The sequence below is a fragment of the Mobula birostris genome, chromosome 2 (genome assembly GCF_030028105.1).
Source record: "Mobula birostris isolate sMobBir1 chromosome 2, sMobBir1.hap1, whole genome shotgun sequence".
Lineage (NCBI taxonomy): Eukaryota > Metazoa > Chordata > Chondrichthyes > Myliobatiformes > Myliobatidae > Mobula > Mobula birostris.
In genome coordinates this window covers 111,108,481-111,383,214 of record NC_092371.1, presented here as the reverse complement: position 1 = coordinate 111,383,214, position 274,734 = coordinate 111,108,481, and the positions used below count along the sequence as shown (strand labels likewise).

Sequence of the window (274,734 nt, the reverse complement as noted above, 5' to 3'; positions counted from 1 at the left end):
GTATTATCGTATCTCTTCCAGCTCGGCGATGAATAAAAAAGCTCTGTGTTTTCTAACTGGTTTCAGTGCGCCAAATTCGATAGGAACACAGGACAACAATACGAAGTTTGCCTTTTGATCAACAGTTGTCTCACAAGCAGTGTGAATTTTACATCCTACATGAGCATGGAAGCTTATTGATAAAGAGAGTGTGTCCAACAAACCAGCAAATAGTTTAAAACACGAGAAAACCTGCAGATGCTGGAAATCCAAGCAACACACACACACACGCACACAAACAATGAACTCATCCTTTTTTCCCAGTCCTGATGAAGGGTCTGAGCCTGAAACGTCGACAGTTTACTCTTTAAAATAGTTTAAAATATGATTTAATTAAGAATAAAAATAAACAATTGAGGCAACGTATTTGACATGCCCTCAAGTTATACTTCAAAGCTCATGATTTATTACTTCATAATCAAGTCATGTAATTAAACATCTTCAAAGAGTTGGGTGCCTAGATTTTCTCCATATAGTGATGAATTTTCATCAATTTGCAATGCCAACCCACCTGCCTGACCTATCTGCAATATAACCATTGTAGGCTATCCGTTTCTTAATTTCAACAGTAGACCCTTCAGCCCCTTTAATCAGACTTGTCATTCAACAAGATGGAATGGAATTTGCTGGACGTTCTTTAAGAGCATTAAGGTAGTGAGTTTAGATGGGGAACAGAATTAGGTTATTTGGCACATGAAGTCTTCTCTGCCATTCGATCCTGGCTAATTGTTTTTAAACCCCATTTTGCCACTTTCTCCCAGAACAATTGGTGGGGGGGGGGGGGGCGGGGGGCACAGTAGTGTAGTGGTTAGCATGACACTTTACAGTACCAGAGACCCAGGTTCAATTTCCACCACTGTCTGTAAGGAGTTTGTACATTCCTTCCCGTGTGTGCTTGGGTTTCCTCTGGGTGCTCCGGTTTCCTCCCACGATTAAAAGACGTACCAGTTGGTAGGTTAATTGGTCATTGTAAATTGCCCCGTGATTAGGCTGGGGTTAAATCAGGGGTGCTGGGTGGCGTGGCTCAAAGGGCCGGAAGGTCCTGTATTGCACGGTATCTCAATAAATAAATAATTAACCCTTTTACAATCAAGATCCTATCAATCTCTGCCTTAAATACATCCAATTACTTGGCCTCCAAAGACATCTGTCGCAATGAGTTCCACAGATCCAACACCTTTTGGCTGAAGAAATTCCTCCTCATCTCAGTTGCAGAGGGAAATCCCTTTATTCTGAGTCTGTGCCCACAGACCCTAGACACTTGTGCCACCAGAAACATCCTCTCCACGTCCACTCTATACAGGCCTTTCAATATTCAGTAGGTTTCAAATGAGATCCTTCCTCTTCCTTATGAGCTCCATCAAGTACAGACTCAGAGACATCAAATGTTCCTCATAACTTTAAGCTGCATAATGAAATTTGGGTTTATTGTTATGAACCTCCTCTGGGCCCTCTCCAGAGGCAAGCATATCATTCCTTAGATATGGGGCTGAAAATTGCTCACTATATTCCAAATGCAGTCTGACCAAAGCCCTTTAAAGTCTCAATAGTACATTCTTGCTTTCTTATTCTAATCCCATCAACATGAGTTCTAAGATTGCATTTGACTTCTTTATTACTGACTCAGTCTGCCGGTTAACCGTAAGGGCATCCTAAAGCAGGAATCCAAAGTCCCCTTGCACCTCTGAGTCTCTTTACGATCCATTTGTGCTGTCCACTGTTCAACAAGAAATGGATAACTCATGTTATGTTATAAATCATGATATAAGTGGCCCCTAGGAAACAGTGACCAAAATAATTTTAGATTGTTTGCAAGTAAATTAGTTCAATCTGAAACCAGGGATTTAAATCTAGATAAAGGAAACAATGAAGGACTGAGGGACATATTAGCTGTGGTAGTTAAAGGACAGGCAATCACAAAATAGAAAGAAATATTCCCCGATTTGCACTAAATGTAAATAAGTTACACAGAGCACAGAAATACCACAGGAAATGTGGTTTGATCATGGATTCAACAGGAAAGTATTTGTTCGTTGATTATGTGCCGTATCATATGACGTGGACGATCATGATCTTTCCATGACTGTGATTGTTGTTGTCAAATTTTACTATGGATCTGGTTTGCCACTGCCTTCTTCTGGGCAGGGTCTTTATAAGACGGGTGACTTCAGCCAATATCAATACTGTACTCTTCAGAGATTGTGTGCCTGGTGTCACTGGAACCAGGACTTGTGATATGCACCAGCTGCTCATATAACCATAATATTAAAAAAGTGTATTACATCTAAGGAAGAGGATTGTAAAACTACCAGAAAAAAGTGGCAATCCTGAGCAATAGAAGCATTTAAGAATTCAGCAAAGGATGATAAAAAAATGTAATAGAGAAGCAAAATGGAAATTAGGAATAAACTTGACAGGAAGACTGTTGAGGTTTCTATAGATATGTAAAAAGGGAAAAAATGAGAGGGGACGTGTGGGTCCTTTAGATAGATGCTTTATTGATCCCAAAGGAAATTACTGTGTCACAGTAGTATTACAAGTGCACAGATATACAAATATGCAAATATCAGAAGAGAAGTAGAAAGGTTAAAAAATAACTTACTTCAAACAGTCTAACAGGAGGGGGTCATCACTTGCCCGGCTATAAGCTGACTCATTATAGAGCCTAATGGCCGAGGGTAAGAATGACCTCATATTGCCCTCTTTGGAGCAGGGCAGTTGCCTTAGTATAATACTGAAAGTGCTCCTCTGTTCAGACAAGGTGGCCTGCAGAGGGTGAGAAACATGTCCAGAATTGCTAGGATTTTCCGTAGAATCCTTTGTTCCACCACAGCCTCCAGTGTGTCCAGTTTGACTCCCATAACAGAGCCAGCCTTTCTAATCAGTTAAATGAGCCTGTTGGCATCACCTGTGTTTACAGGTAGAAATAAGAGAACATAATAATAAGGAAGAAAGAAAGGATAGAGGAGGGGAACTTAAAGCTTAGGATTTACAGGATGGGCCAAAGGGCCTGTTTTTTCCGTTAATCATCTATAATTTACTAAGGAAAATCTAAAACTACAAATGCTGGAAATCTGAAACAGAAGAGGAAATACTTGAAACAAGCAGCCAGTCAATAACTGTGGAAAGAGAAAGAAACTTAACATTTCGAGGACCTTTCATCAGAACAGTTCTGACGAGGGTCTTTCATCTGAGTAGTTAATTGCATGTCCTTCCAGTGATGTTGCTTGACTTGTTGAGATATTGCAGTTTTTTTTATATTTGACTTAAATAATTACTTTGTGGTCACTTTTATATAAAAATAAGTCCATCTAAAAATACTGAATAACAAGGGGCTAGAGCAAATGACGAAGTAAAAGAGATCAGTATTAGTAAAGAAAATCAACTGGAGAATTTAATGAGCTTGAAAAGTGGTACTTCCTAGAGACCTGATAATCCACATCAGAGTTTTCAAGGGGATAATTAGAGATGCAAACGATACTCTGGTTGATCTTCCTAAATTCCACAGATTCTGGATTCGTTCCTACAAATTAGGACTAGAGGGCCTGTTTCCATGCTCTGCATGGAGGGTGGCAAATGTGAACCAAGTATTTGGGAAAGGAGGAGAGATGACACAGGGAACAACTGTCCTATTAGCCTGGAATCACACAATGGGAAATTAAAACCATAAAACCGTTTGACATAAGAGCAGAATTAGGCCATTTAGCCCATTGAACCTGCTCCACCATTGAATCATGGCTGACTTATTAACCTCTCAAATCTATTCTCCTGTAACCATTGACACCCTTACTAATCAAGAACTTATCAACCTGTGCTTTAAATATACCCAATGACTTGGTCTTCACAGCCGTCTGTGACAATGATTTCCACAGATTCACCACCCTCTGACTAAAAAAATTCCTCCTCATCTAAACAGACATACTGCTATTCTGAGGCTGTTCCCTCTGGTCCTGGACTCTCCCATTATTGGAAACATCCTCTCCATATCCACTCTATCTAGGCCTTTCAATATTCAGTAAGTTTCAAGGAAATCCCACTAGTTCTTCTGAACTCCAGCAAGTATAGGCCCAGAGCCATCAAACACTCTTCATACCTTAATCCTTTTATTTGCAGAATTGAAAAGGCAATCTGCTTTGGGTGTTGTGCAATGAAACAGACTTGATTCAGGAACTTAAGGTAAAGGCATCCACAGGAGCTAGTGATCATAATATGATAGAAATCATCCTGAAGTTTGAGAGGGAGACGCTAAAATCAGATAATTCGGTATTAAACTCTAGTAAAGGACACGGCAGAGACCCAAGGGAAGAGCTGGCCAAAATTGATCAGAAGGGTGATGCTACTACATGATACGTGTGTGCCTCACTTAAAGTAAAAAGTGAAGCGAACATTCTCACATCTCGCGTGTCTTTCTTTTAATTAGTTTAATGTTTTGGAGTTACAAAACATAACAAAAGACACCAGCAGCATTCCAGAAATTCGAGAGTATCAGGAGGCAGAAGTGCATGTAAGTTGCCATTACTAAAAATCAGAATCAGGTTTATTATCACTGGTATGTGTCGTGAAATTTGTTAACTTAGCAGCAGCAGTTCAATGCAATACTTAAATGTTCGAAGAATAAATCAATCAATCAATTACAGTATACATAGAGATGAGAATTCATGCAGAAACAGAAACAATATATATTTTAAGAAGTGAGATAGTGTTCACAGGATCAGTGTCCATTTAGGAATCGGATGGTAGAGGGGAAGAAGCTGTGGTGTAATTGTTGCCTTTTTTGAACCAAGTTAGAACTTCCACCTGTAACAGTGAGGGGTTGAAAAAGGAGAAGGTACTTGGGAAACTGTAACATCTGAAGGTAGATAACTCACCTGGACCAGATGGACTACACCCCGGGGTTCTGAAAGAGGTAGCCGAAGATATTGTGGAGGCATAAGTAATGATCTTTCAATAATCAGTAGGTTTCGGAATAGTTCTAGAAAACTGCAAGTGTCACTCCACTCTTTCAGAAGGGAGAGAGGCATAAGGTCCATTAGGAAGGATGAGATTTCAGGGTACCTGGAGGCACATGATAAAATGGGCCAAAGTTAGCATAGTTTTCAAAAAGGGAAATCTTGCCTGAAAAAACTGTTGAAATTCTTTGAGGGCAGAAAAAGGGAAGATAGACAAGAGAGAGCCAGAGATTTTGTTTACTTGGATTTTCAGAAGGCCTTTGACAAGATGCTGAACATGAGACCGCTAATGTGATTGGAGCCCACGGTATAACAGGAAAGATACAAGCATGGCTTTTTGACCGGCAGGAGGCAAAGAGTGGGAATAAAGGGGATTTTTTTTAGGTTGGCTGCCAGTGACTAGTGGTGTTCCGCAGGGGTTGATTTTGGGACCTCTTCTTTTCACGTTACATCAGTGATAGGGATTTTGAAATAGATAGCTTTGTGGCCCAGTTTGCAGACAATACAAAGATCGGTGGAAGGGTAGGTAGTGTTGAGGAAGCAGGAAGTCTGCAAAGGATTTGGACAGATTAGGAGAATGAGCAAAGAGGGAGATAGATACAATGCAGGGAAATATATGGTCATACACTTTGGTAGAAGGAATAATGGTATAGTCTGTTTTCTAAATGGGAAGCAAATGCAGAAATCAAAAAAGTCCAAGTGCATGATTCCCCAAAGATTAAATTGCAGATTGAGTCGGTGGTGAGGAAGGCAAATGCAATGTTAGCATTCATTTTGACGGGACCAGGATATAAAGGCAAGGATGTAATGCTGAGGCTTTATAAGTCACTGGTCAGTATTGTGAGCAGTTTTGGGCCCTCCATCTAAAGAAGGATGTGCTAGCATTGGAGAGAGTCCAGAGGAGGTTCATGAGAATTTTCCCAGGAATGAAAGGGTTAATGTATGAGGAGCATTTGATGGCTCTAGACCTGTACTCACTGGAGTTTAGAAGAATTAGGGGGAATTTCTTTGAAACCTATGGAATATTGAAAGGCCTAGTCAGAGTTGATGTTGAAAGGATGTTTTGAATAGTGGGGAGACAAGGCAGGGGGCACAGACTCAGAATACAAGGACATCCCCTTAGCACAGAGATGAGGAGGAATTTCTGCAACCAGAAGATGGCGAATCTGTGGAATTCATTGCCACAGACAGCTGTGGAGGCTGTCACTAAGTATATTTAAAGCAGGGCTTGATAGGTTCTTGATTAGTAAGGAAGAATGCGGTTGAGAGGGAAAACAAATCAGCCATGACAGAATAGTAGAGCATATTCGATAGGCTAAATGGCCCAGTCCTGCTCCTACGTCTCATGTTCTTAGGGCATCATTCTTATAAGCCTCCTCTGGATCTTTTCCAATGCTACCACATCCTTCTTTGGATATAGGGTCCAAAACTGCTCACAGTATTACAAATGTGGTTTCACCAAAAACCTTATTAGATTATCAGATTAGATTATGAGGACATGCAGTCCTCTTTTATTGTCATTTAGTAATGCATGCATTAAGAAATGATACAATGTTTTTCCAGAATGATATCACAGAAGCACATGACAAACCGACTTAAAAACTGACAAAAACCACATAATTATAACATATAGTTGCAACAGTGCAAAGCAATACCGTAATTTGATTAAAAGAAAGACCATGGGCACGGTAAAAAGTCTCAAAGTCTCTCGAAAGTCCCATCATCTCACGCAGACGGTGAACCTCCAGCACCGCCAACTTGCCGATGCAGCATTCTGGAAGCATGCGACCACAGTCCGACTCCGAGTCCGTCCGAAAACACCACCCCTGCTAAGCGCTTCGACCCCGGCCCTGGCAACAGTCAATAGGCAAAGCCGAGGATCTGGGGCCTCCCCCTCCGGAGATTCTCCATCGCACAGTAGCAGCGGCAGCGAAGCGGGCATTTCAGAAGTTACTCCAGGTGTTCCTCCGTGCTTCTCACGGCCATCAAATCCGGATTGTGCACGGCCCCCTAGTTAACACATATCGATATCAATTTGGAACGGTCACACTGCCATCTTCTCCTCCCTCCTCTGCCTTAGCATCATGTGCTTGCTTTTCAATTCTAGTCCTCTTGAAATGAATGCTAACGTTGCACTTGCTTTCCTTACCATTAACCCAACCTGCAAGTTAATCTTTAGGGAATCCTACATGAAGACTCTCAAGTCCCTTGGCACTTTTGATTTCTGAATTTGCTCCCATTTTTATTAAATAGTCTATGTCTTCATTCCTTCTATGAAAGTGCATTACCATAAACCTCTCTACATGGATTCCATCTGCCACTTTGCCTATTTTGCTAATCTGTCCCAGTCTTTCTGTAGACTCCATGCTTCCTCAAACTACCTGCCTCACCACCTATCTTTGTATCATCCACAGACTTGGCCATAACACCATCCAAAGTAGTGGGTACAGCACTGATCCTGTGGAACATCCCTAGTCTCCAGCAGCCAACCAGAAAAGGCCCCCTTTATTCCCATTGTTTGTCTCCTGCCAGTCAGCTAATCTTCCGGACATTACTGGAATCTATAATAAAAATTGTGTCTTCAAACTCTGAAGTATTAATAACATGACTGAGCAGCAGAGTCAGCTTAGATTTATGAACGTGTAATCTTATTTTACTGAAGTTTGGAGCTCATTGAGGATATTTCAATTGGAGTAGGTGGTTAGGATAGGATAAACTGTGTTGAAATAGAAAACCAGTTGTGATTTTGGAAAAAATTAAGAATATTTGAGGAGTCAATAGAATGCTTTTGGTCCTATTTCTTATATCTGTTTATTAAAACTATTGCTTAGCCATTATTTTGAGACTGTGGCTCTTATTTCAAGTCTCTTCATCCAGAGAAACATACCCTCTGTATGTATCCTGTCAGCACCCGACTAAGAAATTTGAGTGTTATTATCAGCTAACCTCTCATTCTTCTAATTTCTGTAGAACAAAAACCTAGTCTACTCAATCACTCTTCTTGTGGTAGGAACCCTTCTGGTGAATCTTCTCTGCTCTCCCACTACAGCAATAGACTGTTTTTAGTTTAGGAGGCAAAAATTCTACACCGTACTCCAGGTGATTTCATTAACACTCTTTTCTTTGGTGAAGGAAATTTACTCCTACCTCAAATTTTATGGTTCACATAAAATTTACCTTTCTACTGTTTACTGCAGCAGCGCGGTAATTTTCAGTGACACATACAAGGATACCCAGATCCCTTTGAACATTGGTACTTTCCAATCTTATCATTATTGATAACATCTGTTTTTATTGAAGATTTCCAGCACCCATTTAATTTGTTTTTGCTTGAAGTTTTTGTTCGGTGCTATTCAACTTCATGACACTTAAAAGGGGATAGTGGTTACTACTATCACCTTTGCTGGTAATTCATTTTGTGTATCTCCACCCTGTTGAGCAGCTGTCTTCATTGTGCTTCATAATCTCCAATACCAGATGTTAATTTTTTTTATGATGTCTACTAATTTCAACTATTAATGATGTCAGCCTTTCCATTTTCTAATGTTTCAATTTCTTTTAATCAGATCTAATTCCATGCTCTTGTAAAATTGGATTTATTTCATTTGGGTTCAATGCTGCCAGAGGCAGTAACACCAAATTCTTTGGTCATTTTTAAGAGGCTGGGGCAAGGAGTGGAGGAGTGGTTGGCCAGTGATTGCTGCAGTTAATATCTATGTCTTCTCTCCACCCTTGTTTGGAGGTAAAACATAGGATTTGACATAAGTGAAACTTGCATCTTTGTCAAAGGTGGTGAATCTCTGGAACTCTGTGGCTCGTTGGGCTGTGGAGGGTTGGGCACTGGAAGTAGTCAAAGAGGAGGTAGATAAATGTTTGAAAGATCAGGGAATTGAGAGCTCCATGGAACTGGTGCAAAAAAAGACTTGGGGCAGAAAAACCATGATCATATAAAATGACAGGCTTGAGAGGCAAGAAAGATGTGACTGTGTATTTGAGATGTTGCAAATTCAACTCCTTCATAATGAAGTTACATGTTCTGCGGTGGCCATTAAGGTTGCTATTGACCTTGCCCTGAACTTAAATGTCATGTAGCCTACAGAAACCATCTGCAACATAAAATAGACATATATACATAGATCTGTCACAGCTTTTCCTGAGCCACAGTTGTATTTACTTCTTAGAGCAGGGGCTCTTAACCTTTTCTATCCCATGGGCCCTTTGCTACTCAAATGAAGCCTACAGACACCAGTTCAGAATACTTTATCTAAATAGATAAAATAAAATACACAGGATTACAAAAGAAACCAGTTATATTGAAATAAAATATAATTGAACTTCTGTGTGGTAGAGAAGCACTTCATAATTGAAGGAAATGCTAAATTTCAGTTAGAGGTGAGTGAAAATAAAGCTGTAATTTTTTTTCCCCATCCAAGTTCAAGGACCCCCTGGAATCTATCCACAGGACCCCGCTGGGTCTGTGGATCCCAGGTTAAGAACCCCTGTCCTTGAGGAACATGGCAGAACTTCCCAAAAAACAAGTTTTGTGTGCTTGCTGTATGCCATTGCAACCACTGTCTATTTCCTCCGGACCTGGAGATTTTCACACGTCATATTAATCAAAGATCATTATCATCTATACAGTATGTTGTAGTTTTCAAAGTTGGAACAGGCCACCACATAAAAGAGACAGAGGAAACTGCAATTGGTGGTAGTCACCCAATTTCCTGCCCTTTTATTTAATGATAGGTTTTCCAAACCCTGTGAAACCATATCAGACTTTGGAGAAGGAAAGCAGGGTACACTAAAAGTCATTTGCTCCCTCTCAAGCACCAAGCAAGAGACTCCCTGGTTAGTTGGAGTATTAGCCAGAGGAAATACGCTGGAATGGCGTGCAGAATGTGGTTGCAAATATTGTAGAAAAATAGGCTAGAACATGTGGCTGGTGACCTCTTCTAGAACCTATTATGACAGAGGTACCATAGTCACTGTGTGGCTGCAGGATGTACCAGGTGCATATACAGCCCGTATTATTAAAATTATATTTGGAGGAGGTTATCATGTAACCAAGTCATTAAGTTTTAACAGATAATTTTACAGATAATATCAACTACTCAAAAAAAAACCCAGATTTTTATGCTCCTCTATCTGTAACTGCAAATACCAGTGAGTGGGCAGATCGGCTACTTGAAGGTTGATCTGCCTGGGGTTCTTAAATTGGCTTCCCTTTCCTCTTCCAGTTCCCTGAACTAATGCCTCATTTGTAACATGGTTACACTTGTTTTTAAGCACTTTAGTTGTCTTAACTCTCTCTCTATTGTGTAACCTGAGAGGTCACTGCACTTTTCCACTTGTAGTCTGTTGCACTTGGCAGCCATGCCTTCAGCTGTGTACGCCGTAAACTCCCAAAGCAGCTCTGACTTTGTCTCCTACTTTTAAAATGTTACTTAAAAATTCTCCTTGTCCAAAAATCTTTCCCCACGTTAAATGTCCTGTGAAGTGCTTTAAAAAATTGTGTTATTGTACAGCCAGAAAAAGGAATGGAATCGGACACAATGACTGCATTTAAGAGACATTGAGAGGCAGATGTAGAAGGATGGCATTCTAATGTAGGCAAATAAGATTAGTTGGGCAAAAAGGTTGGCATGAATGTGGTACACCCATTTCTGTGGTGTAAACTCTACGACTAAAGGTGTTATAAGAGTAGGGTTATTTTCCACTGAGAAGCTTGATTGTGAAGGAAAAAAAAGATAAATAAATTATTATTATTAGAACAAATGAAAAGAATCTGTGCCAACAGGAAAAAATAGTGAAAGGGAGATAGTGTAAAAATGGCTCTAAGGGGCTTTTTAATTTCTGCCTTTTCCTTTGAGCTAGTCACCTATTATGTGAATAAAGTTCAAAGTAAGTTAATAAATATTCTACATCTGACATCTTTTAGTCTAGTTGGATAAAAATTAGCAGAGTCTTTTTTTTTCACTTTCCAATGGATATTTATGTTTTTTTCCTTATCATTTGTCAGCTGCTCAAAATGACTGTTAAAAAATAGAGAATGCTAAAACAGCTGGAGTTTCAGAATAATGGATCTGTAAAATTTCTGCCTTATAAGATGAGGGAGATTGATTATGGAAAATGGAACACAGTCTGTTATGAGCACCTCGTCATAGCCTGATCAGGCTCAATGTGGCGAATTTTGGTAAGAGGGTGGGATTTTATTCTCAATGGAAGACTACTGCAAATAACAAGACTTACTCTTATAGAATCATACAATTCACATTCTTCCGCGAGTTCCATTGAAAGGATAATGCTTGGCTGTCGTTTAAGTGACCATTATGGTCACAAACTTAGGTTAACTGACTCTGACAGGAAAGAAAGAATACTCAAAAAAATCATGTAAATATTTTCATTACATCGCGCCCTTAAGTTCAACCAACAGGCAATTTTCAACTAGGATCTGAAGCAAGTTCCTAATAACTCTGGAAGAGAGGCATGGATGCCAAGGAATCTTAAGCAGCACTTTCCAGTTCTTTGAGCCATCGAGGTAAGCATCAACAGATTAGAAACTCATTCTCATCGATTCCATTTCCACCCTGAGTAAAGAATGCTATGCTAGGAAACTACTTCCTCACTCTGAAATTGAATCAGCTTGCCAGTGGTGTAGTGGCATCTGCACTGTACTTTGAAGCAAGTGGTCCTGGGTTCTAATCTGGCTGGCTCCTTGTACGCTTTCCATCCGTGCCAGATTGAGAGTCGAACAAGCAATTCCGCCTTGTAAAAACGCTAAAGAATTGAAATTAGTCCAGCCGCTACTTACAATGACATTATACTCCAGAGTTTCACCAAGTGAATTTTCCCTTCACTTAATTTTAAGATGAGAAGTGAAAGATTAACATGGGGCAACTTCTTCACACGGAGAATGGTGATGCAATTACAGTAACAACATTCAAAAGATATCTGGGTTTAGGTCTAAATAAGAAGGATTTAGACTCGCCTGGAAACGCAGATGGGACTTTGTCTTATCCAATGTCAATGCCTGGGAGGGAGGAGAAGATGGCGGCGCGACGCAGTGCGTGCGGCCTCTCTGGTGAAATGATATTGTATTTGTTAACTAGGGGCTGTGCACAATCCTGATTTGATGGAGACGGACGTGAGAAGCACAGAGGAACATCTGGAGAAACTCCTGAAATGCCCGGTTCACTGCCGCTGCTACCGTGCGATCGAGAATCTCCGGAGGGAAGGTCCCAAATCCTTGTCTTTGCTTGTTGCTGGCAGCCAGGGTTGGGATCGAAGCGCTAGGCAGAGATGGTGCTTGGTGTCGGAGGGCTGGTTGGAGGCTTGAAGTTTTCGGACGGACTGAGAGTTGGACTGTGGTCGGGTGCTTCCAGGATGCTGCATCGGCAAGTTTGCGGCACTGGAAGCTCATGGCAGGGTAAGTTTTCTTCCTTCTACCGTCTGAGTGAGATGTTGGGACTTTCGAGAGACTTTGAGACTTTTTTTTACCGTGCGCATTGTCTGTTCTTCTATCAAATTATGGTATTGCTTGCACCGTTGTAAATACATGTTGTAATTACGCAGTTTTTGTCAGTTTTTCAGTCTTGGTCTATCTTGTGTTTCTGTGATACCACACACTGGAGGAACATTGTATCATTTCTTAATGCATGCATTACTAAATGACAATAAAAGAGGACTGTGTGTCCTCATAATCTAAAAAAATGAGATGTCTTATCCAAAGGTTCATCTCTATTAGTACATTTACAGACAAAAATCTGCCAATACCCTGAGTTTATTACAAACTTAAAATTTCTGCATTTGATTTCAAAATATAAATTCTAACCTCTGTGTTAAATACAAATGTAAAACAATAATAGCCGTTGTGTAGATACAGTACTTAAACCCAAAACGACTGCTTTGCCTCAAGAAGAACGGTACTGTGCAAAAGTCTTAGGGACATATAGGGTGCTTATGACTTTTACACAGTCCTGTATATCGGTTAACATGGGAAGGTGGTTGGGAAACAGAAATAAGAGTACTTAGCTTTGTACTTGCTCAGTAGTATTAAGTGTTATTAAGTAACTAGAAAGACATAATATACAGCACTGTGCAAAAGGGCCAGAAAGGCCCGTTCAGCACTATGTCTAAGTAAATAAATAGTCATTAGTCTATCATGTGCCAACTTATCAAGTATATTTTAGATAAATTCTTTGTACTTCATTATCTATTTTCCTTAAACATTTTAAAGAGTTAATCAGGTCGAGCTAGTCCTTTCCCTTTGAAACAATTGTTGACGTTTCATTGTTACATGTTTGGCTTCTGGAACTTAAAATACCTCCCTTTGTTTAGATTTTAAACAAAGAAGATGTGCGGGACAAGTTTTTTTTACACGAAGAATAGTGGATTGTGCTGCTGGGGGCGGACGTGGAGACAAATATAACAGATGCATTTACCAAGCTCTCGGAGAGGCACTTGAATGTCCCGAGGATGGAGGGATGTGCCTACTGTGCCTAACTAAACTAATCGCTAGTTTAATTAGTTCAGGACAGCACTGTGGGCAAAGGGCCTGTTGCTGTGTTGCACTGTTCAATCTATATATCAATGTCTACAGAGTCTGGGTCAGAAATCTTTATTTCCTTCAGATCATTTGTTTTCATCATATATGCTGGGCTAACTCCATCCAGCCTGATTCAGAGGAGCCACATTTTTAAAAATATTAAGTTAAAAGATGACCAGGTAGCAATATACCAACTTGTCCGATCAGGATTATTAAAGTTCCAGCTCATCTAGAATAATAGATCTAACTGCCGGTATGCCTCAAAGACATCTTGTTATTACCAAGAAGTATTTTGTAATATCTAACTTGAGAATGATTATTAGGAATTACCATGAAAAAGTATTTGATGAACTCTACTTATGTCAAAAAACTTTCAGGGATTTAGGTATTATCTAGGTGACTGATAGATTACTGCACATTGATTGGAACAATATATATTATCATTTACATTTATTACACATGGCATCAACCAGAATCTTGTGCAGAGAAAGAAGCTTTTCCTTCTTACAATCTATTCTCCAGATTAATAAATAGAATTTTCATTGAGCGATGAAAACACAAGATTTGGCACAATTACTAGGTCTGGTGCCCTAATGAAACAAGAATTCTGATATTTATTGTGGTAATGCTGCCATTAAAGTAATGTCCAAACAATGCCTGGACAGATGCTGATATAATTTGCTATTGTTTCTTGAAAAGATTAGCTGTTCGTGTCACATGTACGATATATTGAAATATCAAAACATACAGTGGAATGTGTTGTTTGCATCAACGACCAACACAGTCCGAGGATGTGCTAGGGGCTACGGGGTGTGTAAGTCTCTCATGTTTCTGGTGCCAACGTAGCATGTTTACGACCTACTAACCCGTATTTTTTTTTTTTGGAATGCCTGAGGATATTGGAACATATAGAGGAAACTTCACAGTCACGTGGAGAAGGTAGAAACTCCTTACAGGCAGCGGGGAGTCACAGCTAAGTACTCTCACTTCTGCTTCCCAACCACCTTCTTATGTTAGCCAATTGAACCTGGGTCATAGGCACAGTAAAGTATTGCGCTAAATGCTATACTACTATACTGGCCAAAGGAAAATAAAGACTAACCAAGAAAGAAACCAATTTGGTTCACATCTCACATGTAGAAAATAGAAGAAATATTGTGATAATAAGGTTGGACAATTGAATAAGGTGGATGATTATAGTGAAGGAAAGCAGGAAATGTTTATGTGTCAGCAGATTCTGAAATGCTTTTTTTTTTGCTATGATTGTATTTATTCAAGCATACTTTCTTCAGCCAATGATTGGTGTCTCAAGGCCGACCTGGACGGGAAAGGCAGTTTCCTGGAGCAAATAGCTTTCACCACATTGCGTCCAGATATAATCATATGGTCTGACACCAGTAGAGAAGTGGTTATTGGTGAACTCACAGTTCCCTGGGAAGACAACATCGACGAAGCCCATGAGCGCAAGTTAACCAAGTATGCAGAATTAAGATCAGAGTGCAGAGACAGAGGTCTCCAGAGGTGGCTGTGTAACCTTGGCTTCACTAGAAGAGAGATCAAGTCAACCAGCAGGGCTGTAGCTGAGGCAGCAGAGAAAGGATCAGCATGGGTGTGGACCAAGTATGTCCAGAGGGGCAGATAGTTGGACAGTGTATCCATCTTTTGCAAACCCTTCAGTAGTTGCATAGACACCTGAAGAGTAGACTATCTGTTGGATGGAAGCGACCAACAACTTTGATAGAGGCAGATGCCAAGTTTTTAAGCTCACCAGTGGGAGGCGGTGCTTTAGCATTGCTGGCCCACCACCTTGAGGGAGTCTTTTTTCTTATAGAATAGTACAGCACAGTACAGGCCCTTCGGCCCACAATGTTGTGCCGACCCTCAGTCCCTGCCTCCCATATAACCCCCCACCTTAAATTCCTCCATATACCTGTCCAGTAATCTCTTAAACTTCACTAGTGTATCTGCCTCCACCACTGACTCAGGCAGTGCATTCCATGCACCAACCACTCTGAGTAAAAAACCTTCATCTAATATCCCTCTTGAACTTCCCACCCCTTACCTTAAAGCCATGTCCTCTTGTATTGAGCAGTGGTGCCCTGGGGAAGAGGCGCTGGCTATCCACTCTATCTATTCCTCTTAATATCTTGTACACCTCTATCATGTCTTCTCTCATGCTCCTTCTCTCCAAAGAGTAAAGCCCTAGCTGCCTTAATCTCTGATCATAATGCATACTTTCTAAACCAGGCAGCACCCTGGTAAATCTCCTCTGTACCCTTTCCAATGCTTCCACATCCTTCCTATAGTGAGGCGACCAGAACTGGACACAGTACTCCAAGTGTGGCCTAACCAGAGTTTTATAGAGCTGCGTCATTACATCGTGACTCTTAAACTCTATCCCTCGACTTATGAAAGCTAACACCCCATAAGCTTTCTTAACTACCCTATCCACCTGTGAGGCAACTTTCCGGAATCTGTGGACATGTACCCCCAGATCCCTCTGCTCCTTCACACTACCAAGTATCCTGCCATTTACTTTGTACTCTGCCTTGGAGTTTGTCCTTCCAAAGTGTACCACCTCACACTTCTCCAGGTTGAACTCCATCTGCCACTTCTCAGCCCACTTCTGCATCCTATCAATGTCTCTCTGCAATCTTCGACAATCCTCTACACTATCTACAACACCACCAACCTTTGTGTCGTATGCAAACTTACCAACCCACCCTTCTACCTCCACATCCAGGTCGTTAATAAAAATCACGAAAAGTAAAGGTCCCAGAACAGATCCTTGTGGGACACCACTAGTCACAATCCTCCAATCTGAATGTACTCCCTCCAACACCACCCTCTGCCTTCTGCAGGCAAGCCAATTCTGAATCCACCTGGCCAAACTTCCCTGGATCCCATGCCTTCTGACTTTCTGAATAAGCCTACCGTGTGGAACCTTGTCAAATGCCTTACTAAAATCCATATAGATCACATGCACTGCACTACCCTCATCTATATGCCTGGTCACCTCCTCAAATAACTCTGTCAGGCTTGTTAGGCACGATCTGCCCTTCACAAAGCCATGTTGACTGTCCTTGATCAGACCATGATTCTCTAAATGCCCAGAGGTCCTATCCCTGAGAATCTTTTCCAACAGCTTTCCCACTACAGACGTAAGGATCACTGGTCTATAATTACCGGGACTATCCCTACTACCTTTTTTGAACATAAGCGGGCCGAAACTCCTGAAGACAGGTGGCAGATCAACTGATGATCTCACTGATGACAGCACAGGACAGTTAACACCTTAGTCCAGGTGTATTTTCAATTCTTATTTGTGATCATGTTGGAAAAATTGCTGCCTGTTGAGTTGAACAATTAATTTAAAAATATTAGTCTTTTATTAACTATGAACTTCATATGCATTATTATTACTTTTCCAGAAAAACACATTTAATGCAGTAGTAATGATTACTTTCTCCATTGCAGGCTTTTGAGTATTAGAGTACTAACCGCAAGTCGTCAAGCCAGTGTGGTTGGTGGCTCATCTAGCAGTAGGAAAACTTTGATCTCAAACCTCCACTACCTTGTGGATATACCCACTCATGAGGCAGGCCTTGGGAGTAAACTACGAAGAAAGTTCTAGAGCTGGAGTCCCTAAGGTAATCCTACGTTGGGTTCAACATTGACTGACAACTCCTGCGAAGCTGCTGGTGCCAAACTGTATCTGTCTCTGCCATTCCTTTGGATTCATCAGCTACGTGGAGAGGGGAGCCTGGTGCATGGGCAACAGCTCGCTCTCCATATCGTACTGCCCAGGTTCGCATACTGGCTTGTGGTATTGAGGTAGACAGCTAGGAGGCAACATCCGTGGTTGACCCTGACCAGAAGAGGGCCTCAAGTTATTTGTTAAAATTAACCCACCCAGTGAGGACTCATGCGTCTATGAATGGAGATTAAGATTGGATGGGATGCAGAGTAGATGGCTAATCCTGTCCTGCCATAGGCGTGTTAGGTTGAAGGTCAATCTCAGAAGACAGAGTTATTTTGAAGAAGGAAACAAAATGCCATACAATCCCTAATCTGTCCTTACTCTTTCATAAAGAAGTAAATACTGTCTTTCACAAATCCTTTCAATAACTTTACTCCTACTGACGTCAGGTTCACCCATCTCTAATTTTTACCGCACTTCTTAAACAGTTACTACCCTTTAGTCTTCCAGCACCTCACCTGTGGTTGATGAAGATATAAACATCTCCACTAGGTCCACAGCAATCTCCTTTGTAGCTTCCAACAACATCCTAGGATTCTTGCCCCCGCCCTCTCTAATCACCCTCCTGGCACTTACCCCTGCAAGTGGCAGAAGTGCTACACCTGCCCATTCACCTCCATTCAGGGCCCCAAACAGTCCTTCCAGGTGAGGCAATACTTCACCTGTGAATCTCTTTTGGTCACCTATTGTGCCTGGTGTTCCTGATGCAACCTCCTCTACATTGGTGCATCCCATCGTAAACTGGGGGACCGCTTCGTCGAACACCTCCAATCCATCTACCAGAAGTAGAATTACCATTTTGATTCCAATTCCCATTACCGTTCCAACATGTCGGTCCATGGCCTCCTCTTGTGCCACAATGAGGCCACCTTCAGGGTGGAAGAGCAATGCCTTATATTCCATCTGGGTAGCCACCAATCTGATGGCATAAATATCAATTTCTCCTTCCGGTAAAAAATAATTCCCTCACCCTCCTCTCTTCTTCTATTCCCCACTCTGGCTTTTTACCTCTTCTCACCTGCTTGTCACCTCCTCTGGGGCCCCTTCTCCTTCCCTTCCTCTGATGGTCCACTCTCCTCTCCTATCAGATTCCTTCATCTCCAGCCTTTTACCTTTCCTACCCTCCTGGCTTCACCTATCACCTTCTATCTATCCTTCTTCTCCTCTCCACGCCTTTTCATTCTGGTATCTTCCCCCTTCCTTTCCAGTCCTGAAGAAAGGTCTCGGCCTGAAATGTCGACTGTCTATTCATTTCCATAGATGCTGCCTGGCCTGCTGGATTCCTCCAGCATTTTTGTGTGTTGCTCTGGATTTCCAGCACCTGCAGACTTTCTCATGTTTATGCTAAATCAAGCCCTGGGGACTTATCCACCTTTTCTTTCTTATCCACCTTATTTTTCTTTCTGATTTGTTGCCTATGTTCTAGATACTCGCTCTTTGCAAACTGTAAAGGGTGAGTCAGATAGATAATCTGTATACCGTGCACCTCCAGCATTAGGACTGCTGCTAGGACAGAGGGCAAGGTTAGTCCAGGCGGAAACTGATGACATTCAGGTCACACACAAACTTTACTCGTGCATCTCTCTTTTCTGAATTTTGATGAAACTCGAGTCTTTGGCCAGAAATATTAACTTTGTTTTTGTTTCTACAGCTGCCGCTTGATCTGCTGGGTCTTTCCAGCATTCGCTGTTTTTATTTCCACTTATACACCTTTGGCAAGCCCACAAAGCTCGCAACCTCCTTACACCCACTTCTATCTGCTTATTCCCCAAGGAGGGGTGTGAGTGCCAGTCTCCCTGAGTAGGGGCTGCTGTCAAATCCCTGATGAAGTGAAAGGGGGTGTTCTTCCAGATGTTGTTTGTATCAACAGAAATGGACGAAATACACTCCTTTCTGGATACAATATTTACTAGCGCTTAGCGACCCTGGGCACTTGCAACACGTGCACGTGATTTATATCTGACATCCTGCATGCTAAGACTGCAGGAAATGCTTTAAATAATTTTTTTAATTATATGTCTCTTTAATATGGAAGCTTCCTAAACTGCTGAGTCCCATTGTTGCAGAGGCTGTGCTGAAACACAAAGTTAGCAAGGTTACTAGTATCAGCTGTTCAATTTACCCAGCAAAATTGGTAACTGGCAGAAAGTAGTCTAGGCTATGGTCTTTTAACATTTATTTATTCATCTGGCTAGGGCCATGGGCATGCAGCTGAATGCTTCACTGTCTTTGAAAGATGCTATTAAAAATATGGCAAGGATAGGAAAAATGCGTCACTGTTTGGAAAAATTAACATTTTGGTAGTTGAAGTACTTGCTTGACTCATGCAGAGGTGTACTAATGCACGGACGTACTGTATGTGGACTTTGTCATTGAGATTAATTGTATTATTTTCATGATACTGGGATATATGTTTAGTGAAAATTTTAAAAATGAAGAAGATGGAAATCTGAAACAAAAACAGAACATACTGAAAACTTCAGCAGGTTAAGCTGCATCTGCAGGAAGAGAAGTAGTCTTTAAAAGCTCCTTTACTCTTCATTTCAATTCAGACAGAAGATTTTTGGCCTGAATCATCAGATCTGCTTGTCTTCCCATGGATATGGCCTGACCCGCTGAGTATTCCTAGCATTTGTTGGACTGGTCTCTTCAGTAAACCTTAAACTGATGGGGAAGGGGAAGGTTTGGTGGGAAAGAGGCCCTCTAATGTAAGCTGAAAATTTTGCCCATAAACAGAGAATTGTTTGCGCATAGGAAGACATTCAGCCATACATTGGTGTCAAAATGGTTGCGTCTAATGTGGTAGTGTAGCGGATAGTGCTTTTCGCTCCCACTTTCAGCTTCCACCACTGGCTAGCAGCCTTGTGAAAAGGAGAGCTGAATGTGTAAGTCTCTCCCTGCCAGTACATTGCCTCTCCAACAGCAAGCCTCGTGTAGAGCCTCCTCGCTGGTGACACGTGGAAACTGAACTCCTTTCGCACTCAAGTTGAACTACAGAGGATGGGGAGGAGGTCTGGCCCCCGCACATGTAGCATGCAGGCCTGCCAGTGTGTGGACACACCCTGGTGCTCGTCAACCAGATTCCCAGCTATGAGTAAATAGCCCCAGTGCACATGTAGCACACAGGCCCACCGGTGCTCGTGAACCAGATCCCCATCTATGGGTAAATAGCCCCAGTGCCTTGTGGGCAGCTTTGAGAGAGACGAAGGCTACAGGAGTAAATCCAGACAGCAGATCCAGAGTGGAGTCTCTAAGGCGGCTGGACACCATTGAACATCCTTCCAGCAGCTCCTGCAGCCAAGCTGGTGCCAAACGTACTGCTTCATAAGCTTTCCTTTGGACTACACTGCTGAGGCTGAGAGGGGGACCTTGACAACTGGGCAGCTCAGGATCTCCATACCTCCTGCACAGGCTTGTGACGATGATCATCATCACCCATTGTCCTCCGAGGCAGACGGATGCCAACCACATTACCTCGCAGAGCTGCCAGTTTACTTCCATTTGCCAAATGTTTCCCACAGTCCTGCAAATCATTTTATCACAACTGCTGATCCAGTTCCCTTTAAAATACCTGATTGACTTTGCTTCCACCACCCTTGCAGTTCTGAGTCCTGGATCAATACCACTGTGTTTCTTGCCTTTTGCTTTGAAGCTGTGCCTCCACCAACCCCCACTGCCCCAGTTCTTGAAATATGCACTAATGCAAACTGTTTGCTAATATCCCAGTGGCTACCTTCCCTAAACTAGTAATGGTCTAGTACACCAATCGCCCCTCAACTCTCTTTATGCTGGGAAGACCAGTTGCAGCTTCTACAGTTTAGAGGTGGGCCAAAACCCATCATCCCTGCAAGTGTTCCAGTGAATGTCTTCTGCATCCTCTTTAGAATTTCCCCAGGCATTCTGAAGTGATCAGAGTTCGACACGGTGCTGTTGTAAGTGAACTCGTATTTTATAAAACAGAGTCTACGCAGACCAGGAAACAAGTTACTTCAGAGACGGAAATGAAATGTCTAAATCGGACAAAGCAAAGAACAAATTAGACAAAAGAGTTGATGTACCAATCAGGCATCATATATGAAGTAAAACAGATTTAGGATTGATGAATATATCAAGTATGTAACTATCCCCCCACCCCAGCCCACCCCACAGCTGCTACCTAAAAGATTTTCTTTGAATAGTTTTAAATGTAGGTTTTTAAATAATTGGTAGATGTGCCACTATTTTTCAACTGGGTTCTGGAACATTTTTGATATCCAGATTGAAACAACAGGTTCAATGCAAAAACTGTTGCATAAATACAGGACAGTGTGCACCACCTTCATCTCCCTTTCTCCTCTTGTAGCAACTCAGGAGAGATTTCCACATATGGCTCACATCTGCCATCTATTGAGTATTTAGCGGTATTGACAATCCTTTCACTTGCAGGATTTGTAGAATTTGGAGAGTAAATTGCAGTACAGTACATGCATGACCTCACGGTGTATTTGTAAATAGGTCCCACATGATGAACAGATGAAGATCCCATCAAGCCTGTCAAAATTCAATCCTCCAGAGACATTTGTACAGTTCTTATCTTCTACCTGGCATCCAACTATCTGTTACACAATTCCTCGGCTGGGGTGTTACTACATAAAAAATGCTGACTACTCTTCTAGGTTTGGTTAAAAAAGACAGTTTTTAGAACTATCTATTAACTTTGGAGAATATTAAGCATGCACTCACACGATTCAATAAACATTTATTAAGTACTTTAATTAATAATCACTACCACCATTCATTCACCTGGTAAGTAAAGCATACACAACAATCAAAATGCTCATGCGCTCTGCCCTTTTGTCTTGCCAATTTAACAACGAGCACACAAGATGGTTAAAATACACACATACATACTGCAGATGAGTTTTCAAATCATTTGTCCAACTACAGTGAAAAGGTTACAGATCTGCAATTTGTGACTGGCAATTATATAATTATTTTTTAAAATAATAGTTATCTATTAAATAATAGTAGTTATGATGAATGACATTTCTCAGGATTGGTTAGAATGCTCACAGGTGTGGATACTGCTCATATTAAAGCACAGTGAGGAAGTGTGTTAGTATGAATTGATTGTTGCACGGAAAGAAGAAAGATGCAATAAATAGATTTTATTCAGGAGGTAGAAGGTTGTAACAACTGGAATACCCAATGGATCAATTTATGGCTCACAGTTAATAACTATTTATAATAATAACCTGCAGGAGGAAGCAGAATGTAAGGCATCCAAGTCTGCTGATGACACAAGAAATAGATTGGAGGACATGCTGTGGTAATGACTCTAAATGGAACATAGGCCGGCTGGTGGTGTCGTGGCATCCACACCGGACTTCGAGCCGAGTGGTCCCACGTTCTCATCCGGCTGACTCCTTTCACCTCGCTGGTTGAGCATCGAGCTAGCAACTCGGCCTCGTGAAAAAAACGGAGATGCTAAAACAATGGCAGTGTTGCTGCCTGATGTGCCATGAGCAGAGAGGAACGACGACGACGATGGAACATAGATAGATTGAGTGAGCGGGCGAAATCTTGTCATATAGAGATTAATATAGTGAAGTGTGAGGTTGCACATTTTCTGAGAGGAATTAAAAGGCAGATTACTGTCCAAATAGAAATAAAGGGGGGTGATGGGTAGGGGTGAGGCTGTTACATTGATGCTTGTTGCTGCTTGTGCAGTGGGGGGGGGGCTTTAGGGTTCTAATGTTTTACTGCTTTTATTGTTTGGGGTTCTTCTGTTTTTCATACATGTCTGTAAAGGCAAGTATTTCAGGTCATATACTGTATACATTCTCCGATAATGAACGGAACCGTTTGAAGTACAGAAGACGCAAGATTTTTGTGTACGAGTCACAAGAATTAGTAGGCGGGTGCAGGAAATAGTTGCAAATCAGTTGGAGTTTAGAAATGGGAAGGATTTATTCCAGTTGTATACAGTGTTGGTGAGGCCACATCAGGAGTATTGCACACAGATATGTTCCTCTTACTTTAGAACAGTTCATGTAGCATTAGAGGCAAGACTAAAAGTGTTTGATCAGACTCTTTCTGCAGCGATCAGGAGAGTTAAACAGGTTGGGTCTATTTTCTTTGGAGTTTAAAAGAATGAAGAGTGATCTTACCCCCTCATTCTTGTAAAATACAAGATCCTAAGGGGGCATTGACAGAGTGGATGTCAAAATATCTTCACTCAGGTGGCCCAGCTGGTACAGCGGTAGCAGAGACCTCAGTTCAATCTCAATCGTGGTGCTCACCGTGTGAGTTTATGTGCTCTCACTGTGACTGTGTTGCTTTCCCGGGTGCTCTGGTTTGCTCCCACATCCCAAAGATGACCTTAGGGAGTAGGTGAGTGGTAGATTCGAGGATGGGGGGGGTGGTGTGCAGGTGGGGTGGGATATTAATGAGAATATGGTGAGAATAATGAATGGAATTAATGTAGGATTAGCGTAAATGGGTGTTTGATGGTTAGCTGAGAACACTGTTGCCGTGCTGTGTATCTCTGGGACTCTGAAATGAAAGGGAGAATATCGAATGAGGGGACATAATTTCAAGGCGAGAGCATGGTCACTCAAAGCCATGGTATAGAGTAATTTCTTTATTCCACAGGCTCTGTTTTGTCCCTGAGAATCATAGAGAATGTGTTATTAAAAGGATTTACTGTAATGGTTGGTAAATTTTTGATAGACTGGGTATTGAGATCTACATGGGGAGCTGGCACAGAGGAAGCCTGAGGTGGATCTGTCATGATCATACTGAATAGCAGGACAGAGTTGATGGGTCACATGGCCTCTTCCTACTCCTATTTTCTTATATTGTGTCAAGTTGAATTTACTCCAAAAGTATATTAAATCCTTCTTTTTATATAATTGCACCCCCCCCCCCACGCCTACCCCATCCTAGCTCTTCTGTCAAAGGAGGTTTGGTCCACTTAATGGCCTTCTGACTGCATATCTGCAGCACTGGCCAAGAGACCCTGCTTTTCACCTAATTCCATGGTGCAGTAGCCTAGTCAAGAAGCTCATCTCCCTCTACTTGCTACTTCCTCGGACCATCGGATCAGAGGAAAGTCCTTATACTCGTGTCATCACAGGGGAATCTCAGTGTAAGTGCACGTCATCTGTTTGGTGCCAATTGGACTACCGTCCGTCCTATAAATTACAGATATTTTTGGTTTCTGGATTGTTTCAAATTAAATCTGATTTCTAATTTTATTATGCTGTTATTTATGCAACAGATGCAGTAAATTATTCTGGCATTGTTGGTTTATAGATTTGAACAGTGGACTGCTATGATTTTACCACCTTAATGTGAAATTTAAAATAACATTATCTTGGTGAAAGCCTCACTTTAACAACCACCATACCAGTTTCTTTCTTTAATTCCTTCTCCTACATTGTGTGTCTTTTCTTCATAGATTTCAGCCTTGGAGAGCAACAAACACTCCCTTAGACTCACAGTGTTAAGCAGTATTGTGTGCCAACAGAGGCAGTTCACATCAACCTCTGCTGAAGAGGAATCCTTAAACATAACTTCCACACAGTCATGGCTGGAATATTCAATGCTGAGCAACTTAACTCTCATCAGACTTCTTTTTAAAGCCTAAGTACTTTCTCTGAAGAAAATGCTGTGCAGCATTAATTGTAAAGATCTTTTAAGAATCTTCCTTTGTGATTTAAATATCATACCTATTGTGTAAATCAAGGTAGTGAGTACCAGCAAGCTATTCAACAGTGCTGAGCACAAAATGGTAGCGTAACATGACCCTGTGCACATTGGGAATCCATTCTCTACAATGCAGTGGGCATCTCTGGATATTGGGCAAGAAACAGAGATGTTCTCCTTCCTGGGACTTGTGATTGCAGAGGCATTGCTTGTGAATTTTAGCGCTAAATTAAAAAGTGAGCGGTGTAGATTCTAAAAGGCAGTCAGTGTAGGGTAACCCTGTGGTTATTCCCTTCAATAACAAGTACTATTAGTATTGGGAGGGAATGACCTAGTAGAGGACAACCACAGCAGTCAGGTTACTGTCCGAAGTTTGGCTCTGAGGCTCAGAAGGGAAGTGGGGAGAACAGGCATGAGTAATGACAGGGGATTTATTGGTTAGGAGAACAGACAGGAAGTTCTGTGGATGAGAATAAGATATCTGGATGGTATTTTGATTCTCAGCTGCCAAGGTCGAGGGCATCTCAGATCAAGTCGATAGCATTCTTGGGGGTGGGGAAGACTGGAGAGTTCGTCTACTGAGGCTAAATGGGTGGAGGTGAGGAATAAGAAAGGGATCACCAAATTAATTGGATTACAGACCTCCCAGTAGTCAGCGGGGATTAGAAGTGCAGATTTGCAGAGGGACAGCAGATGGTTGCAAGAAAAATAAGGTTGTGATAGTAGGTCATTTTAACCTTCCACTGGACTGGATAGGATAGACTTTATCAAATGTGTTCAGGAAAGTTTCCATCATCAATATATAGAAGTCCCAACTAGAGAGAGAACGAAACTGGATCTCCTGTCTGGAATGAGACAGGGCAGTTGACAGAAGTGTGTGCAGGGGAACACTTTGGTTCTAATGATTAGTAATTCCATTAACTTCAAGATAATTATGGAGAAGCATAGGTCTGATCCTTGGGTTTAGAATCTAAATTGGAGAAAGACCTACTGTGATGGCATCAGAAAATATCTGGCAGGTATGGATTGTGGTAGGTTATTTTCTGGAAGAAGGATGCCTGCTACGTGGGCAGTCTTCAAAAATAAAATATAAAGGAGTACAGAATCTGTATTTTCCTTTTAGAATAAAAAGCAAAGTCTACAGGTTTAGAGAACCTTGATATTGAAGGAATATTGAGGCCTGGTTAAGACGAAAAAGGAGGTGCATAGTAGGTATAGGTAACAAGGGACAAATGAGGCACTTGAAGAATATAAGAAATGTATGAGAATACTTAAGAGGGAAATCAGGAGAGCAAAAAGCCATGAGGTTGCTCTAGCAGGCGAGGTGAAGGAGAATCCGAAAAGCTTCTACAGATACATTAAATGCAACATTACAGCAAGGGACTAAATTGGTCCACTTGAAGATTAGCATGGTTATCTATGCATGGAATCAAAAGAGATGGATAAAATGGAATTTTTCCATCTGTATTTACTCAGGGGCATGGATGCAGAACCTGTAGAACTGAAGCAAAAAGGTAGTGAGGTCATGGGCTGTATCTGGAGATCATCGAATACTACAACATAGAAACAGGCCTTTCGGCCCATCCATTCTGTGCCAAAATACTAATCTGCTTAGTCCTATCAATCTGCTCCTGGACGATAGCCCTCCTTACCCCTCCCATCCATGTGCCTATCCAAATCTCTCTTAAATAGTGAAATTGAACCCGCACCCACCACTTGCACTGGCAGCTCATTCCACACTCTCACCGCCCTCTGAGTGAAGAAGATCTCCCTCATATTTCCCTTAAACATTTCACTTTTCACCCTTATCCCATGACTTCTAGTTGTAGTCTCACGTAACCTCAGTGGAAGAAGCCTGCTTTCATTTACCCTATCTATACCCCTCATAATTTTGTATACCTCTGTCAAATCTCCCCTCAATCTTCTAAGTTCAAGTGAATGAAGTCCTAACCTATTCAACCTCTCCCTAAAATTCAAGCCCCGGCAACATCCTTGTAAATTTTCTCTGCACTCTTTCAATCCTATTTACATCATTCCTGCAGGCACAGTAGGTGACCAAAACTGCACACAAAACTCCAAATTAGGTGTCACCAAAGTCTTTTACAATTACAATATAACATCTCAACTCCTGTACTCAATAGATTGATTTATGAAGGCCAATGTACCAAAAGCTTTCTTTATGACCCTATTTACCCGTGATGCCATTTTCAAGGAATTATGTATTCCCAGAGTCCTTTGTTCTACTGCATTCCTCAGTGCCCTACCAATCTCGTGTAAAACTTGCCCTAGTTGGTTCTTCCAAAGTTCAACACCTCACATTTGTCTGCATTAAATTCCATCTGCCATCTTTCAGCCCATTTTTCCAGCTGGTCCAGATCCCACTGCAAGCTTTGATAGTCCTCCTTGTTATCCACTACACCCCCAACGGTGTCATCTGCAAATCTGCTGATCCAATTTACCACATTATCATCCAGATTGTTGATATAGATGACAAACAACAACATACCCAGCACTGATCCCTGTGGCACACTACTGGCCATAGGTCTCTAGACAGAAAGGCAACCCTCTACAACGACTCACTGGCTTCTTCTATGAAGCGAATGTCTAATCGAATTCATTTTTGAATGCCAAACAACTAAACCAGCCTCCCCATATGTAGACAACATCCATTGTCTTGCCTTCATCAACTGCCCTGGTAACTTCCTCAAGAAAAACTCTACAAGATTGGCTAGGCATGACTTATCACACACAAAGCCATGTTGACTATCCTTAATCAGTCCCTGTCTATCCAAATACTTATATATCCAATCCTTTGGAAAACCTTCCAATAACTTTCTGTCTACTGATGCCAGGCTCACTGGCCTATAATTTCCTGGCTTATTCTTGGAGACTTTCTTAAACATTGGAACAACATTAGCTATCCTCCAATCCTCCGGCACCTCATCCGTGGCAAAAGGTGTTTTAAATATCTCTGCTAGGACCCCTGCAATTTTTACTCTAGTTTTCCACTGAGTCTGTGGGAGCACCTTGTCAGGCCCTGGGGGCTTATCCACCCTTATTTGCCTCAAGACAGCAAACACCTTCTCCATGTCCTCGCTGCTGCATTGTCTCACACCCATTGACTCTATGCCCATCTCCCAAGTAAATACAGATGCAAAAAATCCATTTAAGATCTCCCCCATCTCTTTTGGCAGCCAACGCAGCTGTGGAGGAGGCAGTGTGTCCTCTGAAGCTGCAAGATATCATCGGCAACCCCTGCGTTGGGTGGCAAGGCCTCTGTTCAGTTCACTTCCAGCAGTGGGGAAACGCAAGCATAACGAACAGGCGAGACATGATACAGGCAGAAGTATGGATCCGCGAGGAAGAGAAGCGGATTTCAAAGGCAGTGGAACAAGGGTCCCAGGGTGCCTGGACAAAATGGGATCTGCCTAAGCGCAGGATCTCATGGGCAGAGTTATGGAGACCGGAATCCTTCCGTATTTCCTTCCTCTTGCGATCCGTGTATGACACCCATCCTTCACCATTACATCTGTACACATGGGGGATGAGAGAGGACCCAAACTGTAAGCTCTGCGGTCAAAAGGGGACACTGGCTCATATACTGTCTGGGTGTAAAACATCTCTAACTCAAAGATGGTATAGGTGGCGCCACGATAAGGTGTTTCTGGCTCTTGCTGACACACTAGAGTGGGAGAGATGCAAGAAGAGGACGGCTGGCACAGATTTGAGGAAGGCCACCACCTTCATCAAAGAGGGAACTAGGCCTTTCGTAACCAAACAACCAAAGCCCAATCTGCTGCTACGGCCAGGTCCTGGGAGATGAGGGTCGATGTGGGAAGGAGGTTGCAGTTCCCGGATGTGGTGCACACAACCCCACGCCCGGACATTGTACTGTGGTCAACCGAAGACAAGAAAATAATTCTGGTTGAGCTGACTGTGCTGTGGGAGGAGGGATGGGAAGAGGCCCATGAGAGAAAGGCCTTGAGGTACCAGCCCTTAGTGCAGGAGTGTAAAGACAAGGGATGGCAGGCATGGTTGTTCCCTGTGGAGATCGGCTGCAGAGGTTTCCCAGCCAAATCAGCATGGCGGTTGTTGTCAGATCTGGGCCTGGATGAAAAGAGCAAAAAACAAGCAGCTCATAGTAGGATGGGGGAAAAGGCAGAACAAGCCTCTTGTTGGATTTGGAGTAGGCAAGAGGAGGGAAGCTGGAAGCCAGGAGCAGATGGGCAGTGATTTGGCCACCAGTGCCGGCCCACCAACTGGAGAGTGTCGTAGTTAAGGGTCGAAACACTCGGTGAAGGTTGGGAACCACCTGATGACATCTGCTCCTGGCTGAAGGCTACGGTTACCTTATAAGGTAACTGGAGAATGCCCCCTAACAGGTGTATGTAACAAGACAAGCTCCATGCACAGATTACAGCTCTGATCTTCCAGAGGACCAAATTTTGTCCCTTACGATCCTTTTGCCTTTAATATTTGCAGAAGCCCTTCACCTTGTATGCTAGAGCAACCTCATTACTCCATTTAGCCCTCCTGATTTCTTTCTTCAATGTTCTCTTCATTTCTTGTACTCCTCACATACCTCTTGTGTTCCTGCTCAGCTATACCTGCTATGCACCTCCTTTTTCTTAAGCAGGGCCACAATATCTTTCAAAAACCAAGGCTCCCTAAACCGGTTATCCTTGCTTTTTATTTTGACATGACTATACAAACTCTGTATTCTCAAACTTTCACTTCTGAAGACTTCCCACTTACCATGCACACTTTTGCTAGAAAACAACCTATCCCAATCCACATTTGCCAGATCCTTTCTGATACCATCAAAATTGCTCTTGCCCCAACTTAGAATCTTAATCCGAGAACCAGACCTATCCTTTTCCATAATTACCTTGAAACTAATGACATTATAATAGCTAGATGCAAAGCATTTCCCCACACAAACTTCTATCAGCTTATTCTGTCTCATTCCCTAATAGGAGATCTAGTATCACACACTCTCTAGTCGGGATTTCTATATAATGTTTAAGGAAATTTTCCTAAACACATTTGACAAACTGCTTTTTATCTACCCCTTTTACAGTATGGGAGTGCTAGTCAATATGTGGAAAATCACCTACTGTCACAACCTTGTACCTTGCAGCAGTCTGCAAACTCTCTACAAATTTGCTCCTCTAAATCCTGCAAACTGTTCGGTGGTCTATAATATAATCCCATTAACATGGTCATACCTTTCTGTTGCGTCTATGCACAATTGCATATTGATTAAATAAAAGCACGCATGTGGGAGACGGCTTTAACTGGTGTATTCACATTGCAGCGAGAGAGAAAAAGAGCGAGAACAATGTGCATGCATAGACTACAGATCAAAATATAGTGCTAAAGGGCGGGACTCATTGTTCTAAAAGAAATAGATCCATACGTTACACTTCTTCCCCCTTTAGATTAATGCAACATAAAACTGAATATGTACAGAACATTTAATTTCCCTTTTATAAACCCATATTCCAAGTAAACATGCTTTTACAATAACAATCCATAACTAACTACACAGTTCTAAAGGTTCAGTCTTCTGTGTGGCACTCTGTTTCTTTCAAGGTGGCACCTCTGGACCTGTGGAGTATCATCAGGTTTGGTCGGCGTCTTGTCTAAGACAATGTTCTTAGCTTCCGGTGTCACGTTGCTGTCAGTAACATCATCACTGAGGGGTAAGTCTGGTGATTGTAATGTGTCCGTCTTGTTGGATATAATCAACTCAGGTGTGTTCTTCAGTTGAGCATCGAGTAGCTGGTCCACATGACGTCTCCATGTCTGATCTCCACCGTCCACTGTGTACATCAGTGGTCCAGTTCTTGTAGCTATCCTACTGGGTGTTCACTTGTCTTCTCTGTAATCACACGCTAGGACCTCCTGTCCAATCTCAAAGCTCCTTGCTGCTTCACTTGGCAACTGGCTGAACTGCTTCCCTTTGGAGGTCTGGTTTCAGGTGATCTTTGCGAGATCTCAGATTCCTGCTCATGAACAGCATTGCAGTTGTTTGATTTGTCATCACGTGAACAGAGTTCCACAAGTAAGTTGTCCACCTTGTGCTGTAAAGAAATGTCCTCCTTGTCCACAACTTTAATGGACCTTGAAGATTTGGATAAACCTTTCAGCTAACCCAATCTTTGCTGGGTGGTGAGGAGTTGACATGAAATGTTTGCTGCCATTTTTCTTCATGAACAGTCAGAATTCTTCTGACATGTAACGTGGTCTGTTGTCACTCACAATTTGTTCTGGTAAGCCATTTCTGGTGAAGATAGTCCTCAAGGCAGAGACAGTCTTTGCTGAGGTGGTTGACTTCATTGGTATAACCTCCAGCCACCTTGCATGTCCTTCATGCAGATTTTCTAACATTTTGACGTGCAGTTTAGAGGGAACCACAACACAAGATCTACACATCAGCATTCTTTGACATACCAACAGCTGGTCTCATCTCGCTGAGAACTCTGGGACCATGAGCTGGCCATCCTTGCACGGTGATTTCATGGACTTTTAACAATGTTGGATCATTCCTTGTTTCCCTTTGTATTTCCGAATTTGTTACTGGTAACTGGTCCACCAATGTGGTGTGCTACACTTCGACTGGGTCACAGTATGAAGACCTTTCTTCTTCAGTTGCCAATAGTGGAAGACATGACAAGCAGTCAGCATTGCTGTGTTGTTTAGTACCTAGAGTGTGCCCAATATTGTAACTGGGTAGCAGTCACCACTGGAATTCCCTTCAAGGCTGAAAATGGACGCAGGGGGCATAAACATTTGTCCGCAGAGGTAGTGGTGAAACTTCTTTATTCCCCGTACGAGACTAAGGTCCTCTCGGTCAATCTGTGCATAGTTGTGTTCTGTGCTTTTCGGTGATCTTGAAGCAAGTGCAATCGGGCATTCAGATCGATCTTTCATAATGTGTGACAAAACAGCACCAATGCCACAAGGAGACACACCACATGCCAGTCTGATGGGTAGGGATGGGTCATAATGGGTGATCAGTTCATCTGATCTTATTAGTCTCTTTGTTTCTTCGAATGCTTTTTCTCATCTTTCTGACCATTCCCACTTTGCTCCTGTTTGTAACAGTGCATTCAATCGGTGCAGCACTGTAGCAATGTTTGGGAGAAACCGTGATAGAAGGTTACAAGGCTCAAGTATGACCTGAATTGTGATACATTTTCTGTTTTGGGTGCCTGTAGCACTGTTTTAATCTTCTCTTATATAAGCCATGCTTGTTAATGACATGTCCACAATATGAGATTTCATTCTTGAAAAACTCACAATTCTCTCTTTGCACACAGACCATACTCGCTCAGCCTGGTAAGCACTTTATCAAGGTTCTGGAAGTGCTCTTCATCGTTCTTGCCAGTCACAATGATGTCATCAAGGTAACATTGTGTTCCTGGGATATCTTGGAGCACTTGGTCCATTGCTGTTTGCCAACTTGGTGGAGCTGATGCGATGCCAAAAACGAGACAATTGTACTGGGACAGTCCCAATGTGAGGAACTTCCTGCTTGACTCCTCAATCTCCATTTGCAGATAGGCTTCTGACAAGTTAATCTTTGACAACCTCTCCCTGCCAGCCAAAGATGCAAAAATATCTTCTATTCGTGGCAAGGGATACCACACAGCACACAGCACTGGGTTGATACTCACCTTGAAATCCCTACAAATGCAAACCTTCCCTTTCTTGATCACTGGGACAATGGGCTTAGCCCAATCACTCCACTCAACCTTGACGAGAATTCCAGGCGACTCCAAGCTCTGCAGTTCAGCATCCATTTTAGAATAAGGCACAGAATGCACTTTATGGAATCTTAGTGTTGCTGTTTCATCCAGTTCAATTCTGGGTTTCATGCCTTTGAGTTTACCAATCACCTTCTCATTAGCATTAAGCAGCTGTGACAGTCTCTGGTTAGTTCTACCATTTGGGCTGCCATTGCCTGTTGATGACACACTGAGGGCTTTGTTTGAGTGCCAGTCTAGTTGGATTTCTCTCAACCATTCACATCCGAAAAGTGCTGGCCCTCCATTTTAGAGTATATAAAGCTTCAACTGTTGTGTTTGGCCGCCATACGTCACATTTACTTTCAGTTTGCCTGCAGGAGACACTTTTTCACCTGTGGAAGTCTTTAGCATCACTGAGGTCTTCTCTAATGGTATCTTAGAAAACAGTCTGTTGTAGTCAGCCTCTGGAATTATGGTCAAAGCTGACACTGTATCCAGCTCTATTTTCAGTTTTACACCAGGCAGATCTATTGTGTTCCAGATGATTTTGTAATCTGCTTCAGTTATACAATGCAGTTCTAGGCATGACAGTTCACCTGTGTTGTCTGATTCTGCTTTACATTCGGTAACTTTATGTATGCGCTTAGTTTGTGTACCAGATGACTGGAAAATTGCAAATGTTACTCCGCTATTTAAGAAGGATGGGAGACAACAGAAAGGAAACTACAGACTTGTTAGCCTGACATCAGTGGTTGGGAAGTTGTTGGAGTCGATTGTTAGGGATGCGATTACAGTGTACCTGGAGGCACATGACAAGATAAGCCAAAACCAGCATGGTTTCCTGAAAGGAAAATCCTGCCTGGCTAACCTACTGCAATTTTTTGAGGAAATTACAAGCAGGGTAGACAAAGGAGATGCAGTGGATGTGGCATACTTAGATTTTCAGGAGGCCTTTGATAAGCTGCCGCACATGAGGCTGCTTAGCAAGATGAGAGCCCGTGGAATTACAGGGAAGTTACTAGCATGGGTGGAGCATTAGCTGGTCGGCAGAAAACAAAGAGTGGGAATAAAGGGATCCTATTCTGGCTGGCTGCCAGTTACTAGTGGAGTTCCACAGGGGTAGGTGTTGGGACTGCTGCTTTTTACAATGTATATCAATGATTTGGACTATGGGATTAATGGATTTGTGGCTAAATTTGCCGACAAAGATAGGTGGAGGAGCGGGTAGTGTTGAGGAAACAGCGAGCCTGCAGAGAGACTTAGATAGTTTAAGGGAATGGGCAAAGAAGTGGCAAATGAAATGTAATGTTGGGAAGTGTATGGTCATGCACTTTGGTGGAAGAAATAAATGGGCAAAGTATTATTTAGATGAGGAGATGCAGAGATTGAAAGGGACTTGGGAGTCCTTGTGAAGGATACCCTAAAGGTTAACCTCCAGGTTGAGTCGGTGGTGAAGATGGTGAATGCAGTGTTGGCATTCTTTTCTAGAGGTATAGAATATAAGAGCAGTGCTGTGATGTTGAGGGTCTAAAGCACTCTTGAGACAACACTTGGAGTACTGTCTGCAGTACTGGGCTCCTTATTTTAGAAAGAATACATTGATATCGGAGAGGGTTCAGAGAAGATTCACAAGAATGATTCCAGGAATGAAAGGGTTACCATATAAGGAACAGCTGGCAGCTCTTGGGCTGTATTCCCTGGAGTTCCCTGGAACCCCTTGGAAGTAATGATCATAATATGATTGAGTTCAGTTTCAAATTTGAAAAGGAGAAGCTGGTAGCAGGTGTATCGATATTTCAGTGGAACAAAGGAAGTTACAGTGGTATGAGAGAGGAACTGGCCCAAGTCGATTGGAAAAGTAAGCTAGATGGAGGGATGGTAGAGCAGAATTGGATGAAATTCCTACAAGAAATAAGGAAAGTGCAGGAAAAGTATATTCCAAAAAGAAAATCATGAATGGAAAAATGGCACAAATGTGGCTAACGAGAGAGGTTAAGGCTAAAATAAAAGCAAAAGAGATGGCGTAAAAGGAATCAAAAATTAGTAGGAAAACTTATGAAAGGAAGTTGGCAATTAACATAAAAAGGGATACTAAGAGTTTTTTTTAATATATGAAGGGTAAAAGAGTGACACAGATAGATATGGGACCGGTTGAAAATGATGCTGGAGAAATTATAATGGGTAACAAAGAGATGACAGAGGAACTAAATGAGTATTTTGCATCAGTCTTCACAGTAGCAATATACCTGATAGCCAGAGGTCTCAGGGAATAGAATTAGGTACAGTCAAGATTACTAGAGAGAAAGTGCTTCAGAAGCTAAATGGACTAAGAATAGATAAGTCTCCCGGACCAGATGAGGTGTACCCACGGGTTCTGAAGGAGGTGGCTTTGGAGATTGTGGAGGCATTGGAAATGATCTTCCAGAATCAATAGACTCTGGCATGGTTTCGGAGGACTGGAAGGTCACAAATGTAGTTCCGCTATTTAAGAAAGGAAGGAGGCAGCAAAAAGAAAATTACAGACCTATTAGTCTGACATCGGTAGTTGGAAAGTTATTGGAGTCAATCCTCAAGGACAAGGTTATGAAATACCTCGAGGTGCATGACAAGATAGGCTGAAGCCAGCATGGTTTCATAAAGGGAAGATCCTGTCTCACTAACCTATTGGAATTTTTTGAGGTAATCTCGAATAAGATTGACAAGGGAGAGGTGGTGGATGTTGTGTACTTGGATTTTCAAAAGGCCTTCGATAAGGTGCCGCATAAGAGGCTGCTTAATAAGATGAGAGCCCATGGAATTACAGGAAAGATATTGGAATGGGTGGAGCATTGGCTGATAGGCAAAAAGCAAAGGGTGGGAATAAAGGGATCCTATTCTGATTGGTTGCCGGTTACTAATGGTGTTCTGCAGGGGTCGGTGTTGGGGGCCGCTTCTTTTTGCAAAGTATATCGATGATTTAGATTATGGATTAAATGGTTTTGTGGCTAAGTTTGCGAATGACACCAAGATAGGTGGAGGAGCAGGAAGTGTTGAAGAAACGGAAAGGTTGCAGAGAGACTTGGTCAGTTTAGGAGAGTGGGCAAAGAAATGGCAGATGAGATACAATGTTGAGAAATGTATGGTTGTACATTTTGGAAGAAGAAATAATCAGGCAGATTATTATTTAGAGAGGGAGAAAATTCAAAAATTGAAAGTGCAAAGGGACTTGGGGGTCCTCATGCAGGATACCCTAAAGGTTAACCACCAGGTTGGATTGGCAGTAAAGAAAGCAAATGCTATGTTGGCATTCATTTCAAGAGGAATAGTGTATAAGAGTAAGGAGGTGTTGATGAGGTTCTATGGGGCACTGGTGAGACCTCATTTGGAATATGTTGTGCAGTTTTGGGCCCCCTATCTTAGAAGGTATGTACAGATGTTGGAGAGAGTTCAGAGAAGATTTACGAGGATGATTCCTGGAATCCAGGGACTAACATAAGAGGAGTGTTTGTCAGATCTTGGACTGTATTCATCAGAGTATAGAAGAATGAGAGGGGATCTCATAGAAACATTTTGAATGCTGAAAGGGTTGGACAGAGTAGATGTGGAAAGGCTGTTTCCCTTGGTGGGTGAGTCCAGGACAAGGGGCCACAGTCTTAGAATTAGAGGGTACCCAGTTAAAACAGAGATGAGGAGAAATTTTTTTTAGCCAGAGGGTCGTGGATTTATGGAATTCATTGCCACATACAGCTGGTCATTGAGGGTGTTTAAGGAGGAGATTGATAGGTACCTAATTAGTCAGGGTGTCAAGGGATATGGGGAGAAAGCCGGAAATTGGAACTAGATGGGAGAATAGTCCTCAGACCGCGGAAGGCTTGAAAAGGGAATCAATAGTTTAATTCATGGTGGAGTGGCGGAGCAGATTCGATGTGCCGAATGTCCTACTTCTTCTCCCTTTGTCTTGTGATCTTGTGAGTTCAGGAGAATGGGGGGGGGGGAATCTCATAGAAACACTCTGAATGTTAAAAGGCTTGAATAGATTAGATATGGCAAAGTTATTTCCCATGGTAGGAGAGTCCAGGACAAGAGGGCACGACTTCAGGACTGAAGGACGTCCATCTAGAACAGAGGTGTGGAGAAATTACTTCAGTCAGAGGGTGGTAAATCTGTCGAATTGGTTGCCATGAGCGGCTGTGGAGGCCAAACCATTGGGTGTATTTAAGGCAGAGAAAGATAGGTTCTAGGTTAGCCAGGGCATCAAGGGGTATGGGGAGAAGGCATGGGAGAGGGGATGACTGGGAGAATTGGATCAGCCCATGATTAAATGGCGGAGCAGACTCAATGGGCCGAATGGCCTACTTCTGCTCCTATATCTTATGGTCCTATGAATTTTTTTACTCCATTGTGCTTTTTGTCTGCCTTGCACATTCTCTCTGTGTGACCTTGTCTGTGACACTTTCTGTAGAATTATTCTTTGAACCAACAGTCATTTGCATCATGAGAGGATTTGCCACATCAATAACATCTTTGGCATTTTGCACCATTCAGGTACATTTTGTGCATTTCACATTCTAATCTCCTTATCTGTAGTTCTGCTGCATCCTTTGCTGCAGTCTCTAATGATATTGCAATGGTCAATGCATATTCTAAGGTTAGGTCTCTTTCGGATAGTAGCCTCTTTGGAGTGCTTTGACTATGCATGCCACATACAAGCCTGTCCCTTAGTGCATCAGAAAGTCCATCTCTAAAGTAACAGTACTGGGAAAGTTTGCGCAGTTCTGCAATGTATTTAGAAAGGCTTTCATCTTTTGACTGCTTCCTTTTGTAAAATCTAAATCTCTCAGCTATTACCAGTGGTTTGGTGCTCAAGTGATTTTGTAAAGTTGTAACAATTTTGTCGAATGTCTTGCTCGCTGACTTTTCAGGAGTTACTAGGTTACGTAAGAGACTATGTTCTTGAGCCCATTAAGCTAAGAAGTGTAGGGGCTTTCTTTTGCTCCTCCACGTTGTTCACTTTACAATACAGTTCAACCCTCTCAATCATGACCCCAGCCTTCATTAGCGCTATCAAATTTGTCAACTTTCCTGACTGAAGGCATCACCACATTATTTTCACTTTAAATTCAGCGCGTCTTTCACACATTTGTTTGTTAGCATCCGTGACAGCCTTCTCGTGCTGTTTAGCTCCCACTGTTTTGTCCCATAACGGTCGGTGCAGTTCATGATATTTTCTGATATTCAGGTTCGTGCTCCTCGCCAATTTGTCGTGTCTGTGCACAACCACATACTGATTAAGTAAAAGCACGCATGTGGGAGATGGCTTTAACTGGTGTATTCATATTGCAGCGAGAGAGAAAGAGAATGAGAGAAAACAATGCACATACGTAGAGAACAGATTATACATAGTGCTGGGGGATGGTGGTAGTGGGGATCATTGCTTTGAAAGAAATAGATCCATACATTACACTTTCTCATTCCTCAGTTCTATCCGTAAAGCCTCACTAGATGAGCTCTCCAGCCTATCCTGACTGAGCACTGCCGTAACATTTTCCCTGACTAGTAATGCCATCCCCCCCACTCTATCACGTCGAAAACAACAAAACCCCGGAATTTTGAACTGCCAGTCCTGCCCTTCCTGCAATCAAGTTTCAGTAATGGCTACAATATCATAATTCCATGTGGTGATCCATGCCCTGAGCTCAACTGCCTTTCCTTGCATTGAAATAAATGCAGCTCAGAACACTAGTCCCACTATGCTCAAGCTTTTGATTCCCGACCTTGAATGTATGTTTGACCACATCTTTCTCCACAGCCACTCCATTATCTGTTCTGGCACTCTGGTTCCCATCCCCCTGTAACTCTGGTTTAAACCACTCCCCCACCCCTGTGCAGCACTAGCAAACCTTCCTGGTAGGATATTGGTCCCCCTTCAGTTCAGGTGCAAACTATCCCTTCAGCACAGATCTCACCTCACCTGGAAGAGAGCCCAATGATCCAAAAGTCTGAAGCCCTCCCTTTGCACCAGCTCCTTAGCCACATGTTAAACTGCATGATCTTCTGATTCCTGGCCTCACCAGCATGTGGCACAGGTATCAACCCAGAGATCTCAACCCTGGAGGTCTTATCCTTTACCTTAGTACCTAACTCCTTGAAATCCCTTTGCAGGACCTCATCACCCCTCCCACTCATGGCTGCTCTGGCTGCTCACTCTCCCGCTTAAGAATGCTGTGGACTGGCTCCAAGGTGTCTCTGACCCTGGCACCCGAGAGGTAACAAACCATCTGAGAATCTTGTTCTTGTCCACAGAATCTCCTTTCTGTTCCCGTAACCAATGAATCCCCTATCACTACAGTTCACCTCTTCTCCTCCCCTTCCCTTCAGAACCACAGAGTCCTGACCATTGTGGCTTTCCTTTGCTAGCTCATACTCTCCAACAGTATCCAAAGCGATATACCTGTTTTTGAGGGTAATGGCCACAGGGGTACTCTGCAATAGCTGCCAATCCCCTTTTCCCCTTCTGACAGTCACCCATTTACCTATGTCCTGCACCTTGGGTGTAACTACCTCCCTGTTTGTCCTGCATATCAGCCACCCAAATGATCCAGAATTCATTCAGTTCCAGTTCCAACTCCTTAACACAGTCTGTTAAAAGCTGCAGCTGGATGCACTTTTTGCAGCTGTAGTTGTCAGGGATACTGGAGGTCTCCCTGTCTTTCCACATCCTGAAAGAGGAGCATTCAATTTCCTGTTTGGCATCCCCTCTGCTCTAAATGTGTAACAAGAAAGAATAAATAACAAGAAAAATGTCCTTCCAGACTACACCTCTCCTTGCTGAAACCTCGATGAACCAAAGCCTCACTCACCACTCCAGCACTGGTCCATTCACACAATTGTTACTGCCACAATGGTCGCTCATTTAAATCTAGCTTCTTTCTGTTGGCCCTTGCCAAATGCCTAATTACCTGTATGCACAATCCAATGTCTCCTCGGGAACTGTGGCATGCAAAATGTGCCCTGTCCCTGCTCACTTCTTTTAAACTCTCTCTCCCTCTACAAAATCCAGTGACTCCTCAGGAATGTGGTGAGGTGCTTGCTGTCTTTGGGGCAGATTAGGGTGGATAAATTTCCAGGGCCTGACAAGGTATCCCCTTCGTACTTTGTGTGAGGCTGGAGCAGAAATAGCAGGGGCCCTGGCAGAGGTAGGTAAAATTACCTTAGCTGGGATGAGGTGCTGGAGTATGAGAGCACGGATAACGTTGCTGTGTTCAAGAAAGGCTCTAAGAATAAGCCAGGAAATTGAGGCTGGTGAACCTGATGTCAGTATTGGGTAAATTACTGGTTGGTATTCTAAGGGGCAGGATATATATGTGTTAAGATAGACAGAGCATGATTAGAGATAGTCAACATGGCTTTGTGAATGGAAGGTTGTGCATAACAAATCTTAGAGAGTTTTACAAAGAGATTACCAGGGAAGTTGATGAAGGAAAGGCAGTGGACATTGTCTACATGATCTCTAACAAGCCCGTTGACAAGGTCCCACATGGGTGGCTATTACAGAAGGTGCAGCTACTTGGCATTCAAGATGAGATAGTAAATTTAATTCAACATTGGCTTAGCAGGAGAAGCCAGTAGATGGTTGCATTATTGAAACACAGAAACATAGAATCCACAGCACATTACCGGCCCTTTGGCCCACAGTGTTGTGCCAGCCATGTAACCTATTCTAGAAACTGCCTACAATTTCCCTACCGCATAGCCCTCTATTTTTCTAAGCTCCATGTACCTATCTAAGAGTCACTTAAAAGACCCTATTGTGTCTGTCCCTACTACCATGTCTGGCAGTGCATTCCACACACCCACCACTCTCTGTGTGAAAAACTTACCCCTGACATCCCCTCTGTACCTACCTCCAAGCACCTTTAAACTATGTCCCCTCATTTCAGCCCCGTGAAAAAGCCTCTGGCTAACCACATGATCAATGCCTCTCATCATCTTATACACCTCTATCCGGTCACCTCTCATCCTCCATTGCTCTGAGGAGAAAGGCCAAGTACACTGAACTTATTCTCATAAGTCCACCCTCCAATCCAGGCAACATCCTTGTAAATCTCTTCTGCACTCTTTCTATAGTATCCGCATCCTTCCTGCAATGAGGTAACCAGAACTGTACAAAGAACTCCAAGTGGGGTCTAACTTAGGCCTACTTTGGTCTACTTAGTATACCTGTTAAACTTGCGAGGCAGCTTTGAGTGTCCTATGGACATGGACCCCAAGATCTCGCTGATCCTCCACACTGCCAAGAGTGTTACCATTAATATTATATTCTGCCTTCAAATTTGGCCCACCGAAATGAACTACTTCACACTTATCTGGGTTGAACTTCATCTGCCACTTCTCAGCCCAGTTCTGCATCCTATCAATGTCCCGCTATAACCTCTGACTACCCTCCACACTATCCACAACACTGAAGCCAATGAGTATGAAGCAGAGGTCAGGCTGGAGTCACATCCAGAAGAATGGACACACCACACGGAACACTACCCCAGGAAAGCAACAATCATCTTTCAATTCAGTGTTTTTCCAACACCAGATTCTGGATCAGATTTACTTATCACATGTACATCAAAACATGCAGTGACATGCATCTTTTGGGTTAACAACCAACAGAGCCAAGCAAGTGTTGCCACATATTCCAGCACCAACATGCCCTCAATGTTCAGCACAACACAACACAGGCAGCAACTACAGAACAAAACGAGACAACAACATCAGAACAAGCCCCTTTCCCGCCCTCCCAATCTCCCTAACCCTCACAAATTCCTTTCAAAACTAAATAATCCTGCTTCCAAGTAATTGAAAACAGCAGAAAAAGTTGTGGAACTGACATCTGAAACAAAAGCAGAAATGCTGGAAGATATAGGCTGGTTAAGTAGCATCTGTGGAGATAGAAACCAGTCAACATTTCCGGTTGGAAATAGAAATACCAGAAATCTTTTCCTGATTTCTCTCTCACAATTTTGTTAATGTTCAGTGAACCGACAAGCAAGATGTAGCCTGTCCACACCTTCAACGTCGACACTCCGGAGTCAAAGTAGTGAGGTAGTGTTCATGGGTTCAATGTCCATTCAGAAATTAGATGGCAGAGGGGAAGAAGCTGTTCCTGAATCGCTGAGTGTGTGCCTTCAGGCCTCTGTTCCTCCTTCCTGATGGTAGCAATGAGAAGAGGGCATGTCCTGGGTGATGGGGAACCTTAATGATGGATGCCACCTTTTTGAGGCACAGCTACTTAAAGATGTCCTGGATACTACAGAGATTAGTGCCCATGATGGAGCTGACTAAATTTACAACTTAGTTTATTTTGATCCTGTGCAGTAGTCCCTCCCCCCATACTAGACAATGATGCAGTCAGTTAGAATGCTCTCTACAGTACATCTATAGAAATCTGCCAGTGTCCTTGGTGACATACCAAATTTAATCAATATTTAATTGTAATTATCACAGTTTAGATTAGATTATTAGATTAGATTAGATTATGAGGACACGCAGTCCTCTTTTATTGTTAGTAATGCATGCATTAAGAAATGATACAATTTGTTCCTCCAGAATGATATCGCAGAAACACAAGACAAACCAAGACTTAAAAAACTGACAAAAACTACATAATTATAACATATAGTTACAACAGTGCAAAGTAATACCGTAATTTGATGAAGAAAAGACCATGGGCATGGTAAAAAAAAAGTCTCAAAGTCTCTCGAAGGTCCCATCATCTCACGCAGGCAGTTGAAGGGAGAAACTCCCTTCCATGAGCTTCCAGCGCCGCAAACTTGCCGATGCAGCATCCTGGAAGCACCCGACCACAGTCCGACTCTGAGTCCGTCTGAAAACTTCGAGCCTCCAACCAGCCCTCCGACACCGACACCGAGCATCATCTCTGCCGAGCACTTCGACCCCATCCCCGGCAACAGGCAATAGGCAAAGCCGAGGATTTGGGGCCTTCCCCTCCAGAGATTCTCGATCGCACAGTAGCAGAGGCAGCGAAGCAGGCATTTCAGAAGTTTCTCCAGATGTTCCTCCGTGCTTCTTTACATCTGTCTCCATCAAATCAGGATTGTGCATGGCATCCTACTTCACAAACACAATATCATTCGGAGCGGCCGCGCATGGCGCATCGCGACGCCATCTTCTCCTCCCCTCCGTACTGCCTATTTATAAACACTCTCTAAGTACTTCTGGCTGTTTCAACAGTGTCCATTACTTTCTCCGAAGAGATGGGCATTGTGAGTTAATTTAACTCTTGCCAATGACTGCTTAGAAACAGCAAGGTCCCCAGAACCAATACCCGGAGGTCTCCATACCTCTCTCTCCCTGACATCATCCTGCCCTGCTTACAATTGATAAGCAAATTCCTTTCCACCTTCCAAACTTTACTTCTGCAATCCACAATTCATTGACTGTGCATTTCATAAGAACCAAGGCATATTATACATAAAAATTAACTTTAGCCAAGGGATTTTGTGAGATAAACGTTAAACATTTTGAATTATATCTATTCTGAGATAGACCTATAACTGCCATTCCTTCACTAAATAAGATGCTATCAGGCAGCATCTTATTTATTTATGAGATACAGTGCAGAATCAGCCCTTCCAGTCCCTTGAGCCACATCGACCAGCAATCCCCCAATTTAATCCTAGCTTAATCATGGGACAATTTACAATAACTCATTAACCTACCACGTTGTTGGACGGTGGGAGGAAACCAGAGCACCCAGAGGAAACCCACGTGGTCATGGGGAGAACATACAAACTCCTTATAGGAGGCAACACACATAAAAGTTGCTGGTGAACGCAGCAGGCCAGGTAGCATCTCTAGGAAAAGGTGCAGTCGAAGTTTCAGGCCGAGACCCTTCGTCAGGACACAAACAGGTCCTCCTTACAGGAGGCTGTGGGAATTGAACCCGGGTCACCTGTACTGTAAAGCATTGTGCTAACCACTACACTATCATGTGGAAAGAGGAACACAGTCAACACCTTAGGTACAAGACCCTTCTGACGAAACATGTACTCTTGTTTTTCTCTCTGCACAGACACTGCACATTTAGGGAGCTGATCAGCCCACAGCAGGCAGAGAGGGCAGGAATCCCCTAACTCCTTCTCCCTCCCCACCAACAGAATTCTCCTCCAGGATATTGATGAAGACAATCGTTCCTCACCTGGACCACCACAAGTGGCTCAATTGTACAAATGACAAGCAGAATGGGATAGCAATAGTGAACAGGGTTTCTATATTTCACGGGTGATCCTCTGGTTGCAGAGGTGACTTTTTAATATGCTGTTTATTGTAAATACATGCTGGTATTTATGCAAATTTTATTCCATATCCATACTTTATTTAATGTTAATAAATAAACTTATGTATATAATTCTACTTTCTTATAATTGTTGAATTTTTTTTTTTGCATGGAGACCTGAGACTAATGATGTGCCATAGCAATCAGAGCTGTGTCCATTGTTGTTGTCATCTATATTAATTTATTTATGGTATATTAATGATAATGTGGTAAACTGAATAAGAAAATTTGCAGATAATACCAAAATTTGGAGTGTAGTGGATAACGAGGAAGGCTATCAAAGCTGGTAAAATGGGCTGAAATATGGCAGATGGGATTTAATGCAGACAAGTGTGAGCTGTTGCACTTTGGAAGGACAATCCAGGGCAGGACTTGCACAGAGAAAATGGTAGGGCACAGAGGAGTGCGGTAGAACAAAGGGATCTGGGAATACAGATCCATAATTCCTTGAAAGTGGTGTCACAGGTAGATAGGGTCATAAAGAGAGCTTTTGCCATATAGGCCTTCATAAATCTGAGTTCTGAGTACCAGAGTTGGGACGTTATCTTGAAGTTGTATAAGATATTGGCAAGGCCTAATTTGGAGTACCAAGTGCAGTTCCAGTCACCTACCTACAGGAAAGATATCAATAAGATTGAAAGAGTACAGAGAACATTTACAAGGATTTTGCTGGAACTCGAGGACCTGAGATATAGGGAAAGGATGAATAGGTTAGGATTTATTCCCTGGAGCATAGCAGAATAATGGGAAATTTGGTGGAGGTATACAAAATTAGGAGAGGTATAGATAGGGTAAATGCAAGCAGGCTTTTTCCACTGAGAGATTAGAACTAGAGGTGGAGTATTTTGGCAGAACCTGAGGGGGAAGTTTTTCACTCACATGGTGTGAGTGGAAAGAGCTGCTAGTAGAAGTGGTGAATGTGGGTTTGATTGCAGCATTTAAGAGAGGTTTGGATAAGTACCTGAATGGGAGGGGTATGGAGTGTTATGGTCCAGATGCTGGTCAATGGAACTAGGCAGAATTACAGTTTGGCATGGAATTGATGGGCTGAAGGACCTGTTTCTGTGCTGTAGGGCTCTATGACTCTCTGATTTTATCATCCAGTGACACTGTGAACAATGAAAATTCCCAAATAAACTCCCAGACATGCATTCAAATTGCATTTACCAACAGGGGCAACAAATTCTTGGAGAGTGAACGTGGAAATTTACTGAGCATGAGGAGTTTCATCCATATTCAAAGCTATTATTTTATAACTATAATAAATTAAAAAGAAACAGGGCATCTTTCATCATCTTTTACAGATCTTATTGAAACAACACATTAATTAGTTTGACATGCATTAAATCCTGACACTAGAGTCATAATGCCTGACAATTCACTGTGTAAGTCCTACCCTAGTTTATCCTCCCTAACTGCAACTTGTCTGCGTTAAATTCCATCTGTCTTTATCAACTCATTTTTCAGCTGGTCCAGATCCCAATGCAACTGTTGTTAGCCTTCCTCACTGTCCAGTATGCCATCAACCTTGGTGTCAACTTCAAATTTCCTGATCTAGTTTACCACATTATCATCTAGATACTTGATATAGATGGCAAACAATGAACCCAGCACTGATCACTGTGCATACCACTAGTCACTGACCTCCAGTGATAAGAGACAACCATCTACTACCACTGTCTGACTTCTCTCGCTAAGCCAATGTCTAATCCAATTTACTACTACATCCTGAATGCCAAGCAACTGAACCTTCTTTTCCGACATTCCATGCGGGACCTTGTCAAAGGTCTTGCTAAAGTCAAAGTAGACAACATCCACTGCCTTGCCTTCATCAACATTCCATGTAACCTCCTCAAAAATTCTCTAAGATTGGTTAGACATGATCTAACATGCACAAAGCTATGTTGACTATTCCTAATCTGGCCTTGTCTATCTAGATCCTGCCTATTCCAAATCAGTCCCTATCTATCCAAATACTTATATATCCTCTGGTCCATTAGAATACCTTTCAATAATTTTCCCACAGCTGGTCTATAATTTCCCACTTATTCTTAAAGCCCTTTTTAAGCAAAGGAAAGTAATGCCAATCAGGAGTATTAGGGTGAGACTGGAGACCTAATGGACTGGGGAGATTATGGAGGACTGTAGAAATAATAGAGGTCAAAGGCCTATGAACTCTACCTTAATTACACCAAATGACCTGTTCTCAGACTTCCATGGCAACAGATTCCACTGGTTCATTATCCTTTTTGCTGAAAAAATTTCTCCACATCTCAGTTCTAAAGGGACGTCCCTTTATTCTCACACTGTGCCCTCATGAATGGAAACGTCCTCTCTGCTTCCACTCAATCTAGGCCTTTCAGTATTTGGTAGGTTCCAGTGAGATTCCCTTCAGCCTTCCAAACTTCATGGAGTACAGGCCCAAAGAACATCAGACACTCCTCATACATTACATTAAGCCTTGCAGTCCTAGGAGCATTCCTATGGATCTCCTCCGGATCTTCTGCAGGTACAGCACATTTTTCCTTAGATATGAGGACAGAAGCTACTCACAATATTACAAATGATGTGTGTTGGATGTTTGATGCTTTCTTTGAAGGGGTCCAATGGTGTTTCTTTGTTTTGTGGCTGTCTGTGGGAAACCAAATCTTAGAGTTGTATGCTGCATACATATTTGATAATAAATGTACTTTGCATTTTGAAGCATCCTTACTACATTGCACATTATTTTGCAATGTCTTGAACTGTGGATTGGATAAAATTCAGGACTTCCAATTTTACATTAAGTACAAGATCCAGAATGATATTAAAACAACACATGCTGTTGTCTTTCATCTGAAGCTTTAAAGAAAAGGGTATTCAAAATCCTGCAGCTTTAATTTCAAGAGCGTAATGTTCTGGTAATTACTTCAAAGAAAGAATTAAGCAATCAGTCTTCTCATTGTGTTTGGGTTATTTTTAGGGTAGGATTGTTTCAGCCATTTCTAACACAGTCAACATGCTAAGTCAACTCAATGAAGTACTAACAAACACAACGTGATGCCAAACTATATTAAGGAGATAGTAAGAAAGATTAATACAACTTGATCAAAGGAGTAAATTACAAGGAGCATCTTGAAGGAGTATTCTTACCGTACTCAGATGTACTATTGCTCTTGGCAATATTATAAGCTTTTTTTAATTTATCACTATCTTTAACCTCCCTCCACCACAGGTGGATTACACTTCTTTGTTTTTGCTCAATAAACTTGGTTTAGAATCAAATTAATTTAGTCAGGGGTTCCCAATTTGGGGTCCACAGACCCCTCAGTTAATGGTACGGGTCCATGGTATAAAAAGGTTGGGAACCCCTGCTTTAAATGTTTGCCAATGTTTATTTCTGTTTGATCCATTTTAATTCAATTTTCTGACCCATCTTGCCCAATTTGCCCTATCTGGCAGCTCTATATAAGCTCAAGAGTCACAGGAACAGGCTTTGACCCACCATGTCTGTGCCAACCATAATGCCAATCTAAACTAATCCAGTCTGCTTGCACATGGTCCATATCCTTCTGTCCCATGTCTGTTCGTGTGTTTGTTTAAATGTCCCTTAAATATCAGCATCGTATCTAATTCCACTAACAAACCCTCACCCACCCCCATCTCCATTAACCTGGCAGCTTTTTCTGTGCACCCACCACACTCTGTGTCAAGAAAAGTTACTTCGTAAATTTCCTGTAAACTTTTCCATTCATCAATGGCCTCCAGTGTTTACTATTACTAACCTTGGAGAAAGACAATGACTATTTGTCCTACCTATAACTCTCATACTATTACATACTTCTATCTCTTTGCCCCTCACCCTCCAATGTGCCAGAGAAAAAAAAATAATTCAAGTTTGGTCAATCTCTCATCATCACTAACGTACTCCAGTTCAGGCAACATGCTGGTGACCCTCTCCTGCACCCTCTCCAAGGCCTCCTCCTCCTTCCTCCTATAGTGCGACAGCCAGAACCACACACACTATTCCAAATATGGTTTATCCTGGAGGCAGGAGTGGGCCAATCAGTCCCTTCTTTCTGCTCTACTAATCAATAAGATCATGGATGACCTTTTAACCACTGCCCCACTTTCCTGCACTGACCCAATGAACATTGTATCTAAAAATCTTTTGATCTGTCTTCAAAGCTCTCATGTCCTCTTAGGATGGATAATTCCAAAGATTTACCACCTTGTAGGTGTAAAAAAAACTTTCTTTTTCTCAGTCCTGGATGGCTAACCCTATATTGCTATATTGTGATACTGTTACCCCCTACTTCAAGCCACCACAGCCCAGGGATCTACTCTTTAAATTTCTCAAAGAGATCACCTCAATTCTTAATGGAATTTGATTAAATTTCTGGTTGAAGGTAATTATGATGCGGTGGATCTTATTTGGTTTGTTTCTGCAATGGGACATAGTACAATTGAGATTCAATACCCATCCTGTAAAAATGAATGCACTTGAACTTGTGACTATTAGTTTGTCCTTTAACTCTAATTATTTAGATTAGTTTTAAAATAAAAAGCTATAACTCAACATTTTACACTGCAAGAGAACGTCCACGTAACTCACTTCACAGCTAGAAAATTCTACACTAGTACATCATTAATGTCAATGTTAAAAGCATAGTGACTTTATAAATGGTTTATGATTCAATTTTCGAGGAGCTCAACAAGATTAGAGCAGCACTGCTGAATCGTAGATTACACCACAACATCTGATCAACGAACCAAAGACAAGTACAAAACAGGCAAGTCTATAACAAGAACACTTTATCTCCAAAGAGTAGTAATCACATTGAACCAGCTCACAAAAAGTAATTAATTTAAAATGTAATTAGTTTGTTGGTAGCATTACATTCAATGGGCTAAGTGACCTTTTTCTCATTCCATACTCTTTTATTCCCATGTTACTTTATTTTGATGATACGTTTCTCATAGGCTGCAAGGAACCCTTTCATTGGGGCCATAAAGGTGGAAAGTTAAGGCTGAGCCAGAAAGCACAGCAACTCATGTGGTAACCACTGAAACTAAGTCAGGAAGTATTTCATGTAGATAAAATTACTTCCAAGATGAGAGAAAGTTATAAAATCATGAAAACTTAGACCTGGAGAGAGGTTTTCCTTTCTACATTATTTTCGTTCGGAATTGAAATTAATTACTTTTTAAAAGGTCTTTATTTTAACATGTTATTTTGTTTTCTTAAATGGAAAGAAAGAAATGAAAAAAATAGATTAATGCCATAAACTCTACTGCCTGCAACCTGGCTCAGATCAATCCACATTGCTTCAAAAATGAAACCATTCAGATTTGCAGTGACTTGAAGAACGATCCACTGTTTGGACAATTTAAATGATATAATAAAAAGACAGATTGTCGGGTTTGAGGGCAAGAGCCGATTTTGCTCACTCTCCCATGATGTTCACTCCTTCCGTGGCGCTGAAGTTATGAAGACTGCCCCAGCTGCCGTGCTCTGTGCCCGCTAGTATCATGACTGATACCAAGGCTTGGGCCAAATCTGGGTTTGGAACTAAGGATTAATTTTGGTTTGGAATGTTGTTGACAGCTTCCATTGTTTTGCATGATTTGTGTGTTTTTTCTCTCTTTCTCTGCACATCCGCTGTTGTCCTTTATTTTTTTTAATTGGGTTCATTCAGGTTTCTTGCTTTGTGGCTACCCGCTAGCAAACAAATTTCAAGGTTGTATAATTTATACATTCTTTGATAATAAATGTACTTTGAACTCATGTCACAGCATGTGATCAAGAGGAATGAAAATGATTGTCAATTTATATTCCTGAGTAACAAACCAAAATATATTAGATTTTCCACAAGAGTCAGAGAAAGTTGAATGGGCACAATTGGGGTAAAGATTGCATCAGTAGATTATGTTTACTTATTCTAATCCCCGGGGTTCTTTTATAAATGTTTCTATTAAAAGTAGACTACTCTGAAAGGATGGGTCACATGAAATCCAGGGAGAGCTGGAAAATTGGATACAGAGTTGTCCTGTTGGTAGAAAGCAGAAGGTGATGGTAGAAGCTTCTTTCTTGGACTGGAGGCATTTGACTAGGGGTGTGCCTCAGGGTGTGTTGGGTCCATTGTTTTTGCATTCTATATCAACAATTGGATAAAAATGTAGAAGGTGTGGTTAATACATTTTCAGAATCACTAAAATAGGTAGTATAATGGACAATGAAGGTTATCAAAAATTACAAGGGGACCTTAATCAGCTGAGTAAGAGGGCCAAGGAATGGCAAATGGAGTTTAGTTTGGGTAAGTGTAAGATGTTGCATTTTGTAAAGGTATATCCAGGTAGGATATTCACAGTGAATGCCAGGGCTTTACGGAGCACAGACAGAGGTACCTTGGAGTGTAGTACATGGTTCTCTGAAAGTGAAGTAACATAGTGGTGAAGGTGGCTTTTGGCGTAATGGTCTTCATGAGTCAGGGCATTGAGTATAAAAACTGGGAAGTCATGGTGTGGTTGTACAGAATGCTAGATAGGCTGCACTTGGAAACTTGTGTTCAGTTTTCGTCCCCTGCTATAGGAAAGGCTTTATTAGATTGGAAAGAGTGCAGAGCATATTTACAAGGATGTTGCCAGGACCTGAGGGACTGAGTTATATGGAGAGGTTGGACAAACTATTCATTTTATTCCTTGGAGCACAGGAGGCTGAGTGGTGATCTTACAGAGCCTTGTAAAATCACGATGGACATAAATTCAGACGGTCTTTTTCCTAGAATTGGGTGTCAAGGACAAGAGAGCATAGGTTTAAGGTGAGAAGAGAAATATTTCAGAGGAATTTGAGGGGCAACTGTTTTTCACAAAGGGTGATATCAATGTGAAATCAGCTGCCAAAGGGAGAGACTGCAGCGAGTATAATAACAACTTTGAAAAGACAGTTCCAAGGGTACATGGATTGGAAAGGTTTACAGTATAGGGTTATGAGTCAAACACTGGCAAATGCAACTAGCTTGGATGGGGCGCCTTGGTCCAGTTGGACCAAAGGGCCTGTTCCCGTACTATAATTCTATGACATTGCCCCAGTAACAACTAAAATAGCTAACAACTAAAATTTTAAATGTTAATAGAACCATTGACACAACAGATCAAGTACACCAAGCCTAGTGACATGGTGTCATGACTATAGCCTTTTCCTCAATGTCAACAAAATAAGAGAGCTGATTATTAACTTCAGGAGGAGGGTTGATGTACAGGTTCCTGTTTACATCAACAGTGCTGAAGTTGAGAGGGTTGACAGTTTCAGGTACCTAAGAATGAACATCATATATAACCTGACGTGGTCCAAACACATTGACACTACGGCCATGAAAGCACATCACCACCTCTACTTCCTTGGAGTGTGAAAGAAATTTGGCATGTTTCCTTGGACCCTCACTATCTTTGTCCGATGCACCATCCTATCTAAGTGCATCATGGCTTGGTACGGCAACTGCTCTGCATGACCAAAAGAAACTGCGAAGAATCGTGGACACAGCTCGGCACATCACAGGAACCAATCTCCCCTTCATGGTCTTTGTCTAAACAGTAAATCAGCCAGCATTTTCAAAATTCCCATCCACCCTGAACATATCTCTCCTCTCCCTTCTCCTATCGGGCAAAAGATATGTAAGCCTGAAAGCACGTACCAGCAGGCTCAAGGACGACCAGTATCTCACTGTTATAAGGCTATTGAACGTTTCTCCGGTATGATAAGAAGGACTCTTGACTTCAAAACCTACTTTGTTATGTCTTTACACCTCTGTACCGTAATACTTTATTCTGCACTGTTATTGTTTTACCCATACTACCTCAATGCACCATCCTAATGAAGGATAGTATGCAAAAGATATTCACTGTACCTATTTAATTCACATCATTGAAATATAATTTTATGCATATTATTTAAAGCATTATCTTTGAAAATGGTCAGTTCATTCCAGTTGGATGTAGAAAGAAATTTGCAAAGTTAAATCTTCAGTTTGTGATTACACAGTGTCAGGGCAGCCAGACAGAGGTTTACATTGCAACAGTTAATATTCCATCTTCTCCATCATTAAACATATTCATCTTCATCTTTGATCTGAACTGAATGGCAAAACCAAATAATGGGCTTGAAACTGCTTGTTCAAATGAATTGTGACATATTTACTTTTCATGATGTGAACAGGATGAAATTGAGATACCCAAGGAAGAAACAATCAAACTGTCCAGACTCATTAAGTTTTCAAGTTGTTGGATGGCCAGGAATACCTGGAAGTACATAATTAAAATCTTGATGATGGCCATTGAGTAGAAACGTTGTACTTAATAGGCCAGCTAGTGAGTGTTTCCATCAATGAGCTTTTCCATTCATGAAGTATAATTCCTAGAGATGCCGTCACTGACCATTTCAGATGTCTTTTGTTTCATTGCCTCTAGGGGATGCCATTGTCCTGTCATTCAACAAAGCGACCTTAATTATTTATGCCATATCCCAGAAAGATGCAGGCCTCCAGCGGTAAAGATGAATGCAAGAGCCCCGTAATAGATAACAAACCAAACATCGCATGAAAAACTGGACTGAAATATTCTCTGACAGGGTCTTTCCATTTGTTCCTACTTACAAAAGTTTATAATAATCCATCTAATCTTATGATATAAAATTGACAAATAGACACACTGAATGACTGAGGCTGGAGGATGAAGTAGGTTAAAAACACATCAAATCATTTCTGGGCTTTGAATCCAGCTCAGGCCAATAAATCACCAAATGTCTGAGCAGCTTGAAATTAAGTGATAATGTTTAAGTATATGCAACTACAAATTGCCCAGAGTTATTACAAGACTGATAAAATCATGCTTATTAAGACGACCATGCATAGAGAGACAAGTTCATATTAATGCAAATAATTGTTATTTGTTTGAGCCTGATGTTCTTGAACTCCAGTCCCGGGTCCCGGTACGTTCTGGCAGGGGCAGGGTTGGGGGAGAGCCCTAAACAAACAGATTGTGCCTCTAAGTGTATTGACTGGCTGCATTACGGCCTTGTCTGGGAATACCAAAGCCTTTGAGCAGAAAGTCCTATAAAAGGTAGTGGACTCGGCCAAGTACCTCACGGGTAAAGCTCTCCCAACCATTGAGCACATCTACATGAAATGTTGTCATAGAAAAGCAACATGCATCATCAAAGATCCTCACCACCCAGACCACGTTCTTTTCTCACTGCTGTCAACAGGTAGAAGGTACAAGAGCCTCAGAACTCCCTCCACCAGGTTCAAGAACAGTTACTACTCCTCACCATCAGGCTCATGAACAAAACAGAAAACTACGCTCATCTATTGAGATGTTCCCACAACCAATGATCTCACTTTAAGGATTCTTTATTTTGTTATTTCATGCACTCGTTATTTATTGCTATTTATTTACATTTGCAATTGCACAGTTTTTGTTGTCTTCTCTGCTCTTGCTCTTTCATTGATCCTGTTTACAGTTACCATTCTATAGACTCACTGAGTATGTCTGCAGGAAAAAGAATCTCAGGGTTGTATGTGGTGACATGTATGTACTCTGATAATAAGTTTTACTTTGAACTGAGAGCAATCTTCTCAAAAATGTGTATCCATACTTACATGCAAGGGGCACACACTTCCATGTCCTCTGTGTGTGTGTGTGTGTGTGTGTGTGTGTGTACATCAAATAATTTGGTAATGAATGGATGTCAGGGAGCAACATTGAAAAGGAGAAAACATGTAAACACAGGATTCGAAAAGAAAGACAGCAGCAGATTAAGATATTGTAATGAGTTGGATCAGTCTGTGAGAACATAAGACAGCTAAGGTAGCTTTAGACCAGTGAATAAGGTGCAAACATACTGTAGATAGCTAGATGAAAATAATTTGGTGTCATGGTGCCAAAGGGGGTCATGATCAAAAAAGGCAAAATGTTTCTGGCTACAAAACCTTTAGGAAAGAAGCTTAAGGAAGGAATATGTCTGGCGCCACTAAGTAAGGAGAATACTGCAGTGCTGGTCGATGTCCTTGTGGGTTATTGGCTCTATCAGTTACACTCTGGTGTATTCTCCCACAGAAAGGATATTTAAGAGCAAATTTGTACAGAATTAAAAAGGTGCACAGAATTCTGATAGTGAGGAACTTCAAACCATCAGAATAGGGACAGTTTCTGAAGTCCGATCAGCAGAGGTGTCTGGCAAAAAGTTGATAAGGCATTGATAGATATGGTTCCATGAACAAGGCGGATAAATAGGGGAACAGTTAGAGAGCAGGGAACCATAGTATAATGCACAAAACACAAAATGCTGGAGGAACTCAGAAGGTCAAGCAACATCTATGGAAATGAATGAACAGTTGGCATTTTGGGACGAGGCCCTTCTTTAGGACCGAAAAGGAAGGGAGAAGCCCCACAGTAAAAAGGTGGGAGGAGGAGAAGGAGGCTAGCTAGAAGATGATAGGTGAAGTCAGGTGGGAGGTGGAGGTCAAGGGCTGGAGAAGAAGGAACCTGATAGGAGAGGGGAGTGAAACATAGGAGAAAGGGAAAGAGGAGGGGAACCATAGTATACTAAAGTTTAGGTTATTTTTGGGAAAGGACAAAGAGCATCTTAGTGTGCAAATACTTAACAGGGAGAGATCAGCTTTCTGTAGGGTGGAAACTGACTTGGCCTGAGTGAAGATTGGCAGGCACAATTATAAGTGAACAATGAGCGGCTCATGAGGAGGAAACAGCTCAGGTGTTGTCTGGTTACTTTCTAATGAAAAAAAAACAGCTAGAACTCTGTATGAAGCAAAACTAAGCTTGAGTGTATGATAAAAACTGGGCTAAAAATGGGGATGACTGAATATGGTAAGTTAGAGGGGAAAGTAAAAATGGAAATACGCCAGAAAAAGTTTGAAAGTAAATTGATATTTAACAAAAAGGAATGGAAGGAATGCAAGACTCTTCCATGCATTTGTAAATGACAGGTGATATATGGTGCTGATATGGGATCAAAATGATCCATACCTGGAGACAAAGGTATATAATGCGGAACACAAGAAATTCTGCGGACACTGGAAATCTTGAGCAGCACACATAAAGTGCTGGAGGAACTCGGCAAGTCGGGCAACAGCTATGGAGAACAATAAACTTTCAATGTTTCGGGCTGAGACCTTTCATCAGATAACCCTGACAGACCCGTGGTGAAATGTTGCCTCACATAGGACATTCTAGGGCCCTGAAAGGTGCTGAAGGGGAGGTGCAAGGATAAGTGTAGTACTTGTCTCACTTGTAGGGAGAAGTGGCAAGAGGGAGATTAGTGGGGAGGATGAGTAGGCGATGGAGTCACATAGAAAACGATCCCTGCAGAAAGCGGTGAGAGGGGGGCGGGGTACAGTGGTAGGATCCCTTTGTAGGTCAAGATAGGTCTGAGAGTCAGTGGGTTTATAAAAGATATAGATTGTCTCCAGAGATGGAGGTAGAGAGAATGAGAAAGGAGAGATGGGCCAAGTAAGTTTGGGGGCAGGGTGGAATATTGAGGTAAAGTATATGAAATTGGCAAGTTCAGCACGGGTGCAGGGAGTAGCTCCAATGCAGTCATCAATGTAGCAGGGGAGCATTACCAACGTAGGCTTGGAACATGGTCTGTTCCATGTGGCTGATGAAAAAGTGGGCATTGATGGGGTCCACGCCAATGACCATGGCCATAGCTTTGGTTTGGAGAAGGTGGGAGGAGCTGAGAGAGAAGTTGTTGAGGGTGAAGACCAATTCCACCAGACAGAGGAGGGAACTTCTGGATCTGATGTTTCGAAAGAATCAGAGAGCTTTAAGACCTTCCTGATGGGGGATAGAAGTGTATTAAGACCATACATTCATAGAGAAAATGAGACAATCAGGGCAAGGAACTTTAAGTGATTGAAGTGATCAACAGCATGTGAGGTGTCATGGATGTAGGTGGGAAGGGATTGAACTAAGGGTGACAAAATGGAATTGAGGTATGCTAACATAATTTCAGTGGGCAGGAGCAGGCAGAATCAATAGACCTACCTGGCCAGTCAGGTTTATAAATCTTGGATAGGACATAGAAACGAGCAATGCAGGGTAAGGGAACTACAAGGGGTGATTGATAAGTTCATGGCCTACAGTAGAAGGAGTCAATTTTAGAAAACCTAGCACATTTATTTTTCCTACATTTACACACTTAGTCCAGCGGTCGTGGAGCATACGGATCCCTTCTTTGTAGAAATCGGCGTCTTGGACCCCCAGAAAGTGGTTCACAGCAGGGGTGATTGATAAGTTCGTGGCCTAAGGTAGAAGGAGATGAGGAAGAACTTCAAACTTTCTGCATTTTCACTCAAAGAGTTGAACTGCACGTACATGTAACGAGAGCTGTAAGCTTTCTACCTTAGGCCACGAACTTATCAATCATCCCTACTGTGGACCACCTGGAGGTCAAGATGCTCTCGTTACATGCACGTGCAGTTCAACTCTTTGAGTGATAATGCAGAAAGTTTAAAGTTAATAACTCATCTCCTTCTGCCTTAGGCCACGAACTTATGAATTGCCCCTGCTGTGGACCACTTCTACAAAGAAGGGATCCGTATGCTCCACGACCGCTGGACTAAGTGTATACATGTAGCAGGGGACTATGTTGAAAAATAAATGTGCTAGGTTTTCTAAAATTGACTCCTTCTACCTTAGGTCATGAACTTATCAATCACCCCTTGTATATGAATGGGAGATCTCAAGTGTTCATGAAGTTGGTCATGGTCTAGAAGACAATGGCCTGATGCTCATTAGTGGGGTCCTGTTTAAGAGGTAAGTAAGAGGATGTGTCTCAGAATTGCCACTTGATCTCAGTAAGGTAGAGGTCAGTCCACCAGACTATGACAGCACCCACCTTATCTCTGGGGTTGATGGTGAGGTTGGAACTCATGCAGAAAGACTGGAGGGCAGTGCATTTAGAAGGCAACAGATTCAAGGAAGGAACAGGAGTGCTGAAGTTGAGATGGTTGATGTCTCATCGGAGGTTTGAGATGAAAAGATCCAGAGCAGGCAGAAGACCAGAGAGGAGTGTGCAAGAAGAGGAGGAGGGTTGAAGATGGGGTTTCCCTATCATCACCATCAATGGTACCTTCGCCCTCATCTCCTCCATTTCTACACATCTGTCCTTGACCATCCTTTCATCATAACAGGGACATAGTTCCTCTTATCCCCTTGTCCTTCCTTACCACCCCATGAGCTTCCACATCCAGCACATTGTTCTCTGTAACTTCTGCCATTTCCAATGGGATACCACCATTGAATACTTCCCACACATCCATACTCCCACGTTCCGTAGAGATTACCTTCTACATGACTCCCTTGTCCACACAACACTCCCCACTGATCTCTCTCCTGGCACTTATCCCTACAATCATGACAAATGCTACACCTGCCCCTGCACCTCCTCTATCATCACCACTCAGAGCCCTAAACAGTTCTTCCAGGAAAGGCAACACTTCACCTGTAAGCTTGTCGGGGTCGCCAATTTAATCTGGTGCTCCCAATGTGGCTTCCTCTACATAACTGAGACCTGACACAGATTGGGGCACCACTTTGTCAAGTACCTTCACTCCTTCCACCACTAAAGATAGGATCTCTGTGTAGCTATCCATTTCAGTTCAACTTCTCAATGCCATTCTGAAATGTCTGTCCATGGCCTCCTTTCTCACCATGATCAGGCCAAAGTCAGGTTGGAGGAACAACACCTCAAATTTCATCAGAGTGGCCTCCAATCTGATGCCATGAGCATCAATTTAGCGAACTAATTTCTCCCCCCTCCCTCCTGTCTTTTTCCATCCCCCATTCCGGTTATTCTCTCATCCCTTCACTTCTCATCACTTCTGATTTCCCTCCGCCTACCCTTTCTTCCATGGTCCATTGTCCTCTCCAGTTAGATTCCTTCTTATTTGGCCCTTTACCTCTCCAGCTATCACTACCCAGCTTGTTACTTCAATCCCCTCTCACCCACCTTGGGGAGAGGGGAGGAAGAAATAAAAGGTAGTAGGTGATAGGCAAGCAGTGAAAAGGGTTTTACCGAGCTTCCGTCGAAAGGAAGATTTAAACTTCTTCAGGGTAGGCATCCTGGAAAAGACTTTGCAGTGTAGTACTCAAATCACAAGCAAGAGACAATCTGCAGATGCTGGAAATCCAAGCAATACACACAGACCTCCCCCCACCTTCTCATTTCTTTTTCCAGTCCTGATGAAGAGTCTCAGCCCAAAATGTCGACTGTTCACGCTTTTCTAAAGATGCAGCCTGGCCTGCTGAGTTCCTCCAGCATTTTGTGTGTGTTGCTCTGGATTTCCAGTATCTGCAGTATCTCTTGTGTGTATGGAGAGAGCGTTATTTACTCCCTTTTGCATCTGGAAACAAAAATACAAGCAGAGAAAATTCAATGAACGGGAGGCTAGGTTCGGAAGAATCATGGTTCCTGATCTAGTCAGGTGAACACATTCCTATACCTCTATGTTGCCTTTGGTTGAGTGAGTTCAATCACAAAAGAAACAAATGATTGCCCAACCAGTACCGATGATTCCTGGTTTTGTCAAACACCAAGTGACACGAGGCAAGAGTGGCTTTTATTTAACTTAACAATACTGAAAAGTATCATTGGTTATGTAAATCCTAAGATAATTGAATGACATTACTGCCACTAGAATTTAAAGAATATCAATTTAACGAAGATTTAAAATGACCACAATTGTTTTATTAAACATTGAACTGAATTCATGAAAATGAAAAGCATTTTAACTGTGTAAAAATAAAACTCAACAAGGCACCTTTTTTGGCCTCGTAGAGTGTGTCAAAACTGCTGAAGCAAATTTTCCGAAAGTCTTATTTTCAACAGAGCTCTATTTATCTGGAGCTGATAATGCAGCCTATTTGTCATCAAATCAAGCCTATTGTCATCTTTTTAACACAACATTCTCTCCTAAGTAGTTATTTTCTTGTCAGTGCAGGGATCACTCTCTGACACTTGTAAGGGGAGTTTCTTTTTCATACATTTAATTGCGGTCATTGTTTAAGGATTATCGCATGCTATTGATAGTTAGAAGACCTGCAGGACTCTTAAACAGTACGCTTAAATTACATTAAAAACAAATAACTGATCTGATGATGTATTTGTATTTTATGGTTATGTTTCATTTTGGGGGGGAACTATATTTGGTGTTGATTTTTTTCTTTTGAATGTTCTTTAAAGTTTCATTTCAAAATCATGTAAGAGGAATGGTGGTCTTCAGAAAAGCAAAAACGTTTCATCTGAATTAATAAAATGTATTAGAACTCATTAAGCCACTAAAGACACCTTACAGTAAATTAATAAAAGTTTGATGAGGTGAGAATTTAAGAAATAAGAGCAAGGGTAGGTCATTTGTCCCCTCAGACCTGCTCCATCACTCGTCTAGGTCATGTTTACTCTCTCCTACCTTAAATATCACTTTCTTATTTTCTCACTTGATTCCTACATATCAAGGAATGAATCACTCTATTTTGAAACATTCAATGGCTGAACTTCCATGGCTCATCTGGCTAGAGAACTCCAAAGATTAAATATACTCCAAGTGAAGAAACCTTTCCTCATTTCAATCCTAAATGGCCTACCACTAGCCTCCAGATTGTGGCTCCAAATTAAAGTATGTTTAGGTGGGAGGAATGTCTTTCGTACATCTATCCTGTCAAGCCCTGCAAGGGTTAGCATGTTTCAATGAGGTCAGCTCACATTGTTAAATTTTAGAGAAAGAAACAGGATGCTGGAGGAACTTGGACAGCATCTGTGCAGGGAAACGGATAGTCAACATTCCAGTCGAGCACGTCCACCTGAGCAAGGACCTGAAACATCGACTGTCCAGTTCCTTCCACTGATGGAATTCTTCATTAAGATGGAGAGTGACATAGTTAATTCAGAAACAAAGGTTCTGAACTTAAAGAGGGGTAACTTTGAAGGTATGAGACGTGAATTAGCTAAGATAGACTGGCAAATGACACTTAATGGATTGACGGTGGATATGCAATGGCAAGCATTTAAAGGTTGCATGGATGAACTGCAACAAATGTTCATCCCGGTTTGGCAAAAGAATAAATCAAGGAAGGTAGTGCACCCGTGGCTGACAAGAGAAATTAGGGATAGTATCAATTCCAAAGAAGCAGCATACAAATTAGCCAGAGAAAGTGGCTCACCTGAGGACTGGGAGAAATTCAGAGTTCAGCAGAGGAGGACAAAGGGCTTAATTAGGAAGGGGGAAAAAAGATTATGAGAGAAAACTGGCAGGGAACATAAAAACGGACTGTAAAAGCTTTTATAGATATGTAAAAAGGAAAAGACTGGTAAAGACAAATGTAGGTCCCCTGCAGGCAGAAACAGGTGAATTGATTATGGGGAGCAAGGACATGGCAGACCAATTGAATAATTACTTTGGTTCTGTCTTCACTAAGGAGGACATAAATAATCTTCCAGAAATAGTAGGGGACAGAGGGTTCAGTGAGATGGAGGAACTGAGCGAAATACATGTTAGTAGGGAAGTGGTGTTAGGTAAATTGAAGGGATTGAAGTCAGATAAATCCCCAGGGCCGGATGGTCTGCATCCCAGGGTGCTTAAGGAAGTAGCCCAAGAAATAGTGGATGCATTCGTGATAATTTTTCAAAACTCGTTAGATTCTGGACTAGTTCCTGAGGATTGGAGGGTGGCTAATGTAACTCCACTTTTTAAAAAAGGAGGGAGAGAGAAACCGGGGAATTATAGACCGGTTAGCCTAACGTCGGTGGTGGGGAAACTGCTGGAGTCAGTTATCAAGGATGTGATAACAGCACATTTGGAAAGCGGTGAAATGATCGGACAAAGTCAGCATGGATTTGTGAAAGGAAAATCATGTCTGACGAATCTCATAGAATTTTTTGAGGATGTAACTAGTAGAGTGGATAGGGGAGAACCAGTGGATGTGGTATATTTGGATTTTCAGAAGGCTTTTGACAAGGTCCCACACAGGAGATTAGTGTGCAAACTTAAAGCACACGGTATTGGGGGTAAGGTATTGGTGTGGGTGGAGAGTTGGTTAGCAGACAGGAAGCAAAGAGTGGGAATAAACGGGACCTTTTCAGATTGGCAGGCGGTGACTAGTGGGGTACCGCAAGGCTCAGTGCTGGGACCCCAGTTGTTTACAATATATATTAATGACTTGGATGAGGGAATTAAATGCAGCATCTCCAAGTTTGCGGATAACACGAAGCTGGGTGGCAGTGTTAGCTGTGAGGAGGATGCTAAGAGGATGCAGGGTGACTTGGATAGGTTGGGTGAGTGGGCAAATTCATGGCAGATGCAATTTAATGTGGATAAATGTGAAGTTATCCACTTTGGTGGTAAAAATAGGAAAACAGATTATTATCTGAATGGTGGCCGATTAGGAAAAGGGGAGGTGCAACGTGACCTGGGTGTCATTATACACCAGTCATTGAAAGTGGGCATGCAGGTACAGCAGGCAGTGAAAAAGGCGAATGGTATGCTGGCATTTATAGCGAGAGGATTTGAGTACAGGAGCAGGGAGGTACTACTGCAGTTGTACAAGGCCTTGGTGAGACCACACCTGGAGTATTGTGTGCAGTCTTGGTCCCCTAATCTGAGGAAAGACATCCTTGCCATAGAGGGAGTACAGAGAAGGTTCACCAGATTGATTCCTGGGATGGCAGGACTTTCATATGAAGAAAGACTGGATGAACTGGGCTTGTACTCGTTGGAATTTAGAAGATTGAGGGGGGATCTGATTGAAACGTATAAGATCCTAAGGGGATTGGACAGGCTAGATGCAGGAAGATTGTTCCCGATTTTGGGGAAGTCCAGAACGAGGGGTCACAGTTTGAGGATAGAGGGGAAGCCTTTTAGGACCGAGATTAGGAAAAACTTCTTCACACAGAGAGTGGTGAATCTGTGGAATTCTCTGCCACAGGAAACAGTTGAGGCCAGTTCATTGGCTATATTTAAGAGGGAGTTAGATATGGCCCTTGTGGCTACGGGGGTCAGGGAGTATGGAGGGAAGGCTGGGGCGGTGTTCTGAGTTGGATGATCAGCCATGATCATAATAAATGGCGGTGCAGGCTCGAAGGGCCGAATGGCCCACTCCTGCACCTATTTTCTATGTTTCTATGTTTCTATGATACACCCTGGCCTGCAGAGCCCCTCCGGCATCTTGGGTGTTCTCCATATTCCAGCACCTGCAGACTCTTGTGTCTCCCTAAACCTGAGAGAATGGTGCCATAGTTCATTCAATGACTCCTCAATTGATGGATCTGTTATCCCAGGGACCAGCCCAGTGAACCTTTGCTGCATTTTTCACATTGCAAACATATCCTGTATAGATCAACATTGTATACAGTACTCCAGCTCAATAAGGCTCTATATAATTGTAGAAGGGTATTTTTATCTTTCTATTCAGACATTTGAACAATAAAAAACAATCTTTTTCCCAATTGAAATACAGTGAACAGAATTAGGAGTCGCTCATAGGGCCCCTCAAACCAGTTCCACCATTCAATATGATTGTTACAACTCCTCTATCTCAATGCCATATTCACATTTTCTCCCAAACCCCTTGATGCATTCTGTATCCGCATCTGAGCTTTCAGTCAATTGTGTAGAAGGCTAAATAGATACTTCTGAACATCAACATTTCCCAATCTCTCACTATCTTAAAAAATATTCAGTATTACTGTTTTTCTGCTGAAGTTGAAAAATGGACAATTTTGCACACCGTACTCCACCTACCACAGTGGTTTCGTTCATTTTAGTGGTGGAAAAGTTATGAAATCCATTCTAGAATAAATCTTAATTAGGAAAGGTTCAGGGGTTAATCAGCATGGATTTGAAAAGTGAAGGCCATTTCTAATGATTGAATTTACTTAGATTACAAATGAGCCTAATGGAGTTGGTACATGTACACTGACATTAGAAAGGCTTTTGACAATGTCCAACATGGCAAGCTTACCAAAAAGGCAAATGCCCATGGGATTCATGTACACATGAACAACACAGCAGCGTAGTGATTAATATAAGGCGATCACATTGCCAACAGCCCGGGATCAATTCCACTGCAGTCTGTAATCAATTTGTTTGTTCTCCCCATGATGGCATTGGTTTTCTCCGAATGTCTCAGTTTCTCTCCCCACTTTCCAAGGATGTATAGATTAGTAGGCTATTGGTCATATGGAAGTAATTGGGCATTGTGGGCTCATTGGGCCAGAAGGGCCGGTTACCCAGCTGCATCTCTAGACAGATAAATAAATAAACAGACCCAAGAAAGCAAAGGATTGATTGCAGTTCAATAAGAACACATTAGGTATACTCTTATTACTTAGGTATAGGGAATTGATATCAAATGAGGTTTAATATATGTTTTCATTGTGAAAGCTGTTTATATGATGTTATATCCCAGTGATGGTGCTGCAAGGTTTTCATTGCACCTGCGCATACAGGTGTATTTGACAATAAACTCAACTTTGAGTTTGACTATGATGTAGGAGAGTATGCTGGAAGTAGTTAGGAGGGCAAAGGGGGCATATAAAAGAGCCTTGGAAAGCAGAAAAAAGGAGACTCTCAAAACCTTTCATAAGTAAATTGGAAGCAAGAGGGTATTAAGAGAAAGGTCTCCTGAGGAACCAACAGGGAATTCTATGTGTGGAGTTAAGAGGATGTGAATGGGGTTCGTAACAAATATTTCTCATCAGTATTCACCATGGAGAAGGATGTAGAGCTATGGGAAGGGTACACTGATATTTTAGAACACATTTGCATCAGGGAGGAAGTATTAAATATGCTGGCACATGTTTGAGGTGGATAAATCCCCAGCATCTGATGGGATCTATTCCAGGATGCTATAAGAACCAAGCAGGGAGATTGCAGTGGCTCTGAAGTAAAGTCTTGCATCTTTGTTAGCTTCAGATAAGGTACCAAAGGACTGAAGATTAGCAATCATCGTTCCCTTATTCAGAAAGGGCTGTAGGAATAAGCTAAGAAACTACAGGAGAGTGTACCTAGTCAGAAAATAATTGGAAAAAAATTTAAAGGACGGGATTTATGTTCACTTGGAAAGGCTGGAACTAATTTGGAGTAGTAAGCATGATTTTGTGCTGGGCAAATTCTGTTTTGCAAATTTGGTTGAGTCTTTTGAGGAAGTAACTAAGAGAGTTAATGAAGACAGAATGGTAGATCTGGTTTATATGAACTTTAGCGAGGCTTTGGATAAAGTTCAGAAGGTTAAAATACGTAGAATCCAAGGTGTGAATAAACTTGATCCACAATTGGCTTAGTGATATGAGGCAGAGGGCAGTGGTGGAGCATTTTATGTAACTGCAGAGACTGATGCTAGCGCCTTTGTTATTTGCCGTACATATAAATGACGTGGTTGAGAATGTAGGCTGTCTAATTAGCAGATCAGGCCATCTAGTCGGAGGCCTGATCGATTGAAAAATTGGAGGACTTGTAGTTAAGATGGTTATCAAATGACATATAGTAGATCAGATGGAAAGTTGGGCAGAGCAATGCCAAGACAAGAGTGATAATGCATTTTTGGGGGACCGAATACTGGCACAGCAAGGACCTCAGTAGTATTGATATATAGAGAGACCGTGAGTGCTCAAAAAATAACCTGCTGAAGGAACTCAATGGGTCAAGCAGAATTTGCAGACGACAGGACCTGCTGATGTTTTGGGTTGAAACCTGCACCAGGGTTTTGACCTGAAACATTCATAATTCCATCCTCTCCACAGATTCTGCCTGATATACTGAGTTCCTCCAGCAGAACGTTTGTTGGTCCAGATTTCAGCATCTGCAGTCTCTTTTGTCTTGCCCTTGGGTGCTAGTTCATTGTTCTCTGAAATTAGGTGGAAAAGGCAGCAAAGAAGGCCTTTGATATGTTTGCCGTGGCATTGAGCATGAGTGTTGGGACATCATGTTGCAGTTGTACAAAATGATGATCAGGTCACACTTGGGAGCATAGTGTACAGTTCTGATCAGCAAACTATAGAAAGGGTGTGGTAGCATTAGAGTGAGTGCAGAAGAAAATCAGCAAGATGTTACCTAGAATAGAAAGCTTAGTTATAAGGAGGAATTTGATAGACTGGGTTTATTCTCATTGGAATGCAGGAGGCTGAGGGTTGACCTAATAGATTATAAGGGGTGATTTTGTATATTGTGAGGAGTCCAGATAGCAGTGTTATTCGGTCTTTCTGGCAGGATAGTCAGTCTAAAAGCAGAGGGCAAGAGTTGAAGATGAAATGTAAGAAATCTAAGAGTGATCTGAGGGGCACATTCTACAGTGTATAGTGTGAGCTCTCAGACAGGGGTTCACAATCTGGGATCCACAAACCCCTTGGTTAATGATAAGTCTCACTAGCATAAAAATGGTTGGGAACCCCTGCTCTAGGAGGAGGTGGGAGAGCCAGGTGCAATTACGGCATTCGAATAGGTACTTGTATAGGAAATGTATAGATGGAATAATTACCTCATGTAGGTAAACGGGATTCGGCTGGCATGGATATGTTGGGTGAATACCCTGTGTTACATAATTTAGGAAAGGTATTGCTGTATTGGAGTGGACACAGTTAAGATTTAGGAGGATAACTAAAGGGTACTTTTGTGACCAGAGGGCTGTTATCAGTGGGACTCCACAGCAGTAAGCACTTTCTGTAAAACATATTAATGATTCACATTTAAAATATAGGGAGCATGATAAATACAATTGCAGGTTTTGCTAAAGGTTGTCAAGTGTCTGTGAGGAGGAACACCTTGGACTGACACAAAAATAAGATAGACTTGAAATTTAGGCAGAAAAGTGGCAAATGAAATTTATTCTCGCAAAGGGGCTTCAAGTCAAGTGACTATACAGTAAATGGGAGGATATTGTGCGGTGTGGAGGAACAGAAGGGTCTAGGAACTTAAGTTCACAGATCCTCATTGGAATATTCCTCATCAGGATTTCGGACCAAAATATTCCCCACCATAGCTGCTGGTCCTCCTGAGTTCCTCCAGCATTTTCTGTGTGTTGCTCAAGATTTCCAGCATCTGTAGACTCTCTTTTGTCTATACTAATCCTACTTGCTTGCATTAATTCCATATCCCTCGGTGCCCTGCTCATTCAAGGCCCTGTTTAGATGCCTTTTAAATTTTGTTGCTGCTTCCACCACCTCCAAATTTTGTTGATGTTTCTGCCTCCACACCATTCCAGATAACAACTACCCTGTGTGGAAAGATTTACTCCTTATATCTCATTTAAACCTCTTCCCTCTTACCTTAAACCTAAGCCTTCTCATTTTAGGCATCTCAACCATGGGAAGCAGATACTGATTGTCCAAGCCTCTCGTAATTCTACATACCTCTATCACGTCACCTCTCAGCCCCCTTTGCTCCAGAATCCAAGGAAAGTAAACTCAACCTATCCAATCTCTCCTCAAAACATTGAAACCCATCATACTTAAAGTCTGCTTGGATATCAGTTAAAGAGCTCTCTCCTGACTTCCACTGTCACCATGGACACAATAATCTGGCATGCCATCAATTTAATCCATGAAAAGTGATTAAATGACGAAATGGGACAAAAGTGCAAGAGAGGACAAATTGCAGTGGGGCATGAGAAAACAAAATTAGAATTATCAACAGAATCACATGATTGCGACAGATCTGAAAAACGCTGGAAATTCTGATGATCTGTAACACACTGCACTCAATAAGAAATGGCTACAATGTGGAGAGCTGGACTACCATTCCTCTGGCATATATTAAACCTTGATGGAGCAGGGAATGCAGGAGGTTGAAGGCAGAGTAAAGAGTGGGTAAGGGAGAACTGTCCCAGAACCACGGTTGTGGATTGAGAGGAGGAACTCACAAAATGGTCGCCAAACCCACATTTGGACCACCCCTCCCCCCAATGTAGAGTTGAAACACAAATGCTTCTACAGAATTGAAAACAGTCAAAATATACTTGGTGGCTTCATATTTTAAAAAAGGCATTTCACTGAGGAGAGAAAAACGTGAACTCATGAACTTGAAATTGCATCCTTAGTAGTACAAACATTGTAATTTATTCAAGATTGTAACGACTTTTAAAATTATCCACAAGTGAAGGGAATACTCATAATTACATTTTATGAAAATATTGCATTAGTTGAACCTATACGTTAGATGGGGCAGGCTGCAGCTGTGGTTAATTTACATATCACATTCAATAAACAACTGATGCATTTATTACACCATAGACTGAGCACCTTGCATGAATACAATATTTGAATACCTCACCTCCAATGTCCAGGACATAACAGTGTCAAAAGAGCAGCAAGAGCCTTATCTGTGCACTTGCTACAGGTTAGGATGTGGGCAGTTGAAGTAAGTGTTTGTGTAATTATTCACTTGAGATGTACAAGTTAGAAAGATTTAAACTATGATCTATACCTGGTATGCAAATCATATGAAGTTGTAATTAGCATATAAGTGATTTAACAAAGAACAAGAGTAGTTAAAATACCTCAATAAAATGGTATAACTCAAATTTCTAAAATGCTACATTTCTCAGTTGCTTACCCAAAGGTTGCTAAGGCAAACTGATTCAACATTGCATTCTTTGAATCTATTGAATAATTTGCACATGAAATGCAAGACAAACAAGTAGGCAATTAAACCAACAGTGTATTACCAAAAGCCTTGAATCTACAATCCACCTTTCATACCTGAGCAGATTACTTTTTGAATTTTAGCACAGGGAGCTCCCACAAACTGTAACATGGCACTGATTTAGAAAGAAAGAGGAATAAATTTCATCCAGGACATCTGAAATTGGAGAGGTACCCGCTTTAAAAATAATATTAACAGAGGCTAAAATGAAGTGGAAAATGTTAAAGTGATAATGCAGATGGAGGAATTTAAATTATGTTTAATTAATTGTTGCCCTTTTCATTAAAAATATATACCACAAACAGTTAATAAGATTAATTAACGAGATCTGCAGACAAAATAAACAAGGTGGCTATTGGCATTATGTTATAGATGGATAAACTAATGAGTAATTAATCAATTAGGTATCAAACGGATCCACCAATTATTTACAGTGGTTTTCATCTCTACAGATGAATTTAAGGCAACATTCAGAGTTGGCAATGTGTCAGGAATACACCATGAGATCTCCCAACATCACTCCTCCCCCTCCCTCACCTAGTTTCCATCTTCCTATCATCTCCCTCCTCTCCTGGTTGCACCTGTTGCCTCCCAATCCCTGTCTTGGAGCTCCCCCTCAACCTTTCAGACTTGTTATCTCCTCTCTACACTCTATTCGAATGCAGGGTCTCAACCTAACATATTGGCAAGGCCTTTGCTTGCATAAATACTACCTGCACCCCACCCCTCTCAGATTTTACAGCTGTTTGCTTTGTGCGCTGTGAAGAGATAAGTGGACAGTAGAAATATCCCATATTTCCGTCAAGGTTGTACCAATCATCAGTCGGTCCTATCCAGCCACAAGTCAAAGAAGAATATGGCAGGAAGAATGGTCAGAAGGCTAATTTTGGAGTGAATATCATCGGCCATGTGCAGGAAGGGTAAAGGATATCTCAGAGCAATAGGAGAATAAACTGGGAAAGCAGATCAGATCCACAAAAACACAATGGCTAAGGAAGTAGAAGATGACAGCTCTGGACAAAGCTAGGGAAAGAAGGGTTAGAGCACTTGTATGGTACAGGACACTATGAAAATGTCAGGTTATTACTTTTGAATGAAGAATGAAACAAAAACATTAATTAAATAGAAAAGGATTTGGATGCCCTCATGCACAAACTACAAGACAACATTCAGATACAGCAAGTAGTCAGTGAAACTAATGGCATTTATTGCAAGGAGTAGGGAGTATAGAATTTGAGAAGTTTTTGATATACAGTAATTTAACAGGGCACTGGTGAGACCGCACCTGGTGTATTGCATATTGTTATTTTTCAGTATTAAAGGAGGTTGCACTGAGAAAGTTCACTAGGGTAATTCATGGGATGAAGGGGTTGACGTGTGAAGAAAGGTTGTGCAGTTTTGCCTATACTGATTGAGTATAGAAAAATTAAAGGTGCTCTTATTGAAACAGATCAGATTCTGAAGTGATTAGTACAGTGGTGCCTGACAAGATGTTTCCGTGAGTGTAGGCTTCTGACTCTAAGAGGCATAATTTCAGATTAAGTACTTTCCCATTTCAGATTGAGATAAGGGGGAATTTCTTCCTTCAAAGGATCGTCAATCTCTGGATTTCTGAAACCCAGAGAGCTGTGGAGATGAATACCCTCATGACTGAGATAGGGAGGCAGTAAAAAAGATCATGCTGCAGCAGTTAACACTTCAGCTTGGATAAAAGATTGGCTGGCTAACAGTGTAGGCACGGAGGATTTTTTTCTGGATGCAAGTTTGTAATACAGTATCATAGTCATCAGACTGGGAGCTCAACTTTTTAAAATTTGTATTAATGACTTGTATGGTCACTCAGTCTACTGATGACGTAAAGAAAGGTGGGCAAATAAGTTGTGGAGAGGAATTAAGGAGACTACAAAGGGATATATATATATAGGCTATGTTATAGCTATTGGTAGGCAATGTTTGCAAATGAGGTATAATGTGAAAAATATTAAACTGTCTGGTTCGGCAGGAAAACAACATTCTGCCTAAATAGTGAGAGACTGCAGAGCTCTGAGATGGAAAGAACTAGGTGTCCTAGTGCATGATTTGTATGGAGGTACAACAATTAATTAACAAACATGCTATTGCTAATTGCTAACGGATTGAAGACAAAATTAGAGAGGTAATGGTCATCTTATTTAAAAGCACGTTAATGTGATGTTAGCTGTTGAGAAGCTTACTGGACTAAAACCTGCCTGAGGAGATGCTGGACAGAGTGGTTGTGTCCACTAGTAAAATCCTGACAGAACATTTAAGTTCCTGACAACTTTTGACAGGATGGATATGAAGACAATGTTCCCTCTTGTGGGAGAATCTAGAACATTTAAGATAGAGACAAGTTCTGTTTTAAATCTGAGGTCCGTGAGTTTTTGGCTCTCTGTATCTTAAAGAATGGTCAAAGCAGAGTCTGAATCATTTTATGTATCTGATAAGCAAGGGGCGAAAGGCTGCTGTGGGTAGATGGGAATGCACAATTAGATGAGTCAATTTTTGTTACTTCAACAGACTCAATGGGCCAAACTGGTCTATTCTGCCTTCTGACTTGTAGGTTAATATTACACAGTATGTACAGCACATAATTCTGAAATAAGTATCCAGTAATTTACCGATAATTTCCCTAATGGGAAGGCAGTGGCATTCTGCTATTATTCCTTTCATGTTTTAACTCCCTGTTGTTAAGGACAGGTGCTCCTGCTCACTTAGTTATTACTGGGAAATGAAAAGAATTCACAGTTAAAGATTATCTATAGGAATTTTCCATGCCAGTTGTCAAATAGACAGTGGGCTATTTGGAAAACAGCACTGGTACAAGGGACAGTTTCTTTCTATACTTTGGTCTTGCTAACAACAGCCCGCATTCTTTGGGTACACACTACTCTGCAAAGGCACACATGATTGACAGTCAGAGGAGGTGTGTTTCCTCAGGAAATCTCCCACACAGCACCTGCTTGTCTAGCAGTACTTGGTTTCTTAAGCCTTGAATATGTCTCATTAACAATGAGAGTGTGCTACCTACAATGTTGGCAAACGTCAAAAAATAGAAGTTCGGAGTGCTTTGCCAATATTTGGAAACATAGTCATAGTCATACTTTATTGATCCCGGGGGAAATTGTTTTTTGTTACAGTTGCACCATAAATAATTAAATAGTAATAAACCATAAATAATTAAATAATAATATGTAAATTATGCCAGGAAATAAGTCCAGGACCAGCCTATTGGCTCAGGGTGTCTGACCCTCCAAGGGAGGAGTTGTAAAGTTTGATGGCCACAGGCAGGAATGACTTCCTATGACGCTCTGTGTTGCATCTCAGTGGAATGAGTCTCTGGCTGAATGTACTCCTGTGCCTAACGAGTATATTATCTGGTGGATGGGAGACATTGTCCAAGATGGCATGCAACTTGGACAGCATCCTCTTTTCAGACACCACCGTCAGAGAGTCCAGTTCCATCCCCACAACATCACTGGCCTTACGAATGAACATGTACCTTGCCTCCTTTCTGTCTCCTCCTGTACTCCCATTCAACCCCATGTCTCAAGGCTAAAACTGGGCTAACTATTGCCTTTCTGGTGGTTCCCTAACAGATCTCTGAAGAGGAGACTTTAAAATATGCCAATCTAACCTGGGCCTTTTATAAGTAGCAGTACTCCTTCTAAATGTGGCCTGCTTCTGATTGCCTTTTCTTCCTTCACTGACAACCAACCACTATAACTCCCAGCTTCTACTCACCAACCCCACAATTCCTTGCTGGCATCATTCCTCTTCCTCAGCATGGCCTTCATCACTTGCCTGAGAGATGTTGCTATTTCAGAGTAACAAAATTCCATCCAGGTTTACCAACAAGCCTACCAGATAGAAAATGATTAACAAAACGCCCCGGAAGTCAGGCACGACTTGGGTCTCTCTATTTAGTTGATGAGATTCTTCAGTCTTCCTCCACCCAGTCATGTACAAGATTAACGATTTTGAATGTCAAACTGTCAGTTAACTATTAAACCTATGAGGGGTAAAAAATAAAGTGAGAGAGGAAAGATTTGAAACTGACCTGAATGACAATTTCTTTTGCGCAGGTTAATCCATATACGTAAAGAACTTTCAGAGGAAATGCCCTCTACTGCATCTCTTCCCATTTCACACATGCCTGCTCTCACCCCATCATCCAGCCACCCCACCAGGGATAGGGTTTCTCATCCTCACCTACCACCCCACCAGCCTCCGCGTCCAGCAGTAATTCTCCACAACTTCCGCCATCTCCAACAAGATCCCACCACCAAGCACATCTTTCCCTCCCTTCCCCCCAGCCCCACTTACTGCTTTCCACAGGGATCACTCCCTACGCAACTCCTTGTCCATTCGTCCCTCCCCACTGATCTCCCTCCTGGCACTTAACCTTGCAAGCTGAACAAGTGCTACACCTGCCCCTACACCTTCTCCTTCACTCCCATTCAGGGCCCCAAACAGTCCTTCACCTATGAGTCTGTTGGGTTCATCTACTGTAGCTGGTGCTCCGACGTAGCCTCCTGTATATCGGTGAGACTTGACGTAGATTGGGAGACCGCTTCGCCAGGGACCCGATGCTCTGTCTGCCAGAAAAAGTGGGATCTTCCAGTGGCCACCCATTTTAATTCCACTTCCATTCTGACAGGTCAGTCCATGGTCTCCTCTACTGCCGTGACCAGGCCACACTCAGGTTGGAGGAGCAACACTTTATATTCCATCCTGATGACATGAATGTTGATTTCTCGAACTTCTGGTAATGACCCCCCAACTCACCATTCCCCATTCCCATTTCCTTCTCTCACTTTATCTCCTTACCTGTTCATTGCCTTTCTTCGATGGCCTTCTGTCCTCTCCTATCAGATTCCCCCTTCTCCAGCCCTGTATCTCTTTCACCAATCAACTTCCCAGCTCTTTACTTCACCCCGCCCCCCCCGCGTTTCACCTATCACATTGTTTCTTCCTCCCCTCCCCCCACCTTCTTATTCTAACTCCTCTTCTTTTTGCCCCCCAAGTCCTGGTGAAGGGTCTCGGCTGGAAGCAGCAACAGTTTACTCTTTCCCATAGATCTGCCTGGCCTGCTGAGTTCCTGCATTATTTCAGAGGGATATGGGCCAAATCCAGTCAAATGGGACTGGATTACAAACGCAAGAGATTCTGCAGATGTGGAAATCCAGAGGTGGAAGTTAGCAGGTCAGGCAGCATTTTTTGGAAATGAATAAACGGTCGGCATTTCAGGCCACCATTCTGTCCTGATGAAACTCTTCCAGCATTTTGCGACCAGATTGCACCGCTGTCTTGGTTGGCAAGGACAAGCTTGACCAAATGGTTTGTTTCTGTGCTGTATGCCTGCGACTCTTAAGTAATTTAGTTTTCCACCCACTGAAAAGAAAAAGGAATGTTTATTGAGGTTAAATACATTTATTCTTAAGAGTTTAAATATACATAAATACTTAAAATTTTCCCTGAGGACATAAAATTGACGGAGAACAGACCATAGTGAAAGAGTACAGAGTTTATGGCTGGAGTGGATTTGATGGAGCTGCATGTTTTTTCCTGGACTGTTTCATTTCGTTATTTTTGGAGCCCTCTAAGCAAAAGGATACATTTCATAACATGGAAACCCCACCAAAGTAAAGAGTTGCAGAAAAGACAATTAATCAGGAAATGATGATAAGACATAAAAAACAATAGAAAAGGAAACTGTCCACTAAATTAAAAAAAGACAATTGCACATTAGTCTAGAACCAACAAATTTTCAAAATGTGTGGAAGTACATCAAATGGTCCTGTCAATGAACATTAGCAAATGAAATACACTTATAATTTATCATATTTATCTTAGTCCTTGCATTAAAATAAAATTTGAACTATTGTCCATTGCACTTTGTGGATTTCAGTTACATTCACACAGTCACTTCTTCCCCCGGTCTCCTTCATTCCAGTACTCTTCTGTTTGCATTTCTGTGAGCCGGGAGATAGTGCGCTGAAATGCAAATATTTCTTCTGCTCCAGAAAAAATGGAAAGGTCTTCTACCTTCTGTGTGTTAGAACAAAATCACAAAGGTGAGTGAAAATCTATTTTCATGCTATCAGGATGGGATCCACTGAAATACAATATGCAGTAGGTTTGTTGCAATACTGAATTACCCTTTCACAGTTGATAACATGCTAATACCAGTGGTCTCAACAGGAGCAACTAAGATATGCCCTTGGACATGAGAACTTTCTGCTCTTTTCTCAACTACACTTCAGATCTGAACAGTCAAAGGAGACCTTAATTTAATGTCAATTCTTTCTAACCACATGGACTGAATGAATACAGTCCATGCACATCTGAACACCTGTTTACGGGCCATAACAGTACTTGCATGGATGGTAACAGGCATGCATCAAAGTTGTTTTCAGACTTCTGCAAGAAGAGGGAACCAAATCCAGCTGAATAGTACAGTTATAATAAATATTTGGAAAACTGTGCAGATACCAGGCACATCATTAGCGTTGCAATATCAATGGGCAGAAGACAAAAAGAAACTGAAGATGTATCGAACAGAGAACAGCATTGCAATGCACAGGCCATTCAGCCCATGACGTTGTGTTAACCTTGATATCAATTTTTACTAAATGACATCCTCCTCGGTATCATCCAGATCCCTCCATTCCCTTCCTATCCATTTGTCTATCTAAACTCCACCAACCTGACACCACGACCCCTGGTAACCTATTCCAGGCACCTACTATTCTCTGTCTAAAAAACACTGGCCGTTTCAGCTTCCTTTCTCTAGACTTAGAAGCTTGTCTTCTGGTCCTTGACAATTCAAATCTGGGAAAAGGTATTGACTATCTACCCTACCTTAGCCTTTCAAAAACCTCATTCAGATCCTCCCTCAGCTTTCGATGCTCTAGGGAGCAAAACCCAAGTTTGTCCAACATTTCCAGGTAGCTCGTACCTTCTAATCTAGACAGCATCCTGGTAAACCTCTTTTGCACCCTCCTATAATGGAGGTGACCAGAAATGCACACAGTACTCCAACAGCAGTCTGGTTAAAGTTTTATATAGCTGCAGCATGACTTTCTTAATCTTATACTGAGCACCTCCACCAATGAAGACACGTGTGTGTGTGTGTGTGTGTGTATATGTGACTTCTTTATCTCCCCATCCACTTTCAGTGAACTATGGAGATGGACCCCAACATCCCTCTGTGCCTCAATTCTATTAAGGGGCCTCATATTAACTGTATACTTTCTCCTTTTACTTGATTTCCCAAAGTTCAACATTTCACACTTGCTTGATGAAACTCCATCTGGCACTTCTCTGCCCATATCTGTAACTGATCTATACCCTGCTATATTCTTTGATAGTCCTTTGCACTGTCCACAATTCTACCAATCTTGGTGTCATCGACAAACATGCTAATCAGCCTATGTACGTTGTCATCCAAATTATTGATAGATATGGCAACAGCAGAGGTCCCAGCACTGATCTTTGTGGAACATCACTGGTCATGGACTTCCAGCCAAAACAACAGCCTTTCACTTCCACTCTCTGTTGGCTCTGGGTAAGCCAGTTCTGAATCCAAACCTGCAATTGACCCTAGATCCCATGTATCTTTACCTTCTGAATTAACCTACCATGAGGGGCCTTTTCAAATGTAGAGAGTTTGCCAAGATCGTCGCTGATGAAAATTTAACATGCTTACAGCTGCATCAGTACATATGTGTGATGAACAAGTGCAGGACAAAGACTGCTTCCCAGTAGCACATCAATTCAGAGTCCAGAACAATGGCAATCCCAAACAGCCAGTGACTGTCCACCCAGGTGACCGAGTAGTGGTAACTTACCTTTTTGATGGTTCAAAGTACAAATGATTGTTTCATACACAAAATTATTAAAAATATTATATATAAATACATATGTGTATATACAGTGCCTATAAAAAGCATTCAACCCCACCCCCTCCTGGAAGTTTTCATGTTTTATTGTTTTACAACATTGAATCACAGTGGATTTAATTTGGCGTTTTTGAAGCTGATCAATAGAAAAAAACTTCTGTGTCAATGTGAAAACAGATCTCTACAAAGTGATCTAAATTAATTACAAGCATTGCTCAACCTGTACATACATTTCTACATTCTGAAAAACTATAAGACCATAAAACATAAGAGCAGAATCATGCTACTCAGTCCATCGAGTCTTCTCTGTCATTCAATCGTGGCTGATTAATTTTCCCTCTCGATCCCATTTTCTCCCTGATTATTTTGACACCCTGACTAATCAATAACCTACCAACTGCTGCTTTAAACATTCCCAATGACAGACTCTACGATAATCCATAGCAATGAATTCCACAAGTTCACCATCTTCTGGCTAAATAAATTCCTCTCCCTCTTTGTTCTGAAGGGACACCCTTCTTGTCTGAGGCAGTTCCCACTGGACTTAGACTCTCCCACTATTAGAAACATCCCCTGCATGTTCACTCTATCCAGGCCTTTCAATAATTGGTAGGTTTCAATGAAATCCACCCCCCCCACCCCGCAATTCTTCTACAACTCCAGTGAGTATATCAAATCCTCCTCATACATTAACCCTTTCAATCCCGGAGACATTCTCATGAACTTCCTCTGGACTCTCTCCAATGCCAGCACATCCTTTCTTAGGTATGGAGCCCAAAACTTTTCACAATACTCCAAATGTGGTCTGACCAATGCCTTATAAAGCCTCAGTATTACATCTTTACTTTATATTCTTATCCTCTTGAAATGAATGCTAGCATTGTATTTGCCTTCCTTACTAGAGGCTTAACAAGCAAGTTAAACTTTAAGGAGTCCTCCCAAGTACCTTTGCACTTCTGATTTCTGAATTCATTCTCCAACTAGAAAATAATATATGCCTTTATTGTTCTTCCAATGTACATGATTATATACGATACAGTATTCCACCTGCCACTTCTTTGTTCTTTCTCCTACCTGTCAAAGTCCTTCTGCAAACTCCCGGCTTGTTGATGCTGCCTGACCCTCCACCCATCTTTGTATCATCCATAAACTTGGCCACAAAAGCTATCCAATTCCATCTTCCAGATCATTAACATATAATGTGAAAAGTAGCAAACCTAACACCAACTCTTGTGGAACACCACTAGTTACCAGCAGCCAAGCAGAAAAGGCCTACTACTCCCACTCTTGCTTTCAGCCAGTCAACCAATCTTCCGTCCATCTTTCCTGTCGTACCATGGATCTTAAGCTATTTAGCAGATTCAAGTGCAGCACCTTGTCAAAGGCCTTCTGAAAATCCAAGTAAACAACATCCACTGTCTCTATTTTGTTGATCCTGTCTGTAATTTCCTCAAGACGTTCCAACAGATCTATCAGGCAAGATTTCCTGTGAAGGAAACCATGCTGACTTTGCCCTATTTTATCACATGCCTCCAAGTAGTCCAAAATGACATCCTTAATAAGGGACCTAAAGATCTTACAACCACTGAAGTGAAGGTAACTGGCTTATAATTTCCTGTCCTTTGCCTCCCTCCCTTCGTAAAGGGTGGAGTGACATTTGTGATTTTCCAGTCTTCTGGAATTATTCCAGAATCAAATGATTCTTGAAAGATCACTTTTGAAGCCTCCACAATCTCATCAGCTACCTCTTTCACAACCCTGGGTTGAAGTCCACCTGATCCAGGTGACTTATCCAACTTCAGACCTTCCCAAGAACCTTCTCCTTTGCAATAGTGACTACACTTCCTTCTGCTGCTGACACAAACTTCTAGCATACTGCTGGTATCATCCACAGTGAAGACTACTGCAAAATACTGATTCAGTTCATCCCCCATTTCTTTGTCCCCATTGCTACCTCTCCAGTGTTATTTTCCAGCAGTTCGATGTCTACGCTTCTCTCTCTTTTACTCTTTATATATCTGAAGAAACCTTTGGTATTCTCTTTTATATTATTGGCTAGCTTACCTTTATATTTGCTCTTCTCTTTCCTTATTGCTTTCTAAGTTGCATTCTGTTGATTTTAAAAAGCTTCCAAATTCTCTAATTTCCCACTGATTTTTGCTACAGTTTGCTTTTCAGTTCCTGCTCTTAAGACAAATCATTCACTTCATTTCCTTTCTATTCCAATGGTTTCAATAATACTAAGAAATGTATTAAGTCTCTCTAGACTATACAGTAGCTTATTGCATGGCCCTGACTGAAAAATTTGATAAAGTATAATCTGTGATCAAAATTATGAAATTAAATATTTAAATAATGAATACATTAATTTTAAATAATGGATTTATATTGTTTGACATGATCACTGCGATTCTTCACTGTGAATTCAGTAATGATGTTGAATTTGCAACCTAATGAAACTACTACACAGTAGCTTGGCTGCAGGTCTCATCCCAAATTTAAACAAAACAAAATGTAGATCAGTAGATTGCAATCTGCTGTTCTATGATGTCACCCAAACAGAGATACTCCAACATGTTAGAAAGGGAAAACTATAAACCACACTACTCACATGATTCAATTCTAGGTCGTCGATGAACACTCTGGCCTCATCCTCTTGACTGTCATGATCCTTTTGAACAAATATATTCTCTAAAGGCATTTCAGCTAAGCAAATCACCCTGACCTTTAAGAAATTAAAAGCATGTTTTACAACTCAATAGAATCAGATGGTTTTCACTTGATCATATAAAGGTTTACAACATTCAAAATACTACCCATTGCCTAAATAATAGTTACAAATCAATATGCCATCTTCCATAAGTAAACATCTTTCCCATAAGGAATTCATGGTTTATTTTCATGACCCAGACCAGCACTTACTGTCCAATAGTGGCTGCTCTGGAACTGAGTGGGTGACTGGGTTAAAGTGGAGGCCACATAAACGTTATCCACTTTGCTGGGTGACCCTGGAGTCACAAGTAGTTCGGACTGGATGAAGATGGGATTTTTCCCCCTCTGAGGTGAACTTAGGTGGGTTTTTATACCAATTCAGTAGTTTTGTGGTCATTATTAGTAATGATTAACTTTTTTTTAAACAAGGTGGTTAGAGCTGGAATTAACTCCTGCCTGAACAAAGACCTGGCCGACCGCCACAACAGGTCCACAGCAGGTGCAGCTCACCGGCTCTCCACTTGGCTTTGGAGTACTTAGACAACAGCAAAACATACATCAGGCTGCTGTTTATCAATTGAAGCTTAGCGTTCAACACCATAATTTCTTCATTAGACAACCAAGCTTCAAAATCTGGCTCTCTGTACTCCCTCTGCAACTGAGTGCTTGACATCGGTACAGATTGGTAATAACGTTACCTCCCCACTGACAATCAACACAAGTGCACCTCAAGGATGTGTTCTTAGACCGCTGCTCTGCTCTCGCTACACTCATGACTGGGTGGCTAAGCAAGCTCAAATACCACTTGTAAATTTGCAGATGATACTACTGTTGCTGGTAAAGTCTCCAATGACAAGGAGGAGGCATACAGGAGTGAGAAAGATCAGCTGGATGAGTGGTGTCACCTTGCACTCAACATCAGCAAGACCAAGGAACTGATTGTGGACTTCAGGAAGGGGAAGTCAGGAGAGCACACACTGTGCCTCATTGAGGGGTCAGCGTTGAAAGATTGAGCAGCTTTAAATTCTTGGGTGCCAATATCCCCAAGGATCTCAGCAACACATTGATCCAATCATGAAACAGGAATGCCAGCGTCCTAATTCATCCAATCATGAAGAAGGCAGGCCAGCATTCTACTTTGTTTCAGGACATTTGGTATATCACCAAAGACTCTTGCAAATTTCTATCGACGACGCTGGTGAGCATTCTAACTAGTTGCATCACAGCCTGGTATGGAGGCTCCAAAGTACAGGATTGCAAGGGGCTGCACTAGGTTGTAGATTCAGGCAGTTCCATCATGGAGACAACCCTCTCACCATGGAGGACACCTTCAAAAGGTGATGCTTTAAGAAGGTGGCATCCATCATTAAGGACCCACACCACCCAGGTCGTGCCCTCTTTTCCTTTTGTAATTTATAGTAATTTTAAGTCTTTGCACTATACCATCACCACAAACAAATATCCTGTTATATTAGATAGTGTTAATCAACGTGATTCAGAGTTTTTGTTGTAATTTCATTTAATTAACTAAATTTCATGAGGATTTCCTGGATATAATACTAGCTCAGGATCAGGAGCAGTGCTGGAAATGCCCCTCCTTCTTTCCGTAAGGTACTGAGCAGACCAGTTGCCAGAGATCAAGCCAAGTGGTAAAAGGAGGGAAATTTCCTAATCAGAACCCTAAAAGTTCCAGGTTATAGAATTACGGCTGGACAAGTACAACCCTTAACACTTGGAAATGCAGAGCTAACACTAAAAGCGAACTCTGAAAATGAGTTTGTTATTAGCTTAAATGGATGTGGGACATCTTCAAATTTACATCCTTCATTGTTCTCTTGTACTTTATTTCAAGATAAAAGCTTGATGATTCTACAGGCAAAGATCCAGAAAATCACGGAGTTTCACCAACATTATTACGAGCAACATCTAATGAAATCCAACCTTATGATCATAAAAGGCATCAATAAGAGTAATGAAGCGTCTTGCTTGAGTCTTCTTTGCTAAAGTGAGCATTGGTATGTTCCTGATGAACACGGTGTCAAAATGCTTGGCAATCTCCAGGTAGTCACTTGCTCCAAGAGGCTACAATTTAGAAAGAGAAGCACATTACAATATGCTTAGCACGTTGCAACTTCCATTCGGTGACTTTATTTTTAGCTTTATCCTCACTATATAAGCAGATGCATTTTGTGATTGGCTCCCACCAAAAAAAGGTAAGCAATAGATCATCATGGGGCCCACCACTGGCCAGGGATTATACTTTACCTGAAAGGAGGTGGAGGGTGGGGGGAGAGTGGGGTCTGGCTTCCAGCCATAACACTGTCCCACCGTACACTTTTCCAAGCCGATCTGCTCCAATCTACACGATTTCCAAATTGGTATCAATTTTCTCTGATGTGTTTTGGACAAAAAGGTACCCCAATCCTCCAGAAAGGACCTAATATTAAGGATGAAACTCTGGGCTGCTACAAGATAAAAATCATAATGCATAAGAAAGTTTGCTTTTCCCTTTTTACATGAACAGTTTTGTTTTTTAATCATTAAAATATGAAATCCGTGGGGAAAATGTGTTTTTTTTTCTCCTGCTTGCAGATGATCTTTCCAGAAATACAACACGATCTGACAGAACAAACCAACTGGGATTGTGTTTGAAATTCTCTAATCTCATTGAAGGCACACTCCAGAGGCAAATTCTGCATCTCAGAGACAAGAAACTTGCAAAAGAAAATCAAACTTTAAAGTACTACAGGACATTCTGGACATACAGTACTGTGCAAAAGTCATGGGCACATACAGTATATATAGCTAGGGTGGCTAAGACCTTTGCACAGCACTGTATTTTTCAACATAGAGCGGAGAGTGAGTTTGTAAATCTGTCAGAGAATGGTGAAGGGGCAGTGCCACAGGAGGGGTGTTGGTCAGGTGGCAGAGAAGGAGTTGCTGGGATGGAGGAGAGTGGCGTAGGTGCACACACACCCAGCCCCGACACACCAGGCAAGGTCATTTGATTCCAAACAATTGGTTTATTGATTATTACAGAATGTCTCTGTGGTGCTCCCCCACTCCCTCTCCTCTCCCTTCCCCTTTTCCCAACCATGACTCCCCTCTCCATGTCCCCTTCCCACTCTCAGTCCTCAACAGAGACCTATATCAGAATCAATTTTATCATCTCTCACACATGCCATGAAACTTGTTTTGTTTTTGTGGCAGCAATGCAGTGTAATGTATAAAATTACTACGGTATTGTGTAAAAGCCTTATGCATCATAGCTACTGTATATGTATGTGCCTAAAAGACTTCCGCACAATACTGTACTTAGCAAGACAAGCACAAATACGGAGAGGAATGATAAGTTGCAGGCATATTCCTTCATCAGAATGAGTTTTCATTTTTAATGCCGGAAATCTGGCTATTGTTTCAGTAGTAAGGGAAGGATGTCTTGATTTGGCCATGGCTAATGTATCATAGCCATATCATGAGATCAGGCAAGGTGATACGGTGGATGCAGAAAAAAGGCTGGCAACTGGTAGGCAAAAAAATGGAGAATTGAGTGAATGGGGAAATGGTGGGCAGGGCTTTAGTGTTTGTAACTGTGCAATGGGATCCATTGAGGTGGGAAGATGAAACTAGAAGACACCTTGCAATGAGGATGCTATCAACCTTTACTATCCAAAACTCAATGCAAGTCTTGTCAGAACTATCTTCAACAGGATGGTACTTTAAAAATAATAGACTCCAGGAATAGTATTCTGCAAATTTAGTTTAAAATAGCCAAAAGAGGTCAGGATTTCACTACAACACATGAAATTACGGTTCAGTGAAACATCTTGATCCTGTATAATCAACACATCTAACAGAGAAATTTTAATTAACAGGTTTTACAACACTGATTTAGCATAAATGAGTTGAAGTCACTCTTCAGCTTTTAAGGATGGGTCTTTCACAAAGCAATTAAATAAAACAGCCTTCAGGACATGAGTGGGACAATGAGGGCAATTTACAGATGATGAATTTATTTTGTTTTGCATTCAGTAGGCTGGAGTGACCCTGCCTACCACTTTAATTCCCCATCTTGCGCCCACTACGGCCTATCGGTCTATGGCCTCTTACGGTGTTACAACAAAACCTGCTGCAAGTTTGGTGAACAACAATTCTTTGCCCATCCTTGCACACCGAGCCTACCAGTCTCAATACTGAATACTGCAGCTTGAGGTAATTCGTTCTTTTCGTCTGTATCAGAACTGGCCATTTCTATCACTAAAACTAACACCTGGCTTGCTGCCCTCTGCCAGATACACAGATAAACAAGCTTAGTATGGCTTTATGCTGCTTGCCTCCATTAAGTCATTTGGACTCAATCTATCAAACGTATTCAATGGTTCCATTTAATGGAGAACGTATACAATATACAACCTGAAATTCTTGCTCTGCTCATTGAAATTCTCAATATTCTCTTTGCTCTTCACTTCCCTTCACTCATACTGAAAAATGCATGGGTTTCCTCCCATATTCCAAAAATGTACGAGTTAGGGTTAGTAGGTTGTTGGCACCGGAAGTACAGCAACACTTGCGAACTTCCCCCAGCACATCCTCGCATTTCATTGCATGACATTGCATTTCACTGTATGTTTCAATGTTTCAATGTACAGTGGCATGCAAAAGTTTGGGCACCCCGGGTCAAAACTTCTGTTACTGTGAATAGTTAAGTGAGTAGAAGATGAACTGATCTCCAAAAGTCATAAAGTTAAAGATGAAACATTCTTTTCAACATTTTAAGCAAGATTAGTGTATTATTTTTGTTTTGTACAATTTTGGAGTGAAAAAAGGGAAAGGAGCACCATACAAAAATTTGGGCACCCCAAGAGATTGAACTCTCAGATAACTTTTACCAAGGTCTTAGATCTTAATTAGCTTGTTAGGGCTATGGCTTGTTCACAGTCATCGTTAGGAAAGGCCAGGTAATGCAAATTTCAAAGCTTTATAAATACCCTGTCTCCTCAAACCTTGTCCCAACAATCAGCAGCATGGGCTCCTCTAAGCAGCTGCCTAGCACTCTGAAAATTAAAATAAATGATGCCCACAAAGCAGGAGAAGGCTATAAGAAGACAGCAAAGCGTTTTCAGGTAGCTGTTTCCTCAGTCCGTAATGTAATTAAGAAATTGCAGTTAACAGGAACGGTGGAGGTCAAGTTGAGGTCTGGAAGACCAAGAAAACCTTCTGAGAGAACTGCTCATAGGATTGCTAGAAAGGCAAATTAAAACCCCCGTTTGACTGCAAAAGACCTTAAGGAAGATTCAGCAGACTCTGGAGTGGTGGTGCACTGTTCTACTGTGCAGCGACACCTGCACAAATATGACCTTCATGGAAGAGTCATTAAAAAAAAACCTTTCCTGCATCCTCACCACAAAATTCAGCGTCAGAAGTTTGCAAAGGAACATCTAAACAAGGCTGATGCATTTTTGAAACAAGTCCTGTGGACTGACGAAGTTAAAATAGAACCTTCTGGCCGCAATGAGCAAAGGTATGTTTGGAGAAAAAAGGGTACAGAATTTCATTTAAAGAACCCCTCTGCAACTGTTAAGCATGGGGGTGGATCGATCATGCTTTGGGCTTGTGTTGCAGCCGGTGGCACGGGGAACATTTCACTGGTAGAGGGAAGAATGAATTCAATTAAATACCAGCAAATTCTGGAAGCAAACATCACACTGTCTGTAAAAAAGCTGAAGATGAAATGAGGATGGCTTCTACAACAGGATAATGATCCTAAACACACCTCAAAATCCACAATGGACTACCTCAAGAGGCGCAAGCTGAAGGTTTTGCCATGGCCCTCGCAGTCCCCCGGCCTAAAAATCATCGAATATCTGTGAATAGACCTCAAAAGAGCAGTGCATGCAAGACGGCCCAAGAACTAGAAAGAAGCCTTTTGCAAGGAAGAAAGGGCGAAAATCCCCCAAACAAGAATTAAAAGACTCTTAGCTGGCTACAGAAAGCATTTACAAGCTGTGATACTTTCCAAAGGGGTTGTTACTAAGTATTGACCATGCAGGGTGCCCAAACTTTTGCTTTGGGCCCTTTTCCTTTTTTGTTATTTTGAAACTGTAAAAGATGGAAATAAAAAAGTAATCTTGCTCAAAATATTAAAGGAATGCATCATCTTTAACTTTATGCCTTTTGGAAATCAGGTCATCTTTTACCCGCTTAGCTATTCACAGTAATAGAAATTTTGACCAGCGGTGCCCAAACTTTTGCACACCACTGTACATTTAAACAATAAGGCTAATCTTTAAAACTTGCTTGTTTTCTCTCTTTCCCAGTTCTAATGAAGGGTCCTGGAATCAGAAACGTCAACTGCTTCTTATTCCGCAGATGCTTCCCGACTACTAAGTTGTTCCAGTTTTGTGCTAGATTTCCAGATATTAAAGCTTTTAAATTTTCTTTTGATGTATGTTTCTATATGTCCTGAAATCTGCCATTTGAGCCTGATAATTTGTAGTATACACAGTTATCATTAGACTTTAGTACCATTATCCAGTAACTTAGAGATAGCAAATATATCAAATGAGCTGATCTGTTGCATTTCATAATTACTTCACATCAGCATAACTAGAGAGCAGATGATTGACTCCATGAATACAGGAGTCACTGGTGCCACTTTGTCGCTATAACAAAACTGGAAACTCAGTAGTCAAGTAGAATCTGCAGAAGGAGAAACAGTTCACAATTTCGGTTCCATGAGCCTTCATTAGAACTGGGAAACTGTTAAATACTCCAGCACAGTGCATAAGTTATATGCAGTACCGTACACTCAAATTTTCAGGTGTTAAACCGAGATTCTAATTACCCTATGCAAAAACTCCACAGCATAGGACCTCTCCTTGGTGTCCTGGCTGATGTTTATGCTTCAAGCAATGTAAAATCCCAGTCAATGTCAATTTCCATTTGGTGGATCCTTGTTGTGCAGAACTAGATTCCTCACAATGCAACATTAACATAAAGTTATTAACATAAAGTTATTTTGGAACACCTCATAAGGTGTTCCAGAATATAGAGACACAACAAATTGCAGATGTTGTAGTATGGAGCAATAAAAGTTCTGCGAGGAGAACTCAGCAGATCAACCAGCATCTGTGGTGGGAAATAATCAATGTTTCAGTGCTGATTTGGGGCTTTGATAAATACACTGATAATTCCTTCCCTCCCACAGATGCTGCCTGCTCTGCTGAGTTCTTCCTGCAGGTTGTTTTTGTTACTCTATAATATGTCTTCTTTTTGCACTTGTATTTTCTCAAATAATATTCATTAAACAACAAGCTACTTAAGTACACTGCACCAATGCAAGACCAATACAGGTCACTGGAGCTGCAGGAAACAGAGATCGCTTGTCAGTTATCAGATGAAAAAAAAATCTACTGAATCACAGGAAAAGGAATAAAAAGAGAAATAACTCACAAAGCTTTAAATGCTGTTCTTATTGTGGATAAAAGGTCGTTTTCTTTACGATGCCAGTGTGTGAAAATAGAAACGTACAATGCAACAGCTTTGGCTTTTCATCTTCAGCCCACTTCAGTTGGGATGGCAGAGTCATTCCTTTGTTCCTTGCCCATAGCTGCTTTATTTATTTTGCAGAAATCCACCAAAGTGGAATGATTTACTGCATGCTCCAAGAGCATCATCTCAGTTTCAGGATTATTATTTTCCTACACTGAACAGATTCTGCCCTGCTTAGTAGGAAGTTGAGCCTTTTGCTTAACTGCATTAGCTATTCTAGGCAGATAGATGCTGTGGGGTTTTATATACAAAGTGCACCATTCTGTAGGTGCTTTGAAATCAGCCGTATCAGATTTCCAGCAATCTGGTTACTTAGTAATCTTTCAAAATACACAGGGAAATTGGAAAGTAAAATGACAGAAAAAAAGCCCCAGCCTATCCAATCACAAACAAGCAAAAATCTGCAGATGCTGGAAATCCAAGCAACACACACAAAATGTTGGAGAAACTCAGCAGGCCAGACAGCATCTATGGAAAAGAGTACAGTCGACATTTCGAGCCGAAATCCTTTGGCAGGACTGGAGAAAAAAAGCTGAGGAGTAGATTTAAAAGGTGGGGGAGGGGAGAGAGAAACACCAGGTGATAGGTGAAACCTGGAGGGGGAGGGGTGAAGTAAAGAGCTGGGAAGTTGATTGGTGAAAGAGACAGAAGGCCATGGAAGAAAGAAAAGGAGGGAGGAGCACCAGAGGGAGGCAATGGGCAGGTAAGGAGAAGGAAAAGGGGTGGGAAATGGTGAAGGAGAGAAGCATCATTATCAGAAGTTCGAGAAATCGATGTTCATGCCATCAGGTTGGAGGCTACCCAGGCAGAACATAAGGTGTTGTTCCTCCAACCTAAATGTCGCCTCATCACAACAGTGAAGAAGGCCATGGATAAACTTATCGGAATGGGAATGGGAAGTGGAATTAAAATAGGGAGCGAGGAAATAAAAGGGGCCTTTTCTGGTTGGCTGCCAGTGACTAGTGGTGTCCCTCAGGGGTCAGTATTGGGACTGCTACTTTTCACATTGTTTGTCAGTGATTTAGATAATGGAATTGGTGGCTTTGTGGCAAGGTTTGCAGATGATACAAATATAGGTGGAGGTGTAGGTAGGGCTGTGAAAGCAATGCAGTTGCAGAAGGACTTCAACAAATCGGAAGAATGGGCAAAAACGGGATAGATGGAATACAGTGCTGGGAAATGTATAATAATGCATTTTGGTAGAAGGAACAAAAGTGCAGACTATTATTTAAATGGGGAGAAAATTCAAACATCAGAGGTGCAGAGGGACTTGGGAGTTTTCGTGCAAGACTCCCAGAAGGTTAATTTAGAGGTCAAGTCTGTGGTAAAGAAAGCAAATGCAATGTTGGCATTCATTTCAAGGGCAATAGAATATAAAAGCAAGAAGATAACACTGAGGCTTTATGAGACACAAGTCAGGCTGCACTTGGAGCATTGTCAACAGTTGTGGGCCCCATATCTCAGAAAGGATGGTGGAAGTTCCCAAGAATTATGTGCTTGATGTGGGCTGGTAGGGTGGTAGGTGAGGACAAGAGGAATGTGGGGCGGGAGGATGGGGTAAGAGCAGATGTGCGTGAAATGGAAGAGGTGCAGGTGAGGGCAGCATTGATGGTGGAGGAAGGGAAGCCCCCTTCTTTGGAAAAGGAGGACATCTCCTTCGTTCTGGAATGAAAAGCCTCATCTCAAGAGCAGATGTCCCTATACAATTCAATCCTCCACCAGGAAGGCCTCAAAGCTCTCCCTCACCAATCAATGTTCCAGCTTTTTACTTCTTCCCCCACCCCCCCTTCAGGTTTCACCTATCACCTTGTCTTTCTCTCTCCCCTTCCCTCACCTTTTAAATCCACTCCTCAGCTTTTTTTTCAGTCCTACTGAAGGGGTTTCAGCCCGAAATGTCAACTGTGCTCTTTTCCATAGATGCTGCCTGGCCTGCTGAGTTCCTCCAGCATTTTTGTGCGTGTTGACCAGCCTATCCAGTCTTCTTTGTAATTGAAGCCCTCCACTCGTTATAACATCCTTGTGAGTCTAGGTGACGAGAACTGCATACACTGCTTCAAGTACAGTCTCACCAACATCTTGTATAATTTAACATGATGTTCTGACTCTTGTACTCAATGCCCAATTGATGAAGGCACGTGTGCCAAACACCTTCTTCATATTTGTGCCACATTTTCCATATAGCTGGGCAATTCAGTACCACTCTATCAACACCCAGGCAAATAGATACTAATACAAATGCTGAAAACATCCAAGTAAGGCTGAATCTGAAGAGAGAGAAATGGTTAACATTTTTAGTTTTAAAATTTTACAGTTGAAAGCTTTCCATCAGAAAAGCTCCAATAAAAAAAATCATCAAACCGTATCAAACTGTTGACTGTACTTCTGTCTTGCTCAGTATTTCCAACAGTTTGGGGTTCTTCTTGAAATTCCAGGATCTGTAGCATTTATTTTTCAAATATACATTATGTTTGACAATCAGACTGCCAAGAGCCCTGTAGCTATCATCATCAGGAGAATGACAAGAAGCTGATGAAGGGCCATTCCCTTTTCTCCTTAGAATCAGTGACTACATTTACATTACCAATCTAAAAATTTCCAAAACAAAAATAAGATTTACATTATTAAACCAATGACTTCCAGCATCATTAAAACAGAAAATGCTGGAAATACTCAGTAGATCAAACAACACAAAACAGAAACATAATTAATACTTCTGGTTGACAGCCTTTCCTTAAAACAGTTCTAATAGAATAGAGAACAGTACAGCATTTGTGAAGCCATTCAGACCACAACGTGGTGCCAATCTTGATGCCAATTTATACTAAATGATCTCTTCCTGTGTATCACAATGATGCAGCCAGACAGGACATTCTCAATGGTGCTCCTGTAGAAAGTTGTTAGAGTGGGGTTGGGAGGAGGAGCCTCGCACAACTCAGTCTCCTCAGAAAGTGTCGACACTGCTGTGCCATCTTGACCAATGAGGAGGTGTTGTGGGTCCAGGTTAGATTGTCTGTTTTGCACACACCGAGGAACTCTGTGCTCTTCACTCTCTCCACAGCAGAGCTGTTGCTGTGCAACAGAGAGTCGTCGTCCTGCCTCAAGTCCACAATCATCTCTTTTGTCTCGTCCATGCTGAGACTCAGGTTGTTGTTCACACACCATCTGACAAGACTCTAAACCTCCTCCCTATATATCGACTCATCATTGCTCAAGTAATTAGCTCCAATGACCAAGCTTGGAATTAGAATCCAAGGCACTGGCATAAAAGTTACATTCATTAGGTCCTAACATCAACTGTCAATTATGGATAGTCTCTCTCCGCTTTATCATGTATACACAGCTCCCAGCCCTGGAGGACACCTACAGTTCTCGCTGCCTAAGGAAAGCTACAAGCATCTGTAAGGACATTACACACCCATGCAATCATCTGTCTGAACTTCTTCCATCTGGCAGACGTTATAAGATTTTCTATGCCAGCGCTTTCAGACTGAAAAATAGCTTTCTCCCCAGAGCTATAATTGTTCTGAACCAATCGATCAAGCATCATCCATAAATTTGTTATATTGCTACTTTAATACTGACTTTATGGCTGTCATGCATCTGAGTTGTGCTATTGTACTGCTGGACATTGCTTGTACTGGCTGGTTACTTGATTTTATTTACTGTTTATTTATTTTATTTGTTGTTTTATAGCATTGAGTATGAGAGTTGCAAACTCATTTTTGCTGTATTGGTGCATGACAAATTGTACTATGCAATGACAATAAAGATATTTCATTTCATTTCAAATGGGGAAACATCTTAGATAATGGGCCAGATCTCTCTGGCCCAGAACCTGCTTGCATGTACGAACTGCTGGGATTACATAGTTTGGCTTTACAACTAGCAAACATACAGTAGACTGCAAAAGTCTCAGGCACATAAATATAGCAAGGATGCCTAAGATTTTTGCACTGTACTGCTGCCACAAAAAAAAAACAAATTTCATGACATATGTGATTGTTGATAAACCTGATTCTGATTTGGTCTCTATTGTGGACTGAGAGTGGGAAGGGGGCAGGGAGAGGGGAGGGAGCAGGAAGCACCAAAGGGACATTCTGTAATGATCAGTAAACCAATTGTTTGGAATCAAGTGATCTTACCCGGTATCTCAGAGCTGGGTGTGTCTGCACCTGCGCCATCCACTGACCCTGACACGCCTTCTCTGCCACCTGTCCCACACCCCTCCCGCGGCGCTCCACTCTCACCATTCCCAACATCCTTTGCTCCCACCAGATTACAAACGTGCTGTCCACTCCACATTGACAAATACAGTACCGTGCAAAAGTCTTAGGCACCCTAGCTATACATCTGTGACTAAGACTTTTGCATGGTACTGTATGGCAGGCTAGAGGGCCTGTTCCTCTAAGGAAGAGAATAATTTTGAAAAGTAAACTAATTAGGATAGGAGATGGAACTAGACTTTGTTCCACCTGACATGGTAGTCTGGGAAGTTCTGAGAAAGATGAAGATGTGGGGAGTCTTCAGACTCTCATAAGCATAAGGTTAAATTGGTTTATTACTGTCACGTACACTGAGGTGCAGTGAAAAGCTTGGTTTTGCACGCCATCCATACAGATCATTTTGTCACATCAGTGCGTGGAGTAGTACAAGAGAAAATCAATAATAACAGAATGCAGGATTAAGTGTTTCAGTCACAGATAAAGTGCGGTGCAGCAGATAACAAGGTACAAGCATAATGAGGTAGATTGCAAGGTCAAAAGTCCACCTTATTGTACTAGGGAACGATAGTCTTATAATGAGCTGTCCCTGACCCTGGTGGCAGGTGCTCTCTTCTGCCCAATGGGTGGGGTGTTTGATTATGTTGGCTGCTTTACCAATGCAGTGAGCAGTGTAGATGGTGTCCATGGAGGGGAGGCTGGTTTCCGTGACGTACTGAATGGTGTCCACATTCCTCTGCAGCTTCTTGCAGTCTCGGGCAGATCAATTGACATACCAAGCCATGATGCATCCAGATAGGATGCTTTCTATGGTGCACTGATAAAAATTGCTGAGGGTCAAAAGGAGCCCATGAGGAACACAAGATCAGAAGATGCTGGAATTGTAGAAAGAAGCCAAGATAAAGACAAAGATCTTATTAAATCAATGACTGGAATCATACAACAGGGCTCCTCGTAGATGCTAGTTTAGTCCTCCAATTGGTAGTACAAGGTAAAAGATCAGCGTTGCAGAGGCCTGGAAATATTTGACAGGAAAAGGGAGGTTTGAAATAGACAGTGATAAGGATGTGTATATAAAATTGTTGTCCCAGAATTTCTATGAAGTGCAACAGCACTAGTAGCATTTGACATTAATAAAACTAAATGGCAAGTAACAGTTACATGCAGGAATCCAGAACACGATGTTTAATTTGTTTTGCTCCTTTACAGTTTAATTCTCAAAATCAATGTAAAAGCAAGAAGTCATTGCACTTCCCACAAGATATCCAGAAAACACCACAATAAAACCAGAGGAGTCACAGAACTTTTCACAATGGTCTTTGAAATGTAATCATTGCTGGGAATTTGAAGAAAAACGAAGTATACTTTAGGTTGTGCAGAACGAGGAATATAGAACATTAAATAGTACAGGCCCTTTAGCTACGATGTTTTGCCAAACTTTAACCTATTCAGGGACTAATCTAACTCTTCCCTCCCACATGTTGTTGTAGAGTTCCTCTCCGCGCCTTGTGGCATATCAGGTGGCAACTCTGCTGTTTCTGTAGCCTCTGCCTGCTTTTTACCAGGCCGAGTTGCTACCTCGACACTCACCCAGCATGGATGGAAAGCATACAAAGAGCCGGCCGGATTTAAACCTGGGTCCACTCGCCTTGAAGTCCGGTGTAGATGCCACTACACCACCGGTCAGTTTTCCCTCCCACATAGCCCTGCATTTTACTTTCAACCATGTCTCGATCTAAGAGTCTCTTAAATATTCCAAAGGTATCTGCCTCTACCACCACCTCTTGGCAGTGCATTTCACACACTTACCACTCTCTGTATAAAACATCCCCCCCCGCCCCCCCATACTTCCCTCCATTCACCTTAAAAGTATGTCATCTGGTATTAACCTTTGCCATCCTGGGAAAAAAAGGAGCTGGTTATTCTCTCTATTTATGTCTCTTTCTATCTTATAGACCTCTACCTACATTCATAAGATTTGCACTTTAATCTAGGCAGCATCCTGGTAAATCTCCTCTGCCCCCCCCCCCCTCTAAAGCTTCCACATCCATCTTATAATAAAGCAACCTGAACTGAACACAATATTCAAAGTGTGGTCTAACTAGAGATTATAGAGTTGCAATATTACTTTGTGGCTCTTGAACTCAATTCCCTGACTAATGAAAGCCAACACACAATATGCCTTCTTAACCATTTTATCAATTTGCATGACACCCTGGACCCCAAGATTCCTCTGTTCCTCCATGCTGCTAAAAAAAACCTTGCCAATAACCTTGTACTCTTCGACCTTTCAAAGTGAATCACTTCACACTTTTCAGAATTGAACTCCATTTGCCACTTCTCAGCCCAGCTCTGCATCCTGTTAATGTCCCATTGTAACCCATGATAACCTTCTACACCATCCACAAAACTACTAAACTTCAAACCATCTGCAAACTTACTAAATCACCTTTACACTTCCTCATCCAAGTCATTTATAAAAGTCACAAAGAGCAGGAACAGGACTAGTCATGGACTTCTAGGCAAAATACTATCACCCTCTGCCTTCTATGGATGAGCTAATTCTGAATCCACACATCCAAGTTTCCCTGGATCCTATGCCTCCTGACTTTCTGAGTGAGCCTACCATGGGGAAACTTGTTTCCTAAAATCCACATAGACCACATCCATCCCTTTACCTTCATCAATTTGTTTTGTCACCTCCTTAAGGAATTCAGTCAGGCTCCTAAGGCATGAACTGCCCCTCACAAAGCCATGCTGACTATCCCTAACAAACTATGCTTCTCAAACTACTCATAAATCCTGTCTTTAAGAATCTTCTCCAATAGTTTTCCCACCACTAACGGAAGACTTAATTCCCAGGGTTATCTCTCTTACCTTTCTGCAACAAAGGAATAACATCTGGTATCCTCCAGTCTCCTAGTACTACTCTTGTGGCCAGTGAAGATGCAAATATCATTACCAAAGGCACAACAGTCTCTTGCTTCGCTTCCCATAGTATATCCCATCCAGCCCCAAGGACTTATCTATCCTAATGTTTTTCAAAAGTTCCTCTTTTGTAACCTTGGCATGTTCCAGCATAGCCTGATCTACGCTGATTTCACATTCCTCCAGGTGGTGAATTCTGAAGCAAAGTATTCATTAAGAACCTCCCTTACCTTCTCCAACTCCAGGAATACGCTTCCTTTTTTTTTATCCGTGATCAGTCCTACCCTCATTCTAGCCAGACTCTTGTTCTTCACGTACTTATAGAATGCCTTGAGATTTTCCTTTTTGCTACTTGACAAAGCCTTCAAATTACCCTTCTGGCTTTCCTAAATCCCTTCTTAGCTCCTTCCTGGCTACCTCATAACTCCCAAGAGCCCGGTCTGATCCTTGCTTCCTAAACTTTAAATAGGACTCCTTCTTCTTTTTGACCAGAATATTCCACTTCTCTTGACAACCATGGTTCTTTTACCTTACCATCCTTTCCCTGCCTTAATGCGACAAACCTATTTAGAATCCCATGCTAGTGCTCCCTAAACAACCTCCACATTTCCATTGTGCATTTCTCTAAGAACATTCAATTTATGCTCTCAAGTTCCTGCATAACAGTATCATAATTCATCCCCCCTCAATTAGATACCTTCCCATACCATCTGCTCCTCTCCCTGTCCAAGGCAGAGAGTTGTGGTCACTGTCTGCGAAATGCTCACCCACTGAGAGATTTGTCACCTGACCAGGTTCATTGTCTATTACTAGACCCAGCATGGTCTCTCCTCTAGTCAGCCTGTTCACTTACTGTGTTAGGAAAGCTCCCTGGACCCACCCAGCAAATTCTGCCTCATCTAAGCCTTTTGCACTAAGGAGGTAACAATTAATATTAGGGAAATTGATATCACCCATGACAACAACCTTGCTATTTTTTCGCCTTCCCAAAATCTGCTTATCGATCTGCTCCTCGGCATCTCTGTTGCTATTGGGGGGCCTATAGAATATTCTCAATAGAGTGATTGCTGCCTTCCTGTTTCTGACTTCACAACTTCTCCCTGCACAACGTCCTCCCTTTCTACAGTTATGATACTATCTCTGATTAGCAATGCCACTCTCCCATCCCTTTCACCTCCCTCCCTGTCCCTTCTGAACTGTCTAAACCTCAGAATATTCCACAGCCATCCCTGTCCTTGTAACACCCAAGTCTCTGCAATGGTTACAAGGTCGTAGTTCCATTACCATGAAACATACGCTGAATTCTTCACCCTTGTTCCTCATACTTCTTGCATTAGACACATTTTCAAAAACTGTACACATGCCCTATCCACTGCCTACTTACAGTCCCTCTACATGCTGCACCTAGTTTGCACCAACTGCTCCATCATCTGGTGGATTCATCAGAAACAACGATGAGATGGCCTACAGAGAGAAAGTGGAAGAGCTCGAGGCCTGGTGCCATGACCTCTTTCTCAATGTCAACAAAACAAGGGAGATGGTTATCAATTTCAGGAGAACTTGCACCAGCCACACCCCTCTTTACACTGGTGGCACGGCAGTAGAAACTGTGAACTATTTCAAGCTCTTGGGAGTGCACGTCTCACTCAACCTCTCATAGTCCCAGAACACATCCTACACAGTCAAGAAGGACCATCAGCACCTCTTCTTTCTGAGGAGGCTGAAGAGAGCTGGGCTTTGCACATGCAATACTCATGACCTTCTACAGATGTGCAGTACAGAGCACCCTAACAAGCTGCATCACTTGCTTGGTACGGAAACTGCACTGCGGCAGACAGGAAGATCCACAACAGGTAGTCAAAACTGCCCAACGCATCACTGGCACCAGCTTACCTGCCATCAAGGACATGTATACAGAAAGATACTGGAAAAGGGCCAGTAACATCATAAGGATTTCACACATCCTGCTCATGGACTGTCTGTGCCACTCCCATCAGGGAAGAGGATATGTAGCATTCACACCAGGACCACCAGACTCTAAAACAGTTACTTTCCCCAGGCAGTAAGGGTGACCAACAGCTCCACCCACTAACCCATCCCACCACCACTACTTTATCGTTTCCTGTCAGTCACCTCATGTACATTCAATCAATCTATGTACACAAGCTATCTTATGCATTTATATTTATTGTTCTTTTATTATTGTGTTCTTTATCTGATTATGTTTTTATTGTGCTGCATTGGGTCCGGTGTAATAATCTTGTTCTCCTTTACACTTCTGTACTGGAAATGACATTAAACAATCTTGGATCTTGAATCTGACCTACCCCCCTGCCAACCTAGTTTAAAGCTCAGCAAACCTGCCGGCAAGGACGTTGGTTCCCCTTGAGTTCAGGTGTAACCCGTCACTTTTGTGCAGATCATACCTTCCCCAGAAGATATCCCAATGATCCTCAAATTTGAAACCCTGCCACCTACTTCAGTTCTACAGTCACACATTCATCTGTCAAATCATCGTATTCTTACCCTCACGGGTATGTGGCACAGGTAGCAATCACTACCACTCTGGAGGTCCTGTCTTTAGCTTCCTTTCTAGCTCCCTATAGTCATTCATCAGGATCTTATCCCTTTCCCTAGGTATGTCTAGACAGGCTAGGACATTATCCACTGGAGAATAGGAGGATGAGGAATGACTTCATAGAGGTTTATTTCATGAAGGCAATATATAGGATGGGTGCACATAATCTTTCTCCCAGGGAAAGGGAATAAAAAGTTACAGGTTTAAGGTGAGCGGGGAAAAATTTAATCAGAACCTGAGGAGCAAGTTCTTCACAAAAAAGGTGCTGCATTTCTGGAAGTGAGCTGCCAAAGGAAGTGGTTGAGGCAAATACATTGACAATATTTAAAAGAGACACCTGGACAAGTACGTGGATAGGAAAGGTTTACAGGAACATGAGCCAAATGTGGACAAACAGGACAAGCTTACATGCACAACTTGGTCAGAATGGAGACACTGAGCCAAAGGACCTGTTACCGTGCTCAATGATGACATGATTTTTTATTTGCGCTTTGTTCTATCCTCCTTTCACGGTAGTACTTCATTTTCCTCTAAATAAATGTTTCTATAATGAATTATATTTTCCAATATATTCCCCCTCCTTTAAATAAAAATTACATTCCTTTGAGAGCCCTACTCACACACACTACAACCAGGTCTGCTGGAGAGAGACTGGTGCTGAACTGACACATAAAGGCAGCACATTGCCACTCAAAAGTCAACAAAAATTCTGCTATGAAAATTCAGTTATGCATGTACAGTGATGACCATTTCTTGCCAATGACTCCAAGCAATTAAGTATTAGGGAAGAATGAACAGATAATACCAGCAACACATGGTGGAGGAACGATGCCCTCCCCTACATCTCTTCCATTTCGTGCACGTCTGACCACACCTCATCCTCCTGCCACCCCACCAGGGATAGGGTTCCTCTTGTCCTCACCTACCACCCCAGTAGCCTCTGCATTCAGCACATAATTCTCCGTAACTTCCACAATCTCCAGTGGGATCCTACCACCAAACACAGCTTTCCCTCCCCCAACTATCTGCTTTCTGCAGGGATCGTTCCCTAAGTGACTCCCTTGTTCATTCATCCCTCCCCATGGATCTCCCTCCTTGTACTTAACCTTGCAAGCAGAACAAGTGCCATACCTGCTCCTACACCTTCCTCGCTACCGTTCAGGGCCCTATACAGTCCTTCCAGGTGAGGCAACACTTCACCTGTGAGTCTGTTGGGATCATCTGCTGTATCTGGTGCTTCCTGTATATCAGTGAGACGCGACATAGATTGGGAGACCGCTTTGCCGAGCATCTACACTCCGTCTGCCAGAAAAAGCAAGATCTCCCGGTGGCCACCCATTTCAATTCTATGTCCCATTCCCATTCCGACATGTCAGGTCATGGTCTCCTCTACTGCCGCGATGAGGCTGCACTCAAGTTGGAGGTGCACCACCTTATATTTGGTCTGGGTAACCCCAAGCTGATGGCATGAACATCAATTTCTCGAACTTCCAGTAACTGCCCACCCACCCCTTCACCATTCCTTCACCTCCTTCTGGTGCTTCTCCCTCTTCCCTTCCCTTCTACCCTCTCCTATCAGATTCCCCCTTCTCCAGCCCTTTATCTCTTTTACCTATCAGCTTCCCAGCTCTTTACTTCACCCTTCCCCCTCTCCTGGTTTCATCTATTACCTACCACCTTATAGTTCTTCCTCCGCTCCCTCCACCTTCTTGCTCTAACTTTCATCTTTTTTTCCAGACCCGATGAAGATTCTCGGCCCGAAATGTCCACTGTTCACTCTTTTCCATTGACGCTGCCTGGCCTGCTGAGTTCCTCCAGCATTGTACGGGTGTTGCTTGGATTTCCAGCTTCTGCAGATTTTCTTGTCCTTGTGGTAACAATACCACCTCCAAATACAGCACCCATTCCCATTAAACCCTTCTGCTTGTCAATGGATCTATAGTATAGATTCCTCTGTGGGCCCGTGTTTGCTTAACATCTAAAAATGAGTTGAAGTGTGTAATGACAGGTCAAAGATGGCTGGAAATTGCTTCAACTTGAACAAACAACTAAATGGAATGGAATTATTGAACATACTCAATCTCTGTGCTTTTCAGTCTATAATGAAATTCTCAAGGCTCACTTCAATGAACAACCTTTGGCAGCACTCCCTACAGGTTTCTGATTTGTTCATTTTTAATAGAAAACTGATATATATGTGAATGCAAGCTGGATACATCATGGGAAATGAGTGTTTTATTGCACTGAAACCTGTAAAAACCATTTCGAAATCAAACAAGAGGTGATGAATATAATATCTGTCTATTTCTTGCTACCTCAATAAAGCAGCCAGCACATCAAGGACCTCACCCACCCCAGACGTTCTCTCTTCCCCCCCTCCTCTATCAAGTAAAAAATACAAAAGCCTGATAGTACATCCCATCAGGCTCAAGGGCAGCTTCTACCCTTCTCTTATAAGACTATAGGAATGGTTCCTTGGTACGATAAGGTGGAATCTTGACCTCACAATCCACATTGTTACAGTCCTGCACCTGATTGTTTACCTGTAACTGTAACACTTTATTCTGCATTCTGTTATCGTTTTTCCTAGTTCTACCTCAATGCACTGTGTAATGATTTGATCCGTATGAACAATATGCAAGGCATGCTTTTCACTGAGCCTCAGTACATGTGACAATAATAATCCAATCCCAATTTCAGTGCCAATCCTTTAAGAGTTTAGAGTTTCATTTTCTTCCTTGACATTTCCAATAGCTTCCAACACACACAAACCACCTTCGGTGTATTATTTTCAACATACAGATGGCACGGTAGCGTAGTGGTCAGGCTAATACTTTGCAGAACTGGTCGCAGGGTTCAGTTTCCACTGCTGTAAGGAATTTGCATGTTCTCCCCATAACCGTGCAAGTTTCCTCCAGGTGCTCTGGTTTCCTCCCATATTCCAAAGACATATGTTAGTAAGTTGTGGGCATGCTCTGTTGCCACTGGAAGCAAGACAGCACTTGCCAGCCGCCCCCAGCACATCCTTGGATTGCATTACTCACTGAAGCTAATGATTCATTTCACTGTATGTTTAGCTGTTTCAATATACATGCGAGAAATAAAGATAATCTTTAATCTTGATCAGATCTAAAGCTTCATGATAGATACAGTACATTTAAAAAGCAGTAAATTGAGTACACAATTGTGCAACAGAGGTTTGGGGCAGCCTCTAAATAAAAGAGTGCTTATTCAAGGCCCTGCATAATTTTTTTTCAATTGTGAAAACAATGGACCTAGAAGTAATGTACCATGTATGATTGCAAGATGGTTAAGTTGGGAAGAGTAGGAAGAAGGGAAATAAAGAATAGGCCATTATCAGCTGTCCCTTGCTGTTCAGGACTGTAAGACAGATCTGGTTACATTAGATTAATTCTTTTACGTTATATATTTGTAAGGGGTTTCTTCTTTTATGTTACTGCTAAGGCTAATAAAAATGGCTTCTTTGTTATGTTAACTGCTGAGAAAGTTCTCTCTCTAGCAACTTGTTTGGCTTGATTACTGATAAGAGAAATGTATTCATTTGCTAACCAATTGGGATAGATGTTATTCTTTCTTGTGTGTCTGTAAGCTATTGTTTCGCGGGCTTTGGGGCAAAAGGTGAGATGGGGACAGAGAGAGAGGAGACGCAATGCTGTTAGCTGGGCAGCAGAACGGACCCCGAGCGGGAGTCCGAGGCTCAGGGTCTACCACGAGGAGTGGAGATGAAGATAGACTCGTGTGGAGCGTCTAGTTGACCACTGTGGTTGGTCCCAGGCGGCGGGTCGAGGAGGTCGGAGGGGATTGAATGGTGGAAAGAAGACTCCGTTAATTGAGCTCCAACTGTTGTGCACAAAGTGGCACCTTTTACCTTCCTTTTATATTTTATCTCTATTAATTACATAGTTCCAGTAAGATCTATAAAGTAATCATTTAATCGCATATGGCGTATTGTCTGTTATTTGGCGGGGTTGGGTACATCACGCAGCATCCACACAAAATTGATTACCCAGTTTGGCGGGGCTGAAGGTTGCTCTCCCTAAAGGAAAGCGAGCTGAGTGAGCCTGAGGCTTACCAGGGGGCTACGTATTCTACAGTTTTATTTCCTTACACCTGAATAAGGGACGTGGCATCTCCTCTTTTTCTTTTCTGAAGAAACGAAAGTCATGACAATTTAAAACAAGCAATGTTTGCTCAACATCCTGACGATATTTTAATCTTGTGGATAAAGTCACTTCAGCCTCAGTAATGGAGGAAATCAAAGTTGAAATAAAACAGTCAAGACCCTTAGCTTAAGACTTGCCTATACTCACTTTATCACATAGCTCTTCAAATGTGCAGTCTGCCATGGTTCCACAAGCTTTGCTCAATCTCAGTTCTCTACCTTGCACTTTCAAAATCCTTGGTCTTGTTACTATGGAAACATGAACAAAGAATCAGCCTTGTCTGGATAATTACGATAAAATTCATCCCTTATACCTTGGAAATGCATGGTTTCATGAATAATAGCGGATGATTCAACACAGAAATTAGACAAAATACTGATACAATGACAACCACTTGAATATGGCATCAACCCGTATACAGCAATGGAACTTACTAATTGGTCAGTGGAGATTGGGCATTGTGTTCTAAATGTATTCTCTTTCAAGAGAAATTAACTTACGTACTATCATTTTGTTTCTGAGCCAGCTCATCAAATAGCTTATCCATGACAGCCCCCACATCAGCTTCACTTGTGCTACAGTGAAAAGAATAATGGAATATGAAATTAATAACACTTGAAGCCAACATCAAACAGCTGCCCGGGCTCGCTTAGCTTTTTGCCCATCAAAAACGAACAGGATGTTATGCTGTAAATACAAACATTAGATTTATAATACACTTTAAAGCTTGGAATATTAACTCTCAGGTAGATGATTCTACCTTATTTACATACACTGAAAGACTTCTGTGATTGAGACCTAAGCCAGTAATGAGGCAATACAGACAAACCAAATCCATTAATACTATGTGTTTACAATGAGAAGAAAGGACCATAGGTTTCTCTTGCATGCAAAACAAGAGCAAGAGAACCGATCAGTAATTCTTCAGAAGAAACTGCTTTTGAAAATGTACTAAGATAGTCCATCACTGACAAAATTTGGCTAAGTAGCTTGCTATAAAAGTCAAATTAAAGCAGTATTCAGATAGCATGTTACCATTAAGCTTATAAAATACTGAGTCAATGCAAACATTTTCAAATAAGAAATCACTTCACAATCAAGAGTCCTCCAGGGCTGCACAAGACAGTCTGGAACAAAATTACTTCCAAGAGTTTGGTACTAACCAAAGGAAATGTTAAAATAGAATTGATCAGTGTTTTTTCAAAAATCTTGTGAGAACAGTTGAAAATGAAGAGAGCAGTAAGGGGAATCTGTAATAGGAGGGCAGCTTCAAACAGTTGTTTAAAGTTAAATCATGAAAACACATCAATTTAACTGGAAGTTTTGAATGCACCTTAAAATAATTTTCTACATGAAAAGTGCTCAAGAGGATATTCTCTGTATCTGCAGAACTCAGCAGAATCAGCGAACTGTTGAGAACAACTTACAATCAACATCAACCCCAAAAAAAGGAGTAACAATGCATAACTTACATTCAAATTTTATTTGGATTACTTACTCCTTAATACTGTACCTGTTCAAAACCATAAAAATGTATGCAGTCTTACTAGGCTATAACCTTAAGACATGGGAACAGAATTAGGCAACTCAAGACCATCAAGTCTGTTCCACCATTCTATCATGAGTGATTTATTATCCCTCTCAACCCCAGTCTCCTGCCTTCTCCCTGTAACCTTTGATGCCCTGACTAATCAATAACCGATCAATCTCCACTTTAAATATACTCAATGACTTGGTCCCCATAACATCTGTGGCAATGAATTCCACAGATTCACCACCCTCTGGCTATTGAAAATCCTCTCCATCTCAGTTCTAAATGGATGTCCCACTATACTGAGACTGTGCCCTCTCGTCCTAGACCCACCCACAACAGGAAACATTCTCTCACATCCACTCCATCTAGGCTTTTCAATTTTCAACAGGTTTCAATGAGGCCCCCCCCTGCACCATTCTTCTAAACTCCAGTGAGTACAGGCCCAGATCCATCAAATGCTCCTCATGTGCAAACTGTTTCATTTTGGGATCACTCTTCTGAACCTCCTGTGGACCTTCTCCAATGCCAGCACATCGTTTTTTAGATAAGGGGCCCAAAACTGCTCACAATACTCCAACTGTGGTCTGGCCAGTGCCTAATAAAGCCTCATCATCATATTTTTGTTCTTATATTAGGGTCCTCTCGAAATTAATGCTAACATTGCATTTGCCTTCCTTACCACCAAGTCAACCAGCAAGTTCATCTTCAGGGAATCCTGCACAAGGACTCCCAAGTCTCTCTCCATCTCTGATTCTTGAATTTTCTCCCCGTTTAGAAAACAGTCTACGCTTTTATTCCTTCTACCAAAGTGCTTGACCATGCGCTTCCCTACACAATATTTCATCAGCCACTTCTTTGTCCATTCCCCCAATCTATCTTAGTCCTCCTGCAGACTCCCTGCCTCCTTAACACCACCTGCCCCTCCACTTATCTTTGTATCATCTACAAACTGGCCACAAAGCCAACAATTCCATCATCCAAATCACTTACATATAACGTATGAAGTGGTCTCAACACTGACCCTCGTGGAACACCACTAGTCACTTGGAGCAAACCAGAAAAGGCCCCCTTTATGTCCATGCTTTGCCTCCTGCCAATTAGCCAATTTTCTAACCATGCTAGTAGCTTTCCTATAATACCACGGGCTCTTATCTTCTTAAGTAGCCTCATGTGCAGCACCTTGTCAAAAGCCATCTTAAAATCCAAGTACACAACATTCACCAATTCTCCCATGTCTATCCTGCTTCTTATTTCCTCAAAGAATTCTAACAACAGCGCCTCTTTCACCTCAGACAGTTTAAAAAGTTTGGTATGGGCCCCCAAATCCCAAGAACTTTCCACAGGGGCACAACTGAGAGCATCCCGACTGGCCGCATCACTGACTGGTAGGGAACTGTACTTCCCTCAATCGCAGGACTCTGCAGAGAGTGGTGCGGACAGCCCAGCACATCTGCAGATGTGAACTTCCCACTATGCAAGGACACTTACAAAGACAGGTGTGTAAAAAGGGCTTGAAGGATCACTGGGGACCCGAGTCACCCCAACCACAAACTGTTCCAGCTGCTACCATCCGGAAAACAGTACCTCAGCATAAAAGCCAGGACCAACAGGCTCCAGGACAGCTTCTTCCACCAGGACATCAGACTGATTAATTCATGTTGACACAACTGTATTTCTGTGTTATATTGGCTATCCTGTTGTACATATTATTTATTATAAATTACTATAAATTGCACATTGCACACTCAGATGGAGAAGTAACTTAAAGAATTTTACTCATGTATATAAAGGATATAAGTAATAAAGTCAATTCAATGCAAATCAGATTTGTCAGGCAAGATTTTCCCTTAAGCAAACCATGCTGTCTTTGGCCTATTTTAACACGTGCCTCCAAGTACCTTGAAACTTAATCCTTAATAATGGATTCCAACATCTTCCCAACCACTGGAGTCAGGCTAATTGGCATTAATTTCCTTTCTTCTGCCTTCCTCCTTTCTTAAAGAGTGGAGTGATGTTTGCAATTTTCCAATCCTCTGGAACCATTCCAGAAGCTAGTGATGCTTGAAAGATCATTTCAAATGCCTGCACAATCTCTTCAGCCACCTCTTTCAGAACCCCGTGTGTAGTCCATTTGGCACACGTGACTTATCTACCTTCAGACCTGTCATCTTCCCAAACACCTTCTCTTTAGTAACAGCAACTACACTCACTTCTGCCCCCGACACTACTGAATTTCTGGTTTAATGCCAGTACCTTTCACAATGAAGTCTGACAAAAAATAATATATCCATCCACTATTTCTTGTTCTCCATTACCACCTCTCCAGCATCATATTTCAGCAGTCTGATGTCCACTTTCTCCTCTTCATATATCCCTAAAAAACTTTTGGTATCCTCTTTTATATTATTGAATTGCTTACCTTCATATTTCATCTTTCCTCTTCCTTATGGCTTTTTAGTTGCCTTCTGGTCTTTAAAAGCTTCCCAGCTCCCTAACTTACCACTAATTTTTGCTATATTATTCGCCCTCTCTTTTGTTTTTATGCTGTCTTTGACTTCTCTTGTCAGCCATGGTTGCCTCATCCTACCTTTAGAATACTTCTTCATTTTTGAGATGTATCTATCCTGTGCTTTCTGAAATGTCCCCAGAAAATCCAGCCACTGCTATTCTGCCATCATCCCTTATACTGTCCTATTCCAATCAACTGTGGCCACTCCCCTCTCATGCATCTGTAACTCCCTTTACACCAGTAAAATGCTGATACATTTGGCTTTATTTTCTCCCTCTGAAAGTGCAAAGTAAATTCTATCATAATTATGATCACTGTCTCCTAAGTGTTCCTTTACCTTAAGCTCCCTAATCAAATATGGTTCATAATATAACACCAACCAGAATTGCCTTCCCCCCAGTGTCGCTCTAAAAAGCCATCTCATAGGCATTCTACAAATACCCTCTCCTTAGATCCAGCGCCAACCTGATTTTCTCAATTTACCTGCATATTGAAATCCCCCCCATGACTATCATAACATTGTCCTTATTACATGCCTCTTCAATCTCCTGTTGTAATTGGCTACTGTTCAGAAGCCTGTATATAACTTCCATTAAGGTCTTTTCACCCTTGTTAGTTTCTTAACTCTACCCACAAGCATTCTACATCTTCCGATCTTATGTCACTTCTTCTAAGGACTTGATTTCATTTTTTTTACCAACAGAGTCACCCCACTCCCTCTGCATACCTGCCTGTCCATGGTATATCCTTGGATGTTAATTACCTCAGGTAAGTATCTCCAAAATTCCTGATTTTTAACAATGTTTTTACATTTTCAGATTCTACTTTAATTCCGCAGCCACATTCTGATCCTCCACTTTTCTTTGAAAAATGTTCGAAGAGTTTGATTTTTATTTCTTAACTTACATTTTTAAGAATTCTATAATGTTCTGCTTGCTTATCAACATCATTGTTGGTGGATGCCTGGTATGCCCCGGGGACTGATGCCACCATGGTGACTTCACTAGATTTTGTTAGTAGCAGGATAATGACGCTGAAGCATGGAAATGGGCTGCCAGGTGAAATACTCAAAAATCTCAGTAATAATATTGCTCTGCTACATCTCAGACGTTGCTCAATATATTTTGACCTTCAACTGGAATAACTTATACCAGTCCACATACTGCTTGATTCTGTTACAGTGATTTGTGTCTGTAATTTATCTGTTCCAGTACAGTTACATCCTTACAACATTGTTGGATAGATGCCAAAACTGGCGTCTATGACACAATGTGGATAACTGTCTTGTTCGAAAAAAGCAGGATAAATTAAATCCCACTAATTAAAACCCACTTAGTCTATTTTCAGTGATAGAAAGCATCATCAGTTATGTTACGGATAACCTGACCATTGACACCCAGTTTAAGACCATTTGATTGCAAAGCTCATCATGATCATTCGTGCACCAAAAACTTGAATTCTCGAACCTGCCTGCCTTGACACTTGAGCAAGTGTGATATTAAGATGGCCTGGTAAAACTGAAACAACTGGACATCAAAGGAAAATACTCTGATGGTTGGTTTCAACCTTGCACAAACAAAGAAAGTTGTGGTGAGAAGACAAAAGAGACTGCAGATACTAGAGTCTGAAAGTTGGTTGTGGTTGTTAAAGTCAATCACCTCATACCCATGACATAATTGCAGGAGCTCATCAAGACTGGGCCCTCAGCGCAACCATGTTCTACAGCTTTATCAATGACCATTCTATCACAAGGTCCAAAGTGTTGGTTGATGATTGCAAACTGTTCACTTCCATTTACAACTATTCAGCAAATGCACCATTCAGAAATGCACCAATATGTAACATTTGGACTACCAAAGTACCAGACAATGGCAACCTTCAACAAGAGACTGCCCACCCATGAAATTCAACAGCATGATCAGCACTGATTCCTTCAGAATCACTATTCTGGAACTGTTATTGAGAAATGATGGCTGGTCTATTGGAGAAACTCAACAGCACTATCCACTTAAAAACAGTGGTGACAAGGAAAGCATCGCCCTGCCAAATAGGACGCCTGCAACAGGCATGGTGGAATACCGCCCCCTGCAGATTCCCCCTCAAGTCACTCGCAATACATCAGCATTCTTTTATCATCGCTGGATCTAAACCATGGAACACCACTGTGGGATCATCAGCAGTTCTTCAAGATGTTGAAAATCCAGTCAAGAAGAAAAGAAAAGCTTACGAAAGGTTCAAACAACTATTAATGATAGAGATCTAGAAAATTATAAGGCTACCAGGAAGGAGCTCAAGAATGAAATTAGGAGAGCCGGAAGGGGCCATGAGAAGGCCTTGGCGAGCAGGATTAAGGAAAACCCCAAGGCATTCTACAAGCATGTGAAAAGCAAGAGGATAAGACATGAGAGAATAGGACCTATCAATTGTGACAGTGGTAAAGTGCGTATGGAACCGGAGGAGACAGCGGAGGTACTTAATGAATACTGAAGCAAAGTACTCATTACAGAAAAGGACCTTGCAATTCTAACAGCGGACTGAAAAGCTTGAGCATATAGACATTAAGAAAGAGGATGTACTGGAGCTTTTGGAAAGCATCAAGTTGGATAAGTCACCAGGACCGGATGAGATGTACCCCAGGCTAATGTGGGAGGTGAAGGAGGAGATTGCTGAGCCTCTGGCAATGACCTTTGCATCATCAGTGGGGATGGGGGAGGTTCCGGAGGATTGGAGGGTTGCAGATGTTGTTCCCTTATTCAAGAAAGGGAGTAGAGATAGCCCAGAAAATTATAGACCAGTGAGTCTTACTTCAGTGGTTGGTAGGTTGATGGAGATGATCCTGACAGGCAGGATTTATGAACATTTAGATCGGTATAATATGATTAGGAATAGTCAGCATGGCTTTGTCAAGGGCAGGTTGTGCCTTACGAGCCTGATTGAATTTTTTGAGGATGTGACTCAACACATTGATGAACGTAGAGCAGTAGATATAGTGTAAAAGGATTTCAGCAAGGCATTTGATAAGGTACCCCATGCAAGGCTTATTAAGAAAATAAGGAGGCAAAGGATCCAAGGGGACCTTGCTTTGTGGATCCAGAACTGGCTTGCCACAGAAGGCAGAGTGGTTGTAGACGGGCCATGTTCTGCATGGAGGTTGGTGACCAGTGGTGTGCTCCAGGATCTGTTCTGGGACTCCTTCTCTTTGTGATTTTTATGGATGGGGCAGTGGAGGGATGGGTTAGTAAATTTGCTGATGACACAAAGGTTGTGGGTGTTGTGGATAGCGTGGAGGGCTGTCAGAGGTTATAGCCGGACATCGATAGGATGCAAAAAAAGGGCTGAGAAGTGGCAGATGGAGTTAAAACCAGATAAGTGTGAGGTGGTTCATTTTGGTAGTCAAATATGATGGCAGAATATAGTATTAATGGTAAGACTCTTGGCAGTGTGGAGGATCAGAGGGATCTTGGGGTCCGAGTCCATAGGACACTCAAAGCTGCTGCGCAGGTTAACTGTGTGGTTAAGAAGACACACAGTGCATTGACCTTCATCAATCATGCAATTGAGTTCAAGAGCCGAGAGATAATGTCACAGCTATATAGGACCCTGGTCAGACCCCATTTGGAGTACTGTGCTTAGTTCTGGTCACCTCACTACAGGAAAGGATGTGGAAACTATAGAAAGGGTGCAGAGGAGACTTACAAGGATGTTGCCTGGATTGGGGAGCATGCCTTCCGAGAATAGGTTGAGTGAACTCAGCCTTTTCTCCTTGGAGAGGCGGAGGATAAGATGTGACCTTTCAGAGGTGGAAAAAATGATGAGAGGCATTGATCGCGTGGATAATCAGAGGCTTTTTCCCAGGGCTGAAATGGCTAACACAAGAGGGCACAGTTTTAAGGTGCTTGGAAGTAGGTACAAAGATGTCAGGGGTAAGTTTTTTATGCAGAGAATAGTGAGTGCGTGGAGTGGGCTGCCAACGACGGTGGTGGTGGTGGATACGATAAGGTCTTTTAAGAGACTCCTGGATAGGTACATGGAGCTTAGGAAATAGAGGGCTATGTGTAACCCTAGGTAATTTCTAAAGTGAGTACATGTTCGGCACAGCGTTGTGGGCCGAAGTGCCTGTACTGTGCTGTAGGTTTTCTAAGTTTCTATGACTCACGAACTTGTCAAAGACAATAAGAATGGACTAAAAAAAAAACAGATTTAAATAAAAAGGATACATTGAGCTTTCCTCTCTTCAAGCACAAGCCATTTTGTTGTCTAAGAGCTTCACTGTGATACTTTAAGAAAAAGACAAACATTTCTTTCTCTTGTGTATAAACTGAGATCCAGAGACAATAGGCAGTAATCGCCTCAGTGATTTGGTGCAGATATAAATGACCCAAAATCAAAATGAAGCAGCATGATTGTACCATTCAAACTGATAGTTAACAATTTAAGTCCACGTTTTTGATCTGGTGATCTATTGAATATTATTAAACATCCTTGATGTTTAATGACATTCAATAGATCCTTGAAGTGAGTTGCACTTACATCTACTAAGATGAAGTGCTTTGAGAAGTTGATTGTGGTTATAATTAACTCCTGCCCAAGCAAAGATCTGGACCAGCTGCCTACCATCACATCAGGTCTACAGCGGATGCAATTTTGCTGGCTCTCCACTTGGCCTTGGATCACTTGGAGAACAACAATACCCATGTCAGACTGCTATTTATTGATTACCCCAGCATCCCCTCAGTACTAATCAATAAGCTTCTAAATCCGGGCCTGTGTACCTCCCTCTGCAACTGGATCCTCATTGGGAAACCACAGTCAGTGCGGATTGGAAATAACATTTCTCCTCGCTGACAATCAACGGAGATGCACTCAAGGATGTACATTTAGCCCACTGCTCTACTCCCTCTACACTCACGACTGTGTGGCTAGGCACAGCAAAAACGCCATCTATAAATTGGCCAATGACACAACTGTTGATGGTAGAATCACAGATGGTGACGACGAGACGTACAGGAGTGAGATAGATAGGCTGGTTGAGTGGGGTCACAGCAGCAACCTTGCACTCAATGTCAATAAAACCACAGAACTGATTGTGGATTTTAGGAAACAGAAGTCAAGGGAACACACCAGTCCTCACTGAGAGATCAGCAGTGGAAAAGATAAACAAATCCCTAAGTGTCAACATTGCTGAAGATCTATCCTGGGCTCAACATATTGATGTATTCCAAAGAAGGGGTGCCAGCAACTATATTTCATTAGGATCTTGAGGAGATTTGGTATGTCACCAAGGACTCCAGTACTGTGAAGAGCATTATAATTGGTTGTGTCACCATCTGGTATGAAGGGGCCACTGCACAGGATCAGAAAACATTGTGGAGGGTTGTAAACTCAGCCAGCTCCTCATGGGCACTAGCCTCCCCATCACTGTGGACATCTTCATGAAGAGATACCTCAGAAAGGTGGCATACATCATTAAGAACGCCCACCACTCAAGACATGCACTCTTCTCATTACCACCATTGGGGAGGAGGTACAGAGCCTGAAGACCCACACTCAGCATTTTAGGAACAGCTTCTTCCCTTCCACCATCATATTTTTCTGAAAATCCATGAACCCATAAATACTAGTTCATTATGTTTTGCTCTCTCTCTCTTTGCGCGACTTATTTATTTTGATATATTTTAAATTGCAATTTATGATATATTTTACGCACAACACTCTAATGCTGCCACAAAACAACAAATTTTCTGATGTATTTCAGTGATAATAAATGATTCTGATTCTAACCTTCAGGTTGCTACACAGGGATGCAGAGAGTTTGGTTTTCTTTTGTATTATCATTCCAAATTAATGATGTGCCTTTGTTTTAATATTTTAATTTCTTTTAAGTACTGGTTTTTGGCTTCATTCTCACTTCTACTTGTGGGAAGGTATCGTTTCTGAACCTCAGTCAGTTCTTCTTTGAAAATTTCCCATGGTTTGTCCACTGCCTTGTTTGACATTTTTCTTTTCAATTTGTTTGGCGAGTTCCTTTTGCATCTCATTAAATTGGCTTCTTTCCAGTCAAAAGCATTTAACTTTTTCAACTCCATTTCCTTTTCAGTCTTCATATTGAATTGAGCTGTTTGGTCACCATTTCCCTCAAGTTCCCCCAGATTATCTAATTGTCTCAGTTTCTCTCTGTTAATTAATCTAGACACTAACACTTTTCTTGTTGAGAAAATAAATACTCATGACATATCACAGAATCCCTTCTTCTTTGCCCCATGTCCTGTTATCCCTCCACTATACCTTTGACCTTAGGTGCTGAGATACAACCTAGGATGCACTGGGACACATCATCAGGTGCTTTGCATCTTTCAAAGTCAGACACCTTTGCCCAAGTGACCCAGCCAGGGCTGATCAGGCCCTGGCCTGTGCCCCAGCAGCATTGGTCCATAGGTCACACCTCTTGATCCATTGCCAACTGGAGGCTCGCTCAGCAGCCCCTATAATAAGAACACAAAAGAAGGGCCATTCAGCCCCATAAAACAAAAGTACAGATGCTGAAATTTGAAACGTAAAACAGAAATGCCGGAAGAAGTCAATCAGTCAAAGCAGCATCTCTGGAAAGAGAAATCAGTTAAAAGTTTCAGGTCGAAGTCTCTTCATCAGAGAATCCCTCAAGCCTGCTCCACCCATTCAATGTTATCTGCCCCAGGCCTCATTTCCTCTCTGTGTCTGTTCCACTCAGCCCTCAATTCCCCAATATTTCAAGAAATACATCTCCATCCTCCTTAAATACCCCCAAGATTCACTTCACTCTGCAAGTAGTTCCTATGCACCTCAGTTTTAAATGAACATCCGCTAATCTTGTACCTACATCCCATCGTTGGAGATTCTCCCACTAATGGAAACATTTCAACATCTATTTTGTCACTGTTCCCTCATTTGTAGAAACACTTTATGTGACTCATCCAACCACTGGGACAGGAACAAAAAGGTAATCCGAGCTTTCTCACACTGATTCATAAGCTCAATATCAACTTTTAACTGCACCTTCACATATTAGTATAAATAATTTTAATCTTTATTGACACCAAAATTTCCTCCTTGTACAAAATTTATTTTTTATTTCCTTATTAAAACCAGCTGAATTACAATCAGCTAAGTTCAACATAACCAAAAGTACCCTGTTCAAATTACAGTAACTGGTGATCAAGAGAAATTGCATCCAAAAATGAGGCTGATATATTCCTTTGTTTTGATGAGGTTTTATTCATTTAATTCATGTCTGCTGACAATGTAAAATTAACCCCAATGTCACGTAATAGTCTCAGACAAAAAAACACACACAGACACAAATGTTAGACCATACTGCTTTATCTTTTTATAGCAACATTATTCTCAAGATTTGCCAGAGGGAAAAAAAATGCAGTCCTCAGAGGCAGTGTACAGGTTTTTAATTCTAACCAGCCAATACCACTTAACTACAAAACTGGAGTTCCTCCACTACATCACCGGAACATGCTATGGCCAGTAAGCAAACCTCAATGTAGCTTGAACAAGATACTTGCAAAGATGCTACAGTTTGTCCTGTAATGTAGGACATTTAACTTAATGTATTGTGAAAAAAAAATTTAATTTAGGAATAAACTTTAAAACGTCATTTTTTGTTCTTTGACTGACTCAGTATATATAATCAACTTTGCTCTATTTATTTATTGTGATACAGCGTGGAGTACGCCCTTCCACCCAGCAATCCTAGCCTAATCACAGGACAATCTACATTGACCAATTCACCTACCAACAGTAGGTCTTTGGACTGTGGGAGAAAACCGGAGAACCCAGAGGAAAACCACACAGTCACGGGGAGAATGCATAAACTCCTTGCAGGCAACAGCAGGAATTGAACCTGGGTCGCTGGTACTGTAAAGCGTTGTGCTAACCACAATGTTACTGCGCCACACCACAGTCCTGCATCCAATAAGAACAATTTGATCGTCAATAATACCATTTGCACCTTATTTCAATGTACATCTTTAGATATGTTGAAATAGGAGAAATGGAAAAATGAGTTCAGAGGTTGTTTTGGATAAATAGCTTTTGAGAGGTCTGTTTTCAGAAACAATTTTTTTCAGAATGACATCTGTTTTGCTCGTGATCTTCCAACATTCTGCTTGTGCTTTGCAGCACCTGGCTGTAACTATTCCAAACATTCCCATTAATTGATGGCATTCCAGCACAATAACAATCATAAGCATACACTGTATTTAGTTGCAAAACTGCCCCCACAATGCTACTCTGTTGAGCTTTCAAATAAAATTTGATTATAGGCCACACAGAGCTCAATTCAACCAGTCCTTCATTTCACTGTGGTTCAAAAAGTACAAACATAAAAAGGTATGGCTGAAAAGTTAAATTTTCTTGTTTATGGTGTTCAGTAAGTAATCAGGATTGAACATACAGATCCAAACAAGTTATCTAATCTAATAACTGCTGTGATAATAAAATACCAGGAAGACAGAGGAACTGATTCAAGGATTTTCTTGAAACTTTTTAAAAAAGTGTAACAATCTGTTTGAAACATAAGCCTTGGCCATCAAAGTGGAGAAGACTTATTTGGGATGGTACTGAGAACCATAAGCTCATTCAACCAAAGCACACAAAAGCCCAATATAAACAGCAGAAAGAGTGTACAGTCTGATCTCCGATTTGGATCCAGGAACCCCCACGGATACCAAATTCCGTGGATGGTGTAGTATTTGCATTTAACCTACACACATCCTCCCGTATACTTTAAATCATCTCTAGATCACTTATAATACCTAATACAATGTAAATGCTATGTAAGTAGTTGTTATACTGAATTGTTTAGGGAATAATGACAGGAAAAAAAAAAGACTGCACATGTTCAGTACAGACGCAACCATTGTAGCTCTTCTGGGAACGCTGATGCTGCCTTGGCATCAGGTGATGCCCATTCTCCCGTGATCCAAGTTCTTGAGGCTGTAGTGCTTTACATGGCTAGCCAGCCACCCCTTACTAGCCTTAAACTCCTTCCTCTCGCTCACAAGTAGCGAACGAACGAGACACGAGGTGAATAATGCTCAAACAACGAATAATACTTCTAATCATCTCTAGATTACAGTACTTATAATACCTAATACAATGGAAATGCTACATAAATAGTTGCTACACTGTACTGTTTAAGAAATAAGGACGCTTTGGAGGAGACTCAATAATACTACTGTCAGAATCTGTGCTCAAACGACGAGTGCTGGAGAGAGAACTTACGGGATTTTTTCCGATCTGGATCTGCAGTTGGTTGAATCCGCGGATGCAGAACTCGCAGATACGGAGGGCCGACTGTAATGTCTCCTAGGCAATCCAACACCTAGCCCACCGAGCAGCGTCTGCCTAGCAGTGGTAGAGACCGCAGGTTGCCCACTGTCCTGAACAGCCACCTCAGAACTGAAGAAGAAGCAAGTCATCGTGATCCTGAGGCATTACCCAAAAAGATTAATTCCCCAAGGATGCGCTAAAATATAACCCCTAAGTAGTTAGAAAATGTATTTTTCTTGGTTGAAGTATGAAATATAGATAAAATAGTCAGAACTGGACATGGCTATGAGACTCCACAGAACACGTGCCCATCTTTTACATGACCAAATCCCAGTTCCATGTCCCAGCACTTTCCCTGCTTCAAGTTCTTATCTCGGTCCTTATCAAAGGTTATAGAACATAGAACATAGAAATTTACGGCACATTACAGGCCCTTCGGTCCACAATGTTGTGCAAACCATGTAACCTACTCTAGAGACTGCCTAGAACAACTGCAGACGTTTGTGTCTTCAAAGGTAAATGGTTGCCCTACATCTATAAATATCTTGTTACGACCACTCCATTTAATTCTAATTCAGTACGTTTCACTCTGTAGGAACTTGATGGCTCCTGGTGACTATTTCAGACATGAGTGAATTGAATTATACCACATTTCTGGAAGATGAATGTTGCTTTGGAGATAGTACATTCTTTCTGCTGTTTATATCAGGCCTTTGTGTGCTCTGGTTGAACCAGCTCACAGTCCTCAGTCCATCCCAAATTGGTCTTATCCACTTTGATGGTCATTAGCCAAGTATTATGTTTCAATAGGATTGTTACATATATTTCAAGGAAGTTTCAGGAACAGATCATAAGAAAAACTTTTAATGTCTCGGGCAGTAGAATCAATACATTTAATCTAGTTCTCAACCATTCCACTAAACCAAAACAGTTCCTCAGCTTACTGCATGGACCCCTCAAGATTCTGATTCTACAGCCAGTCCACATAACGTACATAACTGAGCTTCCTTGTCTCTGGAACCATTCCAGTAAATCTTACCTGCACCTTCTGTTGTCTCCACAACCTCAAGTAAGTGTCCATTGATATCGTCCCAGCAATCAGATAATGATTAGAAAACCCCATACACAAGCACTCAGGGCAGTGGTAATCACTTGCTTCCTTTTAAAATTAACACATGCCATGACTGATCACTGAGGTGCTCCTAGAGGTTCATATACAAAAAGCCCTCTTAGAAACAGCCAGTCACACCCACAGTCTCATGCAGTAACAATTCCTGAACCCTATTCACCAAGTTCAGGCAAATTTCACATCGTGGTTTAAATGTTAGTTTTATATTGCTCGTGGTGGAGGCTTTCCAGCTTAAATAAAATGACTTTAATATTACCCTCAAAGGAAAAACCATTGTGAATTCATTCCCATGGTTATTCAGTTGAGCAACTGATCTAAGGGTAGTACAGGGGAGAGATGCCATGGAGAGTAAATGTGCAACCAGAACCTTCTTGATTCATAGGAAATTCTTTCCAAAGAAATATATATGTGAGAGAGTGAGAACGAGAGCGAGAGAGAGCGAGAGAGCAAGAGTGTGACTGTGTTAGACTATAACGTGATAAAACCATTCTGACACTATGACCAAGGCAGGTTTGGAAGAACTCGAACATGAAGCTTTTGAAAAGACGAACAGAGTTGGATGCAACAGCATCTTCATAGACTTGAAAGGAAATGGAACTCGGGCAACACACACAAAATGCTGGAGGTACTCAGCATGTCAGGCAGCATCTATGGAGAGGAATAAAGAGACAATATTTTGGGCTGAGGCCATTCATCCGGACAGGAAAGAAAGGGGAAAGAAGACAGAATATGAAGGTGGGGAGTGGGGGGAGGCAAGGAAGGAATAGAAGCTGGAAGGTGATCATGGGTTGATGCTTGAGGGATGCAAATGGAAAATGGATTCTGTGTTTGAGCAGAGAGAACAATTACCCAATATCAGTCTGAACAGAAGTCAAAGCAAAAGCAGAATGGGCAGCTGTTCAGATAGTGGGTTAAGAGGGCGGGACACAAGTCCCATGGATGAGATGAACTCAGGAAGAGGATGAGTGGAGACCAGAGAAAAACTGTTGGAAAGGGTGGTGAGGGTTTGGTGGTAGATTCTGTATGAACAATATCATGTACAAGAATTTTTTTAATATCAGTCTTTGGAAATGACTCGCATTTTTCAAAGTGTTGTTACCATCCATGCTTCTCATGCTGTGTGTTATTTAAGAAACACACAATAAGCCTGGATTCCATCTCATCATTAACAATTCTGATCACACAAAAGGTTCTGTTGCACCATGGCTGATTGGAATTCACAGGAATACATGCAGAATGCTCAAAATTTAATTTTAAAAAACACAAGATATTAGCTATCAACTGTTTAGGTATTTTACACTTTAAGCAATGTTCCTAAAAGGAACTGAGAGCATGAGGAACCTACATGTTGGCCAATGTGCTATTTGCATGTATTAAAAGGAACTTCAACATTTTTGCTGCAGAGACGTTTTCAATTACAGAATATCAGCATGCTTCAAAGATTAACTATGCTGAGCACAACGGAACAGAAATTTTCCAAATAACTTAAATGAGCGCAGAGATACAATCCTTCATTTTCTTTGAATTTTATTTGCCTTGTATTTTAAATAAATGTTTACTTATGTCATATTTTCTTTCAAAGGTATTTTCCTCCAAAGACATTATGCTACCAGAGGGAGGGCTTTTTCATCGCTTTCTTTTATAAGTGCAAGTCCAGAACACATCAGCCTGTTTAGTTTGTAGCATAACAACCTCTGCATCAGACATATACTTAAGTGTCACACCTATCTCCAAACTCCACTGATACTCCTTTTCATCGAATTCGTTGACCATCTGCCCCTCAGCCAAGTTGTTTATCCCTGAGGAGAAAGACTGAAAACATAAGCACTCTGCCCTTGGTGCCTTTTCTGCCATTTAATGAGATCAATGCTGTACCCATAGATAATATTCCTACACTCTACCCATTTTTGTTGATGCCTTCTGTGTCTAGAAATTTATGTATCTTTGTTCTAAATATATTCAGGGGCTTGCCCATTGCTGTATTGTGAGTGAAAAATTTCTCGTTATCCCAAATCCTAGGACCCAAATCTAAGTACAGTTTGAAAAAGTGACAGTGTGCACATCCCTCAGACCTGTACTAAATATCACCTTGATGACAATGTTATTTATATGCAATATTGATGCAAGAATGTTGCTCCAAGGAACTTTGATGGTGCCTGCTCAACAGCCCTGGCTTAGCCATTAACACCAGAGGAAAAAATATATTATATTGTTACCATCCCACCACTATTCTGAGGGATGTGGTCACTATAATGATAAGCAAATCTACTCATTTTATTATTTTCAATTTCAAGCTAATTTACTAGGTTACGGAGCAAAATAAACTGTGAATTACATGTGGAAAGGTGATATTCCAAATTTATTGAATGCATTTTAGATGGCACTGATCAAATCATCACTTTTGAAACAGCTCTAAATTTATTAAGAAGTAACATAAGAAATAGCAGGAAAGTCCATCTGGCCCCTCAAGCCTGTTTTGCTGTTCAATAAGACAATGCTTGATCTAATCTTAGTCTCTGCCCCACTTTTCAGTTTAGGCTCTATAATCTTCTCTCGACCAAATATATCAGCCTTCCACACTTCAAATGAATTAGCTTCAAAGGTCTTTGGAATAGAGAATTCTAAAGACTAACAATCTTCAGAGAAATTCCTCCTCATCCCCATTTTAAATGGTTTGCTCTCTATTCTGAAATGTTGCTCCCCATTGGAAAACATCAGTACTTTCTTGTCAAAGCCTTCTTAGAATACTTTATGTTCCAGTAAAATCACCTCTTGTTTTTCCAAATTCCAATGAGAATCTATTGTTTGCTCAACCTTTCCTCACCTTCGGAATCAACCTGGTGAACATTCCCACAACTGCTTCTATTGTAAGTAAAACTGCCCTTAAATGCAGAGACCAAAATTGTAGCCTATGGTCTCACCAATGCCCTGAATGTTAAAACAAATCCTTGCTACTTTTATAATTCATTTCTTTTGCAATTAGGACCAACACTATATTGGTCTTTCTCAATACTCGTATATCTGCATGCTAACTTCCTGGGTTTCATCAAAATGAACAGAGAGAAAGCAATATTTTAGGCCAAAGAATGTTCATCAGGAACCAGGTCCAGGGACTTTTCTTCAGTGATAGCAGCAAGTTTCAAGTTTTTTGCTACACATTGTTGGATACTTTGGTATCTTCCAACATGAAAGCAGATACAAAATACATTTTCAAAGTCTCTGAGATTTCCTTATCTAAATTAATTTCCTTATCTAAATTAATTTCCTGCCTCTTCCTTTGAAACACCAATGCTGACCAATTTTTTTTCTTAAACTATTTTCACTTGTTTTGCTACCATACCTCCATAATAGGTTTTCTTTCTATTTTTCAGTTATCCTTTCCAAATTTCTAAATATTGAGAAATAGATTGGCTGCTCTGTATCTCTCCTCTTGAGTCTAAATCCACTTTCCCACTTCACTTCAGCTAACTGCTTTAATTTCTAGTTTTAGATAAAAGTTTTTGATTCTCAGGCTGAATGTAAAATGTATGCCCTCCAGAAAGCCATCTCACATGCAAAGCGGCAATTCCAGACCAAATCTGAATCACAAAAAGATGCTCAACAGTTGTGGCAGGGCTTGAAAGCTGTCAACCACCTACGAAGTCAAACCAAGCCACATACTGTATGTGACAACAAGGTTTCGCTCCCAGATCAGCTCAATGCCTTTTATGCTCGCTTTGACTGAAAAAACATGGATGTACCTTCAGAAGCTCCCACACCCCGATGACTCTGTGATGACTCAACATGAAAGCATCCTTCAGGAGGGAGAACCGACGGAAAGCACCTGGCCCAAACTGTGTCCCTGTCCAAGTACTGAAGATCTGTGCTGATCAAATGACATCTTTAACCTCTTGTTTCATCAGTCTGAGGTACCCACCTGCTTCAAGTAGGCTTCAATCATACCATGCCCAAACAGAACTTGGTAACCTGCCCCAATGACTATCGTCCAATAGCACTTACATCCACTGTGATGAGGTGCTTTGAGAGGTCGATCATGAAACTCCTGCTGAGGAATGACTTGGATCTGCTCCAATTTGCCTACCGTCACAAAAGGTCAACAGCAGATGCCATTTCATTGGCTCTTCATTCAACCTTTGAACATCTGGACACTGAAGATGCATACATCAGGATTTACTTCATTGAATACAGCTCACATTCAACACCATCATCTCCTCAAAACTAATTGATAAGACCTGGGCCTCAATACCACCTTGTGTAAATTGATCCTAAATTTCCTCACTTGCAGAGCCCAGTCAGTTTGGACTGGCAACAACATCTCCTCCCCGGTCACCATCAGCACAGGTGCACCACAAGGCTGTGTACTTAGCCCTCTGCTCTACTCACTTTATACTTATGGCTGAGTGGCTAAGCACAGCTTCAATGCCATATTTACGTTTGCTGACAACACCACTGTCATTGACCAAATCAAAGGTGGTGACAAATTAGCATGTAGGAGAGAGATTGAATATCTAGTTGAATGGTGCCACAACAACAATCTTTCACTCAACGTTAGCAAAACCAAAGAGCTGATTATTTATTGCAGAAGGGAACTGGAAGTTCCAAGAACAGGAGTTCTCATCAGAGAATTGGAAGTGGGGAGGGTCAGCAACATTAAATTTCTTGGTGTTATCATTTCAGAGGATCTGTCCTGAGACCAGCACGTAAGTGCCATTACAAAGGCGGCATGACACCTAAAACATCAACAAACTTCAATAAGTAAACAGTGGAGAGTATCCTGTTTGGTTGCACCACAGCCAGGTATGGAAACGCCAATGCCTACAAAAAGTAGTGGATACAGCCCAGTCCATCACAGGAAAAACCCTCCCCACCACTGAGCACATCTACAAGGAACACTGCCACAAGAAAGCAGTATCTATCATCAAGGATACCCAATACCCAGACCATACTCTCTTCCCACTGCTGCGTTTGGGAAGGTGGTACAGGAGCCTCAGGTCTCACACCACCTGGTTCAGGAACAGTTATTAACCCTCAGCTATCAGTTTCCTGAACCAGTGTGGAATTCACTCACCTCAACAGTGAACCGATTCCACAACCTAGTGACTAATCTTCAAGGCCTGTACAACTCACGTTCTCAATATCCTTGACTATTTATTTATTTATTCCCCCCCCGCCCCCCCCTTTCCCCTGTTTGCACAGTTTGTTGTTTTTTCCACATTAGTTGTTTGTCCTGTTCTGTGCAGTCTTTCACTGATTGTATAGTGTTTCTTTGTATTTACTGTGAATGCTTGCAGAAAATAAATAGCATATGGTGACTTGTATGTTCTTTGATAATAAACTTACTATGAACTTTGAAATTGTTACTCTTCCCTTTACTATGAGATCTTCAATTCTCTCTCACTACCCCCAACAGATCTAAAGTTGCAAAATTACAAAGTGGTGTTGAAAGAAACTGTTTAGAATATACTCTATGAATTTCCATCAAAACTACCATTTTCAGTTTGATTTGTTCACTCGACAACAGGTTTAAAGTCATCAGTGATTATTACAATATTGCAGAAATATCTTAAGAGGGCTCACCAGAGAAATCCAAAGTACACTATGCCAAGGTATCACCAGAAGATGTTTCAGAATGACAGGACAGAGGGTTGGTAGTTACCTGGCAACTAAATTCTTCCCTTTTTCAGCTTCTCCATCTCCTTTCTGGAAATAGGCCATCAGCCAAACTCTCATATTTCTAGTTCCCCTCCCCTTTTGTATATTTGCTTATTCTATCAAATGCTGTGCCTCTGTTGCAACTGTTGTGTCAAAACAGTTGCCATATCTGAACTTTCTTTTTCCTCAACTGAGAATTCACCAATACCATTCTTGACATCGTCTATTGTATCCATTTCATCTTCTACACTTCCCAGAACCTGTTAGCTTCCCACTTCCCAGATTCCTTGTCCTCACATTTTCAGCATAAATGCCAGCTCCAAACATGTCTTCCTTGCAAACTGTGCTCATTGGAACCTCCTCAAATTAACATTGCCTCCATGATATTTTGAACTGCTCCTCAATGACTGCAACACAACGCAAATGACAAATTTTATCTACCATTGTCAAAACTAAAAGCACACATAAAACTAAATGATGTCATTTTAAAAAATAAAAATAAAGTACCCAAATGCTGGGAGTGGTGACATTGCTTACAAACATCCAGAAATTCTTTTAAACTTTTACAATTCAGCACTTTTATTCAAACCAATCGTGTATCTATTTATTGAGTGCATATTTCCCAGAGTGGCAAGGAAGGCTATGGCATGCTAGCCTGAATCATTTGGGGTCCTGAGTATAAATGACTTGAGATATCATGGTACAGTTGTATAGAACGATACTATATGAAGAATAGACTTCAGCTCTAGAGAGTACAGAAAAAAAATTCACAAGGATGTTACTGAAATTGGTGGACTTGATATACTAGGAGAGATTGGATAAGCCAAGTTTGATTCCCCTGGAGTGAGGGTTACTGAGAGGTGATGTGAAGGAGGTTAATAAAATTATGAGTGGCACAGAAAGGATAGCCAGTGTCTTGGCACAGAACGTCGACTGTACTTTTTTCCCTAGATGCTGCCTGGCCTGCTGAGTTCCTCCAACATTTTATATATGTTGCTTGGATTTCCAGCATCTGCAGATTTTCTCTGTTTTCATGAGGGAACACAGGACTATGGAATTAATGCAGAAAAGTGAGACTGGTATTGATTGCCGCAAAAGCAGTGGGCCAAAGGGCCTGTTTCTATGCTACACAATTCTATGATTCTAATAACTTTATAGTAAAAATTCAAGAAAATGTAGACTAAATGAATACTGATTTACAGCAATGAAAACTAAATGATGTCTCTACAACCCTACCCCACAGTTGACATCAATAAACTCTCCAAAATAAACTAGAAAAATTATTTAACTATAACAATTTAACATCCTTTATTGCAACAATTTTTTACAGTTTACTGAAAACAATTTCTGTACTTTTAGTGGGGGGGGGACAGGAATCAAAATTACAATTGTTAGACTGCTAGGATTTCTCAACTTCTTAGGAAAGTTTAGTTTTAAGCTTTTGAAATTATGTTCCTTGGCAATTATAGTGGCTCAATGAAAAAGATATTTTAAGATAAATTTTTACACAGTTACTGAAGTGAAACACATAAATGTGCAGAATATTTCTTGTGGGAACTTGAATTTATTAAGATATTTTATAATTCAATGAAAATACCACTGTTATATTTAATAAATGGAGTCAAAATTTCACTTTGATGGTGCTAGTTATATTAATGTAAGTGAAAAAGAAAACTGGATATTGAAAGTGATAGCTTTTCATTCCAGATTCTCTCATTTTTAGTGTTTCATTCCAATGGAAATATAATGCAACATTTGGACATTTAACAAACTGTTTCCTTCATTGTGCTTCTATTTAGGCAGTGCACAATGTGTAGCATTTTTTGTTGAAACAGATCAAAATTATAGACAATTTTTTTGTAGACCGTCATGAATTTTAAACTGCTTTATTTCCTTTGTAATTAAAAAAGCAGACGGTGACTTTTGATCCCATGTTTAAAGTGGCTCGTTTCAACAACTGAGTAACTGAAAGGAAATTGTTCACGGTGTTTGATTATTCACAGATACAACATGTTATTTTCCTGCTGACTGGATTGTGAGAATTATGTTGAGCTTCACATTTGAATAATAGTTATTATTCATAATGTAATATGCAAGACTTGTTCATAGCATATTTGAAATTCAACTTCATGAAGCTACTTTTGAAATACTTTTGAAAAGAAATTAGAGGATTAAAGGACACAGTTGTCCCACTTCTGATGATATATGTTGTTTCAGCAAAAAAAGAAACTAGTCTTTGTATTGACGCCTTCATGATCCATTTAACCAACTAGTTAATATTACTACTAACTGAAAATTATTTTTTAAGATGGAAGATACTGCAGAAGACTACTTAGAATTATCTGACCCTTAAAAATACATTTATAATAACTTATTCAACAAATCTTTTAGATGAATATTTTACTTAGGTACTAAATTAGTATCAAGTGACTCAGCCACTAAAGTTGGGCCACATATATTTAGTTATTTCAAAATTATCTGACCATGTAAGACACGATTACTTAAAGGTCAATATATAGATTCCAACAAAAACAAAGACCATGCCGACACATTGTCAGAACAGTCGAGAGAAGGGAAGTGTCAGAGACAGTAGTGTTTACAGGATTGGCTTCATAGCATGATACACAATTCAGAACAGTGATCTGTGACACATCTTTTGTCCACTTTATTCAATTTTTCAACCACTATTTTTCTTCTCTTATCAATGCTTGCATAATCAAGTTGTTCATTCTCTCAGCCTCAGATTTTTACCTCCAACATAGATATTTCCAGTTTTGGATCTAACTATTCCCTCAGAGCTCCAGGCCACCTCATATTCAAACTTCTGAATTCCTATTCCTTAAACCTGTAGGTTATTCCACTGATAGACTACTATTATGGACAACCTGTCAGCAAAGTGAAAATCTGCATGTGATCCAAGTTGGTGTGTTATAGCAGTCTGGTCATATCTCTACTTTTAGAGTTCTTAAAAAATATTACCCTCAGTGCAATTTCCCCAAGCACTTTATATACTAGTAGAAAAAATAATCAGGATTCAAATACATAAATAAATAATGAACACCAAGAAAAGGCTTGAAGATTTTCAGTATGTTGGGTAAGAATAAAAATAATATTTTAACGTAACACCTTTATTGCAGCAAATCCATGCCAAGCAGCTTCACAAAGTGATATCAAATTAAATACTGATGCCAAATTAAATAAGGTGACACTAAGTCTTATCCAAAAGCGTGTCAGAAAAGTAAATCTTAAGGAAGATCTCACAGGAAGAAAGTATGGTGGACAGGCAGAAAGATTCAGTCAAGGCAATTCCAAAGATAGGATGGTGGCAGTTACAGTGGAATCTGAAATACCTTATTTTTGCCCCAGTTACCAAGATACAATGAAAAGCTTGCCATGCATACAGATCAATTCATTACACAGTGCACTGAGGTAAAATAACAACAGAATGCAAAATAAAGTGTAACAGCTACAGAGAAAGTGCAGTGCAGACATGGCTGTCATTAGTGCAGTGATTACTCCTGAGGGTGAGCAAGAATCAGAGAATGGCGACCCGGGTTCAATTCCCACTGCTGCCTGTAAGGAACTTATATGTTCTTCCCGTGACCGTGTTGACTTCCTCTGGGTGCTCCAGTTTCCTCCCACCGTCCAAAGGTATCTTAGTTGGTAGGTTAATTGGTCATTGTAAATTGTCCTATGATTAGGCTAGGATTAAGTCGGGGGATTGCAAGGCATTCCAGCTCGAAGGATCGGAAGGGCCTATTCTGTGCTCTACCTCAATAAAAGTAAATAAAAATAAAATAAATACTGTCTGAGGAGGGTGCATTAGTAACATTTAAAAGCCAGCTCAATAACACATAAATAGGAGAGGTTTAGAGGGCAAATCATTAACACAAGAGATTCTCCAGATGTTGGAAATGTACAAAATGCTGGAAGAACACAGCCAATCAGGCAGCATCTATGGAGAGGAATGAATAGTTCATGCTTCAGCCTGAAACCCTTCATCAGTAGTGGAGAGTTCTCTCTATTTTCCATTCCTAGCTACTCTCTCACTCCTCCTCTTCTCACCTGCTCATCACCTCCCTCTGGTTGCCCTCCTTCTTCCTTTAGTTCCATGGTTCACTCTCCTCTCTTACCACATCACTCCTAATCCTACCTATCCACCTTCCTCTTCACCTATCACTTGCTAGTCTGGACTCCTTCCCTACCGCCCCCCCCCCCACCCCACTTTCTTATCTTGGCTTCTGCTCCCTTCCTCTCCAGACCTGATGAAGGGGTTTGGCTTGAAATGATGACAATTTATTCCTTTCCACAGCTGCTGCCTGACTTACTGGGTTCCTCCATCATTTTGTGTGTGTTGGTCGAGGTTTAGAGGGCTATGGGCCAAACACAGACAGATGGGACTAGTTACCTGGGCAATACAGTACACATGGACAAGTTGGATCTTTCTATGCTGAATGGCTTGATTTCTTCCAAGTACAAATGACACAGACAACCTCCTACCCACTTAGCCCTAGTTGCTGAACAGGTTTTTTTTTTTTGCAAGAGCAAATTATTCAATTTTCTATTTACACTATTGACAATTTTATTCTAATTTCCTCCTTAGTTCTTTTTGTGATATTGCTTATTATTTGTTACCTTACGAAGTAGGTAGTGCCTTTGCAATCGAAAAGGCATCAGCTCATCAGGTGGATGTCAAAATTCCTTGCAGTTAAGTGCAAAGGAGCTAACCACTTTGTCCAGTTGGCTGCCGATGTCTCAATCATCAGCACAGGAACACATTTCCAGTCATTAGTATAGTATTGTTTGTGAAAACTTGCTGTGTGCAAATTGGCTGCCATTTTCTACAACAGTGACAAAACAGCAAAGCAAGTATTTAAAACCCTCTGAGATATTCTGAAATCACAACATTCATGCTTCAATCAACATCACTAAAAGAGATTGATTGTTCATTCATTGCTTTAGAAAATGTTTTAAGCACAAAGGCTGCCAAGTTCCTTGAAGCAAAATGACTGCACTTAAACATTAACTACGAAGTGTGTTGGTATATCCTATGCAAATGAAAGAAGCTTCTTTTTTTTAGTTGTATTACAAACCATTTAAGGAAAGAAGGGCCATAATATTTACCTTACCGCTCAACCGTCGTTTATTTAAATAAAAATAATAAAGTTCAATAAAACTGGGGAAGTGTCACCTATCATTATCAATAATCAAGGCTTTAAAGATGATCCAGCTTCATTCTACACCAAAGATACACCTGTAGCTTACCTATAATAGACAATGAACAGTAGTTTACTCCATTGTCATTTACTCTTCAGTAAACAGAGATTCAACATTTATCATTGTCCAGTCATTTCCAACATTATCATTTCAAAAACAAACATTTGAAGGATTATAGCTGGAATATACACCTGAACAATAATGAGATGATCTGCAACAATTTTAGCCCCATAAATTCATTCACTACCTCTTCAGCTGTTAATCCGCAAGCAAAATACAGGAAGTACTGAAAGTACTCAACAGGCCAGGCAGAACTTCAGGATCTGAAGCATTAACCTTCTTTCATTATCCATAGCTGTTGCCCAGTTTGCTGAGTATTTCCATCTTCTGTTTCTAGGTACCAAAGCACAAAAATAACAGCAAACAAAATAGTTTTGGAAAAAGTGAAGGTCCGAGGCACGGCCTCAAAATAAAAGGATGTCCCTTCAAAACAGAAATAAGGAGGAATTTCTTTAGTCAGAAGGTAGTGAATCTGTGGAATTCATTGTCACAGGCAGCTGCAGAGGCCAAGTTACTGAGTTTATTTAAAGTGGAAGTTGATACATTCTTGGTTAATAAGGGCATCAAAGGTTATGGGGAGAAGATAGGAGAGTGGAGTTGAAAGGGAAAATAAATTATCCATGATCAGATGGAAGCCAAATCGCCTAATTCTGCTCCAATGCCTTATAGTCTTATGGTTACAGAAGCAGAATTGACTTTTCCTGCTCCTACTTCTTGAATATTCTAATATTTCAGAATGTCCACTCACAGGTAATGCTGCTAATCCATCATGAGTGAACGTTCAAGTTCAAGCTTATTGCTCTGGGCATACATACGTAGGATATAACTGCTATGAAAATTAGCTTTTAGCAAAACAATCATGCCTACAATTATTACTCATTGACAAGGTTATGAACACTTCTGTTAGACCTGCCTTAGCTAGAATGAGCTACAGTAGCAGAAACATAAAAGCATCAGAGTAGAGAATAGTCTATTTGCAGTTGGAGCCTACTCTGTTACTCAATAGACCAATGTCAGATCATCTATTTTAGTACAACCTTAAGCCCATAAGACATAGGAGCAGAATTAGGCCATTCAGCCCATCAAGTCTGCTTCACCATCCCAGTCACCCCCATACACCCACCTTCTCGCAATATCCTTTGATGCCCTGACTATTCAGGAAACTACCAACTTTCACTTTAAAAATACCCACAGATTTGCCTCCACCGCAGTCTGTGGCAGAGCATTCCACAGATTCACTACTCTCTGGCTAAAAAAAATTCCTCCTTACCTCTGTTCTAAAAGGTCATCCCTCAATTTTGAGGCTGTGCCCTCTAGTTCTGGACACCCCCATCGTAGAAGACATCCTCTCCACATCTACTCTATTTAGTCTTTTCAACATTTGGTTGGTTTCAATGAGATCCTGCTGCATTCTTCTAAATTCCAGTGAGTACAGGCCCAAAGTTGCCAAATGCTCTTCATATGACAACTCCTTCATTTCCCTTCATACTACATTTGAACTCTCTCCCCACACTCATGGACACATTTTGAAAATAGAAATCTCTCTCCTTTAAATATACTCAGTGACAGGCTCCACAACGTTCAGAGGTTTCCCCAGGCTCACCACCCTGAGTGAAGAAATTTATCCTAATCTTAGTTCGGAATGATATACAGTACCTCGCATCCTGAGGCTGACTCCTCCTTCTAGAAACTCAGGCAAGGGGAATATATTTTCAGCATACAAGTGTCTAGACCAGTGGAATTTTGAAAGTTGCAATGATATTCCTTCCCCATTTAAATTTAAGCAAATGCACACCTAGTTGGTTTACTTTCTCTATAACCAACAATCCAGCCATTCCAGGAATTTAACCGGTAGAATCTGAATTTAACACCCTTTATGGCAAATCTATTCAATAAGAAGACCTAAACTGCACACAGTTCTCCAGCAGGAGTCACATTAAGGCCATGCATAATTTTAATAAGACCCCATTGTGGGCATCACTGAGTCGTGGTTCAAAGGAGATCATAGTTGGGAGATTAACATCCAAGAATCCACATTGTATCAAAAGGACAGGCAGGCAGGCTGAAAGGGTGGGGTAGATCTGTTAGTAAAAGATTAAATCAAAATCTTAGAAAGAGGTGACTTAGGATTTGAAGATGCAGAATCCTTGTGGGTAGAGTTAAGAAACCGCAAGGATAAGAAGACCCTGATGGGAGTTATGTACAGGCTTCCAAACAGTAGCCAGGATGTGAGAAAAAAATTACAATGGGTGATAGAAAAGACAGATGAAAAGGGCAATGTTACAATAGCCACAGGAAATCTAAATACACAGGTAGTTTGGGGAAATCAGGTTGGTGCTGGATCCCAAGAGAGGGAATTTGTAGAATGCCTATAAGGTGGCTTTTCAGAGCAGCTTATGGTTGAGCCCATTAGGAGAAGGCCAATTCTGGGTTGGGGATTGTGTAATGAACCAGATTTGATTAGGGAGCTTAAGGTAAAGGGACCCTTGGGAGAGAGTGATCATAGTATGCTAGAATTTATCCTGCAATTTGAGAGGGAGAAGCTAAAGTCAGAGATATCAACATTACAGTGGAGAAAAGGGGCATGAGAGAGGAGCTGCCCAAAGTTGATTGGAAGGGGACACTAGTAAGGATGACAGCAAAGCAACAATGGCTGGAGTTTCTGGGAGCAATTGGAAGGCACGGGACAGATATATCCAAAGATACACAAGTACTATAAAGGGAGGATGACACAACCCTGGCTGACAAGGGAAGTCAAAGATAGCATAAAAGCAAAAGAGTGGTTATATAACATAGCAAAAATTAATGGGAAATCAGAGGATTTGTAAGTTTTTAAAAGGCAACTAAAAAGCTATAAGGAGAGAAAAGATGAAAAATGAAGATAAGCTATCCAATTAAGATAAAAGAGGATACCAGAAGTTTTTTTTTTAGAAATACAGGTCTTATAAAAAGTATTCACCCCCATCTTGGAAGTTTTCATTTCTTAATCATTCTACAACATTGATTAACAGTGATTTAATTTGGCTTTTTTGACACTGGTCAACAGAAAAAGACTCTTTTGTGTCAAAGTGAAACAGATCTTACAAAATGATCTAAATTAATTGCAAATATAAAACACAAAATAATTAATTGCATAAGCATTCACCCCCTTTAATATGACACATCAAATCATCACTAGTGCAGCCAATTGGTTTTAGAAGTCACGTAATTAGTTAAATGGAGATCTGTTTCAGGAAACCTATGTGCAGTCAAGGTGTTTCAATTGACTGCAGTGAAAATACATATGTATCTGGAAGATCCAGCTGCTGGTGAGTCAGTATCCAGGCAAAAACTACACCATGAAGACTAAAGAGAACTCCAAACAACTCCACAAAAAAAATATTGAAAAGCACAAGTCAGGAGATGGATACAAAAGATTTTCCAAGTCACTAAATATCCCTCGGAGTACAGTTAAGTCAATCATCAAGAAATGGAAAGAATATGGCATAGCTGTAAATCTGCCTAGAGCAGGCCATCCTCAGAAACTGAGTGACCATGCAAGAAGGGGACTAGCGAGGGAGGCCACCCGGAGACCTATGACAACTCTGGAAGAGTTACAAGCTTCACTGGCTGAGATGGGAGAGACTGTGCATACAACAACTGTTGCCTGGGTACTTCACCAGCTGCAGCTTTATGGGAGAGTGGCAAAGAGAAAGTCATTGTTGAAAAAAACTCAGATGAAATCTCAGCTAGAGATTGCCAGGAGGCATGTGGAAGATTCTGAAGTCAGCTGGAAGAAGGTTCTATGGTCTGATGAAACCAAAATTGATCTTTTTGGCCATCAGACCAAACGTTATGTTTGGCGTAAGCCAAATACCACACATCATCAAAAACATACCATCCCAACCATGAAGAGTGATGTGGGGATGTTTCACTGCAGCAGGCACTGGAAGGCTTGTAGAGGGTAAAATAAATACAGCAAAATACACGAAAATCCTGGAGGAAAACCTGATGCAGTCTGCAAGAGAACTGCGATTTGGAAGAAAATTAATTTCCAGCAAGACAATGAACCCAAGCATAAAGTCAAAGCTACACAGGATTAGCTTAAAAACAACAAAGTTAATGTCCTCGAGAGGTCAAGTCAGAGTCCACACCTCAATCCAATTGAGAATTTGTGGCTGGACTTGAAAAGAGCCTCATAATCCCCATGCAATCTGATAGAGTTTGAGCAATATTGTAAAGAAGAATTTGGAAAAATTGAAGTGTCCAGATGTGCAAAGCTGATAGTGACCTATCCACACAGACTCAAGGCTGTAATTGCTGCCAAAGGTGCATCTACTAAATACTGACTTGAAGGAGGTGAAAACTTATGCATTAATTATTTTGTTTTTATATTTGTGATTAATTTAGCTCACTTTGTAGAGATCTGTTTTCACTTTGACATAAGTCTTTTTCTGTTGATTGTGTCAATGAAAAGCCAAATTAAATCCATTGTGATTCAATGTTGTAAAACAGTAACAATGAAAATTTCCCAGGGGGGGATGAATACTCTTGATAGGCACTTCATAAAAGAATAAAAGTGAGGCAAGAGTGGATATTAGACTGCTGGAAAATTTTGCTAGAGATGTAGTAATGGGGGATAAGGAAATGGGGAACAAACTGAAGATGTATTTTGCATCAGTCTTCACTGTGGAAGACACTAGCAGCATGCCAGAAACTTAAAGAGTGTCAGCAGGGGTCAGAAGTGAGTGCAGTTGCTATTATAAGGAGAAGATGCTTGGTAAGCTGAAAGGTCTGAAGATAGACAAGCCACTTGGGACCAGACAGACTAAACACCAAGGTTCTAAAAGAGGTAGCTGAAGAGATTGTGCAGGCATTAAGAATGATCTTTCTAAAATCACTGGATTCTGGAATGGATTGGAAAACTGCAAATGTTACTCCACTCTTTAAGGAAGGGAGGAAAGCAGAAGGAAGAAAATTATAGGGCAGTTAGCCTGACTTCAGAGGTTGAAAAGATGCTGGAATCTATTATTAAGGATGAAGTTTCAGGGTACTTGGAGGCATATGTAAAATAGGCCAAAGTCAGCAAGGTTTCCTTAAGGGGAAATTTTGCTTGACAAATCTGTCAGAATTCTTTGAAGAAATAACAAGCAGGGTAGACAAAGTAAAGTCAGTGGACATTGTTTACTTGGATTTTCAGAAGGCCTTTGACAAGGTGCAGCACATGAAGCTACTTAACACTACAAGAGGAAATATACCAGCATTGGCTGACTGACAAGAGGCAATGCATGGAAATTGAGGGGGGCTATCCTGGTTGGCTGCCAGTGACTAGTGGTGTTCCACAAGGGTCAGTGTTGGAACCACTTCTTTTTACATTATAAGGCAATTATTTGGATGATGGAATTGTTGGCTCTGTGGCCAGGTTTATGGATGATACGAAGATAGGTGGAGGGGCAGATAATGTTGAGGAAGCAGTGTGTCTGCAGAAGAACTTATAGACAAATTGGGAGAATGGGCAAAGAAGTGGCTATGGAATATAGTGAAGGGAATATAGTGTATGGGATATAGCATACAGTCATGCATTTTGGTAGAAGGAATAAAGGTGTAGATTATTTTCTAAATGGGGAGAAAATTCAAAAATCTGAGGTGCAAAGGTGCTTGGGAGTCTTTGTACAGAATTTCCTAAAGGCTAACTTGCAGACTGAGTCGGTGGTAATGAGGGCAAATGCAATGGTAACATTCATTCTGAGAGGATTAGAATATAAAAACAAGGATGTAATGTGGAGGCTTTATAAGACATTGGTCAGACTGCACTTGTAGAGTATTGAAAGCAACTTTGGGCCCCTCATCTAAGAAAAGATGTGCTTGCATTGGAGAGGGTACCAGAAGAGGTTCACGAGAATGATTCCAGGAATTAAAAAGTTAATTGTAGAGGATCGTTTGATATACTCACGGAAGTTTAGAAGAATGAGGGGGGATCTCATTAACTTCCATCAAAAATTGAAAGGCTAGGTAGAGTAGATGTGGAGCAGATATTTCCTACAGTGGGAGAGGTTAGGACCAGAGGGCACAGCTTCAGATTAGAGGGACATCCATTTAGAACAGAGATGAGGAAGAATTTCTTCAGCCAGAGGGTAGTGAATCTGTGGAATTCATTGCCACGGGTGGCCGTGGAGGCCAAGTCATTGGGTATATTTAAGTCAGAATTTAATAGATTCTTAATTAGTTAGGGTATCAAAGGTTATGGGAAGAAGGCAGGAGAATGGGTTTGAGGGGGATAATAAAACAGCCGTGATCGAACAGCAGAGCAGACTTGAGAAACTGAATGTCCTAATTCCGCTCCTATGTCTTACTTAGCTACTGTACTCAAAGGCCTCTTATAATGAAAGCCAACATACACTTCACAGAGATCCCTTTGTACATCACTATTCGAATACTGCTCTGGAAATGAAAAGGACCACAGATTCTGAATTTTGGAGCAAAAAAAAAACAGAAGAAATAAGCAAAGGACAAACTGCTAGAGGAATGTGATCTCACCACCAGCCACATCTTCCCTCTCCTCCAATTCACCTTTATGACTGTATGGTTTGCTCACCTCTCCTCACCCACCCCTCCCCATCTCCTGCTAATTCCCTCTACAAACAGAGAAGATGTAACACTTATCCCTTTACCTTCTCCCTCACCATTGACATGGGACCAAAACAGCTCTTCCAGGTAAGGCAGAGGATCACCTGCACCTTTTCTTAGCTGCTCTACAGCATTTGGTGCTTTGTTGTGGCCACCATTACACTGGTGAATCCAATAGTAGACTAGTTGGCTGTTTTCTGGAGTATCTGCGCTCTCTCCACAGTGGTCACCTTCAGCATTTGGTTGTACACTATGTTAGCTCTGCATCCTACTCACACACCGATCTATCCTCAGCCTTCTTCAATGCTACAGAGAGTCAAAATGCAAACTGGAAAGACAGCATCTCGTATTCCGTTGGGTAGCTTATAAGCCAAAGGTACGAGTTTTGAAGTTTCCAAGTTCAACGAGCTCCATTCCCCATGTTCTCACCTCTCACAAAGTCACCTGCCTAGACACATTTCTTTATTCTCCAATTACCACTCCCCTTCCCCCGATCACTGCCTGGTTCCATCTGCCCTTCATCACTTCTTCATCTGGTTCCACCTATCACCTACCTACCTCTGATCCAGACCTCCCTCCTCTTACAGCATTATATTGGCAATCTTTCCTCTTTCCTCTCAGTCCTGGAGCAGAAACTTAATCTGAAACATTGATTTACAACTGTTATCTCTAGTTGTTGCTTAAACTGCTGATTTCTTCCTTTTTTTGTTTAAATCATACTTTGCCTAATAATGCATGCGGTTCCTTCACTACATCATTGAAAAGGATCTGAGAAGCTGAGGCTATTCTCAATATCTGTTATTATGAATCATGAATGTAGAAAATTGTGTGAAAACATTGTGTTCTGTTATTGCTCTTCCCTTTGTATCACCTCAAGGTACATCATCTGCATGGATGGCATGCAAAACAAAGTATTTCACTGTATCTCAATACACGTGACAATAACAAGTTAATCACATTCCAGTTACACATTGCAGATTCTTCAGTGAGCCTTCGAGAGCAATGTTCCAAAATTCTTCTTCTTGTACCTTCTCTCATACTTAGACCATATGACTTACGATTAGAATAAGATCACTTGCTCCATTAAGTCTGCTTTGCCATTTCATCCTGGCCAATTTATTATTCCTCTCAACCCCATTCTCCTGCCTTCTCCACGTAACCTTTGACACCCTGACTGATCAAGAACCTATCAAGCTCTGCTAAAAATATATGCAATGACTTGGCCTCCACAGTAATCAGCAGCAATGAATTCCACAGGTTCACCACCTTCTGGCTAAAGAAATTCTTCTTCATCTCTGTTCTAAAAGGACGTCATGGAACTCCGAAGCTGTGCTCTCTGGTCCTAGACTCCCCCACTACAGGAAACATCTTGTCCTAAACTACTTTATCTAAACCTTTCAATATTCAATGTTTCAATGCGATTCCCCCACATTCTTCTAAACTCCCATGAGTACAGGCCCAGAGCCATCAAAGATTCTCTCAAATATTAACGGCTATCTGTCGAGGTTACCTTGGAGCAACAAAATAACAAGAATTTTGTTAACTCATACAGTATGTAGTGTGGTACTTCCATTCTTGTCCAAAGTTACATCTGTACCTTATTAATCATATCAGATTTTGAAAACATAATTGTCCTAACAGGATAGTTGCAGGGTTGAATGTTTTGTGAATGTGGGTGCCAAGAAAATGCCTCAGGAGTGTGGTGAATCTTTGGAGACATCCACCCATGAGGACTGTGGAGGCTCAGTTCGAATACACTCAAGTAGGAGTTGACAGATTTTTGTATAGTAAGGAATCAAGGGATAACGGATATGTACAGGAAAGTGGCATTGAGATAAAAGGTCAGCCAGGATCTCATTAAGTTGCATGAGAAGGTAAATGGCCTTCCCTACTGTCAATGGTGTTCTTGTCTAGGAAATCTTGGTGGATAATCATGGCAATAGATATATTAAAATGTACCTCCTATCCTTTCAGAACTTTAGTGATAGGAAAGCTTACAGATAATAAAGTCGTGCTGCTCCAGAAGAAGCCCTTTTCCTGTAGTCAACTCCTGAATTCAACTGGATAGCATCACAATATTCCTGAAAATTAAAACAAGAAAAACAACACAATTAATAAAGGAATGGAGTTGCATTTTCACTATTAAAAAAATTTATTTCAAATGGTTCCATTTTAATATCAATGTGTACAGTATACAACCTGAAATTCTTACTTTTCACAGACGTCCATGAAAGCAGAAGAGAACCCCAAAGAATGAACAGAAAAATATTAGAACCCCATAGCCCCCTCCTCCACAAAGAGGGAGAGATAACTTATCAAATTTATTTGATAATAATTTCAATGGTAGCATAAATTTTCCAATATGGCAGAGTATTAATTGTACAAAGTGTACTTTGTTAATTGTACAGGAACACAATTTACATCAAAGCATTAGGTCACTAATTTAGTAAGACACCCCATACAACCTGCCCAATCTGAGGACAGAACAATACAACAAGATCACTTCAGGCAACGGACCCTCAATCCCTGCCCAAGGACCATACTGATGGGCTTCTGACTACTTGTGCTCTCTGTAGTCTTTTCTACTGTTTTTATGTGAATTCAATGATTAGACAGACTGGATGTAGATGAAATTAATTTTAAAATTTTTATTTAATAGTAAGAACTTAAAAGCATATCTAGAAGCACAAGTAAACTAATTGAAATATTAATACTAATTTTAAAAAATGGAAAAAATTGGCAAGTTGCTCCATTTATCTTTTTAAATGAGATCAACAATCTCTTAAAATATCACAGCCAGATGAAAAGTCAGACACAACAGGTATCCAGCTCCTCAACTCAGTAATTTTTGCATGTGTATTTGGACTTGATGCTGTTCTCAGGGATGGAGCAAGAGCTTAGGTGTCATCTGACTTCCAGCGCATTCTGTATTTGTGCAATCACTACGCGGACCTGAAGTCTGTAATATGTAGACACATGCACCACAGCCAACTGGCAAATTCCCTTCATGCCTGCTGTAGAACTTAAACCGGGTTGTTAAAATAAATCTGCAATGCGGAACTGGAATCAGCATTGAGTGATCACAAAAAGTTCAGATAAAATGCCTGGTTGTGGAAGATCAATCATTGAGTTCCTTCAGTCAGTAATCAAAAGACGTCTGGTGATTAAGGGAATAGGAGGATGTGGGGCTAGTGTAGAAAATGGTATTGAGGTAAAAGTTTATCCGTGGTGGACGGTGGAGTAGACTCAACTGTGATGAGTCAATCTTGATAAATGGTGGAGTAGATTCAAAGGGCCAGAAAACTTCTTGCTTCTAATTCTCACGTTCTTTATTGTCCTTCATGGAAATAAGTCTGTTTTTCTACCCACTTTGGACCACTTAAGACTCCAAGATCAGTAATTCTTAATCACCTTCCGAAATGTTTCAGCAATTCATGCAGATCAAGCACAGTTAGGAATAAGCAATAAATGCTGGCATCACTACCAGATGAGTGACAGAAGTGTCCACATTTTTAATTAAAGCTCAATCATCATCCAATATATTACTGTTAACAAATTTGATCTGCAGTAAAAGTAGAAGCATAAAGTAGACCCTGTGGTGTGTAAAAACCAGTAAGCAACTTTCCCAAAGCTCTAAGAGAAATTGTTGGTGTGTGTGTGAGAGAGAGAGAGAGAGAGAGAGAGAGAGAGTGTGTGCGCGTGCGTGCGTGTGTGTGTGTGTGTGTGTGTGTGTGTGTGTGTGTGTGTGTGAGAGAGAGAGAGAGAGAGAGAGAGAGAGAGAGAGAGAGAGAGAGAGAGAGAGAGAGGGAGAGTGCATGTGTGTGTGTGTGTGTGTGTGTGCGCGCGCGCACTGTACGATTAGCAAATTAGTTTGACTCTTACTTATTCATTTAATTATTTAGGTACAGTATACAGCATGGTAACAGGCCCTTATGGCCCAATGAGCCTACGCTGCCCAATTACACCCATGTGACCAATCAAGTCCATTTTTGGAATATGGGAGGAAACCGGAGCACCTGGAAGAAACCCACGTAGTCATGGGGAGAATGTACATTTGACTTGAAGAAGAAAAGAACTTGGTCTGGTCAGCTGTTGTAGTGTTAAGAAGTCATCACCAAATTTTATCAATAAGTACACACAATGCGCTGAAGGAGCTCAGCACGTCCGGCACCATCAATGGATGGGAATTAAACAGTCGATATTTTGGGCTGAGACCCTTCATCAGAACAAAATTCATTATCAATAAATTTAACATTAAACATTAGATCTAGATTCTCTTCGTGTCAGACATTAATATTTGAGTAGCACGGAATAATTTTAATCATTATCTTCTACTGTTTGGAAAGAAATGCTTCCAACAAGCTGAGCATACAAGGATCAGCAGGCTTACAAAATGCCAGTACCGGCACTAAAATGTTCAGTTGCATACAAGGCTCACGACACAGCTTATAGAAGAATGCTGATCCTTACTCAACACTATGGCAACCAGATAGGAGTGCAGCTATCAAATTCATCCGCACACTTGGCCTTTACCAGCTTTGAAGCATGACATAGTGAGACAACCCATGGTTATATTTTTATTGATGGAACAATTGCTGAGGAGGAAATATTCTTCATGATGTATCAGGCTTCTTTCCAGTGAAAGGGGAAAAGGGGTCAAAGAATGTGTGGAAGGTGTAATTTCCATTATATAGCTCCAGCATTTTTTCTTTCAAATCCAATAAAAAGTTTTGCAAACTCACAAAGTGGTACATAGCTATGTGTATCTTTAAAGCCATCTCCCAGCCTAGACACTCACAATAGGAATCCAGGCTAAATGATAGGAAAACTGTTTTTGAAGTTCACTTTAAAGGTCTTTTAAAAGGGTTTTCTAAGTTATTTACATGACAAGGAACCGTTAATAGATGGTTAGTGCAAGTATATACAACAAAATTTTTAAGATCTCTGGTTCACAGGGACTAAAATTAAATAGCATTCATATCCTAACTTGATCTGCTCACTGCTGTATTATGACTTTTAAAAGATATGGTGATTTGATTCCTGTCTTTCATTTAATCTTTCTCTATAGTTGAAAATAATTGTCCCGAATCACTTTTATTCATCCTGTCAGGAATTGTGAAAGGCATTATAGTGATTTTCAATGATGTAATCTTTCATCTCTGACGTATCGTTGCAATCCATTGAGACTCTAGAATATTGGAAGTTGCTGTGCTGCAAAAGGACAAAAGGTTAGGCGTACGTGCAAAGGCAATGAAGAGTGTGGAGCCTCAGTTTACATGACATGAATGAGGAACTTTCTGATTATGTTATGACCAATATATAAAGCAAGTTCTTTAAACTTTTGGCATTTATAACAAAAACTTTGCACCTTACAAATCAGTTCCAGCTTTTCAGCTCACTGCAATAAATAAAATTCTCACCAAATTCCTTCATAATACTGAGAAAATGTTGATGCTGGCCCATACAATAATAATATCAGATTCATCATCTTATTGGCTCAAATTGGGATTTGCTTAACTTTTCTTGAGGATCACCATGATTTCTAAATTAGGCTAACTTCATAACAATAAACTCCCTTCTGACAAACTTAAGCAAATCACATTGCTTGTAATCAAAGTAAATGTAAAGATGTTCTATAGCAAAGTTGACAAAATAATGCAGGCATGAAGCACAACATTCTCAGAGGGAGAGAGAGAGAAAAAAATTCTCCATTTTGCTTTCAGGTTAACTTGACAGGCATGTAACTGAACAAACAATATTATATTCAACCAATCATTTTCAAATTATCTGCATTAAAATTCTGCCATTTGGGAACTCCTGCATTTGAGCATTCTGAGCTAAAGAGTAACGAAATAGGATGACTGGCAGCCAAGGGTTAACAATCATAAATGATGATTTTCAACAATAACACAGGTACATTTTTAACCAGGAATGATTAATAATGATATCAGAAGTAATGCTGCAACAAGTTTCAACCCACCGTACTATCAATCCTTGTCCTAATCAGCCTTTAAAATTTAGGTTGTTAAGAACTGATCCTTTGAATCATTCATAATTGCATGGTGAAGTGCTCAAAATGCTACAGAATAAAAGAAGATTGCCAAGTCAACTACTGGAACACTGTATGAGACATGAATACATATAATCCTATTTAACTGCGACACTGCTATGCTTTCTCAGTACCCCCGCATTCTCTTTGTTTCGGGTTTAAAAATCCCTCATTGCCCACCCTCACTCCATACCATCAACCTCCCCCAAAAGTCTTCACAAGTTCCACAAAGCCATAATATAACATTGAGGCAGCTTATTTTAATAAAAGGGCAGTATAGTTCAGCTTTACAATACAAAAGAAAGCCATTCAGTCCATTATGCCCACATTGCTTCTCTTTTTCTGCTATTCTACCCTCCTGCTATTTCCATTTTTAAATGCTATTTTTCTAACATTTTCATTTTCTTTGATAATTCTATTGACTCCAACTTCTTTTCTGCTGAAGCATTCCACAGCCTACCAACTGTGGATGAAAACAAGGTTCTCCAGATCTCATTCATCTTAAAAATTCGGTGCTTTATAATAAAACTACAGTGGTTTGCAATCTGGTTACTTGGAATTTGCAATGGCATGAAATGTGACTAACCAGGTGATGTTTCCTATGCTCCTCTCCAAATCAATGGGGCCCCAGTTCCCATGCTCTCTTTTTAAACAGACAAGGATCCCATCTCCCCTGGTCCTTTTAAACTCACCGGGAATTTATTATAATATTGTATGGAATCTGAAAAAAAACAAGTGAATTAAAAAATACACTCTGGCATTAACAGCAATAAGATCCATTAATCCAAAAAATCTGCTTGTTTACCAAAGTATGTCAGGTTATCGGAGTTTTACAGGAGTAATCAATTCACTGACTGATATTTCCCTACTCATTAAGACTTTGAACAGATCAGATCTCCAACTTGCAGCAGTGAACAAAATAAAACAAGTAATCTAGTTGCTTTTCCTCATGTTTTCTTACTTTAATGTGGTACAGAGTGCAGAAAAGCTGTTCTAGTCTTAACCTATTCAAAATTTAGCCACCTTCCACTTCATAAAATAAGTTATTGCACATATTCAACCAACACCTAACAAAGCTGTAGTGGACAGTGAGAAAGGTTTTCAAAGCTTGCAGAGGGACTTGGACCAGCTGGAAAAATGGGCTGAAAAATGGCAGATGGAGTTTAATACAGACAAGTGTGAGGTATTGCACTTTGGAAGGACAAACCAAGGTAGAACATACAGGGTAAATGGTAAGGCACTGAGGAGTGCAGTAGAACAGAGGGATCTGGGAATACAGATACAAAATTCCCTAAAAGTGGTGTCAGATAGGGTCGTAAAGAGAGCTTTTGGTACATTGGCCTTTATTAATCAAAGTATTGAGTATAAGAGCTGGAATGTTATGATGAGGTTGTATAAGGCACTGGTGAGGCTGAATTTCGAGCATTGTGTTCAGTTTTGGTCACCAAATTACAGGAAGGATATTAATAAGGTTGAAAGAGTGCAGAGAAGGTTTACAAGGATGTTGCCAGGACTTGAGAAACTGAGTTACAGAGAAAGGTTGAATAGGTTAGGACTTTATTCCCTGGAGCGTAGAAGAATGAGGGAAGATTTGATAGGAGTATATAAAATTATGATGGGTATAGATAGAGCGAACGCAAGCAGGCTTTTTCCACTGAGGCAAGGGGAGAAAAAAAACCAGAGGACATGGGTTAAGGGTGGGGGGGGGGGAGTTTAAAGGGAACATTAGTGGGGGGCTTCTTCAGACAGAGAGTGGTGGGAGTATGGAATGAGCTGCCAGACGAGGTGGTAAATGCGGGTTCTTTTTTTAACATTTAAGAATAAATTGGACAGATACATGGATAGAAGGTGTATGGAGGGATATGGTCCGTGTGCAGGTCAGTGGGACTAGGCAGAAAATGGTTCGGCACAGCCAAGAAGGGCAAAAAGGCCTATTTCTGTGCTGTAGTTTTTCTATGGTTTCTATGCCCACATGCTCATGTCTGAGCCAGTTTGTCAGAATAATTCTGAGGTGGATGACAATATGCAATTTTCAACTGGAATATTTATCATAATTTCCTTTCTCTTCATGAAAATCTAACTCAACAAGATTGAGAGGTACAATGTTTAGTTACTCACTTACTTTTCTCCCCAGTATCTTGGTATACTTGGGGAGTATCATCATGCTCCTGACTTGTGCATTGGAGATAATGTCAGGATGCAAGTCACTCACTACTGGATACCCAGCCTCTGGCTACTTTTGCAACATTACAAGGGGTGATTGATAAGTTCGTGGCCTAAGGCAGAAGGAGTCAATTTTAGAAAACCTAGCACATTTATTTTTCAGCATCGTCCCCTCCTACATTCAGACACTTAGCCCAGCGGTCATGGAACATACAGATGGATCCCTTCTTTGTAGAAGTCAGCATCTTGGACCTCCAGAAAGTGGTCCACTGCAGAGGTGATTGATAAGTTTATGGCCTAAGGTAGAAGGAAATGAGTTATACAGCTCTCGTTACATGCATGTGAAGTTCAACTGTGAGCGATTATGCAGAAAGTTTGAAGTTACTAACTCATAACCTAGGGTCCACAGAGCATTCGGTTAATGATAGGGGCCCATGGCATAAAAGAGGTTGGGAACACCTGACTGTCCGTAACACTTTCCATCACATTGCTGATATTGAGAGTAGTTTTAACCAGATTGGATTTGTCCTGCTTTTTTGCAAACACCCAATATTCCACAACAGCATCAGAAAGATTTCAGTGCTGTAACAGTATTGAAGCACCTTGTCTGTAGGTGTAGTCAAGGTCAAAGTCAAATTTAGAATTAAAAAGGTGCAATTAAAAACTTGCTTGCAGCAGCATCACAGGCACTTAGCATCACTGAAGCAGCATTCACAAGAAAAACAAATTAATCATAAATTATAAACAACTTTATAATTACAACAAAAAAGTCAATTTTAGTCCAAAGTAATCGAAATGGTCAAAGCACTGCTAAACTGTATTGATTAGAGTTTTGTTGGTTGGTTCAAGAACTGAACGGTTGAAGGGAAGTAAATGCTATTGTTGAACCTGATGGTGTGAGACTTCAAACTTCTGTACCTCCTGCCTGAGGGTAGCTGTGAAAAGATGTCATGGCTAGGATGGTGAGATGTTTGACGACAGATATTGTCTTCTTTAGGCAGCATATGCTGACAATGGTGGAGAGGAACATGCCCGTTATGTGCTGAGCACAGTCCCCTGCATTGCAGTCTCAGACATTCCTGTGCACTTGCATTGCCATGGTAGACCGTGATGCAACCAGTCAGGATACTGTACTTTTTAAAAAATACATTGATACAAGTTTGTCAAAGCGTTTGGTGACAAGCCAAAGCTCCGAAGAAAGTACAGATGCTGATGGGCTTCCCTTGTGATGGCATCCATGTGCTGTGTCGAGGGACGGTGATCTGTTATGTTAATATTCAGGAATTTAAAGCTGCCGATTCTCTCCACTGTCAATCCTGACGTAGACCGACGCAGACTCACTCCCCATGCTGAAGTCAACAATCAGCTCTTTAGTTTTGCTGACAATGAGGGAGAGGTTGCTGTTGTGGCCAGCTGTCCTATCTGCTCTGCTAAGCTGACCCACCATCAGCTATGCTTTATCCAACAACAGGAGTGTCATCAGTAAATTTGAAGATAGCATTGGAGCTGTTCTTAGCCGGATCTGTTTTTAAAATTTTACATGGTTTTGGAGATATAGCATGGAACAGGCCCTTCTGGCCTAACAAGCTGTGCCCTGCAGCAACACACCTATTTAACATTAGCCTAATCACCAGACCATTTACAATGACCAATTAACCTACTAACTAACACGTCTTTGGACTATTGGAGGAAACAGGAACACTTGGAGGATTAGAGCTGGGCTGAGAAGTGACAGATTCGGTTCAGTCTGGAAAAATGATACACTTTAGAAGGTCTATTTTGAAGGCAGAATACAAGGCTAATGGCATGGTTCCTAGCAGTGCAGAGGATCAGAGGGATCTTGTCACCCAAGCACATAGATCCCTCTAAGTTGCTGCACAAGTTCAGAGGCAGTTAGGAAGGCACATGGTCTTCATTAGTTGGGTTATCAAGTTCAAGAGGCACGAGGCAATATTTCAGCCTTATAAAACTCTGATTAGACCATACTTGGAGTATTGTGTTCAGTTCTGATTGCCTTGTTATAGGAAGGATATGGACTCTTTAGAGAGGGTGCAGAGCAGTTTTACCAGCATGCTGCCAGGATTAGAGAGTATTTCTCATGAGGAAAGCTTAAGCAAGCTAGCTAGGACTTTTCTCTTTGGAGCGAAGGAGGATGAGAGGCAACTTGAGAGAGGTGTATAAGATAATAAGAGGTACAAATAGTGTGGACAGCTTGCACGTTTTTCCCAGAGCAATATCTAATACAGTACAAGAGGGCATACTTTTAAGGAGATTGGAGGAATGTTTGGGTGTGGGGGGGGAGGAATGGATGTCAGAAGTAGTTTTTTTTTAACACACGGATTTGTAAGTTCATGTAATGCACTGCTGGGAGTGGTGGTGGAGGCAGATACATTAAGGACATTTAAAAGTCTCTTAGATAGGCACATGGATTGAAGAAAATAGAGGGCTATGTGGGAGAGAAGAGTTAGATTGATCTTGGAGTAGGTTAAAAGGTCAGCACAGCATTATAGGCTAAAGGGCCTTCAGTGTGCTGTTCCATTCTATGTTTTACAACACCTACCCAACGGTAGCTGTGTAAAGACAGCATGGTCCAGATGGTCAATGGCGGGGATGCAAAAAGAAAAAAGCCCTCTCTTTTGAACATACATAATTAGACCTAGAACTTGAAGTGAAACAGTGACTGGTATAGCTAATAGTGTTGGTGCCCGATAGCTCCAGCAAGCCAGGTTCTCTCCGAAGCTTCAGTGCTGTTCTCACTGTGACCACATGAATTACTTCCAGGTGCTCTCAAAGATGTTAGAAAATGTTTGGGTTACTAGGTTATTTACCACTGTAAGTTGCTACTTATGTAGGCAAGTGGTGGAATCCAGAGGGCAGAATGAAATGGAATCAGTGTGAATGGTTGCTGCACACGCAGTGGATTGAAGGGCCTACTTCTATGCAGTTATGGATGCATGATGGATTTCTAGTAAGGTTATTGGGGGAAATCAAGCAAGGCTTTCAATACAGAATTGGAAAAGCACTTAAAAGAAAATAATTTGTATGGTTATTGGGGAGAAAAAAGATATCTTGGGAATGAGACTGATGGGATTGCTCTAGAAAGAGCTAGGACAATTCCTAATTCTATGATTCTAGACAGAAACGCTAAAATAGAATTAGAGGACTAACGGCTAAAGGCTGGGGGTGAAACTCAAATAGGTTTGATGATGAGAACAAGGATCTGGAAATTACAGCACAAGGAATCAATGGAAGTCCTGTGTTTGCTTTCCCCCAAGTACTTAAATGTTCAGCAGGTCCTCATCATTCAACGCAGTTCAGTGCTGAGTTTGATAACGGTGGCGTGAAATGTTGATGCACAGCCTACTCGCATGAGCTGAAGCAGATATTGGTAAGTTGGTTTATTATTGTCACGTGCAGAGTGAAAAACTTGTCTTGCATACTGTCCATACAGATCAATTCATTATGGGACTATAAGGTGAAAGAGTGCCGAATAAGGAGTTACAGTACAAAGACAATGCAGTGCAGGTGGGCAGTAAGGTGCAAAGTCACAACGAAGTAGATTGTCAGATCAACAGTCCATCTTACCGCACTAGGGAGCCATTCTATGGTCTTACAACAGCAAGGTAGACACTGTCCTTGAGCCTGGTGGTACCTGCTTTCAGGCTTCTGTGTCTCCGCGATGGGAGGAGAGAGGAGAGAGGATGTCTGGAGTGGGTGGGATTTTTGATCATGCTGTGTGAAGTTGCTTTATTTGTATTGCAAAGACAAACTATATTCACCACTGAGAATTGGTAAAACCAAACTGATGTGTTAATAATTGCTGAGCAACCTGGAAAAATAACTGCAATTGTGGAGCCTCACTTGGTGTTGGAAAACAGACAAGATTAAGATTATTATCTTTGCTGTGAAATTTCCTTTTTCAGACTGTACCTTGCTCAAACCAGTCTTCCCAATGCTCTCAATTTATCTTTTTGTACCCACTTTCTCAATCCTTTGGATATAATTGGTTAAGATTTTCCCAATTCATTCAGGTCCTACCTGCCGCTTTCTGTTGTTGAAAAGTTACCATACTTTCACAAAACTTCCTGGCAGAAATGGCAAAAACAAGTGCAAGACAACATATGATGATGGGTAGATACAGTTATAAGCCTTGGTACAGTAAAAATTTGATTCAACTGAGCGCCAAGATAGAATGGTTTGAATATACAAATGGTCACTGAGAGAAGACACTATAACATCCAGCAAATATGGATGAAACCATGCAAAATCTTTCCAATGGAGCCAAGTGCTAACAATGTTTTTGCAATCACTTCCCAAGCAATTTTCCCCCCAATATTGGCAGTTGCTATTGCAAATATCTTTCATATTCATCCCGTTTCACATACATAGGTATATAAAATCAGGATTAGGCCATCAAGTATGCAAGTATCTTTTGGCTGCTGAACAGAGACATGGCATTATCCATCTTGGCTTGTAACTCTGATGAGAATTTATCAAAGTGAGGTTTGAATTTTTCAACTGTTGCAGTTGGTTTTCAGAACCTAGCATTCCAGAATAACACCATTTTTAAAATTAATTTTATTTATTGAGAAATACAGCAGGGTAACAAGGCCGTTCTGGATCAACAAGCCCACGCTGTCCAATTATACCCATGTGACTAAAGAATTATCTGAAGAGCTGCACAACAATATTACTGAGCATGTTCCTTTGTTCTAACCTTGCTCACCAAAGTAAAGAGCTTCTCCTTATCTAAAACCTTTAACCAGATCACCCCCAAATATTCTATCTTCAAGCATCATCCATACAACAGATAGCTATCAAGTTGCCTCGAAAGAATTTTATATCAATGTGTGACACTGGAGACAATTACACTCTACTTGCGAAAGATTTCCTCTATACAGGTGCTACAATAGAATCATAAACCAGTGTCACAATCACATTGATCTAGCACCATACTTTAAAAGAAGTGAGAAGTAAGTAAAACAAAATCTCTTAAATATGCAGTAAGTCTTGTGACTGCCCAATTTTTAATGTCTTTTTTTGCTATTACCTTTAACTATTTGATGAGATATTTGAAAACTTGAAATTATAGATTATGACGTTCAATGGCAGACAATGAAATGATGCAGTGGACTAACAATAACAAAAGCTTTACAAGATTTGCAACATAATTAAACTGTAATATTGTTATAGCATAACAAGGATTTTTAAACTTTAATATCCAAGCAAAACCATGAAACAAAATTTCTGTATGTTCATGTCACAAAACCTTTATTCCTCCTTCTTAGAAGGCAGAACATGAACAGAAGCAGTAGCAAATTAGCAAAAGCAAGGAAAGAATTAATAGTTCTCAGTTGCTATGTTTGCACAAGGAACCAATTCTAAGCAGTGCTGGAACAGCTTTCAGTGGAAAATGTTAATACATAGTCATCATACAAACCAATAGGACCATTTGAAAATAAAATCATTAGAATCACCATTTTCACAGTGAGAATACCCACTCCAGTCCCACTGTGAAAAAGGAAACATTTTGCATCTGTGAGACACTTTTCCTACATGCCATAGTGTTGCATGCAAAGCAAACCTTTTCTTTGTAAAAAAAAAAGTCAAGTTAAAAACACTCTTCCCACCTACAGACTCTAACTTGTGCCTGAATCACTTTTAAGATAAGAGTTCAATTTTTTGATCTGTTATTGTCTGATCCAGAGGGAGAAACCAGAGATAACTAACTCCTTCAGCCGTGTTGAGGTCTACTCCTCATTACCAACAGCTGAAAACTTTTGATGCTTTTTGTTTGAAAAGAATCAACCGACCTCAAAGCACTTGGTCTAAAGCAAATAGGGGGTTGTAGTCCATTTACCATTTCTGTGTTACAGCTATTATGCAAAAAGTATAAAACACTGCCTTTATGCTGCCAAGCCGCAACTACTCTTCTTACATCAAAGCATTTTCATCACAAGGGTTTTTTCTTCCAAATTTATTCATTCCCAAAACAGAAGACAACGATTCATACACCCTAATTACATCTAATTATCAATTCCTTTTTCTGTGACCAACTTCAGCCGGAGCTATTTACTACTTGCATTTCTCACACCCTCCCCCATGCCTTTTGCAAGACAGCTAACATAATGGCAAGTTCTTTGGAGGACAATTATTATTCCTTTTATGGCCTATTATAAAGGTTCTACCTGCATTAAATAATTATTCTATTATTGGTTTCAACAGAAAATGCATGTTAAATATGGGGACCTCTTGGCTAATTTGACAGTTCCCCACAGTGTTGCTGCTTAGAGGCAGTGGAAGAGACCTCTCCTGTGGGCCTTCTCCTCATGCTTTCTTTTCATGATCTAAATGAGACGTTTATTGGATTAGGGTTCTTCTCTGCAGACCTCCGAGGTGGCCTGTAACAAAGAACTTAAAAATCCCAATGACTATACTAATTGCCCTGGGATTAAAAACAGAAAACTTGATTCAGCATTACATCAGTGCACCAAAAACAGAGGAAATTTATTAGTTTCACTCTGGACACCGATGCTTTTAACTAGAATGAGTAAGGTAAGGTTATAGTGAGACCTTCGTTGGAAATTTAAACAACAGGCAATTGATACAGGCCTGATTGTGGAATACAAAATAAATTTCCCAGTAAAGTGAAGAGAACAGTTATACATCTATGAAAATTGATGCAAAAATAGGGATGAAAGTCTCATAAAGACTGTCCTCAAATGATAAACAGCCAAGAATTAAAATGACATGAGTGAGAAGACTGCATTGAAAGTCAATTGATAAGCAAATACATCGGCACCGGATTAACCCCAGCACTCGGCTCAGGTGACAGCCACACCGAGGTCATGTACTGACCTCACAGGTTGGTCTCTGGGTCATTGTAGCTTATAAAAGACTGTTGTAGTGTCAAAGTCTTATAAGGCTGCAATCTGACAACTCAATTTAAGCTTCCAAACTGATGAATCCAAAAGGATGGTGAATTGTTCGCGGTGTACTATTTGCTATTATATAGACGCTTGTTAATGAAACAGAGATGTCCGAGTCCAAAAAAACCTACGAGGTATCAACCTATTGCACGAGAAGGAATAAAAAGGAAGCAAACAAAAAACTTTAACATCTCAGTACCCAATGGCTAAACCATATGATCAAAGTAACTCATGTCTATTGGCACACCCTTGTACAAAATTAAAACATTAGCTGCGATTAAACAGTCACAGTCACATTTGATCAAGGTATTATTGGTATCAGTGTGTCTTATTACAAGACTTCTAGTTCTTTAATACTTCTAATTTTATCTGCTGCTAGGTTAACCTTAAAGATTTTAGTCTGTAAATTTTGAATGGTGCAGTATGAAGACCAGTCAGAACGTTAATCCATTTGTAAGTGATTCAGGGTTAATGCAGGATTTGTTCAGTTCTTCATCAAATGAAGCCTGAAGTGTAAACTGCAAGGACAAAGTAATTCATGATTTCTAACTTCTGTGAAGAACTACCAGTAATAAAATTAGATTCAACTACAAATGAACTTACCCTATGGAGGCAAAACAGTATCAAAGAAAAACGCAGCCTTCCCCATACCATGCTTCTACACCTCCCATGAGAAGGCATCTGTGGAGGTGTCCTGATGCCAATCACCCACCAATAGACAAGATATACCTGCGGTCACCTCTGTGATCTCTGGCAGGAAGAACTTCCAAACAGTAGACAGAGACAAATATAACTAGCTCACACCTTCATCAAGAGAGGCACAATTAAAAAAGACAAACTCATCTATGAAGTAATCAGAACTGAGACTAGAAAGTGTGATGAGATTGAACATTAAGTGAACAGGGGTACTCTGTTCTCCCTCATTACTTCCATAGGAGTGCAGAATCCTCTGACAACTGGAGACCAAAATCAATGTTTACCAAGTTCATTTGTCTATTTCTCACGAGTTTTAAATACTCTGTAAACCTCTTTATAACCTGTCTGTGTTGCAAAAACTTAGCCCAGAGAGAAACACCAGCTCAGGGGGTTCCCAGTCTTTCTTAGGCCATACAGCCTCATTAACTGAGGAGTCCATGGTCCCCAGGTTGGGCACCCCTGCTCCAGCTCAAAGGAATAGTTCAAGCAGTTATACCGCACACAAATCAAATTTCTTCAAAGCTACTGTCGAACACCATTCCCCCAGACACATCCCTTGTTCTCTTGTCCCTCAAGCCTTCCACCAATTGGAACAATCCTATGTGCTTTAACCATTCCAATCTACTTTAACCACTCTATGTAGCACCATTTCATTTCACCATATTCAGTTCTCCCTTCAAAATAAACCTCTTGCTTCGCCATTATGTACTTAAATCTGTCATTTATCCACCTATTCTATAAAAATTACCTGAACTAAAAGGCAGTATGTCTCATAAGCAAGCAGCCTTAATTTGAGATTTCCACTGGGTTCCTCAGGCACTTCTTCTTCGCTCTCCCATCTTTCCATCATTCCTCACTAGTGTGCAAGGCCTTGGGTCACTTACAACATTATGAAATTAACTAACTGCAAATATTAGTCAAAAGTATATTTTTGCACCCATCCATTAATTTACGTGATGAGTCATAAAACTTCAATTATACCCATCTTATCCTTTCAACAAGAATTAACACAAGATTTATTTTCTCTTCACAATTCAATGATTTAAGATAAGCGTGTACATAATGCCTTAACATGAACAATAACAAAAGCTGAGAGTAACCTGTTTCTGTGGTAATTATACCAAACTCACCAGTCAGTCCCTACTTAAAGAGAACAGAAATTCTCAACAGCTGAGGAACAACAGAACAAGTGTATTTAGAAATGTCATGGAGCTATACAGAAATAAATTCTATTCAATGTATTTCTACAATGTGAATATTACAGAGATAAATTTCAGTCCCTGACATTTTACATGCTATATTCTTCAGAATATATTGTCTATTATACAGTACCTTTCTTTTAAAAATAGAAATTGCCAGTGGCAGTCAAGAGTTAAAAGAAAGCAAGCTATCAAGTTGTTGCGTGCCTACTCAAAAAAAATCTAAGGACCTGTCATTGTTAGGTTCCCTTTCTCCAACAGCAATTCCATTAGCAGCATTCGTGGTAATTATTAGTAGCATTCACCTTGAAGGCAAGATCAAAGGAAACTATGTAAACCCTGATCAATATTACAGTCAATGAGAGAAAACATCAAAACGTGACATTCTTTACCTTCAGGACATCAATAAATGGCACAAAGTTAGCCCTCTGAAGCCCATTTTTATAGAGGTCTGAAAGAGAAAATTGGTATTAGCTTTGCTACTTAGCTTGATGATAGCATCTATTCTTCATTTTGGCAAATACATGCACTCAACAACAGCAGATAATAGCAAGACCAAAGGTACAGAATTGATTCCTGCTCAAGCAATATGTAGAGTTCTTAATAACAATCCATGATAGTCATAATGCAAACTAGAGTGTGAACAGCCACAGAAAGTCTGCCGACGTTCTGAAGTAATGATACATATATTGGTGTTCACATGACCCAAGTCAGCATTGAAACACAAGGATAAAACAGTTAATTATTTTTTTTTAAATGTCAAGGCCAACACTACTCAGACACAGTAGAATAATTCTACTGAGTTGGTGTCGTAGGGAGACGGCATCCATCATTAATATCCCCCACCTCCCAGGATATGTCCTCTTCTCATTGTTACCATCAGGAAGGACGTTCAGAAGCCTGAAGACAGACATTCAGCAATTCAGGAACAGCTTCTTTTCCTCTGCCATCCAATTTATAAATGGACATTGAACCCATGAACACTACCTCACTACTTTTTCTTATTTCTGCTTTTGCACTACTTATTTTAACTGAACTACCAGTACATTATGTATATATTTACTGTAATTCCATTTTTCCTATATTTATCATGTATTGCATTGTATTACTGCAAAGTTAACAAATTTCACAACAGATGTTGGTGATATTAAATCTGATTCTGGTTCTGAATTTAGCTCAAACTTTGGAAAATCAAAATAAATATGTTTCAGTTATATTTATGAAACAACCTTTTAAATTGTGAAAAATGTTTAAAAAGAGACAGTGAATGGCTATTTGACCACCTGCCTGTTCAGCCTTTTAGTACCTAATTTTAAAAAAACAATGATTAAAAAAAGGCAGAAATCATTGACATTCCTTATTTGTCATAAGTTTGGTCTTGCTAATGTGAACAGCAGAATATCTCAAGAGCTGTTAGTCATGAATACTTACAGAAAATGTTGGGGTACATTCCACACTCACCAAAACATTAATTATTTAAGGAGGTGAACCATGCTCATTTCTTGCCTCATGTTTGTTTTGGTGCTAGAACATGCTGAGTAAGTTATCTCGCTCTGGTCAGTAAAAAGCAAAAAACTGAATATGCTAGAAATCTGAAAGGAAAAAGATCAGAGATACATAGCACATTGGATTCAGCTCCTCCCTCTCCATAGACGCTGCCCAACTTGCTAAATATTCTCAGGTTTTTTTTGTTTTATTTAGTTCTTGAATATGATTGGTTTCGGTATTTAAGGAAGGGAGAAAGGAAAATATCAGAAAATGAAACAGGGTTCCATATAAATAGCTAACAAAACTTGCAGGAAAATAAATGTGCCTGCTGATTAAGAACAATATTGATCTTAGCTGAAATCCATTAAATTGAAAGATGAAAAATATGATTCAATTTACAGAAATTCAAAGAACCTTCCATTCACAGAACAGAAGAGAATTTTGACAGATCACTGGATCACCTCACTAACTTTCAATTCATTGGTCTTGACTGCCTCCTTTTCACCATGGATGTCCAGTCCCTATACACTTCTACTTCCAAACACAAGAAAATCAGCAGATGCTGGAAATTCAAGCAACACACACGAAATGCTGGAAGAACTCAGCAGCCCAAACAGCAACTAAAGAAAAGAGTACACAGTCGATGTTTTGGTCTAGAAGGTTCTTGGCCTGAAACATTAACTGTTTACTCTTTTCCATAGATGCTGCCTGACTTGCCGAGTTCCTCCAGTATTTTGTGTGTGACACTTCTCTCCCCCATTAAGAAGGCCTTAAAGCTCTCCACTTCCTTCTCAATAAAATAACCAACCAGCTCCCCTCCTCTGTCTAGCAGAATTTGTCCTCTGGTCCAATAATTTTTCCTTTGGCTCCTCCCACTTTCTCCAGACACAACGAGTAGCCACGGACACCCGAATCACCCCAGCAAATGCCTATCCTTTCCTTGGCTAGGTAGAACAGTCCATGTTCCAAGCCTTCCCTGGGAATGGTCCCCAACTCTTCCTCCGCTACACTGATGACTTCATTGATGCTGCTTTATGCAACCATGCTGAACTCGTCAATTTCATCAACTTTGCCTCTAACTTCCACCTTGCCCCTAAAAGTCAAGTATGGTCCTGAATGTGGTGGTGGAGTCCGGTCCCAAGGCGTATCGAAGCGATAGGGCCTGGGTCATTGACCGAGGAACCACCCAGTGTTTGGATGATTTAAACACCAGGCCTGATGGATTGAAAAGGCAGGGTGTCGGGACATGAGGCGAAGGTCGGGCCAGTTCTGCTCACTGCTCCGCGATGTTTATTCCGCTAAGTGCTGCACTGAGACCGATGCTGTGGGTCTGCTCCGGGCTGCGTACCTGCGGGCTCTGCGATCTTTTACTCTGCTGTGTGAAGAACTGAGGTTGAGGCTGTGGGCCTGCCCTGGGCTTCGTGTCTGAGGACTCACTTTGGTTCTAAATGCTATTTGCTTACTTTTATTGTTTGCATGATTTGTTTTTTTTCTCTCTCTACATATTGGGTTTTTTTTATGCATTCTTTTAGGTATCCTGTTTTGTGGCTGCATGTAAGAAGACGAATCTCAGGCTTGTATAATGTATACACTTTGAAAGTAAATGTACTTTGAACTTTGAAAGTCACCTCCTTCCCCTTTCTCAATCTCTCTGTCTCCATCTCTGGAGACAAAATGTCAACCAACATCTTTTATAAACCTACTAATTCCCACGGTTACCTTGACTATACCTCATCCCATCCTGTCTCCTGTAAAAATGTTATTCCTTTTTCTCAGTTTCTTCGTCTCCAGCACAACTGTTCTTCGGATGCAGCTTTCCTTTCTGGGACATCAGAGAACAGGGTTTCCCTTCCTCCACCATTGACACTCCCCTCACCCGCACCTTCTCCATTTCCCGCTGCCTTAACAAGGATAGAGTTCCTCTCTTCCTTTTCTACAACCTCATGAGCTTCCACATCCAACACATCATTCTCTACAACTTCCGCCACCTACAAAGGGATCCTACCATCAAACATGTCTTTATTTCCCTCCCTCTCTCCGCTTTCCACAGAGATCACTCGCTCCATGATTCCCTTGTCCATTCTTCCACGCCCACTAATCTCCCTCCCTGCAAGCGGCCAAAGTGCTACACCTACCCATTCACCTCCATTCAGGGCCCCAAAAAGTCCTTCCAAGTGAGGCAACATTTAACCTACAAATCTGTTAGGGTTGTCTATTGTGTCCGGTGCTTTCTACATTGGTGAGACCCGTCGTAAATTGGGGAACCACTTTACATTGAACACCTATGCTCCATCCACCAAAAGCAGAATTTCCTGGGAGCCAACTCCCATCCCTGTTCCATGCTCTTCTCGTGCCACGATGAGGCCACCTTCAGGGTGGAGGAGCAACTCTTTATATTCCAGCTTGGTAGCCTCCAACCTGATGTTGATGGTATGAATACCGACTTCTCCTTCCGGTAATAAAAAATTACTTCCCCCTTCCCTATTGTCCACTCCGCTCTTTTACCTCTTCTCACCTGCCTACCACCTCTGCCTGAATCCCTCTATTCTTCCCTTTATCCAATAGTCCACTCTCTTCTCCTATCAGATTCCTTCAGCCCTTTACTTTTCCTATCCAATTGGCTTTACCCATCAACTTCTAGCTGTCCTCCTTCCCCACCCCCACCTTTTTATTTTGGTGTCTTCCCCCTTCCTGTCCAGTCCTGAAGAAGGGTTTTGCCCAAAATGTCGAACGTTTATTCATTTCCATAGATTCTGCCAGACCTGTTGAGTTCCTCCAGCATTTTGTATATGTTGCTCTGGATTTCCAGCATCTGCAGTCTTCCTTGTGTTTAGAAAAAAAATTTTGATTGATATAAATATTTCCAGTCCTCCACTAAACCTGTATGGGGAAGTACACTCCTACATTTTGAAATTTATTGCTTAAGGAAGCATACAAAACAACTGGTAGTTCTGGTCCAGGGCACCTTGGTGGAAGTATTGTATAGTGCAGTGTTAGGTCAAGAGGATTGGGTTCACTATAATTGCCTACACTGTTAAGCAGCCTGCCAATATTACTGTACATCTCACACAATTAATAGGTACTTGGACAAGATTTTGAAGGACTGTCAATACATGTACCACTGGCAACCTAACAATGAGATCGTCGCATTCAGGAAAATAGAGTAAACAAAAGCACTAGTTAGAAAAGTCAATGGAATAGCTCCAAAGAGAATGCTGCACAGTTGAATTAAGCCAGGAGCACTATGGCTGTAGAGTGAGAGTTGTCTGAATGCAGTGCATTAACAGACTAATGGCACTGCTAGATCAATCACTGGTCACTAACGAGACAGCAGAAACTGCCTAGGCAGTTCTCATAGATAGCATTTCTATATTTCTCATAGATAAGATTTATCCAGCAGTTGATACTCAGACATCAGAGCATACTGGACAAATTTCATTGTGCAGTGATGTGAACAGGCAATATAAACCAGCAACACAGTTGGTAACAAATTTTCTGCAGTGGACCCTGACCACAGACATTTCCAAATGCAGTAGCAGATTAATATCCTTCAAAATAAAAGCACATTTGGATTAAGAGTGAAGGATCATTTTAATTTCCAAATTTAACTGCATTCTCAATAGGAAATAGGAACATTTAAAATTCTGTATCCTCATCATGGAAGTGAGCAGAAGGAAAAGGCACAGAAAAATGGGAATGTTTGCCCAACTGCTTGATCACAAGAAGTATGTGGTCAGATTATCTATCGCCATTATACAAGATGCAAGACCCTAGGCAATGCGCAAGTATGAAATAGAGGAGGAATTCAACCCTCTAACAAATGAATGCAATATGGAAAGAGATCATGTTTTAAATGCTGTTAACCAAGTAGATATTTTAACATCAAAATCTACCTGTCCTAGAATTTTATTTAAACACTATCAATTCTGAAAAATGTATCATTTCTCATTTTGTAATTGCATCTTTAATTCTTTTTAGATATATGTGCATCAATGCTAAGACTATTCAATATGAGAACAGATCATATTGCCTCAATATACATCCTTCTTCAGGTCATTGTTTATGGCTTGCTGGATGTGTGTGTGTTACCATGACTTCCATAGTACCAAGTCCCAACAACTTTCTTAGCAAAGTCAGGGGTCTAGAACTGACCAGCTTTTATTGAGACAGCTCTTAGAAAGCTGGCCTAATCATAATACCACCCAAGATACAATATTTCACTTATAGAGGCAGACACCTATTCTTCCCTATAAAGTTAATTTATTTATGACTTTAAAATGGGGTACATTATCAAATTTTTATTAAAGTTAACCCATAAGTGTGGTTAGATTGAGATCTTGAAGGATCTATTCATTACATTAATATGTCTAGTGGATTTTAACAGCACAAAAATGCTGCTGATCAAATGAAAAAGATATTTTGAAGACACAAAAGCCTGTAGATGCTGAAATCTGGAAGGAAATATCTTTACAGGTTTTTAAGCACAATATTCCTGACTTGGAAATTAACCTGTTTTAAGTTTTTTACTCCATCCTATAGGTGTGCATCTAAGTAGGAATCTATATGAATTTGAAAAGGCAAACAGAAAAGCCAATACATGTTCATGATGTGAAGGTAGGAGGAGTAGTCCTAGTTATGAATTTAAATTGGCAATGGTAGGAGATCGGATTGTGAATAAATCAAAAACCAGGTTACATCCATCATTAGGTTACCATCCTAGTCCGACCATAACCATCATTATGAGGATCTGTGGGAAATACATTCCCCACAAGGGCAATCGACTAAACCTATTGAAGCATTTCCTGACTATAACACCTTTGCATATTTTCTCTCCTGTTCCCTCTCAGTCATTTTTCAGGTGGTACCTTGCCTTTCATCAAGCCTACCACCGCCCAGACAAACACCATAACTTAATATTATAATACAACAGGGTGATAAATTGTTCATATTCCAGATATATGCCATTCTGCATGTTACATTTCCATGGCATTTATGCTCTGATGTTACTTCTGATTATCTTTGTTGAATTCCATCAGCAAACACTTCAATTCCTTGCTCTATCAAGTACTTACCTATACCTCAGTCAAACTATTTTCTAGCAAGTTTGTTCTAAGTTCACTAGTGGATATATGAGTGGCTTTCTTATGTTAAGGCTGCTCATTTGGATCGCTATATGTTACCTTAACAGTGGGTCTTCAATCGTTGCTTAGTCAGCTCTTTTCTAGAGTGAATCTCAGCCTCTATAATAATTCCATGTAGACATAAATATAACTTTCTAATGCGCTTTATTTTATCTCCTTTCCCTTGTTCTTTGTAATCACATGGTTGGGTGTGTGTTAATCAAACTTTGCTAATACTTTTGCTTCACTATGCTCCCACATTACTGAAAGTTTCAAATTGTATTTGAGAAAAGAATAATCTTACCTTCAGGTGGTCTGTTGGATGTGGCCACAACAACAACACCGTTTTTGAACAGATTTTCAAAAAGCTGCTTCAGTATCATGGCATCAGCAATATCTGTGACCTTACAACATGAAAACAAAACTGTCATCGAGTGGATCAGGTTAATTTACGCAGAAATAACTCACTGTCAGATGGAAGCAAAGAACAGATACACAAGGTAAATTAAAAATGCTTCAAACCAAGAATTTTTTCATTACACTCATTAGCTATGTTTAAATGGCTCAGTGTTAGTCATGAAAGCAAAATTAAACATATGCAGAATGAGAAGAAATTAACATGATAAAATAAGCTATGGATAGTTAAGGAGAAATGCATTTCAATTGGCCAAACAAATCACACATGCCCAGTCAAGATTTATACCACCACAGAGAAAATGGAGCTCCTGGATGGAATTATTGAACCAAGGGCAGTATTCTAGATGGTAATCACTGTGTTCGTATACATTTAAAAATTAACATAACTCACAGCAGTAAATATTATTTATTACATCCCCATTAGAAGTGAGTACTGTGTAGTTTATGAGAAATCATTTGCTATATATGTTTCTTCCTGTCACATAAAGTTTCCAAAATCGAATCTTTTCCATACCTAATTTACACTTTACTGTGACATCTAAATTTCAAATCCTGCTCTCCCCATACGCCTTAAAATGTTTATATTAGAAGCTGGAGCAGAAGAGAGACCACACATGTCATTCTAGTTTCCTGTTGCTTTCTTTGGCTCCAAAGTATAGCCTGATTGACTTGCTGCTAAAAGAAACATTCACCACCTTCTCACTGCTTTGCACATCATCCAAAACACAGGAAAAAAGAAACAAATATACAAGATTCTAAACTTCTGTGCTGCTGGACCATGATTCTCGATGACTTGACTGCTTGCCATCAGCAATGACACTCTCTCCTGTTACACAGATCAGATTTACATTAATGCCAGATCCTTGGCTATTCTTAATTATCTCAGAATCAATCAGCCTTCTCTTATCCTTCATCAGCCCTGTAATTCAGCTAATTTCCCAGACCTTATCCCCGTTGCTAATTCTAATTCCTACACTGTCTTTCCTTTCCCAACACTGATCTCTTTTGACCTTGTCCTACATTTCCTCTTCCAGAACACCCTGCAGCAAATCAGACTTTGTATACCAGTTCCATTTGTAACCCAGCCAATCTGATGGTTGTTTTTTTTTCACAGCTTTTCTTTGCTCAAGTACTGCCTTTTCACTATTCTGACCCTTGGTTCACTGTAGGGAAATAAATGCTATTATTTTTGTTGGCATGCAAGGTTTCATATCTCAATTTCCATCAGAGCTAGTAATGTTTCTTGGTTCAATAATGCTGTCTCATGGGAAAAAAAACTGTTGCACTTGGTATCTTCATCAATCTGACACATACTGAGCCAAATTATTTCTGCATGTAAATTAAATTAGCTACCTGTTAAAATGCTGAGAAGAAAGTGGCAGTTGTGGCTTCTTGTTTACAAAAAACACTATTTCTTTACCACAACCTTTATACTAAAAGCAATACAATCATGGGCACTTCTTCAAACTTTCATTTGCCAACATTATCACTGTCACTATCTTGTGTAATTTTCCTACCACACTGATATCTGATGAGTAGATTTTCACTTTCTTAATCCAGAATCACTGATGTTATTTGGTGCACCAATTACAGTTATTACTCTCAATATTCAAACTGGAACAAATCTATTGAACATTAAGAATCGAGCAGCATGTTTACAGCAATACTACTACTCACTTTGAGATATCATTAAAAAAATCACCCTTAAAAGATCCTTCAATACATGGCTGCTTACTTTCACAGATACGCCTGAAGAAATATTACCAATAGCTTCAGACTGACAAGTGAGCAGAATGTCGACGTTCAAACATTAAAACAACAATCTGCAGCTCCATGGCAGTTTATCGCGAGGGCTACAAGGAATCATGGTATTTCCACCTCACAAATTTGATGCAGTTTTCAAAGCAGAAGCACCTCTCGAACAAATCATTTTATGTAATATCACCTCAGTGTAACAATGGCCTTAGATTTGGATGATTTGAATGAAATTTGTGTAATCCTTGCATCTTCCCAATATAATTTTAATGTTTTGCTCAATAGGTCTTCAGCAAAATATACATCAAGCAACTATTCTATACAAAGAACCTCATTAAATAAGCAGATGATGTACAATACACTTTGTATATGCTGACCAGATTGTATCAAATTTTTTTGACAGGATGAAAATGGAGCACATTGTACCCAACTTTAATTATGGATATTCATTTAGAAATCAAATGATTACAACATTAATTTTCTTCAAGGACAAATTAATGGAGTCATCAGATAAATGTAACGGAGAGGGATCAAAACTGTGGAGGCTATGATATTTTACCCAGTGTTCAAGTCATAGGTGCGTGTTCAGATAGAGATATGATTATCTTATTTTGCTGCCCAAACCAACGATAAGGGAGTTAAGCTTCCTTCACATAAACACTGAAATCAAACTGGCATCAAACTGCAATTTATCAAAAATAGATGAAAGAAAGAAAGTTAAATTTATAGCGGTCTTGATGCAAGTACTGCATTACATTTGGGAACAAATAGACTAATACCCTCATTAAAACAGCAGACTAATGAAAGCTGTTTCAAACATTTCAGTACTGTTACTTGGTTATAACTAAAATTAATCATATTTTCCAACATCAGTGACAAGACTTGGGTTAATCATACAGTTGATATAGATTTTAAATCTGAGCGTTATGACAGCCCCTTATGCAAGTGGTTCAAATGGGATTTTTAAACAATTTAATAACATTTAACTTAATATCCAAATGAAGGCTAGGCCAATCTAATACTTAATCCTGATCTGAAGGTGGCTCAAGATGTGCAATCAAAGTTGATTGGAAACCCTAGCAAGAAAGTGAAGCTGAGGAAAGCAAGCAACCTATAAAACAGTTCTTAGACATTTTTTTCTGTTTGCGAGCAAAATTAGACCGGGAAGACATAGATGTTGGATGCTTGAAAAATACTAAGGACAGGAGGTAAAAGGGTGATGTAGAGTTATGGGGAGAAGGGGGCAGGAGGGGAGGGGGAGGCAGTGAGCGGGGGTGGGGGAGTTGGTAGGGGGAGGGAAGGGGTGGGGGGAGTTGATGGGGAAGGGGAGGTGGAGTGAGAGGGGAATCAAAATGGATTGATGACTTTTCTTATATAAAATTAACGTCATCTTGCTACAGAGAATGGCTTATTGCATGGCACACATTAATAATTTAAGATTTTACTACCAAAAGCTTCATTTTGAAATTATCACTACTATCTGCAAATATATGGGTACTAATAAATTCGGAACTGAATGGTCTTAGAATAATATATACAGTAGCTGTTGTGGCAGGAGTCACACTAAATTCCTGTTCCAGTGTGTGGATCCTTTGATCATATACAGCTTAAGAAGGGAGAAGTAATTGTACAGTCTAAAGAAGCAAAGTACAATAACCAAAGGATATTCTCGAATGCTGCATAGTATTCATTACAAGCAAGCAGAGAAGGATGGATACAAATTACTGTTAATGATAGTCAGCTCATAGGAAGAGAGAAAATTCATTAGCATTTAAGAAAAAGAGATTTCTATGACCTACAGTTGTTTCATTATGATTCACTTAAGTAAAAGAGAAAAAAGCCAATACAATATTTACATAAGCAAGTCCCTTAATCTCAGTCATCCTTGATTGGCGAAGTGCTTTATAAATTTCTATCCATTAATAAGTGCTTTCATTAATTAGTAGCAGCACAAAACAAAAGCTTTGTTTTTGTGCAGATTCAGACCAATCTATGACTTGGAAGATGGATATAAAATACCTTTGCTTAGTTTTCAGTATATTAAATTGATATTTATTCCACAACTCTATACTTGTCTTACAATTCTGACGCATGCTTTTGTTCCACTAAAACTGCTAATACGAATGTAATTAATGGAAAAGTGATTAGTAAATAATTATAATGGGTAAACAATATCTCAGCATGCAAGTACTTTTCCATTAAATTAGGTAACAATTCCACTCACCCAAAATTCCTTCCCTTTTAAATTATCCAGCCTCGTAACTGACATTCAATGTTATAGAATAGTACAGCATATTAGAGGCCCTTCGGCCCACAATGTTGTGCTGACCCTCAAACCCTGCCTCCCATATAACCCCCCCACCTTAAATTCCTCCATATACCTGTCTGGTAGTCTCTTAAACTTCACTAGTGTATCTGCCTCCACCACTGACTCAGGCAGTGCATTCCATGCACCAACCACTCTCTGAGTAAAAAACCTTCCTCTAATATCCCCCTTGAACTTCACACCCGTTACCTTAAATCCATGTCCTCTTGTATTGAGCAGTGATGCCCTGGGGAAGAGGCGCTGGCTGTCCACTCTATCTATTCCTCTTAAGATCTTGTACACCTCTATCATGTCTCCTCTCATCCTCCTTCTCTCCAAAGAGTAAAGCCCTAGCTCTCTTAATCTCTGATCATAATCCATACTGTCTAAATCAGGCAGCATCCTGGTAAATCTCCTCTGTACCCTTTCCAATGCTTCCACATCCTTCCTATAGTTATGAAAGTTAAAATCAATTTCAATCAATAAATATGGCATTTTCCTCAACCTGAATCTGTATTTTAATACTTGATATCAAACTAGGACATTATTCTCCACAGTACAGTGGTGGTTAAGACAAATAAATTTGAAGCAGCTTTACATAATTCACTAAGCAAGAAAGTCAAAAGTATGCATCTTTCTCAGAACACAAGTCAAAAGCGTAAAAAGAATACCTGAGCTTCCCAAATTTAAAAAATGGACACATTTCACCACGGGAACAAGTCTTTCACATGCAAAAAGATTGAAGCATGCAAGCAGAGAAATATTTATTTGAAAGCGTGGAAGTGCCAGTGCTTGCAGCATCCTAGCTGCAGATCTGCTTCCAGCAGATCGGGCAGTTCAGTCAAAGCTTTAACTGAGACGTAACGATGTCACACAGTTTCCCACTGCAGAATGTCACTGGGATAAGCTGTGCTGACTGCATTACAGATGACTTTGGTAATCCTCTTTCAAGGGTACTAACTGGTGAATTTATTGACAACTTTCAGTGGAGCTGCTCTCATTTGATACTGGTCTCCCTCCTCCTCAGCCTCACAAGACTTGCTGACAGTGGTCTCTGCGTAGGTGTAGTGAGAGAGCCAAGATGAATCTCTGCACGTTTAATGCTCTGCTTCTCTAGTGATTTCATATTCCCTTGACAGACAAGTTTGCAGATCTGCTATTAGTAAGTACTAACAAAACCTAACATGTAAAAGTACCCACAAACATAAATCAATGTATTGAATCTGTTCAGTGCTGAGGAATTTTCAGAGCACAAACTTGACTTTTGCTTACCAAGTCACTTGCTGCATGCATTAACACAAACACACACAAAAATGTCACCCTCTCATGTAACTTAATGCACCCTCTTCTTTAATAATAAATCACAATAAAGATGAACTCTTAACCTCTCAATCTAGGACCTCCTTTTGGCCCTTGCACCTCATTTGTCTTGCTGCACTGCATTTTCTCTGTAACTGTAACACTATTTTCTGCATTCTTCGATTGCTCTTCCCTTTGTACTACTTTGATGTACTTAGGTTTTGGATTGTTATATAGATGGCATGCAAAACAAAGTTTTTTGCTGTATCCTGGTATAAGTGACAATAATAAACCAATGAATGAATTAATCAAGTCTCACAAAAAGAAACACCATTTACCTGAAACTCATCAAAACACAACAGGCAGGTCTCATTGCTGATTTCTGTGGCAATAGGTGCTATCGGATCATACGATTTTGCCATTAAGCCAGGCTTCCTTTTGGGTAAGGTCTGCTTTAACCGATGAATTCCTGTTGTGAGTGAGTTTGAAAACAATTAGATATTCATATTTCTACAATTAATTTTAAATATATGAAACAGAAGTGCCTGCCCCAGATAAAAACAATTATGTTGTTTGCTGGCACGCACTTGATTTTAATGAGCAGCTATTCTCCCATGTAATAACACAAATGTTCGAAGACTTTTTCCACTTTATTTCAATGTGCCAAGAGAACATGACAAGCACAATTCTCAGCAAAAATGAAAGGGCACAACTCAATGACAATATTAATAGAAACTGTTGTTTTTGATTACCTGTGCCTTATACGGTTTTCACAAATATCTGGCAAATGCTAAATTGTCCATTTTGGCTTGAAAAGTTGAAAAAAAACTACTAAGTGGTAAGTGATGGCAGAAATCCAAAGTACAGAGGATTTGGGCTAGTATGCACGTGGCAAGTGATTCAGAAGGTTAACAATGCAACTGTTAATTGCAAGAGGAATCAAATTCAAAAGTATTGAGGTTGTGCTTCATTTATATAAAGTATTGGTGGAACCTTACCTGCTGGTTTCATCAATATAATCACAATACCACTGACAATAAGCTCAGCTGCATCAACCACATTCATACAATGGTTGCAAATGCAATTCACAGACTGGATTTCCTCTAGCTAATTACTTGCCTGACACCTCAAGGCCTTTCTACCATATTGAAGGCACACGACAGAACTGTGGTGTTTTGCTCTTCATCTGGCTGCATGAGCACATCTCTAAAAACCACCCAAAAAGCTCAATACCATCCAAGACCCAACAGGAGCCTGCTTGACTACAACCCAACCATCACCTTAAATGTTAATTTGTTCAATGTACCATCTACAAAAGTACAGGCTCAGGCTACTCCAACAGCACCTCCCAAGCCTAGCACCAGGGGAAAACAAGGGCTTCAAAAGAATGGGAACACTATGCCTTGTACCAACTCCCTAACTAATACCTTGTGAGAATATCTTTACCACAAAGATTGCAACTGTTCAAGTAACTATTCAAAGACTGTTTGTGTTCAATGCCCAGATTGTGAAACGTGTCTGAATTTAATAAAAATTATCGATACAATTTAATAAAAATGATCTCATAGCTCACCAACAAAGGAACCACTGTTGTGGTTTGGTGAATTAACTCCTACCTCTCAAGCGGTTAAATATCAGCTTTCAGACACCTCCTCATACCCCCCTCTAGACCACAGGTTCACCATACAGCATCAGGCCTTTGTCTCCCATAGAGCTGTGAACTGTACTTCCCTTGAGATCTTCACTAACAGTTTCTTGCCTTATCACTCACAACTTCTCATGACCCGTTTCTGCCGCCTGCCCAGTAACCACAAGCAGGATCGACTGAGTCCACCCATTGCTTAAGCCTGCTCTTGCCCCACTGAGCTTATTTCTATCAGATCAATGGTGTCGCTATGGGAACTCACATACTCATGTTCTGGCAGATACGCTTTCTGTTGCAGGCCTACTTGGTCTCACTCCCTTACCCCACTTTCCAGAACATTGATGGCATTATAGGTGCTGCTTCCTGCACTCATACTGAACTGGAAAATTTCATACACTTGCTGCCAAATTCCACCCTGCTTTCACAGTTACATGGTTTACCTCTGACTCTTCCCTTTTTGGAACCCTCCATCTTCAACTCCGAGGATAAGTGAGTGCCCAACATCCCTTACAAGCCCTGAGATCCCATAGCATCTTGAAAATACTTTTGACACACCTTAGCAGCTCGGAAGATTCCAGATGTTTCATTTTCATTGTAGCTACTCAAAACGATAAATCTTACCTCTGAGACGTCTTCTGTTTTTGTTAACCAATGATTTGTGTTTTATATTTCATTTGGTAAGAAAAAAGTGAGTAACTATTTCAACCAGCTGGAATGGCTCTAGCCAGAGAATAAATATTTGAGATATCAGGTCAAAGGGTATATGAGGGTTGGGGGGAGGAAAAGATTCAGTAAATTGTTGTGGTTTGAAACATACAAATTGAAAGGATGGTGGAAACAAATTATATATTATTTTTAATGAATGCTAACTTAGAGGATTGCAGTAGAGTATGGATAATCAACTATGAGTACCTCCCAGGGAAGTTTGAGAAAGACCCAAGGTAGAAGTTGAGTAAAGACTCTTACTTATTAGAAAAAGTCTACATTAGAAAGAGAGTAGCATCTAAGGAAAAGCAAAGAACCACAGAGATCAAAAGGACTCCAATTCAAAACTAAATCAATTAAATACGAATCCAACAAGTAAAGTAAAACAGCGGATTTCTCGAAAATAAGTAAATATTGTCAATGGCTTCACAGTGCAGACTTGGGGAAGCAAAGTAATAAAATCAGATTAGACATGTCAGCAACTTAAAAAGAACAGTGATAGCATGACTGTGAGGATGTAATTAATAAAACAAGATTGTGCCTTCTGCCCAAGAGAATAATCATTATGCAAATTAATGAATTAACTGAGCAGGAGACAAGGAAAGATGGGGAAAGAGCTGAAAGCAAAGGTACTGAGGGACAAATGAAGAGGGGATCTAATAATGACAATAACAGGTTGACTGTGTGTTAGCTTAATTAAAAAAGCCAAGCAAAAAAGCACAAAGAACCAAAATTAAAAGGTTTAATTATGACATGTGTATTATTAAATAAACAGTTAAAACAAACCCAAAAAGTAATTAAAATGAGATTTTTTTTCCTTAGTGTTATAATTGATGAAGTAAGCTGGTGGGACTTGACCAGGTGAACATGATGGATGAAAATGGAAAACCACCATCAGTTTTTAAAGCAATGTGACTAGCTGCAGTAGAGAATGGGCACTAGACAAAAGTTGTGCAGGATTTTTCGTGTGAAGAAAAAAGCAATAAAACTTCTACCACACGATGGTGCCACCACCATCTGGGAACCAGTGGAAATGCTTTGCTACACTCTTGGAGCATTGTAGAGTTCATTTCCAGGATTAGAGGCTGGCATGAATAATTGGCAATTTGTTCTGGGCCTAATTTACCCAGAGGCAGAGAGCTGGATAAGCTTGCCCTTCACACCAAAGATGTCCTGCAAAACAAGAGGGGACTCAAAGCAGTGGGAGTCTCAGGTTTGTATGTTAAGGCCTTGCTCCCAGAATAGCCTGATGGCTATCAACAGCTTTTAACCTATGTGCAAATCTAAGAAAATACCAAACAATTACAAAAAGATTAGAAATGAATGTCTTCACCATCCATATTCAGTTCCAAATTCAGTAGTGGAGCAGGATATCAGGTGTCCCAGTGATCAATCTTTGGCTTCTCTCTCACTTTGTATTGGAATGAAAAGGCATTCATGTTCAAGATAAGCTAAGACTGTGAATACTGAAGTCCCCTACAGATAGGAGGATAAAGGTAAATGAGATAAAGGAATACAGGAAACCGATGACCTATTATTTTCTCAAGTTGCAAATAACCACCAGCTGAATAAAACAGCCTCTTTATATTTGTTAATTACAATGCAAGAACCATACAATTCCTTTTAAGATCCTCAAGACAACAGAGACTTATGGAGAAGAGGAGTTCGGTGGGTAATAAAATGGATGAGTTCACGGCGCTAGCCAGGCGTCAGAGAACGTTTCGGGAGTGCAGTGTTATGTGTTTCACTGGAACGGGGCTGCACGAGGACATACCCGATCAAAACTTTTCCATGGGCGGCTTCCAGACCGTTCAGGCTGACCGGAAGTGCACTGAGAGCGGTAAGCGTAAAAGAGTTGGGTGCTTACTGTTCTGGTTAACAACAGATGGTGCAATCTGGGTCATATTACGATCGAGGAACGTGTTTGTAGACCGGATATTGAACTTTTTTACTGTTGGACTTCGGCCATATTCCACCGAGATACAACACTGGGCGGTACAGGCGGTTGTTCCTGCCTGTGGCCATCAAACGTGCAGCTCCTCCCGTGGAGGATCAGACACCCTGAGCCAATAGACTGGTCCTGGACTTATTTTCCATCTGACATAGTTTGCATTTTGTTGTTTGATTGTTTGTGGTTTTGTATTGCTATATTTATGCTCTGTTCTTGGTTGGTGCGGCTGTAACGAAACCCAATTTCCCTCGGGATCAATAAAGTATATCTATCTATCTAGATGGTCCTCAAGTACATGCCACTGAACACTGTCAATGTTAATTTCCTTCTTTTATAAAGTAATGGACATGATCTTGGTCAAACATCAAAACCAAGACGAGGAACTCTCATATGGGGTTAATAGGATGGATGGGGGGGGGGGTGGAATTACAACTCTGAAAATAGAAAGTTCATGGCAATTCAGCCATTTAGTGAATGTTGCAAGATCAACGATCCTAATGAACTCAATGTTTAAAATATGCACAACCACTCCAGGAACTCAGCATCGACAACATTCATTAGTCAAATGGTTCCCTCTGTTGCATCACAAAAAGACTGAAGGGCAACATTTCAACCTCTTGCAGTGTCATTAGCCCAAGTACAACTGGAAAGTTACACAAATTTAAGAACTGTTTTCGAACAGGTCCTGACACTTACTAAGGAATTGGCTGAAACTGTCCACATTCATTGTACCAGGTTTTCAGACAAGACAACACTTACCCAACACCAACCTGGACTAAATACAAACCCAGATAATGATATTACAGTGTTCCAGTTTAATACAATGTATATACCATCAAAAAGGAAAAAATCATACATTTTCCAAGCAATTATGCTTCTTTGTTTTGATCATTTCCAACATTCATTGAGGTAGTGTGTACCTCATCCATTTTCTGACACAGTTTCAAAGGACCTAACTTTCTGAGCCAACGTACTTTCCAATCCACCAACCTTGCCCTGAAAACAGCTTATTGGAAGTTTTGGCTCTGGCTATTCTGTTATTTTACTTCGTTTTGAGAATCCTGCCTAATAGCAGTATAATTGAAATTATAAATGTTAAGGAATAATGGGTGTGAAGTCACACACACTTCCACTCTGTTGCAGAGAATCAGAGATACAACATACTTAAACATCACTGCTGTATTTATGCAGATAATCGCCATTTCTGGTGCCTTATTTGAAAATATCTTACTTCTATGGACATCCAGCATGAAACCATGAAAATGTACTCGATTCTTCCTTTTAACTGTTGAATGAGAATAAAACAGGTCCATCAACATTGTTTTCCCAGAACCTGTGAAAATCAAAGATGAAATTTTGTGTCACATAAAGGCTAAAAATTAATTGTTCTCCCTCCTTAAAAGCAAAGCAGTAGTTTATGTAACATTTTACTTTCAGATGAAATACAATGTTTATAGCCAACACACATGGAACATTTGACAAGGACGTGGACAACAGGGTGGGGGGGGTGGAATAAGAGTCAATGAAGACCACGATAGTTTAATTTGGCAACACAAAAAGCATAACCATGGAAGAAGTTACTCTGGAAACTCAGCAGATCTTAAACCTCATGTGTGAAACATTTATGTTACTAGATTAGCAATCTTCTCCGAATGATAATCTACAGACGAGTTCAAATCTCACCATGGCGAAATGCATTGTAACTATATAACGACAAAATAGTGGCAAGAATAGTTCATATGGCCACTCGAACCTGTTGCACCATTCAGTAAGATGAAATGCATTTTATCCACTTTCTGTCTGATCCCCAAAGTGTCCAATAGTCACTAAATTTCAGCCTTGAGTGCACAAAGCCACTGACTGTCCACAGCTATCTGGGGAGAACATTTCAAATTACAACCTTCTTAAGTAAAACACAGATATCACTTATAATTGTAAGATATGTTTTCCAGCATTCTATTTACAGGATGTACAGATTGTTACCAAGGCTGACAGTGATCCTCTTTTCCTAAACATTACTTGGACATTTCAGGGAACAGCTAAAAGCCAACTAAATTGGTGGGTTTAGATTCAGATAAAGAAGGCAGATTTCATTCGCCTAAGGCAAATAATGTGTCAAATAAGTTATTATAATTCATATAGTCCATGTATATTATGTATGCTTATTATACCCTGATTTATTCCATGATCTTAATGTATGCAGATAACAAGATGAGGATACAAAGATGGAAGAGCCCAACAATAAATGCAATGATAAGTATGCCCAACCATGTTCATCTAGAAGTGCCAAATGGATGATCTCCACCATTACAGAAAACAACTGCCAACCAATTCATTTCACTCTACTTGATATCAATAAACAGCTGAAAGCACTATACGTAACATGGACAATTTCCTGCGGTACTGTCTGCCTATGCTTCAGAACTAGCTGTCCCTTTAGCCAAGGCAGCACGTGACTGAATGCGGTATGTAGGCACCCTGGTAAAATCTAATTCGATGGGCAAAGTGAAAACATTCCAGTAGTGCTGGCATACTTTGTGTGAAGGAAGATGGCTGCGTGGCTGTCGGAGGCCAATCAGCTCAACCTCTGGGCAGTAGTACCAGGGTTCCTCTTGTGCCCAACCATCTTCAGCAGCTTCCTCCCATCACAAGGCAATGTTTCCACAATTCCAACCCTGCCTCTCTAACCTGCTATTAGATCACATCCATTTATTTCTATTGGGTGTCATTAATTTTCATTCTTAAAATGCACAAAATATGCATTCAGAGCAAGATCCTTCTGTTTTCATCTATTAATCATTCTTCTCAGTTCCAGTTATAACTGGAGGCATATTCTCATGACTGTGCCTCAGTCTCTTACATTCCGGCTGTCAATGCTCTGTAATATATACTATCATTTCCTTCTCTCTCTTTCCTTAGCTGTTAAGGTGCTAAGTAATGTATGGCTGTGCAAACAGATCCAGCCTCTTATTTCAATTTACCTGGTCATGTTTAATGGAAGATTAGCTAATGCATTATAATGCTAGAAATGTCTAAGGAATAATGTATATGGGAGCCATGGTAGTGTAGCGGTTAGTGATGTTATTTATAATTTGGGATGTTGGAGTCTGGAGTGCAAGTCTGACACTGACTGTAAGAAGTTTGTAGGTCCTTCCCGTGAGTGTGTGGTTTCCTCCAGGTGCTCCAGTAGGTGCCTGGAATGCACTGCCAGGGGCAGCGGTGGAAATAGACACAGTAGCAACATTTAAGAGGTGTTGGTATAGACACATGAACAGGCGAGGAGTTTAGGTATACAGACTGCAGGCAGATGCGCAGTTTAAATTGGTCTCGTAATCGACACAGACATTGTGGGATGAAGGACCTGTTTCTGTGCTGGACTGTCCTATATTCTGTTAAATACAAAGCAGCTAATTAGCATGACTGGGAACAAAGTAATTATGATTTACACTTACCAACATCCCCATACACATAAAGGCCTTTGGGAGGTTTAGATCTTTCAAAAAACTGCAAACAGAAATACAAAGAACAGAATGTTTCAAATTATTGTTTCATATAGCTAAGTGAAATCTGCAGATCTATGTCTTTGGAAATTATTTTTTAAAATACTGCTCAGCTGGAATTTTCATCAGTTGAGCACAGCAGATATCTGCCAGAGATGGTTATACACACCAAGAGGACCACAAATGATTACACAGTGAGCACGACCAAAACAAAACTGTGTTACCACAGTAGATATACCAACCCTAAAACTAGATCCTGAGACATTTCTTGGGGGGGAGGGGGGGTTGGAACGAAAAGTATAATGAGGCAGATAGATGGAGGGGTGCATCATCTGGATCATTCCTTTAATCTCTCCATGCAGCAGAAGTCTAGGGGAATATGCTCAGGCAACAGTTCTGGGTTTAAATGTATTCAGACAATTCATAATCTAGTACTGGGTTAAAGAATTAAACACATATACTGTATATGTAGCTAGGCTGCTTAAGTCTTTTTCACAGCACTGCAGTAAATTTATGTATTACACTGTATTGCTGCCACAAACAAAAAGTCATGACATATGTGAGTAATGATAAACCTGATTCTGATATGGGTCTGTATTGTGGGAAGGGGGCAGGGAGAAGAGAATCATGGTTGGGAAAAGGGAGGGGGCGGGAAGCACAAGAGAGACATTTTATAATGATTAATAAACCCATTGTTTGGAATCCAATGGACATGTCTGGTGTCTCAGGGCTAGGTGTGTCTGCACCCACACTATCCCCCCGCCCATTCTTGACTTCCACCTGTCCCAAACCCCTCCTGTGGTGCTCCACCCTCGCCATCCCCAACATCCTTTGATCCTGCCAAATTTACAAACTTACTCTCTACTCCATGTTGACAAATACAGTACAGTTCAAAAGTTTTAGGTATCCAAGCTATATGTACTGTATGTGCCTAATATTTTTGCACAGTACTGTACACAGAGATTACCTTTTGTATGACAACATATCCTGATGACTGTATGATCTAGAAACAGCCAACACGGTGAACTGAACAGCATTCAAAGAAATAAGTTCACACGACAAAAGAGATTTTAATTTTAATTGAATGATGCAGAATCATGCTAGTTAACGAGACATGCGCCTGTGAGGAAGTACTAAGTATAACATTTGATTATACAATTACAGTATAGAGGGAAACAACAACAAACTTTACAAACAACACACATTCTATCTTCATTGCCCGAATGGTAAACACCAGAAAACATCGACACCAAGGATTTAGAATTAACGAAAAAATTCTCCCTGCAGTCTGCCTGCAAGTCTCCCATGCTACCGATCACAGAACTTTATCTTTGATAACTGAGCAGTACAAAGATAAAATGGACTATTTTTTTAAAAATGGAAGAAATCTACTCAGAGGAAATGTTTTTCATGAAATAACTCTCAACAAATAAGCTCAATACTGATATAGAACGACTTAAGGTACGTCAGCAAGGAAGTAAAAGTTAGAGCAGAAAAAGAACCAATTACATACAATATTTATTCCAAGGATCACAAAAGATTATTAATACCCAGTTGTACCATAAGGTTTTTTCTGTAAGAGGAAGATTCTTCAGAGGAATTAAGAAATCAAAGACAAGAACTGAAAAAAAAAATGTTTTTGAGTAAACTCAAAGGAAATCCAAAGACTTTTTAAGTAAATAAACAACAACAGAATATCCATGAAAGAACCTATTAGGGCTGGATATGTCACTGGAGGATATTGGTAAGATTCTTAATGCATATTTTGCAACTGTCCTTACAAAAAAGGGGCACTTTTGTTGTAACTGCACCATCAGCATCAAGTGTGAAATACTGAACCAAACTATTTTGTGATTTTTATCAATTTATTCGAGTCATAGATTCGTATAGAAGAGAACCAGGCCCTTTGGCCCACTACATCATGATGAACTTTTTAACCCATCTGCACTAATCCCATTTGGCCACACCGGGTCCATTTCCTTCTTTGCCTTCCCTATTTAAGTACCTGTCTAAATTTCTCTTCTCTTTCAATATTTTTATTAATATATTAATTGCATAAATACAAATACAAAATTCATAAGGATACAAGTAATACGATTACATTACATTTAAATCACAGTAATATGATCACAGTATCCCATATTCCAAATTAATCATGTAGAAAAAAAATTAAATTATGAAATGAATCTAAATATCTCTTAAACCAGTGTTAGAGTAGCAGGTTAGAGTCTTTGGCTCAATAGGCTTCGGCAAGAACAGACTTGGGCAAACACAAGTGGAGGTTCTAAGTAAGTTCCTGGTAATTTTTTCCCCTGCATTCTTGGTCTATTAGTACATAGTTAGAATGGGACCAGAGCTAGTGATATGCTCTTTGTGTGAGATGTGGGAACTCTGGGAGACATCCAGTCTCCATGATAACTACATCTGCATGGAGTACATCAAGCTGCAACTCCTCAGAGACTGCATTAAGGAACTAGAGCTGCAGCTTGATAACCTTTGGCTCATACAGGAAACTGAGGAGGTGATAGATAAGATCTACAGGGAGGTAGTCACCCCTAAGTTGCAGGAGGCAGGTACCTGGGTAACTGTCAAGAGAGGGTAAGGGAATGCGTGCAATTTACGGAGTAAGGTAGATGATCTTGGAAGCTGTAGAATCTTTGTGGGTAGAGTTAAGAAACTAAAATGGTAAAAAGACCCTTATGGGAGTTATATACAGGCCTCTGAAGAATAGACAGGATGTGGGATATAAGTTACAATGGGAGATAGAAAAGGCACGTAAAAAGGCCACTGTTATGAGAGTGATAGGGTATTTCAATATGCAGGTAGATTTGGAAAATCAGATTGGTGCTGCATTCCAAGAGAAGGAATTTTTTGGAATATTTACGAGATGTTTTTTAGAGCAACTTGTGGTTGAGCCTATTAGGGGAAAGATAATTCTAGACTGGGTGTCGTGTAATAAATCAGATTTGATTAGGGAGTATAAGATAAAGGAACACTTAGGAGGCAGTGATCATTATACAATAGAATTCATCCTGCAGTTTTAGAGGGGAAGATAAAGTCAGACGTATCAGTATTACAGAAGAATAAAGGGAATTACAGAGGTATAAGAGAGGAGCTAGCCAAAGTTAATTGGAAAGGGACACCAGCAGAGATGACATGTGAACCTCAATAGCTGGAGTTTCTGGGGGCAATTCAGAAGGTGCAGGATGAATGTACTCTATATTACACTGACTGTTCTATTTATTATAAATTACTATGATTGCACATTGCACATATAGACACAAACGTAACGTAAAGAATTTTACGCCTCATGTATTGGAAGGATGTAAGAAATAAAGTCAATTCAATCCGATCCATCCCAAAGATGAAGAAATATTCCAAAGGGAGGATGAGGCAATCATGGCTGACAAGGGAAGTCAAAGACAGCATAAAAGCAAAAGAGAGGACTTATAACACAGCAAAAATTAGTGGGAATTTAGAGGACTGGGAAGCTTTTAAAAACCTACAGAAGGCAACTAAAAAAGCCATAAGGAGAGAGAAGATGAAATACGAATGTAAGTTAGCAATACTGTAATATAAAAGAAGATACCAAAAGTTTTTTCCAGAGTAAAAGGGAGGTAAGAGTGGATTTTGGACTGCCAGAAAATAACGCTGGAGAGGGAGTAATGGGGACAAATAAATGGTGGACAAACTTAGTAAGTATTTTACATCAATCTTCACTTTGGAAGACACTAGCAGCTTGCCAGAAATTTGAGGAAGATGGAAGACAGAAAATTATAGGCTAGTTATCTTGCTTTAGTGGTTGGAAAGATGTTAAGAGCCCATTATTAAGAATGAGGTTTTGGGGTGCTTGAAGGCACATGACAGACCAAAGTCAGTATGGTTTACTATCCTACCCTTTTTTTCTTAAGGAAAGAAGGGATAAGCCAAGCAACTAGAGACCTGTTCATTGAAATTCACTGGATTTCAGTTTAAGAGACAATATAAACCTTAATTTTAAAAATAAGAGATAACAAAAGGCTATGCCTGAATAACCTGACAATATTTCTTGAAGGAGTAACAGTTGCTCTGGGCAAGTGAGTTTACTGTATGTTATGTGGACCTCCAGGATTTTGATGATGTCTCAAATGACAAGTTGGTCAAAAAAATAAAATCCATGAGATCCAAGAGAAAGTGGGAAAATGTTTCCAAAGCTGGCCCTGTGGCACAAATCAGAGTGGTAGCAGCGTGTAAGGAGACAATATAGCCTACTGAGTCGATAGTGACTATACAACAGCAATCGAGCTAGTCCTGCACACCGGCCAACTCTTAATATTGGTATTGACTTATTATTGTAATCTGTACAAGATACAGTGAAAAGCTTGTCTTGCATAATCACCCTGTAAAGGAGGAAAAGGTTGGTTCTTGTTATGACTGGAAGGCTGCTACAAATCTTTCTTCACGGGACTGTTCACTTAGATACTTATTTTCTCTATACTATTCATTACAACTGAATACAAGTACATGAGAAAGTTTATGGATAATACGAAAATTGGTGATGCAATTAGCAGTGAGTAGGAAATCTTTAGCCCACAGGAGGATGCAAAATAAGTTATGTAGAAAAATAGAAGATATAATTCAACTGAGATTTAAAGCAAAAATTCTCTTCTAGAATACAAAATTTTCTCTAGGATATTGAGTGATTTCAATCAGCAGACAGCCTTCAGAGTGCTTGCTTGGAATCTTAATGGCAGCAGGACATACCAACAAGGTGGCTTAAAAAAAGCACATGGATTGTGTTTGCATATTCTGTATCTCAACAAGTATAAGAGCAGGAAGATTGTGCTGAAACTGTGAACAACACAAATTGGACCACAGCTTAAGGTCTGGTCATCATTAGCATGAAATATGTGAAAGCCAAGGAGATTTATAAAGATGTTGACAGGAGAGAAGCTGTAGCCATGAGGCAAGTTGGATAAAAAAGAATTGTTTATACCATAGGGGAAGTGGGAGGTGGGGTGGGAGGAGATGTTAGAAGTTTAATTGCGAAGTATGAAGTCATGAGGGATCTAGATATAGTGAGTGCCATGGAGTGTATCGGTTAGCGCAACTCTATTACAGCTTGGGGCATCAAAGTCTGGAGTTCCATCTCAGCCATCCTATGCAAGGAGTTTGTAATGTTCCGCCCTGTGGAATGCATGAGTTTTCTCTGGGTCCTTGGGTTTCCTCCCACAGTCAAGCCCAGTAGGTTAATTGCTCATTGTAAATTGTGGTTCAATGCAGAGCATCTTACTCTCAGTAAACTACAAAGATATTAAATTAAAATGCACCATGATATGTAATTCCCATTGTTACGTACCCCGTAACTGGGTTGCCAAACCAGCAGAAATGGATCACGTAGTTGGAGTCTGGATTACTAGAACTAAGAAAGTTTTATTAAAGAAACAAGCAACACAGTAATCGAAAGGATAATAAATGCAACAGTTCAGCAATGATAAACACACATGTGCACAGAATTAAGATAACAGGATCAATCAAGCTCTATCGTTGTCTAGGGGTAAATGACCAATTTCAAAGTGATGCAAAGTTCAGTCCAATTTAGTTCAGTTTGCAGTAATCGTTGCCATGGCGATGGACAATGTGGGAGGAAGGAGAGAGAGAACAAGAACGAATGATCATTCAAAACGGCTTCCACACACAGACCTGCGATATTGCTCACAAGCAGCTTTCGGGCGAGTCCTTTGTGATGTCACCTGAGGTCACCGACTGTGACCCCTCCTCCAGATGCGGTCGATCCTCTGCAGTGAACTTGGCACCCAAGCAAGGGTGGACACACACCGGGTTCCTGCTGATCGTACCTTTCCACCCTGTGCGTCTATGGCTTGGTTCCGCAACCAGCCTTCCAAAACGACTCCCGCCGACTTGCAGGGGGGCACCGCTTCCAGGGTCTCGTTACCTCGTGGTGTCGTGTGTCCTGCCTTAGCGAACTTGTCCCTTTTTATTCCCCTGCTGGGGTATCGCTTGTCCATCACTTCAAACAGTCCAGGGTTCAAAGGGGGAGCCGCTCTAGACAGCTCTCCTTCCCCTTCATTACACATCTCCAAACCATATCTCTCCCTCTCCTGAAGAGAGGTGGCAGACCAACTGCTGATACCCCCGGTGCCAGCACAGGACAGCTACATCTTAATCTATGTGTATTCTCGTCACACCATCTATTCATACAGAACAAATCGCCAGTCCCTCAATGTTTTAACATGCCTCTCCTCAATAAAACCTGCACTAAGTCAAGCATTGTCAAATTTTATTTGATAATTATTGTGAAGAACTGTGGAATGAACTTACTCTGTAAAAAGCATTATTCATTCAGTGGCCACTTTATTATGAGCCCCCCATACCTAATAAAGTGACCGCTGAGTGTATGTTCGTGGTCTTCTGTTGCTGTAGCCCATCCACTTCAAGGTTCAACATGCTGTGCGTTCAAGAGCTGCTCTTCTGCACACCACTGTTGTAACGCGCGATTATTTGAGTTACTGTCACCTTCCTGTCAGCATCAGCAGGGGTAACAGGCAGCTTGGGGAAGTATAGGAGACTTTTAGATAAACACATTAATACGAAGGGAATGGTTAGATACGGATGATTCACAGAGAGAAGTCAACTTTGTGGGTCGGAAGCAATATACGAGTGCAATCTATACTGGAATTTACACCTCTCCAGTCTTTGCAGCCTCTGAGAGCTGTCTGACCTGCTCGCCTTATTTATTTATTTGGCAATACAGCGCGGAGTAGCTCCTTCCAGTCCTCCGAGCCATGCCACCCCAGCAATCCCAATTCAACCTAACCTGATTACGGGACAATTTGCAATGACCGATTAACCTATCTGCTGCACCTTCGGGCTGTGGGAGGAAACTGGAGCACCTGGGGAGAAACGCACGCATTCCACGGGGACTCCTTACAGACACCGCCAGCACTGAACTCCAAACTCCGGCGCCCTGTGCTGCAATAGCATCGCACTAATTGCTATGTTACTGAAGCCTCCCCTCTCAACTTGTGACCTTACCTGTGAAAAGAAATTCTTCTGACCGGTATTGTATCCCTTAAGCAATTCATGAAGCTTCTGTAAACACTGCACGACCCTTCTCTGATGTTCGTCGTGTTTTATACTTCCTTGCCTGACCAACACGTCGTAGTGCTGCAGAGGTCCTTCAACACTTGGTGCAAACCCAGAAACTTTCTGAATAATTTCCACCTCAGTAGCAGCACTGTTTGTTGTTGGCAGAGAATAACCTGGAAGCAAGCAAAAATGAAACTGATTACTTGAATCTTCAATTTTCTGACAACTATAGTTAAGTGTAAGATTGTATTCTGTACTTTTAAAACTGAGGATAAGCTGGTTTTTCATGTCTTTCATATCCTGACTCTCCAGCAGAATAAGCAGATGCCCTTTCAGTACAACTCATTCCAATTTATTTAACCTGTATAATTATTTAGTGATTTAGTCTTTCAAGCTTACAAACTATGATCCTGGCCTGTAACAGTATGAAAAACTCGTAATTGAAAAGGACACCTGGGCACACTCGCAAATTTATTTTGCGGTTTGGCTGCTAATAAGGCACAATCGTCAATTTATTTTTAAAAAAGATACTTGAAAAACTGACACATTCTCATTATATTTTTCCAAATGTTACTAACAATTGTGTCTGAAACTTAGAGACAAAGAATAGTGGCAGCAGTGAGTGAAAGGTTCCTCCTCAGACTCCCATTAGATCATAAATTGGCAAATTGGTTTATTCTTGTCACACACACTGAGGTACAGTGAAAAAACTTTGTTTTGCATCCTGTCTCTACAGATTATTTGTCACATTAGCAGACTGGGGTAGCACAAGGGGAAGCAATCGCAGAGTGCAGAATAAACTGTAGCAGCTACAGAAAAAGTCTAGTGCTGGTAGACAATAAGGTGCAAGGTCGTAATGAGGTCGATTGTGAGGTTAATCGTCTATTTTATCAAACTAGGGGACCGTTCAATAGTCTTATAATAGCAGGACCGAAGCTGTTTTCGAGCCTGGTGGTAAGTGCTTTCAGGCTTTTGTATCTTCTGCCCAATTGGAAAGGGGGGAAGCAGTAAGAGAGAATGTCTAGAGTGAGTGGGGATTTTAATTATGTTGATCATGTGTGCCATGTCAGGAAAATCACAGGTTGCAGAGAAAGACAGATTCGATTTTGACAATCTCAGGAAATCCCAATTAACTTCAGAAATGTATGCACAGCTCTAATGCAAGAAATGCAGCAATTAATTTGACAGAGAAAATGACCAATTCACCTGTTTGGATTCTGTTCAGTGTGACAAATATTGGCTAAAATGTCAGGAAGTAGTCCTCTATTCTTCCTGGAAACAGTGTCATGGGAATTATTGCATCAATCCAAGAGGACACATAATGCCCGAAACACTTTCAGCAGTGCAAATCCCACTCAGCACTGCACTGAATTATATGCATGGATTTTGTACTCACATCTGGAGTGAGCCTACAATATACAATCAGAATCAGGTTTAATATCACAGGCATATGAAGTGAAATATGTTGTTTTGTGGCAGATATACAGTGTAGTACATAATCAAAAAATACATAGATTACAATAAGAAATAAACATTGGATTCCAGTTATTTTCGACACATAGATAGATAGGTATTTTATTGATCCCATAGGAAATTACAGTGTCACTGTAGCATTACTAGTGCACAGATATACAAATATTAGAAGAGAAGAAAGAATAAAAAATAAAAAATAACTTACCTCAAACAGTCTAACAGGAGGGGGTCATCACTTCCCTGGCTATAGGTCGACTCATTATAGAGCCTAATGGCCAAGGGTAAGAATGACCTCATACAGTATAACGCTCTTTGGAGAAGTGCGGTTGTCTTAGTCTATTACTAGAAGTGCTCCTCTGTTCAGCCAAGGTGGCATGAAAAGGGTGAGAAACATTGTCAAGAATTGCCAGGATTTTCCATAGGGTCCTTTGTTCTACCACAGCCCCCAGTGTATCCAGTTTGACTCCGATAACAGAGCCAGCCTTTTTAAGCAGTTTATTGAGCCTGTTGGCATCACCTGTGTTGATGCCATTGCCCAGCACGCCACTGCATAGAAGATTGTACTGGCGACAACAGACTGGTAGAACATGTGATAGAGAAGCCTGCATACTCCAAAGGACCTCAGTCTCCTCAGACTCTGACCCTTCTTGTACACAGCCTCTGTGCTGAAGCTTCACTCGTCTGCCATCCAGATGTACTCCCAAGTACGTGTAGATCCTCACCACATCTGTAACAGGGAGCAGTGCAGGCTTAGTCTTCCTAAAGTCCTTTGTCTCACTAATGTTGAGCTGCAGATGATTCAGCTTGCACCATTTGACAAAGTCCTCCACCAGGGCCCTGTATTCATCCTCCTGTCCTCCCGTAATACACCAAACTATTGCTGAGTCGTCAGTGAATTTCTGCAGATGACATGACTCAATGTTGTATCTAAAGTCTGAGGTACACAAGGTAAACAGGAAGGGAGCCAATACAGTCCCCTGTGGGGCCCCAGTGCTGCCTATAGCCATGTCTGACATATAGCTCTGAAGCCACACAAACTGGACATCGGGACCAATACGTCTTGACCCAAATAAGCAGTTGCCCCAGTTAGCCGAAGTTTTATGGAAATAGTTAAAAAGGCATTTAAAAAAAACAAACTACCATTTAACTGAGTAACAAGTTATGTATTTAAATGAAATAAAGAACAAATAAGAATACTACCAATGTTACTACAGTACTATAAAACTGTGCATTATTTTCTAATAGCTATCAAAGGAGGAATTCATCCAATGCTGGCTGCTATGTATGGGGTGTCCAGAGAAGGGGTGCTCCTCTGGTGAAGGGGCTTGTCCTATCCATTCTGAGGTAGGTCACCCACCTCATCACACACATAGCTGACGCCTGTGGCTCCAAGTACCTGTCTGCTTGCGACAGCGGCCCTGTCCCAGTACACCGCTTCAACAGGTGGGCTAAACCAGGTTGGGGTAGCTACTGGGCCTAGGAGTGCAGTGATATAGGGACATGGCTGCCCTAGCGTATGAAGTAAGCTCCAGCAGACTGGCAGAAGAGATGCAACAGCCAAGAAGGCGGTTCTGCATCACTTCAGGGACAGCAAAGGGCATGACGAGGCACAGAGGAAGTTATAGTTATCCACTGCAATCAAGGAAAACCCCAGTTTGTGACGACTGCTAATACCACTGGAGCTGGACTTCCATGGTCGAGAGAGTGGAAACTGTCCCAGTGCAACAGCTTTTCCATTCTAAAAATTCTCCTGCACTGGTTTCACTGTCACCGTCGGATACGACAGACAACCAACACGCTGATGTGTTCTTTTGATTGACTGTAAATAAACAAAATTAACGGAGTGCTGATAAAGGACTAACTTCATACAATGTTTTTGACGACTGCATCCTCAAAATCTTCATTTTTATTGTAACATACAAGATAGTTGCTGATACCTTCATATTCTTCATAGTTACTAACATACTGAAGTAGTGAAATTGTTCCATTTTCACTCCTGGCCATTCACTGCATCTCCAAGCCTGAATGCTTGAAGCCACAGTGAGCAAAACAGTTCTAAATTGTCTTACTGCTTATTTCACACCAATAATCAGTGACAAAAATCTCTGCTTCGTGAGCACAAATACATGCAACTGACATTATTTATAAACTGTTTGCTCGAAGCGTGGTGTAGTATCTAACAGCCACATAAGTTCACACGACTGGCACTAGTTAGAAACTGTTCAGCAACTGTCTTCTACTCCAATTAAGTGACATAGTTTCCCAATAAACAAAGGGAATTCCCCAACCCCATTTTCTCCATCAGTTTTCATTCTTTAGGATTTGTCCCAGAAGGGTGACTACCTTAATTAACCAATGGACTAATTACCCGAAATCTATTGATCAATAAAAATCAAATTAAATTAAAAGTGCAAAAAGAGAGCAGAAAAGAGAAAAAAACCTGAGCTATTGTACAGTACATGGGTTTATTGTCCACTCAGAAATCTGATAACAGAATGGAAGAAGCTGTTCCTAAAACATTAAGTGTGTGTTTTCAGGCTCCTTTGGTAGCAATGAGAAGACGACATGTCCTGGATGATGGGGTCCTTAATGACGAGTACTGCCTTTCTGAAGCATCACCTTTTGAAGATGTCCTCAATGCTGGGGAGACTAGTGCCTATGACAGAGCTGGCTGAGTTTTCAACTTTCTGCAGCTTTTTCTGATCCTGTGCAATGGCCTCTCCATATCAAAGAGTGATGCAAGCAGTTAGAATGCTGTCCACGGTACATCTATAAAAATTTGTGAGAGTCTTTGGTGACATACCAGATCTCCTCAAACTCCTAATGAAATATAGCCGCTATTGTGCCTTCTTTGTAATTGCATCAACATGTTGGCCTCGGGAGAGATTTTCAGAGATGTTGACATCCAGGAACTTGAAACTGCTCACCCTTTCCACAGCTGATACCTTGATGAGGACTGGTGTGTGTTTGCTCGAGTTCCCCTTCCTGAAGACCACAATCAATTCCACGGTTGAGTGCAAAGTTGTTGTTGCCACACCACTCATCCAGCTGACTCATCTCACTCCTGTACGCCTCCTCATCACCATCTGAAATTCTGCCAATGACATCTATGTCATCCGCAAATTTATAGATGATGTTTGGGCTGTACCCAGCCACACAGTCATGTGTGCAGAGAGAGTAGAGCAGTGGCCTATGCATGCATCCTTGATTGTCAGCAAGGGGTCAACCCACACGGATTGTGGTCTCCCAATGAAGAAGTCAAAGATCCAGTTGCAGGGGGTGGTATAGCAACCCAGGTTTTGGAGCTCGTTAATACTGCAGGTATGATAGTGTTGGACTCTGAGCTGTGATCAATCAACAGCAGTTTGGTGTAGGTATTGCTATCGTGCAGGTGATCCAGGGCTGAATGGAGAGCCAGTGAGATTGCATCCGCTGTACACCCATTGTGCTGATAGGCAAGTCGCAGCAGGTCCAGGTCCTTGCTTAGGCAGGAGTTGACTCTGGCCATGACCAACCTCTCAAGGCACTTCATCACTGCAGATGTGATGCAGCTGGGTGATAATCATTAAGGCAGCTCGCTCTGCTCTTCTTGGGCACTGGTATGACTGTCGCCCTTTTGAAGCAGATGGGAACCTCCGACTACAGCAGTGAGAGACTGAAGATGTCCTTGGAATACTCCCAACAGTTGGTTGGCACAGGTTTTCAGTGCTCTACCAGGTACAGTATATCATCAGGGCCTGACTCCTAGCAACAGGTAAAATGGATGACACTTGACCACTAGATGTTTCAGGTCGGGTGAGCAGGACTGAGGCAGAACCATTACATCTGTGATTTACCTCAGTGAGTAATCATGAGGCATAGTCCCCCTCCTCTACCTTTAAAAGACTTATCTGACTCGTCTTGACGGTGAACTCAGGTTGCAATGCTGAGTCCAAAATGGTGGTGGGGGGGGGTGGGGGCAGTGAGCCACGCTTCCTTAAGCAAAGTCCACAGCAGTCCCTGGTGTCAATTTTGAGACTTGAAAGGAAGAACAAGATGAAACTTGCCAAATAATCCACTCAATTTTGATATTGTAGAGGGTGTTAAGTAATTTGGAGAAATTGAAAATATAGTTCACAATCAGGCAAGCTGGAGTACCAGAGGTATGAACTACAATTGCCTGAATTGCATTTTCTTACTGGATTTCTTAAACTTGTTACATAGCAAGATGAATCCAGACTGTTGGACTGTGATGATATTTTTTAGTCTTAAAATGTATGCTGCATATTTGGTGTAAATCTGCTAGTCTTAAAATAAAATTGTTAATCAAAATCCATCAATAACTAATCAATCTTCAAGTCACTGGAACAATACTTTTAATAGAATCGATAATGAATTTATTTGGAGCCCCTTGCCCCATGAATAGATTAGCATCTGAATAGCGCTGACCTTTTGAGCTAATCCTTTAATCCCTTCTCACCTATTTTGAAATATCTCTAGAGCACTTCTTAATTTTATTCCCTTAGTATATATCTGCCTCGATTCATATGAAATTTCCACATTTATTTAAACCTGTTTCTACTCATTCTTCACATATAATATGCTTTCCATTGCTACAACCTTGAAGGAAATATTCAAAAACATCCTTTCAAGGATCCCTTTGTAATTAACTGGTGTGAAGGGCCACTTTATCTGGACAGACATACAAAGCAAATGACTGAACTAGCCAGACTTTCCAAACTGGGTAAAGAAATAATCACATTATTCAGCAGCTCCCATCACCATCCTATCACCCCAAAAATCCATTTGTTAAAACCTTGTCCTATTTTGAATCAAACTGGACTCTGTGCAATTTTAAGCTCCGAGTAAAATTGTAACTTAATGAACAAATGAGAATTTTTATTGCACTACCAGTTCATCATGAGGCTTTTCAAAATGACTGGTAAAATCCCTAAAACCTACAGCAAGGAATGTTAGGAGCAGAACTAGCTGTTAAATTGGCAAGTCATTTTAAAACCAATTCAGGATTCCTTGGAGAAGGCAGGCAGTAGCAGAAAAATATGTAGTCATTCATAAATGAATAAAATTAACATTCATTCATACACACCTCCCATTTCAAGAGTTACCCTTTCAAGGTGTAATCATGCTTAAGGGCCACTGTTACCTTAATATATTTGATCTTGCATAAGAATGAAAGGAGCAAATCAAAGCATCAACCACATTCTTTTTGTACTGTTAAAAAAGACAGCAAATTTGAAAGGAACTATTTGTACTGCTGGGTAAACTAATACACCTAGATTCCAAAAGATGTCAGAATACCACTTGAACATTTGCACCAAATGAGTGTGGTTGATGGTTTTATTCACGCAGCAAGACAGATAAATATGTGGTGGATTATTTATAGAACAAGAGGTCTCAGGTGTCAGATTTGGGCCAGCTCAGCAGGAGCATAATTGGAGCTGGTGTAATTGTCCTCCACATCATTGATTCAAGATTCAAGATTCAAAAAACTTTATTGTCATTCTAACCGTACATCAGCTCTGCAGATTGGAGAAATGGGATTGTGTTTGAGAAAGCACAGAATAGAGAGTGTTATTAAATACCATTATTCCTCTGCGTGGATATCTTATAAGATCTATTGGTAAGCAAGCATGTATGTGTAACTGGATTAAGCCTGAAGGAAGGCTATTTGAAATTATGAAACTGTACCTTGTTTGGAGGTGATTAGGATAGATAACAGCTTGAAAAATCAACTACACAGAACAGCAGTGTCTACAAGTAATTGCCCATAATGATCTTTTTCAGTTTAGCACCATTACAATGAGAAATTTGGGGATATATTAAAGAACACACTGTCTTTGTACTATTAGTACTTTGCAAAGATACAGTTCTCAACAAGATTAGATCAGGTGTTTCACTAACAAATACAAATTGGATAGGTTGGCCCTGTGTCCACACAGTGGCTTTTCTGGGACTGTCATAGATTACACCATATATCCCATTATCTTAAATTCTCCAATGTAATCAATTTTGAGTTAAACAACAGTGACCACAGGATTGTAATAGGAAAATGGCTCTGTACACCATCTAGTAAAATGCTTTTCTTTGTGGTATACTAGCTTTGTCAGGAGCCTCAGTGAGTACTCAGTAAGGATATCTTAGCTTCAATTCATTCAAAACTTGATCACCACTGACACCAATTTTTTGTGTGAAAATCTTAAAACGCCAATGAGCCACCACAACCTTTTTCATAACTCACTGAATTCACTAACTCAATTATTGATCCATTAATTCAGAGACTTGGTCAAATTTGGCATTTTAAATACTACAGATTTCTAATAAATGACTATTTGAATGATAGTGTTCTGTACATTCCATCAACATAACTAAATTAATATACTAAATGTAGCTTTTTCTGCATCATGTTTAATTCCAGCTTTACAAGTTTAGCAAGTACCTGAGTTACATTAATAAATACCAGGAGTTCCCAACCTGGGGTTCATGGGCCCCTTGGTTAATGGTAGGGTCCAATGTTATAAAAAAGGTTGGGAACCCCCAATCCACATCAAATGCCTGGCATATCAAACCAAATCACACAGTTTAAAAACCATGCTCTGTAAGGCACAGGATATGAAATAAGGGTCCTTGCATGAAAAAGAAGAACATTCAAGTCAGTCTTTACACTGCACTGTGCTCAGCCTAAAGGACAGTGACATCAAAACAAATTGTTCACGGTAAGGTACGTGAATATGTTTGAAAAGGAGTAGGGGGGAACAAGAATGATAAGAACATAGAAAAATTCAGCTGTTGGGAATGCTTCTTTAAAGACAACTTCAATTTCTCTGAAGAATCGTTCCAAACTATTCAACTACAAACAAGGCAATTTTTTTCCACTTTGTGCTACAGCTTAACCTGTTGCATGGTCCTAATACAATGTGTCCAGTAGCTGATTGCAAAAGAATATATTTAAGAACTTGCAGTTATTAAACAAAAGGAAAATTACCTTTTTTAAAATTCCAACCAGGAAAATGAATTGAACTGATTAAGGTATTCCTCACATCAACTTCAGATCCAGTGTCGGGAGGAGGAGAAGATGGCGGCGCGACGCAGCACGCGCGGCCTCTCCGGTGATGAATATCTGTTATCTGTCAAGTAGGATGCCGTGCACAACTCTGATTTGATGGAGGCAGACGTGACAGCACGGAGGGACATCTGGTGAAACTTCTGAAATGCCTGTTTCGGGAATTCGCGGACCTTTGGCAGGGAGAGATGAGGAGAGAATGGAGAGAGTTGGTAGACCTCAGATGGTGTGGACTTGGAGTGAGGGTCTGAAGGTCAGCGACGATCGGAGGAGGTCAATGGTGGACGAACAGCCTTATCAGTGAGCTCCAACATTGCGCATTGGACTGTTTCATGAGAATAGGCCCTTTTTCTTTTTCTTTACTAATCACATAGTCTAATTAAGAATTATAAAGCTCAATCATTTAATCGCATTTTGTGTACTGCTTGTTATTTTGTGGCACTGATCTGTAACAGGGGACGCATTGCGCAGCATCCACCCAAACGAGATTTCTTCATTTTGGCCAGGCCGGGGGGGCCATCATCCCCTATATTAAGCCGCTAGCCAAAGCGAGAGTCACACCACCATAGTAAGGCAACATCTATCAAAGATTTCTACTATTGGGGCCATGCAATTTTTCGCAACTACCATTGAACAGGAGGTACAGAAGCCTGAAATCAAACACCATCAGATTCAAGGACAGCTACTTCCCTTCAACTGTTCAATTCTTGGACCAACCTACAAAACTTTAATCACAGCAGTTTAACAACACTATGCTCACTTTGCACTAAAATGGACTTTGTTTTGTTTTGTTCCAATGTGTTCTTTCAAATAAAAATTGTGAATAATTAATGTTTAATTTAGGTTTTAGCATGAATGCTGCTTATATGATGCTGTGTGCCTGTGATGTTAATGCAAGTACGTTTTTCATTGCAGCTGCGCACACATGTCTAAGAATCAGATTCAACATCACTGGTACATATTGTGAAGTTTGTTGTTTTGCAGCAACAATTCAGTGCAAAAGATAAAAAGACTACAAATTACAATAAGAAATATACTCAGTGGCCACCTTATTGGATACACCTGCTCATTAATGCAAATATCTAATCAGAGAATCATGTGGCAGCAACTCAACGCACGAAAGCATGCAGACATGGTCGAGAGGTTCAGTTGTTGTTCAGACCAAACATCAGAATGGGGAAGAAATGTGGTCTAAATGACTTTGATGGTGGAATAATTGTAGGTGGCAGACGGGGTGGTTTAAGTATCTCAGAAACCGTTGATCTCCTGGGACTTTCATGCACAATAGCCTGTCTCTAGAGTTTACAGAGAATGGTGCCATAAACAAAAAACACCTAATGAGCAGCAGCTTTGTGGGTGAAAACGCCTTGCTAATGAGAGAGGTCAGAGGAGAATGGCCAGACTGGTTTATGCTAACAGGAAGGTGACAGTAACTCAAATAACCACGTGTTACAACAGTGGTGTGCAGAAGAGCATCTCTGAATGCACAACATGTCGAACCTTGAAGTGGATGAGCTACTGCAGGAGAAGACCACACTGGGTTCCACTCCTGGACCAAACAAAGTGACCACTGAGTGTATATAGGGTGGGCGCTGGTTAATTGGGACATATCAGGACCAGTATGTTTTGGCCCAATTAAGTGGTTGCCCCGATTAGCCGAAGTTTCATGGAAATAGTTAAAAAAGTATAAAAAAGACACACTACCATTTAACCGAGTAACAAATTATGTATTTAAATGAAATACAGAACAAATTAGAACACTAACAGTGCTACAACAGTTAAATAAAACTATATTAGTTCTTCATAGCTATCAACAGAGGAATTCATCCTATGTATGCTGCTGTGTATGGCGTGTCCGTGGAGGGGTAGCACCTCTGGTGAAGGGGCTTGTCATGTCCATTCCAGGGGTGGCTCACTCAACTTTGGTACACTCAGCAACTACCTGTGGCTCCAAATAGCTGTTTGCACGTGACAGCGGCCACATCTCGGTACACAGTCTCAACAGGCGGGCTAAAGCAGGTGCAGGTAGCTGGTGGGCCTCATACCCCAGTGAAATAAGGACATGCCTGTCCTCTTCAGCTCTGGTCGACTGGGTGGATTAGATCAATAATGAGTTCCAATGGTCAAGAAGGCAGCTGTGTTACAATCTGTGGAGAGTAAAAGACATGACAAGGCATAGAAGTAGTCATGGTTATCCACCGTAACTAAGGAAAGACCCTAGATTGTGACAACAACTCGTGCCATTAGACCCAGACTTCTGAGGTCAAGAAAGTGGTACGGTCCAAAAACTCTCCCACTCAGGTTTCACTGTCATCTTTGGATATGACAGACAACCAACACGCTGCCGTATTCTTGACTGACTGTAAATGAACAAAATTACCACAGTCACATAGTGCAGAAAGTGGATTGCCTTAGTACAATGGTTTTGATGATTGCATTCTCCAAATTTTCATTTTCATTGTAACATTCAAGATGATTGTCGATACCTTCTAATTCTTCATAGTTCCTAACTTGTTGAAGTAGTGAAATCGTTTCATTTTCACTCCCGGCCACTTCTGGCACCTCCAAGCCTGAATGCTTGAAACCGCAGGTGAGCAAAACAATTCTAAATTGTTTTACTGGTTAGTTTTTTGTCAACTATAATTGCTTTTTGAACACAAATGCACACAACTGACACTATTCAAAACTATTCGTTCTAAGCACGGTGTAGTGCCTAACAGGCACACAAGTTCACATGACTGACACAAGTGAGAAACTGTTCAGCAGCGGTCTCCTGTTCCAGTTAAGTGGTTAGTGTCCCAAATAAACAAAGGGAATCCTGGCTATTTTCTTGCTTTGTTTTTGTTCTTTAAGGGTTGTCTTAAACAAGTGGCTGCTCTAACTAACCACTGTATTTTCCATCAACTTAAATGGCAGCATCTTATGGAAACACAAGAAATGGCAAATGCTGTCATCTGAAGCAGAAAACAAACTGCTGGATGAACTCAGTATGCTTGACAGCATCCATGGAGTCCAAGACTCAGTCCTCAATACCTCCTTGTACAACCAGATCCTTGATTTCCTCACTTGAAGACCTCAGTCAATTTGGATTGGCAACTTCAGCACAGGTGCACTATAAGGCTATGCGTTTAGCCACCTGCTTGACTCGCTCTGCGAGGCTAAGTATAGCTCCAATGCCATATTTAAGTTTGCTGATGATACCCCTGTTGTTGGCCAAATCAAAAGGTGGTGACAAATCAGTAGATTGGACGAAATTGAAAATCTGACTGAGTGTACCACAATAACAACCTCTCACTTTCAACAAAACCAAAGGGCTGATTATTGACTACAGGAGGAGGAAACCAGAGGTCTATGAGCCAGTCCTCATCAGGGGATCAGAGGTGGGGAGAGTCAGTAACTTTAAATTCCTCGGTGTTATCATTTCATACGACCTACCCTGGGCCCAGCAACCAAGTGCCATTACAAAGAAGGCACAGCAGCACCTCCACTTTCCAAGAAGTTTGCACAGATTTGGCATGACATCTAAAACTTTGACAAAATTCTATAGATGCACGGTGGAGAGTATACTGTCTGGTTGCACCACAGCCTGGTAGGGAAACAGCAATGCCCTTGAATAGAAAAGCCTACAAAAAGCAGTGGATATAAACCTGTCCATCACAGGAAAAGCCCTTCCCACTGTTGAGCACGTTTACAAGGAGTACTGCCACAAGAAAGCAGTAGTTATCATCAAGGACCCCCACCATCTGGGCCATGCTCTCTTCTTGTTTACACCAACCGGCAGGAGGTACAGAAGCCTTAGGTCCCTCACCATCAGGTTCAGGAACAGAGTGGATAACTTCAATCACCCCAACACTGAACTGATTCTATAACCTATGGACTCTCTTTCAAGGAGTCTACAATGCCTGTTTTCAATACTTACTAATTAATTATTATTATTGTTTTGATTTTTCATTTTTGTGTTTGCACAATTAGTTGTTTTTTGCTCACAGGTTGTGTGCATCTTTTCATTGATTCTATTATGTCTCTTTGTACTTACTGTGAATGCCCAAAAGAAAATGAATCTTAGGATAACATATGATGACACATATGTACTTGATAATAAATTTCCTTTGAAATTTGACTTCTTGGGTCAAAACCATTCATCCGAACAATTGTGGTTTCTCCTTAAGAGCTGCAAGCAGTAAATATTTTTGTTGCTGGATGTAATTTCCCACTTGTAGCAAGTATTCACCCAGGGAGTGGGTGTAGCAGCTGGAAGCTAAGAGAATAGCCCCATTGTATTAGGAACCGTGGCTACCGCATGAGACTGCATGCAAAAACTGACGCACAGGGTCCTAAGGCCCCCAACCCCTACCGTCCTCCAGGCTAATGTACAGTCTCTGGAAAATAAAATTGAAGACCTCAGAGCAAGATTTCAATATCAGAGGGTCATTAGGTACTGCTGTTTACTCTGCTTCACAGAGACGGATCTACTCCCCCCCCCCCCCCCGCCACCCCCAGCACTCCAGACACAGTACTCCAACCCGAGGGCTTCACCTTCCAATGCATGGACCAAACAGCAGTGTCAGGTAAAGGCAGAAGTGGCAGTGTTGTCCCCATGGTTAATGTATCCTGGTGCACAGACATGGCAGTTCTGTGTCAGTCCTGCTCCACCAACCTGGAACACCTAGCAGTCAAATTTCATCCATTCTATCTGCCAAGGGCGTTCTCTGCCATCATCCTGGTAGCAGTGTGAAGATTCCACCTGGGCAAATGCGAAGCGGGCACTGAAGGGGCTGAGCACTGTGATCCAATAGTCATGAGTCAGTGCACCCTGATGTCTGCCCAATCACTGCAGGCCAGCTTGAAGGGTCTCTGACCAACTATCATGAACATGTCACCTGTGGAACCAGAGGAGTTAACAGGCAGGACCACTGTTAACACCACCGTCAAGGACACTTAGCATGCCATCCGACACCAGCACTTCACCTGAATGTACAGTATGCCTACCTCCGGCACGCAGGCAGAGACTGAGGACCATTGCACTAGTGGTAAGGGCCATGAAGGTACAAATAAGGGAGACAGAAGAGCATTTTCTGAAACAGTGGACTGGATCATATTCAGGGATTCATCTCTGGCTCTAAATGAATATGCCACAGTTGTCACCGACTACACCAACACCTGTGTGGATGAATGTGTGCCTTCGAGAACATAACCAAACCAGAAGCCATGAATGAACCAAGTGATTCTGCTGAGAGTTAGCTCTGTGGTGGTCAAGACTGATGATTCAGAATCCTAAACAACGTCCAGGTACAACATACAGAAGGGCATCGTAACAGCAAAAAGGCAATTCCGTGTGAAGTCAGAGACACCATCAGATCCATGACAACTGTGGCAGGGTTTGCACGCCATTACTTCCTAGAAGGTGAAACCTACAGCATAAGTGGCTGTAATGATGCACTGCCCCATGAACTTTTATGCACGCTTTGAAAGAGAGAATAAAACTACACTTATGGAAATTCCCCTAGAATATGGCAGCCGGCACGCCTCTGTGTGATGGTCTATGGGTTTATGGACCCAATTTCATTCTGAATGTTAATGCTTGCTTTATTGTTTGTATGATTTGATTTGATTTGTTTTTTTCTCCCTCTCTGCACATTGGGTGTCGGTCTTCTTTTAAACTGGGTTCGTTTAGGTTTCTTGTCTTGTAGCTGCCTGTTAGGTAGAAGAATCTCAGGGTTGTATAATTTATACATACTTTGCTAACAAAATGTACTTTGAACTTGTACTTTGCTGGTGATACAAGATAGGAAGGGACACCGTGAGGATGCAAAGAATCTGCAAAAGGATATACACTCAGTAGCACTTTATTAGGTACACCTGTACGTTAATGCAAATATCTAATTGGCAGCAACTCAATGCATAAAAACATGCAGACACGGTCTGTTGTTGTTCAGACTAAACATCAAAATGGGGAAGAAATGGCTTCTAAGTGACTTGACCATAGAATATTTGTTGGTGCCAGATTGGGTGGTTTGAGTATCTCAGAAACTAATGATCTCCTTGGATTTTCATGCACAACAGTCTCTGGAGTTTATGGAGAATAGCGCTAAAAACAAAAAAACATCAAGTGAGCAACAGCATCACTGAACGTACAACACATCGAACCTTGAAGTGAATGGGCCATGGCAGTAGAAGACCACAAACATACCATACACTTCGTGGCTACTTCGTTGGTGTTAGCGAGTATTCTCGAATTACGAGAATACGGCATATTAATTCAAACAAGAACCAGGCTTCCGTTCTCATTGTAAATGTAAAGAAGTTCAGCAAGCTTACAGTTTGCCTTCAATTTATTGTAAATTGCAAGGGGTAAATTGAAGTTAAAAGCACAAGCTGCTCCGCAGACTAAGATATTGCATATACATGCAAGAGCCAAACGTTAAGACAATTGGTTGATGTCAAACCAGGCAACATGGCGAAGCTACTTGCATCATTGTGACTTGAATGCAAGCTGGCAGACCAGATGGATGTTGTCACTTCGCATATCAAACATGGCTACCGGTATAGGCAGTCAGTAGTTTTTATATACTTAGCAAATTTGTGTTCTCAGAGACAGCCCTGAAACATTAATTTTGGGTGCCTGGCTCTCTGCTGACAAAAGGTTTTAGAATGTTTGCGTTAACCAGTTTCTCCCAGAGGCACTTGAACCTTCAGGGGTGTCATATCAATTACAAAGTGTCTCTCCAGTGACTTTGATCACTACCACAACATTTGGGTACAAGAGGTACCTAATAAAGTGGCCATGGAGTGAAGACAGGTCAAGTCAGCAAGCAAGTAGCTGACAATAGAGTATAAACCATGAACATGTGAAGTAGGAACAAGGATTGCAAGCAATTCAGTTATCAAATACTCTAATACTAGCAAACACAAGGAATTCTGCAGATGCTGGAAATTCAAGCAACACACATCAAAGTTGCTGGTGAATGCAGCAAGCCAGGCAACATCTCTAGGAAGAGGTATAGTCGACGTTTTGGGCTGAGACCCTTCGTCAGGACTAACTGAAGGAAGATCTAGTAAGAGATTTAGTCTAGCAGACTCTAATACTAGATCTTGTGAATCTAATGTCAGACAAAATTATTAAAAATGTAAAATCCTTAACTCATATTTTAAAAACAGGACTGGTTCAACTAATAGGTTGAGTATAATATGTTCACTTTCAGATAATTCCATAACATGCAATACAAAATATAATTTAAAAAAGACTGAAAAAAATAAAATTTCCAAATATTTAGATGTTTTTAGACTTCCAAGCTATTAGATAGAAAAATAAGCTTCTCATGAAGTTCAATAAACTGTATGAAAAGCTATTGACTCCCAGCCCCATATACTGGAACTGATGTTATAGGAATCAACATCTGTTGGTCTTGTAAATTGTTTTATCGACTTTTCATAAATTGGATCTACATCAGGAGAAATGCACAGCTCCCTAAAGAGGGGTTAATTTTTTTAAAATATAATATTGCATCATAATCCTCGCCAAAAAGTTTATTTATAACCATATGTTTATATATAGTGACAATTGTTTTGTTATCTCAAAAATAATTGTGCTTATTGTCCAATTGTTGCTTATAATGCTGTCAACAGATTATCGCTTATCTCTTTCAATCTCTCTCTCCCTTATTGCTACATTTCAGGGGATGAAGGAATTTCCAGTGTGTGTGCCTGGGTCCTAATGTTAAAGATATTTTTGTTACCTTTCTTGCTACCTTGAATTCAAAGTATGCCAATGCTATCTTGATTTCCAAAATTTTATTGGACTCTTCCTTAGCCATCTTAGGATACTTAGTAAGTAGTGGAGGTGTCCATATTCATCCCTTTACTTCATTACCTACTCAGCACAGTTTTAGCACAATAGCAACATCATTTGGCTTACCTTTGCTGAAAGATGCTCGCCAGATATTACACTAGATTATGGACCCACACAATGTGCACTATCTCATGTTCTCAAAATACATTGCCTGAGATTCAACCTGGCCAATTTTCATTTTGCTGCATCCCATGGAAAACTGCTGCGGCCTCCATCATCAAGGAACCCCATCATCCAGGCCATGCTCTCTTCTCAATACAGCCAGCAAGAAGGTGGTACAGGAGCCTCAGGACCCATACCACCAGGTTCAGGAACAGTTATTACCCCTCAGTCATCAGGCTCTTGAACCAGAGGGGATAACTTCACTTGTCCCATCACTACAACCTATGGACTCACTTTCAAGGACTTGTCTCATGTTCTCAATATTTATTTATTTAATTATTATTTCTTTTTCTCTTTCTTTTTGTATTTGCACAGTTTATTATCTTTTGCACATTGGCTGTTTATCCATTCTGTTGGGTGCAGTCATTCATTGATTCTATTGTGTTCCTTGTATTTAAGTTCAATAGGTACATTTAATGTCAGAGAAATGTATACAATATACATCCTGAAATTCTTCTTCTTCGCAAACATCCACAAAAATAAAGGAGTGCCCCAAAGAATTTACTTTGAATGCCTGCAGGAAAATGAATCTCAGTAACACACACAAAATGCTGGAGGAACTCAGCAGGCAGGTAGACGCTGCCTGGAACTGCTGAGTTCCTCCGGCATTTTGTGTGTGTTGCTCGGATTTCCAGCATCTGCAGATTTTCTCTTGTTTGTAAATAAATCTCAGTGTTGTTTTAGTGATATGCATGAACTTTGATACCAAATTAACTTTGAAGTTTGAAACTGCTGACATGCAGAAGATTTCCCTTTCATATTTAAGGTAGCACACATACATTATGGTCCAGGTTCCCAACCCGGGGTCCACGGACTCCTCTGTTAATGGTAGGGGTCCAGGGCATAAAAAAGGTTGGGAACCCCTGCATCACAGTAAAATCTACAGTTTTAGGTGGACTTAAGTACTCAAACTTAACTCAAGAGGAAGTTATTTATCTAGCTGGTCAGAATAGAAAATCTAGATTTTAAATGTATGATAAACCAATAAATCCTTGTATACAGAGGGTTCATGGTGTACTATTGTAACAAAAAGCAATTAGACACTGTATCACTGAGATTTCTATATTGCAAAGGAAATTGAATGCAAAAGCTTAAAAGCCAAACCAAGATCGTGTTGAGGTGGGGTGAAACCTCATTTGCAGCGTTGTCCAGTGTGTAATACATTTGGAACTCTCATGCCATCTCACAGAAAACCTGATGGGCTCCAAACAATGGGAGCTGCAGACAGTCCCCACAGTACCTGGACTGATGAGAACGAACAGACTCAAGAGCTCATTAACCAAAAATGCACAGTGTTTGTAGTTTGTAAAGTCGGACATGTTAGGGGTAGGGTTGGGAGAATAAAACAGCTCTACAAGCAGCTGAAGGTGCAGTCCAACAAAGAAAAACCTGTGGCCTAAGAACAGGTGGTGGGTGAACAAAAGCATAGGAAATACAGCATTGATTTTTCAGCTTTATAAACACCATTTCTGGCTCAAACATACAATAGACTACTCTGCTAAGACCCCAAAATGGAGGAGAGTGCAAGGGGAAGCATTCAGTGTCTTCTGGAAACAACACTTCGAAAAGCTCCGCAAATATGATTCTGCCCTTGGCATCAGTGTTCTGAGAACACCAGAGTCAACCTCATGCATTCCGTCCTATTCAGCTTTGCCACCATCTTGACCTGACAATGGGTCATGGAGGACATATGTTAAATAACAAAGCTTCTGGGGCGGACAGTAACCTTACTGAAGTTCTAAAACTTTATAAAGAGGAACTCCACACACAAATTCACAGATTCATTTCCCATGTGAAATAAAGTAGGCTAGAGGTAACAACAAAGGGGCCCGCCTGTTGAACGTCACAGTGAATGAGATATAAATGTCAGTGTCCTCCTCAACCATGCCTTCTTAGTGATTGAAGAACTGCTCCTTGGACTGCAGTATGTATTTCATCCATCAAGAAATACCTGACAACAGTTCCAAGAAAACCATAGGGAGCAGCATCAACAAATGCATGTACATCGCCTACTTTGACCTTACAAAAGCCTGTTACTGGGTCAACTTAATGCAACTGTGGAGAATTGTTCACAAATTTGGCTGCCTTCGGAAATTCATTTCCATTCTATCCCTGCCATACGACAGCATGCAAGGCTTGATTCTAATCCACAAACCTAATACAGATTTAATTCCAGTATAACTGGGAGGTATAATCCCCCTCTTTTCTCCATCTTTCTTGTTGTAATAATCTCCACCTTATCTCATACTACCATCAAGGCAGTTCAGGAGCCGGAAGTCACAGACTCAATGTTTTAGGAACAGCTTCGTCCCCTCCACCATCAGATTTCTGAATGGTCTATGAACACTACTTCACTATTCTGCTCTCTTTTTGCACATTATTTATCTTTTAAATATTAATGATTGTAATATAGTATTTTACATATTATTTATTATTATATGATTACAATATATTAATATATTGCACTGTACTGCTGCCCCAAAACAATAAATTTCACGATATATGTCAATGATAACAAACCTGATTCTGAATTAAGCGTCCCATTGAAGTGCAGCTAATCTACAGTTAAAAGAGAAACTGTCCAAAATCTGGTCACACCAACTTCAATCATTAAGAGGAGGTAAGCAGATAACATTTGCATTTGTACACATTCGGATGCTGAGCTCCACATCATTATTGATTCATTTACCAAAACATACAGGAGAATGAAAAATGTAAGGTGGCGCCAGCAACCAATGGCGACGTAGCAGACCGCAGATGTTCTTTTGAGCCAACTAAACAACCTGGGGTTTCTACCATCACCTGGGGGATTCGGTGAACTACAGCGCGGCCATCACTGGGGGTGTATGCTGTGTCGCTGCCTGATAGAGGAAGCCCAACCTGTGGTCGGTTCCATTACTCCACGTCAAGTACAGCATCGAGCAAGATTAAAGTCATTGAGAATGAGAGCGGAAAACAAACAGGTGTTCAGTGCCACGTCTCTACAATTGACCAGTCGCGCCACCCCCCCCATTCTTTCGCTACTACCATCACACCATGCCGCCAGGTTTGGGGGCAGTTGTTGCCCTGCAGGCATTGGGATTCTGGACAGGCTTCACTCACCTCAGTGCTGAATGGGCTCCGCTGAACTGGCTCTGTGGCTACGGCCTACAGCAGTGGTCCCCAACCACCGGGCCGCAAAGCATGTGCTACCGGGCCGCAAGGAAACGATATGATTTGGCGATATGAGTCAGTTGCACCTTTCCTCATTCCCTGTCACGCCCACTGTTGAGCTTGAATGCACGCGAGGTCATTACCCGCGCGTCGTCCATGTCAGTGCGGGAAGGAGATCAACTCCTCGAGCTTGTAAGTGACGGCGGGCTGAAAAGTATGTTTGACATAACATCTCTGCCGGCATTCTGGATCAAAGTCAAGGCTAAATATCCTGAGATAGCTATGAAAGCACTGAAAACGTTGCTTCCATTTCCAACATATCTCTGCAATGAATGCAACGAAAACTAAATTGCGGAATAGACTGGACATAAGGAACCTCCTTCAAGTATCGCTGTCTCCCATCACCCCTCGATGGGACCGTCTTGTTGCAGGGAAACAAGCCCAGGGCTCCCACTGATTCAGCAATATTGGTGTGTTGCAATGATTTTATATGTTTATACGGGGAAAATATGTGCTGTGTGTTTCATATCCAAACGTTACTTAAAATATTATGATGTTATTGACTTATAAGTGACTTATATAACCATATAACCATTACAGCACAGAAACAGGCCATCTCTGTCCTTCTAGTCCGTGCCAAACGCTACTCTCACCTAGTCCCACCGACCTGCACTCAGCCCATAACCCTCCATTCCTTTCCTGTCCATATACCTATCCAATTTTTCTTTAAACGATAATATCGAACCTGTCTCTACCACTTCCACTGGAAGTTCGTTCAACATTTACTTCAAGCTCCCCTGATAATTGACTTATCACTATATTCATGCGAGGAAAATATGCACTGTGTGTTTAATATTAAATTCGTTAGATAAACCCTTTTAAAAATGAAATTGAGTGTATTAGCCACTTATCACCTATATTCCTGTTGTGATTAACACCACCCACCCCACCCCGAACAGAATCGCCAAAAATGATTTGTAGGAAAAAAATCGGCACGTACACGCATGCGCACTGGTGCCCGCGCAAGGCTTCATGGTCATGGTAGTCTTTCAACGTATTTGACTGCTACTCTTGTCCATTGGCAACCCTAACACCCCTCCACCACCCGGGGTCGGCCGGTCCGCAAGAATACTGTCAATAATAAACCGGTCCGCAGTGCAAAAAAGGTTGGGGACCTCTGGCCTACAGCCACTGGACCTCTGGGACCCCTGGCCTACAGCCACTGGACCTCTGGACTGGCTTCACTGGGCTCAGCGCTGGACTGGCTCTGTGGCTGTGCACTCACTTTCAAGGACTCTGCAGTTAATGTTCTGTGTGTTGTTTTTTTGCATGATTTGTTCTTTTTTCCCCCCAACCATTGGGTGTTGGACGGCCTTTGTTGTGTGGGTGTGCTTTTTTTAAAAAGTGGGTATTCTTGTGTTTCTTTGTTTTGTGGCTGCCTGCAATAAGACGAACCTCAAGGTTGTATGCAGTACACATACTTTGATAACAAATGTACTTTGAACTCTGAATAGGCTCACTCTGAACATCGGCAAAACAAAGGTCCTGCCCCTGTACATCTCCTCTGCACCTACTTCCAGGCACCTTAAAACTGTGCCCTCTCATGTTAGCCATTAAACTGTGCCCTCTCGTGTTAGCCATAAACTGTGCCCTCTCGTGTTAGCCATTAAACTGTGCCCTCTCGTGTTAGCCATTAAACTGTACAACACCAATCTGCAACAATGTAGTTCCACACCAAGACCTGGCAAAATGAAGACAACCTTCAAATCTCAGGGACTACCCCTCAACAAAGGTAGAGTACACCACTGTCTACTGTACACCAGTACAATCTATTCCTGAGGAAAAGAACACTCAAAAATCAAGACTTCACCATTCCTGGCAAAAAGCTGAGTGGGCTAAAGTGATCAATGTTCCCTGCAGACTCGGTGATATTATCTTCTGTAGATAGTATTCTCAAAGTCACCAAAATGGCCTTTGCAAACTCCTCCAAATCCACAAGCAGGATAGGTAAGTGAATCAATGTTAGTGTGCTCAGTCAGGCCAACACCCACATCATCCAGGCTGAAATTACAACCCATCTATTGCTTCGGCTGAACATATACCTGACATCAGACTCCCAAATCAGGAACTCTACTCCAAGCCTTGTCACAGCAAGATTATCAGGAGTGCTGAAATGCTCCAGATACATTATCAATGTCTCTTTTGCAAAAATAAAACATTGCTACTCATGCACGAGGAATCCATGGTCCATAACATAAAAATAATGGGGGAGTATCAGGGACTGCATTGAGAATCTCAAGTCTCTTCACGGGAATCACATGGAAACTTAGAACAGTGCAGGGACCTTACCACCCTCACAGGACCCACCCATCCACACCCAACAAGCAGAGCATGTGGATCCTACATTGTTCGTGGAGTTTAGAAAATTGCGGCCCAAATACTGGCAAAAGTGACTGAAGGGCCCAACTAGTTTATTCCGATCAAGATGCCATTCAAAGACGTCAATTTGCCTGAGTTTAGTCCACAACTTTCTAAACCTTTCCTGCCCATGTACAACATTGTGCAAAAGTCTTAAACACATATAAAAAAAAATTCTGTAAAGATGCTTTCAAAAAGTATGAAAAGAAAAGTGTCGAAATATCCCTGTCAGTCCCAGATTCACCACAACTCATAATTACCCCATAAGGGAGTCGCACTGCTTGCCCCATCAATAATTCGTAGGGGCTGAGACCCAGCCTGCGGTTTGGAGGTTGCTCAGAATCCCATTAAGATTCCTGGTAATGCATCAACCCATGTCTTTCCTGTCTCAGTTACAGCTTCAGCTAAGGTATTCTTGATTGTTCAGTTCATCTTTTCTTTCACTCTGAGGGTGGTAGGGTACACGGAACCGTTGTCAAACCCCTAACAGTCGGCACAGTTCCTGAATCACTTTCCCTGTGAAATGTGCTCCTCGCTACAAGTCCATCTGGACTGGAGTTCCCCACCTTGGGAGGATCTCCTGAACTAGAACCTGTGCAGTGGGGTTGGCAGTGCAGTCTCTTGTTGGGAAAGCTTCTACCCACCGGGTGAAGTGATCCATAATTGCTAGACAGTAGCTTTTCCTCCTGCTTTCTGGCATCTGGATGTTATCCCAGGGTCCCCTCAGCCATGACTGGTTTGCCAGCTGGAGCTTTATGCCCTTACCAGGATTATGCTGGGCACAAATGATACAACAGTGGCAGAATTTCTCAATATCCCCACCCATCCCTGGCCACCACCAGTCTTGCCAGAGGGTTATGATCATGCTCTGCCTTCCCTAATGCATCACCCCATGATATAACTTCAGAAGTATGTGCTTAATACATTTAGGGACCACCGTGACTTCTTCCCCATGGGTCCTGCTCCTATCTGGTCCCTCCTTTGCTCCTTTTCTCCTCCATTTCTCCTTCTCTTCTGCCTCCACCTCTTCATATAATTTTACTAAACTGGCTTCAGACATTTCTTCCTGCACACGAGCAATTTCAATCGCCTCTTGTTCTTCTGCTGCCATCTTTGCACTGATGTCCACCCACTCATTTCCTTTTTGATCCTTACTCTCTCCCGTTTCTGGTGAGCCTTTACTTTATTCACTGCCGCCTCTGCTGACAGAGTCACTGCTTCCATCAGTTGTTGTATCAGGTGCCCATGCTGAATACCTGCACCCGTTGAGGTTACAAATCCTCTTCGTGCCCATGCCATCAGATAATCATGCACCACCCCAAAGGCACTGTCTGTGTATATATTTGCTCACCTGTCTTCACTGTAGCGCAATGCTTATATCAGGACCACCAGTTCCACCGGCTGAGCTCAGCAACCCCCTGGCAGTGCTCCTGAAGCTAATTCTTCACCAGTTCCCTTCACTATCATTACTGTCCAGTGAACAGTTGTCAGTGTTTCGGTTTTTATAGGATCCTGCTTATGGGGTTTCTGCAGGATTTAACTGGGTTTATCTTCACTCAACCACAATCTTGCTTGTGTCTAGCCCACACTGCTGGGAACTGCTGTCCAAGTAGCTCACAGACACCAGCCTGGCTCTAGACTCTGATGATTGGAGTGGCTGCGGCAGCACAGGCTTAGTTGTGTATTCCGCTGGCTGTACGTGGTCGCTGCCCCTAGCCTGTCTATATTATCTCCCTCTTTCCTGAATCTATTGTGGCCCCTGCTTCTCTTAGGATGTCTAGTCCAAGGACAGTACCCTCGTTATTTGGGCAGACCAAGAAACACACTGGAAGCTGCACCTTGCCATTTTTGAGGATCTGAGACCTGATTCTTCTTCCTTTCAACATACACAACATCTGCAGATTTTCTTCTGTTTCCTTCTGCTTTCACCGTTTTCACTCCTACGCCTGTAATATACATAGTCTGCCTGGTTGTTGCCAAGGGTACGTCAGTTACTGATACTGAGGTCCCTGTGTCAGCTAACACATCACATTGCCAGCCGCTAACAGTGCTGTCGTGTACATCCACGGGCCACCAGTGCTGGCACCACCACCTCTTTTTCAGCCCTGAAAGCCATCTTCACCAGCTCTGTGATCTGATCAGCAGTCAGTCTGGTCAGACTGGGTGCTGATGGGATGAGAGATTACCGGTCTGCTGTGACTTTCACCTGCTTAGCTTTCCCCTTTTTTGGACACTGCCTCCAACCATATCCTGTTAGGCCACAGCTGTAGCATATCAACTCCTTTACTGTTCAGTGCCCGGTCTGGCAGTCCTTTACTATCAGCCCTGGTTTCTGGCACACAAAGCCAACCCTCTGTGATGTTACGGCAGCTCCATACACGATAATTACCTTACAATTTCTCTTGCACTTTCTTTGGTCTATCTCACAGGCCCATGAAACTATTGCTGAATAGGTCATCCCAACTGCTGTCCCTAAATCTACAATTTCCTTTTCTGTTGAGCTCAGGCATTCCCTCATCGTTTTTAGGAAGACTGGGTCCCTACCTGAATACTCCTCATACACTCAATATTTATGTTCTGCATAATCCATGGCCGTCTATCAGCTTTCTGAATCAGTGACATTGTCCTTCCCCAGTTCCTCTCATCTCCTCCCAGTCGCTGCCTCACTTCCCCTTTAAAAGAGCACTATCTTTCTTCATTGCTGGCAGTCTCAGTAGTTGCCCATGTACCGTCCCGCAATCCCTGGGCCATACTGTCCCACATATTCCTTGGGCACTTGTTTTTACCAACACGTGTATATCTTTAGGATGCATCTGGCAAATTTCAACCATTTCCTCAAGCTTGAATTCCAAATTCCCACAGGCAACTTTAAGTGAGGGCAACACTGACAAAGTGTGCTGTTTCTCCCTGGAGGTGAAGAGCTTATGAATGGTCATAATAAGGATCGAGGGCTAGCTCAGATCATCAGGATTCTCCACCTGACGTTCCTGACCTCAATAGGTGCCATCCTGAAAGATACATCTGGGTAAAACCTCTCCCTGAAATATCTCTACAGCAGTTCCCATACAATGCAAAACATAAATGAAGGATATAAGTTAAACAGTAAATACTTAAAACAGCAGAATATATACGCCGCAATCTGTCACTTATGTGCATCCAAACTCATGATGCCTGCTGTACCCCTTTGCATCACACTCGCAAAGCACGTATGCTAAAATACAACTCCCAGAACAAGGCTACACGCTCCCCTCTGGCGATCCCAACCTTCAATAACCACCCTTCACAACTGGTGGCTCCGTCTCACCAAATTAACACACAAGGTTTTGTCTCTTACATAAACATAAATGCACACACACTACTTTTATATCCACCAGTTCAGCTCTTGCATTCCCGTGTACCGCCAAGTGTGAGTGCTAATTTTTAAAATACTCACCCACTTAGAATGCTAAGATCATTGGCCCACAATGGGTCACAAGAAGGCATCCTATGCCTGACACCAAATGTTGTTGCATGAATGAAGTCACCAGAGAAAAGTACTGGTAGATATGAAGCAGCCTCTTTATTTGATGAAACAAGATACAAAAGGCATCATACTGAGACCCTTTTGGTGGAAAGGTCTGGCTGGCCCAAAGCTACCTGACATTTTATGTGCTAAACATCAAAGGACAATTCCATATTTACAATGCATCCACAATAACTTCTTTGAAACTACACACAAACTTCAAACCTCCCAATTCACACCCTGCACCACAGACATCTAAATGAATTTTAATCAGCATTATCTGGTCTGTGATTCAAGGCTTTTTGGAACCCATTGTTCAGAGCTGCATTTTAAATTTAATCTACAATCTATCTTCAGATTTGAAGATTGGTGGCTGAAGTTATTTGCTAAACATGCTAAACCCAAAAATTGCTCTAACACTCTGAAGTTCATAGAGTTCATAGAGTTTAGAAAATCGTGGCCCAAATACTAGCAAATGTGACTTAATGGCCCAACTAGTTTATGCTGATCAAAATGCCATTCAAAGAAGTCCCATTTGCCAGAGTTTGGCCCATAACGTTTTAAACCTTTCCTACTCATGTGCAGTATTGTGCAAAAGTCTTAGATTCATGTAAAAAAAAATCTGTAAAGTGAACACGAGGAGTTCTGCAGATGCTGGAAATTCAAGCAACACACATCAAAGTTGCTGGTCTCCATCAAACTCTGCTCTCAAATGCATCTCCCCCATTTCACGCACATCTGCTCGCACTCCAACCTCCCACCACCCCACTAGGAATAGAGTTCCCCTGGTCCTCACCTACCACCCCACCAGCCTCCGGGTCCAACATATTATTCTCCGTAACTTCCGCCACCTCCAACGGGATCCCACCACTAAGCACATCTTTCCCTCCCCCCCCCCCGCTTTCCGCAGGGATCGCTCCCTATGCGACTCCCTTGTCCATTCATCCCCCCATCTCTTCCCACTGATCTCCCTCCTGGCACTTATCCTTGTAAGCAGAACAAGCGCTACACATGCCCTTACACTTCCTCCCTTACCACCATTCAGGGCCCCAAACAGTCCTTCCAGGTGAGGTGACACTTCACCTGTGAGTCAGCTGGGGTGATATACTGCGTCCGGTGCTCCTGATGTGGCCTTCTATATATTGGTGAGACCCGACGCAGACTGGGAGATCGTTTCGCTAAACACCTACGCTCTGTCCACCAGAGAAAGCAGGATCTCCCAGTGGCCACACATTTTAATTCCACATCCCATTCCCATTCTGATATGTCTATCCACGGCCTCCTCTACTGTAAAGATGGAGCCACACTCAGGTTGGAGGAAAACACCTTATATTCCGTCTGGGTAGCTTCCAACCTGATGGCATGAACATTGACTTCTCTAACTTCCGCTAATGCCCCACCTCCCCCTCGTACCCCATCCATTATTTATTTATATACACACATTCTTTCTCCCTCTCTCTCCTTTTTCTCCCTCTGTCCCTCTGACTATACCCCTTGCCCATCCTCTGGGTTTTTCCCCCCTCCCCCTTTTCTTTCTCCCTGGGCCTCCTGTCCCATAACCCTCTCATATCCCTTTTGCCAATCATCTGTCCAGCTCTTGGCTCCATCCCTCCCCCTCCTGTCTTCTCCGATCATTTCGGATCTCTCCCTCCCCCTCCCACTTTCAAATCTCTTACTCACTCTTCCTTCAGTTAGTCCTGACGAAGGGTCTCGGCATGAAACATCGACTGTACCTCTTCCTAGAGATGCTGCCTGGCCTGCTGCATTCACCAGCAACTTTGATGTGTGCTGTCTGTAAAGTGAAGGTGCTTTCAAAGATAATGGAAAGTTTCTAAGTAACAAAATATTTACTATAAAGAGCAGTATACAGTAAAAAGCTTAAATCAAATCAATATTTGATGTGACTATCCTTTGCATTTAAAACTGCATCAATTATCTTGGTTACACTGTTGTTCAGTTTTAAAAGAAAATCGGTTTGTAGGTTGTTCCAAGCATCTTGGGGAACTTGCCACAGTTCTTCTGCAGACCTTGATTTTGTTGCTTGCTTCTGTCTCTATAGATAACCCCAGACAGTCTTGATGTGGCTGAGATCAAGGCTCTGTGGAGGCCATACAATTTGAAACCATATTAAAAATCTAGGGTGCCTAAGACTTTTGCACAGTTACATAATTGTCCAATTGTCCCTTGAAACTTTGTACTTGGCTCAACCACTTCCTCCGGCAGCACATTCCACATACATATCATGCTTTGTGTAAAAGTAAGTTGCCCCCAAGTTCCTAATAAATCTTTGCCCTCTCACCTTAAACCTATTACTTCTTATTCTTGATTCCCAATCCAGGGATAAAGACTGAGTGGATTTACCCTGTCTATGCCCCTCATGATTTTATACACCTCTGTGAGATCACCTCTCAGTCTCCTATTAGTCTCTAAAGTCCTTGCCTATCCAAACTCTCCCTATAACCCAGTTCCTCAAGTGCTGGCAACATCCAGAAAAAAAATTCTGCATTTGATCCAGTTTAATAACATCTTTCTTATAGTAGCGTGACCAAAACTGGACACAATATTCCAAGTACAGCCTCACCAGTGTCCTGTACCACTGAACCACAATCTCCCAGTTTTTATACTCAGTGCCCTGACTTATGAATGCCAGAATATCAAAAGCCCTCTTTATCACCCTGTGTACCTGTGACATCACTTTCAGGGAACCACGTACTTGTTCTCCAGTATTCATCTGTTCTGCAACACTCCCATTCACTGTGAAATATCAACCTGGATTGATCTCATCAACCAGCTCAGAACCCACAAAACTGAAATGCAAACGAGTTATTCTTGACCCAAAGGACTGAAAATGAAAGTGCTTTATTGCAAGGAAACTGCAGTTCAAAATATTATAAATCCAGCTGAGCTTTTATAGGAGACACAAGAAACTGCAGATGCTGGAATCTGGAACAACAAACAATCTCTGGATCAAGCAGCATCTGTTGGGGGGCAGGGGAGTAATTACCAATGTTTGGGGTTGAAACCCTGTGGCAGGAGATTTTTAAGGACTTTGACGATATCACATTTGGAGTAATATAGCAGCTTTGGTCTGTATTCTAAAAGGGGTGTATACTTCCTCCAGAGACAGTGGAATTTAGAGTCACTAGACTGATTCTTGGGAATGAAATAGTTGAAGTTGCAACAGTTAGCTTCACAGAGATTTAATAATACAGTGTAAGACTTGACAAAAGCCACAAAAACAAATTTTGTCAAGTGACCAGATCTTACACAAAGTGACCAAAGCTTACTCAAAGAATGATGTTTTAAGGAACAAAGTGGAGAGAAATAGATTGGTTTAACACAGAAGCTCCAGGCACAAAGCCCGAACAGAGAAAAAAAAACAGCTATCAACAGGAAGTAGGAAAATCAGGGATACTCTGGAAAGTGAAACTGAAGAAACAGTTACAGCTGAACAAGGATTATAGATGAGTGATAGCGCTCATTATTACACATATCAGAAGGTGAAGGCCGGATTCAAAGTCAAAGTCGACTTTAGTGCTATATGCACAATTAAATGTCTGCACGGATGCAATGAAAACCATACTTGCATAAATGCAAACATGAGGAAATCTGCAGACGCTGGAATTTCAAGCAACACACATAAAAGTTGCAGGTGAACGCAGAAGGCCAGGTAGCATCTTGAGGAAGAGGTACAGTCGACGTTTCGGACCGAGACCCTTTGTCAGGACTAACTAAAAGAAGAGCTAGTAAGAGATTTGAAAGTGGGAGGGGGAGGGATGGAGCCAGGAGCTGGACAGTTGATTGGCAAAAGGGATATGAGAGGTCATATTTGCATAAAACTTGTTTAAATATACCAAGCTAAGAATTTTGAAGACAATAACCTTCAAGAATGGTTTTCATTTTAATAAGTGCCGATTTACCCAGAAAGAAGTGCTGCCTACAATTCTCAACGAGCAACAGAATCAGAATGCTGACTATCCAACCGTGGTACTGGGTGCAAACTATCAAATGTAAAACTTATCTACGTAACCATAAGAATGCCTTTCTTCTAAACACATTATCCTTGAAATAAAATGAATAGATCATACTACATAATCTGATACTGGATCCACACATTTCAGTGCTTCTCAAGTCTTCAATTCTACACAAATCATCAATTACCTGGGTGTCCTTTACACTTGCGAACTGGAAATGACATTAAACAATTTATAGCACTTAGGAAGCTCATAGTGTCCAGTTCATTGAGAATAATCCCAGTCAATCATACTACTTAGTTATATTGAGTATTTAGACTACATGACTATAATCAATATGGGGATACGGTTCAAACATTAGAGGTGCAGAGTGACTTGGGAGTCCTCATGCAAGAATCTCAGAAGGTTAACTTACAGGTTGAGTCTGTGGTAAAGAAGATAAGTACAATGTTGGCATTTATTTCAAGGGGAACAGAATATAAAAGCAAGGAGATAATGCAAGGCTTTATGAGACACTCGTCAGGCCGCACTTGGGAGTACCGTCAACGGTTTTAGAGGCCATACCTCAGAAAGCATGTGTTGTCATTGGAGAGAGTCCAGAGGAGGTCCACAAGGATGATCCTGGAAATGAAGGGGTGAACCTGTGAGGAGGGTTTGGCAGCTTTGGGCCTGTACTCACTGGAATTTAGAACAATGTGGGGGGGGGGGGTCTCATTGAAACTTACTGAATGTTTAAGGGACTAAATAGGGTGGAAGTGGAGAGTATGTTTCCTATAGTCAGGTTATCCAGAACTTGAGTGCACAGCTCTAAATTGAGGGGTGACCTTTTAGAACAGAGGCAAGGAGGATTTTTTTTTGCTGGAGAGTAGTGAATCTGTGAAATGCTCTGCCACAGACTGCAGTGGAGGCCAAGTCCGCAGGTATATTTAAGGCTGAAGTTGATCATTTCCTGATCAGTCAGGGCATCAAAGGATATGACAAGAAGGCAGGTATATGGGGTTGAGTGGGATCCAGGATCAGCTATGATGGGCTGAATGGCCTAATTCTGCTCCTATGTTTTATGGTCTTATAATACAGCAGCATTAGAGTTAATGCTCATGTATCATCAGATGACCTTTAAGTCAACCATTTGGCCCATCGAGTCTGTTCTGCCATTCAATCATGGCTGATTTTTCCACCCACCCCCCCCCGTTCTTTCGTCTTCTCTCTATATCCCCTAACCCCACCCACCCCCTTGCCAATCAAGAAACTATCAATCTATGATTTAAGTATATACGACAATGAATTCCACATATTCGCCAACCTTTAGCTGAAGAAATTCCTCCTCACTTCAGTCCTAAAGGGGCATTCCTTTGAACACACTTCCAGGCAGTAAATTCCAGACCCCAAGCGCCCAAAGTATACATTTGTCAACAAGCAAGTTGTGGTCCCCGCCACCACGGTTTAAAAAAAGCCGAGTTAAAGCCCTTTCCTAATCTTTCCCTTCCCGCGTCCCCGGCCTCGGAACCCCGAACCCCGAGCCCGCCCAGTTCCACGATTCGCCTTCCGGCAGCTGACTGTGATCGCACTCACCCCTCATACAAGCAAGGCTGGTCAGCCGCAACTTGTATCTGAACCAACGACCTTCGCCATTCAACAGACCGGCCCAGCGGCCGATAGCAACCAAGGGCGTCCTGCTGGTCGCCATCTTCGCAAATGTCAACAACAATTAACTTTATTTCAACGCACAGAACTCCGGCGCTTCGCGTCCAGATTCCTGCATCTGCTGTGCTAGAGTGAAAGGCGTTGAATGCTTGGCGTGATCTCTAGCCGCTTGTAGGCAGCTAATGAGGGGAAGTCTGATCGCCGATATTCTCGGGCTAAGAAAGTGATAATTATTTGTTAAAACGAAAAATTGTTTTTTTTATTGACACCGAACAGATAGAACCTTCATCAGAACTGTTCTGTTAACGTCCACTCTATTTTCATTGTCTACAGATGCTGTCTGATCTTATGAGTGTTTCCAGAAGTTTCTATTTTTATTACAAATGCCTGACTAACCTGCTATAATGTCACTTTGCTTTGTGAGAAATCTGAAACAGTTCTTTTTAAAACATTCTCACAGAAGACCGCACCATACACTTTGTGAATCTTCCTATGCAATAGAAATTCTCAAATTTTGCTAGTAATTTTATCGTATTAGGTAGTGCTGTACTGGGACTCAGCACTGATTCCAGCAGTACACCACTTGTCACGGTCCTCCACTCCGAATAATACCCCTTCGTCCTCTCACAAGCAAGAGAAAACCTGCAGATGCTGGAAATCCAAAGCAACACATGCAAAATGCTGGAGGAACTCAGCAGGTCGGGCAACATCTGTGGAAAAAAGTACAGTAGATATTTCGGACAAAGACCCTTCGGCGGGACCCTACAACCTCTGACATCTTCCACCAAAGTTCAAGGTAAATTTATTGTCAAAGTACAATGTCACCAAATACTAATTAATTTTCTTGCAGGCATTCACAACAGAATCAATAGAAAACTACACACAAAGACTGACAAACAGCCAATGTACAAAATTATAAATAAATAAATAATACTGAGAACAGAGGTTGTGGATTCTTTGAAAATACGTCCAAAGGTTGTGTAATTGTTTATTGCTGAGGTGAGTGAAGTTAACCACGCTGCTTCAGGAACCTGAAGGTAATGATTGCTCCTGAACCTAGTGTTATGGGTACTAAGGCTCCTGTACCTCCCTCCCAATAGCAGCAGTGAGGACAGAAGATGGCCTGGATGGTGGAGGTCCCAGCTGATGATGGAGGAAATGTTGTTGCCAATTTGTATTAACTGGGGTCTGTATGTGAGGATGGCGAGGATCCAGTTGCAGAAGGAAGTATTGAGGACTAGGTCTTGGGGATTAATGATTAGTTTCAATGGTATGATGGTGTTGAGTGCTGAGCTGTAGTCAATGAAGAGCATTTTGATGTCCAGATGTTCCAGGGCTAAGTGAAGAGGCAATGAAATGGCATCTGCCGTTGTGACATCAGGCAATTAGAGCAATACCAGGTCTCTCCTCAGTCAGGAGTTGACATATTTCAAGGCCAACTTCTCAAAGCACTTCATCACGGTGGGTGTAAGAGCTACTGGATGATAATCATTGAGGCAGTGTACCAAGGTTTTATTGGGCACCAGTACAATTGTGAAACCTGCTCGAACCAAGCCAATTTTGTATCCAATTTGCTGGCTCACTTTGGATACTATTCCAGACCAGTGTACCATGCAGAAACTTAACAAAGGCCTTGCTATAGTCCAGATACAGTAGAAAATGTCTACCAGTGTGTGCTCATTAATCCTCTTGGTCACCTCTTACAAAACGGAAATGTGACAATGATAAAAAATGGATTAATGTTGGATCAGTGTAAATGGTCAGTATGCACCCAATGGGTCATTAATGTAGGATCGGTGCAAATGATCAGCATGAACCCAATGGGTCATTAATGAAGGATCAGTGTAAATGGTCAGCATGGAGTCAATGGGTCATTAATGGCTCAGTGTAAATGGTCAGTGTGGACTCAATGGGTCATTAATGGATCAGTGTAAATGGTCATCATGAGTGGGTCATTAATGGATTGGTGTAAATGGTCAGCATGGACCAAATGGGTCATTAATAGATCATTGTAAATGGTCAGTATGGACTCGATGGGTCATTAATGGATCAGTGTAAATGGTCAGTATGGACCCAATGAGTCATTAATGGAGCAGTGTAAATGATCAGCATGGACCAAATGGGTCATTAATGGATCAGTGTAAATGGTCAGTATGGACCCAATGAATCATTAATGGATCAGTGTAAATGGTCAGCATGGACCCAATGATTCATTAATGGATCAGTGTAAATGGTCAGTGTGGCCTCAATGGGTCATAAATGGATCAGTGTAAATGGTCAGTGTGGCCTCAATGGGTCATAAATGGATCAGTGTAAATGGTCAGTGTGGACTCAATGGGTCATTAATGGATCAATGTAAATGGTCAGCATGGACTCAATGGGTCATAAATGGATCAGTGTAAATGGTCAGTGTGGACTCAATGGGTCATAAATGGATCAGTGTAAATGGTTAATATGGACCCAATGGGTCATTAATGGATCAGTGTAAGTGGTCAGTATGGACTCAATTTGTCAAAGTTCCTTTTTCTGCTTTGCAGTTCTCTATTACTTTATGAGTCTTAATCATGGCCATCTTTCCTCCAATAGGATTTAAAGGATTCCAGCCATAAACAAAATATTAAGATGGTTGATATTTAGTCTCAAAAGATGTCCTCTGTGAGTTTGACCACAGTACTGTATATCACTCCAGCTCATTCTTCTGAACATGCCTTCAGACTTTGATAGATTTATGTGCAATATTATCATTCTTCCATTGCTCCTCCTTCTTACTTACAATAGGGTACTTTTTCATGCTGTCTAAGAGATCCAGAATTCACACTATGTCAAAATTGAGAACGTTTAATTCAGAGCTGCAACCCTATAAAAGCATAATTTGTCCTTTAAAAGAGTCGATCTGTTGAGTGCAGCAATGTATTCTCTTCCAGATACTGTATTCATATATAAAACTGAATAACTGGTCGAAACCATTACAACATAATAATCAAGGTGGCATGTTGTGTAACACTCTTTATATCAATGCCAGTCGTGCTTGCTCCAAGAAAAGGGCAAGAGGTACAGGCGTGAAATCTGAGTACATAGTCCATTCACTCATAATGTGCCGTATTGTTTGAAGTGGGTGATTATGGTCTTTCCATGACCGCGATTGTTCTTGGCAGGTTTTTCTACAGAAGTGGTTTGCCATTACCTTTCTCCAGGCCATGTCTTTCCAAGATGGGTGACCCCAACCATTAACAATATTCTTCAGAGACTGTCTGCCTGCAGTCAGTGGTTGCATAACCAGGACTTGTGATATGCACCAGCTGCTCATATGACCATCTACCATCTGCTTCCTTGGCTTCAGGTGACCCTGAATGGGAGGCTAAGCAGGTGCTCCACCTTGCCCATGGATGACCTGCAGGCTAGAGAAGGAAAGGAATGCCTTGCACCTCCTTTGGTATTGATGTATAGTACTGTACAAAAGTATTAAGCACATATATATAGCTGGAGTGCCTAAGAGTTTTGCACAGTACTGGAGTAATTTTATGTATTGCACTGTACTGCTTCTGCAAAAAGAAAACAAATTTTATGATATATGTGAGCGATGAGAAACCTGATTCTGACATGGGTCTCTATTGTGCACCGAGAGTGGGAAGGTGGCAGGGAGAGGAGCATCAGGGTTGGGAAAAGGGGAAGAGAGAGGGGAGGAAGTGGGAAGCACCAGAAAGATGTTCTGTGATGATCAATAAACCAATTGTTTGGAATGAAGTGACCTTGCCTGGTGTCTCAGGGCTGGGTGTGTCTTCACCCTTGCCATCCTCCCAGTCCGGCACTCCTTTTCTGGCACCTGTCCCACATCCCTCCCATGGCACTCCACCCTCGCCATTGCCAACATCCTTTGCTTCTGACTCATTTACAAACTCACTCTCTGCTCCACGTTGACAAATGCAGTACTGTGCAAAGGTCTTAGGCACCCTAGCTATGTATATGTGCCTAAGACCTTTGCACACTACTGTATCCCCGCCCTGCCACCCAGTACGTAGACCTAACACAAAAGTGAGTTCGGGGATTTAGGTGCTAAGCTACAGGAAAGGACCTCCAGGGGTGTGGTGTCAGGACTGCTACCTCTGCATGGTGCTAATGAGGACAGAAAGAGGAAAACAATACAATGTAACATGTCGCGAAGGAGATGGTGCAAGAGGGAGGGATTCAGATTCTTTTTTTTGATCTTTGGGCTTTCTTCCAGTGAAGGTGTGGATCTAAGCAGATGGGACAGTTTGTACCTGTACTGAAGGGAGACACTATGCAGGAAGGTTTGCTAGTGCTCCTCCAATGAGTTTAAAGTGAGATGCAGAAAGATCGGAAGAGTGCTGGGGCAGATAGTAATGTGGTTGTGGGGGAGGATGACGTTAAACATGCAAAGACTGAAATCGAAAGTTTGAGCATGGTGGAAATAATGTTCTGAGTTGTATCAATTTCAATATAAGCAGTATTGTAGGTAAGGCCAATGAGTTTAGAACATGGATCTGCCGGTGGAATTATGACATCATAGCCATTAGTGGGCCTTGATTGCAGGAGGAGCTTCTACAGATATATTAAGAGCAAAAGGATAAAAGGGATCCATGTAAAGATCTGGGTAGTAGTCTATGCGTGGAACCAAATGAGATGGGGGATCTTAAATGGATTTTTTGCATCTGTATTTGCTTGGGGGATGGACACAGAGTCTATAGAATTGAGGCAAAACAGCAGGAAGGTCATGGCCTGATGTCAATTACAGAAGAGGAGATGCTTGCTGTCTAGAGGAAAATTAGGTTTCACAAGCCTCAGAACCTGAACAAGTGTCTGCTTGGGCTTTGTGGGATACCAATGTAGAAATTGCAGGAGCCCTGGCAGAGGCATTTAAAATGTCCTTGAATCTATTGTTCAAGAAAGGCTCTAAAATAAGCTGGGAAATTATAGGCCAGTGAGACAAATGTCAGTTGTGGGTTAATTACTGGAAATTATTCTAAAGGGACCAGATATAATTGTGTTTGGATAGGTGGGGTCTGATTAGAGTTAGCCAACATGGCTTTGAACGTGGCATGTTGTGTTTAATTAACCTTAGAGCTTTTCGAGGAGATTACAAGGGAAGTTGATGAGGTTGCAACAATGCCTTTGACAAAGACATTGGGAGGCTGGTAAAGAAGATTCAGGTGCCCGGCATTCAGGATGAAGTAGTAAATTGAACTGAATATTGCCCTCACAGGATAAGCCAGAGAGTGGTAGTAGATAGCTGCCTTTCCAACTGGAGGCCTCTGACTAGTGGTGTGCAGCAGGGATCTGTGCTGGGTCCATTGTTATACATCATCTATATCAATGATCTGCATGATAATGTGGCAAACCAGAACAGCAAATTTGCAGATGACAATGTCACACATAAAATGCTGGAGGAACTCAGCAGGTCAGGCAGCATCCATGGAAAGGAATAAAGAATCAATGTTTTGTGCCAGACCCTTCATCAGGACTTGATGAAAAGTTTTGGTCCAAAACATTCACTCTTTATTCCTTTCCATGGACATTACCTGACCTGCTGAGTTCCTCCAGCATTTTTTACATGTTGCTCTGGAATCCCATCCAGCACTGCAGAACCTCTTGTGTTTATACTGTAAAAGAACAAAGGTTTGCTATGAATGAAAGAATAGAGGCACAAAGAAAAACATAAAAATCTGACCGTTTTAGGTAGTACAGGGAAAGTTAACAGCGATCTAGTGATGATTTTCAAAATGATAGTATTTTTAATGGGGCAAATAGTGAAATATTGCCCCCATTATGTCGAATTGTCAGGTGAACGAGTAGTCTTTGGGGTACTGCAAGTCTGTGTCTTTATTGATGCTTGCTTCATGCTTGAGTGCTCAGTGGAGGGTGCTAATGCTTTTTTCCTGGTGGGGGTGGGGTGGTCATTGGCTTGCTGCTGCTTGTGCATTGGAGGGGGCAGCTGGGGGGGGCTTTTGGGTTCTAATGTTTTAACTGTCATTCATCCTTCGGGGCTCTGTCTTCATGGATGTTTGCAAAGAAAAAGAATTTCAGGATGTATATTGTACACATTTCAATGACATTAAATGTATCTATTGAACCTATTGCACTAGTAATGGGTATCTCTTATTCCTGGGCACTTAGCTCGCAGTGGAGCATTGCTCCCATCTCCATTGTCCTCTGTTCTGAGCTACTTTCTCAAGGGTGGACCAGGAGTGCCCCATCGTCAAACTTCAGCCTCGATGTCACTCCTCCATGTGTTCTTTGGACTTCCCTTTTTCGTCTTTCCTTAGGGATTCAATTTTAATGCCCATGTGGTGGATACTTATGTAACAGCAATAAAACTGAAAATTATTGGAAAAATCACAGGATTCAGAAGTACCTATTTTTCAAAGGCCCTTCATCATAGATTTCTTATACTAATTGTTTTATGAGGATTTTTAATTGATTTTCTGTAAATTTAGTAGAGCAGTAAAATAAACAAACAAAAACAAATCTATATGGGGTCTCATCATATTCAAAAACAGTGCAAAATGTTTTATAAGAGGTCAATTGCTTCTGAAAATTTGCAGGTTTGCAAAATAAAAATTGCAGGATAAAGCAAGAGAGAAACAGGTAAGGCTTACAAAAGGCAATAACAATGTCAGTCACTTGAGAGTTTGCAAGAGAAAGCAAACAGGAGCAAGGCAAGATCTACGCTCAGTGGCCACATTATTAGGTATACCTGTACACCTGCTCGTTAATACAAATCAACGTTCAAAGCAGATTTATTATCAAGGTGCATATATGTCACCAAACAGAACCCTGGGACTCATTTTCTTGCAGGCATGCTCAATAATTCCTTAATAGAATAATAATCATAATGGAATCAATGAAAGACCACACCAACTCAGGCACTCAGCCAATATGCAAAGGCAAAAAGAAACAAATAATGAAGAAAAAGAAATAAGCAATAAGCATCAAGAACATGCGATGAAGAGTCCTTGAGAGTGAGCCCATAGGTTGTGGGTACATTTCAATGATGGGGTAAGTGAGGTTGAGTGAAGTTTATTGATTGAGATACAGTGCAGAATAGGCCCATCCAGCCCTTCAAGCCATGCCGCCCAGTAATCCCCCAAATTAATCCGAGCCTAATCACAGGACAATTTCTAACGACCAGTTAACCTTGGACTGTGGGAAGAAACCAGAGCAGCTGGAGGAAACCCACGTGGTCACAGGGGCAACATACAAACTCCTTATAGACAGCAGTGGGAATTGAACTGGGTCACTGATAATATAAAGCGTTGTGCTAACCGCTACGCTGCCATGTGCAGTGACAGCTAATTAATTAGTTAATTGAATTTAACCTCCCCCTGCCTTAGAGGTATCTGTAACTTTTGTTCCCAGACCACATTAGTCCAATGAAAAGCTCTCATTATTACTCTGAGGTTGCTATTAGGGATACATTTATCCCCTTTAGTTCAAGAGCCTGATGGTCGAAGGGTAACAACTATTCCTGAACCTCGTGGTGTGAGTCCTGAGGCTCCAGTACTGTCTGCCTGATTGCAGCAGTGAGACAAGAGCAGGAGCTGGGTTGTGGGAGTCCTTGATGATGGACGCTGCTTTCCCGCGTCAGCGCTCCGTGTAGATGAGCTCAGTGGTGGGAAGGGCTTCACCCATGATGGACTGGGCCGTATCCACTACGTTTTGTAAGATTTTCCGTTTCAGGGAATTGATGTTTCCATATCAGGCTGTGTTGCAGCAGTCAATATACCCTCAACCACACATCTGTAGAAGTTTTGTCAAAGTTTTAGATGTCATGCCGAATCTTTGCAAACTTCTAAAGAAGTAGAGATGCTGATGTGCTTTCTTCGTAATTGTATTTACATACTGGGCCCAGGACAGGTCCTCCAAAATCATAACACCAAGAAATTTAAAGTTGCTGACCCTCTCCACCTCTGACCCTCCGATAAGGACTGGCTCATGGACATCTGATTTCCTCCTCCTGAAGTCAATAATCATCTTCTTGGTCTTGGTGACACTGAGTAACAGGTTGTTGCTGTGGCACCACTCATCCAGATTTTCAGTCTCCTTCCTGTATGCTGATTCATCACCACCATTAATTCGGCCAATGACAATAATCAGTCAATCATGAGGCAGCAACTCAATGCATAAAAGCATGCAGACATGGTCAAGAGGTCCAGTTGTTGTTCAGGCCAAACATCACAATGGGAAGAAATGTTAACTAATTGACTTTGACTGTGGAATGATTATTGGTGCCAGATGGGAAGGTTTGAGTATTTCAGAAACTGCTGATCCCCGGGACTTTCATCCACGGCAGTCTCTGAAGTTTATAGTGGATGGTGCAAAAAGACAGTGAGTGGCAATTCTGTAGGCGAAAACGCCTTGATAATGAGAGAAGTCAGAGGAGAATGGCCAGGTGTGTTCAAGCTGACGGGAAGGCGACAGTAACTCAAGCAACCACATATTACAACGGTTGTGTGCAGAAGAGCATCTCTGAATGAGAATGACCTCTGAGTGCGTACACGGTATAAAAATAAAATTAGGTCCCACAGCAGTAACTACATTGGAGCATCCATCTTAAGAGTGGCTGTTTCTGAGGTCAAAGTGCTGTGGTTGAGGATAATATGCTGAGGTTTTGGCAAAAAGCAAACTGTAAAGAGAGGTAAAATGATTTCTTTTGATTCAGTGGTTTCTAGAAGCGTAGCTGGCAGTCAGCAGATTGGCATGCTCCTCCTATGATGTATGTGAGATGATGGAGAATTCAAATGTTCCTGAGGACTGTGTTTGCAGGTCTGTACAGCCACATCTTATCTCAGATCATATTGTTCAGTTGGAGCAGCAGTTAGACTCAGTAAGAAGCATACGGGAGGCATAAGTGTCGGAGATAGGAGTTTTGGGAAGTGGTCACACCGCAGGTTCTGCTAGAGGGTAGGTAGGTGATTACCAGGAGAGGCAGGCAGTTAATGCAGGAGACTCTGTATACACTCTCTAAGGATATCCTGCTTTTGTCTGATCTGCTGAATGTTTCCAAAATTTTCAGTTTTTATTATAAGTACTGCCTAACTAATACATTACATAAACACAAGAGATTCTATAGAAGCTGGAAATCCAGAGTAACACCCACAAAATGCTGGAGAAACTCAGCATGTCAGGCAGCAGCTCTGGAAGGGAATAAGCTGTCACCGTTTCAGGACAAGGCCCTTCGTCAGGGCCAGAAAGGAAGATGCCAGAATAAGAAGGTGGGAAGGAGGGGAAGGAGTACAAGCTGCTAGGTGGTAGGTGAAGCCAGGTGAAGGTGGGGGGGAGGTAGGTGGGTGGGGGAGGGGTGATGAAGTAAGAAACTGGGAGGTGATTGGTGGAAAAGGTAAAGGGCTGAAGAAGAAAGAATCTGATAGGAGAGGAGAGTGGACCATGGGAGACAGGAAAGGGGGGTCACTAGAGGGAGGAGATCAGCAGGGGAGGAGAAGAGAAGGAGTAAGAGGGGAGCCAGAATGGGAAATGGAGAAAGAGAGAAGAGGAAGCGGGGGAGAGAGATTACTGGAAGTTAGAGAAATCGATGTTCTTGCCATCAGGTTAGGGGCTACCCAGACAGAATAGGAGGGTTTAGTCCTCCAACCTGAGAGTGGCCTCATCTTGGCGGTAGAGAAGGCCATGGACTGCCATGTTGGAATTGGAATGGGGAGTAGAATTAAAATGGTTGGTGACCGGAACCTACGTTCTGCAACTTCTGCCTTCTTTAATGGGATTCTACCACTAAACACATCTTTACTACCTACCCCCCCCCCCCCACACTCTTCGCTTTCCACAGGGATCACACTCTCCATGACTCCCTTGTCCACTCATCCCTCCCCGCTGATCTCCCTCTGGCACTTCCCCTTGCAAGTGGCACAAGCACTACTCCTGCCCATTCACCACCTCCCTCACCTCCATTCAGGGCTCCAACCAGTCCTTCCAGGCGAAGCAACACATCGCTTGTGAGTCTGTCCGGATCATCTACTCTATCCGGTGCTCTCGGTGCAGCTTCCTCTACATCGATGAGACCCAAAGTAGATTTGGAGGACCGCTTTGTTGCGCACCTTCGCTCCATCTGCAATAGAGAAGACTTCCCAGTGGCCAACCATTTTAGTTCCACTCTCCATTCCCTTTCAGAGAAATTGGTCTATGGCCTCCTCTACTGTCACAATGAGGCCACTCTCAGGGTGGAGGAGCAACACCTCATTTTCTGGATAACCTCCAACCTGACGGCATGAATATTTATTTCTCTAACTTGAGGTAATCTCTTTCACTGCCCCCCCTCAACCCTTCTCTCTTTTTCCATTCACTATTCTGGTTCCCCTCACACCCATTCAAATTTCACCTCCCAGCTTCTCACTTCACTCCCCCCACTCTCCCACCTACCTTCCCATCCCACTTTGCCTGGCTTCACCTATCCCCTGCCGAATCGTACTCCTTCCCCTCACCTCCACTTTCTTTTCCTGGCGTCTCCCCTTTCATTTCCAGTCCTGATGAAAGGACACGACCTGAAAAGTTGACTGTTCATTCCCTTCCGTAGATGCTGCCTGTCTTGCTGAGTTCCTCCAATATTTTGTATGTGGAACATAAAACATAATGAAGTTTCACTGCATGCCAGTGCAATGCCCTGGTTCACATCTTTACTGTTATGCTGTAGGTATTTCATTTAGCAGCTCTGTTCTGTTTTCAGCCTGTCTGGGTTATTGTTGAAGATAAGGGATGATGTGGAATGTGTGCCATCCAATTAGCAGGATATTTTCTTGGTGAGAGACAATAAGGTTGGTCTTGGGCTTTTGTTCATCAGGAGATGAAGAGAGAAGACGAGGGGAGAACCGGTCATAGCGTACGATCCAGTGGGAGACCCGTTTGTTCGAGATGGATTGCGAGCGACGTTCGGAAGGTGGTGTGTGCTTTCATGCTGGCCGAGGGCCCAGCAGGTGAGTGACAGAGAAGTTCAAGATGAGCTCCAACTTGTGCACATTTGACTGTTTAATTAGAATGGCTCCTTTTCTTTTTGTTATTCTTCACTAACCCTTTAGTTAAGATTCATAAATATAATTCCTTTAATTGTATGCAGTGTACTGTCTGTTACCTAGTGGCACTAATTTGTGACAGAGTAGCAAATTACACAGCATCCACACAAACCGGGGTTTGGGGTGGGATGAGCCGTCTCAATCTCACGAGTTTGGCGGGACTTGAAATTGTCTTCCCTAGACTTACGCAGCCAAGGAAACCAGGGTGTTTCATCCATGTAAGGTGAAAGTTTTAACATAACTTTAAGAGGAGTTGTTTCTGCATTTGAAATAAAATGATAAAAGAACATATATTGAAAATGATAAGAAAGATAAGAATGGAGAAGGCGGCTTAAAAACCGATGTAGACATTGACAGAATGGGTAAACCAGCACTCTCCATGTTGTGAGTTCTTCAGTACTACAAGCCACTAAATGCTTCTGTTTTATATCTGTCGTTCTGTTTCATGATTTTTTTCCTCGATAGATGCTGGTCAAAATGAGTTTTTACCCCTTCCCAAGTTACCATCTCTCTCCCAGTATTTGTTGATGACAAAGGAATCTGGAGGCCCACAGAAGGAATACTCTTAATGTTTTTAAAGGAGAAATAGGTTTACACTTCCTGTGTCAGAGTATGGTAAAACCATTTAAAAATGCTCTGCTACCCTTACAATTTACAGAAGTAAGGCAATCAGATTTTTCAAAGCACATCTGAAGTTCTTTTCCACACTGAAAGGGTCACTATGTGGCCAATGCTCAGAATTAATGACTGAGTTAGTGTTGTCCCTCTTTAAATATAAAGAATGTTTTTTTTTATTCACATCTAGTTCAGATTTTTCCCACATGTGCAGTTTATACATTGTTTCAATGAAATGCTATTAACAGTTTGGATAAGTTTCAAGCAAGTTTGTAAGGTATCAGCTCCTTTGAAAAATATTGCACTATTATCAAAATACTGTTAATTTTCAGAGCTCAGCATTAAAACTAGTATTAACAACAGTTTATGGACTCCTGACATTGGTTTCTATAGAGTATTCATTATTAATTCTGTACTTACAAAGGCAGTCTCATGTCGTCTGAGTAATCCATGAGCCTTTTGATTTCAATAGGCACCACACACTGCCTGGCTAGTTTCCACAAATGTAATGTTTTTATTATGTGTCGGATTACAGAGCTTTCCTTTACCCCCGCTTCAAAGATTCCAAGTCTATCTACTTGAAGCCAAGATCATTGAGATCTGACAGAGTTGGAATCTTAACTCCAGCAGTAATGAGGATTATATCTGGCAGCATAAGCCTGGGTAAGAGTGAAGATAGATTGAAAAAGCTCCCATTCTTGAGTACTGTCTGGTGATCTTTGATACTGAGCAAACAGATGTCAGTTTCCCCCCTGCCCCCAACCCCCTGCCCCAAGTTATATCTACAGTTGAAATTAATTGGGAACACTTGGGACACTCAGATCATTCTGAAAAAGATCACGATCTCCTGACAACTCGATGAAGATTATATTCTAAAATTACTGCTACATATTTCTTGGATTCCTGAATGTTTGATTTATTTGTCCAGAGATTTGTCAATACAGCCAAGTAATCAATACTTGTCATTGATTTATTACCCTGATCCAAAGTTACCCATTCTGTGGACCTGTAGTCTTACAAATGCCTGACAGATCTTCTTTAGGATTTTACATGTGTTTGTTTAGCATTAACTTTATTATCTTCCTAAAGAAGGAAAAGGAGCATGGACTGCAAAAGCAGAAGCTGAAGACCTACGTGTAAGATTGTTACTTGTGTTGAGTTTCTATCCTACAGAGGTCCAAGCTTAGAAGTTTTATGATTAATACTGAAGCAATGATTTGGAGGGTTGCATGCCTTAGTAACCCAGAGAGCTATGTTGGCTGGAGTCAGGGCTTTATGCTTTGGCTCTTGGTAAGGTCACCCTTGCCAAACAGGTCAAAGGGTAGAGGCCAGACTAAGAATGGTCCACCAGTCCTCCAAATTTGGGGGTTCAGCTCCAGGTTAACAACCCTAACTGGTCAAAGAAATTGTTACGGAAACAATAATGAATAATCCTTCTTTGTCTGTGTATGACAGTATGGACAAACAGAGATGGAGGACTTTCATTGCTGTCCTAAACACCAACAGTGTAACGGGCAGTAAGTAGGTAAGTGAGTTTCTATGTTGATGCAGGGGTAAACAGCCTGCCTGGATGCATTGCAGATTGATTGTGACAACTGCTCTGCCCAGGACCACAAGCAATTGCAGAAATTGAGATGTTGCATCAAATAAGCACCTTCTGCCATCGAAGATCCCCATCATGTGGACTTTGCCATCTTTTCACAGCTACCCTCAGGCAGGAGGTACAGAAGCCTGAGGTCCCACACCACCAGGCTCAAGAACATCTACGTCCAACTGGAAAGACCTTAATCATCGTAGTTCATCAGTGCTATGACCATTTTGACCACTTTACACTGAAATGGCCCTTGTTTCTATATTGTTCAAAAATTGAATTTCCATGTAAAAATGTGTATAATTTGTTTAGTTTAAGTTTTCCTTGAGATATTCTGCTTTTATGATGCAATAAAAGTTTCCTTTCATAGAACTTGTGCATTTGTATGCTTGCACCTGTGACAATAATTCAACTTTAAGAGTCAAATTTTAAAGAGTTGTGAAACCAGTCCAGTCCATCATGCAAATTATTCTCTCCTCTGTTGGCTGTCTATGGTTCCCACTGCCTCAGGAAAGCAGCCAACATAATCAAGAATCCCACCACCTTAGTCATTCTTTCTTCTCCCCTCTCCTTTCTCCTATCAGGAGGAAGATAACTGTCAGGACACTGGAGCAGGGATTCAATTGCAGACCCGGTACAGTCCACACAGTGATATTAATTGAGTAACAAATCCCAAGGTGCAAACAAAGTCAGCATCAAAGTTCAGGCAGCAATAAAAACATTCAGAGAAATCCAAAAACCAGAATCAGGAAACAGGCAGAGTCAACATACAGACACAAATGCTGAAAAGGCTCAAGTAAGTTCACTAGGACAATCTGGTGGAAACACAGGACTGAACTACACTGAGCTATAAACAGAGAGGCAGATGATAGGTGGAGCACAATGAGACTCAGGTGGCAGCAATACAGGTAATAATGAGAAACAGATGAGAGATGGAGTACTCAGTAATACAGGAGCCAGAGTAGAGCAGGAGCAGGGACAGAAGCACATGGCAATACAAAACCACAGACCGACAGCTGGGGGAAACACACAAAAAGACAGAGTTCAACTGGAGGTACTGACAGATAACATCTGCCTGAGAACACAAACCACCAAAATTATACACAGCTTCTATCTGCCATTATTAGACTCTTGAGTAGACATCTCATACACTAAAGGATCTCCCAATCTACCGCTTTATGGCCCTTCCACTTTACTTGTCTACATTGCACTTTCTCTGGAAATGTAACATTATATGCTGCATTTGTTTACTTTACACCACCTCTGTATAATTATGTATGGCATGATCTGTCTGGATCACACAGAAAACAAAAGCCTTTCAATGTATCTTGGTACAAAATTTGGTAAGTAGGTTTATTATTGTCACGTTTACCAAGGTACAGTGAAAACCCTGTCTGGCATACTGTATCAAACACATCATTTCACTACAAATGGGCACTGACGAAGTGAAAGGTAGATTGTGGGGTCAAGAGTCCATTTGCCAATACCAATATCAAAGATCACATCAATAAATAAGAGATGAACCTGAACCATGGCGGAGGGGAAGAAGCTCTTTCTGGGTCATTGAATGTGGGTCTTCAGGGTTCTCCTCCCTCTTGGTAGTAACGAGAAAAGGGCGTGCCCCAGATGGTCCTTAATGATAGATGCTGGTTACTTAAGGCAACATACCTTGAAGCTGTCCTTGATGGTGGGGCAGGCTGTGCCTGTGTTGGAAGTGGCTGATTCTACAATCCTCTACAATCTCTTTTGCTCCTGTGCATTGGAGGCTCCATACCAGGCTGTGATGTAAACAATCAGAATGCTCTCCACTGTACGTCTATAGAAATTAGTAAGGGTCTTTGGTGACATACTAAATCTCCACAAACTCCTAATGAAGTAGAGCCTTCTTCATGATTGCATTGATGTGTTCTACCCAGGACAGGTCCTTCTAGATGTGTTGTATCCAGGATAGGTCCTCTGAGATATTGACAGCTCAGAACTTGAAGCTGCTCACTCTTTCCACAACCGACCCCTTAATAAGGGGCCGCGGTTGCGTAGCGGTTAGTGTGGTGCCATTACAGCTCAGTGCGTTGGAGTGTGGAGTTCGATTTTGACGCCCTCTGTAAGACAGTTTGTACGTTCTTCCTGTGCATGCGCAGACTTCCTCCAGGTGCTCTGCTTCCCTCCCACGGTCCAAAGGCGTACTGGTTAATAGATTAACTGGTCATTGTAAATTATCCTGTGATCAGGTTAGGGTTAAATAGGTGGGTTGCTAGGCAGCGTGGCTCATTGGGCCAGAAGGGCCTGTTCTACGCTGCATCTCTAAATAAATAACCAAACAAACAAACAAATGAATGAATAAATGAATGAATGAGTAAATAAACAAATAAACAAACAAATGAAGGACTGGTGTTTGTTCTCTCAACTTCCCTTTCCTGAAGTCCACAGTCAATTCCTTGGTCTTGCTGACGTTAAGTGCAACCTTGTTGTGACACCACTCAACCAGCCAATTTATCTCACTCCTGTAAGCCTCCTCATTGCAACTGAGACCCTAGCATTAACAGTGGTGTCACTGGCAAATCTATAGATGGCATTTGAGCTGTGCATAGCCGCACAGTCGTGAATGTAGTAGGGGGAAGAGAGTGGTGGGCTAGGCATGCCTTCTTGAGACGTGCTTGTGTTGATAGCCACTGAGGAAGAGAACTTGTCACTGATCCTACTGGTCGTGATCTCCCAATGAGGAAGTCTAGGAACCAATTGCAGAGTGAAGTACAGAGGTCCAAGCTTAGAAGTTTTACAATTAATACTGAAGCAATGATTGTATTAAGCACTGACCTGTAATCAATTAACAGCGGGTTTTGCTGTAGTTCAGGAGTTCCAATACAGAGTGGAGAGCCAGTCATATTGCATGACTGTAGACCTGCTGTGCCGGTGAGCAAATTGCAGCAGGTCCATGTCTTTGCTCAGCTAGGAGGTAATTCCAAACATAATCAACTTCCCAAACCACTTAATTATGGTAGGTGTGAGTATTACTGGGTGAGAATCACTGAGGCAGCCCACCCCACTCTTCCTGGGCACAGGGATGATTGCTGTGCTTTTCAAACAGTTGGTCTCAAGCAGACTGCTGCAGTGAGAGGTTTGAAGAGGTCCTTGAGAACTTCAGCCAGTTGATCGGCGCAGGTTTTCGACACCTGACCAGATACTGCATCAGGGCCTGATGCCTTGTGAGGGTCCACCGTCTCAAAGGATGGTTGGACATTGGCCTCTGAGACAGAGATTAGATTAGATTAGATTATGAGGACACGCAGTCCTCTTTTATTGTCATTTAGTAATGCATGCATTAAGAAATGATACAATATTCCTCCGGTGTGATATCACGGAAACACAGGACAGACCAAGACTGAAAAACTAACAAAAAACTCATAATTATAACATATAGTTACAACAGTGCAACAATACCGTAACTTGATGAAGAACAGGCCATGGCACAGTAAAAAAGTTCAAAGTCTCTCGAAAGCCCCACATCTCATGCAGACGGGAGAAGGAAGAAAACTCTCCCTGCCATGCCTAACCACAGTCCGACTCCGAGTTGTCCGAAAACTTTGAGTTCTGATCAGCCCTCCGACACTGAGTACCGAGCGCCATCTCTGCCGAGCGCTTCAACCTCAACCTTGGTCGCCAGCAGCAGGCAAAGTCGGGGATTTCGGGGCCAACCCCCGGAGATTCTCGATCGCACAGTAGCAGCGGCAGCGAACCGGGCATTTCAGAAATTTCCAGATGTTCCTCTGTGCCTACTCACGTCTGTCTCCATCAAATCAGAATTGTGCAAGGTACCCTATTTAACAAATATGAGATCACAGAGTTCTTGGATTTGCATGTGTATCATGCTATTCACCTTTTCAAAGTATGCATTAAAGTTTGTAAGTTCTTTAGGGAGTGAAGCATCACTGTATTTATGCTGTTAGGTTTCACCTTTGTAGCACCAGGGGAAACAGAGCGTTTCACCTTATATGTAAATTTTGGGACACAACCATTGCCAGAGCTGTCGCAAATCCTTTCTGGACAGCCAGAAGTTAAGAATAGAACCTGTAGCCTAAGTTCAGCTCAGGACACCAATCTCACGCCCCTAAAGGGCGGCACGGTAGTGTGGTGGTTAGCACAACGCTTTACAGTACAGGCGACACGGGTTCAATTCCCGCTGGTGCCTGTGGGGAGTCTGTACGTTCTTTCCATGACCTTGTGGGTTTCCTCCCAGGTGCTCCAGTTTCCTCCCACAGTCCAAAGACCTACTGGTTGGTAGGTTAATTGGTCATTGTAAATTGTCCCATGATTAGGCTAGGGTTAAATTGGGTGATTGCTGGGTGGCATGGCCTATTCCGGAAGGGCCTAAATCTCAATAAATAAATACTAAATGTATACCACTAGGTTGACCTTGAGCAAGAAATCAGAAAGGGAAATGAAATCAGTCTCTAAGGTGCAGAATTGATCCTGGGCTACACATAGTTTCAGTAGTGTTTCCTCATCCAAGTCCACATATAAAGCAAGCAGCTAAACTGTAAATATTAAAATATCTACACATACTGTAACAAAGGCAACATGTAAATGAGAATCATGAACTTACCAGGGACGCCAATTCCATTTCTTTTGGTGTTTGGGGTACAGCTTTAGCAAGTGCTGTTGGAGTAGTCTAGACAAGTAATTAAAGAGTATGTTGTAGACAGTATACACTGCAGTCAAGGTGCACAGGTTTGTTCGGTGTGGGTATTTTGGAGGGAGAGTGTCGAAGGCTCTTGTATTAAGACTTTCACTTAACCGGTCATTGAACTTTTGACTGTGCTTTGCATCATAGAAAGCTTTGGGGAGTCAGGAGTAAATTATTCAGCTTCTGATCTTCTCCTGTAACCAAAGGTCTGGTTGAATATTTGTCTTGTTACATGCAAGCACGTGGTCAACCAGCTACATGAATACAAAGGCATGGCAAATGCATTGATTAAATGAACAGATATACCATGGACAGCATTCTAACTGGTTGCATCACCATCTAGTGTGGAGGGGTCACTTCACAGGATCAGAAAAAGCTGCAGAAGGTTGTAAACTCAGCTTGCTCCATCCTGGGCACTTGCCTCTCCAGCATCAAGGACATCTTCAAAAGGCGATGCCTCAAAAAGGTGGCATCCATCTTTAAGGACCCCCCTCACCCAGAACATGCCCTCTTCTCATTGCTATAATCAGGGAGGAGGTACAGGAGCCTGAAAGCACACCCAAATGTTCAGGAACTGCCCTTTTCCCTCTGCCATCAGATTTCTGAGTGAACAATGAACCCATGTGCACTACCTCACTTTTTTTTTGTTCTCATTTTGCACTACTTATTTATTTAATTTTTATGTATATTTCATTTCAGCGGTGAAATGATCGGACAAAGTCAGCATGGATTTGTGAAAGGAAAATCATGTCTGACGAATCTCATAGAATTTTTTGAGGATGTAACTAGTAGAGTGGATAGGGGAGAACCAGTGGATGTGGTATATTTGGATTTTCAGAAGGCTTTTGACAAGGTCCCACACAGGAGATTAGTGTGCAAACTTAAAGCACACGGTATTGGGGGTAAGGTATTGGTGTGGGTGGAGAGTTGGTTAGCAGACAGGAAGCAAAGAGTGGGAATAAACGGGACCTTTTCAGATTGGCAGGCGGTGACTAGTGGGGTACCGCAAGGCTCAGTGCTGGGACCCCAGTTGTTTACAATATATATTAATGACTTGGATGAGGGAATTAAATGCAGCATCTCCAAGTTTGCGGATAACACGAAGCTGGGTGGCAGTGTTAGCTGTGAGGAGGATGCTAAGAGGATGCAGGGTGACTTGGATAGGTTGGGTGAGTGGGCAAATTCATGGCAGATGCAATTTAATGTGGATAAATGTGAAGTTATCCACTTTGGTGGGAAAAATAGGAAAACAGATTATTATCTGAATGGTGGCCGATTAGGAAAAGGGGAGGTGCAACGAGACCTGGGTGTCATTATACACCAGTCATTGAAAGTGGGCATGCAGGTACAGCAGGCGGTGAAAAAGGCGAATGGTATGCTGGCATTTATAGCGAGAGGGTTTGAGTACAGGAGCAGGGAGGTACTACTGCAGTTGTACAAGGCCTTGGTGAGACCACACCTGGAGTATTGTGTGCAGTTTTGGTCCCCTAATCTGAGGAAAGACATCCTTGCCATAGAGGGAGTACAGAGAAGGTTCACCAGATTGATTCCTGGGATGGCAGGACTTTCATATGAAGAAAGACTGGATGAACTGGGCTTGTACTCGTTGGAATTTAGAAGATTGAGGGGGGATCTGATTGAAACGTATAAGATCCTAAAGGGATTGGACAGGCTAGATGCAGGAAGATTGTTCCCGATGTTGGGGAAGTCCAGAACGAGGGGTCACAGTTTGAGGATAGAGGGGAAGCCTTTTAGGACGGAGATTAGGAAAAACTTCTTCACACAGAGAGTGGTGAATCTGTGGAATTCTCTGCCACAGGAAACAGTTGAGGCCAGTTCATTGGCTATATTTAAGAGGGAGTTAGATATGGCCCTTGTGGCTACGAGGGTCAGGGGGTATGGAGGGAAGGCTGGGGCGGTGTTCTGAGTTGGATGATCAGCCATGATCATAATAAATGGCGGTGCAGGCTCAAAGGGCCGAATGGCCTACTCCTGCACCTATTTTCTATTTTCTATTTTCTATCTTACTATTGCATATTCCGATGTACTGCTGCCGCAAAACAACAAATTACATGACATGCTGTATGCCAGTGATACTTGAATATTTTACAGACCAGAAAAGTCTCCCACGTAGCTTTATAACAGATCAGTCAGAAGCAGCGCTACACTCCTAAAAATTTTCTTATGACCTGGATTGAGTATTTTATATTTAACGACCACAACCGTCTTTCTGTTTCCTCAGTGTGAATCCAACCAAAGTTTTCTTTGCTTTGATTTCCTTTGAGCAGCAATCCAATAATAACATTTTATGATTCCTTGAATGTTTAAGAAGTTGTCAATGGTTAGGAATGTCATTGATTTACAATTTAAGGTTGCACAGATTACAAACCAATTCTATAATGAACAATGGCCTCGGCCCAATACATCGGCTACTTTATTTTCCTGCATGGATGCTGCCTGACATGCTAAGCTCCTCCAGTACTTTTGTGTGTGTTGCTCCAGATTTCCAGTGTCTGCAGCTCTGTGCGTCCATAATAAAGGGCAAATACTCAATGGCCACTTTATTCGGTACAGGAGCGGAACCCCATGTGGTCTTCTGCTGTTGTAGCGCATCCACTTCAAGATTCGACGTGTTGTGTGTCTTCTGCGCACCACTGTTGGAATGCAATGTTGTTTGAGTTACTGTTGCCTTCCTGTCAGCCAACCAGCCTGGCCATTCTCCGACCTCTCTCATCAACAAGGCGTTTTCGCCCACAGAACTGTTGCACACTGGGTGTTTTTATATTTTTTTTCACCGTTCTCTGTAAACTCTAGTGACTGTTGTGCATGGAAATCCCAGGAGATCAGCAGTTTCTGAGATACTCAAACCACCCTGTCTGGCATCAACAATCATTCCACAGTCAAAATCACTTAGATCACATTCCTTCCGCATTCTGAACAACAACTGGACCTCTTGACTATGTCTGCATGCTTTTATGCATTGAGTTGTTGTCACACATGATGAGATATTTATATTGACGCAGGTTTAAATGTGTACCTCATGAAGTGGAAGCTAGGTGTACTTTCACCTATTTATGTTCTTCAAAACGAAGATTAGCATTGTCAACTAAATCCAATGTGTGTCTTGAAATGATAATGCTACACTATGTGGAAAAAAATGTTTTCGACGCAACTTCTCTGCATACAAAATAATAGAAAAGCTACCCTCGTTCTCGCTGAGGGAAGTTATATTTGCAGCTGCAATGAATGTACGTCAACTGTTTAAGAGAGGCGGGGTGGGGAAGGGTAGTAGGGAGTTGCGAACAACGACTGCGTGGCACTCTGGAAAATGTAGTTCAATCCATTCTTGTCCTTGGGCATATCGCTTTCCAATGGCAGGCGTGAACTACATTTCCCACAATCCCAGGCGCCCCCACCCTTCCCCCGCCTCGCAGTCATTTGAAAGGCAGCTGAAGGCTGGCGAAAAGAGACGTCATTAGGCCCATCAGTAAGCGAGAGAAAGAGAACAAGATGGCTGAGGCTGTGCCCGATACTAGGCGACTGCTGGCCAAGCCCCAGAACCTCAACGATGCCTACGGGCCGCCCAGCAACTTCCTGGAGATTGACGTGGGCACCCCGCAGACGGTCGGGGTCGGCAGGCAGCGCTACACTACCTACGAGGTCCGGATAAAGGTGAGCCGTACCGGGGAGGGGAATACTCGCCGGGCCGTCCAGCTGGCCGAGGGTGGAGGGAAGAATCTGTGTCATCCAACTCGACCGTCGGCGCGGTCTCTTTTCTCCCCTTCTGTGGAGGATTCATGGCTGTCGGGTGTTTCTGTCTCCTGGGTCATGGGGAAAGGGGGTTGACTGTGTGTGTGTGACTGGCTAAACCTCAGGAAGAGGATTGCTTCCCTTCCCAAATGATCTGCCCCCACTGTAGAGTTAGATGTTTCAGCACGGTTACTGGGCTAACGCTGTCAGCCGGTGCCTTTTGCGTAACCTAAATATTGAAGGTAGAGGTGCACTTTGGTGTCCATGTTGTGCAAAAACTTTTTTCTGGTTGAAGTGTGAGGAGGAGGACAGAGGGGCGGTGGAATACGGGAAGTTGGAACAACTCCTGTTTCCAGTCCAAGAACTGGAATGTTGTACTCGTGTATTTCCTCAAGATAGGAGATTAGAGTTGCGGGTGCCAACAATTGTGGACATTACGGAGTGTGCTTTTAGGTGTGACCATTCAAAATTTACTTTGAGTGGTTTTCTTTGAGCGTGTGCTTGAGATGTAAATTTTTTTTTGCCCTTGAAGCCTGGCTTGTTGCGTATATCTTTAAAGGACGTGTAAACTCTCTTCGCTTACGTCCTAGTTGAGTCTCTCTTAAATAGTAATTGAGGATGTTGAGAAAACATCAGGGAGAGTATCGCATTCGGCTTAGTACTGTTTATTATTAATTTCTGTTTGGAAGTTCAACGTACACAAACTGGGTTACAGGCATTAAGAGCTCAGTTGAGAATCTCTGACAAAACGGTGGCTTTGTAAAGTTGAGATGAATGTATTGTTTGTACTGGTAGTTCTAAACAACACAGGTAGCAAGATATTCCATAGTTGCCTTTATTTAAGAACTTGTGTGTTCCGTCTTCAAAGCACCACCAGACTATTTCTGAATTTAGTGAAATTGTTTCAAGTTAAGGCCTGTGGTAGCTTTTGTGGTCTAAATGTAAATTGATAGAACAGTACAGATTGTATGTGGCGTGTGTTCACAGCAAACTGTTGCTGAAACAGAATGTGAGGGGATTTAAAACAAAATGCTAGAAGTAATAGGGCAGCATCTGTAGAGAAATTGTTGAATACTGGATTAACTGCTGTAGAAGTTGGTCACAGCATTTGAGGTAAGGAGGAACAGTCAATGCATGTAACAATAGTTTTGGAACTGATTTGTTTTAGTCTGCTGAATAGCTTTAATTTTCGATCCTTCTGAATGTTTAAAAATTGATCTGTACTTTTGGATGCTTTAGACTTGAGTACTTGGGTAGTTTAACTCGTTTTGCATTCCACTGTTGAGTGGAATTTAATTTGAATGACTAAACTAACTGTAGAATGTATGGAAATATTACTTTTGAAAGACTTGTGAGACCGGAACCCTCGACTGATGACCCCTTTCATTGGGTAACAGCACAAGGAGATATAGGTCATGAAGTACAGTAGTGGGTTTGAAAACGCAAAAAACATTATCGGGATGGAAATGAAGCTATGATAAACACTTTCTGTATAAATTTGCAATCAATGAATAGAAGCAATGTTGTCAAAGCCTGTTACCAGGAAGAACTGAATATTCTGTGCCTCAGAATAAGGTCTTTAAGGTAATAGAAAAGTACATCAAGCTCACTCTGGAACTGTTTGTTTGGAAGGGGCAGCATGTGATGTAGAAGGCAGTGCATCGCTCACTAAGTACGGAACTTGATTTGAGCCTGACCTCCAATGGAGTTGACGCACTTCATCTGTGATCATGTGGGTTTCATCTGGGTGCTCTGCTGTTGTGCCCACCCATAGGCTTATGCTTTTCAAATGCACTTGAGTAGGTGAATGATGGGTGACGTATGTGAGAGCAAAAGTTACTAAGGAATTAATTGAGATAATGGGATTGGCTGGAGAGCCAGCATAGTCTTGCTGTGCCAAACAGTTGACTCTATTGTAAGGAAATGAAAGTTATCTTGCTCTTTTTTTCTTTCCATACATTCCCTTCAGTGTTAATTATGGATAACTGGAATCTAAAATTAAGCTGGTAATATTTCTGGTAGGAGTTATTTCATTTGCATGAAATATTTAGATTATTGAATATATTTGGCAATATCACAACTTTGCACATATCTGTAAGCCATATTCTTGAAAGGAATTGTGTTAAGTAAAATGAATCAATAATTGGCAAAAGTGTCAGCAGATTTGCTTTTATTTTGGGTTTACAGAATATTTTAAATCTGCTGAGTATTAAAAATGACATTCTTGTGCCTTGTAAATAAAGGTGTTGAGTCCTCAGCTAATTAAACATTTGTGATTTCATAAGGAAATAATTCAAACAAAGGAATTTCTCCTACCCTGTGAAGCTGCAATGAAGTGAAATATTTAAAAATGATTCTAGCTGGAATACAAGTAGATGAGATTTGGAGCTCTGATAGCTTGGGTGAGATATAATGCATTACTTCCTTTAAGAATTTTAATTAGTTTTGGAATGAGATAACAAAAACAAATCTAGTTTGAATCTACCACAGTTTGTTCTACACTGCAACAAATGCTATCTATTTATTTCAGCTGGCTCAATTAAACATTATCACCTTTCCTGTTTGACACTTGGTGGTTATTATCTGTTTTAACCAGACATTTTTCTTGTGGCTGTTTTGCATCCTGCAAACTTGCCCTACGATAGATAGCATGTACTTAGTGCATTAAAATTTGGATAATACATAAATCAATGTTGAATTGACATCAATTTGAAGCATGGTTTAAAATTTCATAACGCTTGTAAATGTGGATTCAAACTGAGTATTTGAAGGCTTCCATACTTGTAGATGATTTCAGGAGAAATGCCTTTTTATCATCCTTAACAAGAGAAAATCTGCAGATGCTGGAAATTCAGTCTTGATGTAGATTCAGTCCCGATGAAGGGTCTGAGCTGAAACATCGACTATTTACTCTTTTTCATAGATGGTGCCTGGCCTGCTGAAGTCCACCAGCATTTTTGTGTGTGTGTGTGTTGCTTTTTATCAACCTTTGTAAGTCATTTCAGTATCAATCAGGATCCAGTTGCTTTGAGCCTTGCACTCCTTCCTTGCTGATCTTGCCCAACATTTTCAATGTTTATTAGTATTAATGCTTTTAATGCAATTGCTTTGTTCAACTTTCTGTTAACTCTAAGACTTTACATTCTCTTTTATTCAAATATAGTTGGATCAATGTTTTATTGTATCTTGAGTGTAGATTTTCTGGATTTTTTCCTATTTGTACCATCTATAGTCTCTCTTGACTGTCATGATTTACTACTACTACTTTAAGCAATGTGCTATAATAAGTCTTTTAACAGTCCAATAGTATCATGCCTTTTCCAATGATGATTGGATAATGGTTACCAGGGTTTTTGCTTGCTTGTGATCTCTTGCTCCCCCGATGTTGCTTCACCTGAATGTCCCCAGTATTTTGTTTTATGCCTGTAACCAAAGAAGCAAATGAGGAACTTTGGGGGGGGGGGGAGAGGGGGAAGGAGAAGGGGAAATTTGTGGAGGGAGAGGAGAGTGGAATTAAATGCCAGAAGTTTGAAATTAAAGCAGAAAATGCTAGAAATACTCAGCTCACATCTGTGACAGAAGAAACCAAGCTATTGAACCAGTTCTCACTGAGGGTCTTTAAAACGTTAGTTCTTTCATGGAGTAACACAGCACAGAATTAGGCCCTTTAGTTCAACTGGTCCATGCTGAGCTCATCATCCTCCCTGCTAGCAATGTTCCAATGCGCACATCTTGCTACTAGTGCATCAAGCAATTTAAACTGCACAAAAGATTCGTACACAACCACATTTCCTTTTCTAGTTTCTGATGTGACCAGTAATAACGTGGAGTTTGTGATTGGTTTTGCAAATTTTTTTTAAAGGACTGGCTTATTTATACTTTATTGAAGAAATTATTCAGTGCACACATGTCACTGGAGAAAAAATTGCACAGTACAAAATTTTTGCGCACACTGGTCATTACAAAGTAGAAGGAACATTGCCTGCTGGTCCCAGTTGTCCATCTTCAGCCCATAACACTCAAAGCCATTCTCCCCTATGTACCTATCCAAATGCCTCCTAATTATTGCAGTTGTGCCTACTTTGACAACCTCCTCTGGCAATGCCCTGTCTCCTCTCATCAAGCCAATAATGAATCCAGCTCACAACCTTCCTTCTGAATCCCATGAAACCTAATCTTGCAGATCAGTCTGCCATGCAGGTCTTTGTCAAAGGCCTCAGGAAAATCCATTATCTCTGTCCTATCTGCATCTATCCCCTTGGCTACCTCTTCAAAAAAAAAAATCAACCGGATATGATCTAGCACACGAAACCATACTGATTTATTCCTGGTCAGGGTTCGACTGTCCAAGTGATGGTAGATCTTGTCCCTCAGAATTCTGTCCAGTAATTTCTCTACATCTCAACTCTGGCTTGCCTTACTGTAGTTTGCTGGCCTGTCCTTGCTAGCCGCCTTGAACAATGGAACGACATTAGCCATCTTCAAGTCTTCTGGAACTTTGAGCAACACATACACAAAATCCTGGTCAGGCAACATCTATGGAAATGAATAAGCAGTTGACATTTCAGGTCAAGACCCTTCAGGACTGGAAAGGAAGGGGAAAAATGCCAGAATAAAAAGTTGGGGGGAAGAGGAAGGAGGTTAGCTAGAAGGTGGTGGGTGAAGCCAGGTGGGTAGGAGTGGTAAAGGGCTGGAGAAGAAGGAATCTGATTGGAGAGGAGAGTGGACCATAGTAGGAAAGGGAAGGAGGAGAGGACCCGGTGGGAGGTGATGGGCAGGTGAGAAGAGGAAAAGGCCAGAGTGGGGAATAGAAGAAGAGGGGATAGTGAGGGAAGGAGAAATTGGCATTCCTACCATCAGGTTGGAAGCTATCCAGATAGAATATTAGGTGTTGCACCTCCACCCTAAGGGTGGCTTCATTATGGTAATAGAGGCGGCCACGGACCGACATGAAGGAATGGGAAATGGAATTAAAATGTTTGGCAACTGGGAAGTTCCGCTTTTGGTGGATGGAGCGGGGGTGTTCAACAAAATGGTCCCCCAATTTATGATGGATCTTACCAGTGTAGAAGAGACTTCATCAGGACTACTGGACACAATGGACAGCCTCAGCAATTTAGCAGGTGAAGCGTTGCCTCACCTGGAATAACAGTTTGGGGCCCTGAATGGAGGTGAGGGATGGAGTGAATAGGCAGGTGTAGCACTTTGGCTGCTTTCTGGGAGGGACAAAAGGACAAAGGAATCACAGACGGAAAGGTGGGGAGAATTAAAAATATGTTTGGTAGTATTCCTTTGGAGATGGCAGAAGTTGTGGAGAATGATGTTTTGGATTCAGACACTTATGGGTGGTAGGTGAGGACCTCTTATCGCTGTTCAGGCGGCATGAGGATGTTCAGGAAAAGGAGGAGATGCAGGTAAGGGCAGCATCACTGGTGGAGAAAGGGAAACTCCGTTCTTTGGAGAAAGGGGACATCTCTGTCCTGGGAAAGGAAAGCCTTTTCCTGAGAGTTGCCGCCTGACCTCAGCAAATTAGAGGTCAGTCCACCCCATTACAACAGCACCCATTTTGGCTGTGTGTTTGATAGCAAGGTTTGTATTGGTGCAGAGAGAGGGGAGGGCAGTGAATTCAGAGGGAATAAGGTTTGAGAAGCAGAAAGGAGTGCTGAAGTTGAACTGATGGACACCCCTTCCATTCCTACACTCCTTTGTCCTGCTTAACACATTGGTAGCCCGGAATATTGAGCTGCCAGTCCTGCCCTTCTCTCAGCCAGGCTTCTGTTATGGCCGCATTATCACGCAGGCAGCATACTCCCTCAGATTATCCACTTTTCCTGTTGAATTTATGTGCATGGGAATAGATGCAATTTAAAGCAGTGGTTGTATCTGTCCTTTTTACTGTAAACATGGCTTTGCCGACTGCTCAGCTTGCACTCCTGGGTTCTGTACGTACCCTTGTCTGCTCACTGACTTTGCTGTCTCAAGTTTCGTCCCTGCCAATCCAGTTTAATTCCTCCCCTCGTGGCAAAAGCAAATTGCCCTGCTAGAATATTGGTCCCCCTCTAGTTCAAATGTGTCCCATCCATCTTGTACAGGTTGTCTCTACCCTAGAAGGATCCCAGTTTTTCAAGATCTTGAATCCCTGACCCCTGTGCTAGTTCTTCATGTAAATAACCTCTGAATATTTTTAGCTTTTTTATTCAAGCAAATGAATGCTGCTACAACACGTAAATAGTCTTTCTTGTTTAAAAGACTGACTTCATTGGTAATTTTTTTTCTAATTTGAATCAGTTCGGAAAATCCCACTAAGGATGTTCGATAGCTGGTATGCTTTGTAATTACTTCACTTCCCCAAATATTTTGCCACACGTAATCCCAATACTAGACCAAAGCTATTTATCTCTGCCACAAGGCCTCAGCTGTAAGTTGAAATAAACTTTCCTGACTCTTCTGGATGCTTGTATTGGTGAAAATCTGAAAAGCATTTTGTACAAGCCATTCTCAAATGAAAAAGTGGCATGATAGGGTGGGGTCTGTACTGGCTTTTAATAGTCAAGATGCCTGACAAAATTACCATAGTAATTAAGGAAATGAAGTTATTACCAAAACTAATGCATCAACACAATTTTTGCTGTAAATGTATGAGAATGAACTGTGGCATTAATGGAATAAATTACAGTGCACAACTCCATTTTATTTCTCTACGTTTAGACAGGGTAGGCATGCAGTTAAATACTTGTGTATTAGCTTATTTCCTGTTTAGTAGAACTGCTTGAGTGACCTGTTTTCAATACTAAGTATGTGGTCTGTGTGGAGTTTGTATGGTCTTTGTAACCATGTGGGATGTGTCACAGATTACATGGATTGCAGGTTGAATGGCCACTCAATTTCCTCCGGTGTTGGTGGGTGGTACAAATGTTTGTAGGTGAATTGGAGAGGAGGGCTATGGGTTCAGTGGGCTATCAGAAAATAGGTTACAAGAGACTGATCTGATTTTCCAGACTGAACTCCCACTTAATACGAGCCGGGATTTAAAGTGAGAAGCATGAGAGTTTGAGGTAGATGCCAACTGCAAACTTAATAACCATGCCACCTACACTCATCCAAATCAATAAATGGGTAACAAACAGTGAACCCTGGTCATGAGCCTCCAGTCTAGAAAATCAGCTTCCACTCTGGCTCTTTTTTTATACTTACGGTGGCGCCATTAAAGTGGTGACTGGTGCGAGCAGTCTGATGGAATTCTTCAAATTTTCCTGTTTTAGACTGCTATGGCTGAAATCCACAGCTACAGCATGAAATGTGCACTAAGCAGCATCATTTTTTAAAAATCTATTGCTGCTCAGTCACTGAATCTTGTGTCTGTGATCACAGGTGCCGTTCTCTGAGACAGCCATGCAGGATTGAAAATTTGTTTAAGGAGAAGAGGGTTCTGACTTCCATTTCATGCACATCTGCTCTTACCCCATCTTCCTGCCACCCTACCAGGGATAGGGTTCCTCTTATCCTCACCTACCAACCTCCCCCTCCCCCTCCCCCATTTCTGTAGGGATTGCTCCCTATGCGACGGACGCAGTATATCACCCCAGCCGACTCACAGGTGAAGTGTCACCTCACCTGGAAGGACTGTTTGGGGCCCTGAATGGTGGTAAGGGAGGATATACTGCGTCCGGTGCTCCCGATGTGGCCTTTTATATATTGGCGAGACCTGACGCAGACTGGGAGACCGCTTTGCTGAACACCTACGCTCTGTCCGCCAGAGAAAGTAGGATCTCCCAGTGGTCACACATTTTAATTCCACATCCCATTCCCATTCTGACATGTCTATCCACAGCCTCCTCTACTGTAAAGATGAAGCCACAGTCAGGTTGGAGGAACAACACCTTGTATTCCGTCTGCGTAGCCTCCAACCTGATGGCATGAACATCGACTTCTCTAACTTCCTCTAATACCCCATCTCCCCCTCGTACCCCATCTGTTACTTATTTTTATACACATTCTTTCTCTCTCTCCTTTTTCTCCCTTTGCCCCTCTGAATATACCCCTTGCCCATCCTCTGGGTTTCTCCCCCCCCCCCCCCCCCCCGTCTTTCTTCCCGGACCTCCTGTCCCATGATCCTCTCGTATCCCTTTTGCCAATCACCTGTCCAGCTCTTGACTCCATCCCTCCCCCTCCTGTCTTCTCCTATCATTTTGGATCTCCCCCTCCCCCTCCCACTTTCAAATCTCTTACTAACTCTTCTTTCAGTTAGTCCTGACGAAGGGTCTCAGCCTGAAACGTCGACTGTCCTCTTCCTAGAGATGCTGCCTGGCCTGCTGCGTTCACCAGCAACTTTGATGTGTGTTGCTTGAATTTCAGCATCTGCAGAATTCCTGTTGTCTAGATGGCAGGTATTAGATTTCCCCAAACTCATAACATCTTGTATATTCTCCTGACGATTGATGATTGCTGGATATTTTTGTATATTTTTATGATTGAGACTAATTGCTCAAAGCAATTTCAACGGACTACTGCTACACCAGTTCTCAAATTCCTGTGCACCTTTTAACAGGATTTGCTGTGTAGAATAGGGTATTTTATAACTAACTAGTTTTATAACTTTTTGCATAACTGATAGGAATATCTTAATAACTAACCAGGGATTAGTTATAAAGGCTGTGAAGTCAGTAATAATTATCAAATGGTTTATGAACATCAGCTTTATCATATTCAGTATAATGGATAAACTGGAAGTGTTCTAATGCTGAATGATGCACTTTGAAATCTTTTAAAAATGGATAGACCTCTAGATTAGAACCATGAAACTGAGCAGAAGTGAAGCTATTGCATTCCTGTAATAGACTGGTATCTTCAGCTAATTTTTCCTTTGTTGAATAAATGGGGTATCAGAAGTTCAAAAAGGAAATTTTAAAGGCAAATTAATGTCAATTTACTCTCTCTGTTCGAGCATTGTACCTGTAACCAAGATCTGTTCCAAGGATTAACTTTTTATAGACTTCCGTGCCCACAGGTAGGCTTTTTTTTGGGCTTGGTTGGTCTTTATGCCAAGTAAAATAGAAGCTAATCTCTTTGTAATTTGAGAAAAGGTATTTAAAATGTAGAGTTCCATTTTAATGTAATCAGTATTTTAAAGGCTTTGTTCGGTGTATTCAAGATTCACAAAGACCCAATGGTGCTTCAAGGAGAAGGAAGGCAAGTTCAGGTAAAAAGCCAGTTGGTGAAATTGGATAACTCTAAACCAGAGTACAATTAGTGCAAATTAACAGTTTGGTGGAAAATAGGAGAGTTGCATTTCTTTGAAGAAAGCAGCTGACCAGAAAAATCCAGGAACATAGTAAGAACTCTTCAGACCAGTATTGACTTCTTCCAGATTATAGTAAAATAAATCTAAATTGTTTTTAATGCAGTTTTGATATCTAAAGCTAGAAGAAGTGTTGAAAACTTGAGGTTAAATTTGTTGACCACATTTGCTCATGGGAGCCAGTCTTAAACTTTAACTGTTTGAATGCATTGGTAATGTCATGGTTGAAGCCAGGCAAATGTTAGAAGACTGTATTTTAGGAAGTGAATTTCGTGTTTGGGTAGGTTAGTGTTTGCTGCTAATTGGTATCATTTGTTTGGGACATGACTTTTACTCAGTACTGAGCCTTTCTTAATTAAGTATTGAAGTCAAAAGAAATCTTAAATCTTTTGTCTATACTTTAGTTGGACTTCACCTTGCACTGCCATTTTTGAAGAAAATTTGTTTCTTGGACGCAATCCTCTAAAACAGCATAGTTAATTTTGTCCTGCCTGTGCAGCAAAATACTGCTGTTGGAACAAAGCAATTATGTTCAAAGGTCCAATGTAATGTCAGGGAAATGTATATAATATACATACTGATATGTTTTTGCTTTGCAAACATCCACAAAAACTGAAGTGCCCTAAAGAATGAACGACAGATAAACGTGAGAACCCAAAGTCATCTCTTCTCTCCTCCCCCCTCCCCCCCCAATGCAAGCAGCAGCGAGCAACAATCACCCCTCCCTTCACCGGCAAAACATCAACATCATCACCGAGTGCAAGCGTCAGCTAAGCTGTAGCAAAGATACAGACCTGCAGTTACCTGAAAGACTTCGTATTTCATCTGGCATTCAACAAACCACAGGTTCTCTCTCTCCCTAATAAGGGGGAGGGAGGTGTCCCCCATTTTCACAGCGAGTGGGAGACATAACAACCTGCTGGTTTACGATGTTAAGTTTGTTTAGGCGCATTTTACAAGCTCTGTGTCTGAAGATCACAAAGATCTCGGGTCTTCGGGCCAACAGTGAAAGATTTTCCGGCCTCCCCGAAGACACAAGTCTCCTGCCGTGACACCAACCCTTAGTCCGCCCGTTTCAAGAGCCCCAAGATCTTGGGCTTCCAAATAACGAGCAAGACTCTCAGGCCGAACCTTTGGCGTGCCAAACAATGGCCAGTTCTGAAACCCGGAGAATGGGTCCCATTCCTGTAAAGAACCGAAGTCAGCGTGTAGCTCCAGGTCAAGGCCTTCAAAAGAACCCTGAAAGGGGAAAAATAAAGATTTTAAAGATAAAAATAAAGCTGTTTCTGAAGATGCAAGCAAAAGAGTCGCTGCTTAGCACCACCTTAACTCCACCTCCAACAATGTTGAGCATTGTTTTCTCTAAACTGCTCCAAAAGGCCATTTTATGGAAGATTACATTGCGCTGCACATAATTTTGCAAGTGTATAGATAAAAGGGTAACTATAGAAATTGCACCTTTTACTGGATTGAGAACACTTTTCCAAAAGTTTGCACTTTTGGTTTTAGATGGAGTGTTTGCTCCAATATATCATTTAATCGCTAAAGTAGCAATAAGCTAATGAGGGCAAATGCTGTGTTGGCTTCTTGAGTGTTTGATTTTAGGAACAGCAATCCATCTTCCTCAGCTATATTTTTGATCATAAATAGTTGTAGTCCAAGCATGGATTTCTGCAGTTACCCCTGCTCTAACCCTTTCAACAAACATGAGGTATTCCCAAAAGAATTTGGGGAAATCCAAAGGAACTACTTCCACGTTGTCCCCCTTGTTCGCTAAATTCCAAAGAGTTACAGTAACAGTCGGCTAAAAAATCGGAAGCAGTGTGGGGTGGGGAAGAAGAGAATTGTCAACATTTCTGGTTGAAGGGTGCTGAGTGGAGAGGGGAGATGGCCAGCTTTAAGAAGAGTGGTGAAACAGAGGGCAGTGGGTGATTAGTAGACTGAGGTGAAAGAGGATTGAGCCAGGTTTGGCAGTGATGGTTGGAAAATGCAGATACGTGGATGATAAGTGGGGGCAGATGGGCTTGGTGTGGGGGGTGGGGTGGGAGGAGGAGGAGGTGTGGAATGATGGTAGGGTGAAGTTGATGGCAACGAGCTGGATGACGAACAGAAACATCAATGCTACCAGTATTGAAAGGTGATAATAGGCTCCAGTAGATGGAGTGTAAGTAAATGTGTTATCAAAGTTCATACGTCACCATATACTACCTTGATATAATTTTCTTGCAGGATTTTACAAGAAATGCAATAGAATTTATGGAAAAACTATACACAAGTATGACAAATAACCAATGTGTAATGGAAGACAATTTGTGCAAATTTAAATTAAAAAATATAATTCCTTTGAAAGTGAGTCTATGGGTTGGAAAAAATATACTTCCTTTGAAAGTGAGTCTATGGGTTGTGTAATCAGTTCAGCTGAGTGAAATTATCCATACTGGTTCAAGGAGCTTGATGGTTGTGGGGTAATAACTGTTCCTGAGCCTGGTGGTGTGCGATCTAGGGCTCCTGTACCTCCTGCCCAGTGGTAGAAGTGGGAAGATAGGGCTGCCTGGTGATGCTTTCTTGTGGCAGCACTCCTTACAGATGTGTTCAATAGTGTAAAGTTTTGCCTGTCATAGATTCTGCATTAGACCTTTCTGTTCCAGGGCATTGGTGGTTTCGTATCAGGCTGTGATGCAACCAGTCAAAATACTCTATTGTGCATCGATAGAAGCTTGTCGGAGTTTTAGATGACACGCTAAACCTGCATAAACTTCTAAAAGTAGAGGCACTGTTGTGCTGGCTTTGTAAAGACACTTGCATGCTGGTCCCAGGGCAGATCATCTGATAAGATAACTCCATGGAATTTAAACATGTTCCTTCAATTGGTGTGTATTGTACTCAATCATTATTTTTCTGAAGGTGTTCTTTTTTAAATTCCTGATTTTCTCTTGTCCTCCTCTGCTAAGCAGTGTGACCATATTTGCATGGGCGCGGCCACTTCTCTAAAGCCACCCTTCTACACTTCGATGTAGATCATCAGTCAGGGCTGTGGGGAGGGTTACCAGCTTTTGAGCTGGCATGCTGTTAGTTAAAGATGCTGGGGCAGAGGAGTTCAGATGTCATCTGGTCTGGGTGCAAGGTTGGATTGTTCTGGTGCTGAACAGATTTGAAGAGCTTGAGAGCGGCTTTGAGCTGGGTGGAGAGATCTGGGCCTGGAGTGGGTCACTGGGCGGCATGGTCTATGCCTGGAGTCCTTCGCAGTAGCCGGGTCAACCTGGTGTTTAGACGTCAGCCAAGGTTAGAGGCGAGTTGATTTCACTCATTCTGCCCATGATGCTGAGGCTTTGTAGACTGCCTCGGCTGAACCGAGCGAGGCTTTGGACCTACTCTTGGGTGCTCCTGGGTTCAGATCTGAGGACTCAGTTTGGTTCGGAATGTTGTTGTTCACTTCGTTTGTATAATTTGTGTTTTTTCTCCCCCTTTTCTCTTGTGCATCAGGTGTTGGTCTTCTATTTTTATTTTTTTGTAAAGTAGGTTCTTTTGAATTTCTTGCTTTGCGGCTACTTGTAAGCAAACATATCTCAGGTTGTAGAATTTGTACATTCTTTGCTAATAAATGTACTTTGAATCTTTGTGTAGTGACTTTTTTTTCAAATGAGAAAATCTGCAGATGCTGAAAACCGAGCAACATACACAAAATGCCAGAAGAGCTCCGCAGGCCAGGCAGCATCTACAGAAAAGTACTGTTGATGTTTCTGTCCGAAACCCTTTGGCAGGACTAGAGAAGAAAGCTGAGGAGTGGATCTAAAAGGTGGGGGGAGGGGAGAGAAACACCAGGTGATAGGTGACAAGATAGTTGGGGTGGGGGGGGGGTGGAGAGTTGATTGGTGAAAGAGACAGAAGGCCATGGAAGAAAGAAAAGGAGGGTGAGCCCAGAGGAAGGTGATGGGCAGGCAAGGAGATAAGGTGAAGGAGGGAAATGGTGGTGGTGGAGGGGATGGAATGGGGAGCATTTCTGGAAGTTTGAGAAATTGATGTTCATACCATCAGGTTGGAGGCTACCCAGACAAAATATAACATGTTTTCCCAATGACCTAAATGTGGCCTCATCACAACAGAGGAGGAGGCCATGGATGGACATATCAGAATGGGAAGTGGAATTAAAACAGGTGGTCACTGGGAGATCCTGCATCATCCCACCCTGCTATCTCTTTCTCTGAATTCCTCTGTCTCCGCTGCATCTTCTCTCAGGATGAGGCTTTTCATTCTAGAATGAAGAAGATGTCCTCCTTTTTCAAAGAAAGAGGCTTCCCTTCCTCCACCATCAATGCTGCCCTCAACCCCGTATCTTCCATTTCCATTTCATGCACATCTGCTCTTACTCTATCCTCCCGGCACCCTGCCAGGGATAGGGTTCCTCTTGTGCTCGCCTACCACCCCACCAGCCTCCACATCCAGCACATAATTCTTAGAAACGGGATTCCACCACCAAGCACATCTTCTCCTCTTCCTTCTCCCCCCCCCCCCCCCCACTTTCCACTTTCCTCAGGGATCGCTCCATACACAACCTCCTTGTCCATTCATCCCTCCCCACTGATTTCCCTCCTGACACTTATCCTTGCAAATGGCACAAGTGCTACACTTGCCCCTACACCACCTTCACTGCCATTCAGGGCCCCAAACAGTCCTTCTAGGTGAGCCAACACTTCACCTGTGAGTCTCTTCGGGTCATTTACTGTGTTCGGTGCTCTCGGTGTGTCCTCCTGTGAGAACTGACGTAGATTGGGAGACTGCTTCGTCAAGCATCTCTGCTCTGTCCACCAGAAAAAGTGGGATCTCCCAGTGGCCGTCCATTTCAATTCCACTTCCCATTCCAATATGTCTATCAATGGTCTCCTCCACTGTCATGATGAGGCCACAATTAGCTTGGAGGATCAACCCCTTGTATTCCGTTTCGGTAGCCTCCAACCTGATGGGATGAGCATCGATTTCTTAAACCTCCGGTAATGCCTCCCATCCCCTTTTTCCCTCCCTCACCTTGCCTGCCCACCACCTCCCTCTGGTGTTCCTCTTCTTCTCTCCCCACCCTTTCTTCCATGGTCTTCTGTCTCTTTCAACAATCAACTTCCCAGCTCTTTACTTCATCTCTTTCCCCCTCCCCCCACCGAGTTTCATCTATCACCTGGTGTTTCTCTCTCCCCTGTCTCCACCTTTTAAATCTACTCGGCTTTTTCTCTCCCGTACTGCGGGAAGTTTCAGCCCAAAATATCAACTCTACTTTTTTCCATAGATGCTGCCAGGCCTGCCGAGTTCCTTCAGCATTTTGCGTGTGTTGGCAGTGACTCTTTTGTCAGTTTACTCAGTCTTGAGGCACTTGATATTCTAGTGTATCCAGCAAATTTTGTTTTCAGCGAAGATGAACACTATGAAAGTGAGAAAGGAATCTTTCCTCATGACACTTCAACTGACTGAGAGGCCCACATTTGTTCCTATAAGTTTGCCCAGCTGAAAGAGCAACTTTTTTAGATGGTTTGATACTGCTTACTGAAGAAATTTAGTTGATATCACCTATCAGAAGGCAATAATTTGGCATTGAGGCAAGTCTGTTTCCATTCCATTTTTGTGAGTTCTGAGATCGGGGTAGGATCCATATTATAGATTTGAGCAGGGTTTGCTTTTTGCAACAGATGGCATGTTCCTCCACTTGCCCTTGGTGTCTGTGTTTCCATTGCTTGGATTTGAGGCTCTTGGTGCCAACCTGAATTCTGCTGCTCCACTTTGATCACTTGTAGGCCAAGTATTTCTAGGAGGCACTGGACATTTTTTGAGAAAATCCTTTGATAATCCGTCAACAGCTCACAATTCTGTGGTTAACTATCTCAAAACGCCAGAAGCAGAAGAAATGTTTTGACAATGGAAACTTTTTTAAACTTTTTGACTTTGTTACTTATTCATTGAACTCTCATTAAGGACTTTCCAAAGGCTGATTTATACTTCTGTGTCAAATCTAAGACGTAGCCGCGAACCCTACACAGAGCCTACGTGCATCCCTACGCTGTAGCCTGATGTGCACCTCTCCCAAAATATAACTACGCATTGCGGCAACGCAGACCACAACAACTGTGATTGGTCCGCTTGGTAGCATCGCATTTCCTCCTACGCTGCAGTAGCTTCCCTGAAGGGCAGGGAAGGACTCTGGCTGCAATGTTTTCCATAAAGCTTTACAGACCTCGAATTATGATGGATACATTTTGCTTTTACGAAAAAAGACGCTCGCTTCAAACTTGTTTACCCCGAGAAAGACTACCATGACCATGAAGCCTTGCACGGGCAGGTGTGTGTGCATGCATGACTTGCGTAAATTGCAGAGCGACACAGACACACCAACGCACAACTATAAGTGTTCACAATGGCGTTGTCCACTTGCGTAGGCTACGGCGCAAGCTTGACGCACAAGTATAAATCAGCCTTTAGTGTCCTTTTGATCTTGCTGTACTGTTTTATCTGGTTTGTAACCTTGTGTATAAAAGGGAACCAGCTTCCCTTTGGATTCTGATTTATTGAGTCCAACAGTCTTCATGTACTTTTTTGCTTGAAATGTGAAACTCACTTTCAAAGTTTTAAAGTTATGAATAAATCTTGGAGATGATCATTGCACTTGCAACAGTCAATTTAAACTTCCTTGACAAGGCTTTGTCATTCCACTGAGTATCTTGAATCATTATTTTTCAGACTAATCTACCAATATTCAAATTGAAGGAATCTTCTGTGAGAAGAAGATACAGTGATTTTGAATGGCTGAGAAATGAGCTTGAAAGGGAAAGCAAGGTAAAGCCTAATTTTTAAAATTTTCTCTAAAGAGGGAAACTATTTAAATAAGTTGCCTCTTTTGTGGAGGTGAAAAGATGTACATGGATATCTTAAATAGAATTGGTACTGACTAAATTGTAATGCAAAAAGTTAATGGAATTTTATTGGATGTACATTTCAGTTTGTTTCAAAACTATATCAAACTGTCTAGAGCAGGGATGGCGGAGCTTTTTGAGAGTGACCAAATTTGCGAAAATCTTTTTTTAAATTGCATGCCTTGGTAATTTTGAGCAGAGATTATCCTTGGTGAATTAACAATAATTATGGACTTTTTTAATAAAAAAAAGTCTAAGCCCTGTTGCTTCCGTATATTGTTTTTCTATTAATAAAAATATCATGGAGACTGAAATAAGTGAAGCATTCTTGAAAGCTTGTTCAAATATTACAGATTAATCTTTAAAAGACAATTGAAGAACAGCATTTCTAAACAGTATAATTGTACTTCATGACATAAGAAATGTGAACATGAAATTTAAGCTTTGTGTATTCATAGAAGGTCAAGGAAAGGAAAATAGCATACTTTGATCTCAGTGAAACTTGTTGCACTAACAATGATAAACATTTTGTTTCCGGTTTGCATTTGGTTTTGGGAGCTATGCAGGTAGCTCTAATCAGTAAGTATACTGCTGTAGTTAGACTTGACCAAGTTCATCACTGAAAGCAATGACTCACATAAATATATTGTTGAAAATGCTGTTAATATTGCAAGATTTTTCAAAACAGAAGTTTCAGGAATAGAATTTGAAAGTCTGGAGTTTTATGCTTTTATCCTGTTTTATTCTTTTTTAAAATCTTTTCATCCTGTTTAAATACTTTCTTCAGCTTTAAGTTGAAGTTTTTTTGCCTCCAAATTGAGCTGCTTTGTAAATCATTCAATTGCATTTCAAAATTATCCAAATCAATCTACTGCAATACTTCCAAATTCAGTTTGTCTGATGTTACTGTCTGCATACTCAATAAATTTTGTTTCTTCAAATGCCTTAAACTTAGACATTCAGAGCCTTCCAATGTAATTTGAACAACATTGGTTTAATTACTATACAGGTTTCTTTAAGATTCACTGTCTTTTCAGGAATTTGATATCTCATTTTTTTTTACATTTGAGAAATATTTTAAAGTGCCATTTTTGGCATCGCATTGAAATCTAGTTTGATTTCAAAGGTTTTTAATCGAAAGTAACATGAAGCATTTTGCTGGGTCCCTATAATTTGGTGCTCAAGTCATTTAAATGTGAGGAGAAATCTGCAAAACAAAAAAATCAACAGATCCGCACAAGCATATTATTCTCAACATGAAATTTTTCCATTCATCAAAATCGGACCGATTTCATCCAAGCACTCAAGTCATTTAAAGACAGAACCTCTACTAAACCAATAAATATGGTTAGACGTGTAGTTCTGTGTACACTGAATTCCCCTCGCTCATTTAATACTGAAATTGCCTTTTTTCCCCAAAGCATGCCCAGAGATAAAATTTTCATCACTTTAAGTTCTTTAAGGCCAGCTTTTGCATATGAAGCCTCCTTGCGTACTACAATCAGTGGATGTCCATTGTATTTTGCAAACAGATTGTAAAATCTGCCTTTTTACCAATCATGCTGAGCTTATCAATTGTTACAGAAACTATATTTTTGAAAGGTTAACTTGTTGATCAGAGACTTTTACTACTGCCTTATATAGTTTAACCCCCTGTAGTTTGTTCAAATAATACTACCACATTAATTAGTTCTTCGCCAATTTCATCACTCCTACAAAATCAAAATGGCTACCCTAGCTGACAGTGTCACATCATTGGTCTCATCAAATGTATGGAAAGTTCTTTATATAAACTAATCTCTTGTTGTTCTGCTAGGTTTGTTCCCATTAATGTTTTGCAGTATTTCTGCTTAATGAGTTGAATATTTTCTTTTTCTGGAAAACCATCCAAAGGAAAGGAGCACACTAGATATGATTCTTTATCATATTCCCCATCACTGAGCAATAATCTTTGAAGTCTCAACTAGTGATAACTAGATTGGAATTACCTGAAATAAATGTCATCAAAATATTACACTTTTTTTTGTTGCTGATCTCAAGAAATGTTTTTTTTTGTTTTGATCTTTTTATTCAAAGACATTTTATGAACACTTTCATAATGCTGCTTTATGGAGGAAGTCCTGTACACCACAGTTTTGGAATGCAAGATGCATAATGCTTTAACACCCTTCTCAATCCTGTCAAATCTTCCACTGCTCTTGAAAGTCTCTGCTGCTTCTATCATTTGAATATTTCCCTTACTTTGGTGTTTCTGACATTCTGAACAAGCTGCAAAGCATAAACACAATTTAAAAGTATCTCACAGATAAACTTAAATATCATGGTTTTACTAATGTTTATTGCAAAAAAAGATTCATGGAGACGCTAAACCACGTAGTTTTTACTGCTATTATCACTGAATATCCAGTATTCGCTCACAAATGACAGAAATGTAAGCAGTGCAAAGCCGATGTTAACTGGCCCAACTGTTTATGATCCAAATACTGATGTGTACACCAGGTCTGAAAGGATTTCAAAATGTATCGTCACAAAGTGGCATGTTCTCTCAGCTGTCCAGCTGCTGCCAAGCCAGTGTGAGATGTTTCTGTAAAAACATTTCACTGCTCTCAGATTGTAAAAAGAATCATTTGCTGCTTCATTTGGCTGTTAAGATGATCATTGTCTTTTTGGTCCAGGTGGGGTTTAAATAATCAAGAAGCTTTGCTGCATTCCAACAAAATTTTTATACTTGCCAATTTGGGCACTTTTTTTTGGCCAATTTGGTTACCACCCATGGTAAAGGATCAAATTTTATTTGGCCATCTGGCATTTCCTCAAATATTTAAAGTGATCTTTTGAATCCCTTTTTAAAAGTAATTTGCTACTTAGTGAATATCAGGCATGTGAACTTAATACACTGTGGATTTAAAAGTGCTGGAAATGGGTCCTGCATAAATGCAGAACAAGTTGAAGAGGGTTCGTTTTCAGGATCTTGGCTAAGAAAAAAATGTTCTTTGTAGATTCTTTCAATCTCTAGAATGAACTGACTGCATCAGTAGGTGAACTTCTGTTGAAATCTAGGAAGTATAATGGATATGCAAGTTTTCAGCAGATGGCTGGGAAAAGTAGGAATGGAAAATGTTTTGGTACAGTATGGAGAATCAAAGTTTATTGCCCCAACAGACTATGACTCCTTGTGTAATTTTAAAAAATAAACTTGAGCATATCAATTGAAAAGTGTAATTGCTTACCTACTTATTGTGAATGGACTTGATTACAGAAGTAAGGGTGCAAACTGGACTTAATTTTATTTCACTGTTTGATTGTTCCATTTGCCTCTCTTTAGTTGACATAAGCAAGAATCTTTTTAGGTGACCAAATTAACCCTACTACACTAGTACTATATTTGTTTTCATATTGTCAGTCTTATTCCAGTCCAGGGAATGGTATCTCAGAGTCCTCTGTGCGGATAGTTTAGATTTGCCACAGCTGGCCAAAAACAGATATCACGACACCCCCCTGCATTATACCCAATGCTCCTCCAAATGCAATTTTATTTGTTTATTAAGTTTATAAACATACTGAAATGATGAATCAAGAAGTATTAATTAATTCCATCAAGGATTACCAGCAGTGCATAACAGGGAGTCACTTGACATGCATCTTATCTTAAGTTAAGCAACTTGTAGTGATTTAACATTTATCAAATAGATTCAAAATGTACTGTACACTTCAAAGTAAGAGTTGAGCTGCTTTTCTTTTGGATTACTAGTGCTTGGTATGTTGCATGACAATATTTAATTCCTATTTTCTCACTGAAAACTTCACACATTTTGTCCCTTAGGTTGTGGTGCCCCCACTGCCTGGCAAAGCACTATTTCGTCAGCTACCTTTTAGAGGGGATGATGGCATATTTGATGACAATTTTATAGAAGAAAGAAGACAAGGACTTGAACAATTTATTAACAAGTAAAGTTTTTTTTAATACTGTAGTGAATGCCAAAAGAATTGAGTTGGGTGAATAAAATAGAAGTCAGTTTCACAAATTAGTGAAATATAAGTGTATGGTGTTTTAATTGAGCAGAATAATTTTTTAATGATTACCTCTGATTCCATTGAGGCTGAGGGCATCTAGATGGTATAATGGTCTAGCCAAGTTTCAATTGCTTTTCATTAAGTTGGTTTTCTGAAACAATAGTTCTATGCTTATTTTCCTCTTGCCCCACCCCACAAAAATGTAATTATTTTTCATCCAAGGTTGTTTTCATTTGAAGGGGAAACTTTTAAGCCAACAGTTATAATGTGACTGGTGAATCTTGCTGTATGTAGACTAAGTGGCCACTTTGTTAGGTACCTCCCTGTATGTAGTAAAATGGCCACTTTACTATGTTCATGGTCTTTTGCTGCTATAGCATGTCCGTTTTAAGATTCAGCATGTTTGTTCAGAAATCCTCTTCTGCACACCACTGTTGTAATGCATGGTTACTTGAGTTACTACTGCTTTCCCGTCAGCTTGAACCAATCTGGCTATTCTCTCTCTGATCTCTTATAAACAAGGTGTTTTCTCCCCTTTAGAACTGCTGCTGACTAAATATTTTGCACCATTTTCTGTAAACTCTAAGAGACTGTTCTGCGTGAAAATCCCAGGAGATCAGCAGTTTGAGATATTCAAACCGTCCCTTGTGGCACCAACAGTCAAAGTCACTTAGATCATCTTTCTTCCCCATTCTGATGTTTGATCTGAAAAACTGAACCTCTCGACCACGTCTGTATGCTTTTATCCATTGAGTTGCTGCCACATGTTTGGCTAATAGATATTTGCATCAGTGAGCAGGTTGTACCCAACAAAATGGCCTCTGTGGGTTACTAAGGCAGAGTATTACTTAATTACAGTGCGTGGTTGGCCCTTCCAGCCCTTTGAGTTGTGCTGCTCGGCAACACAATTTAATCCTCGCCTCATCGCAGGACAATTTACAAAGACCAATTAACTTACCAACCTGTAAGTCTTTGAAATGCGGGTAAAAACCAGAGCACCCAGAGGAAATTCACTCAGTCACGGGGGGAATGTACAAGCTCCGTACAGACACCGGCAGAATAAAGAAAGACAAATTATAGCCAAGAAGCATTGGTTCTTGAGCTTGCATTTAAATGTCATTGATTTCAAATTTAGTAATGTTAAGTTCAAACATGGCTCTTCAAAGTGTATTATATGTCTACACTACAGGCAAGATGCTAGCTAGTCAAAATAGGACTTTTCCCAGTCTTCTAAAAACTAGTACGTTCCCCTTAATGTATAGTTTTTGGCAGCTAATGTCTGAATAATAATAGTGGGATGAGTGGATACATTAGAGAATATTGTATTGTCTCCTAACCTTGGTTAGCCTCTAGTTCTGTAAACAAAATCCTATTGAATCTAAATTCATTATTTGCCTGCTTTTGATTTGACAAGTTAATTAGTGGTCTGAATTTCTTGAAGATGATGAACTCTTAAATCGGTTTAAAAATCATAAGGTATTAAGGGGAAGTGGCTCCAAATTGCCTTAATGCAGCTTTTCTTGAACCTAGTAAGAACATTGTATGTAAAATAAGTGCACATTATCTTTTTAGAGTTGCGCTTGCTTATGACTTCTGTATTAACTTTCATTAAAAAATTTTCCAAGTTTGCTGCATTTGAACGGAACAAATCTCATCAGCTGACCCTTGAACTATTTAGCTAATGGGAACAGCTCTATCTGTCTTGTACACAATCTCAGATTTCAGATGTGATTTTAATTTCCACTTGTCTGTAGAATCAGACCTGGTCGAACTTGGCAGCTGATAGCTTGTGATTCTACCATGCCATTCAAGGATATCGATACCTTGGTCAGCTGTGACCTTGTTGAAAGGAGGAAACGGGCTTGAATGATGTATTTACCTTAAATCTGTCATCAAAATTACCATCAGCGCAATTCCTATTTAATTGTGCCCCATTGTAGGTGAGCCTTAGAATTTGATCTGTAGTTGGCTATGTCCGTTAGCTTTCTTGAACGAGAATATTGTATTTGTCATTCTCCAGTTTTCTGGTAATTGGAGGATTGGAGCATCATAGCAAGCCCGTAGATGATCTCCACTAGTTCTGAGTTTGGATGTTTTTCATATACCCGTGATTTGTTATCTGTAAGCATGGCCAGCTTTTCTAGTCTTGCCGCTACTCATCACTTCTCTATTAAATCTTCCTCCCTGGAGGAAACAGTAATCTAACTATCAACTTCTAGATTTGTTTAGGAAATAAGACTGCAGTCTGCTGAAGGAAGTTGGGGGGTCAAGTGGGGGGAGGGGGAGGAATTTGTTTTGGGTTAGTCCTGGTGCAGGTTTCTACCCAAAATCACTTTTCACAGTTCCTCCCCCACCCCCTCTTCCCCAAGTAGTTCATGACATGCTGAGTTCTTACAGCAGATTTGTTGCTCTAGATTAGATTCATCTTGGGTTTTTACTACTTTTGAAGTTTATTTGCTGAAAAATGCAATGTATCATGAATGTATTTTACTTTTCAGAGTGGCTGGACATCCCTTGGCACAAAATGAGCGCTGCCTTCATATGTTCCTACAAGAGGAAATCATAGACAAAAACTACACACCAGCAAAAGTGAAACATGCACAAACAGTGTGAAAGGACTAAAACACAGATCTGTCAAAGAAATCCTTCCATACCAATTGAGATTGCTGGTTTTTGTTAATCCTCAGTACATCTTTCTGCTTACTGATGTTTCTGAAAACAGAACTTCATCTCAGGTGCAGATCATGAGCAAGAAAGATCTGCATTCGGGATTAGAGCTGGCTACTATAATTTGGCTTTGTATAACACTTTATTGCTTTATTCATACTGAAGCCTTAAATTGAGTAAAGTATGCTGATGTAATTGTTTGTGCCCAAATGTTACATTTGACAGGATTGTCAGGTAAACCTGTGGCATAAGTGCAGCATTTCTAACAATTTTAGCTGATGCTTCATCAGTTATGAAAGAATATTTTTATAATGCATGTGCTTTGTAATTTAAAATTTCTAGCTGAAGTCTGTCCATATTTGGCAAGTTTTGTTCTTTTGAGTGCATGGTAAATGAATGGAGAGATTCAGTCTTCCTGGAAGCAACCTATAGCCAAAATGAACTTTTTGAATTTCAGTAATGTTACCTCAAACTGTTGCCAAGTTCAACTATTACCATGTAGCTCCCTTTCCCTCAGCTATAACCTTTATCCATACACTGTATTTGTAACTTTTTGGCTCTCTTAGTAAGAGTGGAGACTATTTCAGATGCTTCCTTTTCAAGTTTTTGTATTAACTCTTATAGCCAAGTCTCTACTTTTGAATTTATCAAACACTAAGACCAAGCCTCCTGCAAAGTTGAAATGTTTTCAAATAAAAAAATACAAATGTTGAATCGTATTTAACTTGTGCACATGTTATTATGCTTTGTAATCTCTTTTCCCTTTTGGTTTGTTAGGAACAATTGAGATGTGCTTTGCGGCTTCATATTTTGATGTGCATCAGTGTTACTGGAAGAGCAGCAGAGTTCAAGTTCCAGACAATCCAATACCTTCTGGTGTAATTGATTTACCAGTCACCAGTTACCTGAAATATTGCTGTGTTCTGGTTGGCTGCTTTGTCTTGATTAACTGCACTTGAGACTGTAATGGGACATTAAACATGTATTGATAACTTACTAATGACTTCAGTATTTGTACTATGCTTCCATTTAGAGAACTGGTTAACTAACTTCATTAATTGTGAGATACAGAACATTATTTTGGACTGGATTCCAGTAACAAATGCTGTTATCTAATAGGCTTCAGTGTTGTATTTAAAGTGCTGTACTTCAAAGTCTTTACAGCGTGAGGCTGTAACTTAATGCCTTGTACCTTAATGTGAAAATTTGTGCAAGTCTCCAGACACTGACAAAGCTTGATGCTCTGTATCCATTCTGATTCTGAGTTCTGAGATGGATGGTGCTAATACAGAAACTACACTACCATATGACCAGGTGTCTGGTTCTGGTTTGAGGTGGTGCTAAACCTTTGTCGTCTTGATTGATAAACTGATCTCATTCAGTTCTGCTTTCCTCCATATTGATACCTAGGCATTTGCAATTTTAAGGTTGCTTTGAGTGTGTTGATTCTCCTCTATTTTTCTTAAGCTCTCCCTATGCTGGGCTAGACTAGTGTTTCCAGAGTGTGGTAGAGTTTGCAAATGGAGCTTATCATACAAATCTGACAGGGTGATTTGTGCACAATATCTTTGTGGGCAGGTTTGCAAGAGCTGTTTGGGAGGGTTTAAACTGATTTGACAGGGAGTGGGAACCAGAGTGACAGGACTGAAAATGAGGTAGTTGGTTTACAAACAGAGGCAGTATGTAATGAGACTGCAAGCAAGGGGAAGCTGATGATAGGGGTAAATTGCAGTCAATGGGATGTGTTGCAATGTAAAGGAGGGACAAAATTGAAAAGAATGATGAAAATATGTTCTATAGACAGGTATATGGAGGAATTTAAGGTGAGGGGTTATATTGGAGGTAGGGTGTAAGGGTTGGCACAACATTGTGGACTGATGGGCCTGTGCTGTACTGTTCTATGTTCTATAAAACAGGACTGTGGTATACTTGAATATGTGTAGTATACAGAAAAAGGTGATGAACTTGTAGCACAGTGAGACTGGTATGTATGATATTGTGGGCATCACTGAATTGTGACTGAAAGAAGATCATAGCTAGGAGCTTAAAATACAAGGATACATATTGTATCAAAAGGATAGGCGGGTACATAGAGGGGATAGAGTGGCTCTTTTTTTTTAAAAAATCAAATCATTTTTAAAAAGTGACGGGGAGCAGAAGTTGTAGATCGTTGTGGTAGAGCTAGGAAACTGCAAGGATAAAAAGAGTTGTATGCAAACCTCCTAACAGTAGCAAAGATGTGTAGAAATTATCACAGGAGATAGAAAATGTATGTCAAAAGGCCAATGTTAAGATAATGGAAGATTTCAATATGCAGGTAGGTGGGGAAAATTAGGTTGGTGCTGCATCCCAAATTGCAATTTGACCCTGTGATGCAGAAGGGTGGGACGGAAAAGAGGAGAGCTGTCGTCATTAGAGACTCTGTAGTCAGGGAAGCAGACAGGAGATTTTGTGGACGTAAGTAGGACACCCGCATGGTTTGTTGCCTCCCAGATGCCAGGGTCCGGGATGTCTCTGACCGGATGCACGACATCCTGGTACAAGAGGGAAAGCAACCAGAAGTTGTGCTACATGTTGGGACCAACGACATAGGCAGGAGGAGGGATGAGGTCCTGAAGTGTGAGTTTCAGGAATTAGGCAGAAGGCTGAAGAACAGGACCTCAAGGGTGATGTTCTCAGGATTGCTGCCAGTGCTACATGACAGAGATGGTAAAAATTGGAGGAGATGGCAGTTGAATGCGTGGCTGAGGAGTTGGTGCAGGGAGCAGGGTTTTAGATTTTTAGATCATTGGGATCTCCTCTGGGGAAGGTGAGACTTGTACAGATTGGATGGGTTGCACCTGAACTCGAGGGGGAGCAATCCTTGCAGGTAGGTTTGCTAGCATGGTTCGGGAGGGTTTAAACTAATTTGCGAGGGGAATGGGACCCAGAGCAATAGAGCAGTGAAAGAAGTGCATGGAGTAAAGCCAGATCTAACATAGAGGCTTTGAGGAAAGAGAAGCAGAATAAACAGTATAAAGATAGTAAGGTAGAAGGGCTGAAATGTGTGTACCTCAATGCAAGAAGCATCAGGAACAAAGGTGATGAACTGAGAGCTTGGATACATACATGGAATTATGGACTTCAGTAAGGCCTTTGATAAGGGCCCGCATGGGAGGTTAGTTAGGAAAATTCATTTGCTAGGTATACATGGAGAGGTGGTAAATTGGATTAGACATTGGCTCAGTGGAAGAAGCCAAAGAGTGGTAGTAGAGAATTGCTTCTCCGAGTGGAGGCCTGTGACTAGTGGTGTGCCACAGGGATCAGTGCTGGGTCCGTTGTTATTTGTCATCTATATCAATGATCTGGATGATAATGTGGTAAATTGGATCAGCAAATTTGCTGATGATACAAAGATTGGAGGTGTAGTAGACAGTGAGGAAGGTTTTCAGAGCCTGCAGAGGGACTTGGACCAGCTGGAAAAATGGGCTGAAAAATGGCAGATGGAGTTTAATACGTGTGAGGTATTGCATGTTGGAAGGACAAACCAAGGTAGAACATATAGGGTTAATGGTAAAGCACTGAGGAGTGCAGTGGAACAGAGGGATCTGGGAATACAGATACAAAATTCCCTAAAAGTGGTGTCACAGGTAGATAGGGTTGTAAAGAGAGCTTTTGGTACATTGGCCTTTATTAAAGTATTGAGTATGAGAGCTGGAATGTTATGATGAGGTTGTTTTAGGCATTGGTGAGGCCAAATCTGGAGTATTGTGTTCGGTTTTGGTCACCAAATTACAGGAAGGATATAAATAAGGTTGAAAGAGTGCAGAGAAGGTTTACAAGGATGTTGCCGGGACTTGAGAAACTCAGTTACAGAGAAGGGTTGAATAGGTAAGGGCTTTATTCCCTGGAGCGTAGAAGAATGAGGGGAGATTTGATAGAGGTACAAAAAATTATGGGTATTGATAGAGTGAATGCAAGCAGGCTTTTTCCACTGAGGCAAGGGGAGAAAAAAACCAGAGGACATGGGTTAAGGGTGAGGGGTGAAAGGTTTAAAGGGAACATTAGGGTGGTGGGAGTATGGAATGAGCTGCCAGACGAGGTGGTAAGTGCGGGTTCTTTTTTAACATTTAAGAATAAATTGGACAGATACATGGATGGGAGGTGTATGGAGGTATATGGTCCGTGTGCAGGTCAGTGGGAATAGGCAGAAAATGGTTTGGCACAGCCAAGAAGGGCCGAAAGGCCAGTTTCTGTGCTGTAGTTTCTATGATGCACTGGCCATTACAGAGACTTGGCTGGCACCAGGGCAGGAATGGATTCTCAATAATCCTGGATTTCAGTGCTTTAAAAGGGATAGAGAGGGTGGAAAAAGGGGAGGAGGGGTGGCATTACTGGTCAGGGATACTATTACAGCTACAGAAAGGGTGGGTAATGTAGCAGGATCCTCTTTTGAATCCATATGGGTGGAAGGCAGGAACAGGAAGGGAGCAGTTACTCTACTGGGGGTATTCTATAGGCCCCCTGGTAGCAGCAGAGATACAGAGGAGCAGATTGGGAGGCAGATTTTGGAAAGGTGCAAAAATTACAGGGTTATCATGGATGATTTTAACTTCCCTAATATTGATTGGCACCTGATTAGTTCCAAGGGTTTAGATGGGGCAGAGTTTGTTAAGTGTGTCCAGGATGGATTCCTGTCACAGTATGTGGACAGGCCAACCAGGGGGAATGCCATACTAGATCTCTGGGTGAGCATCTGGGGGACAGTGACCACCGCTCCCTGGCCTTTATAATTATCATGGAAAAGGATAGAATCAAAGAGGACAGGAAAATTTTTAATTGGGGAAAGGCAAATTATGAGGTTATGAGGCTATAAGGCTAGAACTTGCGGGTGTGAATTGGGATGATGTTTTTGCAGGGAAATGTACTATGGACATGTGGTCGATGTTTAGAGATCTCTTGCGGGATGTAAGGGATAAATTTGTCCCGGTGAGGAAGATAAAGAATGGTAGGGTGAAGGAACCATGGGTGACAAGTGAGGTGGAAAATCTAGTCAGGTGGAAGAAGGCAGCATACATGAGGTTTAGGAAGCAAGGATCAGATGGGTCTATTGAGGAATATAGGGAAGCAAGAAAGGAGCTTAAGAAGGGGCTGAGAAGAGCAAGAAGGGGGCATGAGAAGGCCTTGGCGAGTAGGGTAAAGGAAAACCCCAAGGCAGTCTTCAATTAATGTGAAGAAAAGGATGACAGGAGTGAAGATAGGACCGATTAGAGATAAAGGTGGGAAGATGTGCCTGGAGGCTGTGGAAGTGAGCGAGATCCTTAATGAATTCTTCTCTTCGGTATTCACCAATGAGAGGGAACTTGATGGTGAGGACAATATGAGTGAGGTTGATGTTCTGGAGCATGTTGATATTAAGGGAGAGGAGGTGTTGGAGTTGTTAAAATACATTAGGACAGATAAATTCCCGGGGCCTGATGGAATATTCCCCAGGCTGCTCCACGAGGCGAGAGAAGAGATTGCTGAGCCTCTGGCTAGGATCTTTATGTCCTCGTTGTCCACGGGAATGGTACCGGAGGATTGGAGGGAGGCGAATGTTGTTCGCTTGTTCAAAAAAGGTAGTAGGGATAGTCCAACTAATTATAGAGCAGTGAGCCTTGCGTATGTGATGGGAAAGCTGTTGGAAAAGATTCTTAGAGATAGGATCCATAGGCATTTAGAGAATCATGATCTGATCAGGGACAGTCAGCATAGCTTTGTGAAGGACAGATCGTGTCTAACAAGCCTGACAGAGTTCTTTGAGGAGGTGACCAGGCATATAGATGTGAGTAGTGCAGTGGATGTGAACTATATGGATTTTAGTAAGGCATTTGACAAGGTTCCACATGGTAGGCTTATTCAGAAAGTTAGAAGGCATAGGATCCAGGGAAGTTTGGCCAGGTGGATTCAGAATTGGCTTGCCTGCAGAAGGCAGAGGGTGGTGGTGGAGGGAGTACATTCAGATTGGAGGATTGTGTCCAGTGGTGTCCCACAAGGATCTGTTCTGGGACCTCTACTTTTAGTGATTTTTATTAACTACCTGGATGTGGGGGTAGAAAGGTGGGTTGGCAAGTTTGCAGACGACACAAAGGTTGGTGGTGTTGTAGATAGTGTAGAGGATTGTCAAAGATTGCGGAGAGACATTGATAGGATGCAGAAGTGGGCTGAGAAGTGGCAGATGGAGTTTAACCCAGAGAAGTGTGAGATGGTACACTTTGGAAGGACAAACTCCAAGGCAGAGTATAAAGTAAATGGCAGGATACTTGGTAGTAGGAGGAGCAGAGGGATCTCGGGGTACATGTCCATAGATCCCTGAAAGTTGCCTCACAGGTGGATAGGGTAGTTAAGAAAGCTTATGGGGTGTTAGCTTTCATAAGTCGAGGGATAGAGTTTAAGAGTCACGATGTAATGACGCAGCTCTATAAAACTCTGGTTAGGCCACACTTGGAGTACTGTGTCCAGTTCTGGTCACCTCACTATAGGAAGGATGTGGAAGCATTGGAAAGGGTACAGAGGAGACTTACCAGGATGCTGCCTGGTTTAGAAAGTATGCATTATAATCAAAGATTAAGCGAGCTAGGGCTTTACTCTTTGGAGAGAAGGAGGATGAGAGGAGACATGATAAAGGTGTACAAGATAATAAGAGGAATAGATAGAGTGGATAGCCAGCACCTCTTCCCCAGGGCACCACTGCTCAATACAAGAGGACATGGCTTTAAGGTAAGGGGTGGGAAGTTCAAGGGGGATATTAGAGGAAGGGTTTTTTACTCAGAGAGTGGTTGGTGTGTGGAATGCACTGCCTGAATCAGTGGTGGAGGCAGATGCACTAGTGAAGTTTAAGAGACTACTGGACAGGTATATGGAGGAATCTAAGGTGGGGGCTTATATAGGAGGCAGAGTTTGAGGGTCGGCACAACATTGTGGGCCGAAGGGCCTGTGCTGTTCTATGTAGAATGCCTACAAGATGTTTTTAAAGAGCAGTTTGTGATTGAGCCCACTAGGGGATCAGCTATTCTGGATTGGGTGTTGTGCAATGAACTGGAATGGATTAGAGAGCTTAAGGTAAAGAAACCCTTAGGAGATCAATGATGATAATGTGATATATCCACTCAGCAATTTGAGGAGGAAAAGCTAAAGTCAGATGTATCAGTATTGCAGTGGAGTAAAGGGAATTAGGCATGAGAGAGGAGCTGGCCAGAATTGATTGGAAGGGAACACTAGCAGGGATGATGGCAGAACAGCAATAGCTGGAACTTCTGGGAGCAATTCAGAAGGCAAGGATAGATACATCCCAAAGAACAATTAGTATTCTAAAAGCAGGATGACACAACTGTGGCTGACACGGGAAGTCAAAGCCAAAGCAAGGGCATATAATAGAGCAAAAATTAGTGGGAATTTAGAGGATTAGGAAGCTTTTTTAAAAAACTAACAAGGCAACTACAAAAGTCATAAAGAAGGAAAAGATGGAATATGAAGGTGAGCTCACTGATAATGTTAAAGATATATCTGTTCTTCAAATATATAAAGTGTAAAAGAGGTGAGAGTAGATATCAGACCACTGGAAAATGATGCTGAAGAGATGGTAATGGGGAGTCAAAGAAATGGTGGACAAATGGAATAAGTATTTTTTATCAGTTGTCATTGTGTAAGACACTACCAGTATGCTGGAAGTTCAAGAGTGTTGGGGCAGAAGTGAGTGAAGTTGCCATTACTAGGGAGAAGGTGCTTGAGAAACTGAAAGGTCTGAAGGTCGATAAGTCACCTGGACCAGATGGTCTACTCTCCAGGGTTCTGAAGGAGGTTGCTGAAGAGATTATGGAGACATTAGTAATGATCTTTCAAGAATCAGTAGATTCTAGCATGGTTCCAGAGGACAGAAAAATTGGAAATATCACTCCACTCTTCAAGAAGTGAGAGACAGAAAAAAAGGAAATTATAGGCCAGGTAGTCTGACCTCAGTGATTGAGAAGATGCTGGAGTTCATTGTTAAGGATGTGATTTTGAGCTACTTGGAAGCACATGATATAATAGGCCAAAGTCAGCATGGTTTCCTGACAAGGCTGTTGGAATACTTTGAAGAAATAACAAGCAGGATTTAAAAAAAAAGGAGAATCGGTGGATGCCATGTGCTTTGATTTTCAGAAGGTCTTTGACAAGATGCTACACAGGAAGCTACTTAAGTTAAGAGCCCAAGATATTACAGGAAATTTATTAGCCTAGGTAGAGCAGTGGCTGATTGGCAGGAGGCAAAGTGGGAATAAAGGGAGTCTGTTTTGGTTGGCTGCCAGTGACTAATATTGTTCCACAGGGGTCTGTGTTGGGATCACTTCATTTTATGTTATATGTCAATGATTTGAATGATGGAATTGATGGATTTGTGACCAGATTTGCAGACAATACAGAGATGGATGGAGGGGCAGATAATGTTAAAGAAGCAAAGAGGCTACAGAAGCACTTAAATAGATTAGAAGAATGGGCAAGGAAGTGGCAGATGGAATACAGTGTCAGGAAGTGTATGGTCATGCACTTTGGTGGAAGAAATAAAAAGTGTAAACTATTTTCTAAATGTAGAGAAAATACGGAAATGAGGTGCAAAGGGACTTAGGGACTTGAGTCCTTGTGCAGGATTCTCTAAAGATTAATTTGCAAGTTGAATTGGTGGTGAGGAAGGCAAATCCAGTGTTAGCATTCATTGTAATTCGCAAAGACTAGAATATAAAAGCAAGGATGCAATATTGAGGTTTTACAAGGCACAGGTGAGGCCTTACTTGGAGTATTGTGAGCAGTTTTGGTCCCCTTGTCTAAGAAAGGATATGCTGATATTAGAGAGGGTTTAGAGGAGGTTCACAAATTATTCTGGGATTGAATGGCTTGTCTGAGGAGAGTTTGATGGCTCAGAAGAATTGGTGGGGGGGGGGGTCTCATTGAAAACCTATCGAATGTTGAAAAGTCTTGATTGAGTGGATGTGGAGAGGATGGTTCCTATGGTGGGGGACTCCAGGACCAGGGGACACAGCCTCCGAATAGAGGGGCATCCATTTGGAATGCAGATGAGGAGGAATTTCTTTAGCCCGACAGTGGTGAATTTGTTGCCACAGGCAACTGTGAAGGCCAAGTCATTAGGTATATTTAAGGCAGAGGTTGATAGCTTCTTGATAGCTTCTTGATTAGTCAGGGCATGAAGGGATGCGGGGAGAAGGCAGGAAATTGGGGTTAAGAGGGAAAATGAATCAACCATGATGAAATGGTGGAGCAGACTTGATGGACCAAATGGCCTAATTCTGCTCCTACATCTATGGTCTTATATCAAAGGCATTACTGGAGTTGATTTAGTTTACATTTGCTACATTAGCCTTGTTGACATAATTAGCTACCTCCTGAATAATTGATTACTTACTACTTTTCAAAAATTGATTAATCCTGTTCCTTTTTACTGTTCCCATGACTTCTTTACTACTGCTGTTGGACTTGCTGGCCTGTAATTACCTAAGTAAACCCTGCAGTGCCCCTTGGATGAAGATATTGTATCTTTGTCCTCTGGTCAATGGGAACCTCTTTTATGGGGAGAAAAGATTCGTACATTCCTCTTAGTGCCCCAGTAATCTTCATTGCCTTCTGTAACAAGCTGGGGTAGATCTCATTAGTTACTGGGGATTTATCCACCAGTAGGTTATTCATTATTTAGGACCATTCTACATTGTTACTGTAATTCAATGTAGCTGGCCATCAGCTTCTCAAGACCTCTTAGAGCTGTACAATAAAACTGCTGGTTTGATGAGTGGCCTCATTAAAATGGATGCATATAGGCAAAGGAAAATGGCCCAGAACAAGTGCTACATATGCCCTTACACTTCCTCCCTCACCACCATTCAGGGCCCCAGACAGTCCTTGCAGGTGAGGCGACACTTCACCTGTGAGTCAGTTGGGGTGATATACTGCGTTCGGTGCTCCCGATGTGGCCTTCTATATATTGGCAAAACCTGCGGAAGACTGGGAGATCGTTTCGCTGAACACCTATACTCTGTCTGTCAGAGAAAGCAGGATCTCCCAGTGGCCACACATTTTAATTCCACGTGCCATTCCCATTCTGATATGTCTATCCATGGCTACTGTAAAGATGAAGCCACACTCAGTTGGAGGAACGACACCTTATATTCCATCTGGGTAGCCTTCAACCTGATGGCATGAACATTGAGTTCTCAAACTTCCGCTAATGGCCCACCTCCCCCTCGTACCCCATCCATTATTTATTCATATACACTCATTCTTTTTCTATCTCTCCTTTTTCTCCCTCTGCCTCCTCACTATACCCCTTGCCCATCCTCTGGTTTTCCCCCTCTCCCCCTTTTCTTTCTCCCTCGGCCTCCTGTCCCATGATCCTCTCATATCCCTTTTGCCAATCACCTGTCCAGCTCTTGGCTTCATCCCTCCCCCTCCTGTCCTCTCCTATCATTTCGGATCTCCCCTTCCCCCTCCCACTTTCAAATCTCTTACTAGCTCTTCTTTCAGTTAGCCCTGACCAAGGGTCTCGGCCCAAAATGTCGACTGTACCTCTTCCTAGAGATGCTGCCTGGCCTGCTGCGTTCACCAGCAACTTTGATGTGTGTTGCTTGAATTTCCAGCATCTGCAGATTTCCTCGTGTTTGTGTTTTAATCAGTGGTTTGTCAGCCCAATATCATGAGCTAGTATTCATTTTAGCCAATGACGATGTGATAGGGTGAAATATATTTGATTTGGTTATGAAAAAGGGCATTAATATGCTGGCAACTTTTACAGTGCTGAAATTTGGGCTCTGGAATATTTGCTAAAATTCCCCATGTATCCATCTGTAAGCAAACCCATATCAATAAAATCTAGTGTATCTATACCAGCAAAGTGGGATAAGTAGGGAAGTGTCTATAATTGTGCTTGTCTTCAATAGGGGATAATGGTTTGGAGGCTGTTGGACACTGTTTTATTTACCCACAGAAATGATCCAAGTCGTATCCCATAAGTAGTCTCCAAATTCAAAAATGGTTGTGCTTGACTCCTGCTCTTTTCTTTAAACTTGTACTCAAGCACATGTGGGATCCTGCAAAGGAATGTAATTCCAGGCCATCTGATGCAGTCCCTCTGTGTCATTAACTCTTCACAAATGCTGCATCTGCTGAGTTCTCCAGCGTTTGTGGGTTTTATCTCTGACTTCAAGCTTATTGTTTTGCTTTTGTTTTATCTGTAATACAGTTCATGTTTTCTGGGTATAATTGCCATTTATTTAGAAGCAGGAGTTGAGGAAACTGCGGGAGAGCCAGTAGTGCTGGCGTCTCAGTTGTTAGTGACATTATCAGTATTACTGGACCTAGAGCCATACAGCATGAAAGAGAGGCCTTTTGCCCCAACTTCATCATGCTGACCAAATTGCCTAACTGAGTTAATCCCATTTTCCTTTGCATAGCCTATACTGTATGCCTTTCCTTTCCATGTGCCAATCTGTCTTTAAAATGTTGTAATTGTATGTCTCTACCAGTTCCTCTGGCAGCTGGTTCCATATACTCCCTAACCTGTGTGTGGAAATAGCTGCTCCTCTGTCACTTCAAACTTAATTTGCTAATCTGTTCAAGTCCTTGCTTCTTCAACATTACCTGGTTCTCCACCTATCTTTGTATCATCTGCAAGCTTGGCCACAAAGCCAACCTGTCATCCAGTTCTTTGATATATACAAGTAGCTGGCCCCTGAAAAACACCACTAGTCACCAACAGCCAACCAGAAAAGGCCCTCTTTATTCCCACTCTTTCCCTTCTGTCAGTCAGCCAATTTTCTGTCCATGCTAGCTTCTATTCTCTAATACCAGCCTCATGTGTGGCACCTCATCAAAGGCCTTCTGAAAATCAAAGTAAACAAAATCCATTGGCTCTCCTTTGTCTATCCTGGCTGCTATTTCCTCAAAGAATTCCAACATACTTGTCAGGTAAGATTTTCCCTTAAGGAAACTATGCTGACTTAGGTCTATTTCATTCTATACCTCCAAGTATCCTAAAACTTCATCCATAATAATAGGTTCTAACATCTTGCCAACAACTGACATCAGGCCAACTGGCCTATAGTTTCTTATCTTTTGTCTTCTTCTCTTCTTGAAGAGTAGAGTGACATTTGTGACTTTCTAGTCCTCTGGAACTATTCCAGAAACTAGTGATTCTTGACAGATCACTACTAATGCCCTCACAATCTCTTCAGCTAAATTTCAGAACCCTGGAATATAGTCCATCTGGACCAGGTAACTTGGCTACCTTGAGACCTCTCAAATTCCCAAGCACTTTCCCCTTTGTAATATTGACTACAATAGACACTATTTAAGGATTCAAGCTTTAGTCTAAATTAATAGCCATTGTTGTCATCAACTTCATCGAAACCTGTGTGGATGAATGTGTACCTCTGAGAACATTCCATATTTGCTGAGGACTAGATCTGTAGCATTCAAGACCCTGTGATCCACAACTATATACAAGGTCCAGGTATGACCTATGAAAAGCTATCTGAAGAGTGGGGGAAAAAAAATCCAGTTGAGGTTAGAAACTGAATCAGATGGACGTCAGCTCTGGGAGGGTTTGCAAGCCATTATTTCCTACCAAGTGAAACCCAACTTCATGAAGAGCAGTGATACTTCACTCCCAGATGAGCTCAACTCCTTTTGTGCACGCTTCAAAAGGGAGAATAAAACTACACCCGTAGCATTTGGTCATCCTGTGATCTCTGTCTCAGAGGCTGACGTTAAAAGATCTTTCAAGAGGGTGAACCCTCGCAAGGCATCAGACTCTGGTGGTGTACCAGGCAGAGCTCTGAAGAACTGTACCAACCAACTAGGAGGAGTGTTCAAGGACATCTTTAATCTCTCATTCCTGCAGTCAGAAGTTCCCACCTGCTTCAAAAGTGAAGCAATAAGTGCAAGGTGAGGTGCCCCAACAAATATCATCCAGTGGCACTCACATCTACTGTGATGAGTTGCTTTGAGGGGTTGATCATGACTAGAATCAACTCCTGCCTAAGCAAGGACCAAGATACACTGCAATTTGCCTATCACCACAATAGGTCTATAGGGGTTGCAATCTCACTGGCTCTCCACTTGGCCTTGTATCACCTGGACACTAGTAATACTTGTGTTAGGCTGCTGTTTACTGACTATAGCTTAGCATTCGACATAATCATACCCTCAGTTCTAATGAGAAGTTCCAAAACCTGGGCCTCTGTACTTCCCTCTGCAAGTGGATCCTTGACTTTCTCACTGGGAGACCACAATCTGTGCAGGTTGGAAGAAACATCTCCTCCTTGCTGACAATTAACACTGTCACGCCTCAAAGATGTGTGCTTAGTCCACTGCTCTACTCTCTCTACACCCATGACTGTGTGGTTATTCATAGCTCAAATGCCATCTGTAAATTTGCCGATGACACAACTATTGTTGGCAGACTTTCAGATGATGACGAGGAGGTGTACAGGAGTTGAGATAGTTCAGTTGCTTGAGTGGTGCCACAGCAACGACCTTGCACTCAACATCAGTAAGACCAAGGAATTTATTGTTGACTTCACAAAGAGAAAGTTGAGAAAACACACACCTGTCCTCATTGAGGGATCAGGAGTGGAAATGGTGAGCTATTTTAAGTTCCTGGGTGTCATCATCTCTGAAGATTTATCCTGGGGCCCAACATATTGATACAATTATAAAGAAGGTATGACAGCAGCTATATTTCATTTGGAGTTTGAGGGGAATTGGTATGTCACTAAAGACACTCGCAAGTTTCTAATGATGCACTGTGGAGAGCATTCGAACCGATTGCATCACTGTCTGGTACAGAAGGGTCACTGCACAGGTTCAGAAAAAGCTGCAGAAAGTTGTAAACTCAGCCAGGTCCGTCGTGGGCACTAGTCTCCCCATCATTCAGGAGATTCCTCAGAAGCAACATCCGTCATTAAGGACCCCCATCACCTAGGACATGCCCTCTTCTCATTGCTACTATCAAGGAGGTGGTACAGGAGCCTGAAGACACACTCAATGTTTTAGCAACAGCTTTTTCCTCCCCACCATTAGATTTCTGAATGAACCAATGAACATTTCCTCAGGACTTTTTTTCCCTCTCTTTTTCCACTACTTAATTTAATTATATATAATATCTTATTATTTATAGTATTTTTATTATTATTATGAATTACAATGTACTGCTGCCACATATGCCAGTGATAATAAGCCTGATTCTGATCTGCTCCTGACACTTAAATTTCTGGCATGCTGCTGGTGCCTTCCACTGTAAAGGACAACACAAAATACTTATTCAGTTTGTCTGCCATTTCTTTCTTTCCCATTACTACCTCTCTAGCATCAATTTCCAGCAGTCCAGTCTCCACTTTCACCTTTCTTGTACTCTTTATATAAGCTTACGAAAGAGAATACCAAACGTTTTTTTCACATTTTTACATTATTGGCTAGCTTGCCTTCATATTTCATCTTTTCTCTCCTTATTGCTGTTTTAGTTGCCTTCTGATGCTTATTAAAAGCTTTCTAACCTTCTGTCTTCCCATTAATTATATGCTGTATTGTATGCTCTCTGGTTTGCATTTATGCTGTCTTTGACTTGACTTGTCAGCCACAGTTGCCTCATCCTCCCTTTAGGGTGCTGCTTCTTATTTAGGATGAACCAATGCTGAGCCTTCTGAATTACTCCCAGAAACTGCAGCCATTCCTGCTTTTCCATCATCACTACCTACGTCCCCTTCCAATCACCTTTGGCCAATTCCTCAGCATGCCTCAGTACGTACTGCACTGTAATATTGATACATCTGATTTTATTTTCCTTCTCAAATTGCAGGGCGAATTCTATCATGTTTTAATAGCTGTCTCCTGAGGGTTCCTTTACCTTAAGCTCTCTAATCAAATCTGGTTCATTGCACAACACCCAATTCAGAAGTGCCTTTTTTCCAGTGGGCTCGACCACAGGCAGCTCTAAAAAGCCATCTCATAGACATTTTACACGTTCCTTCTCTTGGGATCCAGCACCAAATTAATTTTCTGAAACTACCTTCATATTGAAATTCCCTATGATCATCTTAACATTGTACTTTTTACATACCTTACCTATCTCCCATTGTAATCTGTACCCCACAACTTGGCTACTGTCTGGCGGCCTTATATAACTCCCATCAGAGTCTTTTTACCCTTGCTGTTCTCAACTCTGCCCACTAGAATTCCACATTTTTTGACCCTATGTCCTTCCTTTCTCAGGATTTGATTTATTTTTTAAATAACAAAGGTGCCTTTCTCTCCTGCCCGTCATTTTGATATATGTATATCCCTGGATGTTGAGCTCCTGGCTGAGATCCTCTTTCAACCTTAACGTAGTGATGCCCACGACATCATACCTGCCAATTTCTCACTGCACTACAAGATCATCTACCTTATTTCATATTCTGTGTGCACTCAAACATAACACCTTGTAGAACTGCATCATGTGCCAACTCCTGTAGGCAATACCTCACAGAAGCATTAAAAAGGTCTTTTTTGCATGATAACTATGCACATTTAAACTGACGTGACTTTAAGCTACTCAGTTCCACAGCTTGTGACTGAGCAGGTTTGTTTCTTTCCCTATTTTTGACACATAATCTACACTGTTTTTTAAAGACACTTTTTTGTCAGATTTCTCTACCAACGCCTCTTTTATTTGTAAGAGCATAAGGTTACCCGGTACATAGAAAAGTGTGCACCAAAGACTGTATTTGCCGATCATTTCTCACTGATCTTTCTTTTTCACTACTAGTTTGTTTACATCTTTTGCCTGTAAATGAATGATTAAATCAGAAATTCTACCTTTACTGTACCTTTAGTAAAGGTGGAGTATCAATGAATGTCGTGAAAACCAGAAGGTAGAAGAGGTGACTGTAGATTAAGTGTGTGAGAAACAGGTTCAGTTTCAATGGAATGCAGCTAATTCAACAATCTAATTTTCCAATTTTTTTTGTTAAAAATCTAATCATCATTTAAAAGTGCATTCTAATACTTCTAATACTTCCACATGCTGTAATGATAATGGCAGTGGCATCAAAATCAACAGTTGAGCCAATAACACCGCAGGTCCTCTTGTACTTGAGGTGTGAGCCAGTGATCATGCTGTTGATGGCAGCTTTGCACCGAGGATGAAGGAATCTTTGCTGGAATATTTGGTACATCTTGTACTGAGCAGAACAACACCACATCTGCAGACATAAACACGAGAAATCCAGAGCAACCCGCACAAGATGCTGGAGGAACTCAGCAGGTCAGGCAGCATCTATGGAAACGAATAAACAGTCGATGTTTTGGGCCGAGGCCCTTCTTCAGGACTGGAAAGGAAGGGGGAAGATGCCAGAATAAAAAAGGTTGGGGGGCAGGGAAGGAGGATAGGTAGAAGGTGATAGGTGAAGCCAGATGATTAGGAAAGATAAAGGGCTGGAGCCGAAGGAATCTGATAGCAGAAGAGAGTGGACCACAGGAGAAAGGGAAGAAGGTGGTGATAGGCAGGTGAGAAGAGGCCAGAGCAGGGGATAGAAGAAGAGATGGGGAGGTACAATTTTTTTGAAAGAAGGAAAAATTGATATTCTTGCTATCAGCATTTTCTTTCTGTTTATCTATGTGTTTGAATGCCTATCACTATATTTGGGGGCAGATTCAATCTGCATGGTGATGAAGTCCAGTTCTACCTATCTGTAGACAAACCATTGCAGCTGCTGACGATCTAGCACGGGTTGTTATCCTTGTATGAGGTGCCCTCCGATCAATTCAAAAATAATGTTCCAAAAAGTTGAAGAACTGTATTTGATCTTTTATTAGAAACCAGTAAAACATACAGTCTTGAAGCGATGCAATTAAGCGAAGTTAAGTGGTCAACAAAAGATATGACACCCGACGGTACCCAGCTCTAAACTGCCCGCAATAAGCATGAATATGCAACTTATTCCCTTCACTTTTAACACCACCCCCACCCACGTGAGTATTTACCATAACTAACATAATAAATGTGCAACACAGAATACAATGTAGATAGAGAACAGATGCATGGCTTCTACACTATCCTTTCCCAAGTGAATTCATTATTCATTGTTGGACTGCTACCCAATGCCTATCAAATCAGAATCAGGTTTATTATCAATGGCATGTGACATGAAATTTGTTAACTTAGCAGCAGCAGTTCAATACAATACATAATCTAGCAGAGAAAAAATTACTTATAATAAATAAAATAATAATATTAAATAAACAAGTAAATCAGTTATGTATGTTGAATAGATTTTTTAAAACGTGCAAAAACAGGAATACTGTATGTTTTTTCAAAAAAAGGGAGGTAGTGTCCAAAGATTCAATGACCATTTAGGAACCGGATGGCAGAGGGGAAGAAGCTGTTCCTGAATCGCTGAGTGTGTGCCTTCAGGCTTCTGTACATCCTACCTGATGGTAACAGTGAGAAAAGGGTATGCCCTGGGTGCTGGAGACCCTTAACAATGGACGCTGCCTTTCTGAGACATCACTCCCTGAAGATGTCCTGGGTACTTTGTAGGCTAGTGCCCAAGATGGAGTTGACTAGATCTACAACCTTCTGCAGCTTCTTTCGGTCTTGTGCAGTAGCCCCTCCATACCAGACAGTGATGCAGTCTGTCAGAATGCTCTCCACGGTACAACTTTAGAAGTTTTTTGAGTGTATTTGTTGACATGCCAAATCTCTTCAAACTCCTAATAACGTATAGCTGCTGTCTTGCCTTCTTTATGACTACATCAATATGTTGGGACCAGGTTAGATGCTCAGAGATATTGACACTCAGGAAATTGAAGCCGTTCGCTCTCTCCACTTGAGGATTGGTATGTGTTCCTTCGTCTTACCCTTCCTGAAGCCCACAATCAGTTCTTTCATCTTACTGACGTTGAGTACCAGGTTGTTGCTGCGGCACCACTCCACTAGTTGGCATATCTCAATCCTGTACGGCCTCTTGTCACCATCTGAGATTCTGTCAACAATGGTTGTATCATCAGCAAATTTATAGATGGTATTTGAGCTATGCCTAGCCACACAGTCATGTGTATACAGAGAGTAGAGCAGTGGGCTAAGCACACACCCCTGAGGTGCACCAGTGTTGATTGTCAGCAAGGAGGATATGTTATCACCAATCTGCACAGATTGTGGTCTTCCAGTTAGGAAGTCAAGGATCCAATTGCAGAGGGAGGTACAGAGGCCCAGGGTCTGCACTTCTCAATCAGGATTGTGGGAATGCTGAGCTCTAGTTGATGAACAGCATCCTGATGTAGGTGCTTGTGTTGTCCAGGTGGTCTAAAGCCGTGTGGAGAGCCATTGTGATTGTGTCTGCTGTTTATCTATTGTGGTGATAGGCAAATTGCAATGGGTCCAGGTCCTTGCTGAGGCAGGAGTTCAGTCTAGTCATGACCAACCTCTCAAAGCATTTCATCACTGTCAATGTGAGTGCCACCGGGCGATAGTCATTAAGGCAGCCCACATTATTCTTCTTAGACATTGGTATAATTATTGCCTTTTTGAAGCAAGTAAGAACTTCCGCCCATAGTAGTGAGAGGTTGAAAAAGGCTATAAGTGTCGAAGAAAGGCGATAAGTGGTGAGAAGTGTACCGCCAGCTTTGGTTCTTAACTCAAATGTGCTAGCAATCTCTCTGTTCAAAACAGTCACAGTCATTCACTACCCAACCTAATGTTTCCTGCACTCCCTTGAAACCCACTGTGGCCTTGTTTCCCATGGTCCCCTTAAACTTTAAAAACATCACTATTCCTATTAGAGAAGTAAACATGCACTCAGGAGGTAAGAACATAACACGCAGGAGCAGAAGTAGGCCATTCAGCCCATTGAGTGCTCTGCCATTCAGTTTTGGCTGATTTATTGTTCCTTGCAACTCTGTTCTCCTGCCTTCTGCCCATAACCTTTGACACCGTTACTAACCAAGAACCTATCGACCTCTGCTTTAAATGTACCCAATAACTTGGACTCAACAGTCATCTGTGACAATGAATTCCACAGGTTCACCACCATCCTGCTGAAAAAAAACTTCCTCCTCATTTCTGTTCTGAAAAGACATTCTTCTGTCCTGAGGCTGTACACTCTGGTACTAGACTCCCCCACCATAGGATATCTTCGTATTGTCCACAAACTTGGACATAAAGCCATCGATTCTGTCATCCAAATCATTGACATATAAGGTGAAAAGAAGTGGTCCCAACCGTGACCCCTACAGAACACCACTAGTCACCGGCAGCCAACCGGAAAGGGCTCCCTTTATTCCCTCTCTTTGCCTCTTGCCAGTCAATCAATCTTCTCAAAGTTCAAAGTACATTTATTATCAAAGTATGTATACATCTTGAGATTTATCTCCTTACAGGCAACCAAAAAACAAAGAAACCCAATAGCACCCATTGAAAAGAAGACCAGCAAACATCCAATGTGCAAAAAAACCCAGATTGTGCAAACAATAAAAAATAAGCAAATAAGAGTAAGAACTAAAGTTCATGTACCTGTAAGTGAGGCCACAGCCATGAAGACAGTCATCACTGCAGCCTCTCCAGGAGCCTGGTAGTTGCAGACCACAGCCTCAGTTCAGTGCAGAGACGAGTAAAACTTGCCGAGCAGCAAGCTGAACACTACCCCGTCACTTGCCTCTGGTTACCCGACACCATAACCTTTTCAACTGGGCCCCGCACATAAATCAGGCAAACCTCGGCTCACTCCTTGCTTTTGGACTCAGGCCTTACTATTTCAATACACTCTCGGATCCAGGCCCTGCTAGTTTAATTCGGCCCATACCCAACCTTTCCAATCTGGCCTTTCACTTTAATCGGTCAAACATTGGCTCGTTCCTCGCTCTCAGCTCTGGGCCCTATCACATTGATTCCACCCATACATGGCACGCCACAACCATCCTGCGCCTTTGAGACTGCAGGTCACACCGCAAAAATGCCAGATCATACAGGTGACCCCAAAAAACTCAACTCCAAAACAGAAGTCACAGGCTATTGATTGCAGGGATTGTCTTCCTGAAAAAGTGTGATTAATAGAACAGTTAGTAGTTTTGTCTGCTGCCAGTAAGACGTCACCGTGTTTTACCAACACCATCTTAAACCAGAATCTTAAATCTTCTATCCATTCTATCCTTCCTGGAATACCATGGTCTCCTATCTTGTTTAGCGCCTCTATAGCAACTTGTCAAAGGCCTTCTGAAAATCCAAGTAAATAATATCCACTGACTCTTCTTCTTCTATCATGCCTGATATTTCCTCAAAGAATTCCAACAAATTTCTCAAGCAAGATCTCCCCATAAGGAAACCATGCTGACTTTGGCCTATTTTATCATGTGCCTCCAAGTACGTCAAAACTTCATCCTTAATAATGTACTCAACATCTTACCAACCACTGAAGTCAGATTAATAGGCAGATTTCCCGTCTTTTGCCTCCTTCACTTCTTAAAGATTGGAGGGATATTTATAATTTTCCGGTCCTCTGGAACCATTCCAGGATCTAGTGATTCTTGAAGAATCACTACTAATGCTGCCACAGTCTCTTCAGCTCCCTCTTTCAGAACCCTGGAATATACTGTAGTCCAGCTGGTCCAAGTGACTTAGCTACCTTCAGAATCAGAATCAGAAACAGAATCAGATTTATTATCACTGGCATATGTCGTGAGATCTTTCAACATCATAAGCACCTTCTCCTTAGTAACAGTGACTACACTCACTTCTGCTCCCGACTCTCATGAAGTTTTAGCATACTGCTGGTGTCTTCCACAGTGAAGACTGAAGCAAAATACTTATTGAGTTTGTTCACCATTTCTTCGTTTCCCATTACTATCGTTCCGGAGCAACACACACAAAATGCTGGAGGAACTCTATAGGCCCAGCAGCATCAATTGAAAATTGAACTGATTTTGAATTGACTTTATTACTTACATCCTTCATATACATGAGGAGTAAAAATCTTTACATTACGTCTCCGTCTAAATGTGCAATGTGCAATTTATGGTTAATTTGTAATAAATAGTATGTACAATAGGACAGTCAATATAGCATAGAAATACAGTTGTATCAGCATGAATTAATCAGTCTGATGGCCTGGTGGAAGAAGCTGTGCGGAGCCTGTTGGTCCTGGCTTTTATGCTGCAGTACCATTTCCATAAGACCATAATACATAGGAGCAGAATTGGGCCATCTGGCCCATCGAGTCTGCTCCACCATTCAATCATGGCCGATCCTTTTTTTTAATCTCCTCCTCAACCCCAGTTCCTGGCCTTCTCCCCATAACCTTTGGTACCATGTCCAGTCAAGAACCTATCAATCTCTGCCTTAAATACACCCAATGACCTGGCCTCCACAGCTGCATGTGGCAACAAATTCCACAAATTCAACACCCTTTGGCTAAAGAAATTTCTCAGCCTCTCTATCCTGAGGCTTTGCCCTCTTGTCCTAGACTCTCCCACCATGGGAGACATCTTTTCAACATCTACTCTGTCTAGGCCTTTCAACATTCGAAAGGTTTCAATGAGATCCTTCCACATCCTTCTGAATTCCAGTGAGTACAGACCCAGAGCCATCAAACATTACTCATATGATAACCCTTTCATTCCTGGAAGCATCCTTGTGAACCTCCTTTGGACCCTCTCCAATGCCAGCACATCCTTTCTAAGATGAGGGGCCCAAAACTGTTCACAATACTCAGGGTGAGGCCTCATCAGTGCCTTATAAAGCCTCAGCGTCACATCCTTGCTCTTGTATTCTAGACCTCTTGAAATGAATGCTAACATGGCATTTGCCTTCCTCACCACCAACTCAACCTGCAAATTAACCTTTAGGGTGTTCTGCACAAGGACTCCCAAGTCCCTTTGCATCCCAGATTCCTGGATTTTCTCTTCATTTAGAAAATAGTGTGCACATTTATTTCTACTACCAAAGTGCATGACCATGCATTTTCCAACGTTGTATTTCATTTGCCACTTTCTTGCCCATTCTCCTAATCTGTCTAAGTCCTTCTGCATCCTAGCTACTTCCTCAACACTATCTGCCCCTCCACCAATCTTTGTATCATCTGCAAACTTGGCAACAAAGCCTTCTATTTCGTCATTTAAATCATTTATATACAGCATAAAAAGAACTGATCCCGACACTGACCCATGTGGAACACCACTAGTTACTGGCAGCCAACCAGAAAAGGATCATTTTATTTCCACTCACTGCCTTCTACCAATCAGCCAATGCTCTTGCCATGTTAGTAACTTTACTGTAATACCATGGGCTCTTAACTTGATAAGCAGCCTCATGTGTGACACCTTGTCAAAGGCCTTCTGAAAGTCCAGATATACAGCATCCACTACATCCCCTTTAGCTATTCTACTTGTAATCTCTCCAAATATACAACATCCACTGCATCCCCTTTACCTATCCTACTTGTACTTTCCTGGATGGCTTTATCTTGTACTTTCCTGCTTGTACTTTCCTGGATGGTAGCAGCCGGAACAGTTTGTGGTTGGGGTGACTTGGGTCCCCAATGATTCTTCAGGCCCTCTTTGCACACCTGTTTTTGTACATGTCCTGAACAGTGCGAAGTTCACATCTACAGATGCACTGGGCTGTCCGCACCACTCTCTGCAGAGCCCTGCAATTGCGGGAATACAGTTCCCATACCAGGCAGTGATGCATCCAGGCAGGATGCTCTCAATTGTGCCCCTGTAGATAGTTCTTAGGATCTGTG

General features: G+C 41.4%; 2 protein-coding genes and 1 long non-coding RNA gene across 5 annotated transcripts; 1 reads left to right on the top strand and 2 right to left on the bottom strand.

The window, feature by feature from the left end:
- Positions 1-73,200: 73,200 nt before the first annotated feature.
- Positions 73,201-207,496, bottom strand: afg1lb (AFG1 like ATPase b). Its single transcript, XM_072277609.1, has 13 exons — positions 207,349-207,496; positions 176,132-176,358; positions 169,049-169,100; positions 166,828-166,929; positions 161,634-161,764; positions 155,824-155,923; positions 149,304-149,362; positions 133,874-133,956; positions 100,355-100,425; positions 99,998-100,098; positions 80,331-80,471; positions 78,289-78,402; positions 73,201-73,824 (listed from the first exon to the last, which is right to left on the bottom strand). The coding sequence occupies exons 1-13, from the start codon at positions 207,461-207,463 to the stop codon at positions 73,699-73,701; spliced, it is 1,422 nt and encodes a 473-aa protein (XP_072133710.1). The 5' UTR covers positions 207,464-207,496; the 3' UTR covers positions 73,201-73,698.
- Positions 207,497-224,007: 16,511 nt separating this feature from the next.
- LOC140189784 (uncharacterized) lies at positions 224,008-229,179 on the bottom strand. Of its 2 annotated transcripts, none has more exons than XR_011883510.1 (3): positions 229,027-229,179; positions 225,263-225,537; positions 224,008-224,476 (listed from the first exon to the last, which is right to left on the bottom strand). It is a non-coding gene; the product is annotated as an uncharacterized lncRNA (long non-coding RNA). The 2 variants fall into 2 exon arrangements; XR_011883511.1 differs by having other exon boundaries at positions 225,263-225,328.
- On the top strand, positions 228,762-252,958 carry snx3 (sorting nexin 3). 2 transcript variants are annotated; one of them, XR_011883509.1, is made up of 5 exons: positions 228,762-229,015; positions 245,109-245,204; positions 249,105-249,229; positions 251,050-251,235; positions 251,794-251,881. XR_011883509.1 is itself a non-coding variant. In XM_072246142.1 (4 exons), the coding sequence occupies exons 1-4, from the start codon at positions 228,854-228,856 to the stop codon at positions 251,906-251,908; spliced, it is 498 nt and encodes a 165-aa protein (XP_072102243.1). In that variant the 5' UTR covers positions 228,768-228,853; the 3' UTR covers positions 251,909-252,958. The 2 variants fall into 2 exon arrangements, 1 of the variants encoding a protein (XP_072102243.1); XM_072246142.1 differs by lacking the exon at positions 251,050-251,235 and having other exon boundaries at positions 228,768-229,015; positions 251,794-252,958.
- The last annotated feature ends 21,776 nt before the right edge of the window (positions 252,959-274,734 follow it).

Coding starts and splice junctions, on each gene's coding strand:
- afg1lb (XM_072277609.1), bottom strand. CDS start 207,463: ATGGCGACCAGCAGGACGCCCTTGGTTGCTATCGGCCGCTGGGCCGGT. Junction 161,765..166,827: donor CATGCTGGATGTCCATAGAA/GTAAGATATTTT, acceptor CACTCACAACAG/GAATTCATCGGTTAAAGCAG. Junction 133,957..149,303: donor CATTTATTGATGTCCTGAAG/GTAAAGAATGTC, acceptor TTTAATTTTCAG/GAATATTGTGATGCTATCCA.
- snx3 (XM_072246142.1), top strand. CDS start 228,854: ATGGCTGAGGCTGTGCCCGATACTAGGCGACTGCTGGCCAAGCCCCAG. Junction 245,205..249,104: donor AGCTTGAAAGGGAAAGCAAG/GTAAAGCCTAAT, acceptor TTTGTCCCTTAG/GTTGTGGTGCCCCCACTGCC. Junction 249,230..251,793: donor CTTGAACAATTTATTAACAA/GTAAAGTTTTTT, acceptor TTTACTTTTCAG/AGTGGCTGGACATCCCTTGG.